Source organism: Amphiura filiformis, chromosome 16 (assembly GCF_039555335.1).
Source record: "Amphiura filiformis chromosome 16, Afil_fr2py, whole genome shotgun sequence".
NCBI lineage: Eukaryota > Metazoa > Echinodermata > Ophiuroidea > Amphilepidida > Amphiuridae > Amphiura > Amphiura filiformis.
The window spans coordinates 915,838-1,155,404 of NC_092643.1; the positions used below are offsets into that span (position 1 = coordinate 915,838).

Consider the following 239,567-nt stretch of genomic DNA (forward strand, 5'->3'; position numbering starts at 1 on the left):
AAAATGAGTTCGTTGAGAAACATTCAAGAATATACGGCAATTCCAATCTCGGAGAATGAGTTTGTCGAGAAACATGTGAAATTTAGTATTCAATATGTAGCAGCGAGTACTACTTGTACCATTTCGTCGTAAAGTGCTCTATTGATAGCAAAGAATTTGACTAATATCAAGAAAGCGTCGTATTATATTGGCAGCGGTAGACAGATCGTGTGCATGCATGGAATGCTTAAGTAATTTATTTCTTTATATCTATATTCATATTCATAATATATTCTATCACATACTTTAATCCACTTTGCCCTTAAGCGATATTCAGAACCAAAACAATTTCTAAGTACGAAGTAGAACACCTGTTCTCAAAACAATAATGCGTTTGTTCTGTTTCTATTTGGTTATATGCGATATATCAATAATGAATTTTTCCCCTTGTACGGAAAGGCCCACTATCAGTCATGAAAAATTAGTTTTAATTTCCGCCTACTTGCACATAAAGAAATCGATAGTGTAAATAAATGATTATTTAGAATCAAAAGTTTACGATCTCTTCTCCGTCATCCCCTGGGCGATTTCATTTTGGTTTCCTGAAGTGATATTTTTATTTGATTAATTTTACATTAGGATAGCTCTATTACATTATAAATGCAGTCTTCAGAGGGCAAATTGTTTCGGACATATAATTTTGATTTATGGATAAATCTTTATACTAGATTCTACTTTAATCAAAAAGAGAACCAAACATGAAAAAAAAAACCCATGATATTCTAAAAGTAAAAATATCTTCTGTGTGTAAAGAATAAAATGGATTTGAGGTACTGTTGAGCTTGAAGGGATGCTGCTGACCACGGTGGAACACAGCACTCTGCCGTATAAACAATGCGTATAACAATAACACAGACCAATCCAACAAAATCCAACAGCACGATGCGACTCCTAGCCCAAGCACACCACGTGATACAATTGCGCAATAATATCCGAGCTTACATATACACACGAAAAGGCTAGTCGAGGACAAACACCCATGGCTTGCTATCCCCGGTCTTGTCTTCCGCAACCGATGTACCCGTAGCATCCCCCTGGATTCAGAGCGTTAAAAATAGAAAAGTCTCGAGTGAACATAAGTTTAATGCTCGTTCATATATAAAATTATCTAGTTTAATAAGATATCGTTGGCTTTATACTGTGAGAGTTCTGAATATGAGAATGTTTTGTACGAAATAAGCACTTTTTCATTCACATATGCGTAATAGAGAATAAGTGGTGTTCCCAATTATCTACTAAGATACATGACTATTTCATACGCAGTCAATAACTCAGTAAATCATTATTATGTAATAACTATAATAAGATGTGGTGAATTGGTGGTACGCCATTAAACGATGATTAAACAGATGCCATTGTTCATTGCCTAAATCTGGCACGTAGTCTTGTCAAGTCAAGAAGCACTTATATAACATTCAAGTTTAGTATTGACCTTTGTTGATTTCCTTTTGTTTCGCTCAATTTACTCCATTTCTTTCCAATCAAGACATTGTTATATTTCCTGTGGAATTTAAGCTTTGATAAGTATTTGTCGTATCTTTTAGGCTTTAATATGTTCAACTAGATGTATTTAACCGTTTGTGAAAAGAAGGTCGCATGTTTGACTCTTGGTAGTCAGACTACTTTGTTAAGTTTACCAAAAATCAATTTTGGTCACTTCGGTGTAAATTTTTGAAACCCAATAAGGGCGTGGCCATGTAAATTGGGCAGGTCAAATGATTTTTGGGCCATATCTGAAGTAATTCAGTACCTTCAACGAGAACATTCATGCCAAATTTTCTGATGGATGCCCTAGTATTACATAAAAAGACCATAATGAGATATTTTGAAAAATCTCTCCCCCTCAAATAAAAATTGGCATATGCAAAGGAGGCAATCATTATTGGCACGTTGAAAGGTTTGGTGCAACCATTTCGGAAATTCACCCATACATAGGTAATTGAAAAGCTCCATAGCTTACTGATATTTAAATGAAAGTTCAAAATATAATGTGGGATGTGCGTGATAAATTTGTAATCTATAATGTCGTTTAATATTAGAGATGGTTTTTTGTTTGTCAAACAGAAGTTTTGTTTCTGAATCTACTCGTATAAATGATCAAAAATGTCTCTTTAAATTACACTAATCTTTGATCACATTGACTACCATGACTACTACGCTAAAGCAATCAGATTAATTTGCAATTCCACTTAATTGGCGTGCACTCTGTCTGAATTCATGTTCTAGTCAATGTTCAAAGGATTTATGCGTTTTTCTATTTCTGTCTTCAGGTGAGACGTGATTATTTCAACTTAAAAGGTTTGCGACATATAAAAAGCGAAAAAGGGCAACCTGGGACTATTGACCATTATTTTGGGGTGATTTCATGCGTTTCACAGATCTTTTCCGCTTACAGGGACTGTAGTGTTTTCCACTGATGTATCCTTATGTTGGTTTTACTTAAGCGCAATCGAAAGAATGGGCTTCTAAGAGATGTATGTGTAGATCATATTTGAAAAAGCAGGGCTAGTAAAACTGCATGTATTACAATTAGCGGCAATTGAGTGTTCACTTCTTGTTTCCAACATTCATTATATGCGTGTAAAAAGGATGAATAAAAATGCCAACTTCTCAACCGGAAACTTCTTTTAAAAAGACATGGTGGTTTTGGATATACAAAATGTAAAAATAAAAATTATACAATTGCAATTTCGCTTCTAGAAAAAAAAAAAAAAATCATGGCAACAATGTTATACGCAGTGGAATCAGTAACATCTTGGCTAACAAAAGATCTTTACTTCGTCCAGAAAACGAATTGGGATTTTAACATTTTCGCGCATACAGGGTGTATCAAAATGATTGGTTCCGGGCTATGTGACATTTTCAAAAATATATCAAAAATATAAAATTGCTAATTAATATATTTTTTGTACTTTAAATAGAAAGGGGCATATGTTAACTTATTGATCTATTAATCTGAAGTTGATAGGTTGATGCATCTGGGAGCTATTGTCATTTAAACGAAGCTCGACGTAATCATGGTTTGACTTACACAACACAAGATGAATAGGTTCACTGCTTGAACCATTTATTGCATACATATTCTTCAATATCTCACCTCAGTATACATAACATAAAATTGCTTTACATGTGCTTTTAGAAAGATAGTTCCTGAAGTCCCTGCCTTACGACTCTGGCAGTGTGAGGTGAAGCCCTATCTTGAAAGAACTTAAGGTTATTAATTATTTTAAACTGTTGTGATTTGGTAGTTCACAGCATCTTACGAATGGTAGTGAGCTTTGGCAAAAAGTGCATTGCTCAATTCATAGCGAGTGTGTAGAAGAATGAAAATATCACAGATACACTTTTATAGGTGCTGCGGTTCTTTAGTTACGTTGTAAAGAGGGCTGAAACAACAACACTTTTGTAAAACGTTCATAACTCATTTACAACAATAAATTAAGCAAGTTTGCAAAGTATACGATATGTAGAATGAACTTCTGCAAAACATCAAGGTGTTGTTTTTCAATATTATATTGATCTAGATAATGAACATCAATTTTTAGGTTGCTTCGACCAACAATACCTCGTCTACCCTTAACAACTGGGATGGGTCCATTCTGTAACTGCCCATATCAAATTTTGAAGCATTGCAAGTTATAGCATGTTTGCATGGGATACGCCTTGCTCTTAGAAACTGTCTCCTAAATCTTCTCTGTACTTCTCCATAGCTTCGTGTCGACCAGTGATTCTTAACTATGAATGCACACTGAAGTGTGGAATACTGTGGAGCCATTCCAATAACTTTTACCAGGTCTAAACTAACCTGCACTGTCGACAGTCTATAGCCATTCTGCCACACCGCACCATCTACTTAGTAATCTCAAAAATACAATTTAAATTACCGCCCTGGATGGTGTTGATACACAAACTTCTTTCACCCCACCTAAATTATTCAAGTCAATAATATTACTCTCAAGCAATAAATATTGATTATAACATTAATATATATTATGAATGAAGAAATAGGCAAGGAAAATATTAAACATTTCCATGATTTTCAACATATCATCCTCACAAGGTATTTGCAGTAAAATAGAGCTTTGAAAATGGTGCGCTACTGATCCAGCGTTACGACGAAAAGTGTAAAAACACCTACTTTCCTATAGAATCATGTAACTTCTGCATAGAATGTGCTATCTTTATGATCTAAAATTCTTAGAGAAGATAAAACTACTGTTATTACAAATATTTAAACAATTAACCCCAAACTGGCACAAAAAATAGTGAAAAAATTCGGCAAAAAATGTCTTCGGTACCAATCATTTTGATACACCCTGTATCAACCTTGCATTGCGGAAAATCGACTTTCATGATTAGCATGTAGTTTTACTTTTTTTTTAAAAAGGAGTCATTTTTTTTGTATTTCTTGCTCTTGCGAGCTTTTATTTAAAAAAAAGGAGTCATGGTGTAAATGTGATATGCAGTAGAATCAGTAGGATCTTGGCTAACAAAAAACTTTACTTGGTGTCTTTCCTAGTTCAGGTTCAAACGTTATGCCCGATTTTACTTTTTGCCAATTTCGCACATCAAGTTTGTACCAGGTAATGAACTCTCATACTTATCGTCAAATATCTCAGAACAAAACAAAGGTTTTCATGTTTTTCTTTTATTTAATTGACATTAGTTAATAAACAATATAATATTTGTTTCAAAATCATAAATTAAATTACCACTTCAAATTAGAGCAACAACCAGATGGTTCATGGTTCAACGGGTTTATATAATCCCAATATTTATTTGAACAAGTTCGTTTGGAATGCTAGATTCAACTATTTACATAGTTCTTGATGTACAATTCTATGAAAATGAAGATGTTAAACTCACATTGTCCGATAAAACCACTAGTGTGGTGAAACGTCATTAAACACTTCCGATAACACTACGTCACAGGCCAATAGTTCAGTGATTAGTCAGTCTGATTATGTGTCTTGGATGAGACGTGATCATGGTGATACTGTAGCTACCATAAAAATAAGTCCAGATGAACAGATTTAAAATTCAATTTTTTTAATGTTTATCTACCTGGTTGATTGAGAATATTCACAAATATAATCCCGATATTTGATTTTTCATGCTAATACATCGTGTTATCCGCGATTAGTTTTGCTTTATTAATTTGACAGACTGTATTGAGCACTTTTAATGCAGCTTCATTCCCGCAGGAATATCTGCGCACTTTTAAACCTTTCTCACTGATCGTATGCCTATCAATACTGCACACTCGGGAATCGGTTACAAGCCGCCAAAATATGAACGTATATGATGTACCGTTAAAAACCTATTTCACAACCCATTATCATGTTTACACTTATTGTATCTTTGTTGTCATGCATAGTGCAACAATGTTATAAATTGAAATGAAATGAAATAGGCGCGGCGTGAGGTTGGTTGGCTGTAAAGGGACGCTGCAATCAGATGGTTTAACTACATGAAGCATTTTCCGCCAAGAGGAGGAACTGCGTGAAATCACAAAAGATGTGTTAAGACTCAACAATAAACTGGTCTCCAACCACTGATACACATTCTGCATGCTGTACGCGTTGACATTGGTATAAATTGAAACTGAAAGGTAACGGACCTTATGGTGAATGCAACATCACGCTACATAACAGATCAGTGCAGGAGTGTCATTTCTTACTGGAGACACTCAAACATGCCCATGTGGCAGGACACAGTTCTTTAACTCCAATTGGTTTGTACATACATTGAATGACATTTGGATGCATGGGTATAAAAAAAACTCATACTCCACAACTGAAGGTCAACTGTTCAGCTATGATGTGTTGAATAGGATTTATTGAACTGGGTCCTTTGAAATGAGACTATTATTGGCACATAGTGAGAGGAAGCGTGCATGCCAACGACACAGTTATGATCTCTATGTCCTGTTATGTCCGAACAGATTATTATCATTTATGTGATTAAAGAAACTGAAATTAGTAGCATCAAAAAGCCACGTGTTAGCTAAAGGCTTGTTATAAAGCTAGCAGATTTTCCTATTCAAGTAGTGACAGAGTGACCAATATTTACAGGGAAAGCTTTTTTTTTACCTGAATTGAATGTAGGCCATGTCACGGTGATATATCCTTTTAATAGTCATGTGGGATGTTATACAAAAATGCCTTATTGATTTGGCACAAACACATATAACATAGCTTATGTCTGCATTATAACTTATCCCGGGCTTTAAATTTTAGTTTTAAAATACTTAAAAGGGCATTTCGTGATCCACATCCTCATCCCCCTACTTTTCTCAAAAAAAGTTGAGATTTTTATAGCACTGGAAACCTCTAGCTACATAATGTTTATTTACCAAAATTTCTTGCAGATTAATTCGTTTAGCAAAAATATCGCCAGATTTCGTTCTGGTATACCAGAACAAAATTACAACAGTGGAGCAGTGTAATACCGTACACATAATCATGCATAACTCGCACACGCAAAATCGGAATCAATTGAAATTTTGGGAATAAGCTTTTTTCGTGGATATCTACTGAAAAATGTCATAAAAAGAGGATGCTAGGATCACGAAATCCTCCTTAATTTTACACGTGATGATTTCATACTTTAACAGTCAATAATTCGGCAGATCACAATATGTTAATTTAGATTGAGGTAATTACATTACCATGATTACATTAAGATTGTTTAATGTTGAGATGTAGTGAACTGGTGGTGCACCTTTAAACAAAGAAACATGTGCCTTTGTTTATTGGCTGGATCTGGCACGTAGTCTCGATAAGTCAAGAAGCAGTTATCATTAACATTCAAGTTTGGTATTGACCTTTGTTGATTTGATTTTGTTTTGCTCAATTTACTCCATTTCATTAGAATCAAGACATTACTATTTTTCTGAAAAATAAGCCCAATCGCTATGTAACTTCCGGTTTTTTGGGACACTTTGACCTCTGACATATCGCGGAAATTACTGTAATTATTATTAATTTATTTATTATTGTCATAATATTATCTTTAAAAATATTTAAATAATTAATTTATTCAATAATAATGTTTTTTAGGGTCTGTTTTGATAGTTTGAAAACATTTTAGATAATATTTAGAACGTACAAGAACCAATTCTTCTGAATTTTCTCAATAGGTTAGAGGGCAAAGTGTCCCAAAACTGCAAAAACTGTCCCACAATGCATTCCAAACTTCCAATGCCGATTTGGCTTATTGAGACCTGGCGACTTTGTTGTGTATATAAAACTGTAATATATTCAATTAACTGGATGTAGACCCAGCAAACACAAGCATGTTTTAAAAGCGTTTTTAACAAGTTATATTTTGGGTTTTGGTTAATATAAAAACGTTTTAATAACATTAAAAGTCGGGTTATGTAAAGGTCATGAAAGTGTTTTAAAACGTTTTGTATGAAAACACACTACAACAAAATGTTTTTAGAATGTTATTATAAACTATTTCTTGTAAATATATTTTACCAAATATTTTGTCAACACTTAAATAACATTATTTTAAAATATTTGCATTAGGTTATCAACAAATGTGTTTTAAAGTTATGAGAACGTTTTATTTCCTTTCGTTTCTGGCAACCTTTTATAACCTTTTGCGAATGATATCGAAAACATTTTGTGTTTGCTGGGGATAAACTTTCGTAAAAAACATTTTGATTAAAATCTTTTTTATATTCATTAACGGTGGTATGCACATTTGTGGCCAGCTAAAAAAGGGCAGGGCAAGTAATTTTGGGCAGGTCAAACTGGAGTCAAAAGATGATAGGGCATATCTGCAGTACAGTACTACCTTCAATAGCATTACTGTAGTACTACCTTTCCAATAGTATACCTTCTACGAAAACGTTCATGCAATTTAAGATTTTTTTTATATAACCCCTCCTTTTGTATGCAATCATTGTCGGAACGGCACATCGTTTTGGTTAGCGCAAACCATTTTAGAAATACATCCGCACATTAATTCAAAGCTTCCTAACGAATTTAAATAATAATTCAAATATAATATGGGAAGTGTGTGATGAATTTGTAATCTGTAATGTTGTTTGATATCAGAAATGTTTTTTTCTTTTCAAACAAGAAATTCACTCGTACAAATGATCAAAAATGTCTCTTTAAATTACACTAATCTTTGATCACGTTGACTACCATGACTACTACGCTAAAGCAATCAGATTAATTTCCAATCCCACTTAATTGCCGTGCACTCTGTCTGAATTCATGTTCTAGTCAATGTTCAAAGGATTTATGCGTTTTTCTGTTTCTATCATCAGGTGAGACGCGTTTATTTCAACTTAAAAGGTTTGCGACGTATAAAAAGAAAAAGGCAACCTGGGACTATTGACCATTATTTCTGGGGCGATTTCATGCGTTTCACAGATCTTTTCCGCTTACAGAGACTGTAGTGTTCTCCACTGATGTATATTGATCCTTATTTTTGGTTTTACTTACACGCAATCGACAGAATTCGCTTCTAAGAGAGGTTGACGTGGATCATATTTGAAGACCTGAGCGCAAGAAGACCGTAAGTCCACTTGGCCCCTCAACATGTATACACTAAAGCTGCGTATAGTTTCTTATAGTTTGATAATGTTTAATACATGTTCAGGGGCCCAAACATATCTTTCACAACCTTTCATGAGTTGTCAAACCCTACATTGTCAAACCCTAAGAAACTATACGTAACTTTAGTGTATACATGTTGAGGGGCCAAGTGGATTTACGGTCTTCTTGCGCTCAGGTCTTCATTTGAAAGAGCTGGGCTAGTAAAGCTACATGTATTACAACTAGCGGCAATGGAGTTCTTTTTCTTATTTCCAACTTATTCATGCATGAGCATGTAAAAAGGATGAGTAAAAATGCCCAATTTCTCAGCATACTGTAAGTGTGCTTTAACAGACATGTCGGTTCGAAAATTCCACAGGGGATATGTCTCTTCTGGATTACATTAATAATTATTTTCCATCTTATGCTTTAGTATTGACGTCTGAGGTATATTGAAAAATAAAATAACGGGCACCCTTGAGCATTTTGAGAAATGCAGGTTCAAATTTCACGCAGGGGTCAAAACTCACAATTGTTCCGATTTTGTTAAAACATATTGCAAAATATCCCCCATATTACAAGGATTCAGAAAATACATAGTTTGACTTACTTACGACCAATCAGTCTGGAGTTATTGACAAAAAGGTCAAAAGTTGGAATTTGCGATCTATACGGGTCAAGCACAGAAAGGTTACCCAATTTTGATGAACATGGTCTAAAAATATTTGTATTGTAATGATCATTTACAAAAGAAAAAGTTTGTACTATCTACGATGTTTTGTTACCATGGTAACACAGCAAAAATGTTACTGTCTGTAAGTTAAGTCCAATTGATGTTGGTGTATTTTCCCTCGTTGCCTAAGTAACAAAATGTCATACATAGTGAAAACTATTCTTTTTCTGAATTATTATAACAAAATCGGATAAACTTTATATGTTTGGCCCCTATTGTGCCCAACTTTCAAACTCTTCGCTAATAATTCCAGACTGATTTGTCGTAGGTAGGTCAAACTATATATTTTCTGAATCATTGCGACCTGAGGAATATTTTGGTATAGCTTTTAACCAGATCGGAGTAATTTCGATTTTTGAACTCTTGCCAAATTTTGACCTCTCAGCATGTTAGGCATACTATACACGAAAAGGAAAACAACAAAAGGCATCTACTCGTATAGTGTTCTGATGATTGATCCTTATTTTTGGTTTTACTTACAAACAATCGAAGGAATTCGCTTCTAAGAGAGGTTGGCGTGGACCATATTTGAAAGAGCTGGGCTAGCAAAGCCACACGAATTACAACTAGAGGCAATGGAGTTTGTTATTCATACGTTTACATGTAAAAAGGATGAATAAAAATGACAACTTTTCAGTATACCGAAACAAGAAATTTCCTTTAAAAGGATATATGACTCCCCTGGACTACACTAATAATTATTTTCCCAGTCTTATTTCACATCCTTATCATATTTAAACACTAGATATAAATTTTGTTTAATGATTATTATTATCATTATTAATGTCCATGCGCAGTGTATGTCTATGCCCATGTTCCTATTGTTGTGAAAGTGCCTCTTCTATTTATGGGAGATTTTCATATCTAAACCGGTAAACCTAAACAAGAATGTGACAAAAACAAACAAAACACACACGTTGCTTTGGCTTAATGGCAAACGTTTACAATCCACAAAAATACTTCGAGGTTTATAATCCCGATATTTGATTTTGATTTTTCATCCTAATACATCGTGTTATCCGCGATTAATTTTCCTTGATCAATTTGACAGACTATATTGAGCACTTTTAATGCCACTCAATTCCCGCGGGAATATAAGCGCACTTTTATACCTTTTCGCACTGTTCGTCTGTTCATCAATGCTGCACACTTGGGAATGAGTTACAAGCCGCCAAAAATATAAACGTATATGAACGAACCGTTTAAAAAATACTCTCATACGACTTTTCATTTGGTATCTACACTTACTTGTATGTTTGTCATGCATATGTTTTTACATGTTCATTTGAAATTTGAATTTTCTGAGTTTTATAGAATAGGTTTACGTTTTGTAAAACAGACCATGAAGCAGCGTCCGCCAATAGGAGGAACTGTGCAAATGGGAAATGACAAAAGATGTATTGAGACTCAACAGGAAACTGATACACATTGATCTGCATGATGTACGCCTTGACAGTGCATTGTACAAATTGAAACTGAAAGATAACGGACCAATGGTGAATGCAACATGTACTGATACATCACGCTACATAATAGATCTGTGCAGGAGTGTCATTTCTTACTGGAGACACTCAAACATCCCCATGTGTCGGGACACAGTTCTTTAACCCCGATTGGTTTGTTCATGCATTAAATGACCTATGGATGCAATGGGTACACAATTTTTACTCCATATCTAGAGGTCAACTGTTGAGCTGTGATTGGTTGAATTAGGGTTCCTGAACTGCGCCGTCTGCAATGATTCCATATTGGCTTATAGTGAGATTGAATGTGCAGGTTAACGACAAACTTATGATCGCTGTGTCCTTTTAAATGTCTGAACTAATTATTATCATTTATGTGATTAAAGAAACTGAAATTATGAGCAAATAAAAGCCTCGTGTTCCGGTTTTTGTCAGTACTTTTATATCATTTCAATTCTGAAGATATCATAAATGGAACAGGATAATAAAACCAGCAGATTGTTGTAGTCAAGAAGAGACAGAGGGACCAACACAATACAGGGAATGTAACTGTTTTACATGAACCGAATGTAGGTCATGTCCTATTTTTCTTTCAATGATCATGTGGGATGTTGTAAAAATGCCTGACTGATTTGGCAAAAACAGACATATAGTATTTATTACATCTGCATTATTACTTATCCCTGGCTTTAAGATATAGTTTTGAAATGCTTAAATACATAATTTTCCGGGCAATTTACACGTGATATACTAAAAAAGTAGATCTGGAAATGTTGTATTCTGTATTTGGATAAAGGATTGCAGATCAATGCTTCGCCAAGTTTGTGCAAAGAATTATTGTGCTTTTCTTGTGGCAAGAGTGTCTATAAGTCAATGGTTCGATTTTTGTGAAAACGTTTGTTGTGTCAACGAATGTTGAAACGTTTGTTGTGTCAACGAATGGTGTGTCAACGAATGTTGGTATGACAACGAATGAAAACAGAAAGAAATTCAAAAATGAAATACAACGGGTAATAAAGCCAGCAGATTATCATAGTAACTCATAGTCAAGTAGAGACAGAGTGACCAACATTACTGTGAAAGTTTGTACATGAATTAAATGTAGGCGATGTCATATTTTCTTTCAATGGTCATGTGGGATGTTGTACAAATGCCTTACTGATTTGGCAAAAAACAGACATATAGTATTGAATATATCTGCATAAGCATGCTGGCATGTATGTAAAGATACAGAATGAAGATAAAGAGCAATGAAAAGAAAGACCACTCACAACAAATCAAATGAACAATTTTGCTATTAGCCCTTGGGTCGAGAAATAAGAAATTGGGAAATCTTATTCCGTGCCCCGATACAAAGACTGTTGGTTGCCTGTAAAACAGACAGTTAAACTACATGATTCAGGGTCCGACAAAAAGAATAACTGCGCAAAGTAAAATCATGAAAGATGTTTTGAGACTCAACAGGAAACTGGTCCCCCACCACTGATACACGGACCTATGGTGAATGCAACATGTACTGATACATCGCGCTACATAATAGATCAATGCAGGAGTGTCATTTCTTAATAGAGACACTCAAACATACCCATGTGTCAGTACACAGTTCTTTAACCCCGATTGGTTTGTACACGCATTAAATGACCTATGGATGCAATGGGTACACAATGTTTACTCCATATCCAGAGGTCAACTTTTCAGCTATGCTCGGTTAAATGGGATTTGTTGAACTATGCCATTTGAAATGAGACTATATTGGCTCAAAGTGAGAGGAAATGTGCAGGTTAACGACAAACTTGATCTCTATGTCCTTTTGAATGTCTGAACTAATTACTATCATTTAAGAAAAAAAAGCGATGTATTAAGATTTTTGTCAGTACTTATTATTCAATTTCATTTCAATCCCGAAGATAGCGCAAATATAACGGGTAATAAAACCAGCAGATTGTCATCGTCAAGTAGTGACAGAGTGGCCAACATTTTCCAGGGAAAGTTAACTTTTTACATGAATTGAATGTAGGCCATGTGATAATTTCCAATCAATGGTCATGTAGGATATTGTAAAAATGCCCTACTGATTTGGCAGAAACACACATGGTATAGATGATATCTGTATTATTACTTATCCCTGACTTCAAAATCTAGTTTTGAAAAGACACAATTTACCAGGGCAATTTATACGTGATATTCTCCATGTTCAAGATGAAAGTAGGAAGATTTGGAAATGTTACATTCTGTATTTACGAGTAGATAAGGGATTACAATCGGATCGATACTTCGCCAATGATTATGAGTTTTGCAGAATAGGTGTACACTTATTTGTTTGTTTGTTTGTTTGTTTAACCAGTCGGCCAAGTCCGGGTGGACACACACTTGGGTCCTGATGGGACCAGGCTCAAGCAAAAATGCTCAAAAAGCAAAGTAAAGAAAGGCCAGTCCCAGCAAATCAGTTGTACAATATTGCTCTTAGCCCTTGGGTCGAGAAACAAGAAATTACGAATTTTTATATTCATTGCCCCGATATAAAGGTTGTTGGTTGCCTGTAAAACAGACAGTTAAACCAGAGTATTGGTTAAACTACATTTTGCAGGGTCCGCCAAGACGAGATTAACTGTGCAAAGGTAAATCACATAATTTTTAACATGAACTGAATGTGGGCCACGTCATATTTTCCCATCAATGGTCATGTGGGATGTTGTAAAAATACCTTACTTACTGATTACAGACTTAATCATTTAACGACAATACTTTTTATATGACAATTCGGTCGATTAACAATACGATGCGCCTCCAGCGGTAGCTGGGGAGAGGCCAAAATACGCAGTGCAATCATGGGAAAATGTCGACATCTAAAGCCCGCGTAATACAAGTACAATACAGGAACATGGCGTTGTGTGTTTAGATATCAATATAATTATGTCACACGCGAATGTACACTAAACAGCATTTTACAATAATTGCAGTAGATCCATTTTCGATCTATTAATCACACGTAATCCTTCGTGGAGCTGTTTTCAGCATTTAATTATTATCACAATTGCGTAAAAATCCAATGGTGGCTAGGAAGGCGACGTCGACCCAGGAGGTCAAAATTGGACTAGCAAGAGTAACCGTTGGCGGCGCATTGTATTGTGAATCGCGAGAATTCGACAATTTTTGTAATAATACGAGATTTAAATGCTGAACACGTAACTTGCATTGCAATATTTGTCAAATGCAATATTCAAAGTAGTTTCAAATATTCAAATATTATCAAAGTATTCAAATACAAGCATGGCAAAAACCAACTAGTTTGGCATGTTCTAAAAGGATCAACAATGCAATGTCATTTTTACAAAGTGTACAAGTGATTAGACGTACTCTGTCGATTGCAATTCTTTACGGTGGCAGCTTGTTGCGCTCTCTTACTATTCTCCCAATAGTGAACTTACCGGGCGCACTAGTCTACAATCAAAATATTCCTATTGGCATGTTTTCTCAATAAACGATGGCCGTTCAATGCTTTCGTTGAGTAGGACTCTAAGGACCTAGCAAGATAGGACTATGACATCATGAAATAGACAAACTCATTATAAGCCCACTGCGTTGGTTAATTTAAATATTGAATACTAATCTGTATGTAGGAATTGCAATTGAATTGGATTTGTATTTATCTAAATATCCCTGCAGTAATAGTAATCAGGTAGCGATCCCGGAAGTACTTGTGATTTCCCCAAACAGGGGTTTTGCCGTTGTTAGCCCTCTATGTACGCGGTTGTTCACTGCTGACGCCCGATTCCACAACTTTAAAGTGACTTTCAGGTACGGCGTCGATGACCTAAAAATGTGTAAAATATTCTGGTCTAAAGTCGTCTAAAAATGGTTGATAAATCGTGATAATACCTTTGCTTAAACCAGTTTTTTTTTCAGATACAAAATATAAATACAACTACAGGTTACATCCGCCTTGTGCCCTATTGGATTGGACTGCTCCGTGCCAGAAGTGGGTAAGTGCAATATTTGCGCTGTGAACATTTGGCAATTTACACACAGCATATTGTACTCATCTACACATGACAGCTACACATGGCAGCTATTGCACTTACCCACTTCTGGCACCGAGCCGTTGATTTGTCTCTCCTGAGATGACAACGCAACGCATTGTCTAGCTTACTCATTGAAGGGGTTAAATACAATATTAGTGTAAAATGATATGTGTGGGGGATAGTGTAGTCTGGGATCGACGGATCCCTGCATAATCCCTTTAAGGTGGTACTACACCCCTGATATATTTTGTGACTAATTTTGCATTTTTCTCAAAAAAATAACTACACACTGGTAACAAAAGTTATGCATATTATAGGGGCAAGGAATCCAATTACTTCACTGAAATTTCAGTGATTCAAGACAAGTGGTTCATTATATATGAGTTTTTATATGTTACGAAATGAGGTATATTCTAGTGGTACCTCTTTTCTTATCATAAATAATGTACCACTTGTCTTGAGTCACTGAAATTCCAGTGTAGTAACTGAATTACTAGCCCCTATAATATACCTAACTTTTGTTAGCAGTGTGTTATCATTTTTTGAGAAAAATGGAGAAATAGTCACAAAATTGATCAAGGGGTGTAGTACCACCTTAAAGTCAAACAAACAATACATGCACATACAATCAGAATGTAAACGGATTTTTTAAGAGATAGAGAGACCGAGAGAGGGAGACTTTGTAACAATGCCTCAAACTAAAATGGAATGTATTTACGTACATGGCTCGTGTTCAAAACATTACCTTTTCCAGTTCTATTCTTATTCATCATTTCATGCTCTTTTCATCATACAGAATGATCACAAAAATGTTCAAATATAACAATTTATAGACTCGTTTCCCTATAGTCGCTATATTATACATGTACGGAAATTACAATTATGGATATGATAGTACTGTACATGGTATATGTTTATTACTATAACTGGAATCATTGAGAACATTTCTTTGATGACGCTGGGTGACCGTCAGATAGAAAACAGCGGTGCAGTTTAAAAGTGGAGTACAAATATACCAACGCATTATTGAAGATTTACCGAACCAATCGAATACTAGGTAAGGCAGGATGCATACTAGCTATTACTATGATATCTGTTTAAACAGACAGGTCCCTCAAACATACTTATCTGTCATGGTACAGTTCTTTAATCCTCGTATGCGTATTCGCCGTAGAAGTGATGATGTAACAGGATTAACTAGCATAACGATAGGTTTAAAAAATTGTTGAATATATTGCCCTGCACTACAAGCAGAATACAATACCGCTCTTTTCAAAGTTACTTATCTTACAGGTGCGAGTGATCAGCAGAATATGAATATTCTACAGAATTACGATACAGGTCCTTATCTCTGTTCTTTGACATCTATGGTTCAATGCAGAGGTATCGCGTGAACGTACTATTGCATTGAGATATATTCAAAAATTGTTTTATCCTATTGCTATAGTAGTTAATCCTGTTACATCATCAATTCTATGACGAACATCCTAACAGCTCACTAATCCAAAAATGGCCATGGCTTAGAGCATTTGAGGTTAGAATTTGGATTGGGGTTAGTGTTAGGTATAAAGTTAGACTGCATGGGGTTAAGGTCAGAGTTAGGACCAGGGTTAGGTTTAGTTTAGGGTAAAAATTAGGGTTAGCATTAGGGTTTCGGTTATAATAGGTTAAGGAGAGAGTGAAGTTTAGGTTTAGGGTGAGGATTAGGGTTTATGATATTTTTATGGGTTTTTGGACTAATGACCCTTCGAACATCATACACAACTAATCAATGGAATTCGGCCATACCTACTCATCTATTAAGAGATTATACAAACTAATAGTTTATTAGTTTATTAGTTTATTATGATAGCCTACTTATTAACATTTTGTCACTGAATGCAACTTTTTTTTTATGTTGGCAACAATATTATAAAACTAAATTCATGTAAACATTCACGAATATAATGCGTAGCCGTATTCATTTATTTAGTTAGTTAGTTGTTATTATTTATTTATTCGTTTATTTACTAAGTCAAATTTTGACATGTAGTAGACCAGTCATGAGGAAAGCACGTGATGATCCAATCGGTTAGCGAAACTCGGACCGTAAACTTATGACAGTGGTATGTCATGCATGAATATACTATTGTAAGGTTCAATACCACTAAACTATTACACAGTTTTCAATGGGAAAATTGGTCATTTCGGTCACCAATATCAGTTGTAAGTAGATAATTTGTTATTTTAGAGCTTCTGTACAATTTACTGGAGCATGTCTAAATAAATAAATAAATAAATAAATAAATAAATAAATAAATAAATAAATAAATAAATAAATAAATAAATAAATAAATAAATAAATAAATAAATAAATAAATAAATAAATAAATAAATAAATAAATAACCAGAAGAGAGAAATTTGAACAAATCGTAGCGTAGCATTAAAATCACAAATTAACTCTGCTGACAGGAGGACTCGAGTAAGTAAATAAATTGCTTACTTACTTGCTTAAGATGAGTGGTGTCCTCAAACTACCAACAGCACGCCAAGTCCTTCTGTCTGCATGGCCGTTTCAAAATCCATAACATCCAGTCCAGTGTCCTGTTTCAATACATCCACGTATGTTAGAGGGAGTCTACCAGGTTTTCTGTTTCCATGTTTTGGTGTCCAATGGATCAGCTTGGCTACAGGCTCATTTTTGCTTCTGTACGCGTGCCCAGCGAAACGTGTCCTCCTCTCTCTGATCTTCTGTGAAAGTTTCGGTAGGTTACCACACAGTTCTGTTTGTTCGTGGTGTGCTGCTTCCAATTGATGTTGTATACTGCTCTATGCATTCTTGTGTAGCAACTATCAAGTTCTTTACATAGTCTGGGAGATATGGTCCATGCTTCACATCCATAGGTTAGAACGGATTCGACGGTAGCAGCAAATAAACGGGTCTTGAATTTCCTTGGGAGAGTTGACCTCCAGATTTTGTTGAGGCTGTTACATGCTCTTCATATCTTCCGTACTAGCCATCCATGCACCCATATACTTGAAGTCGCTCACCTCTTCTAGTTTGGTGCCATTGTTTGTCTGGATAGATATCTGTTGACTATGGTTGAAAGACATGAACTTTGTTTTTGAAGCGTTCATTTTGAGGCCAACTTTTCCAACAGATGATTCAACCCTTTGCAGTACCTCTTGTGCTTGGTGGATTTCCTCTGACAGCAAGGCGATGTCGTCTGCAAAGTCTAAATCTGTTAGCACATCAGGTCCGATTCGTCTGCTTCATCTCTTCTCCAGTTGGAATCCAAGCTGCTCTTCTTTGCCTACAACTGCCTCCCTCAATGCATAGTCTAATACCACCACAAAGAGGTATGGGGCAAGGGTCTTTCCTTGCAGTACACGCGCAAGTATATCACACAGTTCAGTTTTAAAATAAATAAATAAATAAATAAATAAATAAATAAATAAATAAATAAATAAATAAATAAATAAATAAATAAATAAATAAATAAATAAATAAATAAATAAATAAATAAATAAAATTAATAAAATTAATACATCCAATTCTATATATATCTATATGTGACCTGCTACCATAAAATGAGAATAGAGTCGCTAGTTGGTCAACTTATAATATAGTGAGTGTGGTGTATAATATAATGCGTAGCCGTATTCATTTATTTAGTTTAGTTACTTGTTATTATTTATTTATTCGTTTATTTACTAAGTCAAATTTTACCATGTAGTAGACCAGTCATGAGGAAAGCACGTGATGATCCAATCGGTTAGCGAAACTCGGACCGTAAACTTATGACAGTGGTATGTCATGCATGAATATACTATTGTAAGGTTCAATACCACTAAACTATTACACAGTTTTCAATGGGAAAATTGGTCATTTCGGTCACCAATATCAGTTGTAAGTAGATAATTTGTTATTTTAGAGCTTCTGTACAATTTACTGGAGCATGTCTAAATAAATAAATAAATAAATAAATAAATAAATAAATAAATAAATAAATAAATAAATAAATAAATAAATAAATAAATAAATAAATAAATAAATAAATAAATAAATAAATAAATAAAATTAATAAAATTAATACATCCAATTCTATATATATCTATATGTGACCTGCTACCATAAAATGAGAATAGAGTCGCTAGTTGGTCAACTTATAATATAGTGAGTGTGGTGTGAGAAATACCTCATGAATTGCCTATGGCTCAATATATGTCACCTGCTACCACGAAATGGGCGTTATGTATCAAGTTGGTAATTTCGAGACATCCTGGCTGCTGAGTTAATGTTCTTTGTTTGTCGCGCACATGTACAAACCAGCAGTGAATGGAACATGTGCCCCCATTCACAAATAACATACATAAATACTATTGGCTTGAACAGGTGCGTGTGAAAGAAGGAACATCAACGCAGCAGCCAGGCCGTCTCAAAATTACCAAGTTGCGACTTGACGCACATTTCGTGGTAGCAGGTCACACATATTGAGCCATAGACAATTCATGAGGTATTGATAACACCATACTATAGTATAGGGGAAAGTAGACCAACTGGGATTTTCCCTACTTTGTGCAAATCACCATATCTGCGGCTCTATAATGCATTCTGCTTTCTACTCACATATGAGTAGTGTAAACAGAGAGAGCCCTCATATATATTTGTCATTTTTCTTTGGATTGTAACAATTTTTGAGATCCACACTGTTGTTGAGCACACGTTCGAACATATCTGTTACAAAATAACTTACAGTGCGTGTTTGTAATTGGTGATTCCACGAACCGCTGCGTTTCGTGTCATGGTACAGTACCTGTATTTTTAAATTTGTCAGGAAATGGAGGTGATCTCTACTTAAATTAACCCTGTTGTCTTACACAACTCAAAAACATTTTAATATGCCAGTAAAAGTGATGTTTTGATGTCTTATGCCCCCTTCGGAACTCGTACGTTAGACGCATCAACATATCAGTACGCGTGCATTATTTTGTACAAGTTCAAAAAAGCCATGATAGTGAGAACCAATCAGAGCAAACGTTAGAATATACGAGGTGTGCATATATATTGCACAATTGCACGGACGCACACTCCGCGTAATACGCGCAGTGCTTTCGGGCGCACTCATTTTTCTTGCGGGTGGATGTATTTATATTTGCTTGCATTTTCCAACATTTTTAGTGACGATGTTGTTATAAAAATAGCTAAAATCACGGGGTTTTTTCTCGGGTACAAAAAAAGGTTAATAAATGGGTATGTATTACTGAGATGTTGATGCGTCTAATGCACTCCTCCCTTCGAGCTCTTGCATCAGACGCATCAACCTCTCAGTACGTATGCATTATTTTGTAAAATTTTCACTCCCAACAAGTGATGCGCATTTTATTACCCTTTTATACACTCTTAGATAACAAGAGCCAATTAGAGCAAACTTTAGAAAAATGCGAACCATGCATTATTTGTGTATAATTGCACGCACCTGCATTCCGCGTACCATTTTTCTGACAGGTTGATGCATTTACATATTTGCTTGCATTTTCCAACATTTTAGTCACAATTATGTTTTAAAATAGTAAAAAACCTGGAATTTTTTCTCGTGTATAAAATAGGTTAATAAATGCGTATCACTTGTTGCTCGAGAAAGTATTAAAATAATGCACTTGTACTGAGATGTTGATGTGTCTAATGCACGCCCATATGGGGATCGTGCATTAGACGCATAAACATCTCAGTACGCGCGCATTATTTGGTACAATATAGCTCCCAATACGTGATACGCATTTAATAACCTATAAATAAATAATGAATCTGCGTGTGAATCTCGAGTCGTAGGTATATCATTTGTTATTACTACAAGGCCCATACGGTGTTATTGTAATTGCAGTGGAATTTTTGTTAATGTTACATTTAACTCTATATCGGTTTATTTATTCAGATTTAGATACATTTATTTTTGGTTCCATTTCAAACATACAAATTCACAAATATACATGATAATACTAATGACAATAATAATAATGAATATAATAATAATTGTAATAATTGATAATAATAATTATTATTATTATGATTAGAGGTGAATGGAATATCATATGAAAGAGAATAGGATGCTAGTCTAGAATGCATAGCGTGAGTTAAGTGGCACCCCGTAGTTTACAAAAATATCATACAATATAAATATAATTACGAAAGAAGAAAAATACAAAATTGAATAGGTATATATAATATACATAATAGTCCAATAATTACAAAGGAAAAACAAAAAAGAAAAACAAAGGTATTTTACTATCACTAAATAATTATACCATGGAAGATGCTTCATAAAAAGCATATTAGCAATAATACATTTTGATAGCAGAAAAACTATAGGTACCCATGTGTATACCATTAATTATGGGTGAATATGATTTAGGAACGAGATTGTATAAAAGAAACATTATGAGTTTAACCCCCTGAGCACCACCTGCCGATCTAACATTGCCTCTGATTGGTCAATTGCATGATATTTTCACTTTAATCACCAATCAGAATGGAGCTTTGCAAATAATTCAGCCCAATTTGTTTGTGTGGTGAAATTATTCTAACAATGTTGCTGATTGGTCCAATTGATAATGAAAACTTCTTTTTGGCCAATCGGCAGGTATAATCGGTATAAGTCTTGACATTACTTGTCGGTCCCTAGATTATTATTCGTATCGACTGATACTAATAAAGGAATCCTTGAATAAGGTATTTTACATTGTTCTCTTTCTGTATGTGAATATATTCATATCGTGTTAGAGTCCACATTTAACATGTGGTTGCTATCACATGCATGTATGATAATTACCATTAAGAAATAATGTCACATGCATGGAAACACTAATTTATTCAGTGATGCTGAAACAGTTTTGAAATATCTTCCATATGTGATGGCTCATGTGATCATGTTCTCATTGTCTTTGGTTCAAAGACTTTATTTCGCTAAATATTAAACACTATAAAATGTAAGGATGGGAAGTGAAGATAATGACTTCCAACGAATGTCTATGTAAGTATGTTAATAATGAAAGATTTGAATGAGAAACTGACAAATACTTGTAAGTCATTAATTATTAAATCGGTCACGTAACAAGCTATTTTTTATGTTTTTCCAGCAATTATATTCTACATTGCTATTTCAACAAAATCACCTATCAAACAATAAACTTTTCAAAAATTGTCAAATTGGTGATATATAAGGAAGCAGCTCAGATAAATACCTTTTGAAAAACAACCAAGTAAACAAACAAACAAATAAACAGATAGGTAAAACATACATAAGCATGAAAATAAACAAATAAACAGAAAATCCCCGCAAGAGGCCCATATTGTATTCATGATAAAAATAAATCAAATGTTAAAGACAATCAATACAGTTAGAACGTTTATAATAATGCACAGTGTACCTGGTTATGGAAAGAGAACGCTTGTGATCAATATTGGTATGAAAATATTTTCAATTCAATTGCAAGACAGAATTAGGATACGCCACCAGATATCTGCAAACAATCACACACTCACTCCAGAACCCACACGTCCTCGCATCCCTACATACGCACCCCACCCCACACAACATTATGCGCACATAATAGTTACATAATAGTCTGCTTAATAATATTCTCCATGAAATGTGTTACTTCCTCAAGTAGAACAAATGCGACTATATGACATTATAAAAAATAATATGTTTGTAATCATTATAAAGGAACGTAAAAGGTAGTAGCTTATAAATTACAACGTCTTTACCACGCTCTATTCTATATGGATCATTTATCGCAATTGCGCATGTGCAGAAGTGAAGAGTAGTTCAACACGGTATGAATCTATATACAAGTCTGTAGCTTCCATCTACCTGACGTGGCTTTGTAAGTTGGACCAGTCAGAGTGAACTGTTGTGATTTTCTTTCTCATTCTTCCATTCAGGAAGGAAATACACACAATTCTGGATTTTGTTCTCTGCCTGCGTAATAAGAAATGCTGTGCAAGCAATGCTGTGAACGCTAACTTACCAGAGCCAGCAACTCCCTGTACAAGTAGCAACCACACAAACTCTCTCGCATGTTTGTCGACTGTGGGCATTAGTGCAGCATTATTATCAAATGTTTCAAGGTGTGCGCATGAGATGCATGAAAAAGTGAAGAAAATAAAACTGGAAGCAAACGGCTATTAATTTGTGCTCTATGGCACATCTGATAATAAGCAGATAACGGGTCCGTTGGGATTTTTTTTGCTTATATGGAATGAGCATATTTAACAGTGTATTTTATCCGTACAACATCTACCATATGAAATAAGTTGTGCTGGTAAAGTTTCGCAAGAACGCATCATTATTACCACTGCATTCTGATATTACATACCTTTGTCTTGTTTGTATAAAGGCATTCGAAAATATCTCACCACGGATAATGACAATGGCGATTATTTGATATACAATTTGGAAGCCGGAAATTTAAACGGTAAGTAAGCTTTAAGAATATTTTAGTCATAATAACCATTATTATCAATTGTTTCAGAAAACAACGCAACATGCATTTATAGTTTCGGAATCATTTGCGTATAGTCATCTTAAATAATGTAAAATGTCCATTGGCATTTTATAATATAATAACAAGCATTGTTTTATTGGGCAAGAGGCTACTCTCAACCTGGATTACCTAACACCTTTACAAGGCTATCTTCACACATGTACTGTCATGCCATGTCCAAGAGAGACAGCTCCGTTAGTTATAAATTCTATTTTTGATAGCGCGCTTCTCATTTCTCGCCTCTCGTTGCTTTTCATATTCTTCGTATTCTTATTCTTCCTGTCTTTCCCATTTTATGCCAATTGAACAACGTCGTAATTTTACGAAGTGACGATTTCAAGCTAAAACCTTGTCACTTCTTGTGCTTGTATTTTTTTTGAAACGATCGCAGTAAGCGCGAGAGTTAAAATCTTTTGGGACAAGTCGTCCTACTTTTAAAACTATTTGCGTTCAATTTGGTTACTTAGTTAATACAAACTCATAGCGGATATTTTATATCTGAATTTAAAAAGCTTATAAATTGTATTGCATTAAAAAGAGCTTATAACTTTATATCGGTATATTGTATTAATTAAACTGTGATAATACCATAAATGAAAGTTAAATCTAAAATCAGGACGTGTATAAGTTTCTTGTCACCCTCAAAACTGTTAAATCGACTTAAGTATTTTGACTTATATATCCCGGTGTCTCTCTGGAATAGTTCAATATACTAATGTATATTTGGCAATGCGAATTTCTTATGAACCAGACCGTAGATCTCTAATAAATTTGCATTTACGAGTACTGATGAAAGATGTGTTCATAAGGCTTGATTAAAGTCTATAAATGACAAGTGCACGTTTTTTCATGGCTTAATACCAAACTCTTAGTATTGATCAGCTTGATTGCTTTATTAGCTAAAGTCAGTATTTTATTTATAGTAGGAGTTTATCGAAGGAAACTATCAAGAAGTGATCTATGGTACATATTTTCTACCCAAACCTTCCTTACCTTGCATACGTTAAATTGTTTCCCTTTTTGGCATTACAATACAGCTTACTTACGTATTTCTTGAATGGAAATTTATAATAAGAATTCTTTCAAAAGCGACGAGAATTGGACAAAATTATGAGAATTGAAATATTTTCTATGAAACTGTCAACCCTGTGGGCATACTTTCTCATCAAAATGGATGAGAAATATTGATTGCATTGAAAAAACTACCTGTCACATTGTTTTAAATAAATCAAAATTTTGCTATATCGGTCCCCGGTCAGTCCCACAGGGTTTAACGTTTCAAAGAAATCAAAAATGCTCATTTGAAGTTTCCGCTAGTGATACTTGATCTCTTGTAGATAATTAACGGAATTACAATACACCATGAAGTCACGATTTAATTCAAATGCAACGTAAAATTAACATATTTCACTTTCCACATAGCAACCAAATTCCCGCCAAAATCTTGACATCAATAATCAAAAACTATCAAAACTATTTAATGAAAGGTGCATGTACTTCGAAACAATTGCAGTATGTATAACGTAATACGTAATACCAGAGGTGAAGAATGATTTCAATACCTTTAAGGCTATCTCAACATCACTTACCCCACCAAATTTGTTTTTACCTTTCGACGTTTTGAATAGATATTTATGCCACATTAGTCGGTTAAACTGAGCATTTGCCTGCAGAAATGAAAACCAACACAACAAATGCTCATGCCACGTCTGCATCCTATCCTATAAAAAGATCTATCCCACTCGGCAATTCTATATCGATATTACTTCACAAACGCAGTAGGTGTTGAAAAGCGGCAATTGACAACTAAGCGCTCTTACTGATACAAACCTAACACAAACTATAATGCGCTGATGCGATATTTAATCGTGTTGGTACAGTTTAAAGTTTAGTCAGGCAACGACTAATCCGTGTTTAGATAGATGCTGTGATACTTAGAGTCGAAGAAATCCAACATTATTTTTAAATTATGATTACGGATCACCGACCGAATGAAGAAAGTGACGCTCTTTGCATGAAGATTTCTATCTTTGACCATGGTGACTGCAAATTATTCTTTATTCCGACTTGCATTAAAGTTGCCATGATCACAGGTCCTTCACCGCGCTCTTAACCGATCGTAATCACAATTTTGCTTGATGATATATCAACATTTAAATTTCTATAATACCTAAAAGTTAATATTACTGTAGTTACCTAAAGGTGATTTGGGATCAAATAAAAATTACTCTATATTATACGACCACTTAGGGCAGACAATACATTAGATGGTAAATTGGCAGTAGATATCAAATAAATTCTGAAAGAAATTAATGTGATGAAAATAGATTATCCACCTTCGTTGACGAGTATTCATTTAGCAATTTGAAATACAACAAATTGAAGTATCACGGATAGCACAAAATTATTTTAAAGGAGGCATTTCCGATTTACATCACATGCTGTTTTCACCTAAATCAAATTTGGACTCCATCTTGCCGTTTATTTCAAGTGTATACCGTTACTTTGCATTAGAGGCGCAAAATATGTACTAAATCACTTCAAAAGAGTATTTGGCGTTTATCAGCGCACTTATCCATCTCAGAAACACTATTTGGGTTATACCATCTGAATATAGTATATTTTGTACCTAATCACAAAGTTGAGTATTTCCTCTGTTACTAAAATCTCCAATTTTAGAAGGTGAAACTGTAACAGTCAATTTGAACTTCCTCAGCATTATTATTAGTGATACTGATTATGGTGCTCTATTTATACTGTCATTGACATTATTTCGTGCAACTTCTTCACGTCACCGTGTTTAATATTGCAACGAAACGAGTTCAGGGATGCGTTAAAAGACTCAAGCGTAACAACCATGACAACGGTATATTTTCTAGACAAGTTTACTGAATATATTAAAATAAAAGACTTCAGTAGTTTCATTATATTTTAATCCCTGCACTAATTTGTCATACAAAGCTTTATAATTTTCAGTCAAATTAATGCCTTTCCTTTTGCCATGTTTGCTGTCTGTGACATTTCAAGTGTACCGTTGCTGTTGAATTAGGGGCGCAAAATATGCACTAGAATCACTTCAAAATAGTATTCGGCGTTTATCAGCGCATTTGTCCATCACATATTAATTCCTTTCCTTTTTAGCGTCTGTGACATTTCAAGTGTACCATTGCTGTTGCATTTGGGGCGCAAAATAGGCACTAGAATTACTCCAAAAGAGTATTTGGCGGTTATCAGCGCACTTATCCATCATAGAACACTATTCAGCTTATACCATCCGAATATAATGTAGAATAGTTTGTACCTAATGACAAAATCGAGTATTTTCTCTGTTACTAAATCTCCAATTTTAAAATATGAAACTGCAACTGTCAATCTACACTTTCCCCTTTAATTAACATTATTATTACTGATACTGATTACCTATTAATATGGTGCTCTATTTATACTGTCATTGACATTATTTCGTGCAACTTTAATACTTCACGTCACCATGCTTAATATTGCAACGAAACGAGTTCAGGGATGCGTTGAAAGACTCGAGCGTAACAACCATGACAACGGTATATTTTCTGGACAAGTTTACTATATATATATCAGAATAGAAGACTTCTGTAGTTTTCTTATATTTTAATCCCTGCGCTTATTGTTCATACAACTCTTTAAAAAATTTCAGGCAAATTAATGCTTTTCCTTTTTGCCATGTTTGCCGTCTCTGAAACTTCAAGTGCACTAATTGCTGTTGCATTAGGGACGCAAAATGTGCACTAGAATCACTTCAAAAGAGTATTTGGCGTTTATCAGCGCATTTATCCATCATTATATAGAACACTATTTGGCTTATACCATCCGAATTATAGTATATTTTGTACCGAATCACAAAATTGAGTATTTCCTCTGTTACTAAAATCGCCAAATTTTAAAGGTGAACTGTCACTGTCAATCTAGTGAACCTCCCCTTTAATATTAGTATCAGCGATACCGATTACCCATTAATATGATGTTCTATTTATACTGTCATTGACATTATTTCGTGCAACTTTAATACTTCACATTATCATGCGTAATATTGCAACAAAATGAGTTTACGGATGCGTTGGTAGATTCAAGCGTAACAACCATGACAATGGTATATGTTTTAGACAAGTTTACTAGCTTTACACAGAAGAGAACGATATCACTAGCTTCATAGAATTATGATTATCCATGCACTAATTGTCCATACAAACCTTTAAACTTTAAGTCAGATAAAACACTTTTCTGAAATGAATGTTGTACAGAAACGCATGAAAGTATGAAAAAGGCTATATCTCTAACTAACTTTGGCTTTGTCCTTATATAATATTTTGTTTTTATCTATTATAATAGCTTTAATCATTTACTGCAATATATTTCTTGTTATTTGTCCCTGGGGAAGGTCAGTATCTGCTCGAACGGTCGATTGTATTTTTGTTTACTTTCGTCTTTATTTTGTCGCTCGGTTTTGTATTTGAACTGTTTCTTTTTTTCTTGGCGTTTACACTATTTTAGTGTATTTTTTCCCATTGTCACTGCAGATCTTGGGATTGATCGTCGATGTGTTTTTGATGGCAAGATTATTTAATTATTTGTAATGGCACATCAACTAATCAATTAACTGCATTGGAAAATACACAAGATCAGGCAAAATCAGTCTGAAGTCGGGCATATTTAATTTTCAGTTTTCTACATGATTGCATCAATCATTTGTAAAGCTACATTTTGCATAAAACCCCATTGAAATTGAACATTAATTTAATTCCAAAGATATGAACAGTTGAAGTGTTTCCAAAACAAAAAGCAACAAAAAAAAATCGATATTTCCGACTTCTGACTTTGCTTGATCACATCACATATAAAAAGATTAAATGTAATCACAATTATCAGTAGTTCAAAATAGATATTTCATAAATGATAAGGATCGACAAAACATGGAACAAATTTGGCTGCATTACCTTACTTGTTCCCCACGTTAAATTGGTATAACTGGTTCAAATCTGTTTATCTGGTTACTATTGTTTAAACGTATTTGTATAGACGAATACATCGAGCCAAGTGATTGTGGGAATTCAGTAGGCCATTACTGGGTCCCGTCTGCACCAAACTGGTGTTGTTACTGCCCAATTGGATGGATTAAATCCGCTTAAAAATCGATGTTGAATTGTATTGTGTTGTAAACTTTCACCATTCTTTTGTCTACGTGTAATAAGGGATGATGGAATGCAGTTTAATATCCCCGCCAAGGCCACATCATTTCACATTTTAGATGGGATAGACCTAAGGGCGGATTGAGGTGTAGGAATGCGTGAAATTGGATTCGTCTATAAAGCACGAACGTACGTATAATTCTGATAATGTTGATGGGGCAAAGTCATAGATGAGTATGTCAATCGAATTCAGATTCGTAAACATTGATTTATAATGAAATATGTTGGAGCAGTAGCTAATATTGGTAATAAATCCGGTAGATACAGAACGAAAGTATAATTCGGTATCATTTAAGGATAAAAATATTCATACGTACGACGTAAGTTACTTAATAGTTAAAAACACACCAATGTGGCGCAATTTCTTGTTTCTTGTGACAAATCAATCTATTTTTACAACAAATAAATGTCAGATAGCGACTGAGTCGTGCAGAAATAACAGGCAATTTAATTAAGTATGTCAACGTACACCGTATCAATTCACATTTATTTAAAGAAACTTAATTAAGTTGACATCGTATTTGTGAATTGTACGTTAACATGCTGTTGACATACTGTATTTAAGCATGTTAGGTGTAAAGGTAAATAAATCTAAACAGATTATTTCCAGTGCCCTGTTTACTATTACAAATGAATGCACATACACATTAATGAGACAGAGTTTACAGCCAAACCGTCTGCAAACATTCAACAATTCAACGAACAATCACAAAATCAACTTATCGTGTAATCTCTAATCTGTTTTCCCGCGCCCGAGTTTGTTAACCATTTGTGAGCGATGGTTCTCGTGCTCATCTTCTCCGTCATTCTGTCGTGTGCTTTATGATTGAGATGTCTTTTAAAATGGAAAACATAATTGATTAGATCATTACGGTTGTTCGTTCATGGCTGAGATGGTAATGGATATGGTTTGACATTTAACATACAACATTTTTCCAGTACATGAAAACATTACCGTGTGTATTTTGAACACATAGTAAAACCGCGCCAAAACCTCATAAATCCTGTTTACCACGTGCGAAAAACACATGTTGCTGGATGTTCATGCTGGCAGTTTCTTAATTGATATAAATACGTTACATGGATATGAAGCTTGACAAATGGAAACTATCAACCTTGTTTTGGGCTGGATTTACTACAGGCTGTGTTTAACCCAAAAAAGCATTACACAAGGAGCTTAGTTAGTCACCGGGGCTTTAACTGAATGGAAATTTCATCAGCTCTTCGGTTTAAAAGTATACTGACACCATTAGCTCACGGGCTAAATGCTACCCAGAGGGAACGATCAGTATCTTTAACCTTTTGCACAGTAGAATTTTGTAGTTGGTTTATGAGACAATTTCCGATAAATCTTCCCCTAGGCTTGTACCTCTAATACTTCAATCCTTCTCCGGTTGTCTTCCTAACGAACAGCTGGCCAGACTGGGTTTTTCACTTAAACTAGTTCTGTAATTTCGCATACAATATTTATCCGTAAAGATTGATATAAGGTAAGGGTTAATCTATCCTGAGAATTTGTAGATTGATTCATTCTAAATCTAATCAGGTGTTAAAGAAACGGAATTGAAAATGAGTGATTTAACACAAGACACGACCTGTTGCATGTAAATTGGGATGGTTGTTCGTTTGATCTCGGCAGTCCTGACCGCTATATGTTTCATGTGAATATGGATGGTTGCGCATTTGATCTTGACTTTTTCTGAACAGCGATAATGATCTGAGGCATGTTAACAGGTTATATCAATTCAACAATATAATCACAGATTACCATTGCCATAGAATATGTTTTTTTTTGTGGATAAATATCACGAGCGCCATCGATGATTGCCACATAATATTATACTTCAGGGATGTTAAATGCCTTCACTAGAAAATCTCACATTAGGCAGTAGAGCCTTATGTGTTCAAGCTTGAGATCGACCATCGTCGACCCTTATTATTTATGAAAGATCAATTAATTGACTAATGTTAATTGTGGTTTCGTTGCAAAATGTATTAACCGATACAAAATTACAATTACTTCAGATTAATTAGTTGATATACCAGTAATCATTAAATTTATTAGTAATAAGTATCGACGGACGATCAGGCCGTGGAAACTCCTATACCGGCACAATACAAGAAAGTGGGGACAGCGCAACTCATTAGCTGTATATTACACGGGCTACAAAGGGCTAACCTCACTGATTAAAAGTAGGAAAATGACGCTGCCACAGGGCGGCTACCCAAAATGATTCATATTACCTGCGTATTGCTATAACGATTTTGACAACCAAACAAATAGAAGGCAGAATAAAAACGCTGCCGCAAGTTTTGTTAGCTCTATACAACCTTCAAAAGGTTTAAGATGATACTGGTACACTATACAATCATTATAAATACTATGAAAACCCAATACAAAAAAACAATTCAAAGATAAAGGGCTGGAATTGCTATAAAGCGTATTGCTATAAAGACGTACATATAAAACTATGACGTCACTGTCCTTAGATCGTACGTTAATTACCACGCAGCATCCTTGGGTCGATCCAAAGATCGGTCAAATTTGGCCACGTTGCCTTATCGCAAACAATCTATTGCTGGTTTAAGCATTCACAGCGAGTAAACCATGATATTAGTCAGATTGTGCAAACGAATTGTTCTGTAGAGTGGTGGATATGACCAACAACTATGTCATCTAGTATTACATTTATCAGGATTATATTTGAGCGTATGATCCAATATTTTTAATCGTCAAAATGATACCAAAAAAGAATACAGAGTGAACAGAAATCTCTTTTAATTACGAGGAGATAAGGTTTCTACGCATAATTGATTTATAATTTAAAAATAGATTATAACCAAGAAAATGCCATTATTTTGATGTAATTTAACTCCGTTATGATCCAATAGAAATGATGCTTGAAGACTGTATAAATTATAAATCTCGGCTAGTCTTATTAATGATATTTCACAATTTGCAGTGTAAAAATATTTAGAAAAATATAACAATGGCAAAACCATCACGTGTTAAAATTAGCCACATTTTTTCATTTTTTTGTCTAATCCATGAAATGATTATATATATTTGGTGTGAACCGAACAAAATCCTTATCCTTCTTTCCTCCTCATTTTTCCAGTCCATCTATGTTATTTAATTGTGTTGTAAACACTGCATTTATTGCTTTTATAGCAGAATGCAGCCTATTCCAGTTGTTATCCATACACCCCATATGGAAGACAAGACCTTAATCATCCTCACAGGATGTGTATATTTCAAACGGAGTCACCCATTCAGGTAACCCTAATTGAAATCCGCGCTCAATGTGTGGAAGTATAAGGTCATATCTTCTTTAGAGGGTGTATGAATTTCAACTGGAATTGCCCCATAATGATAAAACACCTGTCTCCTAATTTAAAGGTAGTATCTGCTACACAGGTTTGTTTTGTTTGTTTTGTTGTTACTGTAGTTGGTATTGTAGTTTGTTTTACTTACGGGTAGACGTACACCTGGTTAACATAGGTAACGCTAAAGTGGGTTAAGATAAACATCATTAGCCTATTCTAGTTGAATTCCATAGATTTCAAATGGAGTCACCCATTCAGGTAATCCCATTTTGAAACACACTCCCTGTGTGAAAAATTAAGGTCATGTTTTTCATAGGGGTGTATGAAATTCAACTTAAACAGTCCATTCGCTATTGGAGCTGGTATCTAAAAGATAGAGCACTGAAACAACGAACACATCAGGGCATATACAGGGTGTATCAAAAGAATTGGTACCCATCATTTTTCAGTGATTATGGACATGAGTGACACATCAAAATAGCTCAAAATGCAATATAGGATCCGCATAATTTGTTGATTAATGTCTTTAACAGTTATATAACCATAAATTATGGTTATTTCAAGAGGATCCAATGTTGCATTAAGAAGAAGCAGGCTTTTCAATAACCATCACAACTGCCGGGTACCAATCATTTTGATACAGCTTGTATTCATGTATTTTATGTGCAACAGGTTCAGCAGCACATAAACAAAAAGAGGCTGGGATTTATATTCAATATCTAATAGCATTTGTTTTCCAACCTTTTTCTATTATTTTCAATCCATTTCAATATTATTTTATCAGTCATACAGTTATTACCTGTCAACAGTGCAGATGTGTTTCAATAGGGTACTGAAAATAACTCGTATACCATGCTCTGCCATATTTTCATACCCTCTATATGTAATAAATTCTGCGCATGCTGTCAAACTTGTGACACTAAAATAATATAGTTTATAATAAATGGATCAAAGGGTTCCAAAATTCTCCTTCATTGTCAACGGGTTACATTTGTAGTTTTAAAGCAACAGTCCATTTCCCTCGACTTTTGATCAAGATGCAATTACGTCGTTATACTAATTTTCAAATTGTATGCTATTAGATAGCAGTGCTACTTTTACATCTCTTTATCAGCATACTCAAGGGACACTAACAATTTAAAGGATACCTGCGTATTTTTAGATTAGGTTACAGTTGAGTCATAATTATGAGCCATGAAAAAGCGCTTAAATATCTTTCGTATAAACGGTGCTCAAAATCAACCAAATGTGTAATTTGTATGTAATTGATTGGGCGTTGTGTGTCACAGGTCAATTTCCGAAGCATAGAGCATTGTGGGATGGGTCGTGATGCTAATTTGGGAACTATAATCATCCCTTACCGGGATATTGACAATGTCTACTCGTATGGCCAGCAACGATCAAGAGGAACTTGAGAATCGCAAAGAATAGCCCAACAATTACCCAGAGCCGTTTAGTACTTAGTGGAAAGACAGACACTAGGTGACTTGAGTAGTCAATGGGACCCTTTGAATACATTCATTGTTCTTATATCTTAATATGACCGAATGAATAGACATTTACAAGTCAATATTACTTTATAGAAGTTATCCGTGTTCTATAAGCGGCATATCTTATCAGCGACTGCTATACCTTGTTTAGGATTTCAAAAGTGCTATTTTCTCCCCTTACCTCTCTTTATCAGCATACTCAAGGGACACTAACAACTTAGAGGATACCGACCGGTTTTTTAGATTGAGCTACAGTTGAGTTATAATTATAAGCCATGAATAAGCGGTTATATCTTTCGTATAAACGGTGCTCAAAATCAACCAAATGTGTAATTTGTATGTAATTGAATGGACGTTGTATAGTGTGTCACAGGTCAATTTTTTATTCAATTTCCGAATCATAGAGCATTGTGGGATGGGTCGTGATGCTAATTTGGGAACTATAATCATCCCTTACCGGGAATTTGACAATCGGACCATGTCTACTCGTATGGCCCGCAACGATCAAGAGGAACTTGAGAATCGCAAAGAATAGCCCAACAATTACCCAGAGCCGTTTTGTACTTAGTGGAAAGACAGACACTAGGTGACTTGAGTAGTCAATGGGGCCCTTTGAATACATTCATTGTTCTTATGTCTTAATATAACCAAAATAATAGACATTTACAATTCAATATTACTTTGTCAGTTATACATGTACATATTACATTTAGACAATACAGGAGCGCTTCAATAGGATATTCTGAAATGAAAATAACTTCTTATATAAGGCTTTTTTACACCCTTTATAATATGTAATACATTGTGTGTACGCTGTCAACATTTTGACACTAAAATCATATGGTTTATAATAAATAGATCAAAGGTTCCGAAATCCTCATTCATTGTTAATGGGTTACGTTGACTGTTATCAAAGCAACATGTTATTTTCCCCATCTTTTTATCAAGCATGCAGTAAAGGTCTAAATACAAATTTGTGTGCTATATCCTCATACCTTAAAGCCATATTATAACATTTGCTGAGGAAGACGCCCTCACTGAATTTTTAAAATTCCTTTTTTACACGATTAAATTGTACTTTATTAAACCAATATACCCTGCAAAAATCAAGACTCTAGGTGCTGTAGTTTTGTCAAAATCCATGATTTTGAATAAAACGCCGGAATCGGCGATTTATTATTACGATGGAATTATTAGTCGAACGCATACACGGTGTTAATAACACACAGTACGTACACAGCGTGCGGGACGGTGATATACACAACATGACCGAAGGAGTGGTACGTATTGGCGACATGTGCGCTGGTAGTAAATTCCAATTTTTTTTGCTTTGCCGTATTTGTTCGGCTCAAAAATAAAAGGGGATATATCTGACAGTAAAAGCTAACATTTTATGGCAAAGAAATGCTAATCTATTTGGTTTGAAAATGTTATAATATGGCTTTAACATATCCAATTAACAGTTTCGAGGATACCTTACTGATTGTAGATTGGGATTGAGTGAAGTCACAATATTAGCCATCAAAAGCTGTTATCCTTCGTATAAACGCTACTCAAATTCAGCCATAAAATATAATATGTGTGTAATTGAATGGGCGTTGTGCAGTGTGTTACGGGTCAATTTTTATACAATTTCCGAATCATAGTGCATTGTGGGAGTGATCATAGTGCTCATTGGCAACTACAAGCATACATCACATCTCTGCTCATATGACCCACAACGATCAAGTCGCAAAGGAGAGACCACAAATTACTCAGAGCCGTTTGGTATAGTCCTGTTTTGTAGGAAGGACAGATCCCAGATGACATGAGTAGTCAATGGGGAATTCATTAATACATTAATTGTTCTCATTATCTAAGAGGGCAGAATTGCAACATTTAACATTATTAAACTTCCAATTCAATATTATTTTTAGTTTTAAAGTTATTACGTGTAGACAGTGCAGGTGCTTTTCAATGGTGTATTCTGAAATGAAAATAACCTCTTATATAATGCTCTGGCATATTTTCATAGCCTCTTTATATGTAATAAATTTTGTGCACGATGTTGAATGTTTGACACTAGAATAATATAATAAATGAATCAGAAGGTTTCAAAATCATTCATTGTCAATGCAACAGGCTATTTTCCCCCGACTTTTAATCAAGCAGGCAACAAGGTCAAAATACTAATTGTCAAATTATGTGCTATATCTCTTGCATTAACATACCCAAGGGACATCAGTTTAGAGAATACCTATACTGTGATCAGCGCGTAATATGCGGCACTCATAATCGTGGATTGATATAGAATGGTGTCACAGGCTGGGTGCATCACCTATAATAGTACGCAAACTGCGCTTTGCATATTGCGTGAAAGGTGCCGGCGCACGTAAGTTGGGACTTTAAATGTGTTTTTAAGTTGTGTATACTGTGACAGTCCGAATCATAATGCAATGTGGGGTGGGCTCATTTTGCAAGGAACTATTCAGGGGGAGACGTCAGAAAAGAAAGAATCCAACAATCACTGTTTGGTAGCCCCGTTTTGTAATTAGGTAACGGCATAACTCAGATGACCTAGGTAATGGGGCCCTTTGAATACATTCATTAATATTTTAATTTTTGTAATATTTTAATATGTCTTAATTAGTCAACAAACTATTCATCTTAATACATAATCGTATTCTTATATCGAGATGAAAAGGACCCAATAACTATTATAGATATTGACGCTTATCTTGGAGGTTTAATTAAAACCTGCATCGTCATTACAAAATCTGTTTTCGTGGCTTTGATTTTATGTTGAGTGTATACTTCATTTGCAATCTACCCTGATGTCAAAGTTAGTATAGTTAATGTGTGCGGACATTACAGTAAGTAGGTCCACAGGGAACACCTGAGTTGGCATAACCAACGAGCTAGTGCCTTAAATTATGCACTATACTTTTTCTACTTTCTCGCTCCGGTGTCAAAAATCAAAGCAAGATGCTCAAAGGGACAGAATGAGAACGGTACTGGGGTTTGCATGCATACAAGCATGGCTGCAGCATAACCTTCTAAACGCTTGTAGTCAGATAAAACTGTCAGTTCTTTTTCTTAAAGTTCTTCTTTATCAATCAATCTTTTTTATATAACAAAACATTTTAGACGAAATGTGTTTAATTTTGCATGTACATGTTGAATGAGAGGGTGTTATTTTCTTTAATTGATACATTAGGACTTCACTACATTATGAAAATAATGTGAAAATAATGTGCACCCGTCTTCCAAGTAATAGCTTGTTTTATCTGTTGGCATTAAAAGGGGTCAATTACTGGAAACATGCATGAGGATGTGGCTGTTATGCCTGCACCAGGGCGCCAGGCGAAGTTACGTAAACATTATGTGTGGCTGAAAAATATCTGATAGAATAATATCATCTACGTGATTCGTTTTAGTTCTTGTGTCAGTTAGTTTTGAGTATATTATTATTTCAAACATATGGCCATCATGTTCTGTTAATATTAAAGTCTGTTACGATTCTTGTTTGTTTATTTAAAAGAAAAAAAGCGTAGTGATTTATAGTGCGCTATGCACAGGCACAACGCCTAGACGTTGATCCATAAGCCTCAGCATACTTTACAGGATAGCTACAATAATTTACAAGTAAAGCGGGTTTGCACCAAACATAGTTTGAAAAAGCGTTCACTGCACTGAAGTGTAATATTTTTATTTCATGTTATTATTAATGACATGTTCATAAAACATGGTGGCAACCTGGAGCTCGCCGACCACATAAATGAATACATACATATTACCCTTGTGTGTATCTGTGTAACGCCATTTCGTTAAGATCACATCGCACATTGCTACTGTTTCAATGATATCAGAATCCGTTTACTCATTCAGGACGGCAACTTTGCATTGCACATTATATATCTAATATATTGTGAATATCCAAAAAGCACCGGGAAATATGGGGACAGTCAGCAATTGTTGCTCCACTCTTTTCGAAACGGACTGTGAGCTACATGTACAGGTATACCTTCCTGTACACGGTGTCGATGGTTTAAAGTCCTCTCCGATGGACGGACTGCCCTCATGGTTCAATTATTCCAATCTAAATGTACCATGCATAGGTATTGGATTTTGTTGTCTCCAATCCAATACCCCAGCAATTGAACCCTAATATCAAGCCACGTTCTCCTACAAATAGCAGACCTAAAACAACGCCAAGTATGGAATGTAAGGCATTTGACCTTTGACCTTAGCTATACAGCAGCATTTGGGCTACCATCTACTGGAAACTGTACACATCACTAAATCACATTTCTCTCATAAAGACAATGGCCAATATAATTTGGATTCACGTAAATGACTAGAGTTGGTTCACCTATTGGTTTGAATAAAACTTAAGAATAATGACCATATCAATGTGAAATTAAACAAACAAGAAACTTATCTCCCACAGTAAACGATAGGGCAGATGCACTGGATACATATGAATACCTTGGCTTACCACATGGCTTTCTTGGTCCAGTCAGACTGACCATATGGGGAGACAATTAGATTAATAGCGACTGTCTAGCCATGGTATATACCCATGGTCCTTATTTGACACTCGATTGGACTGAATAGGGACACCTTCAATACCAATTGAGTTACTTCGAAATAGGCCACCTCTTGACGTTGCATGTATGCATCAGATGACTTGGAATTATAAAGTACAAAAAGGCCAACACTAACTTTTTAGTGAATGTCAGTGTCACTAGTTTGTGAGCAAACTTGAGGCAATAAAACTGTTGATAGTGTTTTACTGGAATAATTAATGAGGAAGCAACGTGTGAAATATTGATACAATACTAACTTTTACTTCTTAATTCAGTCTTCAATTTTTTGACCAGACCATTTAAAATGCATTAGCTTTTAAATTTGGAAACCTAGTAAAAGCATTTATGAACTCTATCCTTGATGTCGGACACACACATGTTATGTGTAAATAAGCAACTGAGCACCGTGTCTCTCCCCAGACAGAATAAAGTACTCATTGAATAGGGATGTTGATCGTGCCATTGACATCAAAATGGTTTACATAAAGACAGTCAGGAATTGGTTTTCATTTAACCAGTTTCGTGCTCGTCCCATGGGATTGATCATTGTGTGCGTCTTTCGGAAGTTGATTTATAAATCTGCACGTTTCTAGTCAAGTTGAAGACATACTTCATCAAAAGTCAGCAAAAGTTTTGGAAAGAGGAAATAGGGGAGCGACTTCTTCCCGGGGACTGATTCTTTTCTCTGCCACCCATCTCATCCTTTTTTCAAATTGCTTCCTTCTGTCTCCTCTTTAATTGCTGCAGAGAAACAGTTAAAATTAAACTACGAGTTGCTGTATACTACAAGTTGCTGTATATTACTACTATTGCCACTTCTTTTGAACTGCTGCTTCTATTACTACTGCTGAGAAAAAATGAAAACGTATGGGAGGAATTAGATGCAGTAAGCTTTCCTTGTCTGGCTTATGTCACCGTGTAAAATATGATTATCGAATAAAAGAAGACTAATAAGAGAGGGGATAAAGAAAGGAAGCATAATAATATTATTATGACAAGTTTAAGGATAAATACCACTAGTAGGTCTGGGCGATGCATGGAAATACGACGATGAACTATTCGTCTGAAAAGACGGCTTTAAAATCACTAAAATTGATCAAGCTATATAGCCAAAAAGTACATGTTGGGATTTGATGCTTCGAAATGGTAAATCTCTCTCATTATATGACATTTTTGTTGTAATATTATCAAAATTCATCCGCACGGCATCAGTTTTAGTAAATATTCGCTCTACCTGATTGTAACTTTCAGCTTTGAGGGCGTACTGCCATTTTAAGGTGTTTACTCCCTTGGTTCCCAGCTGAAAAAATAACAATGAAAATAATACAAAATACATATCTTATTACCAAACTCGTAATAAAATATCTTGATCTTAAAGCAGGATCGTCACTCTATAATTAAATTTCCGATGCTTGCATAATGTAGACAATATAATCATGAACTAAGAACATAACGTTAATTGACACCTTACATTGTATAGTAACACATGTGGCTGATAAATTGCCCGTAATTTTGTTCTGTTTTGGTGAACTGATACAGTTTTTGTGTTCTCCTTTAATTCGCTGAAAAAATATAATCACGATGTATCAATTTAATCAGACGAATTAATATATCGACTACATGAATATATTAAAACGGTGTCCTTATAACACATATATCACACGTAATTCATATATTGATGCTGGGAGACGCTGTCGCATTTTAAAAATCTAAGGTAGAAGTCAGTGGTGGCATATATCATTCATTCTTGTCCAACACCCCACGGTCAACGTGTCACGTCATCCGGCTGTTAATAGCCCTAATAAGAGGCAGGCATAGTGCAGGAAACTTAGTACTCCATGACAGGTAAAGCGTTTCCTCCTGATCTTCTTGATTCTCAATTGATAGTCAGAACGCCTTGGTCGTAAGTGATGGAAGACATTATGTGGTTCTTACGTTCAATTTAACATGAGAACGTCAGGAGAAATCAAGCACAACCAAAGGAGTTTGATTTGCTTCACATATAACCCTAGGGGCGTTTTGACTAAGGCCGAGAAGAAGAGAAGAGTAAAAGAACACCATAGATACTTCTTTTACGTAGTCAGAGATGGGTGTGATTTGAAGTCAGAACGTTAGTTTGACTTTTTGCAACATCAAAACAAGTAAAGAATACAAGTACAATGTACTTTAAGTGTAGGAACTGATCTAAACATAAAGATACTTAAAGGTTTCTATACATATTATATAAACAAAATTCTTCAAGACAAATGTCTATGCCCTTCTGGATTATGTGAAAATAATTTCGGTGCTTGGCATTGCTTGTATTTGTTTTATAAGGGCAATAATTTTTACGTGTAATTTCTCACTACATTAACATTTTGATCAAAAAAGTTTTCACGAGTATGTTTATGGCATGGATAAACCCATGTATTTCCATGCTTTACAGCATAATATTCTTTGCGAACCCCTAACACAATCCCAGTAATATTGTTCTACAACTCTACAACTATAACAGATTGAAAGTGATTTCAAGTTGCCAAAATAATATCAAATGAGACAATCTGAACCTAGCACATAACAACTTACTCTCGACAAATGCGCATTCAATACACTTCCCATCATATCAAATTGTGCATTATCTAGCATCTTATTGTATAAATTATATAAGGAGCTGGATATTCTGTTAGGGAATACAATCTGCTAACAAATATTACTCACGTATGTACCTTTGTGTATAATAAAGAGTGTCCTTGTATATAGAAGATACTTCTAAATTTAAATTTACCTTGACAAAACGTGTGAACATTTGTTGTTTGTATTGTTTGGAAAGAAACAATATAATATTAAATCATCCAAAAGACATGCAAAGGAAGAGAGTCTCAACAATAAAACGTATGTGTCAGAGCTGCCGCGCGCGTTCATTTTTGTGGTGTATTAAGGCACAACATCCTTTTTGGTCCTATAGACGAATCCATTTTCGCGCATTCCTACACCTCAAAGGCAGCCATAGCAATGTGAAATGACGTGGCCTTGGCGGGGATATTAAACTGAATTCCATCACCCGTGTTACACGTAGACAAAAGAATGATGAAAGTTTAGAGTTTGGTGCAGACTGGACCCAATAATGGCCGGCTGAATTCTGACCATCACTTGGCTCGTTGGATTCGTCCATAGACGAATCCAACGAGCCAAGTCATGGTCAGGATTTGGTCGGCCATCTTTGGTTTCCCGCTAGCACCAACCTGGGGTTTTGAGCGCCCGATTGTGCAAATAAAAGCCGCCTACCACCTGGAGAAGATGCAAAGACGAGGAGGGTTAATAGAATAATATATACAATAGAGGTAATCCTGTCGCATCTATTCATATACATAGTCCTTTTGTTCATCCATTTGTACATCTATATATGATCTATGAATAGATGCGACGGGATTACCTGCGGAATTATCTCTATTGTATTATTCTATTAACCCTCCTCGACCTTATCTAGGTGTAAGGCGGCTTTTATTTGCACAACTGTTGGAACTGTATTGTGTTGTAAACTTAAATCAGTCTTTTGTCTACCTGTGTTTTCGCGGAAGGTGTAAAACGGGTGATGGAATGCAGTTTAAAATTTCCGCCAAGGCCGAATCATTTCACATTTTGGATGCATTGTAGCCGACGGAGACCCAACTAAAGGCTGCTAGTCAGGTGTAGGAATGCGTGTATTTGGATTCGTCTATAGCGCTATCGGTACCCGAAGAGGTACTCGTACAATAACAAAAACACTATGCAACTGTTAATTATTATGCTTGATACAATTTATTACATCTCCAGGGAGAGAGTCATCGGTACCTAAGCGGGCACCGATAGTTCTATAGGACCAAATTCGATGTGGTACCTAACATAATTATGTTTTAAACTCCTGTGTCTTTCAGGACGATTGTATTATACATATGCTTTTACGCTTCATTGCAGTTCCCCCGGCAGTCTAGTTAAACACTTGGACTGATAATCTCAAAAGAATTATGTTTCTTTCGATGTTTCATTTTGAAACATCAAGGATAATATTTTACCAAGGCATACATTGCCGTTGTGATATTAAATAATTTATCAAAACAATCATTTTTTTCATTGACATTATGTTGTTTTCATGTTGCTGATAATATGACCTGTATTGGTTAACTCAACGTAGTTCAAGAATGGACAGGTCAATTTTAAAAGTTTAAGAATTATGTGAAGTTGATTAATAAGTTAATTTATCAAAGCACACAAGGTTTCCTGTGCGGGCCATTTGCATTCTCAAAAACACATATTTTTCTTTTTTAGATTTAGCGGATGGGAAGCTACATCTGGCCAGCAGACAGTTGCCAAATAAAATGATTGATCGCTCGCTAGTAGATCGTAAATCAAGTGAAATGCTCAAGGGAATAGATTTGTTTTAACACATATCATTTCAAATCGGTGGTTATTTTTGTTATTAAGAATTAAATAGCATTAACTTTATGATTTTGTTTAATTTAAATCTACAAAGTATCTACTATACACTATATGACCGACATTTCTTCTAAACAGAGACTTGACATAATTTTACCAAATGTCATTCGTATTTTAATCGGTCACCGGAGTTTAGTTTAATATATTACTGAATCTTATACAGCTCTCACTTGATATGTAAGTAAATACACACTAAAACACAAGAAGACAAAAGTAAACAGTCACTATACGTGTAAATCTCTTGACCCAACCCACTGCAAAATGCGTACTTACGTCACTGCCTATATTTGTTATGTATTTCGATATTGTTTAAACTAAAATGCTTAAAAAGTGTAGTGTTAGACTAAATCAAATTGATTTCATTTAATTTAATTCATTCCCTCTGATCGGCTTTAAAATGAAATTCAAATATTTACACTAGTCTGTTAAATTTAAACGTTCCAAAATGTTCCTTCTTAAGTGAAATAGTGTAAAAGTTGTGCGTGACTATGTTTTCTTGAAAACCGTCACAGTTGCTACCTTTGGGTTTCGGATATATGAAATTATTAATGAAATAATAGCAAGTAAAATTTCATTTTTTTTTCTTGAGGCAATTCACAAACCTGTAACATTAAGCCTGGGGCTAAATTAATAATGCATGTGAGCCACCATGTATGTGAAAATGTATTAATGGAAAAATTCACCTATACGTGGTGCATAGATTCCATCATTTTGCAAATCGAATATTAGTATATGGTATAAATGTGATCAATATGTCTGACGTATTATTAAAAGGAGAAGAAGAGAAAAAAGAAGAGGGGAAAGAGATGGAGAAGAAGAAATGAAGAGAAGCAGTAAAGGCAAGAGGAGAGTAAGCAGTAAAAACAGATGACACAAATAAGGTGAAGATGGATTATTAAAGTATACATTATTTCATGTATTGTATTAATCATTGCATACAATACATTTTTATTGATGACATGAATGTATAAATATGATAAGAATACGAAGGTTGTTACTGCATAATAATCAAGACCACTGTATGCATTTTCATTGATAACATGAATGCATAATATGATAAGAATCCAAAATAATGACCGATGCAGAAGTTTTAAAACATCTTGTGGCTTGCTTACACTCTTCAGAAACAATGTAAGGATTTAAGTGGGGTCGGGTTACACTTGTTAAATATTATGTATCAATCAATTTCGATTCTTAACTGCTGCATTCATAAATATGCATTACCAGTTTGGAGGCAAATGAATTGATTAAGGAGCTAAACGCCTTTATGCATATTATTCGGCTGTAAAGTAAGTAGGAAAAACACTACTTGTGAAATCAGCGGCCCACTACGCGTTAGTGATAGGGCTATTTAATTTTCCCCTGAGTTTTAAAGGGCATTGAGAGATTTCCGTAGTTTACATTAATCATATATAATATGTCTCCTTGTTGCTCAACAAATAGGCGAGCCTCATAACACTGCATATATGTGATGCGATCAAGCAAAATCAGTCGGAACTCGGAAATATTAATTTTTCAGTTTTTTATAGGATATTAAAAAGCAATTACAAAGCTGCATTTTGCAGAAAATTCCATTGAAATTGAACAACCAGTTCCAAAGATATGAGCAATAAAAGAGTTTCCAAAAACAATAGGAAACAAAAGGAAATATTTGCTTTGTTGAGCTTTATTTCAAAATCAATATTAACGAGTTCCGACTGATTTTGCTTGATCGCATCACATATTGGTATCAATGTCCCCTAGACTATGTCTTGCTAACTGTTGGTTCATCTGCACCATTGAAAAAGAAGAAAATGATGAACTGATGAATCCGCATATGCACAAATAGGATTGATCACAGTATTGTAGGAACACTGAGCCTACGTCTACAGAGACGTAGCCTACTTACATACATATATATATATATATAAAGCGGAGTAGTGAAAAGTCTTACAATTTCCACTTATTTGATGCACTTCCAGTGCAGTAGTCTTTCGACCATTATCCATTTTTGTCATGTGCTATAATATTATATTGTCTCGAAGTATTTCTTGAAGTACGCTGAACAATTAAAAACAGGATAACTTTTTTCAGGCGCAGAATGGGAATTATAATAAAATAACAAGTTGTTTTCTATGTTGAGTTATTATTTGCATCCTGTTATGTTTAATGAACCCAAATAAGATAAATTTTTCTTCTCATGGGCTGTTGCCTTCAGAATTGACACTCATAGTAATTAGTTCCTGTACGCATAATAAACTTGATCAATGATCTATTCTTACTCTCATATATAATATTCGGTGGATATTTGGAACTGCTGGAAGTCAAACCACAGCTTGTTGTCAACGTTTTTGTGTTGCAATGTTGTTAATAATACACTCTTCAAAGTAATTAAAGGATAAAAAAAAATCATTTCAAATTTTTCAACAACAAAATTATCTTTCAAGATGTTTTAAGTGCCAGATGAAACATTCATGACGAGACTTTTTACAGTGTTTAGTAGAGCATGGAAAAGGCCACATAATATAAAAAAGATATTTCGATTAGGTACAAGTACATGAAGTATGGTCAAGATAATCTGGATGAAATTTGTTGATCCTTTAATTATTTTGAGGAGTGTATATTACCAAAATGGAATGTGGACAGAAAGTGTTGTTCCGCAACCACGAATATAACTATTTTATAATAAACTCATTTAATTATAGGAGGCTCGAGTATATCACAGCTCTGTATGAAGGCTTCTAATATCAAAGAATATATTCGTATGTTTTCAAACCAAATGATCAATTTCATTTGTTGAAAATGATAACAAAAGTGACGGGCAGCTTATACAATGTTGACCATTACCGGACGTTGATAAGTTCCAAGTCACCGATTAATGCTAGAACGTTGTAAGTGCATAGTAATAACAAGGCATTTATGATCTTCCTGCATTCGAACCTTGTACTTTGAACTATCCTCTTTAAAATCTTTTAAAATATCCACACTCCTCCTGCGGAAATATTTTCCAAAGGGGGTGGTTGAATATCAAGTGGACTTAACACATTAACCACTTCTATTTGAAACTCATCTTCCCTTGTGGAAGATTCAGGTTGAATCTATCTGAGAGGGTGTATGGAATTCAAATGGAGTTGTCTAATGTGTTTGTTCTATTTGAAATTCATACCCCCCCTGTGGAAGATATTTCCAAAATTTTCCACAGGGGTAGTGTGGATTGTAAATGGAATAGCCCATTAGGTCATTTAATAGTACGTACATGGTTAGTATTGGGATATCCTCTTCAGGTATTATTGTATTCTTTGACTTTCATATGAAATGGATGACTTGTATTTGCTTGATGTTCTTTATTGTCTGAAATAAAGTCACAACCAGGCTGTACACACGTTTTAAGGACAATTCAAGGTCTCGAACAACCTAATTGTCTCATCTAATGTAGTTCTCCCGAATGTTTATTATGAGCAGTTTATTGTAATAATGAACTTAACATTTCATTCGGACTAATGAACTACCTGAAATATGAATCTAGTCTCATATTCGAAATAAAGAACTTCTTGTTTTCCGTAATTCGTCCCTTCTTTCCCCCAAATTCACCTTAATGTGAACCTAGTTTTACCCTGTACTCATAACAAGAATAAAATCACTGAATAAGCAAGAAGCGAGTGGTTTTAAGCTTTATCACTTCAGGTGATTTAAAATTGAGAAGATGTGAACAATAAACAACTGAGTACTCATTTAAAAGAATGTTTATCCACAAAAACAAGCGGTAAAAGCTTTATCACGAGCCTTAATGTTTATGTCACGAAAAGTCTATTGAACATGTGAAGCAACAAAAAGCCCCTTCACTTCTCCTACAAATTACACCGATTGTGATCATAGGCTGAAGTTTCATGGAATAAACACGTAGAATGTTATGAAAATTTTCATCCATATATTGATGTGGTATAGTCGAGTGTATTGATTGTGTTTAATGTAAGCATGGTATGACGTAGATAATCAAAATGAAAGTTTAGATAACAGAACAATACAAACGTGAGCTGAAGACATTAGAACAACGATTTGATGAAGTTGGACATAATTATTTCAACCCTAGTTTTACCAGGGAAACGCTAACACAAAGAGCTTACATATCTAAGATCTTTACAGTTAAAACAAGTGGAAATAGAATATCAACTTATGCAGTGTAGTGTAACAGTACGCTATTCGAGCTGTGGAAACCAACAATAACAACTCTGTTAAAAATACAAGACAAAGTTGGTGACGTTATGCATGTACTGTTGGTGCTTTGTTATGAATCGGAGGCCCTGATACTAAATTAGCATACATAGCGTTTTGTTAGGAAAGCTGAGAAGATGGATTTGTTTTTGATAACCGGTGTAGGAAACATACTTTCTTGCAAACTAAAATGCTCTCTTGCACCATTTTTGCAATACATATATATGCTGGTTGTTTTGATCAAAAATGACTTTCAGTAAAGATCATAACAAAATATTGGTTGAATTGTCTTTCATTTCCTCCAAAGAAATCAAAATATTCATTATAATGTCGTCAACGTTTTAACGCACAGCAGCAGTCCATGACATATTTTTTCTTTTCTTATATAAACATTTTTAAGTGGTTGCCCGACGTAACTGCCTACCATATAATGACATCAATGTCATGGTCCTTGCAGGTGTATAATATCATATTATAGCGACACACAATGCAATTATATTCTATATGGTGTGCAGTATACTTGCATTGATTGCCGTTGTAGCTAAGATATCATACACCCAATTTACCCCCAGAAATAAAACACATGCTTGTACACAGTGTTTTGTTGCTAGCTCCGGCAATAATACAAGGGTCGTCTGCAACTGCTTGCTTTCAAAAAAGACGTGCCCATTGGCGCGAACAAAATGTTGCGCGCCCCAGATATCTTCAATTGATCAGAATATGAGGCTATTTTTGCAGCCATTATTAGCGTACTTTTGTATACATTGCAGGAATTTGTTCAATGCCAGGAAAGCAATAATGTTTTCAAGATCGGTTAAGGATTTTTTCAACGAATTGATGCGCCTCTGAGGCATTTTTTTTAGATGTACGCGGTAAGAAAATCGGGATGTTCTCACGTCTAGGTATAAATAACTCGTACATAAAATTGAGACATCAATATTATTGGCTTGGACCAAAGAGACTGACAGCTTATCTTCTTACCATGGTATAAAAGTTAATATGAAAAGCAGCAAGCAGTAAGATTGCGCTTCTTATCATGGGAGTTGGCAACCAAACATCACGATTGTTTTACAGAGTGTGTGTGAACTTTTCTGACGCGATGCCATGCGATACCAGCCTCAGTGCGTTGGTGTGACCACTACAGACCAGTTCTGGCTAAATTTGCCATACGTCTGTTGGGATTCACTGCTCTGTCTCATTTCTCACTTACAATTAGATTAATTGTTCCATTGATGTAATTATTCAAGTATTTTAAAATTGACGGCCGAGCAGTAAATGTCATTTGACATTTTTCTTTTCGTGATCTTTAAAAGTTTTTAATAAATAATAATAAAAAAAGAATTGAAACCAAGCACGATAGCTTTCACATTCGAATACGATTTTTTACATAATTCGTGGCCCATAGGCTTCAACTTTGAATAAACATGAATCAAACAAGGAAAATGAGGTACGGTTGTCATAGAAACTGCAGAAAGTGACGGAGATCATGCACATAATTAGAATTACAGCATCCATAATGACCAGTACTCTTGGGTAATAGTCTAAGCACGAGAACAGACTACTTATGTTCTGATTTATATTATTGAAGCTTATCGTTAATTACATATGCCACAAAAAAACCATCATAAAAAAGCGGAAAAATAGTAAAATGCACATGATCAGCATAATGAAACATGACTTTTATTATTAATTTAACATTTTCTCCTTATTATTAAGACTTTCTTGCATATAGCTAGGTCAATCTTGTTTATCTTGTATGAATAACAGGGCCAAGGCTGTTTTCCTTGGTGTCTGTAAAAGTAGTAATGTTTAATGCATTAGTTGAGGTAAAGCCGGGCCCAATATGGGTCTCCAAATGAATGCGATTGCAGAAGTACATGAAGTAACCGCTTTACGTCGCGTAACCTGTCCTACTAATTACGCTGAAGTAATGCAATCAAGCAACATGCGTAGAGCATAGACCAAGAGAGTATTTTATGCTGGCAACAACCGTAAGCATGTCTGTAATTCTCTGGTAATTGGTGAAAACATTTCACGAAACTGCTTTCCCCGATGGAACTTTTTGAATTCCTTTGCTTGCCAAGCCAAATGAGACCTGTTAACAAATTATACGCTTCTGATAAAATCATCAATCGAGTTTTATTCAGAATAGTTAATTACAGATTTTGAAACACATTTCAATCTTGCCAACAAGTACAATCACTTAATTAAGGATATCAACAACACATTTGCTTTCAAAAGAAATATCACCGCACAGAAAATATTAACGGTGGCAGGTTAAGCAACGACAAGGAAAGAACACCTCGCCATATCTAAGGCACACGCGTACGTACCTCGATAACTTGTCCCTACAGATATAAGCCTGGATGTGTGTATGAGTTCTCTGTTAGCGTGAAATAAAGACGCGCTAGGATAGATATGTCATGAGAAGTAAACGCCTCGATTTGATGATCGTCAAGATAGTTAAGGGGAGTTGATATCGCTTAGAGCACATTTAGCCTGAACCCATTCAAGTGTTGAAAAAAGGAAATGCTACAAGGCTACGTAGCGTTGAAAAGATTGTTATTTGCCCTGTGACTTCGGGAAATTTGCTGTGGCGACTTTAATTTATAAGTGAAACGTCTTGGAACGTTCCAAGGGCAGATCGACGGTTAGAAACATTTGGTTGCGTGTATAATATATATCGCACACGAGTCTTCTCTATAGTTAAGTCATGGTACAGTAAAGGATTAATTTTGCGTGAGTTGTAGGTTGTTGCTAACACAGATTCTGTGTTGGCAATAATGCATAGAGATGTGAAGTTTACTAATTGCTTCTCTGAGTTTAATTAAGTTGCGCGCATCTCTCTCTCTCTCTCCATTCATTTAAAAAATTGGTTTAACATACAAATGGTAAGGTATAATTCTGTAATACTGTTATCTTATAGGTAGATCTTGAGAGAAATACACAAGCAATAAATATAACATTAACTAAATGTGGTGAAATGACGAAGTTAAATTTTTGATGTATGACAAAAACGCATCAGATAGGGGGGCCTGCACAGATAAGACTGCTGAGTACGTTTTAGCGACGAGCAAGCAATGTCTGAAATTAAACATGTCATATCTGTGTTTTGTTCAAGGAAAGCAAAAACTTTTTAAATGTCATCCGAATTTCAGATATATTTATACATATTCAAGTAGTACCAACCGAAGCAGGTAATAATTTGTTTCCAGTTGTCAGCAAACCTGAGCTCAGAAGCGTTGATGTTCATCTATTGTTAAATGGCATCATGAATATATTTGTTAGCTATAATAGCTCCAACACGAAGTGATATGAGACGCTTTCTTGAAAAAAATCCCCGAGCTAATAGTAGGCATATTTGTATTAAGCAGAATATAATTAATCGGGCATGGATATAACAAACATAATTATATTTATTATTTATGTATATTGTTTGGATCTGTAATACGGTATTATTTCGGTATCGGCATAGATTTGGTTAAGAATCAGTTTCGGCGCATTACATAATCTACGATATAATTTGAAAAAACAACAAGCCTGACTTGCAGTGCAAATAGGCCAGATGCGTTAAAGGACAACAAACTAGATTTCAATCCAGTGGCTCATACCAGAAATTCTGTTTATCATTCAAGACGTCATGTCAATTTGCCTTCCCGTATGATCCATAAACAAAATTAAACAGTCGTGTTCTTATTTCTAATTCCTTATTCGCCGCATTCTCTTGTATCTTGTTTTCTTAACATTAAACCTGGATATTTCGATTCACCTACGTGATACTAGTTCAATTATTGTCACGGATTATAAAGGATCGTTTAAATCAGCTTCGAATGTTTCGTGGATATCATTGTTGACCCGCAATTACTGTCCAAAAACGTCTGTCAAAGTAAATGATATAACCTGATTAGTCTGAAGGTTAAATGTGTAATTTAACACCAACATAATGTGAATGTGATGTGTTTCACTAACCTTTTAACACATCGTAACGCAAGAATATGTCATAATGACTTGAGTACGACGACTCTTTACTATCGTAACGTAAGAATACGTCTGGTTACGACGACTCTTTACTATCGTAACGTAAGAATACGTCGTAATGACTTCGTTACGACGACGATTTACATCGTAACGTAAGAATACGTCGTGAAGACTTCGTTTATACGACGACTCTTAACTATCGTAATGTAAGAATACGTCATGAAGACTTGGTTACCATAGTTACGATGACTCTTTACTATCGTAACGTAAGAACACGTCATAAAGACTTCGTTACGGCGACTCTTTGCTATCGTAACGTAAGAACACGTCGTAGTGACTTCGTTACGTCAACTCTTTACTATCGTAACGTAAGAATACGTCGTGAAAGCTTCGTCACGACGAATTTTTACCTTTATTGCTTTACGATGTGTTTCATAATTATGTTTTGTCCGTGCTATGGGCTGTTTCAGTTGAAATCCATGCACCACCTATGGACGACATGACCTTTATCTTCCAAACGGAGGAAGTGAATTTCTTGAATTACCTTGGCTGCCTTCATTTGAAATTTATACCCTCTGTGTGGGAGATCGTATATCCTTCATATGGGGTGTATGGATTTTAAATACAAACGCCCAATTTACCATATGACAATCACTACATGTTTGGTTCTCATCTGCGATTTCCCCTTCTCAGTCCGATTTTCTACTTAAAGGATTGGCTTTGTTCGTCTCATCCTCGACATTTTGTTGAAATGCTGCCAATGGGCTATTCAAGTTAAAATGTATACACCCATTTTGAGAAACATCTCCCACACAGAGGGTGTAGATTTTAAATGGAGTTTGAAATTCACACTCCCTGTCTAAGGGATAAGGGATTATGTATTTCAACTGGAATATCCCATTATGCGCTAAGAAGGCTAATTGCAATACCGTTAAAATAAATTACAATCATAATTATATTCATTCTGTATATATAATGTTACGTTCCAACCGGGAACTTTTTTTCAAAACACATCACATCACCAAATCTAAATATGGAATTGGAGACCACCTTGTAAGAAATAAATTATTTTATTGGAAAACTGGGAAGGGCAGTATCATCTCAAGTGGGAAATCCCTTAATTCTTCGAGAAATGTGGTCTTTCAATTCAAATATCTTATGCGTATGTTAACAATAACATGCGAGGTGTGTCCGTGGTGTGTGGGGTGAGTGTCTCATGTATTAGAATATGAAATCTATTTCTAGTACATATATCTAGGAATCGTATTTGGTCGTTTCTTTCATTAGTTCAACGTCATCCTTTAGCTATCTGTAATAGTGACCAGCAACTCCTATAGATACATTGAGCCGATAGGCACGTAGTGTTGTTTATGGTGTACATTGTCATGTTTAATAATCTTCTTTAGACATTAAGGATATATGCTTGTTTATAAAAAAGAATTGCTTTTGAGACATGAAGTTCGTGGTCAAAATATATCAACAAGAATTTCAAAAGGGGTAATACTGCATAGGAGTGGACTGGCAATATTATTAGAATCATCATTATATCTGAAACGATTATTTCAGAAATGGGTTTAAAAAAGTTCTTGCAGATTTGGCGCAGGTCTTGTTCCTCTTCTATTTGTTTCCTTCAAACAGCTATACAACAACACAGTGGCTACACCAGGACCCTTTCCCGAGGCCTATAGGTTAACGGAAAGGTGAGGCAAAAATAAGGATGTATTACCAAAATCGGAAGTAGAAAGTCATAAATTTGAAACATTTAGGGGCAAATTTACCTATAGGGGAGGTCTGTGGCACATATGAAGGCAATTTGATTTTCCGTTTGTCTTATGATAGAATATGTTCCCATTTTTCGAAAACAACCGGAACAACTTGTTTTATACCTTTACATTTTAATTAAATTTGGGGTCAGCGAAAATACGATTATCCTTACAAAATGTAAAACTTTTTCAAAAGTGCCTTTAGTCGAAAATACATCGTAATTTGATTAAATTTCCGAAAATACAGAAACTTGTTGCAAATGTTTATAGAATCCAGTCTAAATGTACGTTAAAAGTGCGCTTTATCAACCAAGGTCACAACAACCGGTTCAAAATGTGTTTGTTCGCAAAGATTTATCGCTATGAATTTCCAGTTATGCTACCACTCATATGGCGGCAATTTGAGTGTCCTCAAAAGGGAATTTGTTGAGTCCTCTTCCTTTGTAATTAAGAATAGATAAGAGGGATTAAACACAGGCGATCGATTTCGTTATGATTCCTTCTCATCTACTATTTCCATGTGTGGAATCGCCCATTATTATAATCATTAATTACCAGTACAATAATGCTACAGGACAGGTGCATATTTTAGGTCTAGCTTTTAAATCCCTAGTTTTATATTCAAATGCAAATTTACTTCGATTGTATGAAATGATTTTATCATTCAAGCAACATTTACATGTTTACAGATCTTCATTGTATTCAAACCACGTTTCCTCTGATAAAATATCAAATTAAATCACAAAACAAATACGAACATTGAATAAATCACATCAAAATGAATTTTGACAAGAGTAATACATAACTGACTCAACACAATAGCAGAATAATAAATATGCGTTATATTTGCAGGATATAATTCAATTTGAGAATCTTGCGAACCTAACGCAAAGATGGGAGATAAATTAAAACCGGTAATATCCAGGTTAAGACTAAGAGTCTTAAAACGTAAAAATTATCTTTTGTGACGTAAGAGGATGTAATTTTGACGCAAGGGATGTAATAAGCTTATTAGCTGTAATATCTAATTCATAACTTGTTTGTCAGGAACATCTACCGGTAAATAATAAAACATAATATTAAAATCATTAAAGAAAATTATATCATTATTGGGAAAATAATCTCTTTTCCATTTCTAATTCCAATTTCTAATATCTAATTCATAACTTGTTTGTCAGGAACATCTACCGGTAAATAATAAAACATAATATTAAAATCATTAAAGAAAATTATATCATTATTGGGAAAATAATCTCTTTTCCATTTCTAATTCCAATTTCTAATATCTAATTCATAACTTGTTTGTCAGGAACATCTACCGGTAAATAATAAAACATAATATTAAAATCATTAAAGAAAATTATATCATTATTGGGAAAATAATCTCTTTTCCATTTCTAATTCCAATTTCTAATATCTAATTCATAACTTGTTTGTAAGGAACGTCTACAGGTAAATGACAAAACATAATATTAAAATCATTAAAGAAAATTATATCATTATTGGGAAAATAATCTCTTTTCCATGTCTAATTCCATACCTAAAGTAAATATTTGAACAAAACTTACCATTTACAATATAGTCTTAAAATTCTTCTATACTTCTTTCCAATTCGGTGAAAATCAATTCTGACAGCATTTTTCATTATTTGATATACAGAGAACGAAATTATTGAGGGTTTTGTATTCACAAGCGTAGATGAAAAGAAAAACACATTTCACGCTAAATCTTTCAGTGTTAATAAAAGTTCTTCTGAAGAAGGCCGCAATTTAACCCATGTAAGACGCATTGTTTTCATGTCACGAACGACACGGGTAAATTTAATGAACACTGCAATATGAAAAGGTGACATCCAAAACTAAACAAGACGCGAGCAACTAATCACTTCCTGCGTTGAAGTAAGATTTATATTCCGACAAATTTTAGCGATATGTAAACTGAGGGAGTACAGGGTTTATTCTCAAAAGGCGAAAGTAAATTTCCCAGAAGACTATAAGTTTATATGTAACCCCCATGACGTAACCTCATTGTTTGCATAAAAATACATCATGAACGAAATAGTCAAATTTATTGGCTTTGTATTGCAGTGTGGTTAAATATCGTTATTCTGGTGCTGGGATGAATTTGATATTTTTTTATCCTCACCAATTTGTTTGGTTAATACGTGTTCAGCATTATTTGTTAAAGGAAAGAACTTGTTTTAACATTTTGTTTGTTTGGTTGTTGGGGTGGGTTTTTTCTTTGTTTGTGTTTGTTTAAAGCCAGACCGGTTTGTTGTTCCTTTGTCTGATTGTTTGTTTGTTTTATGAGCAGTATTGAGCACGAAAGCTTCAATTAAATTGAGAATACTTCAATCTGAACAAAAGGGTAAAAGGTGCAGTCGTGAACCCCGTCTATTCGACTACGATACCTATTAGGCATATGGGCTGCCTCGTTTCAAGTTCAAAGTAACGCCATGTTGGATTCTAGGGTGACAGATTCGAATCGCGAGCACCAAATTGATCCCGCGGGGCTTATACACAAGCGTAGAAGGGCGATTTTTCCATACGCTGGCGACGCAACCGTGTACACGCACTGATTCGAATCTGCCACTTGAGATGAGGCACACTTTAGTGCATCAAAATGATTGTTATGATCTAAAGTGACATGCGATCCATCTAATCGGTTATGAAATTATGAATTCTGGCCATTTCAAGAGATACCAATACAGCATTAAATCAAATGGGTAACAATCATTTTGATCATCATCATTCGGCTGTGGAGCAGGCAACCACACGATTTGTCCATACACCGCGATCATGCCCTTATGAAATTAGAATACGTTGAATGTAAGCTACATATGAAGTGTGTGGACATCCCAGTCTTCTTTTGCCATGTAGAGGGGCATACCTTCTAGCAGTTTCTTCCGTACAAACCATCCATATAAGCAAGCCATCTTTCAAATAATGGTGATCATGACATGGAAGCATATTGAGTACTGAGTATATCAATTTGTAAACTTAAATTTGAATTCATGTTTGAAGGCATGTATAATAGCCTCCTGGTTTTAATTTCCAGAATATATCCACGTCACATCTGTATGCTTTAGAATGATGTGTAAGTGATTGTCTTTTGTAAAGAATATTTATGATTACAGTTCTATAAATACGTGTGTAAATTTTAAAGCAGTGATCTATATTTATTATTATTCATGCTCGAAAGCCACTTCAATAAGGGCATGCTGAGACCTGTGTAAGGTTGTGTTCACATAGAGATAAAGTGATATTAGCCACGACTGGTCAGTAATGGTCAGGATCGAACCAACTTTTAAAATTGTAGTTTTAAAATTGATAGTCTACTCAGAGCTGACGCGACGAATAATTGAAATGAAAGAAAATGAGAAACAGCAGCTAGTAACTAGGTCCCGGTTTCGATTCCCAGGGGTGGGAAACTTGCTGCGATATTGACTTGGAAATAAATGTCTGATTTTAATTGCCAATGATAGAATCTATCTTTCGGAGGGAACGTTAAGATGTTGGTTTGTATAGAATAGCCATACCTGTATATGTAGCTCATAGTCAGTTTCGAGAAGAACGAAGAATAGTGTGTTCCACCGTCCCAGCTTTCTTGTGTTATCCAGGGTTGTCAAACACAAAAATCAAATGAAATCAAATAAAAACTAGTCATATGGCGATGTGTGAATGTTCCTTTAGTATAATTTGAGAATTAGTGTTGTTGCTTTTTTGTTTTATTTTTTTACAAACAATTGTTGATTCTTTTATTCTGATTTTTTATTTGCTTTGCTGGAATAAAAAAAAACTACTTGAATATCTGCACTACGAAACTAAAAACAGAAGCTCTCAAACACAAAACATTATTGATATGGTTCTCAAATGTGTGCTAAGCAGAAAACTAGGCCATTTCCTGAATGTTCCTCTGATAAAAACATTCAAAATACATAAATTGGTGTTTTTGAAAATAATTAATAAAAGGGAAAAACAAAATCCAATTCTGGGCCATTGTGCCATTTATTAACACTTTGATGACCAAAGGAGCATATAAACATGGAAGAAAGAGATAAGAAGGAACCACAACGAACGCATTCACTTTGTCCACTCCCTTTACCGACATTTAGTTGACATTGTTATTCATGAGGATTTACTTTGATCAATACCCCGCGTTAAATAGGTGATTGGTATTGTATTCCATGTATTTGCATGTCTTCTGGAGCGTGTGTGAAGGATGATTTGAACTAATGACCTTCCGTGCAAGCACCCTATAGGATTTTCTTTGGTGACGTGATCATCGGTCATTGATGGCCTACATCTTTTTCTTCCATTTTGCCCAATTTTCCCGAACTTTGATGACTTTTTTCTCAGAGTTGGCAGTCTTTGGCACTGAAACGAGTTAGCTAGTTACAATTATACACATATAAACTATTAAATTAAACAGGTTTTATGTACCGGACTCAACCGGAACATTGTGCATTATTTAAGAACATTTTACATCTATTTTTCATCGAAAAAGTCACCAAAATCTTACCTTATTTGCTAAAGATGAAACTCAGCAAAAAACGGCCGATTTTGATTACCTTTTCGATGTTTTATAGGACATTTTCTACACAACACGATCAAGAAAACAGTTTGACTGTAGATCCCAAAACAAAGCTACTATACATGTTCAGAGCATCAGTGAAATTTCATAATCTTACTTCTGGGTAGCGTTTGTTTGTTCGTGGATGGGTTTGTTATAAATTTTTCCAGTAATGATTTTGCCAAGCATCGATCGCGGTAAATGGATCATACATGAAAGTAAGTACCATTGATAGCTTTTCTTTTCATGCGTCAATAGATAAACGGATTAAAACTTGGCCGATCGAAGTCGTTGTGGTTCCTTCTCATCTCTTTCTTCCATGATATAAAGTAGAGCTTGCTATAAAGTTTAATCGATTATACTCGGAAGAGAATATACATCGTATTTTAGTTTTGTCACAGCTTCTTATTACATAAAATATTAACATTTATACCTTTATGTATTGTCACGTATATTATAACACAATACAGGCTATATCAAAATGATTCCCATTAGCAATGTTATATTTATAAATGCGCTTTTATAAATACGCACGTGACACATGGGAACGACATACCAAGACCAGCAAGCGTGACCAAATCCTCATGCATTGACCACTATACAGAAAAGCATAGGAACGCTGTAGATAAATATCATCAAATTTAAGCATTAATTGAATAGCAAAATTATTACACATGGGTGGATTCCGAATTTGTAATATGTTATCAAAAACAACATTTTGAAAGTATTTGACGACGGAAAAAAATATTCAACCACGGAAACGTTTACAATATAATCACATACAAGTTGAACAAAATAGACAATTTTGATGCACAGTAATCTCGTGTTGTTCCGCCTTTGCATTAAAATATATAGAAAGACCACCCGCTATGTAGAAGGTCACTTCGAGACTTACTATCTACAAGCTGTTATGGCAGCGCGGAGGTTGTCACGTGCGTATTTATAAAAGCGCATTTATAAATATAACCGAAGTACACTGATTAGTTTTATTGATGTTTATTGAAGAGCCTTCTTCTAAATGCATCATTGGATCCTGGAATATATTGAAAGGATCCCAATATATTGTTGTATGACCTTTTATAAAATGAATCTAGAAATTAAGTGGCTCGTATTGCTGCAGTTTATAAGGTAACACTCTATCAATCATTTTGATTCAGTCTGTATGTATAGTGTTTATAAAGTTTTTGATATTTCTCTCTCGCTCACTCTTTCTCTCTGATCACGAGGAATATAGAACGTGGTTTAACCCCCTGAGCACAACCTGCCGATCTAACATTATCTCTGATTGGTCAATTACATGATATCTTCATTTTTATCACCAATCAGAATGGAGCTTTGCAAATAATTCACCCCCAATTTTTTTGTGTGGTGAAATTATTCTAACAATGTTGCTGATTGGTCCAATTGATAATGAAAACTTCTTTTTGACCAATAGGCAGGTAGGTCTCATGGGGTTAAATAGGTGATCAACCCCAAAACACAATAAAAGTGTCTTACCCCAGAGAGCTTGCCCAACTGAGGACTACTTCCTGAACCCAATATGTCTTGAAATGCACACCGCTCATTCCCGTCAAGAAATATGTCATATCAGACTATTGAGTTTACTCAAATGCAAAGTAAATTGAAATTAAATATGGGCATAGATATAGGAATAGAAATTTGACCGACAGACAAATTCTTGAATTATTAAATAATAGAAGAGTGGTTGACTCAACAGAAATAGATATCTCGATTGTGTTATAGCCCCTATATCTAAGGCAGTTCATGCTAATGTAAAGAAGGTCGTTTAACTATACATGTACTAGTTATTTCAACTTCGAGGTATCGTTGACTGTTATTTTCCAACTACCTCTTTCTTTTTTTGTATTATTATTATTATTATTCTCGTATGTGATGGTATTTGATGTATCGCTCATAACATCAACTTCATTTATTTTGTATTCATTGTGGGGTTGTTTTTTTACATTAGAATGGTTTTGGAACAGATGATCTGCTAGACGGTGATGTAAACTGCAGTTCGCACACTTTCCAATATATTATTTTGACAATATCATGTACAAATTGTATTATATAATTTGGGTGCGTTCATTTTATTCATGGTCTTTTTTTTGTAAGAAACTGTTTTATTTACAAGTCTATGGAGATAGTGACCGTTGAGGGCGCTACAGCATTCATCTTTCTAATTTGTGCATATTTCATTCGATGTCAATCACACAAGGACTTCAAACACGGAACCTGTGGATGATGCAAGCTATTTGAATACAAAGCTTTTTATTGTTTCTAAAAACTGAATGTCAAAATGCAATTTATATAGTCCCTATACTCCGCAAAACATAATGCATTTCAAACCCCAAGGAGGGCCATTCTTGTGCAAGGTTACCAAACCATATACCTGCTGGTATCTAATGTAGTGTTTATCGGCTAAGCCATAATTGGAAGTGCCTTATTAATGAGGCAATTGTACATTGTGTCTTTGAACCGACCCATTATCATCCCATCTCACGCATTCGTATGCATATACATACTCGATTGATTGATGCGTTGGCACTACCTGTTGTACCTGACACCCAAAGAAAACCTCTTTTGAAGATTAAATAACAACAAAGCCATGCAGTTATACAGACTAAATTGACCATTCTTTGCTGTGCATATATAGTGTCGTAACCAGATATGGTCAGGGGACTTGAGCCTCCTTGATGCCCCCAATGAACTTGCAGTTTATAGAAAGTCTAAAATTCGCCCCCTCCGCATAGCCGGCTTTTCGAGGTCAGGGTAATCACAAAATTGCAGATGTACCGATGGCTCAAGGATTTTGACTCTTTTTTGAAAGAGTGTCCGCCAACATTTTTAAACCGTACGGCTGACCCGCTCCCATAACTACTTTGCGGGTATTGTCATCGCGCAAAAAGTGAGCCAAATTTGTGTTACTGGCATGCGCTTTGCGCAAAAAGGGAGCCAAATTTGTGTTACGGGCATGTGGCTAAATGCATCAACGGACCGTTGGTACCTGGTGAAAGGGGCTTTTGAAACGTAAAGAAAAACGTATAAAAAATGTGGTCGATGAGGGCGCAGTAGAACAATTGTTTTTATGATATTTTAAGAAGTTTATCGTCACAAGTTTAACCAGATGAACATTCTCTGTACAGTTGGAGATTACAAATATAGTTACTCTCGTCTGAAGGCCAGGTTTAATTTATCATGCAATTCCTTTAAACATTCCCTAATATGACACGACAATGATTGGTAGACCGTGTGATTCCCAGGGTCAACTCTTTTGTCAATGTTATCTCTATACGCGATGTATTGTAATTCTCTTATGTACAGCTGGGGAAAATGCAAATTCCGTCAAATGGCCCTACCGTGTCATTTTAAATTCAAGACATTGTAATTTTATTCATAACATGGTAATTAATGCAAACTTAATGTTATTGATAGTATGTTACATGTATTTCTACAAATAAGAAAACTCGGTAATAAGTGGAAATAAAGTCACAAGACAAACTTATGTTCCTTTAATGAGTTACATAGTGAACCTATGACTAATGATTGACGCTATTCTCCCCCAAGGAGCTTACCGTAAATCCCCTGCGTACAAAATAACAGAAATACTGTCGAAATTCATTAGAATGAGACAGGTATTATGCCTGGAAGGAATTTGCTACAGGTAGACTGTACATGTCGATCTTCAATTTTGCACTTAATCAATGGATATGACGAGCAATGTCGATATTTCTACTTTATATCTAGTCTGAGGCATATAACCATTGCGCTACTAATACCATTGGATAATATCTTAAGAAACTTAATAGCAAAAGATTGTTAAAAATAATGAAAATCACAAATTTCTTGTTACTATTTAATAAATTTGATTAAATACAATACATAGTTTATAAGAGGGTAATGGTTCTAGAACAAGCTAAATAATTTTGCACTTTTGTTTAACGATTCATTTCTTATATTATTCATTCTGAGGATGGCGTGTTGTGGATAGCTCTGTGTCATTTTAACCAGGCGCAACACGTGCTCAATAACACAACGAAATAGACTAGGGAACATATACTAGCGAGACAGACCAAGCTACTTTGAACTGATTTGAGAACGTGTTACTTTTATCAAATACCAGTAAATGTAGTTTAAGTAGTACTGCGAAGGTTTTCAAGAATATAAGAATATCTTCGATTATTCAGAATACCTGTAAATAACAACATTCCTGGAGATGCAGACAAATAATACAGTGGCTGTATGACAAAGTAGTAGTTTATCGCCATTAGGCTGTGACACATTCGTGGTAATTGGTTCGGTACTAATTTATATTTATGATCACCAATTTCAACAACGTATTGTGTGATACACAATTAAATATAATATTGCTCAAATTCGAATGATTTCTTTTTTTTTTTGGAAGTTAATGCATCATGTTGCAGATATTATTTCAAGTTTAGGAAATAATTTCACATTGGATGCACACCGTTTGCCAAAATATTTTCAGGTTGGAGAAATTAATTATTTGATTTAGAGAAACTATTTAATAGTGCGCCCCCAAATATTCTCGGTAAAGAAATTTGCGGCTAAAGTACACCGTAGTATTATAATATCATTTTAGGCGTGTATATCACTATACAAGAGAGCTTGCGATTTCAAAAGTACGTTTCAAACGTCCGTGCATCTATATATTCAAAATCACTCTCATGTGACGGGGTTTTAAATAGATGCACGGGCGTTTGATACGTACGTTTGGTAATCGCAAGCTCTCTATTATGTACTCAATCCCGGCACCATCATGCGAAATCGGCAACATTCACAATAAATGTGGTGTGATCAAGCAAGTCGGTCATATTCAATTTTCAGTTTCTTATAGGATTGTAAAAAGCATTTACAAAGCTGCATTTTGCAAAAACCCCATTGAAATTGAACAACCAGTTCAAGAGTTTCCAAAACAAGACGAAATAGAAGGAAACATTTCCATTATATCTCCAAATCAATATTTCCGACTTCCGACTTTTGCTTGATCACATCACAAATATACATATTATCAGCATATCGTAAACATTCTTTTGTAAAAATGCATTTAATGTAATACCACGGGTACGTGTCAATTGTTATGAAAACATTCCCTCAACCTAATTTCCGTTCTTCCAGTATACCCTCAAAGTTCCGACAAAGATTTGTAGTAAAAATCATTATTCAGTTTCTACTTGTTGTGGTGTCGTGTAGTAGAAGACAAGCAGATGTCCCAATATATTACTATCTAAAGATATGCAGAACACTCTAAACTGTCCCAGGCACTCTTACTATTCAATATAGTGATGCTGCAACAACCTGTTACAAGTGATAACTTCACTTAACTTTAAAAAAAAACCTGAACACTCGTGTTTCACGCAGCCCTCCCATCAGCAGCTGTATCTATGTAACAAATGAACCATACCCATTTGACCCATATCTTTAAGTAGTGTACGTTTCTAAAGAAAAATATAGGTAACATATAGAGTGAAAGACTTGAAGAACCCTCCATTAGATATTAAGGGTACGGATCATTAAACCTTTTCTTTTGTTTGGTAGTAATATAATGTATGGCGAATTCACATATACAAAGGGCGCAATAGGAAATATGAAGGATATAGTAGTTACAATTGGAGCATATTGACCTATATTTGTGACCATTTTGGGAATGCTTCACTACACTTGAACTATTGTTCGGATTTAGTAGCTACATATTTAGGGTTGCAAGCAGATGGCTCCTTGTTTTGAATAGTCTTAAAATAGATGATACATATTTCAGCCTCTAATGAAGATTTGAATTTAAAAAACCTGGGATGACATGAGCATATTGAAGTGATATTCCAAGATGATATCTTCCCCACATCATTTGATCTTGGTACGGCTAGTGAGTCAATAATTACTAGTACATCAGACGCAACCTTAGTATATCATAACATTTCATGATTCAATTTCATTACAACATACATGTATTTTCATCTTAACTAAGTGGCTATCAACCCCAATACCCACCTATATGGAGGTTCATGCCGGTATTCAAATTCCTTTTGAAAGCCCCAAAGGAAAATATACCGGAAAGTTAATGCACTTGAGACATTGTTTTGGTTTTTAAAATCTTAACAATTTTCTCAGTCATAATATTTAGCAGAGTTAATATGAAAATAATGGCTTACCAACATTAATTCTTTGGAGAAATACTGGGATGATGTGGATATCAGACAAGTTTCCTTTAATGTGCGAGTTACTGCATTATATATATCATAGCACCCAGGGTAGATGCATGAGGTTATGTAGGCGTATGGCACCATACTTTGGGAAAACTAAATAAAGATCACATTATATGTCAGGGTTGACTCCTCTTTTTAGTTGAATAGCACATTGACATGTTTTAAAAGATTGCAACTTCCTCTCCTCACACAGCAGGAAATCTATTGTATGCCAGTTGACTAACGCAAATTCACCTTGGAAGGTACACGAGGATTTCAAATAATATAAACTACATTTTCTATAAGAGCAACGTGCCCCAGTGGTAAAAACTATAACTGTATAATTTTAAGTTAAAACCTGTAAAGAAATATCGTAAATATCGGGAATTAGAATAATGTTTAGTAAAGGAGACGTATACGACTATTCTGCTGACAAGCGAAAAAGTTGACGAGCTACATTAAGGGTGGTTATATTATGCACATAAAAAGCCTTGGTCAAGTATATTGACTACTATTCTTAAATCAATGCACTTAGTCACCATCATAAATGTCAGTTCGAATTTGGTACTTTTTGGCCTATATTCCTTTATTATATGAATAGCTCGCTTTTTTAGTTAGATAAGGGTTCTGATGAGAAATAATACACTAAATGCGTTGGTGTTTGACATAAAGGGACACGGTCATAATACTGGTTGCCTAGTTGAACGGACGAAAGGATGATCGCAAGATCCACCTCAGTAGATAAATGAAAGCACCTTTGGGGCAAAATTCTTAATCGAAACACCGCATATCTGTTTCTTTTCTGCCATAACCAATATACTTTATATTACTAGCAATGGTATGTGAGGGAGCGCAGAAAATGAGAAGAAAATCGATGTCATCTCAACCAAACAAACTGAACCCCGGATAATGCAGTCACAATACAGCTCATCGCCCAGGGGATATTACCCCAATTTTGGCATTAAATTTGTTAGAGCTATTGGCTAAGGCTGAAAACGTATCCGTGTGAAATAGAATTGAATGAACATTATTTAAGAGCTATGTGTTTTCACAAGCATAAATCTATGGCATCTTTAGTGCTGACCGTTTTCAACAAAATCGACGTTTGTGGCTCCTGTGAAAGGTTATATTTCACCGCACACTATAATGTTTTTGCTACATTAGAAAATTGTATGCTCTTGGCTATGAAATTGACAGTTCCCTTTGTGATGGCCAGGCCTACACTTCGGCCATTAAACATTGAAACAAATTGATGTTGCCATTCTTATAATCAATAATCAGAAACACGTCAAATTACATATCCAATGGGTTGTAAAGGAAAGACAAGCAATCATGGCTAATAAGCGGAATAAACGCTTCACACACACCCACACGCTTACATCAAGCTTATCATAATTATATTCATTCAAACGTAAGAAAGATTTGTGGCCCTTTGTTATTTGAGTCATTATTTAAAAGTATTTATGAAGGCGTCAAAGTGAGTCTTAAACCTACCCTCCTCAGGCCATTCACCTTCATTCAAAAATTATTTTTAGGCAAAGATTCTCCTTCTGTCCAAAAATATTAGTTCAAGATTCACCACAAGAAAAAACCTATTAGGTCAAGATTCACCTGATCTGTAAGTGCTGAAGCTTATAATCTAAATGAGGGTAAAGATTAGTCAAAGATTTACTTTTGCTATTATTTGTTTGATTGAAGAATCACAGCATCTGAAAACTTATTGGGTACAGATTCACCCTATGGTTTTGTCCAGCAAGGTAACGATAAGACGCATTCAAAAAGTCTTGAGGAGGGTAGGGTCGAGATTCCCTTTGATTACTGCATTAGGCGGAACATCAATGTATGCCCAATAAGTATATCGATCCATCAGTAGGGACGAAAGCATTTCAATTGATGACCAAGCAAATTGAAAATAAGGTTAGATATACTATACATTATGTGCCTTTTCAACTTATTTGAGCACTTTTGGTTTACTGGGTCACCAATTAGAATTCCATCATGTGCCGATATCCTTGTCGGTCCTAAAAGATTAACCCGCTTTAGAATGGAAGTTTAGGTCTGGTAAATAGGTAGGCCGGGTTAAGGAATGTTACACATTTACACTGAAATGGATAAATAATAACCTATTTTGTTCAAGGTTGACATGTATTTGTGTAATCTCCTAAAGGTGTTACACATTCCTAGTGTGCTTAAAGTATGTCCGAGAGTTCCACTGTTTCTTTATATTGTTATTAATAATCTTCCCTCGTGTTCTGTCTTTCCTATAGTTCTAAGATTGTGATGTATTCTGATGACACGTTCCTATTAGATGTGATTCATCCTCGGAATAAACATGATAAGGGACACCAGTTGAAAGTTTCCAGTTGAAACCCTCTATGAAATACATGACCTTTAATCTCCCACACAGAGGGTGTAGATTTCAATCGGAGTCACCCATTTATGTAACTTTATTTGAAATTTCACACTCCCTGTGTGGAAGATCTTCCATAGGGGTGTGTAGATTTCATTTGGAAAACCCAATTACGCAATTGCTTCCTGGATAATATTCTCCATAATGGCTTATCTCTCAAAACTCTTTAAAATAATTATAACTTATGGTTCAATACCACAAATTATCTATTTATTCAATGGAAAGATGGCTACTTTTGGAAGGAATTTTCTCATATATAGAACTCTTACAGTTAAACGCCAACAATATCACGTGAAATTTGCTGTTTAGATATGAAATGATCAAAAACTCAACATAGGTTGACATGATAACCCCCTAAACCGCGCCCTCGAAGCTGAAAGTTACAACCGATGCCGTGCGGATGAATTTTGATAATGTCACAACAAAAATGTCATATAATGAGAGAAAATATACCATTCGAAGCATCAAAACCCAAAATGTACTTTTTTGGCTATATAACTTTTTAAAGCAGTCATTTCAGAAACCACACAAACAAATAGTTCCTCGTCGTATTTCCATCCATCGCCCAGGCCTATTATTGGTATCAAAACTTATAAGTAAAATTATACCTAATGACAAAAGGGACACAGAGGAGGGATGAATTAACACTGTTTCTAAATTTAATGTAACCTTCAAAATAGTTTTTTTTTCATTTGAAAACCAAAAAACCAAACATAATGTTTGCGCCACACAAATCAGCGAGGTGTAAATAATATGATAAATATGGCATTGGTATAAGGGAAATGTTACTACGAAATAGTAATAATATGATAAAAATATTAAAACAAACGCAAATGATGATAAGTAGGATTCAGTATCTGATGATCTTAAACAGGTTGTGATAGTATCCACGTGTTTACAGATCAACCTATGCAGACTAATTCGCATAGTCGCACCCCTTACAGCAATGCCTACAGAAAGGAAACGGGCAGTAGGACCGTCAAATTTAATGCCACAAGTCTCTATTGAAAATTGGTCGATATTAATTTTCAAGCAATTAACGAACAAGCGCGCTTTCAACAAATTGCTGATTAAACTCTTAGCAGCTCAACGTGCCGTGAGAAAATGCTGCGAGGTATAAGAATTTGAAGACGGATGATAGAAATGCGCGTGGTATAGGCCAGTTTTGAGGAGATGGATAGTCTAGAATTACTCGGCCAATACTATGCATGTTAGTACACTTATCAATTGCATATCTCGTGGTATGGATGATTAAAATATGTATATAAGCATAATCTTGCAAAAGTAGCCTATATTTCCAGGGGTTTGGTTGCTTTGTAAGGGATAAATCTCACATTTGCACATGGCGGTGAAATGCCCTGTATTTCCATATGTATCAGTAGCTCTCCGCTTATTTTTAGGTGTAATTAGATACACGAATTTGAAGACGACAAGATTTTGTTATCTAAACTAACAGCACTTCTTTCCCGCGCTTTTCCCCGCTTCTCCCGTTTACAATTCCGTTTCCTCTCACATATCTCTATTAGTATATAGCATATATGTATGACGGTTAGATTTAGTTTTTTGCAATGCTAATATAAGGGGAAATAAAGTACAAAAATACGTCAGTTGAACTTTGTCAAGGTTTTACTAATTTAAGTGGGAGCACTATTTTGATAACATTTATAGTCACTATAGGAATTCAAACACGCTCATCTACCAGTACACAGTTCTATCGACCCCAACGGTTTGTACAAGGATATAATGACCTTTTAGTAACTTGGGTACAACAAACTCATACCCTACAAATAGGGATCAAATGTTTAGCTATAGTGTTGAATGAATGTTGAGTAACTGCGCCATGGGTATGAGACTATTTTGGCCCAAATTGCTAGTGGACTTAATGCAGAGGACCACATTATGTGGAACGCGCCGAAAGCAGTCACTCTTATTAACTTGACAGTTTTTGTTGAAAATGCAAATATAAATTTTCAAAAGGAGTTTGCAATGGTGGCTAACTGGAAAAACATCCGGTTTGCCCCTTCTCATTTCAAAAGTCACTGAATAGTATGCTTACACTGACTAATGAATAGTGTGTTTCTTTTAAACGCATTGGGCTATTCCGGTTAAAATCCATACACCCCGTATTGAAGACATGACCTAAATCTCCCACACAATGGGTGTATATATCAAATAGAGTCAGGTAATATCTCCATTTGAAATTCACACTCCTGTGTGGAAGATAAGTTTAAGGGTAGACTAGGTATTGTTGGTCGAAGCGATTTTCATTATCTAAATCAATATATTATTGAAAAATAACACTTTCATATTTTGCAATAGTGCATTCTACAAATCATATACTTTGAAAACTTGCTTGATTTATTGTTTTGAATGTGTTATGTACGATTTACAAAAGTGTTGTTGTTTCAACCCTCTTTACAACTTAACTCAAGAACCACAGGACCTACAAAAGTATATCTGTGATATTTGAATTCTTCTACACACTCACTATGAAATGATCAATGCAATTCTACCATTCGCAAGATGCTGTGAACTACCAAATCGCAACAGTTAAAAATAGTTGTTAACCTTAATGCTCTGCGTGCTAGCCATGCGCTTCAATGGAAAAAATTCAAGTTTTGAAATATTTTCTCAAAATATCAAGAGCTATTTAAAGAACCACTGAATCAATACTAGGCTTGTTTGTACTCATTTTAATGCATTTTTCATGCTGATTCCAAATATGGTCATGAAAATTGACATTACTGAAATTTTTGAAATTTTGAATTTTTGAAAAAACTTGTCGTCTGCAGTCGTTGTTTTTCAATTTGAATAGCCCATTGTACGTAGAATGAAAAACATGCATACCTTTAAACAGCTTTAAACAGTGTTTGCATTAAACCACCGTGTAATAGTGTGGACTTGTACTATGCTCAAATCAATGTTATTAATGTATGAGTTAACAACATGCACCAACCGGCGTCCAAAGTCCCCAGTGGAATAGGATTCAGTCACAAGGAGGATTTCTAAGGGAGAAAATCTCTCGAGCTCAAAGGAAGCTGCGGAACCGAATTTTTCAAGACGGAATATTCTAATTATATCCACGGGGACATGTCGACAGAGCTTACATCATGTACATGAAAATCACAACATGTAAATGTTATCAGCAAATTAGCCATTAACCTACTTACCTGAGCAGAAAAGAACAATTCTGCGATGACATTCGTCGACATTGAAGATAAAATGGAGCAGACGATAAAGAATCAACAAAATATGTTTAGGATTCTGGAGTTTTCTTCAACTTGATTTAAATACGAACTAAATAAAAATAGCTTTTTCGGCTTTGTGTGCTTATTAGTATGGTGCTCTGTGTTTGTGGTTTTATTTTGCTACATTAGTGGAACCAATGTTTTTGGTATTCTTGTTCTTCAAATAATAAACTACAAAATTGGTTTCACTTTTCTCGTTTCTCGCGAGAGTTCGAAGCTCAGAGTGAGGCCAAAACATTGTCCTATCATGTTCATTGCCAGACATAGAAAGAATTGTCCAATTTTGTAAGGGCGCACTCATATTATGACGTCATGATGTGTAGCATGTAGGTACTTATTTTGGTACCACTGGATACGGGAGACCATTTGCTATCTTTTGATATCAAATAAAATTGGTTTTGATATAGAAATCCAACGGTGCCCTTAGTAAAGCGTGTGTAAATAGAGGGTTAAACCCCTTAATCTAATTAACAACCAATGTGCCATATGGTCTTAAAAGTATTTATTTAGACGAGTGTAGCTTTACACATACTACTGTGACTGAAACTATTCAAGCAAAATATCGAACCAGAAATTAATGTAAACCTCGTTCATTAAGCATTTTGACCTTTCAGTTTAACGATAAGTCTTTCCAACAATAGCTCAACAAAATAACCACAACGTATTGCTATTACTTGAAATCAAGCTAATAATGAAAACGTTTTAAGAGTTTATGATTACCGTGCAATTCGATGAATGAGCGATTTCCTTTTTTGATATCGGCCTTGTTATATAGCCAAATGAAATAGGTCTAAGATGTATTTGAAATGATGGCGTGTGTATTGTCCTCTGTAATAAAACAAAAAGGTGCATCTGTTAATATATACGATAACCGATACTGCCATTTTACTTTTGCGGTAAGAATTTTTAATCAGTCTGTTGCTAAAGCAAATCTACCGTATCTACATGTAAACAATATGTCAGATACAGTCTCGAGTATATGTGTGTAATTAAACAACTCTTTTACTACGGAAAAATGGCGTTATATTAAACGTGTAATTTTTTCAAACAAATCAAGGACCAATATAAGATTTTACTTCAAGGTCATTTTAGATACTTGGCTTTGGAGGGCATTACACTCGATATAATAGTGAGTTTGCGAAATGCTGTTTCGCAATTGGTATGTTTAGTATATTTAGTTCGACCTCTACGACCAGACCAGGTTATGCGAAAAGAAAGCAATATTAACTCATTTTGAAATTGGAACTAGTTAAGAAGTTGCAATTTGTGTCAGTTTAAACATATGGTTATATTTGTTTTTTTGTTGTTTCCTTTCCAGCAATGCAAAGTATTCTACTATCATTTAATGATCTTTTATTGTTTTCATGTAATTTACATGTTGTTGTAATAAACGAGTGGTACGAAAAGGTTATACAAGGCTCACCGTATTAAGCACAGACTTGCAGCATTTCACCTACATTTTCAACTCAAATAACAGCTATAATAAGACACTTATTAAATAATTTTCATTGTTGAAAAGAAAGACAATAATTAAGAGTCTTTTGGCCTTTTCTTTTTTTTAAAAATGTATTGAATACAATTTTATGAATTTTTAAGTCCCAGTTAGATTATGATAGAGCCGAGTTTCATCAGGTACAAATCACACAAAAATCGTGTGATAATCATATAAATGATGACCAAATTTAAACCTACTGTCGAACACCTCATACAGACGGTGTGGATGTGATAATGTAACATTTTCAGTCAGTCACTTTGTCCCCAAGACGCTGCAACCGAATATTGCTTACAAAAACATTGCACGAGCTCGACAAATTGCTGCGAGCTGCAGTTGTTGAACCACATGGGACCATTCAATTGACACAATCCTTTTCTTTTGGTCATACTAATTTGACCCTACGCGTAAGTATTGTTTTTAGAACACAATTTATTCTGGATCTCTGTTGATAAGCACAAGAAAAACAATGTATACGAGATGAGTAGGACAGATAATTGATTACATCGTTATTGGGTCAAGTGGTCAGAAATTAGTGTTTGAAATCAAGTTTTATTAGTGTTTGATGTAAGAAAATATAATGTGAACTTGATAAGTTTTCAACGAGAATAGAAAATGTTTTACATTTAGAATTATAATATCTCTGATGTTTTTACATGGGATGCTGTCCTTTCTCCTCCATTCTTTTCTTGTTTTATTTTTGCTTTTAATAAAGAGATACTGAAAGACTAGAATAATATTATTATACGGTATATCCACATCTACAACATGACGTGTCACAAGAATGTATGAATTAACTTGTTGAGTGCGTCTATAATGATGACCTTAAATTGGGACGTTACATGATGATGACGGTGGAACATTGTTCTAGATGTATATACGTGTCACTTATTAACCCATTTTTTACGTTTTACATTTTTATCTACACTGCAAACAATACAGAGTAACAGTTAATAAACACTTGAACACATTAAAGGCTACCGCTTGTACAGTGAAGGTATAGAGACTTTAAAGGAGTGTTCATTTTCATAACATACGCCTGAAACATGATGCAGTCATGTCTACAGTAGAATTCATCTCGACCTTTGCAGGACTTAAACCACATTAAAAGCTATTAAACCAAGATAACACTCATTGAAACAGCTCAACTGATTAAATCGGATCTTCTCTGGTTGTGCACATGTGTCTGTTTTATATGTGCGGTATCGCTATGAGGTGCTATAATACAACTTCAGTTGGGTAACTGATTATAAAGGAAACGCAAGGAAACAATGGTATGTGGACCTTTGTTCACGAAATGAGACAATGGCCTGCTTTTTGTTAACCAGCATTCTTGAAAATGAGCAACATAATGATTGTTGACTTAACACGGTTTGGAAATAATTTCTTCATATTTTTGGTGTTATCTGTCGTTTACATATCCTTCCTAAAACACAAAAGTGCGACTATTTCCAAACACCTAAATTAGCTAAAAATTTAGGACATGTTACAAAACTATATTTTCTAGAATTTCATAGAATAGTTTAAATGTAGCTTGTACCGTTTTTTTGTGGCATCCTTCAGTAGGAGCGGTCCGTTACCAATATAGCTCAATATTTTCGGTCAAATCTCCATTCAATTAACACGGGGAGTTGGCTAGCTATGAGCTAGCTATGCTTTGCCCTCACTCATATTCTACGAAAGTGCGATTATTTCTGAACATCTAACCTAGCTGTAATTTTAGGTCATGTTAGAGAAATATATTCGCTAGAAGTTTAGAGAATAGTTTAAATTTTGGCCGGTTATTTTTCACACAGTGATGTTAACTAGGCAAATGCAATATACTTCTAACATACACTATTTGTACAAAATTCGCGCGTCAATGGTGAGTGCACTGTGTATTGTGTATAGGAAAACGGACAGTAACTGCAGTATGATGAACACATTTTAATCTTCCTTAGAGTAGCCAGCGCATATAAACGTTGAACAAACCAGTACATCTGGCCGGATTCGAACCGGCGACCTTCGTAATTCTAGCCCGAGGCTCTAACCAACTGAACCACAGAGGCACACTGGAGAAGAGCGGAATATATAAATATATATGTATTAGGTTCGAATGATGCTCAGAACTGCATATATATATAACAAATACACAAAGTAAATACCTAGTAACCCAGAGAGCTAAGTATAATAGTTATAAATAGTTTTAACACACGAGTGTGTTAAAGCACAATTTTAATTTTAATGAATGAAAGACTAGAATAATTTAAAAATACAATGTGTCACAAGTCTACAATAAATCAAAATGTTTGAATTCACTCGTCGATAAAGATAACCTTAAATTGGGACGATACATGGTGATAGTGGTGGAACATTGTTCTATATGTACGTATCACCTATTAGTTCATTTCTACACGGCAAACAAATTAACAATGCAGAGTAACACTTAATAAACACTTGAACATGTTAATGGCTAACGCTTGTACAGTGAAGGTATAGAGACCTTAGAGGAGTGTTCATTCTTATAACATATGCCTGAAATTTTAACATTTGAATAGTTTTAATACACGAGTGTGTTAAAGCAAAATTTAATTTTAATAAATGAAAAACTAGAATAATATTAAAATATGACGTGTCACATGTCTACAATAAATCAGAATGTTTGAATTAACTCGTCGATAAAGATGACCTTACATTGGGACGTTACATGGTGCTGATTACTGGGACATTGTTTTATATATATGCGTGTCTCCTATTAGCCAATTTTTTCACGTCTTACTTTTTTCTTTCCACTGCAAAAACTACAGAGTAACTCTTAATAAACACTTGAACGCGTTAATGGCTAACGCTTGTACAGTGACAGTATATGGAATTTAAAGGAGTGTTACTTTAGTAACACATTTACGACTTTTAATAGTACTAACATACCAGCGTGTTCAAGCATAATTTGAGCACGTAACAATATTAACGCTTATGTGTGTTTAAGGCGTTAATATGTCAGAAAGTCAACACTCCTTAAACGTCCCTATACCTTTATTGTACAAACGTTAGCCATTAACGCATTCAATTGTTTATTACTATGTATTTTGGAGTGTATATAGGTTGTTAGGTTGACATCTCACACGGTCTACTTTCTGATAAGAGTACTGGAATGCGTGAATCTTTCCCCTTTGGTTATTTCAACTCATACGTGGTGACTTAGTTATCAAGGCAACAGTATATGTCTATATCATTTGAAGCATCAAAAATAATAATGGTTAGATCACCTCTGAAACAAAGGGTACTGTCTCAATATTAACTGTTTATTTAACCTCCTCCAATGTTGACTTGACAGTAACATTGTTGTGATACTAAGATCCACGCCTTGGGTTGATTTCACTTTTTTTCTTCACGATTGTCAAGACTGAAGTCAGTTGATGCCTCGCTACTTCTTTGGTTACAATCAGACGCAAACAAAGGAATAATCTGCAGATAGTCTTAATCTTGATTCAGAATGATTTTCATCGATTCAACTTTTTATGTTCTCATCATTCTTCTGATAATCAGCTACCGTCGACTATATTTATAAATAATAACGCACGTAACCCTTGGGAACGACATACCAAGACCAGCAAGCGTGACCAAATACTCAAGCCATTGAAAAGGACAGGAACTCTTTAGATAAATATCTCAAGGACAATATTGTTCAAGGTTGCGCCGCAGGCTTACAAAGAAACAATAGCAATCAAGCTTAAACTTTAAATTAGCACCCGATAGAGGGCAGGGCCTGAAGAATGAGGGAAATTATGGGGTAAATATTTAACGGAATAAACTGCATAATCATATTATTTAGATTTATTCCGTTAAAAATCTTTTTTAACTTATCAAATTACTAGTTTTATATTCTATGGTGTCAAATATTTATTCATAACGTTGTAAATACGCATTAAATACGATTAATAACAACAGAGGGCGCTTTTTAATATGTGATCCTGTCTTCTGGAGTACAAGAGTATACTCTCACATGATACTTAATATGTGATCCTAATACAGTATCTCATATTAGTTTTCATGTTCTCCTACCCACTATGGGTGGTAATTGAATGGGATTATTTTGAAATTTTAAAACGCTTGAAATATCACAAACAAATACGGCCGAGCGGTTTTGCCAGCTCTCTCCGACCATCATGCCACTCGCCGCCTGGGCAATGCCAACCTTAACCCAACGTAGTCTTGCTATCTGACCAACCAGATTAGTCGAACTCATGCAATGACTAGTAAATCAGATTAAAAGAACTTAATTGGGAACTCATAAAATCAGGACAAATTTAAACAACGATGTTCAGTAGCAAATGTCACCAGCTTGATGAAGGAAGACAGGGTCTTTAAAGATAATTTCTTGTGGTCCCCTCAATATGTCAATTTTTAAGAAGTGATATTAATAAGTCAAAAACTAGGGCGAATGTGTTTAATACTAAATTTTGATATTCGCAGAGGTTACATAAATGAACATTTATATTAAATCTAATTATTAGCAGTCATTCACCCAGACGACATGACATGCACGATTAAGATGAAAATGCCATTTAAATTTCCAATCATGGCAATCAAAATAAGTCATTCACTCTAAACACCTCAACCACAAAATGGTGGTTGATACCTGCAATAGAAAAGCCTTTTTGGAATAAGCGATTATTTCAACAACATTTATTTAGAACATGTAAAAAGTGGGGTAGGGTACTACATTAAAAAAGACAATAAACATAAATCATGAAAATCAGTGTCAGAATTATTAACAAGTGTTATGCCAATTTAATAAGTGAGAAATGTTATTAATAAAACCCTGAAATTTCATTTTACTAAACCCGTCACTTCATTCGGGATCATTGCATTCAGGAAGAAACTGTCAACCGTTTGTCAGAAACCGGAAATCGAGTCAACGGTGCAACGAGCAAGACAAGTTTGTCGATAAATTTAGTACTCAAAGGAGAAGATCATAGATCGTCATTTAACAAAATGTCAGAGATATTTGTTTGTCTCAAAGTGCCCGCAACTCAGTTCGGTAAATCAATGTTGAATTATGTAGTGTTATTGAACGCATTGGCCATTATTAATAGAGAGTTTGCGGAATGAAGTTACTGGAACTTTAACGGCAACTTCAAAAATATCGATTCGATTTCTTGCTCAAATTCACTTCAACGCGAACGTCAGATTGGTTTCTGTACCAACAGCGTCTTGTTGCTTAAACTCGGGACATGTGTATCAATGTGCGTTCAAAAGAAGGGCATGTGTAAGAGCTTGTTACCAACTACATCCAAATGTCTCTCTTTTGTTTAGTCAAGTGGTTATTAGTCCCACTTCAAGACAAAAGACTCTACCTTAAGAGCTTCGTTTGAGTAAACATGAATGAACTCGCGATACCACTCAACATGGATTATGTCGGGACCCAGCGTTAATCTCCTTATCATATTATTTTGAAACTAGCTAGGCCCTATACGTTTCAATTAATATTCTTACGATAGTTATAGGCCTATATATATATAATATTATTTAATAAAGGCTCGTCAGCTTTGTCAATTCCATATTCCAATTTACTTCGCAAAGCCTAATGAAATATATACATATTCTTTATTTCTTTCCCCTCCTTCTGAATCTCTCTCCCCTTCCCCTCCTGTTTCCCCTTCCCTGCATTCTCCTTATTTTCCCCTCCTTCTCCCCTCTATCTGTACTCGCTCTCTCAAACTTGACCCTCCTATAATTACCCACTCGCACTCCTGTTTCCCCCTCCCCCAGTGATTTTGTCAGGGTTTTTCTGTTAGGAGGGCGTAGGCCGATTCTCAAAGGGAAACGGTTTTACAAAAATGGGCTTAAAATGGCAGAAAAAGGCCTAAAAGCGTAAAATATCACGGCGGCCCGCATCCAAAAGGGAAGGGTCAAGAAGGAAGAGAAGATGTCCCACGGGGGAGCCCCCCCCCCCTTGGCTACCAGCAAAACACCTCCCTGTCCACTTCCAATGCCCTCCCTCTCCTCCTCCCTACCCCCTCTCTCTCTCTCTCTCTCTCTCTCTCTCTCTTACCAGACACAACATGTTATATATAAAAATGTTATGCACCTGCTTTACTCTTCCAGAAGTATCGTACACTGCTGGCTCAAGTAAAACCAGACCATTTTACGGGAACTTAATCCCCTTGGCGTTGAAGTCAAGCCAAAAACTTGGTTCCGCAAGCTGATTTGGTGTACGTCATGAGCACACACAAAATTATATATCAAGTGTGACGTTTGGAACAAAATTTATTTTGATTGAATTCAATCAGTAATTTTCATCAACATGTAGCATGTTTTTTACCCAAACCAAATTAGATTTCCAATAATTGGTCTATTAACTATAGATAATACATAATGGTAATTATGTAGTCTATGAGGAAATAGGCAAACTATTGTTCTAAAGTATGACGTATTTCATCATAATTTACGGCACACTATAGATTCTCGCGTTAACTTTAACTTCAAGCGGCTTTAATGGCAGAGTGGTTTTGAATACATAATCCTCTATAATCCTCTAGACGTTAAAGTTAAAGTTAAAGTAACTTCATTCCGCAAGCTCTCTAATGACTCGATTGTTTATATCTTTAAGTTGATATAGTTTAATTTTTGTACTGAATTTACTGCTGATCGCGGAAGGTTTCAAATTTGTCTACTGAATTAATTGCTGGTCGCGGAAGGTTTCAATAAGTGATATTAATAAGTTAAAGACGCTCAAAAACTAGGGCGAACATGTTTAATACTAAATTTTGATATTCGCAGAGGTTACATAAATGAACATTTATATTAAATCTAATTATTAGCAGTCATTCACCCAGACGACGTGACATGCACGATTAACATGAAAATGTCATTTGAATTTCCAATCATGGCAATCAAAATAAGTCATTCACTCTAAACACCTCAACCACAAAATGTTGGTTGATACCTGTAATAGAAAAGCCTTTTTTGGAATAAGCGATTATTTCAACAACATTTATTTAGAACATGTGTGAAGTGGATGTCCTACATTAAAAAGATAATAAACATAAATCATGAAAATCAGTGTCAGAATTATTAACAAGTGTTATGGCAATCTAATAAGTGAGATATGTTATTAATAAAATGAAATTTCATTTTACTAAAACCGTCACTTCATTCGGGATTATTGCATTCAGGAAGAAGCTGTCAAACGTTTATCAGATACCGGAAACCGAGTCAACGCTGCAACGAGCAAGATGAGTTTGTCGATAAATTTAGTACTCAAAGGAGAAGATCATAGCTCGTCATTTAACAAAATGTCAGGGATATTTGTTTGTTTTAAAGTGCCCGAAACTCAATTCGGTAAATCAATGTTGAATTATGCAGTATTATTGAACGCATTGGCCGTTATTAATGACTCCATTGTTCATATTTTTAAGTTGCTATATACTTTAATTTGTGTACTGAATTAACTGCTGATCGCGGAAGGTTTCTAATTTGTGTACTGAATGAATTGCTTGTCTCGGAAGGTTTCTAGATCTTAAAGAGGAGTTGTTAATAAAACAATTTGTGTTAATTCCCAGCACAAAACGTTTTTAACAGGTTATATTTTGGATTTTTAGTTTTGGTAAAAACGTTTTAATAACATTAAATGTCGGGTTATATAAAGATCATGAAAACGTTTTAAAATGTTTTGTATGTAAACACACTACAAAAATATTTTCAAAAATATTTCAAAATGTTATTGTAAAATATTTTGGCAAAGATTTTTTGCTAAATATTTTGTCAACACTTAAATAACATCTTGTTAGAATATTTGCAATAAGTTATCAAAAAACGTTTTTGAATGTTATGAAAACGTTTTATACCCTCTATATACACTTTATTTACCCGACATTTAAACGTTTTCTGGGAACCTTTTCTAACCTTTTGCAAATGATGTCGAAAAGGTTTTCTGTGCTCATTTTATTATTGTATACAAAAGAATATCGCCATTTTCAAATACCGTACGTGGTAAAAATATTTAAAGTACGCAGTGTGCAAACGATAGCAATATGATCATAAATTGCAGAATATGAAAAACCAAACATAGCACACATTATTCATGTTATTGTTAGCGTACAAAATCAAATTTGAAGCAGCAGGCACTTACATCTTAACATAATTTTCAGCCAAGGGAATGCCAGGTATAGAGGAAAGGTCTCCGCCTTTGTTGCCAGGTACTCTTATTTAAAATGAATGCATTCTCTATGTTTCTATATCTACATGTCAGTTTTTCAAAAATGCAATATCTCAAAATAATACTCCACTTATCTTCCACCGTGGCTTTTCTTTCTCTTTCTAATGAAAATAGACATGTTTATATGGCTTTTAATGCATCCAAGCTCTTAGCGCCCGTGTGATAAAACGAAATGGAACAATACAATTCGTGCTAACTTGGGCACATCTTTCAGAGAGTAAAAGTCAATAGAATCAAAATTACTTGTCACCAATTTTCTACTTACCAATGCTTAATTTTGGCAATTACTCTGTTATCATGAGTAGCAATTCAGCTCATGTCATATCCAAAATAACACGGTCACACTCTTCAACGCAGTCCCTGAGGGCTGTGAGAAAGTTTCACTGTCTAAAGCGCTGTTTTAAGTGTTACTCTGTTTAATTGAAGAGGTACTCTGACTGATCCTTAGTTTCCTGATGGTAACTTTGTAGAGGTGCCTCTAGGGGAAATCCGTAGTATAGAAGTAGACAAAAAGTGATTCGATGTCAACCAATAGTGTTAATAATACACGTCACCCGTAGCTACGGACATGTGTTGTACCTGTTGTGCTGCTTGTTAAATTTGCTCAACTGTTCCTTGCATTGCAATGGCAACTCGAATGCCAATTTTGTTAGGTTAACTCAATGAACGTCTTAAAAAATTGTCTGATTTGCTCCAAACCGTGATCCATATTTGATCTCACGGTATCAATTTACTGAAGCACCTGTAAATTAAGTCTTACTTTTGTAGTCAGAATAGATACAATGTCGTTTAAACCAGAATGGCAAGGTTTGGTCTATATTTGCGCAGGATATTTCAAATGTTAAATAAGGATTTCTGACTTACACTCTAAGGTATCATACTATTTGCTCGCCTACTTCCTTTGTTACTCAAGATGTGTCATGCTTCTGGTTAATGTGTCTCTCATTTTTCTCATCCCATGGTTGTTTGGTGTGATCATTTATTAATTTTACTAACAAAAAACGTTATATACGTAGTAATATTTAATTCTAGACCTGGACAATAGCAACAGCTATAGTAATAGATATTCGTTTCTATATGAAATTATTAGTTTTTGTCTGCTTTTTTGTGGTAAGTTTTATTCTATAAACTGTACATTTGTGTGGAAATTGAGGGCGCTATTTACATATATTTTAAATTTAATTTATCCAAATAATATGACTGATTCCTTACATTTCATGTTAGAAAGTTTTTTGAAAATTTCCTTGCAATTTTTAGTATTTTTCTGATGTTTAAATACCATTATACAAGTGTCTACCCCGTGTAAAGATGCAAACATATTTAAGATAAATAGCGCCATCATAGTTTAACTTTACTTTAAAATGACACAGTTTTACATTACATCAAACAACCGTGATCAATAGTAAAAACATGGTATCTATGAAACTATAAAATAGCAGATATTACATTTTTGCTTGAGAGGCAGGTGTCTTTGAATCAGGTTGCTCATACATTATTTACAAGTATAATGTGTTCGTTGCTGATGTTTTTATGGCAGATGTATTTTTGAATGATCTCAAAATAAGACGCACCATCTGTTTGATTACCGAAGTATAGATACTGTCTTTCTTTGTTGGGAGGTTATTATAATGAATACTGTACCTTACGAGAGGTGTTTGTATTATAATTGTGACAAAACCCAATCATAAAGACGCGATGGATTATTCCAAATGATTTCAGTCGTGATGTTATTAGTAAAGGCATATAACGTACTATTACCTACGCACACTAGTAAAGTGTGCTGAGGCTTGTGGATCAACGTCTGTGCGTTGTGCCTGTGCGTAGCGCACTATAAATCACGGGGCTTTTTTTTCTATCCATTATCAATGATATCAAAAGCTAATATCAAATACACGTGCAAAACAAAACTGAAAAAGAAATACATGAACATAACTTTTTTCATGAACATAACTATTTCCAACAACAAATCTATTGCAAATTATAAATTATCTTGGTAACTTTCTTGGTTTGTCTTAAAGCATGTAGTACGCATAGTGATCTAATGAGAATGCCAACCATGCCAACTATAATGTCATTCCAATCTGTGTTTAGCATCAAACCATGTGTTGCATAAACGAACATGCAAACTTACATGAGCATATCAACAGTCTAGGCCAACTGCCTGAGTGAAAAACACTTCCTATAATAGGACAACTTGGTATCCCACAATGCATTGCTCTAATTCAAACAATTCGTTACTTCTTGATTTAGAGTTTCAGTAAGCTTAAAATGAGTCTATATTCATGGATATACACACTTTATGATAATTTTCTAATAATTTTGAATTCAATCTGCAATTGAGTTAACTTAGAATTAGCCCCGTTCGCAAACCACGACGCCCCTACAATATCAAGTGAAGCGAGCAGTGAGATATTGTTGGAAAGTTGGAAAAGGGCCAATCTTAGATCACCATACAGGTATCAGAATCCCAGCACAAAGCCTGTGCTATTAAAGCTGATTTAAAATGCCCCTGTTCAAGGAATTCTGAATGCTTATTGTCCCGGACGAGAGTTACGAGACATCGTGTAGCTGATCCCGGTTGCGATGGCTATTCTAGATATAAGGTAGGCTTACTAGGGTTCTGCGCCTGAATGATGCTAAATTGTTTATGGAGTAACTTGGGTGACAAAGCAGCGGTCAGCATAGTCAGCGAATTCTTGTTAAGTCTGTTGAGGCTTGTGGTTTAATGCCTGTGCATACCGCATTATAAATCACAGTGCCTTAATGATATGTTGTTGGCCTTATCAACCACCACTAAAACATTGTAATGTCCCTTAATGCATTCTATCATTTAATATGATCTACGAAGAAATTAAATCCGACAGTAATAACTACTATTGAACATATCTTATACGCAACTCATAACTATCGCGCACACTAAACCATGTATTATGACCACTTTGATAACAAGCATTGGGCTATTCCAGTTGAAATCCACACTACCCCTGTGGAAGATTTTGTAAATATCTTCCACAGAGATATAATTTCAAATGGAATGAACATATTAGCAGCTCCATTTGAATTCACCCTCCCTCAGTGGAAGATTCAGGTTGAATCTTTCTCAGAGGATGTATGAAATTCAAATGGAGCTGTCTATCGTTCATTCCATTTGAAATTCATACTCCCCTGTGGAAGATATTTCCAAAATCTTCCACAGAAATAGTGTGGATTTTAAATGGAATAACCTATTATGACCACTTTAATAACAAGCATTCTATTTCATTTTATTAAGTAATATAGCCTTGATTTTTATTTAAACATTCTAGTAGTGAACGTGATATTTATTTAAGTGGACCAAGCATAATATTATTTTCAAACATAGAATTTCTCAAGCACTGTGCCTCTTACTCAGATTAATAAACGTTATTTGAGTTTTCACAAAAATATCAAAATTATATTATGATATGCAATGATACTAATATTTACAAAGACAAAAAGCGAAAAGCGAGATAAGGTCATACTTGCATTTTTCATGGCTTAAAATGTCAAACTTAGACTACAACTATTACTACTAATATAATAATTCAAAAGTCACAATGCCGATAATAATAACTACTAGAGTGAATGCGGAAACTACATATAAAAAAAACCGACCCAATTGTCAAATTGAGCCCCAATAAATACATGACAAAATGCATTGCAAAATCGCACAACTCATCCAGGTATGCAACTGGTGTAAGGATTTCAGCAATAGCATTACTGTGGTCAAAACTTGAAGATATATATCACACCTTTCACATTATGCTTACTCCTAACCCTAACTCTAACCTCTAACCCCTAACCCTAATTACCATGTGGCGATGTTTCTGTCTTAAAAGCCACATATACACTTTGATGGCACGATATATATATAATAAAATGGTCAAACAAAGATTGAACGCTTCAGCCCTTTAAGGGCTAAACATTCACCTATAATGCTGGTGTGAAGTCCCTTGAAAGCACCTGTTTTGCACCTTAGGTATGTTACGTTAGCAATTTGGATCATAAGTACCCGCCATGGAATCTGATAGCAGCCTTCTGAAACAGAATAAATACCGCGTTTAGCCGATCAGAGATCGTCAGGTATATCACCCTACACCCCATTACGGTCATCAAACAGGCACCTTTTCCCGCCTTCAGGAGAAGTGTGATGATACATTGAGCTTTACCATAAATTGCAATATTTTTACGTAGGCGATTTTTTTTCCGAATTCCACACGATATCCATACATAATAAATCCAAAATTCATTAACTTACTGGATGCAACTGTACACTTCTACATATAACGATAAGAATATAATATTATTTATCAATTTTTCTAATTCTTATCCACCTAAGTGAAACTTTGTATAAGTGATAATGCGCGGTAATTCAGTTTTGGATATGGATGTTTGTATTTTACGGTCGAAAGTAAAAATCTACCATTTTTGTATTTGGTGAGTCTGCATACATGCCGTATATAGAAAAAAAGAGGGCGAAAACCACTAGAGGCAAGAGCATCCATTAGCGCGGGAAACTTGATGCATTCATATCATGACGAAGCATGAGCTGCCCGGTTTGATAAATATGGATTTGTCTTCACGTGTATTCAGGCTTGGAGATACAACATTTATGTCATTTGAATTCCAAAAATAAGTAGCAAATGTCACAGAGGCAAATTTAAAAGTTGTGAGACACCGCAACATATCTGATTTGTAGCGGGGTTTTTTTTTGGTCACAACGCATCGATAATGTTTGATAGTCTGCAAATCTATGCCAACATTTTCTTGACTTTTATATCGTATAACAGATCTCGAGCTCTTTGCATAAATAAAAGGTCAATGGCAAACCCATTTACTTGACGCTGCGACATGGACTTGATTGATATCCATTTTATTCCATTATCTGGCATTTTTGTGCATCTTGGTTAAGAGAGATTTTCAATCAGCTACAAATACAAAGCGTGCTTTTTGCTCTTTATATTAAAGCGTTCACTTTGTCGCAGAATCACCTGGTAATACTATAATTTCATCGTACCAATTTAAAATCCTTTTGCGGAAGTTATTTCACCTGCATTTAATGGAAAAGAAACCCTTGGAGAAATTATCACTCCACTTGCTATTCCTTGGGTTAATAATTGAATTACTTTTATATAATGTTTCCATAATTAGAATCTGGTTTATACTGGAGGACATTTTACGTTTTCAAAAGATGTAACTTTTACACAATAATGAAGTAATAACATTTATATAGTAAAAATTTACTCCTTTTACTATCAATTTGATGATGGTCTGAAATTGCTCGTAAATTTAGTTATGAGGCTATATTGAAATCGACTCTTAGTTTGTGCATCATGTAAAGATAGCATTTGAATCAACTGAAAGAAAACAGCGTACTGATACTGGCAAGAAATGGGAAGATATATTATTCGAACCTTGTGTCTATAGATTTAAATCTTCTGCTCTTCTCCAGTGTGCCTCTGTGGCCTAATTGGTTAGAACGTCGTGCTAGTAATACGAAGGTCGCCGGTTCGAATCCGGCCAGATGCACTTATGTAAAGATTAAAATTTGTTCAGATATATTATTAATTTGAGTTTCATTTACAAAATAAAGGATAATAATTTAATTTTGACTTTAATCCAAACAAAAGAAATTAATTCATACCTTCATTTTACATCAGCGAAAGCGAGATTGCGATCAATGTCATCATTGAGATATACAATTTACTTTTTCACATCTAACAAAAGGTCTTTGTAAAGATAGCTTTGGTGGTGTTCCATATTATGTCCCTATAAATATTATTAGCAAAGACCATTTAACAATCTGGTAGGGATAAGCACGCCGATAGGTGATTCGGCCAGAGACTTCCAAAATGAAAAAGAAGCTATGATAAACCTTTAGTATAGAGCATTATTATGATTTGAAAGTCCCATTAATGCACATTAGTCATATTAGTCCACTAAGTGACACTAATCAATGTTACCTAAATTCAGGTACTAATAATAATAAGCATAATTATGAAGTTCTTTCTTGAAAATCGACATTACATGTACCTGGACAAACACTGGTAACTTTAAACGTGTTTATTTTACCTTGGTGAGAATTCAATATATCTGCGTTGTCATGGTTTAATGGCAATTGAGTGTTTTCATACAAGGGAGATATTCACCTAAATGATACGATTACATCAATGGTCACCATTTTGTTTAGACCACGAAACATTTGATACTGCATCTGCAGGATGAAATGAATTGACATTGTGAACAGAGCCGAAGAGAGCCGCAAACCTATTGTCAGTACTTTGTTGAGTAACAGAGTCGTGATAGCTTAAATTCCATAGAGATATACATGATGGTATCACATAAATGGAATTCCCGTAGATACATACACACACCTGTACCTTCAAGCTAGCACTTATCGGGATTTCACTTCAATGATACATGCACTCAGCGCCTTCCTTTGACTAGATTCGACGTCATCAACAGGTGCCGATAACGATTTACTGACAGCAAAAATAATCGCATTCTCTAAAGGCACTGTTCACCAAGTACCGTGTACAGTTATCTGGTTTATATTACGTTCGCTTTTTGAAGTGGGCCTGATTATCAAACCCAAATACATATGATTTTATATTGTAGTCACATGCTAACATATTGGCACTGAACTTAGTCGAAAATATTGCCATGCTACAAATATTTTGGTGGATGTTCAATTCGTTTTTCAATTGAACATTGTCTCTGTAATGCATCTTGACTAGGTGGGAGACTTTTTCTTTGCAATAAAGGTCATATTGCAGAAAGTACTTCAAATACATTTTGTTAATTAATAACACTCTTTGTATATAATCAGAGAAGATGTAAAGGATGAGGAGGGTGAACCATCAACCTATCAAACATCTTCCTAGCATCTTCTCTGATATACTGATGTATTATTAAAGAATGACCTGGAAGTTCTAAACAAGAAGCGCGATAATGATGGTTATTATGATTGATGATGATGATGATGATGATGATGATGATGAAGATGATGATGACTGCGACAACGACGACGACGACCATGATGATGATGCTGCTGCTGCTACTGCTGCTGCTGCTGCTGCTGATGATGATGATGATGATGATGATGATGATGATGCTGATGATGATGATGACGATGATGATGATGATGATGATGATGATGATGATGATGATGATGATGATGATGATGATAACGACGATGATTGCAAAGTTATTTAAGAGAACACACACTTTGTGTTTGTATTTTCAGGCGCACATTTTGTTTGCTATTTTAAGAACTCTCACGAAGGCAAAGAGTTTAGGTGGCCTCCCTTGTGGATATGTCTTCAATTAGTTGATTCGATTTAGGCCTTTTTGAGGAGATCGTGGATGAATGTTATTGATTTGTGAGGGTAGTGTAGTATAGATTTCCTACGGACCCATCTTTACATGATTATGACAAGTCCAAGAGTTATTTTGTATTTCTTTCTTAATCCGTCTAGCTGATCTTTTTTGTTCGTCTTAGGCTAGACAAACAAGGATCTCAAACAACCTCATCTACAAAAACACAGTTCTGTAACACCAACATATTGTACACTCATCAAATGAACTCTGAATGTGTTGGGTACCAAAACTCGTGTTCCTCAACTATGCTAGATGAATTGAGGTTACTTAACTTTGTCACTGAAAATGAGTGTTTTTTTGGATCGTGGTGGCATTTCAATTGTGATGTGGTATGGTAGTCTTTTTTCCATTGTTGACGTAGTTCACAGAGCGATCTAACAATGCCTTAACTAGGTTGGAGAATAATACATCATGTGAAAGTACATCTTGGTTTTACCTGATATCTAAGTGCCCTAGATTTTTAATGTGGTTTAAAAGTAACCTTCTTGTTAATTGCTTGGGTTTTATGGCTGATTTTTATTTGAACAACAACATCATACACAATAGAGCATAAGTATAGGAAGTATGCGACGATATAGCATACATTAAATATTTCAAGTATCATTCGTGTTTGTTTATCTATCTATAACTACCGAATAAAAACATACCACCGTTAGTTAGGTACCTGGAGAATACATATTAAACATACATCGGTGAAAGAAAAATAAACACATGCTTCTCAGCAATATTGAGATTCACGCTTAATTCGTTATCTGTCAGTTATAGTTTATTTTAATATTTTGATTTGGAATAAAATAGAATATATAATTATTCTGAAAAACACAGCGGAATAATATTTGAATTTAACACACAAACGACGAATATAGAAATGCAGACTTCTGCTAAAAACAGTTTGTTTCAGAAAATATAAACAAATAAAAAAAAGTATCTACCCTACATAATGAATGGCCAATATTCCAAAACTGGCTATCGTATGCCAAATTTGTATAAAGCATTGGAAACATAATTTATTTCTGCACATTACGACATTTGTTGAAATGGTCTCAATATTGATGTAGCAGAGTATAACTTTGATTTTCATGAAATGTTATTAAAGCTTTGCTTTACCTTTAAATCAGGTCAGTGATCAGAGCGTTTTATTTTAAAGATATTTTTTCCCCATTACGTTTCACTACCTGGAGAGAATTGATCAAAAATTCAATTCCCTCCTGAGGTTCGTAGCTGGCAATGAGTTGACCAAATCACAAGTATTCCATTATAGCTAGAGGCAGTTTATAACACAAATGGGTCAAAGAGTTACATAAAAATGATCTTGTGTGGTATTTGGTTCCCAGGAAGAGCGTTTTGCCTGATGCAATTTGTGGTTAAATGTTGATCCCTCACTACAAGAATTATTACCGTCGATTTGGTTGAACATGAAGGTGAGACATGATCAAATCTCTCCATGTAACAAAACGTAATACTATGTATTCAAACTAAAATAATCAATCATTGAAGTAAGAGTATCTTACTTCCATGAATCAAATGCAGTAATTACTAATTACCTGTTTTATCATAACTGATGCACTCAAAAGTATATGATGGATAATGCAGCTCGTACAAATACATTCGTGAAGATAATCACACTTGCCATGTAGTTATTGCATTTAGGTCTCTAGCCAAACGAGTCTCGACAAAAATGCAATAATAAGAGAGAATAAACTAAAACTGAACTGCAACTGATCAATAGTTACTAGGGCACAGCTCTTATTGTTCCTGTGGGAAGACATATAAAGCTCTTCTTCATTGGTCAAAAATCAATCGCTCACAATCGGACGACTGAATGTAAGGTACAGCTCCTATTGTTTCTGCATGGGAAAGAGTCGACATTAAAGAGCTCTTCTTCAATGGTCACAAATCAGTCGCTCGCCGTCTAACGACTGAAAGTAGATATCGGTCGAACTTCCAATAAGACGTGATTGTGTTGAAAATACACCGGATAGTTCATGCTACATACTGGCCTCTCATAGCTTCTCATGATGCTGCATCAATATCTCCTTGTACATATAATTAGCCAAGACCTTCTAACACATTTGGAAAGGATAACCACGTCGTTCCGGCTTAAGTATTTTTTTGTTCCACGATTTTAGAACAATATCCCTGAACGAATAAGATTTTTCGTATGAAAGGTATTGCGCATTAACTCCTATTAATGCATCAGAGACAACTTAATCAGCGTAAACGAAATTCAAGTACTAATAATATTAACATATCAAGTTGTTGTTTCTCGCAAATCGTCATTACTTCATGTACTTAGCCAAACACTGGTAATTTTAAACGTGTTTATTTTACCTAGGTGAGAATTCAATATGTCTGCGTTGTCATGGTTTAATGGCAATTGAGTGTTTTCATACAAGGGAGATTTTCACCTAAATGATACGATTACATCAATGGTCACCATTTTGTTTAGTCCAAGAAACATTTGATATTGCATCTGTAAGATGAAATGAATTGACATTGTGAAAAGAGCCGAAGAGAGCCGCAAACCTATTGTCAGTACTTTGTTGAGTAACAGAGTCGTGATAGCTTAAATTCCACAGAGGTATACATGATGGTATCACATAAAAGGAATTCCCGTAGATACATACACACACCTGTACCTTCAAGCTAGCACTTATCGGGATTTCACTTCAATGATAAGCTATGATACATACACTCTAGCGCCTTCCTTTGACTAGATTTGATGTCATCAACAGGTGCCAGATAAAGATTTACTGACAGCAAAAATAATCGCATTCTCTAAGGCATTGTTCACTAAGTACCGTGTATAAAAGTTATCTGGTTATAACGTTCGCTTTTTTGACGGAGACCTGATTATCAAACCCAAATACATATGATTTTATATCGTAGTCACATACAAAGATACTGGCTTTGAACTCGAAAATATTGCTATGCTGCAGCAAATATCTTGGTGAGTGTTAAATTCGTCTTTCAATTGAAAATTGTCTTTGCAATCTTGACTCAATGGGTAGACCTTTTCCCCTCCCTCGCAATAAAGATTTTGCAGAAAGTGCTTCTAATACATTTTTGCTAATTGATAACATCTTTGTATCTAATGCATTATTGACGATGAATACGCCGAATTTGTATGTTTTAAGTCGCATGTTCTGTTCGTTATTTTGACGAACTCTCACGAACTGTCAAGAGTTTAGGTAGCCTCCCTTGTGGATATGTCTTCAACTATAGTTGATTTAGGCCCATTTGAGGGGATCGTGGATGAATAGTAGTGATTTGTGTAGTATAAATTTCCTGTGGGTTTATCCTTACACAATTATGATAAGACCAAGAGTCCTGTTGTATTCTTTTTCTTAATCCGTCTAGCCACCTGACCCTTTTTATTCGTCTCAGACAAGAGGATCTTCAACAACCTCATCTACAAAAACATAGTTCTCTAAGCCCAATATATTTGTACACTCATCAAATGAACTCTGAATGTGTTGGGTACAAAAACTCGTACTTCTCAACTTGAGGTTAACTTTAGAGCTATGCTAGTTGACTGATCACTTAACTTTGCCGTTGAAAATTTAGTCATTTAGGAGTATAGTGACATTTCGAATGTGGCGTGGTTTAGTAGTCTTTTCCATTGTTCTCGTAGTTAACTGAGTGATCTAACAATGCCTTAACTAGGTTAGAGAATAATACATCATGTCTAAGTACAACTCGGGTCTCCGTTGCATCTAGAGCTATCGTATATCTTCAATCTGGTTTAAAACTAACTTTCATCTTGATATTACGGGTTTTGGTATTTGATTTTTTAAACCAAAAATAATACACAATGGTATAGTATGTTGAGTATACATTAAATGTTTCAAATATACCATTTGTATTAATTTATCTATCTATATCTCCAGATTAAAAACAGTCTACGGTTTGCAAAAGAATACTATTAAATGTAAATCAGTGAAAGAAAAATACACATATCCTTCTCAGCAATATTGGAATTCGCGCTTAATTCGTTAGCTGTCAGTTACACTTTATGTTAATATTTTGATTTGGAATAAGATGGAATATAATTATTCTGAAAAACAGCACGGAATAATACTACAGTTTAGCACAAATATATCTAAAATTATCATGCTTCTGTCAACACCGTGTTGTTTTAGTTCTTGCAGAAAATAGAGACTGATTCCAATAATTATATTATGTGTTTGTGCCAAAGCTGAAGCAAAGTTGATCAAAGAGTAATCTTTCCATTGCCATCTACGTCTTTGTTCATTAGCCATTGAAACACACTCCTTCTCATACATAATTGACACTTAGTTGCTGAGCGATCGATATAAAATTTTATTGCTATATTCATGATTGATAGAAAAACTGAAACTGAACTAATCAATAATAACTAAGATATAGCTCTCGCCGTTGTTTTAGGGAAGACATGGTGCTCTACAACAAATGAATCGCTAACCGTCTATCTCGTCTAAGTGCAATTGCTACAATGTGTAGATGAGTACAATATACTGTGTGTAAATTGCCAAATGTTCACAGGGCAACTATTACACTTACCCACTTCTGGCACTGAGCAGTCGATCTGTCGATCTGTCGAATTTCCAGTAACACGATTCTGTTGAAAATACACCGGTTAGTTCATGCTACATAAGCTGCATACTGACATATCATGGCACAATGATGTACGCGTCTGCGTCTTCCGCCCAGGTGTTCCGCAGCGGCTAATTTTGTCCGTAGCCTCTTCCGCTACAAAAGACGTCGATAAAGTAAACAAAAATACAAACAAAGCAGATCATTTGAGTATAAGGTTCAATACCACTAATTATCTATTACACGGTTTTCAATGGGAAAATGGCTAATTTCCGGTGGAATTTTCTCATGTTCAGAACTCTCACAGTTAAACGCTACCAATATCAGGTAAAACTAGATGATTTAGATGCCAAATGATCAAAAACTCAACCTGACTTTTCTTTTTTAACGCAATGAAGCGTAAATACCTTAAATTGGCTGTGCGCCCTCGAAGCTGAAAGTTACAATTAGGTAGGGCGAATATTTACTAAAAACCGATGCCGTGGGGATGAATTTTGGTAATATAATGAGAGAAAATATACCAGTTCGAAGCATCAAAACCCAATGTACTATTTTGGCTATATAACTTGGTCAATTTCAATTATTTTAAAGCACTCTTTTCAGATGCCACACAAACAAATAGTTCCTCGTCGAATTTCCATGCATCACAACGGAAAACCGACGTCGGTTACAACAGAAAAACGACCGAAAAAGTTATACCACTATATAACAGTATAACATTACTGCATATCACCAATGATGCTAATTAGTGATTAAACAGTTTTTAGTGAACTTCTAGTGTCCTGTTTTGAAGGCGCCAAACAAATGACCGCATGTAACAGTGGGTGATTCAGAATATTTAAGGAAGGGGCTGTCAGGTCTTAGAGATGCATTAACTAAACGTACCGTAACATCTGAATTATTCATGCACGGCATACAAAAGTATTTTCCAAAAGGCAAAGAGTCAGGGAATCTAAGTGACCCGTTGCAGCGGAATATTCATTTTTCAAAAAACTGAAATTTGCTAATGTGTAGAAAGGGGAAAAGTTTTTTTATAACCTTGCTTTTGAATATTGAAGGTATGGGTTTGAAATTATTATGGAGTTGGCCAATAAAGAATATCACATACACAATAAAACTTATTTTTTGGTTTCATTATTTTTGACACATTATAAAACAATATTCAAATCAAAAGAAATCTTGTTAAATATATTCATGTGGTACAATTTCTTATTTTACTTTAGTTCTTTAAATGTTTAATTTAAATATTATTCTTTGACATCTATGCCTTTTATTGTAACCTTGGGTGGCATCGGCTACACGCCCTGCTGCGTTCTTGATGGCATCCACGTCTCATGTACCTTAAAATGTATTTGCTTGTCTCTGTATATAAAACTTTGTATGTGAGAAGAAAACAAATAAAATTGAATTGAATGTACAAAGTCAAACATATTCCATATTTGGTCAACATAAATTGTAAAGTCACTGAAAAGGATTTTCTGCAAGGGGATGGGGAAGACTTTTTGGAGTCAAAATTGCAAAATATAAATTTGAGGAGATACAATTACTATCATCGAGACAGTAGAGGATATCATTACATTATCAAGAACATTGTGCGTATTTTATCGGGTTTAGTTTTATACTTGTTGAATATAAGCCTGCATAAATGTATAATATGGTAATACAAAGCTATATTTACGAGCACGTAATGTACAGACACGGCCCGTTACTTTGCCTGTGTTTTATTCAGGGTAATTAATTTTATCGCATTATTTTCTACTTCACATACCACTTAATTCTCTCATATATATATACATACGGTTGTGGATGGGCAAGCAGTCGTTACACAACACGGGAAAAAAAGGCGCGTAAAATCGTCGTCTGCCAGTTAAATTTTACCCAATAACACGCATACTCTCCCACGAGGCATCATAGACACGTGTTTAATAAGATACAGACCTATGCGTTGTTATTATCAAGCAATTCTGCAACAACCGTTTGAGATATACAAAATAAAATATCCAGAATGTATCTAATCAATTTTACGGAAACTTAATTGGAGTATTGGAAGCTCACATTTGCAATCAATGGATTTTATATGATGCTCCAGATAAAAGTGTTATAAATACCTGTGGAATATGTGGATTATGCGAAGACTGGCTTCAATACGAGTGGTGAGCTGAAAAACTGTATCGTAGGTAACAAAACACGAGGCAATTATTTTTGTCCTCTTCTTTAAATTTCGTTCACATTAATTTTCTGGTTATATTTAAAAGGTAGTCGAGTCAATTATCACTTAGCGAACCTGATATGCACTTCAACATCAGCGTTGTATGGTCATATATTGCAATTTGGAGAGAATGTAAGAGACTACGGTAAGAGAATAAATATAGCCTTTATCGACTCACCAAGTATAAAACTGAAGCAGCATGTCGCTTTTGGGTGCGATAAATTTTTTTAAATACTTGTAAGCCGGTTTGAACAGCATTGTATTGTAACATTTTTGTTGTATCAATTTGACACTTTTCAAAATTTTAAAAATCAGAGGACAGGGAAGCAAACGATTTCTAGCATTCGCATGTTCTGGTCTTATGTTTATGTGTGTTAAGTGCATATAGGCCCTGGTTGGTAAACATTCTATATATGAAGAGCTTGATTCCAAACCATGTTATGTCCACAAACACATGTTTCTGATTTACCTGTGCGATATAGGTATAGTAATTTCAGTTGGATGCACCATTATAAAGCAAACAGTGGATGGACGCACAGTAACAATACTGGGTGAGACCTTTGGTTCCCAAATGAGAACAATTATAATCTGCATATTGTCAAGCATTATTGTTGTGGTAAATAATGGCTTGTTGAGGGTACAACTCATTGTTGCTAATGTCAAACTTGTCATGTCAAAGTATTTGTGATTATATCACACAAGTAAATGGGAAACATGTGGTTGTGGCCTTAACATGGTTTGGAAACAAGCTCTTCCTTTACGAAATTATCTTTTAAAAATTCATTTTATTCAGAATTTAAGTCATATCGTCTTTAAAAATACAGCTGTCAGAACTTACGAAACAGACGTAAAGCAGAGATTCATGTCAACACTGTCTCATATCCATGTTGGTATTTCCAGAAAATTGCGTTTAAAGAATAATTGCCGGCCTCATAGGCCTTTGTGTATAACAGTGTATAAGGTAGCTTCATTTAAAATGTGAAAGGTGCAGTCTTTTCTTTCATGTTATTTTTTATGGTTGCTAGTTCAGTCTTTGGCGCTTAGAGAGAATTTTTGACCATTGCTTGCGCTTAAGGGGGTACTACACCCCTGTGGTAAATTTGTGACTATTTTTGCATTTTTCTCAAAAAATAATAACGCACTGGTAACAAAAGTTATGTATATTATTGGGGCAAGGAATCCAATTGCTACACTGGAATTTCAGAAAAATGCAAAAATAGACTCAAATTTATCGAGGGGTGTAGTATCCCCTTAACAAGTTTCCATAATAGATGTATTTATTTTATTATTCACTGAAAGCGTATTATTTTATGATTTTTTTGGGGGGGGGGGGGTGAAGATGATGCAGTGTCCATGGAATATTAATTGTTCTTATTGCCAAGGTCGGGAGATTTCCATTAATATTTCTGAGCAATTTCACTCATTCCATCTATACACAATAATCACAAAGGTAATCAATGGCATACGTGTTCTGTGTTGGCCATTATATTCACTATGTCTATGCACTATCAATTCATCATACAAAATATTTTGACCTCTTACGCATGATGTTACATTTAATTAAGATGGCTTGACTTCAGATCATTGATTTCTTTTATAGAATTGGTCTGGTCATACATTTTTTAACATTTTAATTATTAAAATCACGGTTAAAGAGAAAAATACCTGTGAGATAATAGCTAATGTTGGTGTTTTACGGTTCCGCTTTATGATTATTATTATTATGAAAATTATTATTTTATCGGTAAAAAATCATTATATGTAAAGGAGTTATCAAACTGAATGCAAGTACGAATTTTAACAACATTAATTAGAATATAAACTCTGCTCGGGAATTGCTCTACTACGAAAGAACGTCGATTTTCAATGTGATATACAATCTGTATTAAAATGATTGGCACACATCAGTTTTTAGTGATTATGGACAAGACTGCATCATCTAAATGCAACTTAAGACCCACCAATGTTTGTTAAATTAATGTGGTAAAAATGTTATGAACTATAAATTTCGGCCATTCCAAGAGGATCTATGTTGCATTTGGGTTTTTTTTTCTATAAATACCAAAACCAATGGGTGCCACTCATTTTGATACATGGTGTAAACGCGCGCTCCACACCCCAGAAGAACTGCTCTGGTGGGGCTTCCTCTTTAATCTTAAAACCTAAGAAATATGTTCCTATCCATACTCCGAGGGGAAATCCCCTTTGGCTCCTAAATAGTGGCGCCCCAGGGTACCGGAGTTATGTGCCCGCGCCTGCTATAAGGCCCAAAATTGGGATGATTTTTTTGTCAAGCATAAACCTACCTGTATCATTGTGTGTCATTATTGCATTATATTATTGCACATAATGCCAGTCATGCCACTGACATTGACTTCTAATTATTGTAAGGTCTACGTCACTATAATGCCAATCAATATACCGCGACTACTTTGTATGTAATTATCCTCAGTAATAATGATATAGTAGATGATTGAACAATGATATAATAATTATTATGTGTACATCAATGCAACCTTGTTAAAAGGAATGCCCATAACATGCAGTTAATTACATCGATCAAGTTGATAAATTGCAGATACATGATAAAGCGCACCATTTCATCAACTAGACTCGGCTCACTTTTATTACAGCCCCACTGTACAGAAAAAACGTCAGTAGAGTTAATGTTGGACGATTTCCTTAATCCCTTATTTGCGGCCCTCCTTTAAGGTTAGCAACTATTTTAAACTGTTGCGATTTTGGTAGTTCACAGCATCTTGCGAATGGTAGTGAGTGGCGAGTGTGTAGAAGAATTCAAATATCACATATATACCTTTGAAGTCCATGTGGTTTTTGCGTTATGTTGTAAAGAGGGCTGAAACAACAACACTTTTGTAAAATGTACATAACTCATTAACAACAACAAATCAAGCAAGTTTTCAAAGTATATGATTTGTAGAATGAACTTTTGCATAACATCAAAGTGTTATTTTTCAATAATATATTGATTTAGATAATGAAAATTGATTTTGTGTTTGCTTTTTTCCAACAATACAGCCCGTAAGCCAATTAAGTGAGCTATTAGCTTTCATTTATTACAGTTATAAGGTCATAATTTCCGAATTCTATGTCTACAACAGCAGTTAGTTTATATTGTACTGATTTAAAGGGGGAAAAATTCTCAGGTTTCATATTCCTAATAACATGAATAATGCAAAAGGGTTAGTGGGTGAAACATAGGCAGCAAAAGTGCGCAATGAATCTATGTTATCTGGTTATGTCCAGGTAAAACTGATAGAAGGTTTGAGATTGTGATCAAATAACCCTTGTTAATTGCTTTAGTTTTTATTGTCTCCTGTATTTGATTCTACAGGGTGTCCCTGAAATAACTGTATCGTCGGAAACTTGGGTATTTTAACACCACAATTAAACACAACTAAATAACTGGTGTGGTTGAGGAATGAATCAGCTATCACATACGTTTTGAATTTGGACAATTGACCACATCATTCTTGAAATATAAGAAATATAAGAAATTTACGAAACTCCTATATTTTCAATCCTTTCCACGGATTCTATATAATATCAATCGATGATCTGTATTCGGAGTGCTAATCACTGCGCATCATCAGCGCATGAGGCGTCTATTGTCATTGATAGAAATTTGACTCCATGGAACGGGCTGAAAATTAGGTAGTTTCGTAAAATTATTCTATTGCAAAAACGGAGCGGGCAATTGTTAAAATTCAAAAAGTATGTGATAGCTGCATCGGAATTTAGTTTGTTTGGTTTATGCGTTAAAATGCCCCCCAAAAGTTAGTTCCCGACGATACAGTTCTTTCAGGGACACCCTGTATTATATTGTATATTAGTTTATTTTCTTTAATCAAACTTTGGTAAACATGCGACCGTTTGTTTTAATCGACACTAATTATACCAATTGCCCTTAGCAAAAAACAAAAACACACAAATTAATACAGTATATACGTCATTTTTTCTTTAACTTTGGACAGCCAAATGTCATTCAATAAGCCATCCTAAGAACACGTCGTAATTTAATTCTTTGGATTTGGAAATTCAATAAAAAGCCTATTATGAAATTAATCAGGCATACACCTTGTAAATTCCCTAAACCACCAGAAAAATCGCCGTCTTAATAGCTATTTTTCCCTGGGAGTAAACGACAGCCATGCCCACAGATGATAGTATTTCAATTAATGGCTATGTGTCTACCTACAAAAAACATCATCCCATGTGACGTTTTATACAGACAATTTTGAGTTCTGATATTTCATGAAGATAGTTTGGCAGACTGTAATGTGTTTTATCGTGGTCGTAAAATCGGTGAGGCTTATTGCTAATGGTCTACTTTATCCTATGAGATTTAGATAGTTCATACGCCATTTGCTCTATCGACCTTCAAATGACGATTGTTTCAGGGAGTTAACACGTTAGATGCTCGGTTTTTAGGAAGGTGGTTTTATGTGTACAATTGTTATTAGGTCGCTAGAGTAATGGCGCATGAACTACATGTATCCAAAGCGTATAGGATAAACTAGACCATTAACAGTAATCATGGTCAGTGAATTACTGTAAAGTGTGTCGAGGCTTGTGAGTTTATGCCTGTGTGTAGTGCAGTATAAATTAATCACTGCGCATTTTATTGGTTTAATTTTTTATTTGGGCGTCACGGGTTGGGAGTGGCTTTCCTTGCCTCTTTCTATATCTTGGTAGATTTTTTCTACCTTTTAACTATAAAGGGCCAGCTTGCTGCTTTAGGCTTCACCAGCTTGGTTTTTCCATTTTGCATATATATAAGAAGTCCGAACCATTGATTGTCCATAGAACAAATAGGTATAAAACAAACGAGCAAGCAATTAGGTATCATAATTATAGTGTCATCAGTGGTCATATAAAGGTAAATTACAAATGCTACAAATATTTAGAGCTTTTTAAAAATAATCTTTTGATTTCTTTCAATACATTTTTCATTTTAACACAATGATTAGATTTAGCATAAATTTAAGTGATAGAATTTGATATATATAATATTTAATAACAAAATCTTTGATGTATAATAGTAATGTATCCATTTCGTCAAAGACAAATCTGAACACTCCAAAGTACTGACCGGAAAAATCTCTGTGGTATATCATTGTGTTTATACGTAACTTACAATTTCCATCTAACTGATAAATATATGAAAAACCTATCCTTTGACCTTGAATTCAAAATAAAAGATAACCAAGTTATGGTTTTAACATCATTTTGGTCATTTGAGGTTGTTTCCTAGTCATGCGTGTCCTAATTCAATTAGTTGTAATAATGATACTAATTATACGTTTTTGCTTGCCAATTGAGTTACCATTGGTCAGCGAAATTTATTTAAGTACCTAGTCCATTGTACGTAACCAAATTTTCTCATTACATAATTGAAGGTATAATTATCAGTAAAAGCTACAGACAAAAGGAGCATCCATAAAAAGATACGCCTCTGTTTTGATAACACTGTAAAAACTGAAAGTAAAATTTGTAAAGCAGAAAATTGACCGAATATGACTGTTTTTAAAAAACAGTCATTTATTGATTTTTTGTCTCGTTACTGTCTCGTTTCTTCTTCTTCACATTGATATTTTAATCACCATGTTTGTAATAGCCCCAGGGTACTAACATATTGTAACTGTTTTCTTTTCTTTACAGTGTATGCATCACGTCTGATTTGAAGGTCACAAGAGACGACGACCAACTCAACCATCAATATTTCCCTTCCTACTCAGCCTTCACGATATTGGGCGTTTCAAGTATTTTAGTTGAGCTATGGAACAAATTCGTTCCTTTGGAAGCTCCATAAAAACATCTATAACTCGATATGGTGTACCAGTATATGATCCAAAGGGGGAAGACATAGAACTGTGTCCAAAGGAGACAACGTTGAATTTTGTTGGCAATGATGTGGCACAACCTAACGGACACGCACCAGTGTCCATCACAAATCATGCTGCTGCAGAAACTCCGCAGACACCCACCACACCCACACCGACGCCAAGCAGAGGAACGCCACAAACCGGCGGTAAGAATAAGATCATCAAAAATATAAACATTCCCGGTCTTAAAAGTGCCTTTAAATTTCTATTTAAACACCCCACAGCCCCACACACTCCTACAAACACATCAAATACAATCACCAATCACAGGGACAGGGACAGGGAGAACATCTTATCGGCAACGAGTCTTTGCAACTCAATCGAATGCATGTTGAAGTAGTTGACTTTTTTTTTCGTTTTAAACACGATTGCTGATCTGGCGATATGAATCTCCTGTATAGTGTAACCTGCTTCGCACAATATGCAGGGAGTTTTCCTCCCCGTTCCCGCCATTTATTTGTAAGTCTACTATGTCTTTTTAGGGCTTCGTCACATTGTAAATCTTAAAAACAAACAGCAATGGGCTCTGTCCCGTGGAACCCCCAGTACTACTATGTCGTTTCGGGGCTTCTTCACATTGTAAATCTTAAAAACAAACAGCAATGTCCCGATGGATAATACATCTCAGGCATGCCCTCTAAATAATAATAATGATAAACTTATTGATATTGACCCCAGACTATTGATATTTAGATTACAATAGTGATTTTCTGTGATTTTTGGGCAAGTGTTTTGTATATTGCTAGGATTCCCAATTTTGTACCCACTTACATTTCCAAATGATCAGGTCATATCATAATGACGTTGTATATTTATGATGGTACTTATTTTGGACCCTGAGATTTTGCTATTACTGGGTTGGAAAAACCCCGTGTATATCGAGGGTTGAGAACCAGAAAGCCATTATGAGTCTTTCTGGTTCTTAATCCTCGATATATTGCTACCAAAAATGCATCAGTGAAACAAGGGTAATGCAAACAGTATGATAAAATATACAGCAAACATATTTTCTTGAGTTGCTCTAAATCCCTACGTGGGACATAAACTATTCTTTAGTCGGACTCGCTCAAAGGAATCTTAGTAAGTAATATCAGTCTTCTGTGTATGGTTTGGCATCTGCATTGCTACTTTATATAAGTGTTGCATATCACATTTCTAAATTTTACAGATAAGTAGTTTATCCTCATCGTATTGCTTATACACTTCACTAAAAACGGGACAATTATTTATATATTGACGTACCAAACTTTGAAACAAATTCACTTTAAATGCTAAAGATAGCCTGACTCCCTTATCTTAAATATTTATCAAACAATTCATAAACAGGACGACACACTTGAAACTGTGCCTTTATGCTAGTAGGTAGATAGGGTAAACTATAAGCAATGGTATTTCCTAAATTGATCTAAGTGCATAGATCATTCATGCATTAAGATCGTCTACGTGTTTTGTTTTCTTTACTGATATTTGCCGACACACATCGCGTCTTCATCTTACAGTGACATTCAGTTAGAATTGAACGCTTGGTTAATGACCGAGATACGCGCACTTGAGTTAAAGCATTTTATAATTCAGTCTAGTTGCAACGCATATAGCTTATACTGGTTGCAATCTGACACCCCTTATTGAATCTAAGTTACAGCGATCCAGACTCTTTTTTACAAAACACGGTCCGAATCATTTTGTCAACTGAGTGTGTGTAAGACTCTTGAATATTGCGAGACAGCCAGGCTTCATATCTAATTTCTTGTATAGACCGTTTAGAGAGAGTTTGAAGGAAAACGTGGTAAATGTTAACACTCTCACGCGGGTGTTGACTGCAGACGACATGTTTAAAAAAACCTTTTAATTCAAAAATGTCATAAATGTCAATTTTCATGACCATATTTTGAATCAGCATGAAAAATGCATCAAAATGAGTACAAACAAGCCTATTATTGGTTCAGTAGTTCTTAAGATAGCTCTTGATATTTTGAAAAAAATATTTCAAAACTTGGAACTTTTTCCGTTAAAGCGAAGGACTAGCATGCAGAGCATTAAATGTAGACACTGAGCATAGTGAGTTATTTAAATCTTCTTGCGAATAGAGACACTCAGAAATAAAATGTAAATGCAAATGATAAGGGTAATCAACCTTTCTGATCGCTTTTACGAGGAATAATGGTTTGAACAATGAACTGAACCATATGTGACAAAATTACCCCAGATTGGTAAAGTGATATGATTGGTAAAGTGATATGATTGGAGTCATCTTACGTTAAAAAGGTGTTAATTAGGGTCAAGAAGGATGCTTAGTGGAGTTCATTAGGATTACCGGCGAACACGAATTGATTAAGTTTCACCAGTCCTGCAAGTAATGTGTTCATGGATTTGTAAGTCATTTGCCTCTAGTTGTGGCTTTCATTTGAAACATCGTATAGTTATTTATTTTAATAGGCTAATCGAAAAGCGACCCATTAACTCAGAGTCAATCTGCAGAGTGTTACAGAAAAAAGTGGGCCCAACGAATTCGGTAATTATTTAAAACTTGTTTTCATTAATCGGTTAGTGTTTACATACATGAAAGCACATCTTTTAGCTATCATTTGCAAAAAGCCAGAGTTCATTTTTGATCAAACATTTTTGAAGATATGCTGTCAGATATGAAAATGGTTGCAGGATAATTTTGTAGAACAGCATAGGGGAGATGGTATATAATTCCACAGGGTGCACAACTCCCACACTTAGTAAAGCGTCGTCAGTAAAATAAGGGTATAATATGATAAAATGAACAGCTTTTTGTAGAAATTATGTGTAGAACATGAAAAAGAGTTACAGAATACACATTTTAATCTCTAGCATTTTCTGGCCCACGGTATTGTTCTGAAATATCCGGAAATTTGTCTTAATAGCCCAAAATTTGTTGTCGTGGTGACCTTCGAATGAAAAAGATGCCTATTCAAAAGTTGCACCGAAAACCATTGAGAATGTTACTTTTGTTGCTAGAGTGCCTGGTAGTCACGGGTCGTCATTGACTTTTGAAAATACATCTTTTTCATTCAAGGAGTCGTCATGGCTACAAATATTGAGCTATCAAGACAAATGAGGTATCAAAATTTGCAGAATTAACCTGAGTTTGTGTTTGCTATTTCAGGTTTTAATTTTAAATTTGATGCATAGATTTTGAGTTTTGTCTCGTAATAAATGGGGGGGGGGGGGGGTAATTACTGTTTGCTAGATGTTTATATCAATACACGATGTTGTGAGTCTATTTTGTCGCCTATTATAAGCAGAACAAACTTTAGGTAATATCAGTCTTCTGTGTATACGTTTGGCATCATGCATTGCTACTATCTATAAGTGTAAATTGCATATCACATTTCTACATTTCATCGCCTTGCTTACGCACTTGACTTGAAACGGGGCACATTTTTTCTTTTCTATTTTGAAGTATCAGACTTTGAAATAAAAAAATCCTAAAGATAGCATATTCCCATATCTTAAATATTTATCAAACAATTCTTTGAATATGAAGACACACTTTAAGCTATTCCTTTATAATAGTAGCTAGGTAGGTAGGGTAAACTAAAAGCAATAGTATTTTCCTGCATTGATCTAAGTGCATAGATCATTCATGCATTAAGGATCTAAAATGAGCGTTTATTGCGTTTCGACAGTATTTTTGTGGGACATGAGAGCACCTCAGACCTATCAATTGCATTCTGAATACGAAGCATGTCTTTCTGATATCAAATAATTTTCATTTTTTGAAAATCACAATATAATACAAATTTTATGACAAATTATAAAAATTTGATATTTTTCAAATTTTTGATATATAACAGTCCTCGAAGTAAATTATATAAATCTAATGATATATTCTTAAAGTGTATGTAGCTGGGAGGAAAAGCCGACGGTCAATTGAAAAGTTTGACCTTTCATATTGAAGATATGGATTTGATAACAAAAAAGACCTATTTTTTTTTGGTGTTTTGGGGAAAAAAATCCATATCTTCAATACGAAAGGTCAAAATTTTCAATTGATCGTCGGCTTTTCATCCCACCTACATACACTTTAAGTATAAATCATCAGATTTATAAAGTTTACTTCAAGTACTGTTAAATATCAAAAATATCAATTTTAATGATTTGCCATAAAATGTGTATTACATTGCGAATTTAAAAAATCAAAATTATTTGATATCAGAATGACATTCTTCGTATTCAGAATGCAATTCGATATGTCTGATGTGCTCTAATGTCCCAAAATAAATACTGTCCAAACGTTCATACCCCAGCCCTTAAGATCGTCTACGTGTTTTGTATTCTTTACTGACATTTGCCGACGCGCATTGTGTCTTCATCTGTGGTGCCATTCACTTGAAATTGAACGATTGGTTAATGACCGAGATACGCACATTTAAGTTTAAAAGTTTCATGATTCAGCCCAGTTGCAACGCACATAGCTTTAACCGGTTGAAATCTGACACTCCTTATTGAATCTGAGCTACACCGATCCAGACTGTTTTACGAAACACAGTCCGCATCATTTCGTCAACGGAGTGTGGGTAAGACTCTTGAATATTGCAAAGCTCTATAACTAATTTCTCGCATTTCAAAGAGAAATTTTGAAGGAAAAATGTAATTGTTAAAGGGTAGTTATTGAGCATGGTGAGGAATAGAGTTAATCGAATCTTCTTGCAAATAGAGATATTTAGAAATAAAATGAAAAGTCAAATGTTAAGGGTACTTGTGTGATATAGAGGTAATTTAACCTCTCTGTGGTCACCTTTTCGTGCGTGTCAAGAGGTTAGAGCCATGGTTTGAACATTTGATTCATCTGTAACAAAACTACCCCGTATTGCATTGGTAAAGTGATATGATTGGAGTCATTTTACATCTAAGAGGTATTAATTGGGGTCAAGACGGATGCTTAGTGGAATTAATTAGGATTATCGGTGAACCCTAATTGATTGAATTTCAACATTGTATTTTATAAATATTGCAAGTTATGTGCCTCTCTTTGTGGCTATTGTTTTGTGGCTATTGTTTAAAAAAAACCACAATATTTATTTGAACAGACATCATTTTAGAGAAAAGCTGCTTATTTCCGTTTATTACCAAATTGTGAAAAATGTGCCTAAATGCTAATTTCCATGTCAATATAGAGCATGTGCGGCTTATTGAGCCATCTATCGCCTTCACGTTATGTCACCAGTCTGTTCTAGCCCCATATCTATGACGTGTATAAAGCATGGTTTCCAAATTCTTCTCACGATTATATTATGACTTGTAAAATTAACGAGGTGCATGAGAGCCTGTACTATTCTCGGAATATTTATAAAGTTGCAAAACGTATTCTAGATGAACCTCTATGTGGAGGAATATGTTGCATGCTCAAATTTACACAAGAGTTACAAATTTGGCTTCAAATTCGCGTAATGATTTTTAAGGCTAAATGAGCATCTTTTGTAATGTAAAATTGTATGATTTTGCAATTAATAGGTGGCGCTCACAATAATGTCTCCGTTTTCAATTTAATATATTTTGACTGCTAAATATTACTGTTCGGTAGGCTCTCTGAGTATTCAATTGATCAAAATAAAGCGACTCGGACATTTTCTTATTTGATTTTTCCGAGCAATCTTTCAGAGCCCCTTTAATATATTTAAGTACCAAAACCATTTTACGGAACGCTGATCGAATCAATTATTTTTGAGTAAATGTGATAGTTAATATGGGGTAGTATTATAATGATAAAATGTGTTTCATTTCGTAGCTTTGATACCAGCATACATTTTCCCATAAATGGCCTCCTTCCATGCCTATAATAGCAGTAGGAAAGTTCCAACATAATAAAAGTGATCATGTTTGCTATAGTAATGATATTATCATCTGAAATTTCTTCTTTATATTGAATTACACACAATGTTAAGTAATGCATGGCGGAATTAAGTCAACATTTTTGGATGCAATGTACTATGGTTATGTGTCTAAATAGATTAGGCGATTTGTGACGTATCATGTCAACCCTAATTTAGCTTCCATTTCAATCGACACATCAAACGTGTCTATCCAAACCCTTTGTATGCGGATAACAAATCTAAAGAGTCTTAATCTAACGTTTATTTTGATATATAGTGGATACCAATAGAAATTGCCGGATGTTTTTCATCATCATCATCCTAAGCCATCGTCGACCCACTGCAGGGTGAAGGCCTCTCCAAGGTGACACCACTCTGATTTATTCCACGTCTTTCTCATCCAGGTTACATCAAGAAATTTTGCAATTTCACCTCTTCCTGGGTGCCTAGTACCATTTCTAGGTAATTTTGGTCCATCGTCCATCTGATGTTCTAGCTAGGTGACCAGCCCAAGACCACTTCTTTTGTTTCACAGTCTGGATGACATTGGTGACCTGTGTCATGCTTCTGATCCACTCATTTGTTTTTCTGTCTCTTTTTGTGATCCCTAGCATGCTTCTTTCCATACCATACTAAAAATTCAGCAACTCAAGGCAAGTAGTTATTGATTTATTGATCAAATATTGGTTTCCCTCATTTTTGACTGGAACTCCACAACTGTTGTCTGTGCTTAAATACAATTTCCAGTGCAGAAGTTGTAGTCCTTGCCCCTATAATATACATATCTTATTTGTCACCAATGCTCTATAATTTTTGAGAAAAATGCAAAAATAGGCACAAAATTGGGCAGGGGTGTAGTACCCCCTTAACTTTCTTGTCACCAACTCTCCAAGCACCAAGTTCCTCAAGGATGCTTCTGTTTGTTCTTTTCTCCTTCCAACCGATGTTTAGCATTCTTCACCAGAACCACATTTCAGCAGCAAGCAACCGGATCTCATCTGCTTTAGTCACAGTCCAGCCCTCCAGACCATAAAGGAGTACACTCCATACCAGTATTTTAATCAATTTCATTTTCAGTTATGTTGCAAGGTTTCGATCACTCCACAGATCGCGAAGTTCAATCATTCTTCCTTTGGCCATTCCAATCCTGGTTTTGATATCTGCCTGCAATTTGCATTGGATGTTTTCACCGAGCCCAGATACTTGACGTGGTTGGCCTGTTCAACATCTTCTCCATTTATTGTGATGTTGTACTCTTTTCCTTCTGCCTCTGCAACAAGATATTTTGTTTCTTCACATTGAGTTTGAGATTCATGGCAGTTACATCTATCGCTGTTGCCAATCTTTCTATGTCCACTACTGAAGTTTCAAGGAGTGCGGTGTCGTCTGCATATCGGAGGTTTGAGATTGGTATGCCTCCTACTTGGATGCCATAAGTATCCACATCAGCATCCCTCATCGCTTTCTCTGTGTATGTCACGAAAAGATATGGTGACGCAATGCAGCCCTGTCTCACGAGCTCACACCTTTGGTCATACTGAACCCATCTGTATTTTCACCATTTCACCTGATCCAGGTGATGGTCAGAATTCAGTCAGCCATTACTGGGTCTCGTCTGCACCAAACTGGTGTTGTTATTGCCATTATTGGGTGGATTAAATCTGCTTAAAATCGATGTTGAATTGTATTGTGTTGTAAACTTTCATCAGTCTTGTGTCTACGTGTGAACACGGGTGATAGAATGCAGTTTAATATCCCCGCCAAGGGCCACATCATTTCACATTTCAGGTGGGATAGACCTAAGGGGGACCCAACTATGGCTGCCATTGAGGTGTAGGAATGCGTGAAATTGGATTCGTCTATAGATATAACATGATAAAAAATGCAAACATGTATTTGTATTGTATTGAACCAGACATGTCATCTCTCATCGGCTATGATACAATACACCCCTGGAGAAGTTGGTTGGCTGAACACTAAGAAACTGCTTGATAATAGCATAAATAAGTTTGACAAGTTAACTAATAGTTATAGTTTGGATGCATTACTTAACAATCTCTCAAGAGGCCGTTTATTGAATATGTCTACCAATATTATGTAAGAGATATGGGAATAAGTCTACATAAATCAATTAAGATACATCAGAATGGTTACAAGAAACGATAGTACAGATTGATAGGGAAAAGCGACGACATCAAACAGTCTGGTCAGAATGAAAGCGTATGAAGAAGCTCGTGGTCTAACTTCAAGTAAACTGGATTGTCACATGCGTTGCATTTGAATCGAGCGTAATACGCGGATTTAGGGTTTCTCTACCGTCAATTTGTGCCGAAATTCCTTCCCACAATGCAATATGCGTATTGCATAACAAAGAATATTGATTAACCTCCGAACTGTATCTATTGTTATGCAAAACGCTTATTGCATTGTGGGAAGGAATTTCGGCACAGATTGACTTCCGGTATAGAAACTCTAAATCCGCGTATTGAATACAATTGCACTGATATGTAGTAAAAGGGAATGTGCCACATGTTCGTTTTTAAATTATGTGATTTCAGTGTGCACCTTTAACGTCAACAAAATTAAAGAGTCGGTAATTTTATTGCCCCACACGTATGGTATAATGAATCCAAAGAAAGACCAATTCGCCAATAAGTTTTTGATAAGACAATGGAGCTAAAGATAGAAATCTAGATTTAATTCGCATTAAATGTCACTTTAGCTAGTAAGATTTAGGTGCAATCTGTAGCTAGTGTCTTTAATTTTAAGTCATTTACGGGCAATCTGTAGCTAGTGTCTTTAATGTTAAGTCATTTCCGGGCAATCTGTAGCTAGTGTCTTTAATTTTAATTAATTTTCGGGCAATCTGTAGCTAGATTCTTTAATTTTAATTCATTTTCGGGTAATCTGTAGCTAGTGTCTTTAATTTTAATTCATTTTCGGGCAATCTGTAGCTAGATTCTTTAATTTTAATTCATTTTCGGGCAATCTATAGCTAGTGTCTTCAATTTTAAGTCACTTTCGGGCAATATGTAGCTAGTGTCTTTAATTGTAAGTCATTTTTGGGCAATCTTTAGCTAATGTCTTTAATTTAAAGTCATTTTCGGGCAATCTGTAGCTAGTATATTTAATTTAAAGTCATTTTCGGGTAATCTTGTCTTGTCTTGTGCTGGTACTACCCAACACCAAAAATTGGGAGTCAACCGGGTAGGGTACTTGAGGCGCACTGCGACTTCAGACTAGTTGTTTTGCAAGTGGTTGTTTGTTGCTTTCTTGAAGGATTCTTTGTCGTTGATGTTGGTTAGGTTAGATGGTAGGCTGTTCCAGTCAGTTATTGTAGCTAGTGTCTTTAATTTTAAGTCATTTTCGGGCAATCTGTAGCTAGTGGCTTTAATTTTAAGTCATTTTCGGGCAATCTGTAGCTAGTGTCTTTAATTTCAGTCATTTTTTGCTTTAATAAAATTATCGCCCCTATTACACATTATTCCTCCTTTAGCTTAAAAATGCTATATTGAGGTTGCGGTAACGAAATCACCACTAACATTATTGTAAGTAGGCTCGTGAAAATGAAATACAGCGCTACATGTGCTTCAAATCTTGGCCTTAAGTGATAGAAAGTCAGATTGCCTGTATCAAGTTTTCGTATTCAAAAACTCTGCCAGTTCATATAATAAGGTTATTTTTGCCTAAAACCAGTTCAAGTGTTTTGTATGTAGGCGTTTATGTACTACAGTGAGTGTTGAGAGGTTTCAATGTATAGTATTAATTGTGATAAATAGGTATACATTGATTTGAGGTTATTATGATATTCTGTAGGGTAGATGCGGTATTGTTGGTAGAAGCAGCCAAAAAAAAAATCGATTTTCATTGTCTTAATCAATATATTTTTGCAAAATAACACTTTGATGTTTTGCAAAGGTTTACTCTACAAATCATATACTTTGAAAACTTATTGATTGATTGATTTATTGTTGTTAATGAGGTATGAACGTTGAACAAAAGTGTTGTTGTTTCAGCCCTCTTTTCAACATAGCTCAAGAAACACAGGACTTACAAAAGTATATCTGTGATTCTTCTACACGCACGCTATGAAATGATCAATGTAATTTTTGCCAAAGCTCACTACCATTCGGAAGATGCTGAGAACTACCAAATATCAAAATGTTGCATGTGACATATTATTATAACCCATTGTGTGTGATGAGCTCGTTTGGGGTCACTGCAATTTGTTATTACCACATGATACAGAAATGTATAAATCAAATTACAATGTGAGTAATTATTACTATTAAGGAATAATTACTCTCATTGCATTTAAAAGTACTTTATATGCCGGTAACCATGGTAATGAACTACGTTTACGCCCGACAACTTAATGTATTATTAATTTTGTTATCACGAGAACAATCAAACGAGAACTATCAAACGAGAACGAGAACAATCAAACATGGCGCTGCATATCATGGTTAGTGATAGGTCAGGTCAATGATCAAACGAATTTTGCGTGTGAACTCGTTTGCTCAGTCATGAACAGGTAAAGTTCGCAAACCAGAGGAATTTTTCATAGGTTTGCATTGTTAACAGAAAAACCGTGAACATAATATCACCCGACAACGTTTCGATGCAATGGCTAAGTACAGGTCCGTTCAGTGTCAGGGTTCCATTTAGGATTCATCTAAATAATTAAACAGCTATACAATAACAGTATAAGTGCCATGCCCTGTGTTACTTTTCTTGCAGGGTCATTTTGCACTTGCCGACGCACGCGCCCTGTTCATCGCGTGATACGGCGTGAAACAGGTCAGGAGCACATGCAAGTACGCGGTAATCACGCGGTTTGTTAAGCGGATTAGGTGTAGATATTTCAAGACATGATCTACTTAGCCAATCAGGGCCCACTTCCGTATTTACGCAGTACATATCAATACATCGACAAAATATTTAGTGGAAAATAAAATAATGGCGTAGTAAACAACACGGCACCTAATACATGTACCTGTTTTTCTCCAGCATTTGGCTAAATACGCACCTTTAGGGTTCCTCTACCGGATGTCGATTTGTACCGAAATTCCTAGGTACAAAATTTAGGTACAAATCGACATCCGGTAGAGAACCCCTAAAGGTGCGTATATATTAGAGCGTGGTGCTAGTATTCGAAGGTTGTCGGTTAGAATCTGGTCAGATGCATTTCCCAACGTTTATGTGCGCTGGCTGCTCTGGGTAATGATTAAAATATCCTATCAACCCAGAGAACTTAGTATAATAATTTCAATACGGTACCAATTTGATCATCAAAAATATAATATAAAGTGACCTGTTTAAAACGTGAAGCGTGCTAACCTTATTATAGAAATCAATTATAGGTGTGATATATTGTAAGAAAATTTAATTAAAACAAAATGTACGATCAACATACATGTAACTCTGCATTTAATACATCAAAGTACGCTGACATGTACTGGACAATGACGACAAAATACACTTTGGACATTAATTAGCATTTTCTAGCACAATTCACGGCTTGAGATCAATATTATTTATCAAGACGACGTCATGTTGGGAACTTGATATAATATGACATCAATAATCATCATGATGATATGTATCTTGGGATATGTCGGATACTTTGTAGTACTTCTTTATCGGCCCGATATGATAGCGGCATTATCATAGTCTGCAACGAATTAGTATAAGTCATAGTATAGTATTAAATCAACAACAGCCTTTACATCGGGCCATGAAATAAGAATGACTAATTTCTTATTTCTCGACTCCAAAGCTAAGAGCAAAATTGTTCACTTGACTTGCTGAGAGTGGTTTTTCTTTCCCTGTTTCTTAGCTTCAATTATCATGAATTATGTTTCATCCTTTTCGCTCCTTACAGACATTATATGCAACCTAAGGTAAGATTGGCGTGTGCTAGGTCCCATCAGGACACAGGCGTGTGTCCCCAAAGGCGGTAGATGCCAAAAGAGATCAAACTTCGAGGTTAAGGAGTTGATGAGGGTCAGCGATATTTATTTTTGCTTTTTATACACATATTCAAAGAAATATTAAGTTCAAATTGAATATTTAGATTAGAATAGTGTTACCTTTTCCAATTTAGGTACCACATCTTATTGGTCCTATAGCACGATTGGTGTCCGGTTAGGTACCGATGATTTTTGTTATCATACCATGGTGATGTAATAAATTGTATCAAGCTATCGGAACCTATCGGGGCACGGATAGTTTTATGGGACCAAATTAGATGTTATGCCTTAGAGTCACAAATCCGATGAAATTACATGTTCGTATGATTTTTAAGCCAAAAAATATTTGTTGCTAGAATTTAAGTGGTACTTTATTACTGGATAGAAGACACTCATAGCTATCCATTGGTATCAAATAATTTAGAACATAATATAATGTGTTTCATTACGTTTTGTTACCTGGAGAGATTTGATCATGTCTCACCTCATTTGTCAACCAAATCAACGGTAATAACTCTTATAGTGAGGGATCAACATTTAACCATAGGGATCAACATTTAACCATAAATTGACTCAGGCAAAACTCACTTCCTGGGAACCAAATACCACACAAGGTTATTTTAATGTAACTCATTGACGCATTTGTGTTATATACTGCCTCTAGCTATAATGACATCCTTGTGATCTGGTCAACTCATTGACAGATACGAACCTCAGGAAGGAATTAAATTTTCAAATCTCTTCAGGTAGTGATACGTAATGTAATATAGGAATCCATAAAGGGGGTTGTATCACGTGTATATAAACCAAACATTACCTTGGCAAGACGATGGTTAGTAGATAATGGCAAAAATGTAACCACGTTAACAGGTGGGCAATATGCTTCCAAGGTCATTTACAATTAAGTAGGATAAAAGAGGCATGGGATAAAATTGGAACACTTGATGAGGCAATATCACCTGCTAGTAGACAAGGGCTTGATTGAATTTTAGTCGACGAGATATTTCTTAATTATGAAGAATCCTTTAAAGTGGCATTCTGTGATTCTTAAAGTTCCTGCAATCTTATTGGTTATTAGCCGTTGCTATTGGTACCGTCGCTCTTTGAACCAACCGGAGGCGCATAGCAACAACAGGACTGGTCGATTCTAACCCTTAGGTAATTTCTTGTCAAATGTGGGATTAGTTTTGATTAACATTTGGTATACTTATGATTAATATCTTTATTTGAATTCGAGTTTAATAATGATAATAAAGGTATTGTTTTAGCCGCTGTTGTGCATCTATTGTCACATATAACACGGGCGACAAGAAATTATATGCGCATTTGTGGCCGAAAATCATCCAAAGTAGTGTATTCATAATTGTTTGAAATTGTCCAGATCTTGTGGTTCTTGAGTAAAGGCAATAGGCTATGAAAGGCCAAATAATTTTATGAAGCCCACACCAGAATTTTATTAAACCACATACCTGGAAAAACACAATGAAGATCTTTTGAGGTTAACGGCGCCATAATTTCCCACAAATTTAAATTTCTGTAAAATATGATATAATATACGTATTTATATTAACATTGTTGGTTGTTCTGATAATCGACTTCAATACCTAATGGGCTTTTGATCCACCTTTCATGAACTTACAAAGATCGCTCTAAACTTTGAATCGTACAACAAATGTTATACAGCACAAAGCGTTTGCTAAAACAATACTTTATAATCCATTTCTTGAAAGTCACTCACAAATGCCTATGTGTTTATTGGGTTATAAGATGCGTAGGTAATAGTCTAAATTCCATCAGAATATGATATATAAATGTGAAATACGTCGAGCCTGGAGGCAGCTAAAACGGTGACATCATTTTGTCACTAGTTTCAAAATTGGCTGCATAGAACTGTGCAAAGACAGGCAGAGAACGTTTTGTAGAAATCCTTAGAATTTGAAATATGGCATTAATAGGATTTGTACTTGACAGGTTTTTAAAAACTGTGTCAAATATGACAAAAATACAGATTTCTGCATGACGTAAGGGTGTATAAGTGCAATTATTTGAATTACTTGTCGGATAAAGGTTGGTCAAATTCGATTTACCGCTCCAAATTGTAAGTATAAGGTAGTTACAGCAAAGAGGAGAACATTGGTCGATAGTCAAAGGTGGTGCTCTGTTCAATGAGCTGTTATTCGATGGTTCCCCGTATAACACATACGTTGATCGTATTTAGTCACTTATTCGTGGAGAACACTGTTATATTAAAGATTAATTGCCGCTAATTCCAATACTTATATCTCACCGTTTGATACAACCACTATATTTCACTATTTTGAGATGCCAAAACACCTGAAAAAATTAACAAAACTCATATCTCATAGTTGAAAACCAGAAATTGTTCAAGTTCGTCATAGAAAAGCGGCATTTTTCTTCATGATATAATATATGAAGTAGCCGAGTGGTCTAAGACACTGTTGACACCATTGGCCAGGAGTTTGAGCCATGGGCTTGCCTTCTTTGAAATTCTTTTCCTCTCTCAAAATGTTCTTAAGTTGGGAACCATGCAATTATGCTAAGTTACTTGCGATGTCAATTGATTGGGATTTATGTACCTGATGACTCAGTACAGCTCTATATAACTGATTTTCGCCACCATACGCACCTAGCAGTGTATAGACGAATCCAATGAGCCAAGTCATGGTCAGGATTTGGTCGGCATATTAGGGTCCCCGCATGCACCAAACAGGTGTTGTGAGTGCCCAATTGGGTGGATTAAACCCGCTTAAAATTCGATGTGAGATTCTTTTGTGTTGTAAACTGTCATCATTCTTTTGTCTACGTGTAACACGGGTGATAGAATGCAGTTTAAAATACCCTTCAAGGCCGCATCACTTCACATTTTAGGTGAGATAGTTGGGTCCCCGTCTCGGCTATGGCCGCTATTGAGGTGCAGGAATGCGTGAAATTGGATTCGTCTATAAGCTGTTGGTCCCGACAGAAGAACATCAATGCATTTTGAAACTACCAACTTGCGACTTTACGCTCCCATTTCGTGGTAGCAGGTCACATATTGAAGACTGCGGCCAGATTGGGGCCAAAAGTAATTAGTGTTGGGACACAGGCATCATACCTACTAAATCTAGTAAATTTCAAAATTCGTATAATTTGTTTTGAGTATAACTCGTTGCGCACCACTGGCACCCTATATAACAATGCATCATTTTCAATGTCCTCCTCTTAGTCTACAAAGCTCACCACAAACTGTCTCCTTATTAAATCTGTGATTTTCTTCAGCAACAACCGGATCATCGACAACTGCGGTCATCAACATCATCTCCTCAGTTTCTTAAACCCAAAACCCATAGTGTGTCATTCACAGACAGATCTGTCGCATGCTTTTGGACCTAGGGAATGGAACAAACTTCCCATCCATAATCAGACTGTTGGTATAGCTACTAAAATGCCATCTGTTTTAACAAGCTTACAAGATTTAATTTCTTGTGTCTGCCTATCTGCGTTTTTGAACAAATATTGAAGATTAGCGCTATATATAACGTTTTATTGTTGTTGATGTTGTTGTTATTTTGATAATATCCACCATTTATTTTGTAAATATCTATAACAGATTTGAGTGTAGGCCGGCTTGTTTAACATGACTTTCCATTTGACCTCTGACCTCATTAGAATTTTCTGATCCTTTTTGATCCTATTAATTTGAATAAGACATTATTTTTGAAAAATTAAATCTAATACTGGAACTAGAATTTGAAACTCACTTTGCTACTACGTTGCGTATGAAACCATCGGACTTCATCATTTGATTACATGGACGAAAAAGATAACAGACCGCGTACAAGCAGTCAAAGTCTCAGCATCACCCGAAAATAAGGGCCGATTGTTCCATGAAATGCGATAGGCAAAACAGCTACGCACTTACTGCGTACGTATTTTTACGGTCTATCGTGTAATCGGGAAGGCACGCAACGCTCTATCGCGTATTCGCGAAGGCACGCAACGCTGGCGTGATTGTTAGACACGGCACGGTCGAACAATCGGCCCTCATGAATATGCGAGAATTAACAGCATACAAAGCACGGGGACTTTGACTGTTGATACATGGTCTGTAGTAGTCTGTGTTTGATTAATGATTGTGTGACATCAGATGCCTGATGAAGTCCGATGGTTTCGGAGTGAATTGCAAATTTGAGTTCCAGTATTAGATTTAATTTACTACTACTACTGGATGAATAATCTACACCAAGATATGAACAAGACATTATTCACATTGATTATTACACGAGCGCATTCAGTGTCAAAGCTACAAATTAACTTTAAATATTTGCTTTACTGACCCACTTAGGCAAAATCGTGTATACAATCAGTATTCGAATGCCCTTTTAAAGGACAAAATCAAACACGTTTCAAGCTAGTCACATTACAATACTGTATAAAAAAACAAGAGTCTACGACCTCCATCGCGCTAATGTCAATCATATAATAATTCAATCTATAATGACCTAATTACACCGGTGAAGCAAGATGTAATTCTGTGAAACAATGCTATTTTGTTTCTGACACCTAATGTATTTATCTGAGGTTATACTTCCTGCCTCGGCTTTTACCCGGCGTATTATGGTTTCCTATGTGTCAACGTGTTCCAGATTATTCACTAACTACAAATTCGAAAGTCCAAAACAATTTTGAATGTTATAACTCATTTCCCAAATTGTTTAACCCTTATGACATCGGTACCGTAAGGGTTATTATTACAGCTAGATATTTCCCTACATATCGATTGTGTGAGAATGAGCTACGAAATGAAGGTGGGATTCATTGATTTTGATCAGGCATGTCAGCACTTCAATCATAGAAACTTTGCAATGAAGCGAAAACGAATGAAATATCAATTCTGACTTGGTTTTTTTAGACCAAAATATTTAAGGAACAAAACCATTTAAGACCGTGTAACACTTGAACTGTTAAAGCTATGATCGATGTGTTAAACCAATAAGATACTAGATACAAATGGTACTGCCCTAGTTAAAATGTACATGTAAAATTAACTATAAGCTACCTGAACACAACCGGTTTCATATTTTGATTCTGCACGTCAAATTGGTTGTAAAGGAGTAAAACATTACTAAAAATTGAGTTTATATTTTTTTGGTATACTGTCGAAGAATTCCATCTACAAGCATATATGCCTCTAAACGAGGGTTTATTTTGACGAAAGAGACGAGAGGCAGATACCCTCCACAAAAACATTATTTGGAATTTTAAGCAACTATATTACTGATACAAGCGGCTGTACAAACATGTACTATTGTAAGACCAATCTATTGCAATGTTTTGTGGAGGGTGTCTGCCTTTCATCTCTTTTAATTATGCTTTATGAATCGGATAATTGTTCTAGAAATTGAAGTAATAGAATATTGAATTAATAGAATATTGAAGAAAAGCGTATGTAAACTATCAATACGGATTTGAAGTAAACTAATAAATAAATTTACACCTAAAAACTTCATATCATTGCCTCACTTTTAAAAGACAAAGGCATGCGCTCCTTATAATCTATGCCCTGAAGCAAGAAGATCATTCGAATGTCTTTCTAAAGACAAAGACTGTGTTTAGATGTACAGGGTGTCCCAGAGAAAAGAGAACCCTCATTGCGTCCTCTTTTACTCCTATTTCTGGAAAGTTAATCAAATATATTTTGGAATGTAAAGAAACCTTTATTCATTAGCTTTAATAAACCGAAAAACAATTTCAATCGGCTCACAACTTTTGAAGATATTATGCTCTTGTTAAGAAATGTACCCGTTCACGTACCATGCACGAATATAAAACATTCCTCAAAATAACAACTTTATAATATGGAATGGGCTTTTGGGCTATGGATTTTGTTACGTGTCATTAACCTTTCGGCAAAATGGATGTGGGATGAGAATTCTCTTGCTATACTTGCAATTACTTATTTTTTCTTTGTTATTAATGCCTTTTCTCTTTTTGGGATAAAAGGTGGCCCTGAAAAGGGCGGTTTGGTTTGTCGTTGGTTCTTCTGAAGTGAGTTTAATGTGTTGCTCTGCCCTCTATCTGGTTGCCTCCTTGACGAATACAGGTTTCAGCCCTGGTATTCATCGCATCAGTTGAGTTGCATGCGTACCATTCTTGTGCACCAGATACTTGCGAATGCATCAGTAACACGATTGAAAAGATCTTGGAGGCTAACTGACTATCCTCGCTCATACTGAATGCGTTTTAAAGCCTTACGCTGTTATCTTTCCATGTCATTAACCGTGTGTTTCATTTGAATCTTTAATGTAGCTAATCCTCATCCGTGGACAGAGTGAAAAACGAGTACATTTCTTTAAAAGGGCATATCTTCGACATTTTTGAGCCGATTGAAATAATTGGTTTGTTTTATTAAAGCTAACGATTTAATGTTTCTCTATATACCAAAATATATTTGATAAACTTGTCAAAAATTGGAGAAAAACAGGGCGCAATGAGGGTTCTGTTTTTGGGACACCCTGTACCACTCCAGAGAGGGCTTCTGTATAATAATTTCAATGACATTCCTGACAATATGGACATGGGCAGAAAAATGGGGTTTTATTCACAAGAGCATTGTACCCAATAGACTGACTGTATCAATACGATTCATTTTGTAATAACTTCACACTTTCTTCTTGACTTTGATGGATGGTAGCTCAAACCCCATTTCTATAAAGAATCAATGTCTTGCTGAAACAGATGACAATCTACAATGTTGGAATTTGTTTTTAAAAATTTGGAATAATATGCAAATAAGATCAACGTTGAATTATGGGCGTGAAGTTTGGTATATATCATGATCATAAATATCACAAAGAAACTTGAGTTGATAAGTTTGACACAATGGCTTCCGCTTATCGAGTTCAAGTTTGTGCCGATTTTTGCACCACAAATTTGATCCGCAAGTTTCGATACATAATGATTGATTGGAACTCTTACTAAATCAGCCATGGCAACCCATCCGGACCAGACAACCATTAGTAATGTATTGCTGTGTCATGTAAAAACTAAATTAATTGCCATTACATGTTACTACATTACTAAAACTGTAGAATCATTCAAACATTCTGAGACTGATATTTCTGGTTAATGAAGAATTAAATATTCAACAACTCTTCTTATACCTTTGTACAGGAGCCAAGCGTTGTTAATCGGTGATGAATCCACAGTCCAGTAGTGAACTCTCTTATGTTGGCGGTAGCAGCTAAATATTTCCGCTTTATTCTTTAGTTTTATTGCTGATATCAACAGAGAAATAACGCGATCTTCTTGTAAGGTTGAGTGGCAATGACAAACGGACATTCCGAATGAAATAATCATGTGAATTAGATATCTTTAGCTTGTTTCGTTGTTGAAAGGGATTCAATCATGTTTCACCGTTGTTCATCACCGATTAACAACTCACGTCCGGCGCGTCTACGTGGTTTACTTCGCTGCCATCGCGAAGTAAACCACTCAGACGACGCGGACGCATCGTTCTTAATCGGTGACGAACAACTGTGAAACATGATTGAATCCCTAAATTAAATCCGGTGATCTGGACTTGTACTGACCAACTGTGTTTATTAGTCAACTTTACCTGTGACGATCGACAACATTCACAGATTTCTAGTTGCTAGCTGTTGGTACTTGTCTAGTTTGAAACTTGAGTAATTATTCAAACATTTATAAAAGAAAAACATGATAATATTATGATTGTCTAAGGAAATCTAACTTTATATTATGTAATAGTGTTCTTAGAGCTTTCGTTTCATAAACAAAAAGCATACAAACTTCGAATTTTAAACAAAAATACTCTACGGAAGCTTAGAGTTATGTTATTTTATGAAAAAATCGAGCGCATAGCGTTTTCAGTAATTCAAAAACATGTTTGTTTGTTTTTACTTAGGATGATACTGATGAATAATAGTTCGTGGCTAGGATGAAAATCCCAATGTGATTCAACCCAACTGAATTTCTTTATTTTCATAAACTTTGCCAAATAATTGCAAAAATGTGTACATAAACCTCATCCCAATATCAACCGAAGTCCTTACATTCATCAGCTAATGATATTTTACCAATAGCATTACCGAGACGCCACTAACTAATCGATATAAATTACCAAAATAACTCTTTAAAACGTTATTTCATTTTAGACGGAACAGAGGGAACGAATTAAAAGGATTAAAGTTGGTATTTATATTTTGCTAAATCGATAGTTGTCCGTTCTATAGCACAAGACGAGAGAAAGGTTGAATTGACTACCTGACTACCTGAATAGCTTCTTATTTCAAGCAATCTGTCTTCACTTTGTTTTCTTCTTGTAATCAAATTACGGGGTAATTCTTTTCAGAGTGTACACTATTGTGTCCGTGTGATCTGATAAACACTATTTCATCAATGCTTTTACAGCAGGATGAGTATGTCCTGTCCGAAACTGTCGGACGTAAAACAATTACTGAACTAGTCACGTTTACCACGAAAGAAAACCTCTTGCAAAATGCAAACAGATAAACAAAAATAATAACCCAGCACTGGAAAGTTGTAATATATATTTCTGTATCTACTTTTACATTTTAATATAGTTGTATTTTTTACAATTTTAAAAGAGCTCTGTTAATTTATTAACTGTTCTATTTTAAGGATATACGATGTATTGTTGGTCGAAGCAGCAAAAGAAAATGTAGTTCACAGTATCTTGCGAATGGTAGTGAGCCTTATCAAAACTTGACTTGCTCAATGCATCGCGAGCGTGTAGAAGAATTCAAATATCACAGATATACTTTTGTAGGTCTTGTGGTTCTTGAGTTATGTTGTAAAGAGGGCTGAAACAACAACACTTTTGTAAAATGTACATAACTCATTAACAACAATAAATTAAGCAAGTTTTCAAAGTATATGATTTGTAGAATGAACTTTTGCCAAACACCAAAGTGTTATTTTTCAATAATATATTGATTCAGATAATGAAAATCGATTTTTTTTTGCTGATTCGACCAACAATATCTCGTATAACCTTAAGATTCCCTTCTGCCCTTGTGCTCAAAATTTGTACAATTTATTATTTTGCTGTGCAGAAAATAACAGTATAATAATAAAAAAATAATAAAAAAATGCATTTTGCTATTGTTTATTTGTGTAGGTACAAGTACAGTATGGCAAGCGGGTTGGAATGTTGGTAACTGTATGCAGGGGATAGGCATCCTAAGTCTACCATACACGGTGAAAGAGGGCGGTGTAGCATCACTAATAACCATGATAGTTGTACTGCTGATTGGTAACTACACAAGCAAGGTAACTAATGCATTATTTGTTATCTGCTATATAATATATATTATTCATGTTATTTGTCTGTTTTGTCACTCTACCTGCTAAACAATAAAACGTGTTTCAATCCAAAGAAACATATATTAAATATAAGTGTTCTCTTTGTTTAACCGACTATAGGTCATTATTAGTCAGAGGTTGTGGCTTAGATTGTTATCACAGACTCTAGTTTAGGGTCGGTGGTCATAGTCATTTTCCAAAAGAACCCATGATCTGGAAAATGCACGCTGTCAACGACTTTGTTGTAATACCCGAGTTAAAGAATCGTCGGTACTGTCATGTAGTTATGTAGCGTCATATAAATTTGTAAGCGCTCTTTTTTAAAAGTCATAGTTCATTGAATTTACAACCGTATGACAAAACAGGCGAAAATAGTAAAATTTTGCACAAGATTTGCAATTTAAAGAGAATTGACCATTGCTCATTCTAGTGATTCTAGTATATGTACAATATAAATGTGCCTTTTCATTTAATGACATAAAATTGGAAAAATATTGTAAGGAACACTTGATGTTTTGACTTTTAAAACCTACATTTTGGTCAAAAAATGCGCTTGGATATGTAGTTTTCAACAGATTTTCCACATTCGCCTTGCTATAACATTGAATTGTGTTATCTGTTGACCTAGTGACTAAAAAGGTTTTTAGGGGGAAGTGTTAGCTTTCGTTTAATAAAAAAATTCTAATTGGATGAAGGGAACACTTGAGGTTTTGCCAAAACCAATCAAAGAGGCCCTTCGCAGCTCCTACATTGCTATACACTCAACCGTGTAGTGTAATCAAAGACTGTGGTGGAGACATTCGCTGCTTTTGTTCTCTGCTTGGAAGCTCTTGGGACGAAAATGTGTGCTCAGGTGTATCGAGGTGGAAACTGTGCGCATGATGGTTTATAAGAGAATCGTTTTTGTATAGAAACCAAACCTTTCCATATGGTGTTGCTCGGTCGCCCTTAAATTCAAATATATATATGACAGGGTGTATGGGTGTGTGCAATTAAGTTGGATCCATGTCCATTATAATATTGATCAAAAGTTGTCTTTCAATTTCTAGCTACCAAATACATTATGAATCTTACAATAATGTCATAATCAATAGGAAACAAAGATAAATATTAGTTTCTTTCATAAATTAGTTTGATTAAAATATATACACTCTATAAATGTATCGCTTACCGGGAGCGCTTTTGCGATCCTGTCTCAAAAAATCATAACACCAACTAACCCCCGGCTGACGACACTGAATATCCGCGAAAGCGTTCCAGATAAGTCATGATGTTTTTAAATTTAATTTGTAAATAATGTTGCAAACTTTTCTCTATTATTTTATTCAGATCTTGGTGTACTGTCTCTATGAAGACGATCCCACTTCCAAAGATGAGAAAGGTAAACCGAAAAAGATCCGAGTAAGGAACAGTTATTCCGACGTAGCAGATTTATGTTTACCGAGAGGTGGCAGTCTTCTAAATATCATGCAGATAGTCGACGTTACAGCCGTGGCGGCGCTATATCTAGAACTCTCAGGAGCACTCTTAGTGGATACCTTTCCATTTGGTTTTTCTAAATTAGCATGGACTGTCATATCGGCACTTGTTCTTTTGCCAACCATTTTCTTCCGTAATCTAACCAGGATATCCTGGCTTAGTTTCGTCGCTATTTTATCTTTGGTAGCTATGTTTATGAGCGTTGTGTGGTATAGTCTTGGTCGAAGCGTTCGCTGGGAGATAGATACTGTTCCACCATTTAAGATCCAGAGCTTTTCGGTTAGTGCCTCTATAATTCTATTCAACTTTGGCACACAGTTTATCATGCCTGGAGTAGAAGAGAGCATGGCGGACCGTACCCAATTCAACAAAGTCCTTAATATTACGTATGTCATAACCGGAGTTTTAAATATCTTATACGCATTATTTGCATTCCTAACCTTTGCTGAAAATACACACGAGTTTATCACATATAACATGCCATTAGGACCAATCCAAGCCACCGTTAGTTCATTGTTTGTTATTAAATCAATGTTGTCCTATCCACTAATGCTTTTTATAGTTGTTAACTCTGTAGATGCCATGGAATTACCCTATTTACCGCCGTGTTATAACCCTGATGGACAAATAAATCGTCTGCCGCCTATTTGGGCTATGATCTTCCGAGGGCTTCTTGTCGCTTTCACATTATTCCTCGCAGTTTGCATTCCACATTTTACTCTTCTTATGGGTGTCACTGGTAGTTTAACAAGTCCATGGTTAGATTTTATTTTTCCAAGTTTATTTTATATGAAGTTAAAGAGACACAAACTTCGTCTATGGGAGATTTCATTAAATTGGGTCATAGTAGTAATAGGGTTTATTGAGGGTCTCATTGGTCTTATTTATTCGTTGATGGCGCTTATTTTAGCATACATGGATGATTTTGATCCAAACTATCATTTCGATATTGATAATTTATAAACCAAAAAAAGAAAACTATATTTTCTTGTTAAAGGACAGCTCAGGCTTCGATATCGACAAAATTTAAACCAGTAAACGTTTCAACTGTAAATTCTAACAGTTTTGTAAATTGGTGTAAATGTCGAATTAGGAGTGACCATCATTTCATAAAAAAATATGTTAGGTTGTGTAGTAAAGTAGTATGATACTTAATACTATCATGGTCTATTTTATACAGGATATGCACATTCATTCAGTAGAAATATGTTGTAATCTTATGTTTTGAAACGGTTTTATGACATAAAATCTACAAAACCCTAATAAAAGATCAAATACAGATTTTGGACAATTTTGTGACTGTGATAGCACAAAAATAAACAACATTTTCTAACCTTTGAATTAGACAAACATATGAGGCAATGGTAGCTGGTTAGATAACCCCATGGCTATCCTTATACATAATATATACCACAGACTTGTACCCACACACCATAATGTACGACTCCAGGCAGCTCTGCATTGGGTCAGTCTTGTACTCAGCACCTGAGTTTGAAGTCCTACCCCTATACCTTTTCCACATATATCCCATCAGGCACTATTTACAGATGGGTATGACTTTGTAAATAAACCTTTAAAATTGTCTACAAGTGTCTGTCAACAAGTGGTCTTTGCGATTATTTTGTCTTCACATGGACATGCCGATTCCATTATATCCAAACATCGTAAAAACCATCTATGTTACACATAATTATGCAATTATTGAAAGCTTTGGTAATACGGTTATATATAAAACATCTGTATAAGCGATCGTTTGTTTACCAAGCTTTCGATCGGTTTGGAAGCGAATGCCCAGTCATACCGGAGGAGGAGGAGAACTGCGTGCTCTGTCGAAAAACCTCGAAAAAGACCCAATGTCAATAATGCCCAGAAAAGTAGTGCCTCATAAAATATCGATGCTCGTCAGCAATTTTCCATGAACTCATCGCGAAGAAGATTCCTTTTCTCCGTTCAAGGCACCAGTCAGCATATGTGTATCGTAAATAGAACTCTACACCCCCGAGGGATGGTGTATTTTGTAACACTCTCCCGACAGATCTAACCCTATGGAATAGTGCATGATGGGATATATTTAAACCTTTTATAATATTACATTGTAGAAGAAAAGACCTAAATGAATTAGATCAGGAATATCTCAGAATCATTTCTGTTGACTTAAATAGCGCCATCAGCGTCACATTAATATTTTCTGATTTTGCGCCTATCTTGCTAATACGGCTCAACCAGTCCCAAAATCACTAAAGTAATTCAACCCAATAATATTATAGACTCTGCGTGCCATCTAAGCAACAGTAAAAGAGAATGATTTATCCACCTTTATTTAAAGTTCGTAAAAATATTAGTTCACCTGGAATTACTATTTGGGATGGCTGCGGTATAAAAAGTCACTGGATTTATTGATTGTCATTCGATGATCAGAGCGATGAACTTCATAATGCGTTCCCAGACCTACAAGGCCGCACCTTTACAGAAACTCACTAATCACGGTGGCTCAAATAATTCCACAACCATTCCAGGGATGCGTAGTTCGAGGTCATCATATCAGCGCAAATCTTAATCGACTTACAATACACTGGATCGCATCACAGCCAGGATTGACTCCTCGAGATTCCCCACTGTTGGACTTGGACAATAGTAGTACGTTCCTTGTGTGCAGAGGAATTTTAAACTAGCACTATTTTTCACGAGAACAGGAATTGACAATGCAGGGATTCGAATTCGTACCGTCACGCACCAGAGTCGAGCGTCATCACCGATTGAGCTATCTGGTCTAGTCAACACTTGCGTTCTCATTTTGGAGTGGACAAAAGAAGATAGTAACACTAACATATCGATTAAAGGCAATTATTATTACTATTAAAAACATTACGCACCTGACTGATCTATAAAATATATCATACTATACAGCACGGGTGATTAATGTTAACAATGTTTATTCCGAACAGAATAGAAACTTATAACGTCACCCTCCTGCGATAATTGCTCATTTTTGTTGTTGTAATTTTGAGAAAAAATACAAAATATGGTTCAAGAATACATATAAACACGTGAATTTCCGTGACTTCGACCTGTGACTTAGGCAAAAATCAGAGCAAAATATTCAGACAAACAGCTGAGTTAGACACAAATTATGGCGTTAAAATGCCCAACTCACAATTTGTAACCTGTAAAATGACTTGGGTATTATTACAGCAGGTGCACATGCTAATAGAGACATGATTGAAAAAGTTAATTTCGGATAAAAACTAAAGGCAATTATCGCAGTAAGGTGACGAAAAGGAGAGTTACATTACGAAAAGAAGTAAAAAGTCAGCGAGATTTCGCCTAATTTTCTAAAAAATACTTTGTCAAATGTAAATAACAAGTCACCAAAACTTGCATTTTTGTAACAATGTCATCAACGCTTTAATAATAAAACAATCAAAATAATAGTGCATGAATAAGAAAAAAGGTACAATTCATAACAATAGAATATGTAATGCTTAGCTCAATCCTCGTCTTACACAAGGGGGTGGCAGGTTTGCTATCAAAGTCGAAGGGTAAATGCGTGGTTGCCACTCAGATGATTTTAAAAATTGCCTTACAATGACAATGACGTCATAATCTCCGCAAACCATCAAATGCCAAAAAAATGTATTTTTACATTATATAGAGTGTTTCCCGCCAATATTACCTCTATACACTACCAGATTCCTATTAATGCCTACCCCAAAGGTACACTGCTGCCCAGCTACTGTGTGCCTACTCTAGAATACCAATGCAGTACCACTCCAGTATCAGAGTGGGAAACACTCTGTATAGTGTAAAAATACAATTTCGTTCATTACTTTGAAGGTTTGCGGAGATTATGACGTCATTGTCATTGTAAGGCAATTCGAAACATGTTATAGTTTGGTTCACCTCAAGTTCGGTAGTGACGTCAATGCCTTTTCGCGGTTGCGCCGCAAGCGTGTCGACAAGCCGCCTCTGTACGCGTGCGTGGAGACTCAATGCGTTTAACTTTACGCGCGCGATTTGATACTGCGGTGAGCTAAATACGCACCTACGTCACTGCCAAACTTGAGGTGAACCAAATTATAGTACTTATTTGGTATCAATTTAAAGAGGACACACATACGTATCCAATGGAGCCAAATAAATATGCATATATTATCTATTTGTAAAACTTAGAAGGGGTAGTTACCAAGAAAGGTTGGGTAAGACAAGAGTTAACCTTTGGATTCAACAAAGCTGTAATCAGATTGTCATCAATGTATTTTATGTAATTAGTTATCAACTTGTACATGGGGATAGGATTTCAATTTTTTATTTGCAGATGTTTAAACTTCTATTAACTATCAACCAGTTGATAACACGTGGAGTCTATTTCTCTAAAACAAAGAGCACAGTCTTTGGTAATATGTCTCATTAAATAACAAAGCTTTAAGTAATTTATATGTTTTCTACCAAGGAAATCACAGTTCACAAATTTGGAATAAAGCAAGATATAGTAAGCCCGACTAGGCGTAATATTCCTGTTTTAGTCACAATTGATTTGATCACGCAATAGAGTCACCAAATACGAATAGATTGAACTAAGTCATTTGGGCCATAGGCATTCGTATTACATGACAATAATGTTAAGTGGATGTTTTCTGATTGCCTGTCGTAACTCACTAAGTTTGGCTGGCAAAAGTCCGATTGATTAGTATCTTCTGTATATAAGCAACACAGCAGTCCGGGACACAGTCTCTCTACTAAAGTGCTAATATTTAGCACTGTACAACAGTCTTAATGTGCTAATACTGAACACATTAATGTAGTGACAGCGCCATCATCTCCCTCCTCCTCACCACTGGGATGCTTTAAAATAGCTTCCAAACGTTTTATATACGGAATAAACTGAATACCAACAGATGGCGCTATCACTGCACGAGTGTGCTCAATACTAGCAGTCTAAGTATGTTGCACAGTGCTTAATATTAGCACATTAGTAGAGAGACTGGGTTGACATGACAATCCGCTGTAGAAGTATTGATGTAACAGGCCCTGGTAACAGGATCAATTACCATAGCGACGTGTCTACACTTTTCGCGAACGTATTTGAATGTATTGCCCTGCACTAGACGTTACGTCATCATGACGATCGTAATTTTATTTTAAAAAAATACATTTAAGCTGAGTCCAGTATGTTTTTAGTGCTGCCTGATTCATATGTATACACTAATATTGGAGGTGCGAGTGAAACATACATGGACTCAGCATAATGTGAAATTTACGATCCAGATTGATGATCTATGGTGCAATATATCAGAAGAAATTCGTAACGTCAAAAATAATGAAGCCCCGTCGCTATCCCGGAGCACTATAGTAATTAATCTTGTTACATCTCTACTTCAGTCCACGGCGAATAGTAAATTTTAAGTTAAACAAACGTTTTGCCCCTGTAATTAATCTCGGTCCTTTTCTACATGTCCTGAGCACACGAATGTTACATTTTTGTGATCAAATAATTTGTGAATTCGGAGCAAGTTTAATATTTGACACCTGTATGGGGGAATTTTCAGGGTCCTTTTTAAGGTGCTGGGGATCAAATACAGCTTGGCAGATACAATGATTCGAGCTTAATCGTTATCTGATGTGATGCCATGCATTCACGCCTCATATCAATTTAGAATGTGCGGAAAACCCCAAGTTGTTTCCTGTGTTTGGAAATTAAAATATCTAAAATCTACATTGTACAATATGTATTTAATATTTAATGTATTTATTTGCTTCTATGCACAGCATGTTTGACCCAAAGAATAGTATGTACATAACAATCATTTTAAAACGGGTAAGAATATTTCAAAAGAGTATAGCAAGACATTTTTTTGTTTTGGTGAATCCAAATGTGTTGACTATTAATCCAAAATGTAATAATGATAAAATTGAATACGATACGCCCAATATTGATTGGTCTCGCTATGAGTTTTAAAATATTGGACTCAATCGAAATAATGGGCTCAATTGATCCAATTTTATATCAAATTTGGGGTAAAGCTGTATTATGGGTAACTTCATGTATTGGTGGTATCCAAGATCACATACTAAGGTCAAAGGTCATTTGAGGTAGACTTGTAAATAGGCTGAAAATTTAAAAAAATGTCTGGCATGAATATTTACTATGCATGGTGTTCACTGCCCAGATCTACGGACGACCTTTGTAGGACCGCCGTCCATGTTGCTTGGAAGAGGCGTTTGGAGGTTCCTGACTGTCTTCTCGACTGCTCAGTGTCAGAAGTGGGTAAGGGAAATAGCTGCCCCGTAAATATTTGGCAATCTACACAGTATATTGTACTCATCTACACATGACAGCCACACATGGCAGCTATTGCACTTACCCACTTCTGGCACCGAGCAGTCGTTATAGTGTAATCATATTAAATAATCGTTATGCGTTTGGCAGAATGGCGAATGTCGATTTGTCTCTTTGTTAAATTCATGTTGCGCATGAATGCTCTTGAAATAGGAGATCAATGGCGCTGCACCGTTACCTAGTCCTTCATCCCACTCTTATTCATTCATTAATCACAACATATCGCTGTTGAAATAATTAGCATGTTGCTCTTGCTCTCTAAAGCCTGATCCACTGTTCGCCAATCATTCCAATGTAAGCGAATTCGTGCTTAACATAGATTTAATGAAAGAGGTGAATCAATATTCGGTGTTATACCACACTTATAACGAATTATAGATTCCTATTATAAGTGTACCAATCTGGATATAAAAGTTTCACGGATAACGTTTTATCCTTGCACACTGCAACACAGAGAACCCCATTCCAATTATAGGTTTATATGTTTTACGCGTTGGGTAATGGTGTTGCAAGAAAACAGGCTTTGTAATCATGGAAATCTCAAATTTAGTTTTCGTTCAAATACAAAGACAAGCTTGGTTTAAAAATATTTAAAACCAAGTAAAGTGAATGTTTTACCAAATATTTCCGTAGTGCGTAGTGTCCACACATATGCCCATGTGCTTTATGATGGGAAAAATATTATTATCAATATTAAGTTGTATATAATAAAACTTGTAAAGCAGAAGTTATTTTTACTATGTCGCTTTATACGACAGTAATTACCAGGTACTAACTGAAATATAAAATTATTTTAGAAAATCTAGAAACAAAATTATTATCAATTGTGTGTATGTGTAGCAGATGTGTGTGTGCTGATAATTATGGTGAGCGCTTTTTATAGACTCGGATTTCATATCACAACACATTTATGATGTGCAAGAAAAGTTGAACAAAAGCGAGAGCAGTTGCTATTTATTTTGTAAATAGCCGGTATAATGTATTATAAGCTTGATTATAAGAGCATGAGCGACAACAAAATAGTTTTAAAAGTCACAGATTTAGAATGTGTGTGTGATATATGTAGATAGAAACATTATCATGTCATTCCGTGGATACACTGAGTTTATTATTGTAAGCATTAAAGAAGATGATAAACAAGAATTCAAACATTGTGTCTGTGTCTACTTACCATTTGTCCCCTGTGGAATCCAAAATTTGACATTTTACCTTTTCCCCTATAACTCAAGAACTGTACATCGAAGATAGGTCAAACTATATTTTTTCTGAGTCCTGACGATGAGAGAAATACATTGGTATGGCTCAATCAATCAATCAATCAATCAATCAAATTTATTTCCATCAAAAAACATACAAATAACAAAACATGATAAAACAAGATAGAGGAGACACAACTAGAAACAGAAGCCTGTAAAATGTTGTGCCCCCTGAAACACTTAAAAGAAGGACCTAAATATATATACACAGATACACAAAATGAAAGAAAAAAGATACAATATACCAAAACCTGAAGGGAAAAAATACACCACTTGATTTCTCACCTCACACTCACACCCGCACACCCTACCACAATGTCATAGGCATGTACAGATTTGACATTTAATATGGAATATTTTTTGGCAAAATTCCAAGACTGGTCTGGAAGGGGTCTGCATAAACAGCACGGGGTAAATATTAATTGGGGTGTGTCGGGAGATGGTGTAAAGTAATTGTTTGTCAGAAAATGTGATTTCCATTAGTTTACATAATGGAGCTCATAATGTACTGAATTAGCCTAAAATGGCGGATTTATGGATACTGAATTTTATTTTTGTGGGGGTAAAATATGTGAATTTGAGGAACAATATTCTGATATTATCAAATTTATTGAGGTTTGAGGTGATATTTACTGAACCTAAATACAATAAGTGTCCGTCAGACCTGAAATGCACTTGTAATCTACCAGTTTTGAAAGTGGGAGGAGCTTTTAAAAATATGGCTCTGAAAAGTGTTACGCACTAAGAAATTTTGAATGGCCACCTTGGGCCAAATGTTATAAACTTACTGTACACAAAGAAATAGCAGCGTGAGTTGATTGGACAACCAATAATCCGCGCAGTTGTTTTGTACTGTAATTTTATAACATTTGACCTCAGGGGTGCCATTCAAACTTTCTGAGTATGTAAAACTTTTATGAGCCATATTTTAAGCTCCTCCTTGTTCAAAAATTGGTACATTGCAAGCGTATTTCAGCTGTGATGAATGCCAATTGCTGACGAAGTTTACGAAATACCACTTCAAGCCCCTATAAATGTGATAATAACAGAACAATGTTGCATAAAGTCCGAAATTGTGTCCCCCACAAAGCTCAATTTCAGCCTCCCTAAATCCGCCATTTTAGCCAACTTCGCTACATTATGAGCACCATAATGTAAACTCATGGAAAGCACATTTCCTATCAAACAAATATTTTACTCCATCTCCCGACACACCCCAATTAAATTTAGCCCGTGCGGTTTATGCAGACCCCTTCCAGTCCAGTCTTGGAATTTTGCGAAAAAATATTCCATATTAAATGTCAAGTCTGTAATAAAAAGGTATACACATAAAATTAAATATAATAATTATTATTCATATCAAATTCAGTAGTATTAACCAAATGTTACCATATCAATGAATAAACATGATTCTACTTGTAAATATCAAAAACAGATTTCAAGTTTGACTTACGATGACCTAAGGTTGCTGACATTTTTGGTCCAACCGTTAAGATACTGTTGATTTTGTGGATAGGTATTTTATAATCATTCCTATTCCGTGTATTATAGTTATGATTTTCTTTATGAGTCTGGAAGAAATTTTCAAAAGATCTAGGTAACATTTTGTTATTATACTTAAACATAAATATAGCAACTTCCTTAGTGAACATATCAAAGATACTTTAGTATTTAATACCTTAAACATTTTGAAAATTGGTTCAGTGTGACTAAGATACTCACTATTGGAGATTACTCTTATAGCACGTTTTTGGAGGCGGTACATTTTATTCATGTGCTCTCTATTTTGCATTTCCCCAAGATAATAAACCATAATTAAGATAAGGTAATATTAGAGTACAATATAATTTATACATAGCGTCTCTTGGCAGAAATAATTTAACTTTGTTTAGTACACCAATATTTCTGGTACATATTTTACAAATATTTTGAACATGTTTTTTCCAAGTCAAATTTTCATCTATAGTAATTCCCAGAAACTTTGCTTCACTAACTCGACTTAATTTACACCCATCCAAGATGATATCAAGTTCTTTGTTATTTATTACAGTACTAGTCTGTGCACGTGTACCAAGATACATTAAATTTGTTCTCTTTGCATTTAATGACAATTTATTTGCTTTGAACCAATTTGAAACCTCTTGAATTTCTGTGTTTACACGATTACATAATACAGACACATCATTGTGAGAATAAAAAACTGTGGTATCATCAGCAAACAAAATTGTATTTAAGATCTGTGATGTGTTGCTGATGTCATTCATATACAGAATGAATAAAAGAGGACCTAATATTGATCCTTGCGGAACACCACAAGAAACGATTTCATGAGGAGATTTGCAGGAGTTATATAAAACATATTGTTTTCTATTAGAAAGATAATTTCGAAACCAGTCATGAGATACTCCCCTAAAACCATAGTGATACAATTTATGCAATAAAATATTATGATAAATAGTGTCAAAGGCTTTTGATAAATCCATGAATATACCTAAGGTCTTCATGCCTTCATCACTGGCCTTAGTAACATCATTTAAAAAATCTAAAACCGCCATATATGTTGAATGATTAGTTCTGAAACCATATTGTTTTTTATACAGAATATTATATTTTTGTAAGAAGTCATATGACCTATTGTATATTATGCGCTCAAGAATTTTTGACAGGCATGGTAGAACCGATACAGGTCTATAGTTACCAAAAACTTCGGGATTATCTTTTTTATATGTTGGCACAACTTTTGCGATCTGTAATTCATCGGGTACAACTCCTGAATAAATTGATTGGTTGAAAATAAGCATGAGCGGATAGGCTATTTCATTTGCAACTTGCTTTACTAAATCAGATTTCATACCATCATAACCAGGACTTTTACCACTTCCAAGTTTGGTGATAATTTTTGCAATTTCATCTTCATTAGTAGGTTTAAAAAAACAGGTCTTATCATTTGCCTCCTCAAGATATGATGAATAGTCATTTCCTGATTGCTTAATAGTAGATGCTAAAGAAGGACCTATATTTTTTTGATACAAACTTTTCAGAACATTTACTGGTATTATTACGAATAATTGAATTTAGGACTTTCCATGTATTTTTAGTATTATTTCTCTCACGCTCAAGAATTTCACAATAATTAATAGTTTTGCTTAGCCAACCGCAAAAGAGACTTTAGCTTATTTCTATACTTTTTATATTTTTCAATATTGTTTTCTGTGTGTTTTTTTAAAGATTTTTTGTACAAAACATTTTTTCTTCTAATACTTTTTAACAAGGCAAATGAAATCCAAGGCGATTCTGGTTTCTTCATTTTTGTGTGTACTCTTTTCCTTTTCTTTGGAATGCAGCATATATCATAAATTTCGTTATATTTAGAAATAAATTTTGAATATGTCTCATTAACATCATCAGCGTTACAGACAGAATTCCAATTGACCTTATCTAATTCCCTTTTAAAATAATCCATATTCTCATGTGTATGATCACGTATTTCGATTTCATCATTTTCTTTCTTGGGTCTGTGGACATTAAGATCAGTGGTGACAAAAATTGGCAAATGATCACTTATGTCAGTAATAATAATACCAGAAGTTTGATCAAATTTTGAATTTGTAAAAATGTTATCAATAAGCGTTGCTGATTTTGATGTGATTCTAGTCGGTTTATTTATACTCGGATACAATGAATGAGAAGTTAGAATATCGACAAAGTCATTTGTGTGTGAATGAATATCCTCATTCAACAGATTGATATTGAAATCGCCCATGAGATAAACAAGCTTTTGCTTCTTTGTAGCATGAGTCAATAATGTGTCTATAAACGTGTTAAAAACTTTCACATCTTGATCCGGCGGTCGATACATTACACCAATTATAATATTTTTGGAACCAGTTTTCTCAATTTCAATAAACAAACTTTCAACGTTTTCAGGATGCTGAATTTGAGCCAGATCATCTCGAACACGATATTTTATGTCATTTTTGATATATAAACACACACCGCCACCCTTTTTTTGTATTCTGTTTTTGAATTGCAAATCATGGCCTTGTAGTTTAAAATAATCATGGGGTATGTCTTTCATCCAAGTTTCATCAAGTCCAATTAAATCAAACTCCATGTTGGAGCAGTGAAGAAAATCTCTAAATGAATCAAAATTTTTGTTTGAACTTCTTATATTTAAATTTAGAATTGACATACCAGTCTTTGTTTTTTTCTGTAAATTGGTAATATCAATCTCAGTAAAATAAGAAGAATCACTCATATCATTTATATCATTTAGAAATACAGTTGGATCGAAAGAAAGATTTTCATATTTATTTTTGAAATTAGTATCTAAAACAGTTCTATTTTCAAAGAAACGATATAATTCTAAAAGATATTCGTTCTCAATACATATATGATTAAAAGGTAGGTTTACCTCTTCATTGCATGATTTACAATGCCAATATTTGGTATTCAAGTTTCCTTTGAATTCCTTATTTGTAAGATTACTACACTTTTTGTGGTTATACTTATTACATACATGATTTTATTAAGATTTTACCAATTTTGGTATTTCAATCGCTGCATAAGTGGCCATTTTGGATTTATGCAAATTAGGTACTGTTCCACTACTGTGCATTACAAGGAGTTACCACAGACCGAGTGACAAACTCTAATGAGCTGTGACATCATCACCCAATTTACATCTCGCCGTCCACAACCAATACATTGGAGCACCATTGGCCTGTTTGCCAAATATTCATGAGAACCGCATACACTGCCACGAGAGGGTGATCATGTAAATACGAATCTACCAAAAAACGTTGACAACGTAAAGAAATCAGCAAGTTTAAAAAACCCACCTCGGCTCACTTTTTGAAACTTGGTCCCATTTGTAAAAGGTACTGATTTAAACATAATTATATAAATTTTAAACATATACAGAAGTGTTATGTATCTTTAAAGTGCAGATGCGATATTAATTTGTAAGCTTACTGGAACGACCTGAAAGGTTACTATCTTGTTCTTGCATGGTAAGCCAATATCCTATTATTTATAATAATCATGATTAATGATTGAATTAAACGAATAACAAATAGGCGTGTAATCTTGTTGGAAACGCTGTATTCTGTTGAAATAAAATAAAAACACTGATTTGCTGTTGGTGTTCAAAATGGGACCAAGTTTCAAAAAGTGAGCCGAGGTGGGTTTTTAAACTTGCTGATTTCTTTACGTTGTCAACGTTTTTTGGTAGATTTCTTTTCTTTTTATGAATGTAGCCAAGCAGCTCCAAGCTTGGAAAGTCATCAGGTTACGAAGTGCTCCATAAAACGAAAAATAGATGTTTGAAGCTGCTATTCTTGATTCATGACAATAAATAGGCCCTAATTAAACACAACTTTATCAGTCGTTTATTTTTTAAACTTGCTCGTCACGCGTGACTGTAATGTTAAGAGGCGTATACAATGATCAATATACGTTTTAATACTAGTATACTTTAATTATTCAAGGCAACGTAAATATGTAAAGAAAATATAAATATGAACAACACACACCCAATGTTGACAATGCCAGAGAGACACAGAGAGTAAGTCCGATTTAGGCGTACTTCAAGTCGGAACTGGTTAATGCGCATATATTTAAACCTATACTAAATGCCCCGACTAGGCAAGATAATCGTGTTTTAATGTTTGTGGTTCTTTGTAGCCCTGCGGGGCAATCTACTTGGCTATCCCAATTTCGCGGTTTGTGGTTCTTTGTAGCCCTTCGGGGCAACCTAGTTGGATATTCCTATTAAGTGGCGGTTGTCGGCGATCTTTCGTGGTTTGTGGTTTTCATCAAGCCCTGCCCTCTATCGGGAGCTTATTTATAGTTTAAGCTTGTTAGATAACCATATTTCGTGGTTTGTGGTTCTTTGTAGCCCTGTGGGGCAATCTAGTTGCATATCCAAATTTCGCGGTTTTTGGTTCTTTATAGCCCTGCGGGGCAATCTAATTGGATATCAATATTGAGCGGCAGTTGTTGGCGATCTTTCGCGGTTTGTGGTCTTGAACCACAAATTTGTTGGATATCCTTATTTCGCGGTTGGTGGTTCTTTATAATCGATAGGCCTGCGGGCAATCTAGTTGGATATCCGAATTTCGCGGTTTGTGGTTCTTTGTTTGCGAAATTAATCTAGTTGGATATCCCTATTAAGCGGCGGTTGTCGGCGACCTTTCGCGGTTTGTGATTTTAATTTCCCTTATCAAGCCCTGCCCTCTATCGGGAGCTAATTTAAGTTTAAGCTTGTTGGATATCCATATTTCGTGGTGTGTGATTCTTTGTAGCCCTGCGGGGCAATCTAGTTGGATATCCAAATTTCGCGGTTTGTGGTTCTTTATAGCCCTGTGGGGAAATCTAGTTGGTTATCAATATTCAGCGGCAGTTGTTGGCTATCTTCGTGGTTTGTGGTTTTCATCAAGCCCTGCCCTCTATCGGGAGCTAATTTATAGTTTAAGCTTGTTAGACAACCATATTTTGGGGTTTGTGGTTCTTTATAGCCCTGCGGGGGCATCTAGTTGGATATCAATATTGAGCGGCAGTTGTTGGCGATCTTTCGCGGTTTGTGGTCTTAATTTGTTGGATATCCATATTTCGCGGTTTGTGGTTCTTTATAATCGATAGGCCTGCGGGCAATCTAGTTGGATATCCGAATTTCGAGGTTTGTGTTTCTTTGTAGCCCTGCGGGGCAAGCTAGTTGGATATCCCTATTAAGCGGCGGTTGTCGGCGATCTTTCGCGGTTTGTGATTTTAATTTCCCTTATCAAGCCCTGCCCTCTATCGGGAGCTAATTTAAGTTTAAGCTTGTTGGATATCCATAATTCGTGGTGTGTGATTCTTTGTAGCCCTGCGGGGCAATCTAGTTGGATATCCAAATTTCGCGGTTTGTGGTTCTTTATAGCCCTGTGGGGAAATCTCGTTGGATATCAATATTAAGCGGCAGTGCGTCCTGCGTTGTGGTTTTCATCAAGCCCTGCCCTCTATCGGGAGCTAATTTAAGTTTAAGCTTGTTGGATATCCATAATTCGTGGTGTGTGATTCTTTGTAGCCCTGCGGGGCAATCTAGTTGGATATCCAAATTTCGCGGTTTGTGGTTCTTTATAGCCCTGTGGGGCAATCTAGTTGGATATCAATATTGAGCGGCAGTTGTTGGCGATCTTTCGCGGTTTGTGGTCTTAATTTGTTGGATATCCATATTTCGCGGTTTGTGGTACTTTATAATCGATAGGCCTGCGGGCAATATAGTTGGATATCCGAATTTCGCGGTTTGTGGTTCTTTATAGCCCTGTGGGGAAATCTAGTTGGATATAAATATTCAGCGGCAGTTGTTGGCGATTCCGCGGTTTGTGATTTTAATTTGTGAGAATTTATAATATTTACTAGTATACTTTAATTATTCAAGGCAACGTAAATATGTAAAGAAAATATAAATATGAACAACACACACCCAATGTTGACAATGCCAGAGAGACACAGAGAGTAAGTCCGATTTAGGCGTACTTCAAGTCGGAACTGGTTAATGCGCATATATTTAAACCTATACTAAATGCCCCGACTAGGCAAGATAATCGTGTTTTAATGTTTGTGGTTCTTTGTAGCCCTGCAAGTAATCTACTTGGCTATCCCAATTTCGCGGTTTGTGGTTCTTTGTAGCCCTTCGGGGCAACCTAGTTGGATATTCCTATTAAGTGGCGGTTGTCGGCGATCTTTCGTGGTTTGTGGTTTTCATCAAGCCCTGCCCTCTATCGGGAGCTTATTTATAGTTTAAGCTTGTTAGATAACCATATTTCGTGGTTTGTGGTTCTTTGTAGCCCTGTGGGGCAATCTAGTTGCATATCCAAATTTCGCGGTTTTTGGTTCTTTATAGCCCTGCGGGGCAATCTAATTGGATATCAATATTGAGCGGCAGTTGTTGGCGATCTTTCGCGGTTTGTGGTCTTAATTTGTTGGATATCCTTATTTCGCGGTTGGTGGTTCTTTATAATCGATAGGCCTGCGGGCAATCTAGTTGGATATCCGAATTTCGCGGTTTGTGGTTCTTTGTAGCCCTGCGGGGCAATCTAGTTGGATATCCCTATTAAGCGGCGGTTGTCGGCGACCTTTCGCGGTTTGTGATTTTAATTTCCCTTATCAAGCCCTGCCCTCTATCGGGAGCTAATTTAAGTTTAAGCTTGTTGGATATCCATATTTCGTGGTGTGTGATTCTTTGTAGCCCTGCGGGGCAATCTAGTTGGATATCCAAATTTCGCGGTTTGTGGTTCTTTATAGCCCTGTGGGGAAATCTAGTTGGTTATCAATATTCAGCGGCAGTTGTTGGCTATCTTCGTGGTTTGTGGTTTTCATCAAGCCCTGCCCTCTATCGGGAGCTAATTTATAGTTTAAGCTTGTTAGACAACCATATTTTGGGGTTTGTGGTTCTTTATAGCCCTGCGGGGCAATCTAGTTGGATATCAATATTGAGCGGCAGTTGTTGGCGATCTTTCGCGGTTTGTGGTCTTAATTTGTTGGATATCCATATTTCGCGGTTTGTGGTTCTTTATAATCGATAGGCCTGCGGGCAATCTAGTTGGATATCCGAATTTCGAGGTTTGTGTTTCTTTGTAGCCCTGCGAAATTCAAGCTAGTTGGATATCCCTATTAAGCGGCGGTTGTCGGCGATCTTTCGCGGTTTGTGATTTTAATTTCCCTTATCAAGCCCTGCCCTCTATCGGGAGCTAATTTAAGTTTAAGCTTGTTGGATATCCATAATTCGTGGTGTGTGATTCTTTGTAGCCCTGCGGGGCAATCTAGTTGGATATCCAAATTTCGCGGTTTGTGGTTCTTTATAGCCCTGTGGGGAAATCTCGTTGGATATCAATATTAAGCGGCAGTTGTTGGCTATCTTTCGTGGCTTGTGGTTTTCATCAAGCCCTGCCCTCTATCGGGAGCTAATTTAAGTTTAAGCTTGTTGGATATCCATAATTCGTGGTGTGTGATTCTTTGTAGCCCTGCGGGGCAATCTAGTTGGATATCCAAATTTCGCGGTTTGTGGTTCTTTATAGCCCTGTGGGGCAATCTAGTTGGATATCAATATTGAGCGGCAGTTGTTGGCGATCTTTCGCGGTTTGTGGTCTTAATTTGTTGGATATCCATATTTCGCGGTTTGTGGTACTTTATAATCGATAGGCCTGCGGGCAATATAGTTGGATATCCGAATTTCGCGGTTTGTGGTTCTTTATAGCCCTGTGGGGAAATCTAGTTGGATATAAATATTCAGCGGCAGTTGTTGGCGATTCCGCGGTTTGTGATTTTAATTTGTGAGAATTTATAATATTTATTCCAAATATAATTTCAGTCTGAGCTGTGAACAGAGCCACTGATAAATGTGTTTTAAATGACGAAGATGTCATGATAGCCAGGCATGCTGAAAGCATTTGGATGGTGAAAGTAGGCCCTAGGCCTAGGACTAAATGTGTATAAAAAATCAAACATGTTTGATGAAAAAAAAAATAATATCACAATAGCAATGGATGTTCGAAATGGTGTTATTCTTGATTTATGACAATAAATTGGTTAATAAAACATTTTAAAAAAACAGTGGTGGGAAGTTTCGAACTTGAGCAAAAATTCATAAATGGATTAGAAGTCCATGGTCTTAACCGCTTCGCCACGGAGACGTCCCGATATAACGACGTGTGAAAGTGGAGTATTTATTAATATGAATGTATGCTGTGGTCCGGAAAGAATAAAAGAATTGTGAAAAACTTGATTTTTTGGCGAATGTGATCCAGAATATGTATGTAGGGTATCTAGGAAAATGCTAGGGTATATTTGAAAGTGAATCTCAAAAAGTAGTGCGCCAGTGACAGCCATGTATGGCTGTAGCAGTGTCGAAAGATTCTGGATATTAGTATGATTAGCTATGATTTGCCACTAAATTTGGCTATGAAATACCGCGTGAAATAAAGCAAGAATGTTTGTTTATTATCAAACAATCGGATTGACTGTAAGATTTGTGTAACTTTTTGAATTAATGAGTTATTAAAATATTACACTTTGGACAGTAAATAAGATTTAGCATGGTTTTGGATATATTTTGTACCCAGCGAAAAATATCATAGAACAATAGCGTTTTGTTTCGTGTAAATATAGTCCCGCGGTGCATCTGTTTATTCTTCTTTTTCAGTCGTTTTTTTAAAACTTGCTGGTCAAGCTACCGCGTGACTCTAATGTACACAATGACCTGCGCATGCACAGCTATAGATGTTGTGCATATATGACGTATCATATCGTAAATATGGCGGACTACTCAAATGCACTATTCACACCACTCCACGCCATACATAAATTCTCCCAGTCACATTCCCCAATATGAAATTTTTAAAAAGTAAAATTTTAATTTTAATTCTTTTAAAGTTTGGCAGAGGCGGGGTTCGAACTCACGGCTCACCGCTTTGGCTAGTATCACGTATACCATACGTCCAGCACCTTAGACCGCTCGACCACGAAGAACTTGATAGTGTCATCGTGAAAATTTATACCTATAATATTAATAAATCGCAACTTCATTACTGCATCATATTTTGGAATTTTATCTGCTTAAAACATTAATGTGTATTATAATAAAGCTACCATTATTTATATTGTTGAATTCTCAAGCGCATAGAGACAATTAATACGAGGGTCCTATGAATAGGCCTACATACACAATACATAAAATCGATTTTGATATCGGCCATGTGCTCTGCTGTGCATGTGGTTTCCCGCAGTGGCGGAAGTTGTATTACGAAGTGCATCCGAACTCCATTTTGAAGCAAATGATTTTGACAAGGCATTGGATTGTTCCAGTTTGCATCCTAAATCCACATTAGACCCCTAATTTTATTTACAAAATCAAAAGATTAGATTATCATAACAACAAAACGGTAATCTTTTGTCGGGTCTAATGTGAAAATTACATTAAAAAAATGCAGTTTTTACAGAATTAATTTTCACTTAATTCCAAAAAAAAAATGGCGTATATAAGATTGAAATAAATTCTCTACCTTCTATACTAGATCAATTGTGACGCAAGTTGTTATCAAAAATTGTTGTGATAGATGTACAGTTAATATTCATATATTCCATTACCTATCTGATGGTACAGTTTTTACACAGAAAATATTTATTTGAAAAACCTGCCACTCGGCTTTTTCCGGAAAGGTCACAGGGTCGCCGTGACCTGTGCAATAATTACAATTAAAAATTTTCTTATTCTAACAGCAAGCGTTTCTAGAATATATTATGGCGAAATGTGGTGTATGCACTATTCAACAAAAGCATAATTGCAAGCTACCGCGACAGTTCGTCTCACACACATAACTAATGCACTACCATCAAATAGGTTGATGACAACATTTGATTGATACCGGTTCAAATCCTTTGTTGGAATGTGTACATTCTATGCAATATCGATCAGCCAAGCAGAAGGCAAATTGTACAAGTGGCCATGAGTCATGCATGATCAATATGCATAAGTTTGCTCGACTGGGTGGTTTCCGAGCAATATTCGTGAATATTGCAAGGTACATAAAGGAAAAATACCCGAATGATGTCCACATTTGGCTCAAATATACGTTATGGTTCATACTATCGACAGAGAGTTGATATTCTTGAGAGGGCACTCTATTCACGTGGTTTCTTTTCCAACGCTAAAAGATCACGAATTTTGGTGGTTTGCAACTGAAACGTGTCCGGACTATCGATGGATTACGTAACTGTTATGAATAATGTATTAGGTTTTCAATGCAATCGCCTCGACCCATCAATACATATTATCTGTATTTATCAAAGTACTTGGAATAGCAATCTGGTGAGTTCACTGAACTACGCCCTAATACTGATGGAGTTTTAATGGCGTTTAATGGCGCTAATCCTCTCCATACACAGATGAACAAATACAATAGGAGAAGGTCAACACATATGACCTCCTATATGACATGTTATATGAGATGTACAACAACCTGAATATCATAAAGATAAGTGTTCGTTTGTGCATATGAACTGCATATTTACAATACTAAATATTAGTCGTTATATATTATGCCAAATATTGGTATTATGACAACACGGTATATGCATTGTATATAAAACAACTAATAGATCCTGCTATCATGGCGTCAGGTCATTGGTTCATCATATCCCGTATGTTTCTTAAAATTCATTCATATTTGAGACAAATTTCTGTGCCCATTTTATAGGCGTACAGGTGGATCCGGTTTTTTGGTCATTTTCATTTCTTTTTGATGAAAGAATTAAGGTTTTCCACTGCACGGAGGCCACTATGTGATACTAATTTAATGCTATTTGTAAATGAATGCGGATTCCCGGTTGTTGTTTTTCCACAGTGTGACAACTGTCCACCCATCCAGACAACATCATAACATAATAAAACGTCTGTATTTGTACGATGAGTAAATATTAAACTGAACTTTGCCTTGGAACATTGTGTAAGACGGTGTAAGATTTTGTGGGCGCCCTCAACATTATTATCCTCTTTGTATCCGTAAATGACATGGCATAGACTGTGTGAATTCTATGAAGACTACTTATACATAGGGTCATATCCATGGACACAAGTAACGATAATTGACAACACGATACGCGACTGTATTTAGGGGCTTAGCACTAATAATTAATAATACCGGGTAGGGCCTACTCCTGGGCGACTCGTGTGGGCAAGGACGCTTAGGACGGTGACCAAATGAGTCTCAAATTTCACCGGGGGTGGGGGGGGGCACTCAAGTATGATAGTGTAGGCCTAAACGCATGACTTTTTAAACACCCCTAAAACGAGTTTTACCCTACCAGCAAATTTAGGATCAATAGGCCTAAGCTAACTTAATACACTAAAGGAAGTTTTGGATGAGAAAACGGACATTTTGATGAGAAAACGGCCAAAATGGTGAGAATTTAAATTTTCTCATTCTTTTGGATGAGAAACTTCCTGGTGTGTGTGTCAATCATTATTGTCTTATTAAAACTGGTGAAAATTAGTAATCCCCGCTGAGCTCAAAATAAACATTATTATTTTGTCATCCAAAAGAAGAATGAGAAAATTAAATTCTCATCAGTGGCCGTTTCTCATCGAAATGTCCGTTTTCTAATCCAAAACTTCCTCTCAGTAGTGATAGGCCTATAGCACATGTTAATGACGCAAAGACAGTTGTGGTAACACCATGGTCGCAGACATGCAAAAAAGCTCAAAAACAGATAGGCCTAGTAATGAAACCAGTTTTTATTTTCCTTGCTCTAGCGAATTCACAGAGAAGGTGTTTCTAGTACAATACAGCGTCGGACTCTAGCTGAGAGCGTAGCCTAAGTCCAAACGGACTCCAAGAAGGGCTCTCCATACACAAATGAACAAACACAAAGGAAGGTAGTCTCCTCCGTGACCAGCTTGATTTCGATGGAGCGAAAACAAATTGGCTGCAGAGGAGACGGGTAATTTTGCCATGCAAATGAGGTGAGTGTCATCCCCCTGCTATCGAGTGAGTTTGGACTGTAGTATTAATGGTAGCACACAGCCTTCTGTACATGTCAGCGTTGAACGCATGGTACCATGTATTGTCAATGGCATTATCGGGCCTTGATTCACTGCGAAACAGTGACATTCTTGGTTGAAATTACATCAGGTACCTGTGTCGGTTTTTTAAGTGTTTAAATTGTTTTGCATGTAATATGAAGATATATATTCAAATCAATACATACATATTCAAGTCAATATTAATTGATACGGCTTTCGAAAGGAGTGGATACGTGCAGTTAGCCTATACCGATGAGTGTCTGATTTTTACGTAGTCAATTCACCACACACGGTGAATGGGAGATGTCCAAAAACTTTTTCTAATGGATTTTCGGGGAATTTTGATGTGTTGTTAAATATGCTTTTCTCAAATGAATGTTGATTAAATGGATTTTGTTGCTATTAATGGTGGATGATTTCTTACTTTGACTGGCCTATAACGTGTATATCAAAGAACAGGCAAAACACAAGATGGGATCTCAATCATTTGGCATGTGCAAAGGGGTGGGGGTGGGGCAAAGATGTTTTGGCAGACCGAGAGGGGGTAGGGGCAAGCGATTTTTGGCGGGCCGAGAGGGGGCAAGCAATTTTTGGTGATCCGTTTGGGAATTGTACCCGCTGAGGGCTCATAATTATTCCACAGGCCCTAAGACAACCATAAATCAGCACATAAAAATATTTACGGTTATAAAATGGCGACCGAAATACGTTTTATTTCACGAACTTAGTCACGTGATTAAAATTAGAAAAAACGCTTTCCCGCGATAATTTTTCAATAAAATTTGGCTCAAAGTAGGGAAAATATGAATTTATTTACATTGCTGAAATAAAATTTGAAAAAAAGTATCCCGTTTCAAAATGGCGATCAAAACAGGTTTTGTCACGTGACCCAAAATGCTAATTTATGTTAATTAACGTGGACCCCCCTTATGTACGTGTACTTAAAAATGCTAAATTTTCATCGATTCTGAATAAATTGATAAAAAGAAAACATTACATACATTTCATGTAATCATATGGGACGCTTATTTAGTGCAGCCATGTATTATACCAAAGAACACAATTTTTTTGAATTTTTTAAACGCTTCACTTAAAGTGAAATCACGTGTAAGCCTATGGTAACTTTTCGAAAATCAGAATTTGCATAAATCTTGACGGATCCCCTGCATCCTAACCCTTTCGCTAGTGATCATTCATGATGAGTATCTTCAAGTGGTGCGTTGGCCTACAAGATTATAATTATAAGCAGCAGTGGCGTAGCGTCATGTGCCCCCCCATCGATCCCATAGGATTGCCAAAAAACGTGGTGTGGTCACACACACACATACACCCCCACCCCCACCCCCCCACACATTCGGAATAAAATGATAGCCCCTTAACACACTCATCCCTAATAGCTGAATTTAACAAGGGTACACACCTTTTTGCGCGGTAATATTTCGCTGCACAGAATTATTAGTAGTATTTCTGTGATCGAGCCTGAACATCTTTCATCGTCAATTTCGTACTTGCGGTATTAATTTCCTCTTTTTCGGTCATACTTACAAGTAGGTAGATGTTATATTTATGATGAACTTGAAGTTCAGATATGATATAAACATTTTATGTCAGATAAAGGATGTCAAGCATGTCAGAAAAAGAGCCAGTCACCTTATGGAAACACTCTGTTTAATCAAGCAAAACTGTTACATTCCCCGAGGCAATATTTTCCGCACGAAACATGAGTCAACCTTTGAACTGTACATCCCGGCTATGCAGAAATAGAAGTTCACACAGGCTTGAATTTTACTGCATGAATGACTGATCACTGTGCATGGTGTTTCTGTAGATTACGCTATAAGGGAATCCTCATACGTCACGAATAAATTATGATAGACACACAAGTGTTTATTTACGTGCCAGACTCGTTTTATCAGCAGTATTTTAAAGCCTGTACTAAAATCGTGCATTATTCACCTGGCGTTGACGCTGTGCGGAGGTTTTCTTGTTTTGAGGACGTTTAAGCAAAAATATTTATTTTAGGGGCCTACGAACTGTTTAAAGTATCATTTTTGTGCAGGTATTTAATATTATCAATTCACGGACTCACTCCAAACTATGCAGTTGATTAGGAAGAGATCAATAATACTTAATTCCGTTACCTATTTCAGACAATGGTCGAGGTCCAATGACCTTTAACCTTTTCCCAACACTCATATTATGGAATCAATGATAAATAGACTGAAGGTTTTCATTTTCTTCATATCCCATTGTTATATTCTAAAAATAGTTTCTCAAATATCTGTGAAAGCACAGATGACAATCAAAATTGTCAAAAAAAATAAAGTCCCCCCCCCCCCACCATGATTTTCTTGTAAGAAGCGAATTATGACTATGACTTTTTGTGCCTGGTGTATATAAATTTACATATGTAACAAACATGACAAAGTTAAAACTAGACGTTTACTTCATATGCATATCTTACGGTTCATGATTTACGGCAGAGAGTAGATATTCTTGAGAGGGCACTCTATCATAGATGAACTCCTGGATGGGGCAGCTTTAATTAGCATGAGGCCGCATTGATATGTAAATAGCGTATTGTTATTTAAATTTGTGCCCAGACGTATTGAGGGCGACAGTCATGTTATCCAGACGGAGAATGGCTGCATATGCCGGGCATGTCAAATTGCTGAGTGAAGGCTGATATTCACCTATCTGTATAGGTAATAAGCTAGTATATATCGTGTACCAGTTGGTTATAACAAAAAATTAGTATCATATTAAATATATTAAGTGTATAAACTTTGAAATTTACATGAATTTGAAGAGCAGAGCTTCGAAATCTAGCTAAGTCAGGTGATGTGAAATTCTTCTGCGTGACCCCCTCTGCGTGGTAGAATTATATTCATAAAACATTGAATTTAACAGATATCGTGGGCAGCCAACCACGATTTATCAGCATTTAAAATATATGTTAATTAACAAAGATAAATAATAAAGAGTACAAATGGCAATTAACTAGTAAACAAGCCTGAAATCTTAAAATGTTGCCACGTGATTTCCCGAACACATGATATGTCAACATGTGACCACTATTCAGATTTACCGTAAATATTTGGAGTATTGTTCCACGGCTTGCACATACACTGACTACACCACATTTCGCCATAATACATTCTAGAAACGCTTGCTGTTAGAATAAGAAAAATTTTAATGCTAATTTATTGCACATTCTAGGGAAGCGTGGTTACCTTTTTAAAATAACCGAGTGAGAGGGTTTTCAAGAAAATATTTTTCCTGTCAAAACTGAAGCATCCTCTGTATAAAAGAAAATATGAATATTAACTGCACATCATATATAACGATTCGTGATACCCAATTGTGGCACATTTGATGTCGTTTAAAAAGCAGAGAATTTTATTTCAATTTTATATACGCCAAAATATTTTTTTAATTGAGCAAGAATAAGGATAGAAAAAACGTTGAAAATCCTATGTGAATATTACATTAGACCCAACCAAAGATTACTGTTTCGTTTTTATGGTAATCTAATCTTTTATTTCCTGAAAAAACATTTTGGGTCTAATGTCGAATATTCACATACTTGATCAAAACATCGAACGTGTATACAAGAAAATGGTAGGTTTTCCTCTCTGGTTTTCCTCTATAGTATTTTACTGACCATGGAAATGTACTGAGACACAAGCACGTGTCAAAATCGATATAATGCATTGTCCATATAGACGCCCAGTTATCATGTTTATTGTTGGGATTTGTTTGTATAAAACACGCAGTTAACAATAATTGAGCGCTAATAATACACATAAATGTTTTTAGGCAAATAAAATTCCAAACTATGGTACGTTTTCTGCCTTTGCTTGTCACGTGGTAGGCCTATGTTGAAGTTGCGATTATATCTTCAAATAAGTTTCCAATGAATTCCAACAAGACAAATGGCCGAGTGGTCTAAGGCGCTGGGTTCATAGTACGTGTCCAAAGCAGTCCGTGTCCAAAGCGGTGAGTTCGAACCCCGCCTCCGTCAAACTTTAATGAAGTAAAATTAAAATTAAAATTTTACTTTAAAAAAATTTCATATTGGGGAAATGTGACTGGCAGAATTTATGTATGGCGTGGAGTGGTGTGTACACTGACCTACACTGTGCATTTCTTTACCTCCGTATAAAATCAATAATTCATGCTGGGAGCAAAGTAACATTCTGTTTGCCTAGTGCAGATTGGTATTTTATTTTACTTGAGAGCATAATACATAAGACGAATAAGGCGCCATGATGGAAAGTCAGGTCGGGTATCAAAGGTTATTATAACTTCAAATACTACTTGTATTTCACACCTTGCCTCTGTCACATATTTCCTTCATATTATTGACAGCAAGTCCTAATTTTGACTTTGCTATTGCAAAATGTCATTTCATAGTAGACTTTCTTTGAAAAAACATATCACTGGCCATTTCATTAAACTGGATCGTTTTCGCCTGGTTTGTGCCCAGATGTATTGGGGCGCGCTATACTCTCATTGAACAAGCCATACTGCAGTTACTGTCCGTTTTCCTATACACAATACACAGTGCTCTGTCCCATTGACGCGTGACCTCTACAAATAGCCCTACGTTAAAAGTATGGGGATATGACTAGTTAACGTCACTGTGTGAAAAATAACCGGCCAATATTAAAAGTACTCTTCTAAAGTTCTAGAAAATATAGTTTTTAACATGTCCTAAATTTTTAGCTAATTTAGATGTTTGGAAATATTCGTACTTTGGTGTTTTAGTTAATGTTATAGGTAATAGTACATTGCCTAGTTAACGTCGCTGTGTGAAAAATAACCGGCCAATATTAAAAGTACTCTTCTAAAATTCTAGACAATATAGTTTTGTAACATGTCCTAAATTTTTAGCTAATTTAGGTGTTTGGAGAGGGTCGCACTTTTGTGTTTTAGGAAGGATATGTAAACGACAGATAACACCAAAAATATGAAGAAATTATTTCCAAACCGTGTTAAGTCAACAATCATTATGTTGCTCATTTTCAAGAATGCTGGTTTACAAAAGCACGCCATTGTCTCATTTCGTGAACAAAGGTACACATACCATTGTTTCCTTTCGTTTCCTTTATAATCGGTTACCCAACTGAAGCTATAATACCAGCTTTATTGCGATATCGGACATGAAAACAGACACATGTGCACAACCAGAGAAGATCCGATTTAATCAGTTGAGCTGTTTCAATGAGTGTTATCTTGGTTTAAGGGTAGACGAGGTATTGTTGGTCGAAGCAACCTTAAAATCGATTTTCATTATCTAGATCAATATATTATTGAAAAATAACACCTTGATGTTGTGCAAAAGTTCATCCTACAAATCGCATACTTTGCAAACTTGCTTAATTTATTGTTGTTAATGAGTTATGTACGTTTTACAAAAGTGTTGTGGTTTCAGCCCTCTTTACAACGTAACTCGAGAACCGCAGCACCTATAAAAGTATATCTGTGATATTTTAATTCTTCTACACGCTCGCTATGAATTGAGCAATGCAGTTTTTGCCAAAGCTCACTACCATTCGTAAGATGCCGTGAACTACCAAATCACAACAGTTTAAAATAATTAATAACCTTAATAGCTTTTAATGGGGTTAAGTCCTGCAAAGGTCGAGATGAATTCTACTGTAGACATGACTGCATCATGCAAAGTTCGCAAAAGTAACAACGTTGTTATTTGCCAATATCAATTAACATGATCCAAGGGGTCGAACATGAATTATTCATAACGGATCGATAACTGGCCTCACTTTCTAGCTAGTAAACCAGCTGAATTTTTCATAGGTTTTGCGTTGCTAATAGAATAACCGTGAATTTAGTGTCACCCGGCCCCTTGGTAGTCTCCTCCGTGACCATATCCCTGGGTGACCAGCTTGATTTCGATGGAGCGGTACCAAATTGGCTGCGGTCGATGTGATGGGTCATTTTGCTATGCAAATGCGGTATAGTGTCGGTGCCCTGATTTACGGTGAAATGGTAGTATCCATTCAAGCGAATAATTCCAGTCTATAGATCTCAATTATGATGTATTGTACTACAGTTTTTTAGTTTTCAATGCTGCAAGGCCACGGTAACTTTAGTGATTCATTGAACCATTTATTTCATTTTTACACGTTGACAGAACACACATCAGGGGGATGACACTCACCTCATTTGCATGGCAAAATTACCCGTCTCCTCTGCAGCCAATTTGTTTTCGCTCCATCGAAATCAAGCTGGTCACGGAGGAGACTACCTTCCTTTGTGTTTGTTCATTTGTGTATGGAGAGCCTTTCTTGGAGTCCATGACTTAGGCTACTACGCTCTCAGCTAGAGTCCGACGCTGCATTGTACTAGAAATACCTTTTCTGTGAAATCGCTATAGAGCAAATCGAAAAAAAGTATTCAATTTATAAATATAGCATTAAATCAGTATCACATAGTGGCCTCCGTGCAGTGGAAAACCTTAATTCTTTCATCAAAAAGAAATGAAAATGACCAAAAAACCGGATCCACCTGTACGCCTATAAAATGGGCACAGAAATTTGTCTCAAATATGAATGAATTTTAAGAAACATACGGGATATGATGAACCAATGACCTGACGCCATGATAGCAGGATCTATTAGTTGTTTTATATACAATGCATATACCGTGTTGTCATAATACCAATATTTGGCATAATATAACGACTAATATTTAGTATTGTAAATATGCAGTTCATATGCACAAACGAACACTGATCTTTATGATATTCAGGTTGTTGTACATCTCATATAACATGTCATATAGGAGGTCATATGTGTTGACCTTCTCCTATTGTATTTGTTCATCTGTGTATGGAGAGGATTAACGCCATTAAAACTCCATCAGTATTAGGGCGTAGTTCAGTGAACTCACCAGATTGCTATTCCAAGTACTTTGATAAATACAGATAATATGTATTGATGGGTCGAGGCGATTGCATTGAAAACCTAATACATTATTCATAACAGTTACGTAATCAATCGATAGTGCGGACACTTTTCATTTGCAAACCACCAAAATTCGTGATCTTTTAGCGTTGGAAAAGAAACCACGTGAATAGAGTGCCCTCTCAAGAATATCAACTCTCTGCACACATGTTTGCAGTATTAACGTGTACAGAGACAGAGCGAGCAGAATTAAATTATCTCTGAAAAGACAAAAAATGGCCGTATCACTTGTGTTACAAGCATTGCAATTCGATCAACTAGCGATTCTTTTACTATTCATATCCTCTGTCGCTGGTTTTATTCTTTGGTATAAACGAGGTGAATCACAGCTAAATAGGCCTGTACCTCCTGGGCCAAGAGGTTTGGAATTAGTGAGAATTCTACCAGATCTACTGGATCCATTTAAGCTTACCAAGTATCTCGCACATAAGTATGGCAAAATTGTAAGCTTCCGATTTGGTGGTCAAGATGTTGTTTTTCTCAACGATATTGATACCATACGAGACGCGTTTATAAGTCCAGATATAGCAGACAGGCCTACTCTGTTTGACGATGAGTTTCCTGGACAAGGTATGTATTGTTATTAAGTTGCGTAAGACTGTGGGTATTTATCCATTTTCAGTTTATTGCTTTCTACAGGCTTTGAGTAGTTCCATGCTGTCACTCTTCATTTATCATTTGGACGTTTAGGCCAATCAAATTAAAAAATCAATCACCACTAAGGGGCTGTGCAAGAATTATGAGCCCTGGGGAAGGGTAAAATGGGGGGGGGGGAACTTTTTGGCGAGCCGAAAGGGGGGGGGGCAAGCAATTTTTGCAAGCCGGGGGGCAAGTGATTTTGGCACACATAGTGGAACAGTGCCTTATTTGCATAAATCCAAAATAGTCGCTTATGCAGGGGTAAAATTTATTTATTTATTTATTTAAAAGTTTCCGCGTTATTTTGTGGTATTTTGATAACACATTTTTAGAAAAAAGGGAGGTCATTGGGTAGCCGCCACTCAAAATGGGGGGGGGGGGGTCGTTGGGTAGCCACACCTAAAAAAAAGGATGGTGTCATCGGGTATGAGTTTTTAAAAATGGGGGTCATCGGTATATGCGACTTCAAAAAAGGGGCCTATTGACAGGCACTGATACCGTCACTTCAAAAGTTGAGTGCCCCCGGGGGTCAAGTTATACGGTCTGATGCACAGTACACAGTGTCAACACCCTGTATTATAAATATTTTTTCCATACAGCTCAATACTCCGTTGAAATCAATATTCTATTATTGACACAGATAAAGAAAGTTTACATATGCATTGTGTTATAGGGCTTGCACCTGGAACTTAACTGAATGGGCTAAACGTGTTCCTTTATACCTATAAAGTAGAATTGTAATTCTCAAAATTAAATATATCACAATTTTTACATTGGATTTCAAAATCTTTACATAAAAAATGCAGTATAAGATATCCACAGCAAGCTGCAAGGCCCCGCTAATTAGTTTTTTCCAAAATACCAAAAAAATTAGGTCTTTTGGGGAAAAAATCCATATCTTCAATATGAAAGGTCAAAATTTTCAATTGATCGTCGGGTTTTCCTTCCAGCTACATACACTTTAAGAATATATCATTAGAAAAATATCAAATTTTAACAATTTGTCATAAAATTTGTATTATATCGTGAATTTCAAAAAATGAAAATTATTTGATATCAGAAAGACATTCTTCGTATTCAGAATTCAATTCGATATGTCTGATGTGCTCTCATGTCCCACAAAAAATACTGTCGAAACGTTCAAAACGCTCATTCCAGATCCCTTAATTTGCTCAGTAATTTCCTTTTCTTTTTAATTTCAGGAATAGTTGGTGCTTCTGGAGAAGAATGGAGAGAAAGAAGAAAATTTATCTTGACTCAGCTGCGTAAGTTCGACCTGGGTAAGGATGGATCGGAAAATCGAGTCCGAGAAGAAGCAGTTTACCTTATTGATGCTATCAAAGGAACCCAGCAAGCTTTCAATCCTTATCCAATCGTCTCAAACGCTGTCATGAATGTCGTATCCGTGGTTATCATCGGCAAAAGATTTGACTATGATGACCTTGAATTTCGTAACATGCATAAAGACATGGACGATTTCTTACACCTCAACGACAGCTTCTTACGTATATTGCCTAAATTTGTGATAAAGAACGTCATGCGCGGTCGTTGGAACAAAATGGTCGGAATTTTAGCGCGCTTACAAGATCGCTTTGAATCGACGATCAATGAGCATGACAAAGACAGAGATTGTGATCACGTCAAAGATATGATAGATTCGTATTTGAAACAGATGTCAACTGGTGACAAAGCCTTCTTGAAAACAGCTCGAATTGATATCGAAACATTAAAAGCTGATATAGCTGATTTACTTATGGCAGGAAGTGAGACCTCGTCTGTCTCACTAGCTTGGGTTCTTCTCTATATGGCAACTTATCCTGACGTACAACATAAAGCTCAATGTGATATAGACAAGGGGATAGGAAAAGATGTGATTCCAAGTGATTCGGATAGATTCAAATTGCCATTCATTGAAGCCATATTATGGGAGACAGCACGTATCCAAACCATTGTACCATTTGTGCCTCACACTGCATCCCGCGACTCTACGATTCAAGGGTATCACATAGCAAAGGGATCTATGGTAACGTCTAATGTATGGGGTGTTCACACGGATCCACACCTCTGGGAAGAACCAGATCAATTCAAACCACAACGTTTTCTGGATTCAGCTGGAAATTTGGTTGTACCGAAACATTTGATTCCTTTCTCCGTGGGACGTCGATCATGTATTGGGGAAAAGATTGCTAAACTAGAACTGTTCATCTTCTTTACACACATGCTGCAGAAGTTCACATTTACCTTACCTGATGAAGGAAGTCCACCACCATCCTTCAAAGGAATTCTGGGATTGACTTACGCACCGGAACCATTTAAATTATGCGCTCAGGCACGAAACTAAGCCCAAGATGTACATAGATGGCTATAAGTTATTGGTATGTTTTCGGATACCATTGCTAGATCCAAGTCCGGGGTTGCACTCATGCATAAAAGTTGAATAGCATGCGTGTGAAAGAAAACGCGGATTATCCATTGTTATATTGAACTCTTGTTGTTTCTTTTTTCAGAGAGACAATCCGTTGTTTGAACAATTAATGACATCCGCCATGAATTAGACGCATGAGAAGCATTAAAATGATCCTCGATTATACATACCCTATATGTGACCATCCACCACAACTGAGCCCGGATGTCTCCAGTGCCACTATTGAGATATGCTCCATTGAACTTAACAATAAACAATAGGAAACAAAGGATTTATTGACTGTTTTATTGATTTTTCACTACTTAAATGTCAAGTACTATAGACATGATATACATCATTTTAAAGCTAATTTCAAGCAGAATATTTTGGTTGAATATCTCAAAAATGATGATTGGCGACTTCAGGGCTCAATTGTGATGGATGGTCACATATTTAAATCCTTCACTAAACTTTTAAAATATGCACCACGCCACAAATTCATTTTAAAGGAACGTACATTATGGTTTAATCATTTCAATTTGTACGCATAGTGTGTACTCATATTCACTAGGTCGTAATCAGTGTCGTAGGATCATAGAGGCACGGAGTGAAATTTTGAAAAATACCATTGAAAATGGCTGAAAACGGCCGGTGCACATAAGGCTCAGTGCCCATAACCCCCTCCCCCATCTGACGACTCACGCTACGCTTCTGGGTCGTTTATAAGTTTTCAGTCAAGGGCACTACACTTCCAGCATTAAATTAGGCAGTCTTGGGAATTTGTATCTTATGCTAACATTTTCTACGGTCTATATTATTTCGGGAAAAGGTTTGTTGCGGTGCAAAGAATAGGGTCGTCCGCATCCCAATGAATTGTCGAATTTTGCTCTTGTTTACGTTAAGGGGGTCAAATTAAGTTAATTAGTTTCAAAAACACTGAAAGGACCCTGCGGCTTAATTCACCTCCAATAAGGTTGCCATGTTTTTCACTCGCAGGTCATTTTTTGTCTGATATCCGGTCACTCATATCATTACACAGAAATATCTCACCGGTAATGAATATAGGCCTATTGTTTATTCAATTTTATGGTGATTGTTGGACACACATCTTGAAACTGTTATAGTAGCCATTATCTTAGTTACATAATGATGACTTAGATATGACCTCTATTCATGAGTGGTGAGGCAATGTTTATTCATGGACCCTACACGTGGATTCTTTGTTCTTGTTGTGTAGTCCTACAAGGGGAGATGTTATTTAACGGGGAGGGGGTTTCCTCCTCTCATGCCTTCAGCAATTTCATCTTCCAATGACCACATCGTGCAAAGATTTCAAAATTACTAACAACTTCATGGGGCACGGTGGCGCAACGGTACGGGCTTGGTGCCATCTCTTGGGCAAGGCATTTTACCTTAAGCGCTTTGGTACATGTGCACATGTGAAAGGCGCTGTATAAATACCAACATTTATTTTATTTTTAACATTTAACAAATAACAACTTACTAACAACTTTTATTTAGCTTAATACTAATTGAGTATCCCTATTGTAAAGGGTTTGCATAAAACACATATTGCAGCTGGGGCGCGCGTATCCATCTTTCTTGGTATAGCGGGATTAAACAAATCGGGGGAAAAGATGGGTATTATACATATACCGGTCTTTTTTAGAGAAAATGTACACATAAAGTCTAAGCTTTCAAAAAAGGCTCTATTTGAACAATGTGCAAACATTTTGTATTTACATTATTTTGGCCTGTGATCTGGGTGAAAATAAAGTGCTTGATTTGGACAATGTGCGCGCGTAGTATTTTAAACTATTTTGGCCCATATGATCGAGATGAATTTTGGTGGAAACGGGCTCATTGTCCCTTTTCTTTTACTTTGCCTTCCCGATTTTCTCTTTCATTTTTTCTTGGAGTAGCATTTTTCTCTTTCATTTTTTGTCAGGAGCACTCCCCCCCCCACCCACGCTGATGTACTGTAGATCTATAATACCTGTAATTGGCTCTATGTAAATAATACATAATACTATTCGAGTTGTCCAGTATACAATATTCATATTTTGTTTAAATGAAAATTAAGTTGAAACATAGGACTTCAGCCCGTGCATTTTACCGTGCCTTGGAAATTTGAGGTCAAAGTTTCGGGCAAAAATTATGGCATTTTTAACGACATACATTTTCGTTGATATTTATGAGATAATAATCATTTGTGGTATTTATTTTGACAGTGCAATTCACAAATATTGTTATTTATAACTTCTACTACTTTTATCTAATCTTGCTTTATGAATTAATAAAGAATAAAAATCTCCGACAAGTCAATTTTGCTTATCGCCATGTTTACGTGTTAAATTCGTCGCTTTGCAGTTTAAATTTCCCACATCTTACGTGTGTGCAGAACGTTTGCAGAAGGGCCAGTTTGGCACTTAAAGTAGTGCCAATGTGCCGAGCTCGATGCAAAGAGAAACAAATATAAACCTTTGTAAAGCCTTAATCATATTTATTTCACAAATTTGCATATTTTATTGCTCAAATACCTTGCATATAATACGATTATTATATCTTTTTGAGATTCCACAATTCTCTGACACTTTGTAAACTAAAACCAGTATGTAAATTGGAACATTATAGACGTTACATGGTCCAGAGATGTATCGTTCGAGTCCGGACTCGGACTCGAGTCCGGACTCGAGTCCACTTTTTGTTGGACTCGGACTTGGCTCGGACTCGAACACGAAAAGACTCGGCTCGGCTCGGACTCGGACACAAAAGACTCGGACTCGAAGCCGAGTCCGGTCCGAGTCCAGTCCAATTAAATCCATGTAAAATGTGAAATGATAAATCTAAAAATGTCAAAATAGATCTCAAATTTGTTGACTTTACTTATTTGAACATTTTCCAAATTAATTGGGGGCTGTCAAATCTGTGATCTGTCATATATCCTACATATCCAGCAAATTATTTAGATTTATCTGTCACTTGGCAGAATCATAATTATTATTGTTATCATTAATTTAGTAATGAAATAATTGATAATTAATTAAATGCATAATTTGAATATTTGGACTATAAAAAGAGTTTTTTCATGGAACTTTCCAATCCATTAAAATTTAAGAGAGAAACATGCACATGCACTGGACCCTACATCTCAGCTCCCACTCAGTAAATTGGTAGGTCCATGACAGGGCTACGGTGTCTGTAGTTTGTGTGTGCTCACTACTCCCAGCACATTTGTGTGGGACAATTTTGAAAAGATGTTTAGAATTAAAGGTGAATTTCTGTTAGTATGATTATTATTATGATAAAGATGATGACGATGATGATGCAGAGCTAGAGATGCCAACATTAACATCCAGAAAATAGAGAGGATTCAAACAAAAAATAGGGAGACTTTCAAAATTACATGCAACTTCAAGGGCACAAAATTTGCCAGAAATAGGGAGATTGCCAAATTTGGGTGTCAAAATGGATAAAAATGTTTACAATAATAGCTAGGGAGCCTCCCTCTAAAATGTATTTGAATACATCGCAATTCATTTACACATCTTTATGCTTCACACAGCCTAGTGACATTTCTCTAGTCCTGAGTTTACATGTAGTGTGCCACACATGTATACACACAAATACCCCCACATGACTGCTGTCTGATACAGGTGGTCTAATACATGTAGTTTTTACCTTCAGGAGTTACATGTAGCTGCTCATGGGTATGGGTCTTTGAAGTATTGTGTGTACCATGTGTAGCGGTTGGTTGGTTGGTTGACCTGGGTTGAGTCTTTGAAATGTCAACTGTGTGGGGTGGGTGGGGGTGGGGTTTGGTAGGGTGGGTGTGTATAGGGAGAGCGGTGTGTGGTGTGGTGTAGTGAGTGACCTTTGACCAATGACCTTCTCTTTCTGCAATTTTATCATCAAAATGCCTTAAAATTATGCGGAAACTTTGAAATTGTCTTTTTTTCAGCAAATTTGTATTGTTAATTTTCAAATTAGAAACAAAATATAAAATTTTGCTCCAATATTTGGAAAAAAAGACCCATTTTTTCAAAATTTTATACAAAATGACCCCCTTCTTTCAAAATTTTATACCCAATTACCCTAGCTTTTTCATTTTGTTATACCCAATGACCCATTTTTATACAAATTCCTCCTAAGCAATGCCAGTAGGCAGATACATGTCACATTCAAGTTGAATGACCCCTCCCCCGCCCCCACCTCCGGTCATGGACTCTGACCGAGTCCGGACTCGAGCCGGACTCGAGTCCGGACTCGGGTCTTATTTTTGTTGGACTCGGACTTGGCTCGGACTCGGCACCCCCGGACTTGGACTCGAGTCCGGACTCGGACACAAAAGGACTCGGCTCGGCTCGGACTCGGACAAGCTGGACTCGGGTACAAGTCTGACATGGTCATGGTTTCACCCCATTCCATAGTTTCACTTTGTTTAGCAATAAATATATCTGGTAAATATGAAGTTAATATTTTCTGCTAAACAGTATTCATGTTTTGCTAAATGCGGAGTGATGCTGATAAAACCGGAAAGTATTTTGGCATCATGGTTTTTGCTATCTTCTGAAGATAGCATTGTTAGGAAAATATATTTGACTAGATTTCACGGTTTTCGGGTTGGGCAGTTCTCGTGATAGGCCTATCTCTAACTACCCAACACCCGTGACCCATAATACTTGTCCTGACCTTTCAAGCTACTACGATATACGTCTCTCAATGATTAAGACACAACTTAATCAACTGTTTTGTAGCTGTGACGCTTACTTCGGTACCCATAATCTGAAAACCCATCGTTCGCCTCTTCCAAGCCCTGTCCTGCTACCACATTGGAGGACCCAAAAATACCCCGAAATTCTAGTAGTGTCTGGATTTTTTTTTTCGCTATCTACTCAAGATAGTATTTATTTATAAAATACAAATAAATTGAAAGCGGTTAAAATATTTCGTGACCTACTGATTTGGAACCTAATAAAATAATACAAAAATCATATTATACGCGTATTCGGAAAGTACTTTGGCATCTAGTAGAGAGGCCACTTTGAGGCTACATAGGGTCCCGTGCAACATTTTTCGACAAAGGTGTCAATTCTGAGAAGTGACGTGGACTGAGATATTTTGGTTAAAAATGTGTTTTTGGACTTTTAATTTTTAATTTTACCCAAATCTAAAAGTATAGCCATAACTTCAAAAGAAAATTTGAATGTAACCTTAATCAGGAAGTTGTCATGATTGACTTTTTGATATGCACATTCATATCAATGCATTAGTATACTTTTAAAAATTAAATTTTTTTGGTCAAAATTGAACAAAATCATCAAAATATTGCATTTTTGCAGCTGCAGTTCGCCCAAAATATTGCATCAAGATATACAGATGAAATTTGTTTGTTAACAAATATTGAATACACATTTAACATACTATATTTGCTTTCAATAATTGGTATTTTTGGAAAAATGGAAAAAAAAACCAAAACTGCATTTTCAACCCACATATATCAGCTCACGTCACTTTTCAGAAATGCCAGCCGGGTAAATCACCTTTGTCTAAAAAAATGCACAAAAACCTAACTAGAGCAGATAGAGCGATTTGGCCTCGCTACTAATCATAGTTTTACGCTATTGTGGGTCTAATAAAACAATACAGAAAATATTTCACACATTTAGGACAACGCGTGTTAGGAAAGTATATTTTGATGTTGTTTTTTCCACTATCTACTCAAGATAGTATTTACTTATAAAATAAAAGAAATGGGAAAAGGTTGAAAATATTTTGTTATCTACTGATGATAGCATTTGGAACCTAATAAAATGATAAAGGTCATTTGGTATCTTTTTAATATTTCATGTTTGTTTGTTATCTACTCAAGATAGCATTTACGGCGCGAGTGTCCAATCATTAGTGGTCTTCTCACTCGCTTCTCACCACTGTGGCCCGGGTTCAATTCCCCGCGGCGCCACATGTGAGTTTGGTTGCCGATCCATGCTCGTCCTCGCAGGTTTTTCTCCGGGTGCTCCGGTTTTCCTCCTGCATCTAAAATCGGACCTCTTCCCATATCCCTGTCCCGTCATATCCGGATGGCGTCCCTTAAATTTAGTAGCCTCTGAGCACTATTGGGATTAGCCTGGCTTCGGCCGAATGTTATAAATAAATATAAAAAAATAAAAAAATTATAAGCCCGATGAGACATGCATCATCTTCTGTAATCGTTTTCTCGGAACGCGCAAACAGCGATACGCTGTTGGAAAGTGTTTTGGCATAATGGTTTTTTTTCGCTCTCTTCTGAAGATGGCATTGCGGGCCTAAAATACAATACAGAAAATATTTAAAACATTTAAAAGAACGCGTAATAGGAAAGTTTATTTTGATGTTTGATTTTTTTCTCGCTATCTACTCAAAGTGGTAGTAGGGCCTATATATTAATGTAATTGTTAATAATGATAACATTTCGCAAAAAAATAAGAAAAAAAGTCTAGGGTCGGGCCTATTTTTAGGGTCGGTCTGGTTACGCCAATCAAACAATTTTTTACGCCGTATAAAACGCTTTGGTTTTAACTGCAGAACATTATATTTTTCTGAAATTCGTATACACAATTGCCCATCATTGCAAGGATTTTTATCAACAAAGAAAGTACTATAAATGGGGGGGGGGGGGGTAGAGATTATGGTATGGAGGAAATCTGCAGCACTATTTCAATCGATGTAATTTAATAGTTCAGAGACAATAGTGTTTTCTGGTTTTAATTTATTTTGTATAAACTATAAACCACACTGTGTATATAAACCAATATTCAAAATAGTATAAGGAACTGTTCAATATTTATGTCCGATGGTGGGAATGTGAGAAATGAAAAAAACAAACAAATTGAATCCCGACCCGACCCACCCCTTGCGTCCATTAAAAAAATGATTTCCCCTTGTTTACCCGATATTCTCCATTAAAAATTAAGATTTCCCCTCAAACCCCACAAAATTGTCAGAATCTCTTAAAGGAGGATTTCGTGATCCTAGCATCCTCTTCTTAAGACATTTTTCCACGAAAAAAGCTTTTTTCCAAAAACGAAATTAAAATTTGACGATATTTTGGTTAAACGAATTATTCTGCAAGAATTTTTTGGTTATACATAAACATTATGTAGCCATGCAGAGGTTTCCAGAGGTATAAAAATCTCAACTTTTTTGTTGAAAAAAGTGGGGGGATGAGGCTGTGGATCACGAAATGCCCTTTTAAAATCTCACATTCTTCCCCTGGCATAAATATTGATCGATGTCTAAACCAATTGTTCACAGTAGCATAATTAAAATCACAACCCTATAGAGCTATGTAAATTGAAATAGAATTGTAAAAAAAAGCCATCCATAGCAGCTGAAGGGAGTGTCCCATCATGCATTGCACTCTATCTGCTTGCTCCATAGCAAATACATACAAAACATAAGAGCGGCTTAAATATTGAGAGCTATGGATAGTTTCACAATACTTTAGAGATCATTTTTTTTCAAACAAAAGTCTTAACTCCCCCCTGATATAAGCGAGTAACTGAAAGTTGAAGTGAGGGATTTTATATACACTTACTATGGCATGTGCAGTTCTACTATGGTACCGCAGAGCATGATGGGATACACGTATCAGCTGCTGTGAAAGCTATCTATTGTGAGTTTAATATGATAAATTTGCAATTTGTACCTTATAGCTCGGGTGGTCTAAAAGTCAGGATCGCCCAAGAATTGTTGTGAAGTTTTGGAGCAAAAATGTTGTCTCAAAGCCCATGGCAGTTTCAAAAAAGAATGCGGAATGCGGTTGTTGATTTTTAAAGATTTTTTTTTTAATTTCCTTAATTTTGAATTAAGATGTCATTTACGAGTGTTCAAAAGTACACAGCATAAAATGGTGGTTCGTTTACACGATTGAAATACAATTATCAATGTTTTATACCTATAATCGAATCAAGCAAATTTTCATCAAAAGATGGCTCAGAATTTCACGATTTCACGGCAAAAAACTAAACTAAAAATAAAGGAAATAAAAATGAACTCAGCTGCTATGGACGCGCTAAGATCGAAAACCAATTCGCGCGGGGGCTTTGAGACATAACATTTTTAGCCTTAAGTTTCTGTATCCTACCCCTCTCCCTCTAAACCACCTCTTCACTAATAACATCCATGACGACAGCAAGTCTTTTCATTTCTTGTCTACGTCCAGCAGTGGTACGACCTGCTTTTGTATTCCTGAAATGTGTGTAATGAGCCGCAAGTTCTTTGGCCATCGTTGGTGCTGGCTTTGCTCTTATGTACCTTCGCTTAATGTCTTTAATGACATCAGACTGTTCTTTCTCCACATCTTCCAGCGCTTCCGTGATGGTTTCATATTGCATCAAAAGTCTGGAGGATTCTTGCAGGTGCAAGGATGTCTGAATATCCAAAGGCAGTGTCAAGTCTTCAATGTATTCTTCTCTGGTACCGTACATTGTGGGTACACTAAGTGGATTTAAGTTGATCTTCTCCCACCTTCTTAGCACATTATCCGTCTTGCTGATGGTGATTTTACTGAATGAGATGATAGTCTGAAGATTGGTGAGGATTTGTGTTCTTGGTATGCGGTTTACCACATCGAAGATGTCATCTGTATCGTCTGAGTCTTCAAAAAGCTTTACTTCCATAGGTCGCTTAACTTTAGGCTCATACCAAACGGACGAAGGTTTTGGGTCTTCGTCGTCCTCTTCGTCGAATGGAAGAGGAACAGGAACTGGGGTATCAGTTAACCAACGTGTGAGATTCCGGCCATCTTCAGGGCTTCCAATAGCATCAAATCGTTCAAGGTTGCTGTTTTCTTCTTCTTCTTCTATGGAGAAGACGATGTTATCCTGGTCTTTGAAGGCGTCACTGTCTGCCTCAATCTCTCGTTCAGTACGGAGATCATTGTTACCTGCATCACCTCTGCTTCTCACTATCTTCATTGCAGCATCCGATTCATCGGTATAAGATGGAATCGAGTTGATGGACTGGTGATCGACGCTTAAATCCGGAGTCTGATCCCCACCTTGTAAGCCTAAGCCACGATTGTCATCGGTTGTACCTTCTGTAGCATCTCTGTTAACGTTGACGGGAGTATGACTATCATCGCGTTCGCAATCAAGATCCTGATCCCCAACGATATCCTCGCCTGAATCTACCGGTGAAACTTCTACTCGTGTCCCGTCATCCCAGAATGTAACATGTGACTTATGCAATGATCGTGTCTCACAAACGTGGATTTCACGTAGAGTCGTTGCGCATTCTTCTTTATCAAGAACTGGATGTGTCATCTGAGCTTCTTGCGTCTCAATTGGACTTGCGGATTCTACTTCAAAAGGACCCAAATCGTGTCCGCCATCTTGCTTCATTTCTTTTGCGATGGGTTTTCCGTTCAGTTTATCCTGTTGTAAATGAGAGAAATGACATAACAAGTTTAAAGGATTGGTGTTTGCTGGAGCATTGTAAATATAAACCTGCATGGAAAATACAGTTTACAATATTCTGCTTTATAGTGTCATGTTTCTCCCCTTCCATCCTTTTCGTTTCTTTCTAGTTTTCTTCTTTCGCTCATTTCTGTCTTTTTGCTCTGTTGGATCTTTGACAAGTACGATTTCTAGATGCCAAACACGTACCATGTGCGTCTGTTCAGTTGGGTCAGATGGTCTTCTTTTCTTGAAGCGACCAGCAACTTGGCGCCTCAGATACGTAATAATCCTATTAAGCCGACTTGGCCTCTTGTCCGATGCTACGCCCCACGCTATCGGGACACTCTTGCCCTTAAAATTCTGTAAAAAACAAGGAATAAATAAGAGACTTGTTATTGTCAAAGCCTGGTATTATTTAACTCCTATATTTATGCTTGACAAAAACGCTTCCGAACTGACGCGGCAAGAATAAATGCAGTTAATGAAAACAAGGGAAGAGGCTTACGCATCATGGAACATAAAAACATTCAAACATTACAAACAAGCGCTAGTTTGTGCTAAACTGGTTTATCACGTTTTCTCCAAACACTTCAATAACATCAAAAGCCATTTATGCCAAGTGCGGAATTCGGATGGCTGGGGATGGCAGCGTGTTTTTTATGGGGAGGGGCGGGGTGGTTACAAAGCATTTCACGTTTTACTTCATCCTGAGATGATTGTAGGCCTATGCGAAAGTTTTTCTTTATCCTTCATCAGATACTTCATTTACCTCATAAGCTAAAGAAGTCCCAGCTTCAGATTTCTTGAGACAGTTGAGGGGACAAACTCCGTATGACCTCTCCTCACACCAGTCAGCATGCCCAACTTTGCATGAGCCATTCAGCACCTTATGAAATGCAATACACACACAAAATTAATTGCGTTTTGTTCACTCACCGTATGAAATGAATTTTTATCATAAGTTTGCAATCAGAACTTTCTCTGTACAACACACAGTGTCATCGACCCTATATCTTCATGGCAGGAATGGCCATGGTAGGTTGAATCCACAGCCACGATTAGCCATTTGGTTCAAACCTTTAAGGCTCTTTAAAACTAATAATTAGTCGAGGGACATAACTAAGGCTACTCACAATAGCCAGGTAATTGATCTTGGTTGTGCGTGAATAAGCTTGTATACCCCATTGAGGTCAATGGTCATCGACTTTATACTGCCTACAGTGAGTGCAGCTGTACTACACGCTGCACGCTGTAGTCCATTACAGGACCAACGCAATATAAAATGGTCAAATTTTGAGTTCAAAGCGCACGGCCAATTTTCAAAGCGCATTCTAGCGACTATCATATCTGTTCAACAGGTATTTTCAAGTGTATGAGACCACATCTGGTTTCTTGAGAAAAATTCATTTGCGGGAGATATTCATCAATTTCTAACCCAGTATCAGAAGATTTTCGTCTGATATCAAAATCGTGCATAGCAATTCACGTGTATCGATCCCGTGTATTCATTTTAGTGTCTCTGCTCCACCAAATAATTAATAGCCAGGCGGTGTCGGTGTGCAACATGTTATAACTTAAGGTTACACGAAGAAACGTATAAAAAACGTATAAAAGACGTATAAAGTTGTTCTCTAAAACCGCGTTTTCTCAGCAATCAAATATCGCAGTGAGTCAAATGTTGGTGCATGGATGTATCTTAACATTATTTTTGTGTGTTTATACAAATTTTTAGAATCCGTTTGAAAATCCTTCGTTTAAATCATTTTTACGCACCATGTTCACAAGATCAAAAACACGTTCCATGCAGATTTTTTCAAATATTCGCTCCGTATAAAACCACGCCGAGTGACTGTTTTCTCCTTTTTTGTATTGTACTACAAATCGACCAAAGAAATAATGTTGCCATGGGGAAGAACCAAATACAGTACCGATTAAATTTTATTAGCCCGTTTTTGGGAACAATTTTCGAGAATCTTGTACCACAAAATAATGTTATGTTACATTATCGATATCTGGATTGTGGAACGTTAATTTTGATTTCTAACTGCCTACATTATTTCTCAAAAGTATGTCGATTCCTTTACCATTTGAATTTCATTCAAAATTTAAGCTACTTTTGCAAAAATCGAGGTTTTTCGCCATCGATACCTCCGACATTTACAGCGGTGATGAGATTGTTTACCATAAGAGCCTGGTATGCACTATTCCATAATAATCAGTTTGAGATCAATCGATTTCACAGGTCACTCAGTAGCTCAATCGGTTAGCGCGCGGCCGGACTCACGTTCGACTATATAATAGGCCTACTATAGTTTTGAGCTGGAAAACTTTGGTACGTGTTCGAGTCCCTATGTGGTCCATTCCATCTATTTTATTTTATTTTTCTCTCACTTTTTTCTTTTTTCTTGTTCGTTTCTTTCTTTCTGACTGCAGCGATTGATTGTTTTTGCCCGTTTTTTTTCATTATATAATTCAGGAATTTTTAGGCTATACTAATCTAATTGGCGCGGCCTATGAATACATTTTAAAAAATTAGATTAACAAAATATTGGTTGTTGGTTTTGTTACTGTTGTTGTAGTTATTGTTGTAGGCCTATATATTGCATAATCAGGGTATAAATAGGCATACTAGGCCTATTATAGCCTATAGAAGCATTGATTTATTTCACGACAGATATCATCCAGGATAATTTCAAAAATTGAAAATTTAGAAAATCCAAAGTAAAATTGCCGAAAACGGCTGCCCACAATCCACCCACCCCCATCAGCCCATGGTCCTATCATGGTCGCCCCTTCCCCCCGCCCTATCCCTGCAACATATAGGATGACTCACGAGCCGCGGTTTGTCCGTGGCCCAAGTTCAGATTGATACACTATTGTACGCGTGAGTTCATTCTTTTCTGCATGGCTGTTTCCATTATTAACTTACGCCCCTCTGGAATCAAGCCTTGAAAATCAGTTGTATTTAACCTTAAGGGACGTCATACTTGATCAATTTTAGCCGAGCTGAACGGGTTGGCCACCAGATATATATGTGATAGGTACTTACCTCAACTTTGGTGTGGGAGACATGACGCCTCGAGAGACATCTCGTGACAAAGCTACTGTAACGACCACTCTGTGATTGAAACCAATACAAGCAAAATGTAAGTAAAAGTATACAAATCTGTCCCATCATTTGCTACATGAATGTCACGATAACACTAAGAACATAAGATTTCATCTTCATCATCATCATCATCATCATCACTAGCGGGACACCCGCGCTTCGCTTTTATTTATCTGAACCTGACCCTCATTAGGCCTACATTTCCATTTTAGCTTCTTTCTTTCTTTTTAGTTTCTTCTACGTGGGCCAATTTTGTTCACTTTTTTAATTTTTGCTGTTATGATAGGCCTATATCGAGTCCGTGTTTGTTCTGTAATCCAGCTAGATGAGTAAATGGGAGCGTTCACTAAAACAGGAGGAATAACTTAACAGGTAGAATCATTGAAAAGGTACATTTTATTTATCTGAACCTGACCCTCATTAGGCCTACATTTCCATTTAGCTTCTTTCTTTCTTTTTAGTTTCTTCTACGTGGACCAATTTTGTTCCATTTTTTTAATTTTTGCTGTTATGATAGGCCTATCGCGAGTCCGTGTTTGTTCTGTAACCCATTTGTTTGTCCTCCTGCATGAGCTTCCAATCCATTTTTGCTGTAAGCGTCCATGATTCAGCCCCATAATGTAATACTAGTAGTTGGAATTATACGATATTGGTTGGAAAAAATGGTATCCACTCTCATGATATTGCTAAGTTTAGGGGCGTAGCAAGCGGGGGACAGGGTGTCCATGGCCCCGAGGGTTCAGGGACCCCGAGCACTAAAGCGAAAATTAAATAAGGGCTAATAATGGAGATTTGAAAAGCAGGGCCGGATTTACTATTGGGCCCGGGTCCAAGGCCCCAAACTTGCCCTATGCATCCCAATAACAGCATATTTTTAGCTAAAATGTGCAAAATTCATGTTTATTTGGGGCTAAAATAGTCTGATATAGATTTTGTCCTAGTAACATCGGAACAATATGTTAATACACCTCTATTTAATGCATCCACATTCATGACATTATATGTAAACCAAAACTTGGCCACTGACTTTAGTACACATGTCATCCTCGGCACGTGAGGGGCCTCCAAATTTTGGCCTGGCCCAGGGCCCCCAAAAAGGTAAATCCCGCCTTTGTTAAAAGGGTCCGTACTGCTCCTTGTCATGGGCCCCTGATGCTCTTGCTACGCCCCTGGCTAAGTTATTGTCTCCATCCAAGCTCGTATCTTCTCTTACGAGATACGAGGGTGCAGGGAAGAGTGTGGAGTAAAGGAGGAAGAGGAGGAAAAATGGATAAAAGACGACACTAAACAACCGTGACTGAAATAGTTGAATAAGCAAATAGTACTTACCTTCGATGAATCCATCATGAAATACAATTTCTCCAAAAAGTTGGAAATTATCACTTAATTCTGTGAAATACCGCTGAATATTATCAACGCAAAGCAATCTTTACAACATCTACATACAACCTACTTCGCGCAATGTTTGTGTTTGTTGCTATGAGTTTTATACTCGCGTATTGGCACGGGTAACCAAAGCGTTCACGCAAGGGGCGACGCGTTTTGTTACACGCATTTGACGCATCTACATGGCGCTGCGCTGTCAAAGTGGGCTCTCTCACATTAGCGGTCCCCGTTAGATGAGTAAATGGGAGCGTTCACTCACACAGGAGGAATTACTGAACATGTAGACTCATTGAAAAGGTAAATTATATATTTTCTAGACCTGTCCCTTCTTGCATTTCCTTTTTGGCTTCTTTCTTTCTTTTCAGTTTCTTCTACGTGGGCCTATTCCCCCCCCCCCCCCCTCCCCAACTGGAAATGTTCCTTTTCCATGTTAGGCCAACGCAGCACACCCTGAACTTCTATCAAAGATAGTGCCGGTGACTCAAGGTAGATATACAGACTATAGTAGAGAGGCCACTTTCTGGCTACACAAGGTCCTGTGCAACATTTTTGGACCAATGTGCCAGCCGGGTTAAAATTAATCATAAGAGTGTCATCTTTCTGATTAACCCGGCTGGCATTTCTGAATAGTGGCGTGAACTGAGATATTTTGGTTTAAAAATGTGTTCTTTGGGGACTTTTTTTCCAATTTTTAACCAAAAATGTCAAATCTAAAAGTAGCCATTACTTCAAAATAAAATTGACTGCAACCTTAATTTTTGTTATTGGTGTCAGAGTTATAGAGTGCATATGAATATTTTATATCTGTAACAAAAATATTCCATAAATCATCGCCATCTATAGTATTGTGGGCCTAATAAAACAATACAGAAACTATTTCACACATTTAGAAGAACGTGTGTTAGGAAAGCTTATTTTGATGGGGTTTTTCACGTTATTTACTCAAGATAGTGTTTATTTATAAAATACAAAGAAATTGAAAAAGGTTAAACATATTTTTTATCTACTGATGATAGCATTTGGAACGTAATAAAATAATACAAAAAATCATAAAGAAAATATTTCATACATAAGAAGAACGCGGCGTGTTAAGGGCTGGGGTATGAACGTTTGGACAGTATTTATTTTGGGGCATTAGAGCACATCAGACATATCGAATTGCATTCTGAATACGAAGAATGTCATTCTGATATCAAATAATTTTGATTTTTGAAATTCGCAATTTAATACACATTTTATGGCAAATCATTAAAATTGATATTTTGATATTTAACAGTACTTGAAGTAAATTTATAAATCTGATGATTTATACTTAAAGTGTATGTAGGTGGGATGAAAAGCCGACGATCAATTGAAAATGTTGACCTTTCGTATAGAAGATATGGATTTTTTTTCTCAAAACACCAAACAAAAATTACGTCTTTTTGGGAAAAAAATCCATATCTTCAATATGAAAGGTAAAAATTTTCAATTGACCGTCGGCTTTTCCTCCTGCTACATACACTTTAAGAATATATCATTAGATTTATATAATTTACTTCGAGGACTGTTATATATCAAAATTTGAAAAATATCAAATTTTTATAATTTGTCATAAAATTTGTATTATATTATGATTTTCAAAAAATGAAAATTATTTGATATCAAAAAGACATGCTTCGTATTCAGAATGCAATTCGATAGGTCTGGGGTGCTCTCATGTCCCACAAAAAATACTGTCGAAAAGCAATAAACGCTCATTTTAGATCCCTTAAGAAAGTTTAGTGATGTTTTTTTTTTGTTTCGTTTTGGGTTTTTTGCGCTATCTACTCAAGATAGTATTTATTAATAAAATACAATGAAATTGAGAAAGGTTGAAATATTTTGTTATCTACCGATGATAGCATTTAGAACCTAATGAAATGATACAAAAAAAATCAGAATTTTGGCATCATGGTGTTTCGCTATCTTCTGAAGATAGCATTGCGGGCTTAATACAACCATACAGAAAATATTTCACACATTTAGAAGAACGCGTGTTAGGAAAGTTTATTTTGATGTTATTTTGTTATCTACTGATAATATCACTTAGAACCTAATAAATGAAATAATCAAAAAAGAACAAAAATCATAGATTTAGCATGAGACGAGTTAGAAAGGTCATTATTTGGTATCTTTTTAAAATTTCATGTTTGTTTGTTTGTTATCTACTCGAGATAGCAATTTTAGTTGTGATTGTTAAAAGTGTTGAAAACATGGAAAAGTGGCGAATTTGGAGAAACTAATTCTAATTTGTGAATAGAGTAAAAGTGGGAAAGTGTTGATTTTGGAAGTGGTTGTTTTAGGTTTTGTGAGACCGTAAATTTTTCTGGCCGACAAAGGAAATGTTTGAAGTGCAAGAACTCTGTTTAGCGGCAGCAAATTTCTGAAGTGGGCTCTTTAAGTAATGTAAGAGCCTAATTTAAGTAGTGTAGGAGTCTTTGTATGTTTGAGGGCAAGAAATCTGTTTAGCGGCAGCAAATTTCTGAAGGGGGATCTGTAATTATTCCGAAAGCTTAATTTAAGTATTGTAGTAGTCTAAAATTGTTTGTCCTAAGTCATGACATATATGATCCACACTGCAAAAACAAGTGTTTATATTTAAACACCATATTGTGTTTATCAGAGCAACACTTAATAAACACATAATTCATGTTAATGGTCTAACACTAATGTTCATAAATTAACACTTGGTGTTATATTACAAACACTAATGTTTGTAATATAACACCAAGTGTTAATTTATGAACATTAGTGTTAGAAAAAAATTAACATTAGTGTTAGACCATTAACATGAATTATGTGTTTATTAAGTGTTGCTCTGATAAACACAATATGGTGTTTAAATATAAACACTTGTTTTTGCAGTGCAAGCCTAGATTGTCAGATATAATACCCCTTACTTTGTTTTCAGAAGTTTCCCAGTTCTCGTTTTTGTCTCTTAAGATCAAGTTTTCTCTTCTAGATTGCCCCTCCAACCTTGGTCTACCTTGCTACGAAGTTTCTCGACATCCTCTCGCAATCTGTCTGCTTCCTCAAAAGCAGCTGCCGCTTCATCTTTGGCGTCCTTTACATCATTTTTCAGTTTGTTAAGGTCTCCTGTTAAGCCGTCAAATTTTCTTATTGATTGTGGCTACCGATGCTTCGGTTGAACTTCTAAATTTACGCAACTCTTTCAGGATAGTATCTCCGATGTCTGTAGTATTTCGGCTACGCAATTCAGTAATAGGCCTAGGCCCTTTGCGACATCACGCATCATCTGCTGTCAAAAAACTCGCTCAAAGTCAAAGCCTACTTACCGGATGCATCATTTTCTCGGAAGTCGCAGACGGCTTTACGGGCTTAATAAAACAACACAGAAAATATTTCACAAATTTAGAAAACGTCTGTTGGACTGCGATCACATATAAGTATACGGTATACGGTATTCGCTATACGAAATACGCTCATTCGATCAGGCTGAGTTCACATAGTGTACTCCTATGTGAACTCTGCCTGATCGAATGATCGTATTTCGTAGCGAATAGCGAATACCGTATACTTCTATATGTGATCGCAGCCTTAGGAAAGTTTGTTTTGATGTTTTTTGTTTGTTTGTTTATTTGTTTGCTTGTTATTTTTTCCGCTATCTACTCAAGATAGTATTTATTTGTAAAATACAAAGAAATTGAGAAAGGTTGAATATATTTTGTTAGGCCTATCTAGGCCTACTGATGATAGCATTTTTAAACCTAATGAAATAATACAAAAAAGAAGGAAATCATAAGACTTAGCATGAGACGAGTCAGAAAGATCATTTGGTATATTTTTTTTATATTTCATGCTTGTTTGTCTGTCTGTCTGTCTGTTTGTTTGTGTTTGTTTGTTTTTTATCCACTCAAGATACCATTTACGGTGCAATTTGCAAATCACCCGTTGCGACATGCATCATCTTCTGAGCTAACGGCTATATTCTGAAGATAGCATTGCGGGCCTAATAAAACAACAGAAAATATTTCACAAATTTAGAAAACATCTGTTAGGAAAGTTTGTTTTTGATGTTCTTTGTTTGTTTTTTGTTTTGTTTTTTTCCGCTATCTACTCAAGATAGTATTTTTTTAAATAAAATACAACGAAAGTATTAAGTAAGAAAGGTTGACAATATTTTGATATCTACTGATGATACCATTTCATGTTTGTTTGTTATCTACTCCAAGATATCATTTACGGTGCGATTTTTTTTCCAATTTTTTTACAAATATTTTAAGCGGTAAATTGCGTATGACAAAGGCTTTTGAACATTTTTTTTTTTTTTTTTTTTTTTTAATTTGTTTTTAAATTTTAATAATCGGTCGGGTTATGATAACTGCAGAACAATGTTTTTTCTGAAATTAGTATCACAGTTGCCCATTGCAAGGATTTTTATCAACAAAGAAACTATAGACGAATCCAACGAGCCAAGTCATGATTTGGTCGGCCATTATTGGGTCCCCGCAGCACCAAATTGGTGTTGTAACTGCCCAGTTGGGTGGATTAAAGCCGCTTAAAAATCGATGTTAGATTCTTTTGTGTTGTAAACTGTCATCATTCTTTTGTCTACGTGTAACATGGGTGATAGAATGCAGTTTGAAATACCCTCCAAGGCCGCATCATTTCACATTTTAGGTGAGATGGAGCCGACGGGGACCCAGCTTTTGGCTGCCATTGAGGTGTAGGAATGCGTAAAACTGTGTCTAGAGATTGGACACTTTTTGTCCTCAATTTGTAAACAAGTGTAAAATTTAAACACCAATGTTCAACTTCAAAACATCAAGTGTTTTTAAACACTTGATGTTAAAATATTAAACACAAGGCATCCGCTTCCTAAACATGTTAAGGATAGGTCGAGGATAAAGTGGTGTCTAGAATAGTGTTTAATCTCTAGACACTGTTTTTGCAGTGTACTATAAATGGCGGGGGGAGTAGAGAATTAGAGAATAAACGATAGGAATTTTTATTTTGCCTATCCTCTACCGTGTGATAGACGACAGGCAGGTCCAATATTTTGAGTAGTGGATGCCGGCGCAGCCGGTATCCACTACAACAAAAAACTAAGTTACCGTCATGAAAACTCCCCTCATTATAAAATGAACGAAACTTGTTTACAACTTCACGTATTCTGTTACGCGTACTGCTAGCGCGTTCGCGTATTCCGCACTAGTCTACGCATCCAGCGCGATGCATACGCGGACCTACACGCGTATTACGCATTATCAAGACGCATGATGACGTGGGGTCGTCTACGGCCAGATAGACGGCACCCGAAATCATGCGATTGTCCAATCAGAAATGTGTCTACGAGCTACACCACTCCCACTGACTAAGAATACGGTATAAGGGAGGAAATCTGCAGCACTATTTCAACTGATGTAATTTAACAGTTAAGAGACAATAGTGTTTTCTCAGTGGTTTTAATTTATTTTGTAGGGCCTATACAATATAAACCACACTATGTATATAAACCAATATTCAAAATAGTACAAGAAAGTGTTCAATATTTATGTCCGATGGTGGAAATGTGAGAAATGAAAAATAAATATAACAATTTTGAATCCCCGCCCCGACCCACCCCTTACGTCCGTTAAAAAAAATGATTTCCCATTGTTTACCCGATATTCTCCATTTAAAATTAGATTTTCCCCTCAAAGCCCACACAATTTTCAGAATCCCTTAAAGGAGGATTCCGTGATCCTAGCATCCTCTTCTTATGACATTTTTAAGTAGATATCCACGAAAAAAGCTTTTTCCAAAAATTTGAGTAAGTTGGTTCCGATTTTGCGTTTGCGAGTTATGCATGTTTATGTACTGCTCCATAGGCCACTGGTTGTAATTTCGTTCTGATATACCAGAACGAAATTTAAATTTGACGATATTTTTGCTAAACGAATTAATCTGCAAGAAATTTTGGTACATAAACATTATGTAGCCAGCGGTATAAAAATCTTTTTTGTTGTTGAAAAAAGTGGGGGAATGAGGCTGTGGATCACGAAATGCCCTTTTAAAATCTCACATTCTTCCCCTGGCATAAATATTGATCGAGCTCTAAAACAATTGTTCACAGTAGCATAATTAAAATCACAACCCTATAAGAGTTATGTAAATTGAAATAGTGAGTGAATTGAATAGGCTCTACATTTTCTTATAAAACAAAGCAATCTATCTTGATACAAGAAATAATGTTGTGAAGTTTTGGCTACAAAAATGATGTCTCAAAGCCCATAACAGTTTCAAAACCGAATGCGGAATTCGGTTGTTGTTTTTAAAGATTTTGTTAAAAACTTAATTTGGAATTAAGATGTTATTTACGAGTGTTCAAAAGTACACAGCATAAAATTGTGGTTCATTTACACAATTCAATTACAAATATTAATTGTTTTATACCTAAAATCGAATCAAGCAAATTTTCATCAAAAGATTTCTCAGAATTTCACGATTTAACGGCAAAAAACTAAACTAAAAATAAAGGAAATAAAAAATTATTTTAGCTGATATGGACGCGCTAAGAAAAACGAACTCGCGCGGGGGCTTTAAGACATAACATAACTGTATCCTACCCCTCTCCCTCTAAACCACCTCTTCACTAATAACATCCATGACGACAGCAAGTCTTTTCATTTCTTGTCTACGTCCAGCAGTGGTACGACCTGCTTTTGTATTCCTGAAATGTGTGTAATGAGCGGCAAGTTCTTTGGCCATCGTTGGTGCTGGTTTTGCTCTTATGTACCTTCGCTTAATGTCTTTAATGACATCAGACTGTTCTTTCTCCACATCTTTCAGCGCTTCCGTGATGGTGTCATATTGCATCAAAAGTCTGGAGGATTCTTGCAGGTGCAAGGATGTCTGAATATCCAAATGCAGTGTCAAGTCTTCAATGTATTCTTCTCTGGTACCGTACATTGTGGGTACACTAAGCGGATTTAAGTTGATCTTCTCCCACCTTCTTAGCACATTATCCGTCTTGCTGATGGTGATTTTACTGAATGAGATGATAGTCTGAAGATTGGTGAGGATTTGTGTTCTTGGTATGCGGTTTACCACATCGAAGATGTCATCTTTATCGTCTGAGTCTTCATAAAGTTTTACTTCCATAGGTCGCTTAACTTCAGGCTCATACCAAACGGACGAAGGTTTTGGATCTTCGTCGTCCTCTGCATCGAATGGAAGAGGAACAGGAACCGGGGTGTCAGTTAACCAACGTGTGAGATTCCGTCCATCTTCAGGGCTTCCAATAGCATCAAATCGTTCAAGGTTGCTGTTTTCTTCTTCTTCTTCTATGGAGAAGACGATGTTATCCTGGTCTTTGAAGGCGTCACTGTCTGCCTCAATCTCTCGTTCATTACGGAGATCATTGTTACCCGCATCACCTCTGCTTCTCACTATCTTCATTGCCGCATCCGATTCATCGGTACAAGATGGAATCGAGTTGATGGGCTGGGGATCGATGCTTAAATCCGGAGTTTGATCCCCACCTTGTGAGCCTAAGCCACGATTGTCATCGGTTGTACCTTCTGTAGCATCTCTGTTAACGTTGACGGAAGTATGACTATCATCGCGTTCGCAATCAAGATCCTGATCCCCAACGATATCCTCGCCTGAATCTACCGGTGAAACTTCTACTTGTGTTCCGTCATCCCAGAATGTAACATGTGACTTATGCAACGATCGTGTCTCACCAACGTGTATTTCATGTAGAGTGGTCGCGCATTCTTCTTTATCGAGACCAGGATGTGTCATTCCTGATTCGCCCCCGGGGGATTCGCCGTGAGCTTCATGCGTCTCAATTGGACTTGCGGATTGAAGAGTGTCACATTCAGTAGCAGTGTGCCTAATAATTTGACTGTCAGGTGCTACAAAAGGACCCAAATCGTGTCCACCATCTTGCTTCATTCCCTTTGCGCTGGATTTTCCGTTCAGTTTATCCTGTTATAAATGAGAGAAATGACATAACATGTTTAAAGGATTGGAGTTTGCTGCATTGGCGAAACTAGGGTTGGTAGCGCCCGGGGCAAGAAACAAAATTGGCGCCCCTACTCCCCCACCCGAGAATATCTTAAACGCGGGCAGTGGCATAGCTAGGGGTTGTGGCGCCCAGGGCTAAGGATACATAATGCCCCCCTCCCCAATTCTTGAAACAATAAATTTTGGACAAATAAGGCCTACCACTAATTAAATTTTGTTACTAGAAATTGAATATCGGTCTTAAAAATGTTCTTTCAATTAATTTCGCAGAATCGATGCTGAATTGGTCAATTTGGCGCCCCCTAAGGTTGGCGCCCGGGGCACGTTGTCCCCCTGCCCCTACCCCACCCTCCGTAGTTAAGCCACTGGTTTGCTAGAGCATTGTAAATTTGAACCTGCATGGAAAATACAGTTTACAATATTTGTATTCTGCTTTATAGTGTCATGTTTCTCCCCCTTCCATCCTTTTCGTTTCTTTCTAGTTTTCTTCTTTTTGCTCTGTCGGGTCTTTGACAAACACGATTTCTAGATGTCAAACACATACCTCTTGCGCCTGTTTACTTTGGCCAGATGGTCTCCTTTTCCAAGTGAAGCGACCAGCAACTTGGTGTCTCAAATACGCCAAAATTCTACGAAGGCGACTTGGCCTCTTGTCCGATGCTACGCCCCACGCTATCGGGACACTCTTGCCCTTAAAATTCTGTAAAAAAACCCAAGGAATAAATAGGAGACTTGTTGTTTGTCAAAGCCTGGTATTATTTAACTCCTACAGGGTGTATCAAAATGATTGGTACCGGGCTATGTGACATTTTCAAAAATATATCAAAAATATAAAATTGCTAATTAATATAGTTTTTGTACTATAAATAGAAAGGGGCATATATTAACTTATTGATCTATTAATCTGAAGTTGATAGGTTGATGCATCTGGAAGCTATTGTCATTTGAACGAAGATCGACGTAATCATGGTTTTACTTACACAACACAAGATGAATAGGTTCACTGCTTGAACCATTTATTGCATACATACTCTTCAATATCTCACCTCAGTATACATAACATAAAATTGCTTTACACATGCTTCTAGAAAGATAGTTCCTGAAGTCCCTGCCTTACATGCCTTACGACTCTGGCAGTGTGAGGTGAAGCCCATCTTGAAAGGACTTAACAACTGGGATTGGACCATTCTGTAACTGCCCATATCAAATTTTGAAGCATGGCAAGTTATAGCATGTTTGCATAGGACACGCCTTGCTCTTAGAAACTGTCTCCTAAATCTTCTCTGCACTTCTCCATAGCATCGTGACGACCAGTGATTCTTAACTATGAATACTATGAACCATTCCAATAACTTTTACCAGGTCTAAACTAACCTACACTGTCTACAGTCTATAGCCATTCTGCCACACCATCTACTTAGTAATCTCAAAAATACAATTTGAATGACCGCCCTGGATGGTGTTGATCCCCACCTAAATTATTCAAGTCAATAATATTACTCTCAAGCAATCAATATTGATTATTACATAAATATATATTATGAATGAAGGAAAATATTAAACATTTCCATGATTTTCAACATATCATCATCACAAGGTATTTGCAGTAAAATAGAGCTTTGAAAATGGTGCGCTACTGATCCAGCGTTACGATGAAAAGTGTAAAAACACCTACATTCCTTTAGAATCATGTAACTTCTGAATAGAATGTGCTATCTTTATGATCTAAAATTCTTAGAGAGGATAAAACTACTATAATTACAAATATTTAAACAATTAACACCAAACTGGCACAAAAAATAGTAAAAAAATTCGGCAAAAACGAGAAGTCTTCGGTACCAATCATTTTGATACACCCTGTATACATATGCTTGACAAAAACGCTTCAGGACTGACGCGGCAAGGAATAAATGCAGTTAATGAACACAAGGGAAGAGGCTTACGCATCATGGAACATAAAAACATTCAAACATTACAAACAAGCGATAGTTTGTGCTAAACTGGTTTATCAAGTTTTCTCCAAACACTTCAATTACATCAAATGCCATTTATGTTCCCGTTAGATTTTAGTGACAAAAAGATCTCGGTGACTTATTTTCACATTGGTTTTCCAAAATATGTCACTCAACTTGACTCAAGCATAGATTACATTCATTCTATAGGCCTCATATATCTTGCTTGTGTGGAATTCGGATGGCTGGTGATGGCAGCGTGTTTTTAGGGGGAGGGTGGCTACAAAGCATTTCACGTTTTACTTCATCCTGTAGGCCTATGTGAAAGTTTTTCTTTATGCTTTTACATCAGATGCTTCATTTACCTCATAAGCTAAAGATGTCCCAGCTTCAGATTTCTTAAGACAGTCGAGGGGACAAACTCCGTATGACTTCTCCTCACACCAGTCTGCATGTCCAACTTTGCATGAGATATTCAGCACCTTATGAAAGACAATACACACACAAAATCAATAGAGTCTTGTTCACTCACCGTATGAAATGACTTTTTATCATATAATTTTGCAGTCTCGCGGTCTTGGCATAATTATGTACAACTTAAGGGACGTATCATACTTTGTCCATTTTTAGCCTAGCTAAACGGGTTGGCCACCAGAAATATGTGATAGGTGCTTACCTCAACTTTGGTGTGAGAGACACGACGCCTCGAGAGACATCTCGTGACAAAGCTACTGCAACGACCACTCTGTGATTGAAACAAATACAAGCAAAATGTAAAGAAAAGTATACAAATCTGTCCCATCGTGAATGTCACATCTTCATCTTCATTGGGTTACGCGGCAACAGAACAAAATTGGTTCCATGACGCCGCGTCACGATAACACTAAGAACAGGAGATTTTATCTTCATCATCATCGTTATCATCACTAGCGGGATGAGTAAATGGAAGCGTTCACTAAAACATGAGGAATGACTGAACAGGTAGAATCATTAAAAAGGTAAATTTTATTTATCTGAATCTGACCCTCATTAGGCCTACATTTTCATTTTAGCTTCTTTCTTTCTTTTTAGTTTCTTCAGCGTGGGCCAATTTTGTTCCTTTTTTTTATAAATTTTGCTGTAGTGTTATGATAGGCCTATCTCGAGAGTCCGTGTTTGTTCTGTAACCCATTTGTTTGTCTTCCTGCATGAGCTTCCATCCAATCCATTTGTGCTGTAAGCGTTCATGATTCAGCCCCATATGTAACAGTTGGAATTATACATTGGTTGAACACTTTCCTTCTCAGACAAATTGGTATCCCCTTTTGTGATATTGCTAAGTTCCATCCAAGCTCGTATCGTACGCGTCTCTTACTAGATACGAGGATACAAGCAGGGAAGAGAGTGGAGTGAAGGAGGAAGAGAAGGAAAAATGGATAAAAGACGACACTAAAGAACCGTGACTGAAATAGTTGAATAAGCAAATAGTACTTACCTTCGATGAATCCATCATGAAATACAATTTCTCCAAAAAAGTTGGAAATGATCACTTAATTCTGTGAAATACCGCTGAATATTATGAACGTAAAGCAATCTTTACAACATCTACATACAACCTACTTCGCGCAATGTTTGTGTTTGTTGCCATGAGTTTTATACGCGCGTATTGGCACGGGTAACCAAAGCGTTCACGCAAGGGGCGACGCGTTTTGTTACACGCATTTGACGCATCTACAGCGCGCTGCGCTGTCAAAGTGGGCTCTCTCATATTAGCGGTCCCCGCTAGATAGATGAGTAAATGGAAGCGTTCACTCAAACAGGAGGAATTACTGAACAGGTAGACTCACTGAAAAGGTAAATTTTATTTTTTTCTAGACCTGTCCCTTCTTGCATTTCCTTTTTAGCTTTTTTTTTTTTAATATTTGCTTCTTAGCTTGCAATTTTCCGTTTCCATTCTATCATACCATATTGAGGTGAAATTTGGTTTAAAACATTCTTTTTTCATGATTTTTATCTTTTTTTTTACCAAAGATGCCCATTTTTGCACTATTTTTTTGGAGCGAAAATGTATTTATTTGACAAGAAATGTATATCATTCAATATATTGAGCTGGATCTTTGAATTGAAAAAGTTCACAGTGACTTATTTCTGTGACCCATAGTTTTTGACTTATGCCTTCCAGAAAACTGTAGGCCGTTTCAGCATGAAATAAATATTATTGGGATTTTTTCACCTTTATACATTTATCAAATTACTTTATTAACAAACAAGGTTAAAAGCACACACAAAACCCAGGACATGGCCAACATGCCAGTGCAAAACAACAGCATGGACCAATGCAGGGAAAACGAAGCAAAAACAAACAATTACATACAAGAAATGAATAAAAATCATTTAAAAGAGCCAACAAACATTAAATGTTCAAGTTGAGGTATTCAAGGTCATCCCACAAGGGCTCTTTCCTACAATTCCAAATACTGTATGAGCCCAACAAAGCTAGTTTAGAAATGTCCTTGGTGACCTTTTTGGTGAATGTAGTCTTTGCAAAATTTGAAAATGGAACGCACACGAGAAACGTTATCTGTGCTGACCAGGCCACGAGAACCAACCTCAAAACAAACTAGATTTGTTTTCACACCCCTTGTTAAGATATGAAAGAAGACCGGCATATTTGTTTTGCTTCCGATCATGAGATGTTTTAATATTTTGTTCAAAAGGAACAGTGAGTTCGGCAATCAAAGCCTTTTGGGCAGATTCATTATACAAAGATATGTCCGGGCGTTGAGATGTATATAGGCAAAATATTAGGGGGTATTGTACACCCGGAAGAGGTCATGCCCTTGATGTCCGCAAAAAACCTTCACATCGTCGTTTTTAGAAAGGGAGATCAAACACTTAACAATGTATAGTTCAGGATCGAATCGTGTCTCCAAGTATAGGCCTACCTCCCTTGCTTAAGGGCCTCGGAACAATTATTGAGGATACGGTGTAAAATCTCTTTGTTTTTGCAGAGCGGACACCGAGCATTATTACTCCGCTTGCCCCAAGTTTTTAGGTTGGCAAGGGTAGGCAAGAAGTCGATGGAGGAGCGGACAGCAAATGACAAGACCCCTTTGGGAAGATCATAAATTATAGAACGCCAGTTAAGATCAGATTGTTCAGCACATATAACCTTAAGCATTCTCCCTTGGGGACGAACATAGTCTCTCCGATAGTCCGTGCGATTGTTTTTGAGAATGCTTTGAATGGTCTTTTTGATGGCGGACCATCTATTTGAAGGTTGAATCTCAACAGCCTCAGCAACAATTGAATTGCTAGTCCGGATACCATTGCGGGCCATCTTTTTTGCCCACTTCGATTCGCGTTCTAACTTGGACTGAAGCGCATCATGATGCAGTCATGTCTACAGTAGAATTCATCTCGACCTTTGCAGGACTTAACCCCATTAAAAGCTATTAAACCAAGATAACACTCATTGAAACAGCTCAACTGATTAAATCGGATCTTCTCTGGTTGTGCACAAGTGACTGTTTTCATGTGCGATATCGCAATAAAGATGGTATTCATAGCTTCAGTTGGGTAACCGATTATAAAGGAAACGAAAGGAAACAATGTCATGTGTGGCTTTGTTCACGAAATCAGACAATGTCGTGCTTTTTGTAAACCAGCATTCTTGAAAATGAGCAACATAATGATTTTTGACTTAACACGGTTTAGAAATAATTTCTTCATATTTTTGGTGTTATCTGTCGTTTACATATCCTTCCTAAAACACCAAAGTACGAGTATTTCCAAACATCTAAATTTGCTAAAAATTTAGGACATGTTACAAAACTATATTGTCTAGAATTTTAGAAGAGTACTTTTAATATTGGCCGGTTATTTTTCACACAGCGACGTTAACTAGGCAATGTACTATTACCTATAACATTAACTAAAACACCAAAGTACGAATATTTCCAAACATCCAAATTAGCTAAAAATTTAGGACATGTTAAAAACTATATTTTCTAGAACTTTAGAAGAGTACTTTTAATATTGGCCGGTTATTTTTCACACAGCGACGTTAACTAGTCATATCCCCATACTGTTAACGTAGGGCTATTTGTAAAGGTCACGCGTCAATGGGAAAGAGCACTGTGTATTGTGTATAGGAAAACGGACAGTAACTGCAGTATGTTCTGCACACGAGCATCAGCGAAGGTGACCGATCTGCCGTATAAGAGGGTATGGCTGTCAAGATATAAAGGGTTCACAAAAAATAACTCCCCCCCCCCTAAAATTACAAGACATTTATTTGCATAACTTGACATAGAATTCGTTGTTTTGAAAAATCAAAAAACCTGTGAATAAAGGAATCATTTTCCTACCCTCCCAAAGTTCTTTCATTAAAAAATCTTTTTGTTTTGGCCAAAAAAAATCACATTTTCCAAAAATGATGCTTTCAGAAAAAGTTGCACTTTTCCACATCCTATACATTTAATGTACAAAAACATTCTCGATATCAATGTTTTGATTTATTTAATGGTGTTTTTGTTTTCTTTAATTTTTATGTATACGATTACGCACCCATGCAATCATCTTGCAGTATAAAACAATGACTAATTAACATGTACTGGGTTTTTCTAGAAGATTTTATTGAGCCGGTGTTTCAAAAATGGTAAAATCAATTTAGGAGTTACAAAACATTTCTTTGCATAACTTAACATTCATTTTGTTGATTTGAAAAATTTAAAAACCTGTGAATAGAGTCATCTTTTTGCTACCCTACCAAAGTTATCCCTTCTCAAAATCTTTTTTGTTTTGGTCACAAATAATCACATTTCTCCAAAATGATGCTTTAAAAAAGTTGCGCTTTTCAACATCTCATACATGTAATGTACAAAGCTTTCTCGGCATCAATGTTACAATTGATGTAATTGGTTTTTTTTCCTTCACCTTTTTGTCTCTGAACTCTTAGTCACCCATGAAACCATCACGTAGTGCAAAATAATGATTTGTTGAAGCTAATTTTGACATAAATGAGGATGTTGAAAAGTGCAACTTTTTCTGAAAGCGTCATTTTTAGAAAACGTGATTATTTTTAGCCAAAACAAAAAGATTTTCAGACGAAAGAACGTTGGGAGGGTAGAAAAACAATTCCTTTATTCACAGGTTTTTAAATTTTTCAAATCCACGAAATTATGTCAAGTTATGCGAAAAAATGTTTTGTAATTTTAAGGGGGGAGTTATTTTTTGTGAACCCTTTATGTCCGAGATGCGTTTCATATTCAAGCCATCTGGACTGAAAATGATAGCAGGAGTTCCAAATGTTATCATCAATAGATAACAAAACATAGGCCTATAATTATAGCAGGAAGGCCGCAAATTAACAAGTCCTATGATTAAGAAATAGAGAGGCCACATAGTGATTTTGAAGATAAAGCTTCTTATGGTGTTAAAATGTATCTAGGCTACACACACTGTTTTTTCATTTTACGCGGCTGGCATTTTTGAAAAGTGACGTGGGCTGAGATATTTGAGTTGAAAAACGCAGTTTTTGTGATATTTTTTACTTTTTCTTAACCAAATATGACAATTATTAAAACAGCTATAACTATCAAAGTAAATAAAGTATGAACTTCACATTTGCTGTGGAGAATACATGTCACATGTATATTCAATATACATGTACGTTAACAAAAAAACTGCATCTTTATAATTATTTTGACCAATAATTTGAGGGAAAATGCATTATTTCGGTGATTTTGTTAATTTTGACCAAAAAAGTGAATCATGCCAACTTCCTAAAAACAAAGGTTTTTGACCTATGACCTCTTGAAAATCAAAGGTCAGCATAAAATGCTTGTTTTTGGCTAAAGGGTTCATACCACTAAATCCGCGTGTGAAGCGGTTTCCGGTAAAAGTTTATCACGACTATAGTCCCAACTTTGCATAAAAATGTGCAAAATCGGTACAATATTAACAATTTTAGTGTTGCAAATCGTGTTTTGCTAGAACTTGTGAATGTGATCTCTACTAATTTGAACAGAAAACGCGAAAATTTGAGTGATGTTTACGATGATGAGCGCATGAACACACGAGGTCAGGCATGAGACTGCACTTTCCTAAAAAAAACTGAAAAAACTGAAAATGCGCGTGAAATTGGACAAAAAGTACCAAAAACAGGCTGAAATTAAATAAAGTTGCGGAAATTTTGACTATAAAAAAAACTGAAATCAGTTTTTAAACTGAAAATTCTCATGCCTGCGAGGTCAAAACGCGGTTAGCAGTCAGACGTAAACACGGGAAAATCGGGTCTTTTTATATAGCGCTATTTTTCTCAAAAAGTAGACCTAAAATATGGTGTCATTTTCAGATATGTTATGCAGAATTTTGTTCTGATTAAAATGATATCAAATATATATTTCAAAGTAAGACGTAACTCGACTTATAGCCTAAAACGTGACCCCTGTTTTGCACGTAAAGTCTATGGAAAGCTATTTGGTGGCATGTACCCTTTAAGGAGCAATTCCATGCGTTTTCCGCGCGTCTTTATCTATTTAAAATGCACGCGAAGAAAAGAGGAGGTACATCAACAAGCGCGTTCATGGACGCCGCCAGGTTTTTTCGCTGTATGTGCGTTTGCCGCGAATAGGCCTGCTTTTATTTCCAATTTAATAAAAGTTCCGATTTTGGTAGAAGTTTGAAACCTTTTGATATGAATAAAGAAGAGTTTCAAAATATTAAAAACATTGTTTATTGGTGTTTAAATTACAAAGAAGTTTGTCAATTTCATTGTTATTTTTTAACCAATTTTTTTGTCATTTAAACTCAAGTTTTGGCCTTCAATTTTAATAAAATTACATAAAAAATTAGATTTAAGATATTTAAGTTTCTAGTTTGCTTTATTTATACCACTGTCCAGTATTTTAAATTGTTATAACATTCAAAGTTTAATTTATATTAATATTTAATTTCAAATAGCCATTCATTACCTTTGCTTTTTGGACAAAACGGGTTAAAAGTGACGATGGAGGGGGGGGGGGGGGGGTAGGCCTACTTGATTGATCAATTAATATCTTCATGAAAATAGCAAATCAGCAACCATTGTGCATTCATGTGCATCAAAATGACGAAAAATGGCAATTGTCGGCTATCATGCTTGTGCTTGAAATCGGCATCCTGTCTAAAGTATGAAAGAAAATAACCCAAAATTTCTTACAATTAATTCAAAATGTAGTGAAAAAGATAACAAAATCATTTTCAAGGCCTAAAAACGATGTTTTAGCCTCTTCAAGGGTTCATACCACTAAATCCGCGTGTGAAGCGGTTTCCGGTAAAAGTTTATCACGACTATAGTCCCAAATATGCATAAAAATGTGCAAAATCGGTACAATATTAACAATTTTAGTGTTGCAAATCGTGTTTTGCTAGAACTTGTGAATGTGATCTCCACTAATTTGAACAGAAAACGCGAAAATTTGAGTGATGTTTACGATGATGAGCGCATGAACACACGAGGTCAAAACGCGGTTAGCAGTCAGACGTAAACACGGGAAAATCGGGTCTTTTTATATAGCGCTATTTTTCTCAAAAAGTAGACCTAAAATATGGTGTCATTTTCAGATATGTTATGCAGAATTTTGTTCTGATTAAAATGATATCAAATATATATTTCAAAGTAAGACGTAACTCGACTTATAGCCTAAAACGTGACCCCTGTTTTGCACGTAAAGTCTATGGAAAGCTATTTGGTGGCATGTACCCTAAATGCAAATATTCCTGCTCGCTGCGCTCGCAACATGTATCTAGACCAGGCTTCCTCAAATAGATTTGTTGAAGCGCCACATGAAATTTAAAAAAAACTGCAAAGCGCCACTCAATGGCTGCGAATTCGCGGGTGGAGTCAGAGGGGGGTTTCCCCCCTGTGAAGCTATCGATTTTTTTAATTTGAGGTGCAAATGACGCCATTGGGTGCAACATTTTGTAATATTTTAGCCTGTCTTTACAAGGATAACATGGGAATCGCATTGTTTATTTATTTATTTTTAAATCTAAACGGCGCCGCGCGCCACTCGGGAAGCCACGACGCGCCACATGTGGCGCGCGCGCCGCTATTTGCGGAGCCCTGATCTAGACCATTTAAGGTTTGTAAATTGGGATCCCCAAAATTTGGCATGCGCAAGAGGGGGGGGGGGGCAAAGATTTTTTGGCGGGCCGAGAGGGGGGGGAAAGCGATTTCTGGCGGGCCGAGAGGGGGGCGATTTTGTCGAGCCGTTTGGAAATTTTACCCCGGGGCTCAACAATACGCATTTTCACAAAGCAATTTTGGCATCATGGTTTTTCGCTATCTTCTGAAGATAGCATTGCGGGCCTAATAAAACAATACAGAAAATATTTCATACATTTAGAAGAACACGCGTTAGGAAAGTTTATTTTGATAATTTTGTTATCTACTGATGATATCATTTGGAACCTAATAAAATAATACAAAAAAGAATCATAGCATGAGACCAGTTGGAAAGGTCATTTGGTATCTTTTTAATATTTCATGTTTGTTTGTTATCTACTCAAGATAAATTTACGCCGTGATTGCCCATCATTATAAGCCCGTTAAGACATGCATCATCTTCTGTCAACCCACCGCCACCCACTTACGACCTGCATCATTTTCTTGGAATGCGCAAAAAGCTATAAGCGTGTTCGGAAAGTATTTTGGTATCATAATTTTTCGCTATCTTCTGAAGATAGCAATGCGGGCCGAATGAAACAACACAGAAAATATTTCACACATTTAGAAGAATGCGTTTATTTTGATGGGTTTTTTTTGTCGATATCTATACAAAGTGGTAGTATTTATTTACAAAACTACAGGGACACCCACGCTTCGCTTGCATTTGCATCAAGAGGCAATAAATTTAGTTTACAGATAACAAAACAATTCCATTTGGGAAATCCCCGGCATCATCATCAAAATTGTAGTTGACACAAGCCTACCTTTCTTGTTTGTACATTACTTCTGCTTTGAACATTAATAATGAACCACGAGCAGGGGAGTCTGAATAGGGAAATATACATGATTACCAAAATTTTATGAAACAAATATTGTCGCCCTAATTTAAAATACTAGTCCACACAAGCTTATACTGTAATTATTTGTACATTACTTCTGCTTTGAACATTAACAATGAACCATGATCAGGGAATTGAATGGGGAAATATATTTTTGCTTATTTAACAATTTTGTCATGCAAGTCTTTACTTTCAACCCAAGTAATCGTGTGTAAGTAATTTTATTTTGCTTCATATTGTCGCTAGTTTCTACGCCAAAACTATGGTGAGAAACTTAGACAGGTAATTTCCCACAACTCCTGGAACAAGCGTAAAATCCCACTTTGGTTAGCAAATTATCCCATTATCCTCATACAGCATTGAGGTGATAGGTACGAAGGATGCAAGTTTGTTAAAGATCTATGTCTCAACAACAAAAGTCAGCATTGCCAACTGCAAGCGGTGAAAACAATCCTGAACAGGTGGGGCTCTGATGACATTGCATGAATCGATTGCCTTATTGTCAACGTAAACCAGCCTGATGGAAATAAAAAGACTTCCATTTGCCGCTGGAAAATAGCAATAACTAACATTTTCATTGATATGCAGTTCACTGTTAAATTGAGTGCCGAGTAACCACTGGACTCAAATGTGCATCCAGCGAATAAACTACTTCAAACATTTGGCACACAACAGAGCTGTACGTTGGATTCCACTATGACAAGCCTGATGATCATCAGCATTGAGTCTTGAAGTGAACTATTTACATATTCACATTGATACTTTATAAAAAGTGTCTTATCATGCTTATTGGACTCCACGCCGATTGTTAATAAATCGATCAACGTACCGCTTGTTAACCAATGCATTGGGAACCTTCAATTGTGCCCAAATACTGAGATTCTCCATCAAGTTTCAAAACAGATTTTCGGATGTTATTACTACTACAATAGCTGACACTTCCAAACACTTGTAATTTTTTCTGAATGTCGGTAGAAACACTTTTATAGCCAGGCAGCAAACAATAGCATCAACGAGTAATGCCATCAAGGAACCTGACAAACAAAAAAGGCAACATTACGGTATAAAACTGAATGTTGATACCAGACTCTAAGATCAAAGTTTTATTTCATTTTATGTTTGTGATCATGACAATGGTAGCGATGGTGGTTTCCAAATCATACCAGTACCTTCTTTTGGCTATCCTATTGGTGATCCATATAGAGTTAGCAGCATCTGATGTTGGTAAAACGACGAATCCCTTTCACTCTGGAGTCTATGTTGTAACTAACGACACTGTCCAATGTCATAATCAGCACTTCAATCTCCATGGGAATAATTCAATTACAATTCAGACATATGGAAACGAGACCTGCGACTTTTGGGTGTCCTCGTCTAATGGCCAAGGAATAAACCTGAATGTTCTTCATTTGTCTTTGTGGTCTATTTATGACTACTTCACTCTGCAAGAATCTGGAGAAGAATGCTTTGATCGATCTTTTGGATGGATTGGATCTCTAATGGGAGAGCCATGCACGATAGTTCTTAATTGTAGTGTTATCCATGTCAACATGAGAGCTTTATCTAAACTGCTCAAATAAAGAAAGTCCGCAGTCATGTAACCCGTCCTACACCAAAACCTGATCTTGTTATGAAAATGTGAATGATACGGTTGTGTGCAGAATCTTGTTAACTCTAATTTGATACCAAATTTGATACCAAACACTCAAAAGTGACAAAGACTGATACCAGTTTATGGCATTTGGTGCATTTTCAAAAGTTGCAAATCAAAACGAAAACTCGGTCGAAATTGCTTAGCGTGGCAATGTGGTCAAGCTTGCTTGCCCACGATGAACCCATGTCGACTATCCCAAGTGCGCGCTTTATTCAATTGTTAATTTAAAACGCATGGATTGCTACAGTGCTTTACTGATGAATACTAGGGCACGATGCGATCGATATGACCTAGCGGTTGTTTCGGGCTATGTCAATGGTCGCACTGTGCCATTCACCTCTACAGCTCCGCGTGGTCCATTTTTAATTTGCAACTTTTGAAAATGCACCAAATTTCATATACTGGTCTCAATCTCTCTGAATTTAGAGTTTTTGGTGGCAAATTTGGTATCAAGTTGGAGCTAACAAGATTCTGCACACGACTTTATCAATTAAATGTTCATAACACGATCAAGTTTTGGTGTAGGACGGGTTACATGACTGCGGACTTTCTTTATTTGAGCAGTTTATTTTGGAAATACAACAGAGTAGCATGATTCTATCAACAAATAACTTCAAACAGTTTGATTCTGATCATCTACATGCCCTAGAGTTCCACCTGTACCCTTGCGAAGATTTCCACATCTTCGATGATATTTATAACATACCATATTATGACATTTCCTACGCGAGACTACAGGAATTAAACCCATCTCTCCAGATAACGTTAGAAGGTGATCCATATTTCAAACCGGATGAATTGCCTGGATTTGATCTTGGACTTCCAGATGATGTATTTGTGGCTGAACTCCCAGTGGTTGCTGTCAACTGCTTCTGTTACATGAGCTTCCAAGTGCTTCATATGGACTGTCATGGTGCACCCGCTGTAAAGAAAACTCTTTTGATATATGAACCTCCTGGGTTAGTTCCTGAACAATCAACAGCAATTGATCTCTCCTACAGACATCTTACGCACATGGAATCCAACAGCTTCTTCAATCTATCAGATGTTATCATTGTATTGCTGAGTCAGAATCAGATAAGTACAATTGGAAGAAATGTATTTGCTGGATTAGAGAACATTCATACTTTGGACTTGTCGTTCAACCACATCTCAAGTATAGAAACTGGTTCATTCTCATATTTGTATACATTGAAGCGTTTACTGTTAAATGTAAATAAATTAAGGTATATATCACATAGTTGGTTAGATAGTTTAGTCAATGTACAAGTACTGTATTTAGGTGGGAATACCATCACTGATATAGAATCAGATTTATTTTCTGAAATAGAAAGTTTGAAAGTCCTAACATTACCTAATTCCAATTTATCCGAAGTCAACCTTATTAACGAAATGCTTTTGTTGGATCTTTCATCAAATATTTTAGCAAGTTTCCCCACGAATCTGCCTGTGAATATGACCCATCTATCACTTGATCACAATCGAATCTCTCTTCTGAACCAAACAATGTTTGATGATAGATTTACATTGATATCACTAGTCCTGTCAAACAATAACATATCTTACATTCCAAATGCAACATTAAGAGATCTTCATCAGTTACAAAAGCTGTTTCTATATGGTAACAAATTGACAACAATTGACATTGACCTGTTCAGTGGATTAATAATGTTAGAGATACTAACTTTGAATGACAATAACATTGAATCACTACCATCTGGTACATTCACATATCTTCATCAATTGCAAGAGCTGTTCCTATATAAGAACAAACTCAAGGTAATTCATAGTAATCTATTCAATGGATTGACAGAGTTAGTGATATTAAATCTGGCTAACAATACCATTGAGTCATTACAGCCTGGTGTATTCGCAGATCTTCAGCAATTGCAAAGACTTTACCTGCATGGAAACAAACTAGAGGTAATTGACAGGAACCTCTTCAATGGTCTGTCGACTCTTAAGATTTTAAATCTGCAGGACAATTTCATTGAATCATTGCAGTCAGATGTTTTCAGAGATCTTTATCAATTACAAAAACTTTATCTGCATGACAACGCATTGACGGCAATTGAAATTAACCTATTCAGTGGATTAACAATGTTAAAAATACTTGGGTTTAATAACAATATCATTGAATCATTACCATCAGGTATATTCAGAGATCTTAATCAATTGCAAGAGCTTTATCTATATGGTAACAAACTGCACACAATTAACATTGACCTGTTCAGTGGATTAACAATGTTAGAGATACTAGCTTTGAATGACAATAACATTGAAGCATTACCATCAGGTGTATTCAGAGATCTTCAGGAACTGAAAAAGCTTTATCTGTATAGGAACAAACTGAAGGTGACTCAAAGACAAAGTAATCTATTCAATGGATTGACAGAGTTAGTGATATTAAATCTGGCTAACAATACCATTGAGTCATTAGAGACTGGTGTATTCACAGATCTTCAGCAATTGCAAAGACTTTACCTGCATGGAAACAAACTACAGGTAATTGACATAACCCTCTTCAATGGACTAACAAAACTAGAGATATTAAATCTGCAGGACAATCTCATTGAATCATTACAGCCAGATGTATTCGAAGGTCTTCAGCAACTAAAAGAACTTTACCTGTATAGAAACAAACTAAAGGTAATTGATACAACCCTCTTCAATGGACTGACAAAACTAGAGCTATTAAATCTGCGAGACGATCTCATTGGATCACTACAGTCAGGTATATTCGAAGGTCTTCAGGAATTAAATGTGCTTGATTTGGGTAGCAACAGACTTAATATGATTCCAGTGGACATAAACGGAATGCCAAAGTTACAGATATTGAATATGGGTAATAATAGCATTGAGTCATTACCGTCTGATGTATTTAATGATATGCATCAACTGAGAGAGGTTGGGCTGCATGCCAACAAACTTAAGGTGATTCAAACTGACCTTTTCAATGGATTGATTGAGATACATATACTGAAACTTAGTAATAATAGCATTGAATCAATAAATGCAAGTGCATTCAGGAATCTGTATCAATTGCAGGAGCTTTGGTTGAATGGGAACAAACTAAAACAGATTCAACCTGACCTTTTTAATGATTTGACAAAGTTAAAGATATTAGGCCTGACTACTAACATGATTCACTCATTGCCATCAAGTGTATTCAGATATCTTCATAGATTGCAAGAACTTTACCTGAGTAGCAACAAACTTAAAGTGATTAAAAAAGACCTATTTAGCAACTTGACAAATTTAAAGATATTCAGTCTGCGTAACAATACCATTGAATCATTACCATCAGGTGTATTCAGTGGATTAACAATGTTAGAGATACTAGCTTTGAATGACAATAACATTGAATCACTGCCATCTGGTATATTCACATACCTTCATCAATTGCAATCTCTGTATCTGCATGGGAACAGACTGAAGATGATTCAAAGTAATCTATTCAATGGATTGACAAAGTTAGTGAGATTAAATCTGGCTAACAATACCATTGAGTCATTACAGACTGGTGTATTCACAGATCTTCAGCAAATGAAAGAGCTTTACTTACATGGCAACAAACTAAAGGTGATTCAAGTTGACCTTTTCAGTGCATTGTTGAATTTAAAGAATATGAAACTGGGTGACAATATGATTGAATCATTACCATCAGATGTATTCAGATATCTTCCTCAACTGAAAAAGCTTTGGCTATATGGAAATAAACTTGAAGAGATTCAAATTGATCTTTTCAATAGCTCAACAAAGTTAGAGAAATTATTTCTGCATGACAATTTCATTGACTCATTACCATCAGGTGTATTCAGAAATCTTCATCAATTACAAGAACTTTATTTGCATGACAACAATTGTTCAGTAATTCAAGTTGACCTTTTCAATGGATTGAATAAGTTAAAGAAATTAAGTCTTGCCAACAATAGCATTGAGTCATTACCATCCGGCGTATTCAATTTGAGTTCCTTATCATATCTAAGTTTACAGTTTAACATGTTTAAAACATTACCTTCCACTCTGTTTAAAGACCTTGCAAGCTTAGAAGAGCTCCGACTTGATGGCAACAGGTTAACTGAAATGCCAATAGATATTTTCCACCAATTTAATGGAATGACACTACAGGTTCTAACATTACGATCAAACAAAATTGCCAGACTTTTTCCATATCAGTTCTCAAATTTGACTGATTTGACATTTCTAGACCTTAAGGATAATCACTTGGAACAAATCCACAGTAAATCACTGTCTGGCTTAACCAAACTGAAATTTATAAACCTTAGGAAAAATAGTTTAACTAAGATAACTAAAGCCTCCTTCATAGGCTTGGCTCTCCAGAATGACAGTTATATTACTCTAGCCGATCCAGCCATGTGTTGTTTTCTTGAACCATCAAATCGGTCGCAATGTGTACCGCAAAATAAGAAATCTCCTTACTTGACATGTAAGCAGCTTCTTCCCTCTGCAGCAGTTAAATGCTGCACATGGATATTTGGCTTCTGTGCTTTGTTTGCCAACATTGTAGTGTTCATTTGGGGATGTCAGCAGATTAAATCTGAATCACAAGGAGAAAAGTATGTGAAACAAATTGTATTTATCACCAACTTAGCGCTAGCAGACTTAATCATGGGTCTGTATTTGTTACTTATTGCATCTGTTGATCAATACTATCATGAGTATTTTCCTTCATATGCTAAACACTGGAGACGCAGCATGTTTTGTAAATTGATAGGATTTCTATCAGTGTTATCAAGTGAAGCTTCACTTCTGTTGCTAACCCTCATAGCAGTAGATAGAGTTTGGGGATTTAGAAAAAACTTGATAAGACACAAGTTATTTGGCCAAAAGACACAAATAATACTGTCAACATTTACTTGGGTTATTGCTCTTGCATTAAGTATTGTAACTGTGATATTCAATGATGACCAATTATATCAATTTTCTGATGTCTGCATTGGGTTACCACTGGCTAGAAGTAAAATATATGTGAACAATTATACAAACTTTACAATATCGTATGACTTTGACATACCAGATGATACTTTCTGGTTACAAAGGTTTACAGAAATTGGATCAAAAGCAGGAAACTATTTCTCAATTGGGATTTTTCTTGGCCTTAACTTTCTGTTATGTTTGATCATTACAATATGTTACATACTTTTATTCATATATATTTGCAAATCAGGATTTGCCTTGATGAAAACTGATTTGAAAATGGGCATAAAGATGGGTGCCATCACGTTAACTGACCTCATGTGTTGGCTACCGATTATCATCGTAGGTATTCTAGCACAGACAGGAGTAAAGGAACTCTCCCCTGAATGGTTTCCATTGATTACAACATTTGCTTTGCCAATCAATTCAGTACTCAATCCATTTTTGTATTCTACTGTAGATCAGGTGTCAAAACATTTTGTAGATCGTTTGCGACCAAATTGTTATACAGAAGAAACAACATTGTAAATCTATTCTATATCGTTTTATTTAAAACTGTGTCACTATTTGATATGAATATGATGAACAGGGCTATTCTCTTGGACGTCACAAACATTTCCACAGTAACATTGAATATTGTCATAAACGAGAAGATTGTTTAGAAACGTTTTAAGGTTGGTTTTAATTGATTTGCTTTGTCAATGACTATGTTTATTTTCATCACATAATTCAATGTTACCATGGTAACGTTTGCATCATCCCAAAGATCAAACAATCGAAGTAGTATTGTTACTTGATAAAGCCTACATGTGATTTATAATATTCCAAGATGTGCCTGTTTTTGATAATAATTATCATGATTGTATGTACAATTTTCATTGATAGAATTAAAGCTTATATCTAAGTTATTTGAACACCTTTTAGAAACAAACTTATTTTTTGAGTCTGGACTTCCCAGTGTGGTAAGGCTTTGTCAATATTAAAACAACCTGATAACAAAGAAACAATGAACATTGTGCAATATATGCCTAAATGATAAGGATATAAAAAGGTGTAAAAGGGATTCCCGAAATAGAGGCATAGTGTTTGTAAGTTACACTTCATTGAATCACCTGCGTGATGATCATTGAATAAAATCATACATGTAGAAATAATATCAAGACTAAGTGATGCATGTTTTAAATGGAACCAGATTCACATAAAGACAACTTTATACTCAGTAAAATAATAAAAGTATTCCCAGGTCATGTTGCATTGCCAGTTTAACAATATGAAGCTCATTCTAACCAAGCTATACTCTTGAACAGCTAATTCTATCAATTTTATTATGTGAACATTATTGTAAATCAGACTTATGTATTTTATTGATTTACTTAAACATTCTTGTGTTTACATTATTGTAACCGGTCTTGCAGGACTATTTTACTACACAGACAGTGCCAGTTATGAATATAGTTGTAAAATACATTTTTCAATTATTTATCAGGTAATCTGGGAGATTTTTGGATTATAGCGGGAGGTCGGGAGATGAACACAAAATCTAGGAGTGAGTCTCCCGCAAGATCCGGTTGGGGTGGATTTATTTGTGAGCAGAGTTTGACTTGATGCTCAATATATTAGAAAAATGACAATAAATATTTAAATATTTTCCTTAATGGTCCAATTTTTTCTCATTAATTCAAGCCTACCATTAACACAATTATGTTTCACAATTTTGAGTTGTATTGCTCCGGCGGTTTTAATATGAGAAGCAAAAACATATAACAATGCCCCACATGATAGTGCATACTTCCACATTTTTGCTCACACCATTTAAATGAAACAGATCTTTTTGACCCACTTTTTGATATTTGACTCAATGAGAAAAATATGAACTTTCTTTTGATAACTATATATCTCAGTTTGATGTAGAAAAATGGGGAACGAGGCTCATTTTAAAGTTGAAATGCACACACATAATTGCTAAATTATAAAAATATTTGGTAGATATTCTTGCTCTAGGTATGTTTTAATATTTACATACGTTATAAATTGGTCTTTTTGCTCATTTTTACCCTTTCCCCCACCATTTTTTCACAGAAAAGATATACATGTAGTTTAAAGAGGAAGCCCCACCAGAGCAGTTCTTCTGGGGTGAACCAAACCTGTCTGGTTATCAAATTAATCAGTGACAAGGGTATCTCTGAATTTGACAGGTGCTAATTGATGTTTTAATGTTATTGCATCAATTAACATCTGTCAAATTCGAGATAACCTTCTGTCACCGATAATTGATAACCAAATAGAATTTGTTCACCTAAAGAACTGCTCTGATACCTGATATAATTACCCATTACCAACTTCAAAATAATGCGCCATATTGCCTTAGCTCCAAAGCTGCAGCACCCATATTTGGTCGCATGTCATGAATTGGTCATCTTTTGTGTAACATAATGTAATATGATAAAAATATCACCAATTTTGATTAACTTCAACACAACTTTTAATGAATACATTTTAGACCATTAAAAGTATACATTTCTGGAAAGCTTATATTACAAGGATGCCAAATCAACAAAGTATAATATCATAATACAGGGTGGGTAAAAATATACAGGGTGGAACATCAACAAAATTAGCATCTTTCATGTCATGGTAAACCCCATTATTTTCTTTTTCTGAAAGCTATGTAGCTCAAAATAAATATGGATTCAGAAAGACATTGCATGGGCCCTTCCAACAAATTAGGAAGAAAGAGTTTGGTATCCCCTGCGTTAAACATACAGGGTGGTCAAAAATTGTAAAAATAATTTTACAATTTGTATGACATTATCAATCAAAACTTTTTTCCTCCATGTCTGGCACTAAAACTAATAGCATAATTGAATTCCTCATCAAATTTCCTTAAAAATATGTGTACTTTTGAATAAGCAGGGTGACTCAGGCAAGAGATAGGCCATTTAGAAATGTCGGAGCATTACGTGCACACTTTGTACAGTAACATATAGGGAAAACTGTCTTAATTAGCATTTAATTAGGCAATTAATTAGTTACATCTTTTGTTACAGTTGATCTACTATGAGGTAGATCTACAATCCAGGATGATATATGTGCAATTTGAGGTCCATGCTAGTTGTACTTTTTAAGATACAAAGGTTTGAAGTTTGCCATATTTTCACAATTTTGTGTACAACCCTATGGGGCTCACCCGCCCCTCACCCGCCCCAGCTCCTCCATTGACACATCTTACATATTGAAGTATAAATCTCAAAGTACTTGTCCAATTGACTTGGGGTTTTTTGCATTTGACAAAGAACATAATTATCTACAAAATGACACCAAACTTTCTAAAATAAGTCTCATACTTTTAGAATAAACTAAACTTGAAGTGGGAAGAAAGCATTTTCATGTTACGGCTCCTCCATTTTAGGGTGACCTATTTGTGACATGCGACCATTTATCCAACAGTCAAATATGTTGAAAATCACTCATGAACTTCCATGTTCATTTATTTTTCAGGTTCAAATTATTGTTAAATTATTCAAATGCTTATATTTACCCCATAACATTTTTGAGATTAAACATTGACTTTGTTTTATATTTTACACCCTGCTACGATTGGTACACTCAGTCAGCAGTACTAGTGTTTATGCATGCAGGTCGTTATTAACAGAATCCATGCGTGCATAGCTGACCCCGTTCCCACACACACACCCCCACACAGCGGCCAAGCGAAAGATGGATTTTTAATGTCACAAAAAACAAGAGATCCACCAAATTTGCAACGGATCCGCCTCACAAGCTTGAGCGCATTCAACGCTACAATAATACACAATGTTAATTTGAGATAGACATTGACATTCATACACACAAAAATTAAATATTTGCAATTAAAAACTTGTGTTTTTGAACGATTTTGAATTTTATCAATGAAAATGCAGCGATGACGTCATTGGGTTAACGATTTTCCAACTGCTGATTGGTTGATTGCGTCACTGTCAGTGATCTGTGCATGCACGGTACGGTCCGTACGGAATGATTTTTCGTATAGGTAAAATACACTGTGTGGTGGAGCTTCCTATTCAAGCTCAACAATTAAATGTTTAATTTTCATAAATATAGACATTTGAATATACATGGCTTACTAAAGTTCAGTATCCTCTTCTAATTCTCATACATATTAACTCATGGTAAAAAAAAACACTACCACCACCAACAAAAAAAACCTGCTTTGCAAAGTTATAACATACACATACATTGTATATAACATACTAAAATTCATTCCAGTTTGTCCACTTTGAAGTACAAAGTAAAGTGCACAGGTAATTACACACTTTTGGCACGCCGTAATGTCAAAAGGAATTAATCCGCTACTAAGCCCACACAAATGCATGAGCGTCTTAATACGCAATGCACAATATACATCACATACCTTACTTTGTACTTCAAAGTGGACAAACTGTATTGACAAATATTTTCATTGATTGATCAAGCCATTATATGAACAGTATTTTTCATTTTCTGAATAGCATCCTGCTATTATCTATAAGTCTAATTTGTCCACAAGGTATGAATGTTTCTTTTTGTGCACTTTTGTGGCAAATACACTGTTGCAATATAAACAAGGGCAAAATTGGATTTGATGGCAGTCCTTGATGCAGTTTTAATACTTTCTTGATCCCATTCACTGTATGTACTGCCAAATCATGCCAAAATTTAAAATGGCCAAGCGATATTTCTAACCTAAAACAGATCTTAACCCTAACCCCCTAAGGGCTTTTTGGCGACGGGAAGGGAAAGAAGGAAAGAATAAAGAGAGAAAAGAAAGAAAGAAGTTGTTTGCTGTGGGTGGGATTCGAACCCGAGACACCTCGCATGCCAAGCACTCGGTCGGCAACACCTTGCCACGGGTCTTGGGCTTCGCCGGCCAGCAAAACCGTGCCTTTATATCACTTAGGGCGATTGTGTCATCACACCACATGGGCAGCACGCACGAACAGCGCATATATCAAGTAGTATTTTGTAGTATACAGACGGGTTAGGGTTAAGGAAGCATATACTGAGTTTTGATAGTGGTAACCTAACCCTAACCCCCTAATTAAGGGCTTTTTGGCGATGGGAAGGGAAAGAAGGAAAGAATAAATAGAGAAAAGAAAGAAAGAAGTTGTTTGCTGTGGGTGGGATTCGAACCCGAGACCCCTCGCATGCCAAGCACTCGGTCGGCGACACCTTGCCACAGGTCTTGGGCTTTGCTGGCCAGCGAAACCGTGCCTATATATCACTTAGGGCGATTGCATCATCACACCACGTGGGCAGCGCGCACAAACAGCGCATATATCAAGTAGTATTTTGTAGTATACAGGCGGGTTAGGGTTAAGCTAACATGCTGGTGTTCTTAACTTGTTTGTAGGCAAAAAAATAGCCTTGATTCAAGGCATCAGGCTGTTTTTCTCTCTCATTCTCTTCTTTAAAAATTGTTTTAAGTTACACCATGGTCTAAAAATGGCTCAACTGCTTATTGTGTGTTGTTTGGCTTTCTACAAACCATGGTAAATTTGCCAGACCACATGTATATACATGTGAGAGATACTCGTAGGCCTACCCTGCACAATATGTATATATAACCAAAGGCAATCTGCACCACAGGTACACATGTGCAGACCCACACATATACTCTATTACTTCTGCATCACACTAGAGTTGTGCACAGTTACCTATGCACTGATCCTGGAACCGAGGATTGATTGCAGATATCAGTCTGATTCAGAACCGGGGATGGTCCCACTTCTCTTTTCGAATAGCTCTGACACTTAACATGCACAGGGATGAATCCTCCTGTACTCGGGACCAACAGCTTTACATGACTTCCAAACCACGGGATGTCGCACACACGTATCTCCCGGCCGGCAGCGCAACACCTTAACCGCTCGGCCATCTCACCCACGATAATTATTATTACTAGTTAGCCTAGGCTGGAGCAAACTCCTAGCTCAAGCAAACTATGGTATAGACTATGTTTATTTTCTGCACCCATGATCTATTTTTATTGGCCATGATTTGAATATAAATATGTTGAAAGTGATAGAAAAGTGGATCAATTAGTATTAATTACTACAGAAAAGCCCAAGGACTTGAAGCAAGTGTAACAAAATTCAAAGCAGAGGTTATGGTGAGTATTGATTCTTTTTTGTTAATTAATTACATTTTTTCTTTGGATTTAACATTATTATAACATTGTATAAAAATAACATTTCATGACATTTCAGATCTGACATTGCGATTATCAATAACAAATAATACCTTATTATTTTCAGGTTGTTCCATTCAAAGGGTACATTATTCATTTATACAGGATATTGCAGACCTTCACCGTAGAAGTAATTAATTAGTTGATTAATTACCATAGCAATGAGTCTACACTATTTTTGAATGTATTGCCCCTGAACTAGATGTTACGCCATTCCTCTGCATTGCAACGTAGATTATCAAAGAATAGAAGTTTCACATTATGCCGAGTACATGTATGATTCACTCACACCTGTAAGATTAGTGCCGTTGAAAAGTGTGGTATTTGTAAGCCTAAAAAAATGTTTCTTTGGTTTAACCCGACCAACCCTAAAAGCAGGCCCCACCCTAGACATTTTTAAAACTTTTTGGCCAAAAAATTAAATACGGTATATAAATTAAATTTTTAAAAAAGAAGAAGAAAAGGCCTTTATCAAACACAATTTACAGCTTTAAAAGTAAAAAAAACCCTTACCTACCTACCCTAATTTATGTTACACCAATCAAACAATTTGTTTTAGGCCTTACTTATAGTCTAGAGTAATACCTTCAAAACAGGTGTAGACCCATCGCTATTGATTATTGATCCAGTCACATTACTATTTCTACAGTGAATTCTATTGTTAAGAAATAACAAGTAATACAGTCTCCTTATACCCAATATAAAGTTTCTGAGGCAGTACAAACATTAACCCTAACTCTGTAAAATCTTACAAAGCAAAACAAGCATGCATGCATCCTATGTGATGTGATGAGGTAACCACCTTAACTCATATATATGCATGCAGATGCTAATTTTGGTCCTTTAGGCTGAGTTCACATAGAAGTATATGGTATACGGTATTCGCTATACGAAATACGCTCATTCGATCAGGCTGAGTTCATATAGGAGTATACTATGTGAACTCAGCCTGATCAAATGAGCGTATTTCAATAGCTTAATAGCTTAATATCAGTTACCCATTTTCTTCGTCTTATCAAATGCTTGTAACTTTACTTCTTGAGGTCACATTGCATTCAATGAGGTGTCATAATGTGCAGAATTAGATAGTGCATCTATTAAAAAATGAATTTACCCACATATGGTTTAGGTTTTTAAAATTAGGACGGTATCGCTGCACTAAAATCGAACACGCCACGATTCCCACTATACTATACTATACGCAGGTATACAGCCTTTTCGAATAGCTCTTATGTGACCCGGTACTATGAAATTACCTTGCTCGATTTAAGCTATACACGTGAACCTGCAAAACGTGCATCGTATACCCGAATAGTATACTTCTATGCAATCGTAGCCTTATGTGACCCGGTACTATGAAATTGCCTTGCTCGATTTGAGCTATACGCGTGCACCTGCAAAACGTGCACCGTATACCCGAGTAGTATACTTCTATGTGATCGCAGCCTTATTGACGTACACTTATCCACAGCATAAGTGAGTGAGTGCCACCTATTTACCAATAAATAATGTACCCTTGAGATAACAGAATTTCAAATTACACATGATAATAAAACATAATTAAAGCCATATTATAACATTTGCTAAGAAGGACACCCTCAATATATTTCAAAATTCTGTTTTTTACATGATTATATTGTACTTTATTAAACAACATACCCTGCAAAAATCAAGACCCTAGGTGCTGTAGTATTTGTCAAAAATTTTTGAATAAAACGCAGGAATCATTGTTTTATTATTACATTGGAAATATTAGTCCAATACATACGCGATGTTCATAACAAAGTATGTACATGGCGTGCGGGACGAGGATCTACACAACAAAGGATCGTACCATAACACAAACGTCGGCACAAAAATTAAAAGGGGATATATCTGACAGTAAAAGCTAACAATTTATGGCAAAGAAATACTAATCTATTTTGTATGAAAATGTTATAATATGGCTTTAATTTCATTGTGCAAATGGAATTACATTCACACTTATATATCTTCCATTCAGTTTATAAATTTCCATACATCTGGTAGCCTGTCCTTGTGTAGGTATAGCAGACCTCCTAGAACTCCAGCAGATGTCACCACGCCACAGAATTTCAGAAAACCACCCACAGTTGGACAATTCTTCTCAAATGTATTGAATTCCAAAGGTTTGGCAGGGATGTCCTACAAAAATATGAGGAACAAAGAAACAACAGGTAAGACATAAAATTAGCATCAAAAGCGCAGATTTTAAAACCTGGTCAACCACCCGGGCGGGGGAGGGGAGGGGGCTCAATTTTGGTTTTGGTGGGGTGTGCTGCTGAAAATTTGAAAGTGGACACATCAATATACCAAATTTTCAAGAAATTTGGATCCATCGATATACCAAAGTCAAAATTTTCAGCAGAATTTAAGGCAAATTGTCTTAGGTTTTACAAATTTCCCCAAAAATGTTGGTTTCCTGAAAAAATTGCGAAAACTTTGAACAAAAGTACCCCCTGGTCAACAACTCATTTTCAATATTTCAGAGAGACCCCGGGTTGACTGACTGATGATCCTACTGTCATTTGACTTGATAATATCCTTTTTGTACATTGGGACATTGTTTCTAGTAGAGAATCACATATATCCCAAGTGCTAGTCCCCTGTCTCCAACACAAAAAGGAAAGTCCACCTATTTGTAGAACAGGGTTTTTGTCATTGTCATGTCTTTGTGAGAAATGGAAGCCCCTGCAACAACTGATAAAAGAAATAAAAATATGAGAACCCAATGAACACAACTCACAATTGACTCCGGTTCTTCCTGCCACACTTGGTCCCTTCTAAGGATTCTTTTTGCATGTAAAACCTGAGAAATGATAATATACAAATCATTACACACACGGGTACAGGTTAGTGAAGATACACTAAAACTATATCATACTCTCTTTTCAAAAACTGAACGGAATAAAATGTACAAACATTACAAGTAGAAGATCAACCTCGCAAACACGTTTGCAAAAGATTAGAAAAGGTTGACAGAACCCGATATTTAATAATATACAATGCAGTTTTGAAAGTTGCACTTTGGTCCATTCAAATCTGCAGAATGTATCTACACTACAGTACATGCAGATCAGGCCTACTGTATTGTTTCAGATTTAAAAATAATTTTGTCAAACACTTTTTGATTTATTCTACAAAGTCTTAGAGGGGAACTTAGAACTTGTAAACCCTTTATTATACAAGTGTATTATTTAGCACATGACATACCTCTCTTGCTGCTCGCTCACCAGACTGAACAGCGCCCTCCATATAGCCTGACCACCAAGTTGCCGTTTCTGTACTGGCAAAGTATACTCTACCAAATGGGGTACGCAACACCCTGCAAATAGATTTAAAAGATGTCATACTTACAGTTAAAGATTCATCTAATGTTGTTCATTGGCACCTTTGTCTTTAGAGTAAATTTTACGTACAAATAGTAAGCTCCCTCCTTTGAAAATCCCGATAAGAATTAAGGGGCTGTGCCCTTACTTGCTTGTGGGATTTTTATGGGATGACACTTTTAGTTTGTGCCAAAAATTCCAGTTTTGTCAGGGGAGCTTATGGCAATTTGGCGAATCTTTACAATACATCAGATAACTTGACATCCAATATCTGAAAGTAGGGGAAATGTCAATTTATCAACAGGACAGAGCCTCCCTAGTATCAACTGGGCAAGAGCAACAAAGTCAGGCAGCATGTTTACCAATGTTTACACTTTTCTGGTGTGAGTATTTATAGTTTAAATACCAAACTACCGGATGAGAGGTTCATACCTCAAACACCCCCATCGTCCATATATTGAATTTGATGTGAACATTTTTTTGTTACAAAAATGTAATTTTATGACTAAGGCCATGTATGCAAAAAGCACATGAAGCCAACTGAATAAATAACTTACTTTCCATATTTACTGAATACCCCTGGAGGTGGTGCTCCCATGTAACACCCTCCAGACCACTCTTCCTCCATCCAGTTGTGTTCTACATAATGGGTTGGCTACAGAGAGAGGGGAGAGAGATGTAGAGATGGTATTAAAACATAAAATGTGCACATCAGTAGATTATGTACATTGATTCACCTCAAATGTGGCAGTGACTTAAATGACCCATGGAGTACACTAGCCTAATTTTGCAGAGCAACATGCATACAAGGGCCATTTGTTGGCATACGTGTAGCCCAACCGCGTATAGGCATTGACGTCACTACTAAGCTTCGGTGAAATAAGGTATAGTGTGGTTTACACAAAGCATCATTCTACATTTTTAAAATACAGAAGTAATAACACATAACTTTTTTTGATCTCCATGGACTGGAGATACAATCAGGCATAATTATGTGGAACATAATTTGACAAGAGTGAATGAATAGAAAAATTAAAATTCAACCAAAATATCCACTCGTAAATTAACACTTGTAAATAAAATACCTGTTACTGCAATAATGAATATATTTCCATGTCTTTGACACAGCCTGTATGTACAGATATATTTGCTCTAGTCATGAGGGTTTTGGTTAAGATCATAATTATGCTAAGAATTCACATATTGCTTTCTGTCCCTACAACTACAAGTACTTATTTAATTTTCCCTATGCATTTGCACTCTGCCCTTAGTAGTTCTATGCATGAAGGTACTGTATGAACATACAAGAGTATTAATCAAAACCCCTACTCATTTTAAAAGTTACTAAATCATTTTAAAGGTAGCTAAACTTGTTGGAAATGCAGCAATTCTTACACAATACATTAGAAAGAAGTGCCAAGGGCACAGTGATTTAGTGAAGTCAGGAAGTCAATTTAACATACTTGGCCTTTATGAAATTGACTACTTAATATTTTTCCACATGTAGTAGTTTCAACATTTCCAGCATTGCAGATATGCATATTATCCAAATTTTGACTATACACACTTTTTAAAAGTTTTCTAATCTAAATCAGATTTCTCACGGTCTTGGTTTGTTAATACAGTTGTGGTACCTAGATGACCCCTGAAGACAGCTTCTCTAGTTATAGACCCTATCGAATACTATGTCACTCGTCCTCATTTAAATAAAATTCTGTCCACCATAAGGTACCACAAGGCAATTCGCACGATAATACAATAAAACATGTGATAGGTATGAATGGTTTTGGAATCGAACTAGACACCTGCCCCTCTGTCACTTAAAACTTAGAACCAATGTGGCTGCCATTTCAATTGTTATACCGTTCCGCTTGAGTTTATTCGATAGAGTTTATAGGCAAAAGGTCAAGGGTCAAATTTTGGGTTCCACAGGGGGTCCAAAATTGAAAAATCCTTATATATCATGCTGACAAAAATTTTCGGCAAAAAACACACAAACCAAAAACCTTTGACTTATGCAAACACAAATTGAAGAAAACTTCATTCAAAACAGCACATAAGCTTAAAATAAATATATCACTGTATTGTACACTCTATGGGTGTGCTTTTGGTTTGTGTTTAATATGTGACCGTCCAGGTCGAAATGCTCGTAAAGTCGGCCCCTGGCCAAATTTGTTTTCTTCCGTGTTTAGAAAATATATATCATAAGCTTTACAATGATATATCATTTGAATTCAAATGATATCCAGAAGTGGAGTTATAACTTGTTAAACTTTGCTCCTTCAGTAAAAGGGTACATTATTTTGGCACTACATTTTTTCTTTTTTTCCACATTGCTGGTATTAAATATCAAATGGTCATAATTGGTGGTCACTTCAAATCATCCCCAAGTGAACGAGGTTCAGGAATGTCCACTCATTGTTAATTGTTGGTTAACCCACCACTTGAACACGATTTAGCCAAAGCAAACAAAGACTTAAGCTTTTTACTAATGCTATACATAAGTATAAGCTTATTATCCTCTTCAACAATAGGATTAAAGATTGGTGTTTGACTGGACTAAAATGAGAAACATGTCGGACAAATATTAGGGACATATGAATACAACCTCTATGCATATTTTGCACTGTAACTCGAAATACAATTTGCCGACTTTATGAGCGGTTTGAGATGGATGGTCACATATGATAAATTTTACTGTTTGGTGATGTGTAATGAATGAAATAAAAGGAATAAGACATGGACAAAGAGATTATTGTTAACTTTTACATACATGTATGTACAGCCACTTAGAAGTGACAATGTTAAAATTTCACTTGGAGCTTTGAAATATAAACATAATCATTTCATGTATTTTCTGTACTGTTATTGACCAAAACATGACTGTGCTTTTTTAATAGACAGACAGGGAGTTGATTTCAATTGTGACATCAAATTCCAATTGCAACTAATAAGGATGTTTACACAATGTACACCAAGCCAAAAACTGTGATTTGAAGTCAAGTTCAAAACATGCAATAAACCTGTTCATGCATAAATGCAGTCAACTTCATACTCTAATGCGGTCATAGTCTTCTCGAGAACAAGACCTTTATAAGGCATGAGAATTTCCAGTCAAAAAACTGGAACCAGCTTTTTTTGATGTCAAAATTCCCACTATTTTATTTATTTTCAGCCAATTTTCAGGCGGGTTTGTCCAATTTTACAGGCTTTTCCAGATTTTTTTTATGAATGTGTATTCTCATGCCTGCTTTATTAGGGCACAAATTGTCACTTTGACAGATATATCACCATTCTGTATAAATTATAACCAAGAGAAATATTGTCTTACATGCAAGGCCTCTTCTGTGTTGAATGCTTTGGCATAGTACTCTGCTATCACTTGTTTTCTGGGAAAGGGGAAAGAATTAACATTTACTATCAAAAATTATTGTCTTACTTTCATTCAAGTTTATTTCTATATGGAGCAATTTTATCTCCTGTTTAGTACCTTTAATGGTAACCATCAGTTGTTTTTATGTTTTTGCATTGTAAAAATTCTAAACATTTTGCTTTATATATAGGACCTTAAGAATATCAGGCTATTCCTTAGTTCCAAAGACAAGATGTTTAGATTTTTCATAATATCCTCCAAACAACAGATGCACATTTATAAGCCTCTACTCATTGACATGAGGAAGGGGACATGGGGTATAATTATATGACAAGAAGTCATTTGAATAAATGTGGTGATGACATGCATGCACACATACCTCTCTTCCTTTGTTAAATGGCAGTACTGCCTAGCCCTCTCACCATTCATGAACCTGAAAGAGATAAAAAGAAGTATATGGTAATCCCTAATCCAAAATGAAGTCAATGTACCACAGAGTTGGTGGCCGCACCAGGAATTTTTTTTTTTTGGGGGGCAAAGTGAATTCGGGGGCAAAATTAACTAATTTTGCACAAAATTGCTGCAAAAAGTGGAAATTTGTGTGATTTTGGGTTTTTTGCCTCAAAAGTGAGAGGGCAAACTGGGGAAAGAAAATTACCCCTCAGTAGCGCCGCCACTGCACAGAGTCAAGCATTACATTACACACAGATTCTCTATCTCTCATTGGGCAATTCCATTTAAAATACACACTGCTGCTGCTGCGTTGCCATAGTCCTCATAGAACCGTCGGCATTCTCTTGCGTGCTTTCTCTCTTGCCACGGCCATTCCACCATTAGTCCACATTCTGATGTTATCAATCCATCCTGTTTTCCTTCGACCTGGCCTGGCTTTTCCTTCTACTTCTCCTTCTATCGTTATCTGAACAATGCTATCTGGACGTCGCTTCCAATGACCATACAGGGATATCTTTCTTTTCTTCAGCTGACTGAGCAGACCTTGTTTCTCTGTTATGCCCACTTTCTGACGAATCCATGCATTGGTTTTCCTATCTTTCCAGCTGACCTGAAGTATTCTGCGACATACCCACAGCTCAAACGACTCTATCTTCTTGATATCGCTTTGTTTTAGAGTCCAACTTTCTGCCCCATACAGGGCTATACTCCAGACAAGGGATCTCACCAGTTGTTTCTTCAGCTTCAGGCTGATCGCTTTAGCCTTCCATAATCCTAATAATTGGCTGGTGGCATCTCTGGCAATTGCTAGTCGAGCATTGATCTCCGTGTAGAGTCTGCATCACACCCTACCATTGAGCCAAGGTATTTGAACCTTTCGACCTGCTTGATTGGCTTTCCACCCAGAAAAATTGTCTCTTTGCTACCATGGGTCATAACATGGGTTTTGGCTGCGTTGATATGGAAATCAAAGGTGTGACTGCACCTCTCCAACTCGACTGCTTGCTTCTCAAGTTCTGCCTTCGTGCATGCTATGAGTGTGGTATCATCTGCATAGCGAATATTCCATATTGCTCTTCCACCGACAATGCTGCCTGATCTCTCATCTACAATCTCATTCACCTGTCGCATGATCGATTCACCACAGGCGTTGAACAGCATGGGGGATATAATACAGCCCTGCCAAACTCCTTGTTCAAATGGAAATGGGTCTGTGTGGCCATCTGCTACACGAATAACACCAGTCGCTTTTGAGTACAGCCTCTTTAGCAGCCAGACTAGGTGATTTGGTGTGCCGAAGTCCAAGAGAGTTTTCCACAGGACATCATGGTTGACCGTGTCAAAGGCCTTGCTATAGTCGACAAACATCAGCCACAGTTGTTGATCTTGGCGTTTCACTGTTTTCTCAATGATGTTACGCAAAGTGAGGATTGCGTCAGTTGTCCCTTTACCAGCAACAAATCCAAACTGTTCCTCTGCGATCTGCGGCGTAATGTAGTAGGCTAGCCTGCAGCGTATAATTTCTAGCAGCACTTTTGAAGCGTGGCATAGCAGACTGATGGTACGATGTTTAGAGCATTCTTGAGTGCCAGGTACCTTTGGTAAGGTGATTATTTCTGATTGAGTCCAGTCACTGGGCCACTCTCCTGTCTTCCAGATGTTATCAATTATTTCTTTCATAGCTTGAACAACAGTTTCTCCTCCCGCCTTGATCATTTCTCCATATATCCCATCTTGACCAGCAGCTTTACCGGCTTTTAGTTTCTTTATAGCTGTTCTGATTTCACTTAGCATGATTTCAGGTTCTAGTAGCTCTGGTCGGCGTTCATCTTGGGGGAGCCTTGGGGCATCGGAGTGAAATAGTTGAGTGCCATACTCTGTCCACCTGTCTCTGATACTAGCAGCCTCATAAAGCATCTCACCATTCTCGTCCTTGATACCAATGCCTGCCTGAGGACATTTTCGTCCACTAATCTGCCTTATCAGCTGGTATGTGCGTTTGCTGTTCCCAGACCTGAATGATTTATCTGCTTCAGCGCTCACGTCGTCCAGCCATTTGCGTTTTGCTCTACGGCATGCAGTCTTGACAGCTTTGCAAAGGTGTCTGTATTCTGGGCTTTAGAAGTTGTTCAGCTTGGCTTGGCGTCTCTGGAGAATCAGGTCTTGGATTGCTGGATCATCTATCCATGGCTTTTCTGTTTTTCTTACAGCCGGACAATGTTCTTTTGCTGCTGAAGATAGAGCATCTGCTAATACTGGCCATGAAACATCTTTGTCTTTCAAGTGGTCTTGGACACTGGCTTCAAATGCATCTGCAGTGGTTGGATCTGCCAACTGTGCTAGGTTTGGTTTCACTTTCTTCGACAGTCTCTTTTTCGTGTTCCAACTGCGACCCTTCACCTTCATCCAGACTAGTTGGTGGTCTGTACCGCAATCAGCACTGCGTAATGCTCTGCTGTCTATGCATTCTCTTCTGTCACGTAGCCGGATAGCGATGAAATCTATTTGGTTCTTCCATAGGCCACCTGGAGAACACCAAGTGTACAGCTGATTTCTTCTATGTTGGAAACAGGTATTCACAGCAACTAATTTGTTGTCACTGAGCCAGTCGAGCAGTGTTTGTCCACGGTCATTACCTTCTCCGACACCATATCTACCACAGGACATATGATGGCGATCAGCACCAATTTGAGCGTTGAAATCACCCATCACCACCAGTCGATCTTTCTTGGGGCATTTGTCCACTACCTTTTGCAGCATAGCATATATTGAAAGTATCTCTTCGTCGTCCGCTTCAGTCGTTGGCATGTAGATCTGGATGATTGTTATTGGCTTGGGTTTTGCATTGAGACGAATCATGATAATTCTGTCTGATATTGGTTGGACCTTCAAAACAGATTTGACAGTCTTTGGCGATACAAGAAATCCCACACCTCTTTGGTGAACATTGTCATCACCTACATAGTAGAGCATCCAGCCAATTGTATTCACCTGTCCTGATGAAGTCCATCTGGTTTCTGCCAGTCCTAGACTCAAACGCTCTGCCTCCATGCGAACTTGATCTAGTTTACCATAGTCGTTCATCGTACAGACATTCCATGTTGCAATGTTCAGATATCGTCGATCTCCGCCAGATGTAGCCCGAGAGGTATCAGATCCATGCCTCTCAGATGAGTTTAAGCATGACTCGTCATTGGGTGACTCGGAGCTCCTGTCTGGAATTGATCCTTCCCCAGTATCTCTAGGAGCACGGTCAATCCTGGGGGACCTAATCGCCGACTCCATAGCTTTTTGTTCATTATAGTACACCATCCATATACAAGAGAATTATAGGCTAGTAATCCGTTGGGACGCCACCCCGCTATGGATGCAGATGACCGGGACCTACGCTTTGTAGAACCGCCCTTTACTACACGTACACCTACTGCCGGTGCTGCTGCGTGCCTTCCATGCCGTAAGATCCTTTGATGATCAGCGCCATTTCCGCCATACAGACTGCTCCCAAGAAACCCCAACCCAGGGGGGCCCGCTCGGCTTTTTGGCGCCGACCGATCCGCCAGTTGCATTGTAGGTAATATCGGCTTTTTGTGTGCATTTCATAAACGCGTTAGCTTGGGACTGGCTAACCCCCACACAACCTCCCTACGCTACCTGGATGCAGTTTAAAGTCATACCCAGGAAATACACACTACCTCTGTGGAAAATTTATCTAAAATCTTCCACAGAGGGAGTATGTTTTTCATATAGAATAGACAACTTCCATTTGAAATACTCATTCCTATTGTGGAAAATTGTGGAAAATATAGGCCATAATACAGGGTGTGTATTATATGGGTCTCAAAAAGATTAACCCTGACCAATTACATATGAAAAACATACTCCCTCTGTGGAAGAAATTTCCCAAATCTTCCACAGGGGTAGTATGGGATTTAAATGGAATAGCCCATTGTCTCTAATTTTACTTTTACCTATCATTCTCTTTCTCAAATCAATCTGTTTTTCTACCAAGCACTTTGAATGATTTTCAGATGTGTCCGCATTGTCAATCACGCAGATGCATCGGACAGGAGTTGTTAAATGGTGATGAACAACAGTGATACATGATTGAAAGGATCCCTTTCAACAATGAAAACAAGCTAAAGATCGTCTAATTCACATGAATATTTCATGAGGAATGTCAGATAGTCATTGACACTCAACATTACAAGATTGTTGATATAACAATAAGAATGACTATAGAATAAAAATGGCAATATTGTTGCTTTCTCCAAAATACTGAATTCAACATGTAAGCATATACATTGTAGGCACACAAATTCCAGGCATGACAAATTTTACGCGATCGTGCATAACATTTATGCCGTTATCGCGTACTGTAAAAGTGTGGATTCATCACCGATTAACAAGAGTTTGCTCCTATACAACGGTATAGGAAGAGTTGATGAATATAAAAAAACTGACCAAACAAATGAAGCCAAAATCAAACATTTGAACCAGCCCAATTTATATTGGGCTATTCCATTTAAAATCCACACTACCCCTGTGGAAGATTTTGGAAATATCTTCCACAGGGGGAGTATGTCTTTAAAATGTATTTAGTCAGGGTTAATCATTTTGAAAGCAATACACCCCCTGTATTATGGCTTTACCTATATCTTCCACAAGTGGAGTGAGTATTTGAAATGGAAGTTACACAACTGTCTATTCTATTTGAAACTCATACTTCCTTTGTGGAAGATATTTCCAAAATCTTCCACAGGGGTAGTGTGAATTTTAAATGGAACAGCCCATTGGCATACTTGCCCTAAAATTCCTGGATATGATCCATCAGGTTTTGTTTCTTCTTGGGTGCCAGCAACTGGTCCCATGCCTAATATTATACCATTGTAATCTGAAATCATTAGAATACAGAGTAAAAGAGGAAACTGAGAAGCCATTCCGCGCATCATTTTTGAAAAAAAAAAATCTATAGTTTGATCAGCTCGTAATCGGCGGGAATTGTTAGGCTTTTACCACTACGCCGCAAAGTAGACCCACATTAAAAGTGATATAGTTAACCTATGTGATGCTATAAAATATATTGATATTAATCCGCGATGTCACAAGGCCCACCGATTAAGAACTGATCAAACTATAACGTTATTATTACCCCATGGGTACTATCAGCCTTTATTATTACAGTACCCCTGATTGGTTAAACAGAGCTTTAAATCCCCCTCCAGCCCTAACTGACTGTTCTTACCACATCTCTGATTGGTTCAATATATGATATAGCCCTTTATGTAACCAATCAAAATAGTTCTTATAGAGGACATTTTTGTTTATTGTTCTCCACATTTTGCCTGGTTCTCATTTCAGCACAAGGCCTAAAAAAGATCTGTAATTTCTCTTTTCGACCGACCCTAAAATCTGAAAAAATATAGGTTCATGTTTTTTCCTCTTCATATTTCAATATTCATATTTGGTATAAAATACTCAAAAATGTTGTGAAAAAACTTCCCTTAGCTAGGATTTTTAAGAGAATGAAAAAGTGACCAATAACAAGGATTTTCCTTAGTAAATCACACCCTTGGGCACAAACCTCTTCATACTTTCATGCACAAGTGTTACATGCCAATTGCAAACATAGCCGGACCATATTGATGCTTTTACTATATACTTGTAGGGTCCACAACTTATAAGTTCCCCCCTAAATACTTTTGAAATTGAATCGAAAAATATTTGACTAAATGCAAACATGTACAATGGTATGGGTAGCCTTATTTGTTTTACACATATGGTCCAAATTATAGCATCACACATCATTGCGTTTGGTCACAATGGTTCATTATGTAAAAAAAAAGAGACTGTTTTAAACCGCGTTAAAAGTTGCATCTGAGTCCATAGGAGTCAGCTCTCAAACATTACAGTAGGCCAGGTCTATTCATGTGTTTGTTAAAGAAAACCTGACTGCTATGGACTCAGGTGCAACTTTTAAAACAGCCTCTTTTCTTACACAATTAGCCATTGTGACTGAATGCAATGACGTGTGACGCTATAAATTGGTCCACATGTGTAAAACAAATTTTTTACATTCTGTAAAATATTGTTTGACTTATTCTAAAAAGTATTAGGGGGGAACTTATAAGTTGTGGACCGTATATAATAATGACAAGTTACATGAGACTTACCTAGATCCCTCCAAAATGGTCTTTTATAATACATCATTGTCTTAATACATGATCCCATGGGCATTCTCTGAATCAGCTAGTACATGAGAGGTAGAAACAGAAGAAAAGATTATCAAGTTTTGTTCATGAATTCAGCTTTTAACACCATGGGCACTATTGCCTTTCTTCCAGTGCCCATGATTGATTACATGATATAGTTGCAGTGGCATAGCCAGCACTTTTTCAGAGGGTGGGCAAGGGGGGGGGGGGAAGACAACTTTTATTGCGGGAAAACTTTGACGAAAATGGTCAAAATTGGGATAGAAAATACAAAGGCCTAAAAATCTTAAATATCAGGGCAGCCATCAGTAAAGTAGAAGTGCCCTTAGTGTCTTAGGTGTTGTGAAGTAGCCTGGAAAAGGGGTTGTTATCGCTGCACATACACATATACCACCCGACAATCCTCCTCCCGATGAAGTACTATTCTTGTTTTTTTTTAAAAATTTTCCAGTGCTTGAACAAATTTGCCACAAACTTATTTACTCACCTGATTCTTGAGTGCTGGTAGCGATGGCTGGAAGGAGATCTTATTCATAATAGCTGGTGGAACTGCACAAATAACATACGTTGCCTGCATTAAGGATATATAATCAGAATTACTTTAATCAATAGCCGTGGGGTCTTGCAAAAAGTGTTTCTGATTTTTGGCCCTGTAAAGGATCACCATTTATAAGCATGGTATTTTCCCAGATTTTTCACTTATCCGGCCAATACTTACTCCCGATTCCCAGAATTTTTTTTGACATTGCAAGAATAACTAGAAATGTCACAGTTTCACAATTACCTTAAACACACTTCCATCTGCTACTGTTACAGATACTAATTCATCAGTTTGTTCTAACCTAGTGACTGGGTTCCCTAGCAACACACAGTCTGCAAAAAAAAAAGGGCAATATAAGAAAACTGTAATCGGCATGAATTGTTAGTTTTGACCACTACGCCAAAAAGGAGACCCAAGTTAAGAGTGATATTATTGACCTGTCTGGTCTATACTGTGCATGTTAAAGTATAGACAAGGTATATGACTTAAATAATAATTTGTGATACTTCTGGCAATGTCACAAGACAGTTCTCAAAATAAAATATATTGATATTAATCCCCGATGTTATAAGGCCCGCCGATTATGAGCTGATCAAACTATAATGACTACTTCATTTGGTAAATTAGGTTTTGTGTCTTTAAGATATTGCTTTAGTTTTATGTGTTTGAATACTTTTTGTGTGCAGTATATAAGGTCACACAGTGTCAACACCCTGTATTATAAATATTTTTTCCATACAGCTCTATACTCCGTTGAAATCAATATTCTATTAATGACACAGATAAAGAAAGTTTACATATGCATTGTGTTATAGGACTTGCACCTGGAACTTAACTGAATGGGCTAAACGTGTTCCTTTATACCTATAAAGTATAATTGTAATTCTCAAAATTAAATATATCACAATTTTACTTGGATTTCAAAATCTTTACTTATAAAATGCAGTAAAAGGTATCCACAGCAAGCTGCAAGGCCCCGCTAATTAGTGTATTGCTTTTCGAGTTGGTGTACTGGAAACAAAACCCTGGTTTTACCTGAAAACAAATCGATTTTTCTTGTAATAGAAACATCATATGGGGTACTAGAGCATGCACAAATCGTAATAATGTGTAGAATATAGAAACTCTGTGGTATCTCATATGATATTCATGGTATGCTTAGCCTGAGTCGTTCGGCCTATCTCGAACAAAATCGCCATGCGTAGCTGTTGAAAAACGAGAGGATTCGCTGTACTATCACAGCAATTTTTGACACAAAGATATAGGGATGATAACGATGTGGGTCATACCTGCAGCAAGGTTGTTGCTTTAGGATATTTTTAGTGCTACTCTTATTTCTAATGGGCGATTCCAATTAAAATCCACACTACCTCTGTGGAAGATTTTGGAAACATCCTCCACAGGGGGAGTGTGTTTTTCCAATGTAATTGGTCAGAGTTTATCATTTTGAAACCCATACTCCCCTGTATATTGGCTTTACCAATATCTTCCACAACTGGACTCCAGTATGGAGTGAGTATTTCATATGGAAGTTACCCAATTATCTATTCTATTCAAAACTTATACTTCTGTGGAAAACTAAAGCTAAATCTTCCACAGGGGTAGTGTGGATTTTAAATGGAATAGCCCAATGCTTACATACTCTTTACCTTTGCCTAGTTTCTCTGCTATTTTTTCACTGATTTGCATCGAACCACCAATAAATTTTCTTTCCTGTAAAAAACATAAAATTATAGAAACAAAAATGTGCCCATCCACCACAAACTGGTCGTAAAGTCGGCATTTTCCATTTTGAGATACAATCAAAAACAGTATATGGATTTCTATGTAAAATATATAAGAAAGTTGACCTTTGATGAACCATAACTTCACTTCCAGATGTCCGATGAAGCTTGTTGAGGTGTCATTTTAAAGCTGAGTGCATTCTTTCAAAATCTGCAAAATCTAGAGCCGACTTTACTACCACTTCAAGGTGGATGGTCACAAATAATGTGTGGGTACCATCTTTACAACAATTTCTGCCAATAATTGCACTGGATTGAAGCCTGGTAATATAGTCTGCATTTTTTTCTTACTTATATCTTAATATTTGCAAATGGAAACAATTAATATAAATTGACAATGTATGGATTCACCTTTTAATTGAACGATGCACATATTTTTTCCAAACCCATGCCACATATAAATGAAGCCAAGTTATTTACAGTTGCAAACGGAAACAATTACCGGGGAATATAAATTGACACTGTATGAATTCACCTATTAATATAATGATGCACATGTTTTTTTTCTCCAAATCAAAGGGAAATACCTAAATAAGAAAACATAGAAACAAATTGCAATTAACTCACCTGCCCACCATCTTTGTTACTAGCAAACCTCTCAAACCCTACAAGTATATAAAGAAAATATACAATGACAACAATTATAAGGTCATGTTTTTTAACCTGGGACCCAATTGTGTAACATGTGCATTTTCAAGAAATATGGCACCTTTTCACACTTGAAGCAATGAATCTCAAAAACTTTACAATTGAAGTATATAAAAGTATATATTTCCTGGAAGCATATTGTATAAGGAATCTAAAAGTATAAAATTAAGTCAAATATACAGGGTGACCTGAACATTATACAGGGTGAAACAAACCAAAAAAATGTGAAAATGATGGTTTAGTATTTTCCCTCTACAGTACTCATTAGGCAAAAACATGAAAAATGTGTGCATTGCTAATGAAGCTTAACCCAATACCCACTCAGCCATTTCAAAATTATATTTCTTAGTTAATGTTATGTCAAAAATACAGGGTGGTCAAAAAATGCTACTTTTTTAAGTGTTCGAAACTACACTTTTCAATAAAATTGTTATGCAAATCAAATAAAACTGACTATTAATTTTATTTTGATTGGATAAACACATTATGATATCCTGTAAATATTTTCTAAACAATTATCACATAGTTTTATTTGCACGTTGCATGTATTTTGCATATATAGGGTGTATCAAATGCTGAATTGGGAATGTAATTTTCTTCTTGGTACTGTACTGCATCAGTAATACACACTATTTCTGATGCTGTCTTTTTAATGCATTTTATAAAAGAATGTTCAAATTTGATAATTGTCATGCATGTATAACATGTAATACCCCAAGTGATTCAGGGTGGCTCAAAATAAATATAAGTGATCAGAAGATATACATGTAGGTAACATATCACAGACGATAGACACTTCGGTAATTAAAACAAAGTATAAAATGAAAAGTACTTTCATTGACTTAAATAAAACATCAAATGTACCATAATCTTTTGAGGAAAACTGCATGTAGGCCTATTGTGAAGATGTTTTACAGTCAGAAAGCCTACAAAAATATTATTCCCAGATATACAAACTGTAAATTGCTCTGCGCAATTTGCGTTTTGATGAATCTGTAATTAAAACCTCATTAATTATCATTAATTAACCATTTTCTTAATTATAATGAGCAAAACATACTTAATTATACAACAACAAGGAGTTGTACATTTATACATTGCATACAACAAATAATATTTAAGTAATTACTGGACCCAGTATGTAGAATACTCCTCCTCCTCCTCCTCTACCACATCCTCCTCTACCACATCCCCCACCCCTGACTAATTACACTTAATGAACTGTAGCAATTAGCAGAAACTTCTTTTTTTAATTTTTCCTTCTGATATTTAAAGCTAAATAACTAAGCTTTCAAATGAGCCCATGATCAAGTCTCTCTTACAGAGTATTGTGAAAATACATGCATACAAAGTCGTATTGTGGGGTGAAAATGTTACAACCCCACCTTTTATTGGGTCCCAGGTTAAAAAACATGACCATAATAGACCGGATTCTTAGACCAAATACATCATACATGTACATTATAGATAGACATCCTGACCATTGTTTGTATGGACAAGACAATTTAATTAACCTGACAGCTCTTAATTGACATATTGACAGAAAAGTACTGATTTTTAATGAAAAAAAGTAAAATGTCAAGACAATAACCAAATGTATCCCAGTTCAGTTCTGTATGTCTTGTGGTTCTTGTGTTAAGTTAAAGTAACAATGTGCTCAGTGCTCAGCCAAGTAGGGGTAAAGGGGGGAATCTTGCCCCCTCTTTCCCCTATGGGATGCTGGCCGCCCTAATATGCAAGATTTTTATCAAAGTTTCCCCCCCTTAAAAGTTGTCTTGCCCCCTTTGCCCACCCTGAAAAGTGCTGGCTACGCCACTGAATGTGCTGAATGAATTTTGTCATGGCTATACAAAATAATTATCTCCACCATTTATTAGCCATTTATTAGGGAAAAGGCAAAACAAATTTAAACAGTTATCTGTCATCATTAAACTAGAGCGTAATAAAGGTTTGGGCATTTTAAGGGTATGCGATGTATTGTTGGTCCAAGCAGCAGAAAAAAAAGTACTTCACAGCATCTTGCGAATGGTAGTGAGCTTTAGCAAAAATTGCATTGCTCAATTCATAGCGAGTGTGTAGAAGAATTCAAATATCACAGATATACTTTAGTAGGTCCTGTGGTTCTTGAGTTAAGTTGTAAAGAGGGCCGAAACAACAACACTTTTGTAAAACGTACATAACTCATTAACAACAATAAATTAAACAAGTTTTCAAAGTATGTGATTAGTAGAATGAACTTTTGAATAATATATTGATTCAGATAATTAATGAAAATTTTTTTTTGGCTGCTTCGACCAACAATACCTCCTTGTATACCCTTCATGCAATAGTTTGTATAAATTCCACATACCTCCTCCACATTTGATGTACCACAAGAAGAACAAAAGTGATATATTTTCAGGCTCCGTCGCAAAAGCTGCACGTACGATAGTCAACATCAGGGATTTTGTAAACTGAAACCAGCAATTCTGATCCATAAATTCTTTAACTGTCATCGAATCCCACTCTTCTGCTCTTGGACAATCCCAAGGTGCTGCAGTGGACATCTGTACCAAAATAAATATCACAAATGAATTTTGCCTAAACATACTGGCATGTACTGGCCGAGCGGAACGGGCTACGACTCATAATCGGAAGGTTGCTGGTTCGAGCCCCGGCGACGCCATCGTGTTGTGCCCTTGAGTAAGGCACTTTACCTCGATTACTCCTCTCCACCCAGGTGTGAAATGGGGAGCTGTTATGAATACTGTCCATTGAGCGCCACCCAAAGGTATGAGCATGCCTTGGGCATTGTATGGCAGCTGACATATTCTAACGACGGCAGAATAAATGTAAAGCGCTTTGGTACATGTTCACATGTGAAAGGCGCTGTATAAATACCAACATTTATTTATGTCACTCACTATGGACCACAATAACCTCAATTAAACACTCATAGTGCAAAATTTGCAGGGTATGAGTTTTTGTACCCAAAGTTTCAGAGGTCATATGTACAGATGTATTGGGGTTAAAGATCCTAGTGACTGAGCAACTTGTGGCAGTTGCAGAACAACTGCAGAAAAGTACAGCATTCATTTTTTTTAGATTATAAAACATGTTGGTTTGCCAAATGAAGCATATCTAAATCCTAATCCTTTAGTTGGCACTAACTGGCAAATTATAAAAGTATCATTTTAATGTTTTTTGCATGCAAAATTCTAATTTTGTCTTTCATTGACTTCTTTGAAAAGCACAACTAGAATTACACAGTTCGTAATTAAGGTGGCTCCAACACAAAGGTGTATAAATATTAAATAACAAAGGTTTGTAAATAAAAATAATATGCAAGATGCAAACAAGCTCATTTATATTCATAAATATGCAAATAACATCACACACAATTATACAGCACATCAGGCCACCATATACTATCACAATACAAAGTGTGAAGTTGGTCGGCTATTGTGTTTATGCTGCAGAGTGGATTAATGAAAATGTAGGCAAAATATGCAAATAAGCTCATTAATATTCATAAATATGTAAATAACATGACACAAAACTATAAAGCACATCAAGCCACCATATCCTATCAACATACCAAGCTTGAAATTGATCGGTTATTGTGTTGGAGCTGCAGAGTGGATTAATGGTTTTGCTTCCACACGGACAAACAACCAGACAGCCAAACAAACACAGAACCATCTGGGTGATATCATAAGCCCCACATATGTGTATTGGCACAATGACATAAAAATAGAGTTATCTATACCATATACTTGCAACTAACCTGGCTCCCTAATTCATCAAAACTCCGTATCATTGCCAACGAATCCATGATCATTAGAGGGTTGTATGTGCTTGGTGCTGGACCCTTGAATGGCATTGGTGTGCCCTGAATAATGATAAAAAGATGAATAAGAAACAATTGTAATACAATTTATAATATAAAGAGAGAGGTCAGCCTATCTGCTGTGTCCTAGCAGGACATCAGTCAATTTGAGACATTAAATATTAAATGCGGATCCAGAGGATACATGCCTGAGAAAATAGATTATAAATAAAAGAACTGGAGCTCATACAAACTGGCACTATAATAAAGAGAAATAAAATCAGAACCGTTTGGATTCGAACCAGCGCACACTCACGATTACATGGGGGTGAGTTCACCACCACACGCCACAACAGCTCATGGCGGATCTGCCGGCAATTTAAACATGTAATGATTTTATTCTCTCGGAAATGTCTCACAGCCATTGAACTTAATTATATTATAACTGTTATATTATTATATTGTATCAAATATCTATATGCAAATAAATGCGCAAATAAATGTCCTCAAATATGAGGTCTAAAAATTGGACATGCTACTTTTAGAACACCCTGTACACTTACATTCACATGAGGGACAAATATGGATCTCTCTTTTTCATTGAGGATGTAGTTATCAACGCCTAATTCTTTTGCCAGCCTGATGATTCGATTCTGAGTAGGACCAATAAAAGACCCACCTACATCTGTATATTCAATTGCAGGGTCCTGTCGACATAACAAGAAATAGATGTGGATTAGTGAAATGATGATAGTCTAGAAAGTGAGCATGATTTACCAATAAAGCCTATGTAAGGCTTGCACATCATTTTTTTTTTTTTTTTTGAAATTCTGCAGCTAATTATTCTCTTGAAAATGGCTTTGCTGTTACACGGACACTACCGGCCTCTAAGAGCTATTTTGGTCATTAGGAATACAGAGGTAATACGGTTAAATATTGCCTGCCTGTAATGAGGAACAAGCAGGTACAGATTTTTATCCAAGTGCAGGCATGATAATGACTTTTTTGAAAACTGCCTGAAAAGCGTGTGAATTTGGCATTTAATGGTCCAAAACAGACTGAAAAAAATAATAAAATGTGTAAATTTGGACAACAAAAATGCCTGAATTCGCAAATTCTCATGCCTGCAAGTGGTGTTTGACCAATGAGATATCAGAATTCTTATCAACTAAAGAATAAAGCCATACACCCCCTCTTTTCAAAGAGTGACACAATGTCACCTGTACTCTCTGTACACGTACATGTGAAAGACAGTAAACAAATAATTTTATCATGTTAACTACCTTAATTGTGTAGGTTCTGCCACCAACCCTGTTCCTTGCTTCAAGTACCAGTACATCTATGCCCGACTCTTGTAACAATTTGGCAGCTGATAATCCTGGGGGAAAGACAACAAGATAAAATACATCAGTGGTTCTTAGCAGGCAGCCTATGGGACCGGACAGACCCTGCCCATCAATCAACTACTAATATTTGATCCTTGACCAACTGTAAAGTGTAAAAGAAACAATAAAAAATAGGGATGGCAGTCCCAGATAGGTTATCCGAAGTTATATACTTCATTAACCCTAACACTGACCCAGGTTTTTTGCTATCGGAAGTCACAGAAGATCCGAAAAAGTCAAGAAGAAGAAGAATTTTTGACTTGGCACCCCCGGGATTCGAACCTTTGACCCCCCGCATGCCAACCACACGATCGCGGACGGGAGCTACACGGGTAATTGCTGTCCGGCCCGCAATTCCGTGAGCATTTGACACTTAGGGTGATTGCGTCATCGCAGACCCTGGGATGCATGCATGCGCAGAATTTTTCATCGTGGTATTCTGTGGTATTTTCGGGTGTAAGGGTTAATATATTCTTGTTCATTGATTGGTTAAAAGTGGATCACATGACCAAAAATAGTTCTACCATCAGTACTCCTATCCGTAAATAGTACCTCTAAGCCGTAAATAGTATTTTCAATGTCCCGGATGAGCCGTAAATAGTACCTCCAAGCCGTAAATAGTACTTTTGACCATGCCTTCCGCGTACACGCATTCGATGCGACGGAAAAGTTCACGCACGCGAAACTGCCATAGCATGATTTCGCGCTGCTGTAATTGGTTAGCCCGAATTTAGCCTATTCGATTTTTTTGAAGGGCAAAACATAGGTTATGAAATTTCATCACCTAATTCAGCAAGATGAACTCAATACTAATGACTTCAACATAGATCCAGAGCAAAACCTGTCATTTATTTGTGTGTGAGTCTTAATGTGGTACTATACCCCTTGATAAATTTGTGACTATTTTTGCATTTTTCTCAAAAAATAATAACACACTAGTAACAAAAGTTGTGTATATTATAGGGGCAAGGAATCCAGTTACTACACTGGAATTTCAGTCACTCAAGACAAGCGGTACGTTATTTATGATAAGAAAAGAGGTACCGGTACCGCTAGAATGTGCTTCATTTCTTAACATATATAATGAACCACTTATCTTGAATCACTGAAATTTCAGTGAAGTAATTGGATTCCTTGTCCCTATAATATGTGACATAACTTTTGTTACCAGTGTGTAGTAATTTTTTGAGAAAAATGCAAAATTAGTCACAAAATTTATCAGGGGGTGTAGTACCACCTTAACTCTTACAAAGTGTCACTAAATGTGGACCAGTGTGACATTAAAATTTTACAACTGAGTTTGGGTCCTTGAACAATTTTGATTTCTACCCCAAGGGCCCAAATGGCCCTTGAAGATTCTGGCATATTTTGAACACTGTATACCACATTCATAGGCAGTTCTTTTATTAGTGCCTTATTCAGAAGCTTAGCCAGGATATTAATGTGAGGAGGCAAAGTCAAATTTTTGTCCCCATTTGTCAATTTTGGTCCCATTTTTATTTTTTAGTCATTTTAACTTATTTAAGGACACTCTACTCTTTCCTGTCCACATTTTATCCTAAAAATTGTATGTGAGGGGTCAGTTTTCCTGGCTTTCCCCTGGCTACACCTCTGGCCTTATTACAAATCTAACTTATTTTACTTGGTAACGTTTATAAAACATGTACATGTAATTTCAAATCTTGAATGATATTTTTATTTATATATAATATCCAGGTTCCAAGCTATGAATACCCTGCAATTTGTATCTTAATCCCATCAGCACTACCTGTCGATCTAACATTCTGATTGGTCAATTACATGATATCTTCATTTTAATCACCAACCAGAATGGAGCTTTGCAAATAATTCACCCCAATTTTTTTGTGTGGTGAAATTATTCTAACAATGTTGCTGATTGGTCCAATTAATAATGAAAACTTCTTTTTGACCAATAGGCAGGTAGTTCTCATGGGATTAACTCATTAAATTTAATATGTACTCACCACTCAGGCCAGCCCCAATCACTATCGCATCATAGGTAGTCATTTCGAAGCATGTATGATTCTCCTCACACACTCAGTAGGCTGCATCAACTGCCTTTATTGCATGTATTCAAATCTTATTCTTAGCCAGTTGCATTTGTTAGTCTTCTTCTGATCTATGCACAAAATGTAACAAAAATATCATGCAAGCACTGACCTCTACACATGGATAATAGGATAGTCGCCGACTATACCACTGACTGTGGATTTTTGCCCTCACCAATATGTGACCATTCAGCACAACTGAGCCCTGAAGTCGCCAATCATCATTTTTGAGATATTCAACCAAAATATTCTGCTTGAAATTAGCTTTAAAATGATGTATATCATGTCTATAGTACTTGACATTTAAGTAGTGAAAATCAATAAAACAGTCAATAAATCCTTTGTTTCCTATTGTTTATTGTTAAGTTCAATGGAGCATATCTCAATAGTGGCACTGGCGACATCCGGGCTCAGTTGTGGAGGATGGTCACATATGGTAGAGGTCAGTGAGTACAACCAATCACCTGTTCGTGGTATGATTCTATTGTACTCCATGCATTTGCATGTCTTTTGGAGAACGATTTGAATTAATTTTTTTTTCAATTTTTATTTTTATTTAAATTTTAATGTATACCTTTAGTCAGAGTTTGGTGAGTGATTTTTTTTACTCATCAGTGATATGTTTTTTGGCATTCTTATTCTTTACATCTTAAAAAAAACACCCCTTCTTCCAGTAAAATTAGTGTTTTGAGACCCTAATCACGGATCCGCACGGATCCTTGATTTGCTTTCAAAACCAACCTAAATCCGTGTTTTCTGTCACGCAGATGCTTACAAGTATAATTCTGAGTGCCCCCCCGGGACCGTATCTCATGCACAGAAGCCCACTTTTCAAAATGCACCAATTCCATCTAAATTTGTCTTAAGTTAAAAATTTCTCCTCTGGACAAACCAAATAGGAAAATAATTTATAATTTTAAGAAATGTATAACCTCAGAATCAGATGAAATCGTGTGTTAAATGTTATAATAATAATAATGGAGAGTTCTTAGTAGGCACGCAATCTTCAAAAGAACTCTTTATGTTATGCTTGTACATATTTCTATTGGCTGCATGAACTACATTGTATGAAGGGGACATGACAATACAAAATTGCACCAAAATTGTGAACTAAGTTTATGTTTGAGATTTCTTATGTTAAGGGGAGTAATTTGAGACCAGTTTTGATGATGTCAGACCATTTTTTATTGTTTTTATTCCTTGTTTTGAGAGAAACAATTTAAGATACAATATGATGGGACTACTTTTGGCCCCACTGTGACCTTTGACCCCTCATAGGAACCACCAGGGAATTTTAATTTTTTTACAGTTGCGCTGGGATCACTGAATGGGACTTAAATGTGCAAATGAGAGGGGACGACAATGATGATAAAGTTGTGATACAAAGCACAAAAGCCACAAAGTTAACATGAACCTTTAAAATGTGCACATTATATGATACTGAAAAATGTCATAAAAAGAGGATGCTAGGATCACAAAATCCTCCTTTAAATCTCAATCTCAATGTGGTTTCGTCGGTAAACGGTGAGCTGCTGCAACCACAGAATTAGAGAAGGAGAACCGGGACTCCCTATACCGCCACGTACAATCGAGCCGTCAGCTATAGCCTATGGGGAGAAAATTCGGGGTATTCGGGTCCATGCCAACAGTGCGCGGAGACGAACAAAAACAATTCTGTGTCTCATCTGAAGCATCTTGGTATTGCATGCAGGTCACATCAAGTGCGTCTCTCCATTGCACCCATCATCCATGTCGTACTTGCATGACAACGAATGCCTCGAGCGCATTCCGAGGGAAACCGAATACCCCCAATTTTTGCTCCATGCCTATATCAAGATGGCGGTCGAGTCCTGGTTCTCTGGTTTTAATTCTGTGGCTGCAATACATCTAAAACCAACGTTATTGATCAAATGCAGTAAACCTTTGATGAGCTGAGCGCGTATTTAAAGTATACATCACATATTTACTGTATTGGACGCACTTGTCTCTGATTGGCTGCTGAGGCAATCTGCTGTTGCCGAGTGGAAATTTATGAATGAACTGTGCGCCGTACGCGTTGCTAGCTCCTAATTTGCAACATCGCGGTAGTCGCGTTCATCAAAGGTTTGCTGCATTTGAGTTATAAATGATAGACTACTGTATGTTGAATTGAGTGAACATTTGATCTCAGCATGCAATAAAGGAAAAGAATATAATCTCAATGCAATGATCAGTCCCAGAACAAAAATATTCATTTACGGACATGATCGTCGCGTCAGCTGATAGATATAATCAAATGCAGTAAACCTTTGACGAGCGCGTATTTTAAGTATACATCGCGTATTTACTGCGTAGTACGTTGCTGTTGGACGCACTTGTCTTTGATTGGCTGCTGAGGCGATCTGTTGTTGCCGAGTGGAAATTTATGAATGAACTGTGCGCTGTACGCGTTGTTAGCTCTGACTTTGCAACATCACGGTAGTCGCGCTTGTCAAAGGGTTTGCTAATTTTCTATTGGTCGAAAGTTGTATTTTGCATATGCAAATGTATGGCGGGAAATACTATTGAGATCGGAGGGGTGGGAGTGGCAAGAATGGTAGGTAGCAGTCATTGACCGTTTGCACATCACAGACTTCAGTCGCTGGCTACGCCGTGTTCTTCAAGAACTTTGGGATTTTTTGGGATTTTTCGAGTCTGATTATGTCGAATAGAGAGGGACAAGCTGCAAAAATAGCAGGCCAAGGTCAACAAGAAGAAGGTGAAGTACAACCTATTCAAGTTTTAACTTTACAGAGTATTTCTGATATTATTAAAGCTGAAGTGGGTGGCGTCAGAGAGTATATTGACGACGCATTAAGTTCAACTAAAAATCAAGTTCTTGAATCAGCGAGAGAGTCTGCCAAGGCTCAGTTCAAGTTCAGAGGCAACAAGCTTCAGTTCAATTCAACGTCCAGGTGAAAGAGAGAATAGACAGGGCGTTAGAAAAGTTAGAGAAAGGTGATATTCCCTTCGCAAAGGCAGAGTTGAGGGCTGGTCTAGAAGAAATCAAAACCAGAAACAAGCATATAAAATTGGCAGACAAGAACGAAAGTTGGAAGGTGGTAGATGAATATAAGGCGGAGGAGTTAGCAGATAATTCAGATGATTAAAAGAGAATCAAGGCGGCTATTAGAGCCGTGTCAGCAAAAGAAAGAAAGCCTAAGAAAGGTCAATTCCGAAGGAATGCCCCATACCCTCAGAGCCGTCGTCATGAGACTTATCCCAATCCTCATAGTAATTTTCGTGGCTATTTGCAACAGAATAGATACCCGTATTCAGGAAGCGGCGTCACCTTTAATAGTTCAAGGAGGGGAGTTCCCAAACCTATTGACCAATGCTTCAGGTGTGGAGAAAAGGGCACTGGCAGTATAATTGCCAAGCAATTAGACAATTCAAGCCAGATTTCAAACAAGGCCAGTAAAGCTGATAAATGTGCAGGTAGGCACATATTTAATAAATTGGTGGGTTGGTAGTTGTTTTATGTTCGGTGTGTTTGTGAATTAAAGTATCGAGCGAGTGAAACGTGTGACAATATAATAATGAAATGCCTAATCGGTTTTGTCATAGTTGAACGCGTGAGTGACGATCGTTTTATAGGAATTTTTGTTTCTTTATCGTGTATGCACGAGACCGTGTAAGCGGGTTTAAGCAGTTTGTGATTTATACAAAATGTACGTCGTATGACTAATTTTGTTGAATGAATAAAAATTGTGTAACCGATCTATAAACCCGAGTTGGGAGTTGTCAAAGTTGGTCGGTTAGGTGAATAACTGACGTGGTAAAATGATTGTTTCTGGGTGGAGAGAAATCAATGATTTTTATGTAATCCTAATATGGATGTGTTGTAATACAAGTTAATGAAAGTGCCGTTTGTTTCGGGCATTTGTTATACATAATTTTATTTTTATACATTTTATATAGTTCCATCTTATGGGTCTATGACTTCAAATTCAGCAGGTATTTTTTCACCCGGACTTAGTGCAGGTCAAGAAGCGGGTCATTCAACTTCAGATATTTTTTCAGCCGGGCCAAACAGAGGATTGGTGAAGTTGCAACATGTTCTATCGGCTGGGGATACTGATTTTAGGTACGATTTTGATTTCTTTTTGAACAATTTTTACGAATACGAGCAAGGCAATGCTGAACCTAGTTCGAGGAAGAATGAAGGCGAACATCGCATTCTGGAAGGAGATTTTTTTCAGGAACAATACATCAGCACGTGACAATTTTGATTTTGTTTCGGAAGCCGTTAATGATTTATTATCGAAGAATTTAGTTGTTGAATTATTTTTACCGCCTGACATTATAAACCCTCTTTCAGTTTCTATTCAAAGTTCAGGGAAGAAGAGGCTAATTTTAGATCTTCGTTACGTCAACAATCACGTTTGGAAAACGAAAATTCATTTCGAAGACTGGTCTGATGCGTTACTATACTTTAAGAAGAACAATTATATGTTTTCATTTGATTTGAAATCTGGGTATCACCACATAGACATTTATCCAGATCAATGTAAATATCTCAGTTTTATGGGATTTTGGGACAGGTTTAAGGTACTTTGAGTTTAGAGTTCTACCCTTCGGGTTAACTTCGGCACATAGGGTCTTTATCAAAATAATTCGACCGTTGGTTAAGTATTGGAGAGACAAGGGATACTTTATTGTAGTGTATTTAGATGACGGTTGGTGCACTGCACCATCATATAGTGCTTGTGAAATGATTGCTAGTTCTGTTAAACAGGATCTTTTGAAAGCTGGATTGGTTCCTAATTCAGAGAAGTCCGTCTGGACGCCATCACAGAGGATTGATTGGCTGGGACTTACCTGGGATACAGAGAGAGGTTTGTTGAAAGTAATAGAGAGAAGAGTGAATAACACCATCACATGTATTGATGGTCTGAAGGGTAAGCTACCTTATATTACAGCTCGCCAGTTAGCTGAGTTTGTAGGGAGAATTATATCTCTGATACCAGTATGTGGACATGTTGCACAACTAAGAACTAGATTCTCGATCATGACGATTTGTGATCATCAGACACACTGGGATAAGATATTCAAGGTTCCAGGGGATAGCCCTATTATTGAAGAAATGTTTTTCTGGAGAACGAACCTAAGAAATATGAATAACAGATATGTGTTTGAATATTCGTTACCACAGGTATTACTGTATTCAGATGCCAGTCACAGTGGCTGTGGAGCATGGACAAGGGGACAGGATGATAGTATAATCATGTTTAATCAGAGTAGGTCGGAACAAGAAATCGGTAAGAGCTCCACATGGAGGGAATTGAAAGGCGTGGATTTAGCGCTGAGAGCGTTTGTTCCTAGATTACAAGGCAAGTGTGTGAAAGTGTTCTCTGATAATATGGGTGTTGCAGCTGTGATCAAGAAAGGAAGCATGAAATTGGATCTGCATACATTAAGTATTGATATAGCATCTTTTTGCAGAGAGGAGAATATAGATCTCCATGTTCAATGGGTTCCGAGAGAAGAGAACACCCTAGCAGATTCTCTAAGCAGGGAGATAGATTTTGATGATTGGGGAGTTTCCCAGAGTTTCTTCAATTTTATGGATTCTTTGTGGGGTCCCCATTCTGTTGACCGCTTCGCAGACAATCAGAATGCGGTTAAGATCGTTTAATTCAAAATTCTGGTGTCACAATACTAGCCAGGTAGACGCTTTTGCAATTTCATGGGCAGGGGAGAACAATTGGTTGGTCCCACCCATATCTCTTGTTGGTCAAGCTGTTAAACATGTGAAAGTTTGTAAAGCACAAGCATCGCTTGTTATTCCCCACTGGCCATCGGCACCGTTCTGGCCTGTCCTGTTCTCTAAGTCTAAGGATAGTGAGTTTGCCAAAATAGCTGTAAAAGTGATCAGGTTTTCTGACCCCGCTTTTATATTTGTTCAAGGTAGAAATAAGAAATCTATATTTGGCTCAGCAGAATTCACTAGTGAAGTAATTTGTGTAAGATTGGACGGAAGAAGGTAATCCTGAAGTTTATGGGATATTATGCTCACTGGAGCTAAGATAATATAGCTCATTGGAGCTTGGACATAGCTCACTGGAGCTAAGAATTAGCTCACTGGAGCTAAGAAATAGCTCACTGGAGCTAGATATTATATAGCTCACGGGAGCTTTTATGTGAATATATACGAGCGTTTTTGTTTTATAATGTATATTGACGAAGGGGAAACTACTGAATTCATTGTGCAGTCCGGTGTTCCCCAAAGGACCATAAGGTCGGTGTGTTATGTTGTATATATGTGCGCAAAAGGAGCGATGAGTTAAATAGAAAATCATTTATTTTCGGTTGAGCATGCGCGAAAGAGAAAATAATGCTGCATTTGATAGTGATTAAAGGTGAGTAAGCTTACAGTAACAATTGGAAGTGACAGGCATGTTATTGGGCATGTTGCGGGGCTTAAACTTTGAAACCCACTGCCTATCATTCTTACTTGTAAGTTCTTCTGCTTACCAGTACGCTAATCTACGGTGACAATGCAATCTGTCCTTGTCTTTGCAGCATCCGTTCATCAGATGATCAATGTAAACAATATTGCCAGGGATAGTGCATTCACTTTGTGTACTTTGACCTCAAACCCTGGCAGCCCGGGGGATGCACTATTTTTTATAGACCTGATTTTTACAATAAGATACGGCGCCGGCGGCGTTCCTAGGGCCTACAAACTTGCAGGCGTTTATTCATTCTGCAAATTATCAAAATATAGGGCTATGAAATATAATAATGATCAAAAAAATATATTGATTGAAATTGTCAAATTTTGCACGCAATATTTCATTTAGGCCTACACCCCTGATTGCACCACCCCTTATGAATTTCTTCTGGAATAGTGCCCCTCAGTGTCAGTGGCAGCGCCAGGATTTTTTTCGGTGAGGGCCCGGGGAATGTCAGACGACTCGACCTCCGGACTACTCGACTTCTGACAACTCGACCTCCGTGACAGCTCGACCACGGACAAGTCGACCTTCCTGAGAACTCGAGCTTTATATTCACCGTGCACTTGATGCATTCATCGCCGATGGATGACTTGCTGATCGTGCATTTCATTTTACATCATGTTTAAAGATTTGCTTGCTCCATGTCATTAATATTTATGATGTGATGATTAGACCTACTATGGGTTTATTTCCTATGGTTTTATTGTCAATTATTTTAGTGATACTAGTATTATATCCAGACTTTTATTACAATATATCCCGGTACAAAATTCCAACGTAGTCGTATATGGGCCTACAAAAACATGTGAAAACACTCAATTTTTTGAAGTTGTTTATTTCTTATCTCTCTCCCGGGTTATTATAAACTGGTATGTTATCTGATGTCATTATTTATTTATTTATTTATTTATTTATTTATATTTATTTATTTATTTATTTATTTATTTATTTATTTATTTATTTATTTATTTATTTATTTATTTATTTATTTATTTATTTATTCCTATGTGTGAAGTCTTGTTTGTTTGTTTTTTGGCTAATGGGGGCTGATGTTCTGTTTGCGCATATCAAGTGAATATTATTATTATGATCATGGAATGTACTTCAATACATGTCACTATTATTGTGGTTTTATTGTTAATTATTTTACTACAGTGATATTAGCCGGGACTATAATTAGAATGGTTAAGAAGTCACAATGAAGAACTTTATTAGTTTCTTTGCTTATTTTTCTCTTTCTTGCTGTTACCCCTTATGTATTTAATGCATTATGTATTTATTATGTCATGTTTTATTATTATTATGTTTGTTTATTTATCATTGCAATTTTATTTATTTCATTTAGTTAATTAGCAATTAATTATTTTTTATTATTATTTACTTAGTTGTTTATCTAACATTTAGTATATTTCAACATTGCGTGAGGAATTATTTATGGTATATTGACGATAGGTTATAATAATAAATTATTATAAAAGATAATAGCTTGAAATAGCTCTGCGTAGGAAAGGGATGGGATATCTTGGAAATATTTTGGTATTGTCAACTTGATAAGGTGATTAGCGCAATGTCACATTGTACAATAGAACAATAGCCGAATGGCTAGGATATTGAATTCTTTGGTATTAATCATTGACTAGGCCTAGTGTGCTATTATTTATCAATGGAATCTTTAAGTATAATCAGATTCTAATCATCGATACCAAGTTGAAAAGTTATAACAGTATGAAGAATAGTTTGGATTTCAGATTATTTCCAGCTTCAGAGCACAATAAGCAAATTAATATTAATTAAAAAAACTCACAAGCATGATAGGCATATCATAAAAAAGTCAAAAACAGAGGGAAACAGGACAATAATTAATTTATATGACAGAACGGACCCGGACGTACCTGGATCGATTACTTGAGTCCCCGGGCACCTCGGCTGCGTGTCTGCATAAACTGGTATGTTCTCATCACTATAATCGCCTGGGGAATTACGAGTCTATTACGGGCCGTTTGCCCGTGTCTTGTGCCGTGTCTTTGTGCTTGCGACGTATCCAGATATGTTTGTTTAATTTAGGGCCTATTATTGCAATTTATTTATTTATTTCATTTATTTAATTAGCAATTAATTAATTTTTATTATTATTTACTTACTTGTTTATCTAACATTTGGTATATTTCAACATTGCGTGAGGAATTATATTGACGATAGGTTAAAATAATAAAATTATTATAAAAGATAATAGCTTGAAATAGCTCTGCGTAGGAAAGGGATGGGATATCTTGGAAATATTTTGGTATTGTCAACTTGATAAGGTGATTAGCGCAATGTCACATTGTATAATACTAGGAACAATAGCCGAATGGTTAGGATATTGAATTCTTTGGTATTAAACATTAACTAGTGTGCTATTATTTATCAATGGAATCTATAAATATAATCAGATTCTAATCATCGATACCAAGTTGAAGAAAAGTTATAACAAGACTAGTTTGGATTTCAAATTATTTCCAGCTTCAGAGCACAATAAGCAAATTAATATTAATTTTAAAAACTCACAGACACGATAGCGCATGATAGGCATATCATAAAAAATGCAAAACAGGGAAACAGGGCAATAATTAATTTATATTTCTGAAATTTAGGCCTTGATATTTATGATTATAATAGTTGTAAATGTAGAAATCTACGTTTCAGTTACATTGATTACAGTATGTATTTATCATTATGTTAAATTCCTTCTGTACTTAATAAAGTTATGATAACATAATTAACTAATTTCTCCAAGCGCACAGCGAAACAAACGCGAGCAGCAGCTTGGAGATATTATACTATTTTTGCTCCGGGATTTTTGGGGTACATTCGGCACCCACGGCGGCACCGCGGGTATTTCAGTGCTGCCGAAGGCGCCGGGTGAGACAGGGGTTGAATCAACGGCACTGCAACCGAGCACGCAGAGGTGACAGAACGGACCCGGACGTAAGATCGATTGCTTGAGTCCCCGGACCCCTCGGCTGCGTGACTGCATAACCTGGTATGTTCTCATCACTATATAACCGCCTGGGGAATTACAAGTCTATTACGGGCCGTTTACCCGTGTCTTGTGCTTGCGACGTATCCGGACCATGTAGGGAAGACAGTTGAACTTAACATTTTGTTTCCAAAAAAAAAAGGTTAAATCAACTTTGAACAGCTGCTTTCTGTTACTTTTTCTTGTATAATTTTAAATTTTCTTAAGTTTAATCAGCCTACTGAATTCTCTAATTGATTTAGCACGTTGCATTTTACTATGCCATATCATCTGCTTTGGATGATTGTAAAAAGAAATAGACGGCTTTCCTTCCCGGCTTTCCTACTCAAATCATTGTTATAAATATATATTTCATATCTGTTGTTCGAACTTGTCAACTGCTGTACAGGAATTAATTAACCACATTTTACACTAGCCATTCGATAATCAGTTTTGGAAACAAACTCTTCAATATTATTATAGTTAGGCTATTCAAAATTCTTGTATTTCCATGATGAGAGTAATGAAAGGTGATTGAAAATGTCCCGTCACCCACCCTTATCACTGGCCAAAACTTTTATTATGTTCATGAAAATGTCAATAGATTATCATGGAAATTTAAAAAAAAATCATTATCAATCTGTTGCAAAATATCTGTAAAGGTGGTAAACATTAATTTGTATCCCTTGTCTGACATTGTTTAAATGACTTCGATTGGGACTTCATTTGGATAGAACCTCATTTTCCAACTCCCCAGGGGAATGGTTACCGTTAAGTATTCAAATAGAAATAAAGGGAAGTGAGTCTTTTGGTTAAAAGGATGGTTCAACATCATCGGACGTATAACTATAAATGCCAACAACGTAGATAAACTTGATTGATAGTAAGTTTAATGATAGATATATCCTAATCCTATGGGATAAATCTTAAAAGGGTCAGGCTAAACAAGTGTTCCCTATAATAGATCAGTAAAATTTGTGTAATAAACTGAAATAAATTTATAAAGAATCTGTCTTGTCATATCTATTTTTATAACAAAATGACCATTTCCTATAGGCCTAACCTATAACTTCCAAATCTGGGTGTTTAATATACCTAGATTTGGAAGACATGTGTTTAGGCCCTACTTCAGTACTTTATTCATGTATGTCGTACACAGGTATCGACACTTAACTGATAATGAATTGTTTCACCCATTTGCAAATTCAAATAAGTTGTTACAGGCATGCTTTGTCACATTCGTTCAAATGATATTTTTCAGAAGTTCCCCAATCAGGGATTTCCCTTCTAGCAAAGGAGTACCAGCGGAGCACCTAACGCACTGTTGTGGATAATGCATGCAACACCATCGAATTCGTTCTTCTCTTTGGGTTCACGTGTTTATCCTGCAGGCATGATGTAGCCTATATCATATCTTTATTTCATTAAAAACTGAAAGTTTCAACATGTTTCAACATATGCAACCAAAAGACCTAAGTTTTAGATTCTGCCCTCAAAAGAACTCATTTTTAGATTTTCCCTCGAAACGGGTCCCATTTTTAAGAATCTGCCACTGAAAGACCAATTTTTTAGGATCTTAAAGGAACCGAATGTTTTAGCATCTGCCCACAAAAGGCCCCCATTTTGTTAACATTTTCCCCGAAAGAAGTAGCATAACCAGTGGGGGCCAAAATTCGGGAGTTTTTCAACTTTATACACTTTTTCAATCATTGGAAGTCTTTTTCAATCCGAAATTCAACTTTTTCAACTTTTGTGAAATTTTCAAATTTATCAAATATTAAAAGTAGGCCTTTTCAACTTTTTTCAAATGTTCTATATCAAGTTTATAGGGACGTCGCGCCGCAAAATGCTATTTCAGTAGATAGTGAAATAAACAAACAAAACAAACACGAAATATCAAAATACTAAACGTTTTTCCTAATAGGCCTACATTCTGCCAAATGTGTGCATTAATTTTTAGTAGAACAGCGAAATAACATAAAACATCAACAATCCCCGTTCATATCTTAATTATAACTGCGGCAGGTCCCGGACAGAACCTGAATCCAGTCAGAAGCTATCTCATTGGGCGATGAAAATATAATACGAAAAACATAGAAATATCCAAAACTATGGAACAATTTAGAGTCTCATTTTGTAAGGAATTTCTATCTGAAATCCTCGGTAATTCTGGCTAGAAATACCCGAAATATCGAATCATGCTGTAAACATCTAAACATGTTAAACACCATCTGATCTCTTCACTATACCGTGTACATGGTATAACAATATTGATTAATCGAAACAACTTTGTGAGAGATCAGTGTTACATGTCTTATTGGCTTTTAATGCGGCGTTCTGAAAAGTAAGCGTGCTAACTAGGAATTAAACAAAACATTAATTCCATACAGCTTAAAACACATAGCAAAGACTTGCAATTAATGGAGTTCACATAATTTTCTTTCAGACTTGAAAGCAAGTATACTTCATATGTACCTGCACTTGGTACTATATTTTATGATAATGATGATTGTACTAGAAGTCTCTTTTGCCTGCTCTTTGGAGCCTTGCAATGTATTAAGTTATGCTACTCTGCGCATATATTCTCAAACGAAACCCACTCATATCGGCAATTAGCTATACTTTGTTCCAATATCATGATTATCTACCAAAATTGGAACAAGCTAAATCCGTTGCTACTAAACATACAGCTAGCAAGACGTGTTTTGCAAGCTGTATGCAAGCTTATATACAAAATCACGTTTCTGGAGTTAAACTCTGTCATCAGTTGCGCTGTGAAGGTCTAGAATGGTTCTAAAACTGACCCATGTTTAGATTTTGAACATAAATTCGATGTGTCGAATTATGTATTGGTTAGCTTTTACTAAAGCTCTCACGAATTACTACAGCACCATGACAATGTCATCTTGCGCCGTAATGTTGATTAATTCTAGACACTCTATAGGCTTACTACTTTACTTATTCATAGCAGTACAACCTATACTAGTAACATGCTACTTAGTTGAAGAATGTCTATAGTTGAATTATATCGTTTTTCTTATATAATATAGGCCTATATGGTATATCATATAAAAGCATACAAGAAAACATAGATTCCGAACTTGGATCTATGAAAATTTCAGCACGAGTATCCATTTTTGGTCTTTCGTGTGATGATTGCTAAAAATGACCTTCCTGTCCTTAGGCACGAATATCCATTTCGGATCTCTCGTGTTAGGACACTAACATGAAAACAAAATTAATGAAGTCATGTTAGCATGATATTAAAGCTCAAGCTTGAACTTAAAAGCACATTCTAGTATATACTAACTCCAGCTCTACAGGTACAGAGCTGCTGTATCATCAACGCCGAATGTTCAGTGCAACTTTTATCAAGTGTGGTTTTCATGGCCGGTCTTGTAAACAAGCCAGCCAATCATAGCAATAAGAATTGCTAGCTGTATGTTTAGTAGCAACGGATTTAGCTTGTTCCAATTTTGGTAGATAATCATGATATTGGAACAAAGTATAGCTAATTGCCGATATGAGTGGGTTTCGTTTGAGAATATGTTATGCGCAGAGTAGCATAACTTAATACATTTGCAAGGCTCCAAAGAGCAGGCAAAAGAGACTTCTAGTACAATCATCATTATCATAAAATATAGTACCAAGTGCAGGTACATGTACATATGAAGTATACTTGCTTTCAAGTCTGAAAGAAAATTATGTGAACTCCATTAATTGCAAGTCTTTGCTATGTGTTTTAAGCTGTATGGAATTAATATTTTGTTTAATTCCTAGTTAGCACGCTTACTTTTCAGAACGCCGCATTAAAAGCCAATAAGACATGTAACACTGATCTCTCACAAAGTTGTTTCGATTAGAAAAGAAAAAAAGCAAGGTACACCAACTTGATGTGGGGAAACAAGTAAAATACAGACTAGACAGTATGCAGGGGGACAAAAACATCAGACGTAGGCAGAAGAAGTAGGCAAAGTTCGATAGCCAAAATTACCAGTTCCAAGGCCCACAGAAGTAAGTGCTGAACCTGCAAAAACAACAAGGATCAATGGTAATACAAAACTGCACTAGAACAAGTGATGAAAATCAAGTGATGAAAATCACTGTGCATATAAACAGACACGCTAAACCAAACATCCAGAGTAGGCACAAAACAGGCAAAGTTCGATGGCCAAAAATTGCCAATTCCAGAGCCCACAAAAGTGTCAGGAAAACAGTACACTGGAAGTGATGAAAATCACTGTGTACATAGCAGTGAAACACGTACTTAACAGACAAAAAACAACCGACGTTTCGAGCAGATAAACTGCTCTTCTTCAGGGACAGACAACAAAATATAAAGCAAACAACAAGAACTACATGCTGTAGTTTAAAAACAAATTCAAGTCAAAAATTGAAGGCAAGTTCAAATTGAAATAAGTAGCAAAATAAGACAGCAAACTCAGAGCAAAATAAGTTGTGTCTTCTCTCATTGAGAGCAAATTCACTACAAAGTTAGAATCAGTGTTGCCAAAACTTTTCAGCGTCAAGGCGCGGCGCATTGACTCGCCAGGCCGCGGTAAAGGATTCTCAAGTAGCCCAATTTTTTAAGCTTCCAAAAAAGCGCCCAATACCGGATATTTGGGCGGATTTACCCGAATTTAGAACGCAAAACACCCAATTGGGTGGAAAAGCACTTGACTTTGAAACTTCCGGTACTTACTGGGAAGTTACTGACCGATCAATAAATGGTCACAAAACCCATTGTAATTTCAATTTGGAGCTTCAAAGACTCAAAACCTTTATAAATCGGCTAAATGGAAAGGAAAATACATCAAATTAGTGCCGCGGCCTGAGACTGGCAAAAGTAGCCCAATTTTAGACAAGTAGCGGCATGCTTTTTTGAGTAGCGGCAAGTGATCGCCAAGTAGCCCAATTGTGCGCCTAAGGCGCGGCGTTGGCATCACTGGTTAGAATGGGAAACAATATGTAAATAAGCACCACCACGGGACAATAGACTATTGTCCTAATTGACAGGAAGTAAATGTCAAGTGGGGTCGCAATCAATAGAGGTTGTAGAGAATGAATAGATAGGATAAGTGGACAAATGTCACTCAAACTTTAATATTATGAGAAAAGTAATGCATATTAAATAAAGAACAAATAATGTTTATAGACCTACACAATACATGTATCAAGAAAAGTGAAAAATAAGCCAAAAATTGCTGGATAAAACACAAGACAATGAAGGTATCAAATATTAAAGTGTAATATGCATACTGAAAAGAGGGGGAGGTAGAAAAACAGAGAAAGTATGAAAGCATGTGGTCCATGCATGATAAAATTTAATTTCAGTGCATGTACAGATATAGGCCTGCGGATGAAAGTGATAAAGCCAAAATCACTAAAACCAAAGCACAGTGAAATACTGTTGCAAATTGACATGAAATATGCCAAAATAGGTAGTGATACAGGGACTGCTAAAAGCTGGAAAATATTAGCAAGCAAGGAGGCCTACAATAAGAAGGCCAAATGTGAATTGACACATCAAACATATAGGCCTACATGTAGGTCCAGAAATAAATGCTAACAAGATCCATAGGCCTAAAGATACACATAGGCCTAAAGATACACTGGCATGTTAATCTTTAACATTCAAGCCAAGTGGTTGGGTTGTCTGAAGTTTAGAGATCCAGTCTTTCTCAAGTTTCTTTCGCATGAAAGTATCAGTCTTTGGGGGTTTGTCAATACACATGACAGTAATGTGATTTGCAGAATGTCCTGGGAGGTTGAAATGTTTAGCTACTGGTGTATTTCTGTTAAGACGAGCATCCGCACAATGCTCAGTCAGTCTGGTTTCCAGGCTACGACCAGTCTCTCCCACATACTGTACTTGACAATTAGCACATGTGATAAGATAGATCACATTCTCACTCTGACAACTGAGGTGTTTGTGGATGACATGACTTTCACCTGTGGAAGAACTAGTGAAAGACGACCCTTTCTTGGTGTGTGCGACTGGTGAGCCACCACCCCATTTAGGTTTAGAGTGGATCTCATGCTTACATAAAGAACATGAGCCACATGCAATCGAGCCTCTAGGAGGAGATTTATGCGTTTCGATTAATCAATATTGTTATACCATGTACACGGTATAGTGAAGAGATCAGATGGTGTTTAACATGTTTATATGTTTACAGCATGATTCGATATTTCGGGTATTTCTAGCCAGAATTACCCGAGGGTTTTCAGATAGAAATTCCTTACAAAATGAGACTCTAAATTGTTCCATAGTTTTGGATATTTCTATGTTTTTCGTATTATATTTTCATCGCCTAATGAGATAGCTTCTGACTGGATTCAGGTTCTGTCCGGGACCTGCCGCAGTTATAATTCTAGTGATATTTACTCTCCACGAAAACTACTAGTTTCCTTTTTATCTGACTCTTTATTAAATTATAGATTCCATTGATCATGTTCATTGATAACAAATACCTGACATTCATTGATTTTATATAATACCATTCTGCTATTGTAGGTAAGTGACAATGCGTTAATCACCTTATCAAGTGGTCAATACAAAAATATTGCCATATTTTATTTATTTTATTTATTTTATTATTAGAACATACGCTTTTATATCAGCGGCACACGTCTACCCGACTGTGCGTTCACAAAATTACAAAGTAAAACAAGAAAACACAATAAATCAACAAACATAAAACATGGCAAAATGTTAATGAGTACAATATTATCGATCCACTAGGCACAATCCCATTTTATACATGATCACGAGCAGGAAGCGGTGCAATGGCAAAAGCGGAACCTACATCGTAGGTGGAGGGCGCGCATTTAACAAACATACCAGAGCACAAGCATTCAAATATGGCTGAGGAATAAAGTGTGATTGTGACTTGTGGAACAACAAATTTTACTCCAATACAAAACATAATTTACACAGCAATTACGCAAAATATACAATGTACATATAAAAATTAAATTACTTGCATGGCTATCTTAAAAACTTAATTTGTGAGTTCATTACGAAGTCGCCACGCCTTTTTTACGAATGATTTACATACAAAGTCAAAAATATTCAAAGCACAATCAATATCAATACCACCTATGTCAAGAAAAAAGGTGTTAGATAAGCCTAATAAGAAGCATGTCTTAACATTTAAATCACTAGATATAAACAAGTACCATAAAGCATCTAAACGGTTAATTTTCAAATCATTTTCAAGACTTTGATATTCGGCGGCTCTAATACTTTGAAGTGATTTACAAACAAACAAGAAGTGCTTTAGATCCTCAGTCCCATTCTTACAGAGTGGACAAATACTGTTACCATCTTTGTTCCATAAATAAGTGCGACCATTTAGAGGCAAAGTATTCGACCGTGCCTTGAATTTAAGAGATGCCGCGTAAAAATCTACATTAGAAAGGAGATATTCTTCAAGGTGTGGTGTGTCTTTTAACAACGCATAGTTTAACAGGGACGATTTAGATCTGACACCGTTTCTCCATTTATAATTATTTACATCCATTACAATATTGTTAAATCGATTAATCCGTGCATTACCAATTACTGATACATCATTAAACACATAATCCATACCGTATTCAGTAAACACGTTATACATATGAGAAAACCACCTGAGATGTTTGTTTTTATTTTTAATTGAATTACATTTATAAATCATATTCGTGATGTTGAACAAAAGTTTAGGCCATCGGTGCAGTGGCATAGCGCGAAGCCTTTCAAAATAATTGACACGTAATTTGTCTTGAAGTGTGGCAATCGGGTGCCAACCAAGATCACCTAACAGACATTCAATTGGTGTGTTTCTCGGTGCTCTCAAAATAGAACGGGCCATGCGGTTTTGTAAACTTTCCAGTCTTTTGCGATCTTTTACACTTAAAGGCATCCATACAGAAGAAGCATAATTAATAGTTGATAAACCCAAATTTTTCCATAAAATGTCGCCGTAATAGACACGATTAAAATCATCTTGACCATCAATGATAGATTTAATATATCCAATAAGTTTGTTTCCCTTTTTGATTACTTCCTCAATATGATGGTGATCAGTTAGGTTCCTGTTAAACGTAACCCCTAAATATTTATAAGTTTCGACTTCGTTAATATAATTATTTCCTAAATGCCAGAGGCGATACTTGTTTATACGTTTACCTACTATTAAAACATTAGATTTAGTATGATTAAAACTTAATCTCCAATTATCAGCAAAGTCAGCTGCTAAGTCCAACATCTTTTGTAATTCATATTCGTTATTTGCAATCAATACAATATCATCTGCCCAAAATAAATTACCAATGCGGACATTACATACGTTTACACCTAGATTATGTTCATTGAGCAT

General features: G+C 36.0%; 4 protein-coding genes across 4 annotated transcripts; 3 read left to right on the forward strand and 1 right to left on the reverse strand.

Moving 5' to 3' along the window:
- The first annotated feature begins 22,662 nt into the window (after positions 1 to 22,662).
- LOC140135407 (vesicular inhibitory amino acid transporter-like) lies at positions 22,663 to 124,619 on the forward strand. The gene is made up of 5 exons (XM_072156898.1): positions 22,663 to 22,926; positions 23,196 to 23,273; positions 98,323 to 98,692; positions 119,525 to 119,676; positions 121,039 to 124,619. The coding sequence occupies exons 3-5, from the start codon at positions 98,440 to 98,442 to the stop codon at positions 122,149 to 122,151; spliced, it is 1,518 nt and encodes a 505-aa protein (XP_072012999.1). The 5' UTR covers positions 22,663 to 22,926; positions 23,196 to 23,273; positions 98,323 to 98,439; the 3' UTR covers positions 122,152 to 124,619.
- A 24,892-nt stretch (positions 124,620 to 149,511) lies between these two features.
- On the forward strand, positions 149,512 to 152,830 carry LOC140135408 (cytochrome P450 2U1-like). The gene is made up of 2 exons (XM_072156899.1): positions 149,512 to 149,901; positions 151,173 to 152,830. The coding sequence occupies exons 1-2, from the start codon at positions 149,547 to 149,549 to the stop codon at positions 152,309 to 152,311; spliced, it is 1,494 nt and encodes a 497-aa protein (XP_072013000.1). The 5' UTR covers positions 149,512 to 149,546; the 3' UTR covers positions 152,312 to 152,830.
- Positions 152,831 to 199,298: 46,468 nt separating this feature from the next.
- On the reverse strand, positions 199,299 to 228,347 carry LOC140135409 (amine oxidase [flavin-containing] B-like). Its single transcript, XM_072156900.1, has 18 exons — positions 228,223 to 228,347; positions 221,644 to 221,798; positions 219,557 to 219,651; positions 218,837 to 218,980; positions 218,232 to 218,336; positions 216,816 to 217,011; positions 214,385 to 214,422; positions 213,683 to 213,746; positions 212,277 to 212,365; positions 211,980 to 212,063; positions 211,454 to 211,529; positions 210,087 to 210,174; positions 205,210 to 205,263; positions 204,789 to 204,846; positions 202,015 to 202,112; positions 201,342 to 201,453; positions 200,875 to 200,937; positions 199,299 to 200,273 (listed from the first exon to the last, which is right to left on the reverse strand). The coding sequence occupies exons 2-18, from the start codon at positions 221,684 to 221,686 to the stop codon at positions 200,109 to 200,111; spliced, it is 1,572 nt and encodes a 523-aa protein (XP_072013001.1). The 5' UTR covers positions 221,687 to 221,798; positions 228,223 to 228,347; the 3' UTR covers positions 199,299 to 200,108.
- On the forward strand, positions 226,460 to 227,383 carry LOC140136437 (uncharacterized). Its single transcript, XM_072158161.1, has one exon. The coding sequence runs from the start codon at positions 226,460 to 226,462 to the stop codon at positions 227,381 to 227,383; it is 924 nt and encodes a 307-aa protein (XP_072014262.1).
- Positions 228,348 to 239,567: the final 11,220 nt, after the last annotated feature.

Excerpts from the sequence above, each read along its gene's own strand:
- LOC140135409 (XM_072156900.1), bottom strand. The coding sequence starts at position 221,686 with ATGACTACCTATGATGCGATAGTGATTGGGGCTGGCCTGAGTG. Across the intron at positions 217,012-218,231 it reads TTGATGAATTAGGGAGCCAG|ATGTCCACTGCAGCACCTTG; the intron begins GTTAGTTGCAAG and ends ATTTTGGTACAG. Across the intron at positions 210,175-211,453 it reads ACCATTTTGGAGGGATCTAG|ATTACAATGGTATAATATTA; the intron begins GTAAGTCTCATG and ends TAATGATTTCAG.
- LOC140135408 (XM_072156899.1), top strand. The coding sequence starts at position 149,547 with ATGGCCGTATCACTTGTGTTACAAGCATTGCAATTCGATCAACTAGCG. Across the intron at positions 149,902-151,172 it reads CGATGAGTTTCCTGGACAAG|GAATAGTTGGTGCTTCTGGA; the intron begins GTATGTATTGTT and ends TTTTAATTTCAG.
- LOC140135407 (XM_072156898.1), top strand. The coding sequence starts at position 98,440 with ATGGAACAAATTCGTTCCTTTGGAAGCTCCATAAAAACATCTATAACT. Across the intron at positions 98,693-119,524 it reads AGGAACGCCACAAACCGGCG|GTACAAGTACAGTATGGCAA; the intron begins GTAAGAATAAGA and ends TTATTTGTGTAG. Across the intron at positions 119,677-121,038 it reads TTGGTAACTACACAAGCAAG|ATCTTGGTGTACTGTCTCTA; the intron begins GTAACTAATGCA and ends TATTTTATTCAG.
- LOC140136437 (XM_072158161.1), top strand. The coding sequence starts at position 226,460 with ATGATTGCTAGTTCTGTTAAACAGGATCTTTTGAAAGCTGGATTGGTT.